A 288,358-nucleotide genomic window follows, 5' to 3' on the forward strand; every position below is an offset into this window, starting at 1 on the left:
TCACCTCCCTCGGGACCTTCTCTTTTGTTCAATCCACTAACATTCGTCTTTTCACAAATCATGTCAGGGATAGAACGTTCCGGGAAATGTCAGTTATGAACTGTGAGAGAGTCCTAAAAATCCATCTCATAAAGGCCATTCTGCCCATTACGATTGGTGAGATCTACCCAGCCTCAAGGTTCGAATCTCTTCCCAAACGCAAGTAAACTGACTCTTTGCAGAAAGAAACGATAAGATTAAGCCAATACCACGGTCGTTTGATGTAAGATCTTGTTTGAATATCATATCGTCCTTATTCAGAGATTGCCTTTACCTCCGTTTTTTCACTTTTGTATAACACACTTAAGTGTAAAGTGTTCCGAATATTGTGTGCCCCATATCAGATACCAGGCAGCTCTGCCTCTCTAATGTCTTTAAACCATATTCATTTCCACCAATGTATGTGTTGAAATTATCATTCTTCTTTCGATAGATTGCCTTTCATTTTAAGCCGTTATTAAGCTGTTATTCCCTGCTTCATTTTTCAGTTTATTCCTTATTTTGATGAGTGAGAAAACAGTCTGACACAATCTTCTCACAGAATCAGACCCGATGGGTAATGTTCGTTGAAGCCCATCACCATTCCTGAGTGGATCCTGGCCCACCGGCAGGACAGACCCACCAGTGGTGGGGACATCGCGGGATGCAGTCAGGGAAGGTGTTACTGTGTAATTCCCCAACATTGATTCCTAAAGCCGGGAAGTCTCATGGTAGCAGGTGACAGTTGGTCGAAGAATCACCTATGATGAACATCTGCTGCCCTCTGTGATAAATCAGTTCCCCTTGATGTTAAAATAAATCAGCGTAAACACTAAGTTAACAAGGGCACATGACGTAAGCTGTGTGTGGGAGGTCAATGTCCATCACCGAGAGTGTCTCCACGGGGCCAACACTGACTGAGCAGGGACACGCATCAACTATACAGTAGCCAGAATGTGGGAAGTGATGGGCGAATCAACAAGAGGAAACCATTCTCACAAACCACTTGACACAGATGGATATGTCCTTACCAGCATCTGTAGAAGCACCCAGCACACAGTCCTGGTGGAGGGAACGTCTCGGCCTCATATTGAAGATACCGTCAACTAGCAAAAATTAGTGTTTTTCAGTTTAACAGAACTTCATGACTGCAGTGACACAGTGACCAGTGCTGAGCCCTGGTTATTATATTATTTGCAATCTATATCAATGGTTCATTTACGTGGTGCAACTGAGCTCGAACTAAATGTTCATGACACAAAGATAGAGAGGGAACTAATTAATCCAGTGGAGGTAAAGAGTCTGTGAATGGATAAGCATGGACAATAATTTGACAGATGGAATATAATACGAGTAACTCTGAACCTGTAAATTTTCCATAAGAATGAAAAGGGTGTATATTACATGAATGCGGAAAAGTTACAGGACTTTGTGATACAGTGTGTACTGGAGGGTTCACCCTGACCCATTCAGACATGGAAAGGTTTGCTCCATCTTCCTGATGGTCTGCTCCCGGATGTCCCCATTGGCCCCATTGCACTCAGTACACACGGGACATTTTGATGTGGTTGATTGGCAGTGGGGAGTCCTGAGGGGAGGCCAATGCTTTGAGCGGTTTCTCAAGTGGATGGCCTTTTTACCAGAAACCACCTTATCTTTCAACGTGGAGACTCGATGAGAATGGGAAGGGCTAACTGCTTCTGAATGAAGAAGCCACGGCTGCTGCCAGGAGAGTGATAATTCACCAACATGATGTACTATGCATGGTCATACTGCAACATTAACAGAGTGGAACATGGAAGGCCGAATCACAGTGATGTGCATACAGAATAAAGGCATTGCCTGATCAGCTGAAATGGTTAGTTAGATCAAGACCATTAGCCCCTCCACACTGGTCTCAAAACTGTGTGAGCTTGGTCTCGTCTCCGCTCACTGCAACTGGATCCTCAGTTCCTGACTCACAGACCGCAATCAGTGAGAAGATGTAACTGCACCTCCTTCATGATAACACTCAACACTGCGGCTCCCGCAGGATGGACCGTCAGCCCCTGCCTGCATGCCCTGTACAACCGTGATTGTGTTGACAATTTCCAATGGAATGCCATCGACATGTTTGCTGAGAACAGCAACATAGTAGTAAGTATAAATGAAAAAGACGAAGCAAAATGCAGAAATAAGGTCGAGGGCTTGTTGACGTGACGCAATGAGAACAACCTCGCTCTCAAAGTCAGCAAAACTAAAGAACTAATCTTTGACTGCCAAAAGAAACGAGCAAACACGTCCTCATCCACATCAACGAAACTGAGGTTGAAAGGGTGAATTAAGTTCCTCAGAATGATGGTAGCCGACAATGTGTTCTGGAACTCCCACGTAGATGCAACGGTCAAGAAGGCTCAACAACATCTCTTCTTACTCAGACGCCTCAGCAAATTCGGCGTGACCATAAGACTCTCAACAACGTATGCATCATTGGAAGAACACTGTGGTGCTGGTGTCAGCGAATTTGTAGATGACATTCATTTGGAAATTGCCAGCACAATCACAGTTGTGCTGCGCGTGCAGGAAGGGGCTGTGGGTGCAGATTATCCGGAACAGAAAGCCTCTGATATGGCAACTGCTGTGCACAGGACCATAAGAAAGTACAGAAGCTAGTTTGGGCGTGGTACTTGATAATGTTGGCAGACTTTACATGGAAATAAGCAGTGCTAATGGTGTTCATGGATGGCAGGTTGGCTTCCGTGATGGCCAGGGTGGTACACACCCCATCAGGAAGAAGACACAGAAGCCTGAGCACATTAAAGAAGTGGTTTAGGAACAATTTCTCCCAGGCTGTTATTAGATGAATGAATGCAGTCTCTCTCCTCAGGTTTTGCTGATCTTCTGGCATTGCTCTTGCCTGTTCCACTACCTGTACATGTAAACCACTGTCTAACCTCAGTCTAAGTACTTCTGATCTATATATCCTTGCTTGGTATGACCTGTCTGCACTGCTCATTAGCAAATTTTTTCACTGCAGTTTGGTTTCACATGACACTAAATCAATCAATCATTCAGTCAATAGCACATTATCAATCCACCACACAGAACCTGCGCAGACACGTCTTTTTTTAATTCACTCACACGAAGGAGGCATCAATGGTTGGACCAGCCTTCATTGTTCATCTCTCAGAGGCAGTTAAGAGTCTGTGTCGGGAATCACAAGTAGGTCAGACCAAGTAAGGATTTTCGTGCATTAACCTATAAACGTGGACTAGGTATCTGTCGAGTATTTGAACCTGTGTAGATCTCAAACACATTGATCAATAAACCTGTTTCAGATAATCTGTCCTGCACTGGGATCTGTGCCGACCTCACCAGTGTACAGATCTAAAAACCCAGGTGAGGTATACCCAACGAATACAGCTGTGCAATGGACGCCAGTCACTTAATCTATGAACAAAGATCAGTTATCCTCCCAGCATGGAGAGCAGTGAATACCACGACCAGTGCGTTGTTGGGTAACAGTGTGTTCCATCACTGGTCAGCATGGGGAAACTTACAGCCGATAGTGGAAGTGACAGGATGTGCAGCTCCCATCTATGTAGAGCTCGATATCTCCGTTGTGCCATGACAAAGGGTGTTGTGGGTGTGAAAATCACTGCCAGAGAGAGATGGCAGGAAACTCGTTGAAATGCCAACATATGGGAGAACTGTGGGAAATAGACAGAAAATGAGAGACTGAGAGACAATGTCAGTGGCAGGACATGTTCACAGGTTTTAGAATGATGAAATATAAATACGTCGATAGTATCCTGTAACATGAGTCAGTGATTCTCGGAAGGACGTGTGAATGAGGTGATGGTGTGTGGTCAGATGCTGAAGAGTCTTGAATGAGCATTTGTTCTGCAAGCTTTCGAACTGGAAGTGGAGTAAGCAGAATACTCGGTTCATTGGGCTAGATTTAAGAATAATGTGCCCCAGTGTCATTTTCACTGTGTGCGACAGAGCATTAATCTCCACGAGGCCGAGCTAGTTTCCTGGAGCTGTCTGAGCGAACTCAGCTCATTAGCTACCCTCCTCACACCATGGTGTCACTCTCATTATGTGCCATCCCGATTCTCCCACCCATCATGGCTGGAGGTACTCACCATCCCTGAGATGTCTCTGAATGTTCTGTGATCCCTGAAACTGTTGCCAACCTTCAAAGGCCAACGGGCACAGGATTGACTTTCTCAGTTGAGAGCTGCCTGCACAGTTTAACCTGAGCAAGGCATATATGGGACAATCACACAATGATTTGTCGATAGAGACACGGAGGTCCTGGTGGATGGATCAACACACAGGCAGACCATTCTCTTCCCACTGAGACCACCCACTAGACCACCGAGCCTGTTCTTAGCCCATCACGTGCTCAGTGTAGTATCTGGGGTCGAAAGAGAAGTCCAGCAATACAGACATGCATCAAAGCACAAAGAACAAAGAAAGTTTCACCACAGGAGCAGTCCCTTCGGGTCTCCAATCCTGTGCTGATCAAGATGCTCTCTCTGAACCTGTTGCATATTTTCTAATCGTCTGTGCCCCCTTTCTCCCCACCCATTCACCTATCTGTCTTGATACATATTAAGTGGCGCTATCGCACCCGTCCCTAGCAGCTCCGCTGGCAACAGATTGCAGGCACCCACCAACCTCTACGCACAGTACTTTTTTCCTCTCTCACTTTGAACTCGTTAACACAAGTAATTGATTCCCCCACTATGGGAACACCTGTTTCTTGTGATCCACCTTGTCCATACGACTCATGGTGTTGGAGACCTCAGTCAGCTTCCCGCCAACCTCTGTCTTTCTAATGGAAGTAATCCTCATCTATTCAACATCTTTTCACAGCGAGTACCTTCCACATCAGAAAACATCCAAGTGAAAACGACCTCTTCAACCTCTCCAAAGCATCCACATCGTTTTGGTATTGAGGCGACCAGAACTGAATGCAATATTCCAAATGTGGCCGGCCAAAGTCTTATCCAATTGTAATATGACCTGATAACGTTTGTATTCAATACTCCATTCAATAAAAAAAAGTTCCGAAATATTGACGCATAGCTAATGTTGTCCTCGTTTTTTTCAAGAAGGGAAACAGGAATAATATAGGAAAGTCTAGGCTGATGAATCTCACATCAGTGCTTGGGAAATTTTTGGAGAGAATTCTAAGGAATAGGAATTACGATTATTTCGAAAAACAATGCCTAACGAAGGACTGTCAGCCTGACGTTCTATTGGGTAGATCATGTTTACTAACTTGTTTGATTGTTTGAAGAGAAAGATTAGATTAGATTACTTACAGTGTGGAAACAGGCCCTTCGGCCCAACAAGTCCACACTGCCCCACCGAAGCGCAACCCACCCATACCCCTACATATACCCCTTACCTAACACTACGGGCAATTTAGCATGACCTGCACATCTTTGGACTGTGGGAGGAAACCGGAGCACCCGGAGGAAACCCACGCAGACACGGGGAGAATGTGCAAACTCCACACAGTCAGTCGCCTGAGGCGGGAATTGAACCCGGGTTTCAGGCGCTGTGAGGCAGCAGTGCTAACCACAGTGCCACCGTGCCGCCCACCAAGAGGTGACGGAGATGATTGGTGAGAGTGGAATAGTGGATGTTGTCGGCACGGATTTTAATAAGGCTTTAGAAAAGTTATATTGAACATGACGCCGAATAAAAGTAATCCCTTCTGCCTGCCGTTGGCCGATAACCCTCCGTTCCTTCCATTTCATGTGCATATCGAAATGTTTCTGAACCGTCCTTATCGCATCTATCATCACCAACACCACCCCTGGCAGTACCTTCCCGACCACTGCAACTCTCTATTTAAGGCTCTTTCAGAAGGTTACAATACATGGGAGTTACGGTGACTTGGCTGCGTGGATTCATAAGTGGCTGGCTCATAGGAGAATAATTTAGAATAATTTTGAATGATACAGTGGGATATATATCAGTTGGGGGTATGGCGGGGAAATGGCATGTTGAGTTTTAACTTTGTAAATGTGAGGTACTGGATTTTGGGATATCAAATGTCGAGAAAAAGTCCACGATTAGCGATAGAACCCTGAACAGCATTAATGTGCAGAAGGATCTTGGCGTTCAAGTACACAACTCCCTTTAAGTGATCAAACAATTATAGAGGGTAGTAAAGAAGGCATATGACATGCCGGCTTTCTCTGATCGGGGAATTGAGTACAAGGCTCTGAATGTTATCTTGCAGCTTTATAAGAGCGTTCCGTCGGCTGCACTAAGAGCATTGTGTTCAAATGTGGCTGCTACATGACAGGAAGCATGAAGAGGTTTTGGAGCGGGTGCAGCTCGAGATGCTTTCTCTGGAGTACATAGGCTGAGGAGAGACTTAATATAATTCTTGAAAGTTATGAGTAACCTGAAGAAAGTTGACGGTCAGAATTTCTCTCACAGTGATGAAATATCAAAAACTATTGGGCATGCATTTATGATTGTGGGGAAGTTCAAAAGAGATTGGCAGGGGGCTGGAACGCACTGCTCGGGTGGTGGTGATGACAGAGGTGAAAGGGAGGTGTAAGAAACGTTTTGACAGGCATATGAATATGAAAAGAGTGGAGAGTTATGGAATAACGGCAGACAGAAGGGCGTAGATAATTTTGCGTCACGGTCGGCAAAACGTTGTGGGACGAATGGCCTATTCCTGTACTGTCCTATTCTACGTTACATGTTCTAACTAGTTTGACTGTGAATGCAGCACATAACTTCGCCCAGACTTGAATCACCTGATCATCTGGTTCGCCTGAATACAGCATTTCACAACACAACTTCCAGGAGCAAAACACTGATTATTCAATATCAGTACAGAGGAACATAAGGAATAGGAACAAGATTATGTCATTCAGAACTTCAAGCTTTCATTCATTATGATCACACCTGACATACTCCAGTCATCTCATCGAATTTCATGCCACTCCTTGTATTGCTCAACTCAAGTAGGACAAAAAATCAATCGACTTGCTTTTGAAAATATTTTCAGTGATTGAGTCTCCAGAAGTCTCTTGGTTCAAGAGATCACAGGCTTGCTGCCTTCTGAGAAAAGACATTCCATTGCATCCCAGTTTAAAACGAGTATCCCGAGATCAGTAAATAAGTCGCCCCTAGTCCCAGACTTCAGTCGGTTTGGAAACATCTACTCAACATTCGTTTGTCATACACCCTTTGAATCTCACGGATTTTAGCAATATGATTCTTCATTCCTTTCTACCACAAACTATAAAATTAAAATTCTCACACCACCAAATTATATTACAACAGGTTTTTTTGGAAGCACCAGCTTTCGGAGCACTGCTCCTTCATCTGGTAGCGAGTGGGGCAGGATCATAGAATACGACATTTACAGTAAATATATTTTACTATAAATTATGTGTCCTATAATTCTGTGCCTGTGACTACCTGATGAAGGAGAGCTCGACACCGTGCACTTTAAAATAAGCTTGTTGGACAATAACCGGGTGTTATATGATTTTTAACTTTGTCCACACCAGTCCAATACCGGTAGCTCCTAAACAAGTATTAAAGAACTACCTCGTCGGTAAGACCATAAGACTATAAGACCGCGGAGCAAAAATTAAGCCATTCAGACTGTTGCAACTGCTCCTCAATTCAATCAAAGCTGATACGTTTCTCAACCCAATTCTCCCTGTTTCTGGCTGTTACACTTGATCCCCTTGATACACAAAAACCTATCTATCCACCTCTTAAATGGGTCAATGAAATGGGCACCACAGCCTTCTGTTGCTGTGAATTCCATAGATTCATCATTCGCTGGTTGACGAGGATTCTCCTTATCTCCCATATAAAAGGTTTTCCCTCTTCTCTAACGTGGTGCCCTTGGTGCGAGTCTCTCCTACTAATGGAAACATCTTCCTAACATCTATTCTGTGCAGGCCATTCAGTTATGTGATTTGCCAGAACACTGGTCACAACATGGTTCAAGTGAAGATCATCGCATTGGAACATTCCCTTCTTCACCAGTACTGGTGCCAATGTCCCAAGAATTCATATGCATTTAGCCCACACCAATCTTTGATTCAAGCATTTATTTACTTAATTTTCGTGAGCCTGTGGCAATTAGCGCGTGGCTTATGTCGTAATCGAGAAAACAATACCTTATTGGTTTTGTTTTTCTTAGTTTATCCTCGAGCTGTTCGACCCCACCCCCATCGCACCACCTTGTCAAGGCCTCTGCCCTCATTTTATCTGTGTCATTTGTACCGATGTGCGCCACGACCACTGGATCTTTTCGCTCCCACACAACTTTCCTCTAGAAACTAGATAAGATATCCCGAAAACACGGCGTCAACACGATCTTCGGAACTATCGATTGTGGTCACAGAGAACATGGTCACTGACTCTAACTGTAAGTCAACTTCTTTAACGCAATGATCAGCCGAGTAAATTGACCTAGATTCTTGATGCACCTGCATATTAACATTTTAAATTCCATGCACAGCAAAACACAGATTTTCTGTTCTGCTCTTTTATTTAGAATCTCTCTGCATGTGAAAAATATAGTGGTTTTTGGTTGGTGTACTTATCCCGAACTCATTATTTTGTTACAATGAGCACCATCTACCTATTTCGCTTTTAGAAATTTTTTGTTATCATTATCATTCCATGCACTCTAAACTATTTTATGTCATCATCAACTGTAGATAGATTGTGTTTTGCCTCCTCCTCCAATTAATTATTATAGAGAGTAATTAATGAGCGTCCAAGCGCAGACGGCTGTGATAATGCACTAATTGTATCCTTACAAACAAAGAGAAACAGTTTGACTCACTCTTCTGTGTGTTAACAGCTGTTCAATCTCTGACAAAAACACACAAGAGTCAGGCTTCTGCAATACACATTTTATGTTGTACATTGCAAATCGCTTAACAAAACTAAATACGCAGCCTACTTTTTGTCACCGCTTGACATATCCTCAAACAACTCAACACGTTTGTGAGTCACAACTTAATTTTCAGAATACGAGGTTGACTTTTGAATCCATTCCTTTTTTTAAGTGCCCTGCTGAACAGTTTCTCTTCGAACAGACTCAGTTTCCTCATCAGAGATATAAGGCTATCAGATCTATAGTTTTTACCTTCCTGTCTTTCCTGCCTCCTTGAAGATGGCAATCCCGTGAGCAATTTTTTTGAATCTACCAGAAACCTCCTGGTATCTTGTGATTTCAATGACATCTTAAAAATGCCAGAAATAACTCTGTGATAAATTATTTTTAAAAAGTGGAAACAGACCATCAGTTGTTGGTGATAGTTTGTCTCTCTTCTCATTGCTTTTGCCACGAAAATAGGCCCTTTTGCAAGATTGTTCCTGTTATTAAGAGCTGTACATACGTTGGGGTGTTTCTGTATCTCACCAGTAAGACCATCAATTCAAAATAATGATTTGAATTATCTGCTATCCCCTTTGCTCCTGTGCAAAAATCCCCAGTGTCAATTCCTAGTTTCCCAAATAGATTTGAGCTACTCTTTTGCATTTTGACATGCTCACGTACAACCACATGCTATTTCTTCTGATATCTTTTTGCAATGTAAGTTCCTATCAATTTTTTCCCACTTTATTTGTTTTACTTCAGTCAAGTATTTGATTGTAAAAAAGAAAAACGCCTCGCCGACCAGCAGTTTTCATGATGATGTGTGTCTTATCTTTTTGTATTGGGTACTCACGTTGATGACATTTGTTGATTATGAAAGTTTCATCGTTTCATCAATTGCGTTTTGCTTTTTTGATTGTTATGAAGTATGTGACTAACATTTGCCGCCGTTCGTCAACTGAACATCCCTTCGTTCACCTTGCCAAATCACTTTATTCAACAATTAATTCAAAAGTACTAATTAGACTCCTGGTCTTTTTCAACCTTCCCATGGTATGGTGGTGGAGGACGGGCTTCCTCATGTAGGTAAAAACATCATCAAATGACAGTGCCGAATACAGTCTTTCAATGGGTAGGCACAAAACAACTTTTATACACGCCCGTCAAAATTCCTAAAATGCCCTATCCAACATTGAGCACCAAGTACGAGACACTTGGAAGTGAAAGACAACACAAATAAAAAAAACATTATGGCAACAACTCTACAGTCAGTTAAAATCATGGTCAGGGCGAGAATCAGATGCAAAGACATTTGCTTTAAATAGACATTTGGACAGAGCGGGAAGGGGGAAGGTCTGCGCAACATACTAAAAATGATTTGGGAGGCAGACCATTGGAGACGTAATGCCATAGTGGGATCCTCATATGATTTAAATCAATAAAATGGGATTTGAGCATACCAGAAGCCAGTATAGGTCATGGTTACAGGTTGATGGGTGAACCAGGCAGTGTTGTCAGTGAGTACAGAAGTAAGGGTGAATAGGAAAGAGTAGGTCAGTTATTTTTGAACGGGACAATGTAGGTTAGTGAGTAAACGGATGATGTGTGAATGGGACTTTGCAGGTCAGTGAGTATCACACTGACGGTGAATTGAACTCTGAGTGGATTGATGGATAGACAGCAGCATTGTCGATGAGTTTAAGTTTATGGAAGCAATGAGACATGAAAATACTTGACTCTGGAGCTGTCAGAGACTTGAATGAAGGTTTCAGCAAGAGAGGAGCTGAGGCATAGGCAAAGATGGAGGATTTAATGGATGTATAAATAGATGAAAGTCTTGATGATGGAATTGAAAAGTGGTAGGAAACGCACAGTAGTGTAAGATATGTTGCTGCGGTTTTACATAAAAACGCTCAGACATCGGCTATGAGAGGAGATTATGGTGGGCAATGATGACGAAGCTTGTGCGATTCAGTGACAAATAACTTCCGCCGACACATTGATTCTCCTGCTCCTCGCTTGCTGCCATTGATTTAATAGCACACTCTGTACTGATTAGTGCATAAAGTTTCTGTGGAACATGAGGGAGAAATAGAAATGGATTTATATTTCTAGGACATACCATTTATTATATAATTCACCCTTTGGGAAATATTATAAATTCCATCAGATTAATCACCAAATCTGGCTCATTATGATCAATTGACAGATCACAGCGAAAACCTCATTGTCTCTATCTGTGTGTGGGGAATTGAACATTACAGTAAAGATGCTACACTACAGTTTTACAAGACATCCATGAGATTACATCATGAATACTCTGTTAGGATTAGGTATGTTTTTTTTGTAAATACTTAAATAACACTGGGGCAGTCCAGAGGAAGTTTGGCCAATTGATGGCTTGTATGAACAGATAGTCTCATGAGGAAAGTTGGCAAGTTGGCCTTGTTTCTAGCGGTCTGCTGAGGACTGAGGAGTGAATTGATGACTTCCCGCTCGCAATGCATGTGTGAAAATTATGATGAAGCTTATTGGTAAGTCCACTCACATTTTTTAAACTTATATTTTAAGGCCAGGGATGTATTTTATCTAATTTATTAACACTTTATCACATAAAACCATAAACGTTCAGCCCAACAGTACCCTGGTTTAATAGGATCATAGTTGATATGATTGTAGCTTTGAATTCCTCTCTAACTTCGAAAATCCTTCCCCTCTCGTTGGCCTTGAGTCTATCTGACTTTGAGTTGAAATAAAATGTAAGATTTTGTCTCCACCACATTTTAAGGCAGAGAATGGCAAAGTCTCACCAACCACTGAAAGGGAAGCAAATCGCTGTTTGGGGTGAGCTCGATTTTAACCCATGACATTTAGCCCATCATGTCTGCTGTGTCATTCAGTATCATAATGGCTCATTTGTTAATCTTCATATTCAGAATCTTGCCTTATCCCAACAGCCCTCGAATCCATACTGATGAAAAATCTGCCCTGCATTGGTCTTCAATATACTAACTGATAGCCAGTAACACATTACCCTCGGAGGGAAGATTTCCTCCTCATCTCGCCTAAAAAAAAAGACCCCTTAGGATGAGCTGTGCCCTCTGGTCCTCGGTTCTCCTGCAAACAGAAACAACGTTTTTTATTTGGCAATTAACCGGTCAAGCACACTTTTTTTCATAACTATTTCTTCTCATTTTTCCAAAGTGCAGTGAATGCATAAGTAAACAACTCAACCTCTTTTCATAAGAAAACACCTCAATTGTCTGGATTTGTTTTGTGAACCTTCTCTCACCCGCTTCCATTGCATCTGCCATATCCGAAGAAAAGAGGTGCAGAACAGTTCATATTATTGCAGGCGCGATCTGCAAGGAAAGTTGTGTGTGTTTAGGCATCACCATGTTTGAAATAATTACCATTGGTAAATTTGTATTTCCTGTAACCTGCGAGAAGTTTTCTGTTGGTCAATCCAGAAACTGAAATTCTTCTGTGCTATGGCTTTCTCGAATCATTCTCAAATAAATCGTAATCGTTTTATTGAAAACAGTGCGTCATCACAAACTTTTAATTTTTATATGACAGATGCCAATTTTTGCACAGTCACTTCAGATATTTCATGCCATGATAATCTGCTTGCATCATCTTCACCATTTAGCTTCTGGTTCCGTCTGTGTCACTTACAAATATGGAGTTCGTGCATTCACTTTTATTGCTCAAGTCATTGTGCTGGAATTAATTATATCGCCAGAACTGATACCTGTGATACCTCACTAGTTTCAGGTCGTCATCGGAAAAAAAAAGTTTCTTAAAGCTTCACTGCCCATTATAAAATCTTCCCTGTGGAGATACTCCAATCAATTAAGCTGTAAACTCACACAGACATGGCAAGGAATACCCATGTCATTGCAATTATTCTGCTTTTAAAACCGTCTCTAACCAACTGAAGTAACCGACACCAAGTGCTTGGCATCACTGAAAAATGACCCCGAAAACCTCTAAATTCTGTGGGCGGACAGCACTCAAACTGTTGGATTTACAAAAAAAATCGACAAAAGATGAGGCATTCTGGGAAATTCAGCCTAGCGTTGCCCAAAGTGATCGTGCTAATCAACAAGCTGTGGAACCCACACAACCTATAGCAACAGACTGACAGCATGTAACTGACTAAACCGCTGCAGATCACACAATATTCACTTGAATTTAAATTGATGTAATTGACCTGAATGCCTTGCCCAGATCAATCACAATATGGAATTGCTGACCAGACACAGTGGCACCTCACACGCTTATTTGCAGAGGGTTCACCTCTGTGCAACTAAAACTTCCAGGAATGGGTGCTCAAGGACCACCCTGCCATCGACATGTCAACTCCTGTTTGGGATCATTTAATCAAGGTCACCGAACACTGATCTATGGATTGGAGGATAGCGACAACCCTCCCAAATGGGAGCAAACAAGTTTACAGACAAGAATCACTGTAACCCCACCTTCAGGAGCGGCAACTCTCGGTCAACCACTGAGAAGGTAAGGCATGCCTAGGAGCACGGGACGAAGACGAGACGATCATAATCACATGGATCAAGGCCAAGATCTCGTGTGGTGGTATTGGAACATCCAGAGTTAAGATAAAGCATAAGAAAGTTGAACAGGTTTATAGTGTAATCTGTTAGTTTGGAGTGTATTTTATTATAATAATATTAGTTGTGTTAAATAAATAAGCATTATGAGTTATTACTATTACGAGTCAACTCACAGTTTCTTCGCTAGATAAGAGTTAGAACATACTGTGTGGCAGGCGCTACCATCCAGTCCTGTGAACTTTCCCCACTCCTCTTGACTCAATTATTCTGCATTCCATACACGAGGATGCCCTGATCCCTCTGTAACTTATGCTCTGTCATCTCTCGTCATTTTGATAAATGCAATTAAAAAAAATATTATTTCTGCTAATGGGTAATTTCACATTAACCCTCATTTATCCATTTGCCCGCATTCTGGTTCACTCACCTGACCCATCGTTACCATGTTAAAAACACTAAAGATGGTCGAGGTGAAGTATTCGTAAACAATTAAGGGGAAGGTGTATATATTCCTGTTAAAAAGGCTGTAAATCATATTTGAAGGTGAAGGAGAAGCTGATGACAAATCAGAATTGGATTAGTCACGGTCTTGTCGAATGTCAGAACTGGAAAGGCCAAATGGACCACTTCAGTTCCTAGTCTCCTGGAATTTTCCTGTACAACTGCTATCTGGGCGACCTCCGTTTCACCAATATTACCTTCATGCAATTCCCCATAATTACTTGTTATAGACTTTATAATGATCACTGCAGAACGATACTGAAGTCCTTTCGATAGCACCTTCTCAATCTACAAATAGGTCCAAGGGCAGCAGATACTTGGGAACACAGTCACATGCAAGTTCCCCTCCAAACCACTTGTCAACCTGATTTGAAATAGATATCACTGTCCTTCAGGATTGCAGGATCAAACTCCTGGATCTCCCTCTGAACGGTATTCAGGTTCCAACTACACCAACCAGACTGCAGTAGATCAACAAAACAACCGACTAGCATCTCATCCAGTCGACTTGGAATGAACAATAAAATCTGGCCAAGGCAAAGACACCAAAATCCCATAGATATCTGCAACTCTATGCAATTTATTCAGTTCAATGGCATTTCTGGAAGACTTTCTGTCACCCGCCCTTGAAGACAGAAAGAATATGTGTCCCTCGCCCAGAAGTGGTGACCTGTACTATCTAATGAGCATAGCGATTGACAGCATCATGACATTTAACGCAAATGTCACCCAAACCTGCCTGGAATGTTCTTGGTCGTAGAAATTGTACAGAACTATGACCTACCTGGCCAATGTGAGCATAGTTCTCATCCTGATGTGACACCCAATGTTTGTTAAACTTGAGGCACAAAATGTTGACACCGCCTCATAATTGAACCAGGCTTGCCTCATTCTATGTTCTTGGATTATGAATTTGTTGGGAAAGTCTTCCTCGAAAATTCAAGATTTGTCAATCAAGTGCAAACTGCCTCTGCTCCCTGACCTCCCCAACCTCATCTTCCTCCTCACAGAGCTTCTCCGTATCAACGGTCTTTCCTCACTTTGTCAGTGACTTTGCAGATCGTCACTGAATCTTCAGCACAACTGAGAGGAAAATTTAACAATACCTGCACCAACTTTCCAATGAGTCATCACGTCCCATTCCACTAATACAGAGGTTTCCAGCTCGGTGTTGATCAGAACACTCCTCTTTCCTGTCTTTGGTGCATTCTGTTTTTCACCATTCTAATATAGATCTTTCAGATGTCCAGTTAATCTCAGCAACCTGCAAGACTGGACACTTCATCTCTCCAATGAAATACTTGATAGTGGAATTCATACCATTTTCTGACGGTCAGAATCACGACCAACGGTTTTGTGCAGGGAAACGCCAAAGTCAGTTGGAGAAACATAGACAATGGGATACACTTTAAGAAGCGAATTAGGTACATATGTGAATGAAAAAGGATTTTCAGGAAAAAAATTGTGATAACAGAGGAAAGGGATTCATCTTTTTTGAAGAAATCTTTTGTGACATATGCAATACAGGTAAAACCAGATTTTGTGATCTATCCTGATTTTCCCTGAATTGCGTGGCTTGCTCGGCCATTCTCGCGGATAGTTCAGAGCCACTGACATTTGTATTGGTGTGAAGTCGCGTATAGAACAAACTCAGCAAGGAAAGAAATATCCTGCACCAAACGAACATAAACGTGGCAGGATGAGGAAAGTAAAATCACTAAAATATTGGTATTGGTAAGCAGGTATTTGTTTTAAATTACAGAAGCTGCAAGGGGATGGGGTGGAGTTCCACTCGTGTCCCACGGTATGAGCCTGGAGGTGTGGATTTCAAGTGCATCAACACTGTGGCAGTCTCATGTCTCCCCAGGATATCAACATATGTCGACAGCAGAGCAAGAAATATTTCTGATTGAATTAGTTGCAATTAAGAATTGTAGGTGGAAGGAAATTGGAATACCGAAATCTGAATTTAAGAAGCATACAGATTCAGTATCGACAGTCAGACTGAGGTGAAGACGAAGGGTATTGTCCACTTGATAGAGCGCAGTGCTGGTAGTGTGGTGACAAATATAAACTCAGGGCAAGTTCACGCCTGGGGATTGTATGTCAGTTTGTTTCATTCTTAGATATAGGTATTAAAGTTGGTTGATAAAAACATAGATTATGGATTAGTGGTGTTGGAAGAGCACAGCAGTTCAGGCAGCATCCGATGTGCAGTAAAATTGATATTTCGGGCAAAAGCCCTTCATCAGAAATCCTGTATTCCTGATGAAGGGCTTTTGCCCGAAACGTTCATTTTACAGCTCCTCGGATGCTGCCTGAACTGCTGTGCTCTTCCAGCACCACTGATCCAGAATCTGGTTTCCAGCATCTGCAGTCATTGTTTTTACCTACCTGACAAAAACATAGAGTTTATTGATGGAAACTAGAGCAGTTGCTTCAATCCTTTCATAATTTAACTAATTAGAATGCTATTCCTATGCAACATAGTTTATGGAGTTAATGCTCAGATAATCTTACCAGGAACACCAACGACAGCGAGGGTGGGATAGTAACCAGCTTGAATCACCCAAAGTACAGCTCTTATCCGCAAATCCAACCAGGCCCAGTCTTGTGAAAGCCAGTAAAGACCCCAGGATAAACTCCGGCCCATTGTTATTTCGTTCAAGTCTATTGTTCTCTGATTCCAATCTCTCCTCTCCCGCTCTCTGGAGTTGTTGATCTCGGCGAGTATTGAAAGTGATGATCTCCTATCATTATGGAATAACACATTGAAATGAGTCGTTTATTAATACAAGAGAGAAACTCTCCAGCGACACTGTTATAAATTGAGATTAATTAAAGTTATTGAGTAAGCAGGTCCAGTTAACCCCTCTCAAACAAACACCTGTACTATTACAGTAAAACATGATATTTACGCAGTTTGAATGGAATGCACTGCGGTCCCTGAAGGAAGCATTGGGGGACGTAGCAGAGCGACCGTCCATAATCATGCTAACCTTGATCATTATGGATTATCATCAAATTATTTTGGGAATTTTCGGAGTACAGCATCTGGAAAAATATGTTGTTGCTCAGAAAGCATCGGTATTTATAAGGAAAGTAAAGCAAACTGGACCGGAAACAGAAGAGCGCATATTTTGAATTCCAGTCAGTCCTTTGACGCAGGGAACTAAAGGGCCTGTTTTTGAGTTGGATAACTTAATGATTATAGGTGAATCAGAACAAAATGTGATCGATTGTCATTTAATTGTACTTGTTTAGGAAACAGATTATCATTGATTAAATGTGAGTGGGAATCTGAATAGGATATTGATTAGGAAAAAAAACAGAAAAGAGTGTAATAAAGGAACATGGTTGTTCTAATAACATTCTCCAATCCGGATACGGAACGGATGTAGAGCTGGGCTGAGAAGCGGCAGATGGATTGCAGTGTGGAAAATAGACAATAGGTACAGGAGTAGGCCATTCTGCCCTTCCAACCTGCATCACCATTCAATATGATCACGACTGATCATCCTTAATCAGTATCCTGTTCCTTATTTATCTCCATAACCCTTGATTCCGCAATCCTTGAGAGCTCTATCCAACTCTTTCTTAAATGAATCCAGAGATTGGGCCTCCACTGCCCTCTGAGGCAGAGCATTCCACACAGCCACCACTCTCTGGGTGAAGAAGTTTCTCCTCATCTCTGTCCTAAATGGTCTACCCCGTATTTTTAAGATGTGTATTCTGGTTTGGCACTCATCCACCAGCGGAAACATGTTTTCTGCCTCTAGATTGTCCAATCCTTTAATAATCTTATATGTCTCAATCAGATCCCCTCTCAGTCTTCTAAACTCAAGGGTATACAAGTCCAGTCGCTCCAGTCTTTTAGTGTAAGGTAATCCCGCCATTCCAGGAATTGACCTCGTGAACCTACGCTGCACTCCCACAATAGCCAGAATGTCTTTCCTCAAATTTGGAGATCAGAACTGCACACAGTTCTCCAGGTGTGGTCTCACCAGGGCCCTGTGCAGCTGCAGAAGAACCTCTTTGAATCTATACTCAATCCCTCTTGTTATGAAGGCCAGCATGCTATTAGCCTTCTTCACTACCTGCTGTACCTGCATGCTTACCTTCATTGACTAGAAAGGAAGAAGGGCTTATGCCCGAAACGTCGATTCTCCTGTTCCCTGGATGCTGCCTGACCTGCTGCGCTTTTCCAGCAACACATTTTCAGCTACCTTCATTGACTGGTGTACAAGAACACCCAGATCTCTCTGTACTGCACCTTTACCTAAATTGATTCCATTTAGATAGTAATCTGCCTTCCTGTTCTTGCCACCATTTTGGATATCCATACATTTATCCACATTAAACTGCATCTGGCATGCATCTGACCACTCACCGAACTTGTGCAGGTCACCCTGCAATCTCCTAACATCCTCATCACCTTTCAGCCCACCACCCAGCTTAGTATCATCAGCAAATTTGCTAATGTTATTGCTAATACCATCTTCTATATCATTAACAAATATTGTAAAAATCTGCGGTCCCAGTACTTATCCTGCAGTACCCCACTGGTCACTGCCTGCCATCCAGAAATGGAGCCATTTATCACTACTCTTTGTTTCCTATCAGCCAACCAACTTTCAATCCAAGTTCGTACTCCCCCCACCCCCCATACCATGCGCCCTAATTTTGATCACTGACATCTTATGTGGGACTTTATCAAAAGCTTTCTGAAAGTCCATGTACACGACATCTACTGGATTTCACTCGTCCATCTTTAGAGTTACACCCTCAAAAAATTCCAGAAGATTAGTCAATAATGATTCCCCCGTCCTAAATCCATGCTGACTCTGACCAATCCTGTTACTGCTATCCAGATGTGTCGTAATTTCATCCTTTATAATAGACTCCAGCATCTTTCCCACCACTGAGGTCAGACTAACTGTTCTATAATTTCCTGCTGTCTCACTCCCACCTTTCTTAAAAAGTGGTACAACATTAGCCACACTCCAATCCGTAGGAACTGATCCCGTATCTATCGAAATTTGGAAAATAATCACCAATGCATCCACGATTTCTCGAGCTAACTACTTCAGTACCCTGGGATGTAGAGCATCAGGCCCTGGGGACTTATAAACCTTCAGACCTAACAGACTCTCTAATACCAATTCCTGGCAAATATAAATTCCCTTAAGTCCAGGTCCTTCAGCCACTTTTACCTCAGGGAGATTGCTTGTGTAATCTCCAGTGAACACAGATCTGAAGTACCAATTCAATTCTTCTGCCATTTCTTTGTTCCCCGTAATATATTCCCCTGTTTCTGTCTTCAAGGGCCCAATTTTAGTCTTAACTTTTTTTTTGCCTTTCGCATACCTAAAAAAGCTTTTACTATCCTCCTTTATATTATTGGCCAGTTTACCTTCGTACCTCATGTTTTCTCTGCGTATTTTCTTCTTAATAATCCTCTGTTGTTCTTTAAAAGCTCCCCAGTCCACCGTTTTCCCACTTATCTTTGCTATGTTATACTTTTTCTCTTTTAACTTTATACGTTTCTTAACTTTCCTCGTCAGCGACGGCCACCCATGCCTCCTCCTAGGATCCTTCTTCCTTTTTGGAATGAACTGATCCTGCAACCTCTGCATTATACACAGAAATATCCGCCATTGTTCCTCCACTGTCATCCCTGCTAAGGTATTGCACATTGAACTTTGGACAGCTCCTCCCTCATAGCTGCATAGTTCCCTTTATTCAACAGACATATTGTCACTTCCGATTGACCTTCTGCCTCTCGAATTGCAGATTGGAGCTCATTGTATTATGGTCACTACTTCCCAATGGCTCCTTCACTTCGAGGTCCCTGACCAATTCTGGTTCGTTGCACCATTGCCTTCTCCCGGGTCGGCTCCAGCACCAGTTGCTCTCAGAATCCATCTCTGAGGCACTCCACAAAGTCTCTTTCTTGAGGTCCAATACCAACCTGATTCTCCAGTCTACCTGCATGTTGAAATCCCCCATAACAACTGTAGTAACATTCTGTGCGACAGGCCAATTTCAGCTCCTGATTTAACTTATATCCGACATCCAGACTCCTGTTTGCGGGCCTGTAGATAACTCCCAAGAGGGTATTTTTACCTTTAGTGTTTCTCAGCTCTATCCATACTGACTCGACATCCCCTGATTCTATGTCCCACCGCGCAAGGGACTGAATATCATCCCTTACCAACATGGCCACCCCATCCCCTCTGCCCGTCAGTCTGTCCTTACGATAGCACATGTAGCCTTGAATATTAATTTTCCAGGCCCCGTCCACTTGAAGCCACGTTTCAGTTATCCCCACAATATCGTATCTACCAATTTCCAAAAGAGCCTCAAGCTCATCCGTCTTATTTCTAATGCTTCGTGCATTCATGTATAGTATATTTAATTTGTTACTGCCCTCACCCTTCCCATCAACTCCTATTTCACTCAACCTTACAACAGCATTATCCCTTTCTGAGTTTTCTGCCTCATTGATACAGTTGTATTTCTTGACTTGCCTTGTTCTAATTTTCCCTCCAATGTTCTTCTAAACATCCAGTTTGTCCCCTTCCCCCGCTACTTAGTTTAAACGTAGCTGTGTTGCAGTAGCAAACCTGCCTGCCAAAATGCTGGTCCTAACCTATTAAGGTGCAAGCCGTCTCTCTTGTAGAATTTATGCTTTCCACAGAACATACCCCAGCGATCCAAGAATTTAAATCCTTGCTTCCTGCACCAATTCCCCAGCCACAAGATCAAGTCCATTGTCTCTCTGTTTCTGGCCTCACCAGCCCGAGGAACTGGAAGCAAACCGGAGTTAACCACCTTTTACGTCCTGCTTTTCAGTCTTCTTCCTAGTTCTCCGAAGTCCCGCTGTAGTATGTTCCTCCTCTTCTTCCCGACATCATCTGTGCCGACATGTACTACCCACTCAAATAACAATCACTTATCTTCCCGACCGGCTTTGCGCTCTGCCGTCACTTCCGCGCAGCTCCCGCTGCTCTCTGATGCGAAAAGACCGTTGGCTTCGAGGGAAGTTCTAAAATAACAATCACTTACCTTCCCGACCGGCTTTGCGCTCTGCCGTCACTTCCGCGCAGCTCCCGCTGCTCTCTGATGCGAAAAGACCGTTGGCTTCGAGGGAAGTTCTAAAATAACAATCACTTACCTTCCCGACCGGCTTTGCGCTCTGCCTTCACTTCCGCCCAGCTCCCGCCGCTCTCTGATGCGAAAAGACCGTTGGACGTCGAGGGAAGTTCTAAAATAGCAATCACATACCTTCCCGACCGGCTTTGCGCTCTGCCTTCACTTCCGCGCAGCTCCCGCTGCTCTCTGATGCGAAAAGACCGTTGGCGTCGAGGTAAGTTCTTAAATAACAATCACTTACCTTCCCGACCGGCTTTGCGCTCTGCCTTCACTTCCGCGCAGCTCCCGCCGCTCTCTGATGCGAAAAGACCGTTGGCATCGAGTGAAGTTCTTAAATGACAATCTTAAATAAAAGTGTGAAGTACTTCATTTTGCAAGTGCGAATTTGATTTATAATTACATAATTAAAGGCAGGAATCCTGGCAGTGTGGAGGAAAACAGAGATCTTGGAATGCATGCCAGAGTTCCCTCTAAGTTGCCACCTGAGTTGACATGGTTTTTTAGACGAGATATGGTGTATTGGCTTTAATTAACAGGGGAATTGTGTTTTAGAGCTGTGCTTTGATGCTGCAGCAGTACAGAGCCCTGGTGACATCAAGTTTGGAATATTGTGTTGAGTTCTGTTTGCCTCATTATCGAAATGATGTGGAAGCTTTAGAGAGGTTGAAGAGTAGATTTACTAGGAAACTGCGTGGACTTTATGAAGAAAAGTTGAGGGAGCGAGGGTGTTTTCTTATTGGAGTAGAGAAGGGTGTTTGGTGACTTGCTAGAGGTGTAAAAGATGATGAGCGGCAGAGATAGAGTGGATAGACGGAGACTTTTTCCCATGGTGAAAATGGTTACCATGAGGGGATCTAATTTTAAGTTGTTTGGTGGAAGGTTTACGGAAGGTGTCAGAGCTGGGTTATTTACACAGGAAATGGTGATTGCGTGGAATGCATTGCCAGTTGTGGTACTAGAATCAGATATTTTTGGACACGTAAGCGAATTTTGGCTAGGCATATGGGCAATCCTACAATGAAAGGTATGCAAGTTAGCTTGATTTTAGATAGGATAATTTATCTGCACAACATCGAGAGCCGAAGTTACTGTACTGTGTTGTAGTTTTCAAAGTTCTATGAACACAGCCATGTTCTACTGCATTGTAGAGGGCATTTGTGAGACTGTTTGCAATGTCATCTCATTAAGTGAAACATAAAGACATAATGGCTTTAGAAGCTGCACAGTGTACTTTATCTGCACTCATTCCTGTAATGAAGCGCTTATATTATCGCAGTTTAGTTCGTTTGGCCTGAAAGTGAGAAGTGATCTGATTGAACCATACTGGCCTTGAGGAGATTGGATAGTCAGAATGGTTAGTTCTTCTTGTTCAGTGGCCCAAACCCAGAGAAAACCGCATTTTCATACAAATGTTATAAAACATGAATCACATAAAAACTTCTTGACCCACGTAAAATTAAGTAGCACTTCCATAAAGGGAGTATTTTTTGTTCTGGGAAATTTCCGACGCAGTTCATATAATTTAGTCGGGGGTTGTGGAGTAATTCTTAGACGTTGGAACTCAGAGAGGGATAATTATTTTCCTGCCTGAGACGCAACAGCTCATAGCCCTCTCTCTTTCTTTCCAGCAACATGGATAGCAGAGAATCCCAAAGTCATCTTTAACACTCTTGACGAATTTCTGTGAAGTACGCTTTAAGATCAAGCCCACCAGCTGGAGCACAAGTATTTCAGCAAATACAACTGCTCATTGGTGAGCATGCAGCGCCTGCATCTTGTGTTAGCAGAACTTCATCTTAACAACACCAGGTACAATCTGTTACCTCGTCTTTGTCATGTCTGCAACTCTCACTTGTCGAACTGTTTCCAAGTTAACAATAAAGAGCTTTTGCTGTTCAAAAGCAAAATCGACAGGCATATGGGAATAGCATGTGACTAAGTTGAATTGTGGCACTGTCTGTTGATATTAAGGAGTTGGCTTGTCATAAACTGCGAAACATATTAGTCTACATTCTTGATAGCTCAGGTGAATGGATACCTGGACTATCATTTAAATTGGCAAATTGTCGCCTTCATTCAACATTCCATCTGGAGAGCAGTTCCTGTATCTTTGTTTACGTAGGCTTTGCTAGGTAATAGTCTTGTGGTTATGAATAAATAAGTAAGCTTGACAGATTTGTTAGCGCTGAACCAGATAGTTCTGAGACCTGCAGGTTTTCCAATGTCACCAAACTGGGTATGTTTAAAATTGGAGTGACTGATGGAGTAGTGGCACAAGAAATGAATCAGTGAACCCCTTCGAATTGAATACAGAAGCATCGAGATGAGGTGGAAAAATATAGCACGTAATCATTTTGAGCTTGCTCCACTATTCAATATGGTCATTGGTGATGCTTTATGGCAACATCGTATTCTTGCTTTCTTTCGATTCCCTTTGATCAAAGCAAGTACATCCAAAAAGATATTTCGTTTTTTAATACATTTAATGATTCGGCTATTTTTCCTTCTCAGTGATAAAAATCCTTTCCCATCTTCCACAATATTAAAAACTTATTTGGGACCGCACAAACATAGAAAACATTTTCATTTTGAACATACAACATTGAACATCGAACAGTACAGCACAGAACAGGCCCTTCAGCCCATGATGCTGTGCCGACCACTGATCCTCATGTATGCACCCTCAAATTTCTGTGACCATATGCATGTCCAGTAGTCTCTTAAATGTCCCCAATGACATTGCTTCCACAATTGCTGCTGGCAATGCATTCCATGCTCTCACAAGTGTCTGTGTAAAGAACCCGCCTCTGACATCCCCTCGAATTTTCCTCCAACCACCTTAAGACTATGACCCCTCGCATTAGTCATTTCTGCCCTGGGAAATAGTCTCTGGATATCGACTCTATCTATGCCTCTCATTGTCTTGTATACCTCAATTAGGTCCCCTCTCCTCCTCCTTTTCTCCAATGAAAAAAGTCCGAGCTCAGTCAAACTCTCTTCATAAGATAAGCCCTCCAGTCCAGGCAGCATCCTGGTAAACCTCCTCTGAACCCGCTCCAAAACATCCACATCTTTCCTTTAATAGGGCGACCAGAACTGGACGCGGTATTCCAAGTGTGGTCTAACCAAAGTTTTATAGAGCTGCAACAAGATCTCACGACTCTTAGACTCAATCCCTCCGATAACGAAAGCCAAAACACCATATGCTTTCTTAAAAACCCTGTCCACTTGGGTGGCAATTTTAAGGGACTAATGTACCTACACACCAAGATCTCTCTGTTACTCCACACTGCCACGAATCCTATCCTTAATCCTGTACTCAGCTTTCAAATTCGAAATTCCAAAATGCATCACCTCGCATTTATCCAAGTTTAACTTCATCTGCCACCTCTCAGCCCATCCCTGCATCCTGTCAATGTCCCGCTGCAGCCTACAACAGCCCTTTATACTGTCAACGACACCTCCAACCTTTGTGTCGTCTGCAAACTGGCTGACCCATCCTTCAATCCCCTCATCTAAGTCATTAATAAAATTTTCAAACAGTAGAGGCCCACGGATTGATCTCTGTGGAACACCACTCACCACAGACTTGCAGGGAGAATATTTTCCTTCTACTACCACTCGCTGTCTTCTGTTGGCCAGCCAATTCTGTATCCAGACAGCTAAGTTCCCCTGTATCCCATTCCTCCTGAGCCTACTATGTGGAACCTTATCAAATGCCTTGCTGAAGTCCATATACACCACATCCACAGCTCGACCCTCATCAACTTTTCTAGTCACATTCTCAAAAAACTCGATAAGGTTTGTGAGGCATGACCTACCCCTCACAAAGCCGTGTTGACTGCATTTAATCAAGCCATGCTCTTCCAGTTGGTCAAAAATCCTGTCCCTCAGAATCCTTTCTAACCCCTTGCAGACAACAGACGTGAAACTTACTGGTCTGTAATTGTCGGGGATTTCCCTATCTCCTTTCTTGAAGAGAGGAGTTACATTTGCCTCTCTCCAGCCCTCAGGTATGACTCCCGTGGAGAGCGAGGATGAAAAGATCTTCACAAGTGGCGAAGCAATTGCATTTCTCGTTTCCCAAAGCAGCCGAGGACAAATCTGGTCCGGGCCTAGCGACTTATCGATCTTAACGTTTGACAAAATTTTCAGCACATCAGCTTCCTCTATCTCTGTCCATTCCAGCATGCACACCTGCTCTTCAAAGGTTTCATTCACTACAAAGTTCGTTTCTTTCGTAAAGACAGAAGCAAAAATCTCATTTAGGGCTTCCCCTACCTCCTCAGACTCCACACACAAATTCCCTATGCTATCCCTGATCGGCCCTACTCTTTCTTTGACCATTTTCTTATTCCTCACATAAGTGTAAAATCCCTTTGTGTTCTCTCTAATCCGTTCTGCGAAGCCTTTCTCGTGCCCCCTCGTGGCTCTCCTCAGACCATTTTTGAGCTCCTCAGTTTCTCATATTTGTTCCTCAGTCTCCCACTGGTTATTAGGCGTCAGCAGTACTGTCGTGTCAAAGTGATGACTCATTCTTATTTCTCAGTTCGACTAACATAGCTTCACTGGGCAATCCCACAGGAATATCCTCTCTAAGTACTGTTGTGATGATTCATGCAATCAAAACACATCACCACACATCCTCTCTTGCCTCCCCTTCGATGCTTCCTGCAGTCCCTCTACCTTGCAACAATGAGCTGCCAGTCCTACACCTCCCTCGGCTGTGTTTCTGTGATAAATATAATCTCCCAGTCTGATGTTTCAGTCCATGCCCTGAGTTCATCTTCCTTAGCTGTCAGGCCCCTTGTATTGAAATACATGTAGTTTGATAACCAGTTTTCCCCCATTCCCTGCTACGTTCGTGCCTGCCTTGTCTTTTGAAATCACTCTCTTTAACTTGTGTACCAGCCTCAATCTTCTTTCTGGCCTTACGACTGTTTAAGGTCCAACAACCTGCCAGACTAGGTTATATCCTCTCAAGCAGCTCAAGCAATTCACTCCACCAGGATATGGGTCCCTCTACTGCTCCCAGTTGAGATGCCTTTCCCTGTCTCCCTGTGATGACACCTTCAGGGATCTATGGACTTGTCGACCAAGGTCCCTGTATTCCTCAGTACTCCGCAAGGACCTACCGTTCATTATGTCTCTCCTTCGCTTATCGTACATCCCACAGAGTATTACCTCACTTCAGTCAGAACTAAACTCTGCTTAGATTATCATCCGATCAACATTGGATTGCTGACAGAGACCATCCTCCCCACTGTGAACAACACCCTTACCTTTCATGTCATCTGCAAACCGACTCTTGATACGTTCTGCTTTCACTTCAAAGTTACTATTTGACAGAATAACCAGCAATGGTTCCTGCACAGATCCCTGTCGTACATCCACTGGTGAAAGTATGCTATCCACCAATTTTGCGTACAATTTGCCAACTTGCCTTGGAACCCAGTCCTTTTGGACCAGCCTTCCATGTTGGATCTTGTTTAAGGACTTATTCAAGTCCATGTAAACCACATCAGCTGCACTGCCCTCATCAATATACTTAAGCACCATTTAAAAAAAACTGAACTGAATTCCTCAGACAGTATCTTCCTCTGCCAAATCCGTGTTGACTAAACCGAGTTGATCCTTACCTTTGTAAATGTTGATTCATCCTCACAATTGTTTCCAATAATTTCCCTCCCCCTGCTGTTAGACTCTCTACTCTGTAATTACCTGGCCTATCCCTGCTGCTCTTGAACAAAGGAACCACATTAGCGATCCTCCAGTCATTCAGCACTTCACCAGTGGCCAGCAAAGTATTAAATATATCCACCAGGGCCCCAGCAATCTCTGGGTAATTAGCATGGGGTCAAAGAATGCTGGTCTAGGCAGTGACACCCACATCCCATGAAAGCATAAATAAAAATACACATGTCCCTCCCTACCTCTGCAAACCCCTCCAGCTGCAGCAATTTGTCCTGGCTTTGTAACACCATTCAGGCCCTGACCACTCTCTGCAACATTCTCACCACCTCCAGCACCTTCACCTCTCCAGGTTCCTATCGTGTCATTAAACCCTGACAATGATTCCCCTTCCCACTGCCCTCCCTCTGCTAGCAAACCCTTTACAATCCCTTCAAAACTTACTCCTAACACACTCTCTCTTTTCAGGATTTTACGTACTTTGTGGTGATCTTCTCAGCCTGATAATCTAATATGATCCATTCTGTCCTGAGTGAGGGACCAAAATGCTGTTCGGTGGTCTAAAACTGTTCTGCTGCTTCTGTCCCTGGCAAGTAGTAGCCAGAATTTACATTCAGACGGACTCTACTTCATGATCTGAGACCAAATGCTTTCTGTGTAAGGCCTTTGTTACCCATTATTGTTAGCGTTGCCCATTTTGCCTGAGTTTGCACAAGGTTGTGAGCCTTTGAATATTTATGTCCACCTTTTGCTCACCCTGGAACCACGATTCCCTGGTGTCTATATCTCTTTTATCTCTGTGTCACAAATCCATCTACCTTGATGCAGAGACTTTGTCCATTAAACTAAAACATAATTTACTTTTTCCCACAATTTCCTGTCACAAATCGATTTGCTGATGTACCGTTTTAGTTAAACTTTGTCCCATCCTGTTCCTTTCTGTTGTATTCAGTCACATTCCCATGCTGCTCTGATACTTCACCTTTTCTCTTTGGATTTGTAAAGTTCCTTTCAACTGAACCATGTCCCTGCATCCTCTCTGTCAGGTTAAAGCCCTGTCCATAAACCGACTGACGTGATTGGCCAGGACACTGGTCCCAGCACAGTTCTAGTGGAACAATCTGAATGGATTTTTTTTTAAAATCAGGTATGGGATGTGGATGTCTCTATTGCCCATCCCTTGCTGCCCTTGAGCTAAGCAGCTCTCTATTGCCCATCCCTTGCTGCCCTTGAGCTAAGCAGCTGGCTCGCCCATTTCAGAGGGCAATTGAGAGGCAAACACTTTGCTGTGGGCATTTCCTGCAGACCATGTGAGAGTGAACTGTTGTCTTTCTCTGAAGGTCAAGTGTTTGGATTTTTATCAATACTTATTTATGGATTGCTAATTCCAATTTTTAGTATGTATATTCATTTAACATTCCACCATTTCAAATGTTGGTATTCAAACCTGCCTCCCCTGAACATTAGCTGAGGTTTGGGATACATGCTCTAGCAATAATACCACTAGGCCATCACTTCGCCTGCTCACTGGTTGCTCATTTCTGACCAGTTTTACCAGTGCATCATGAAGCAAAACCTGTTCTTCCAACACAATTGTGCGATCCTGCAATCTTCATGCACTCTAGTGATATCACTCAGTCTCTCTCCATGTGGTATCCTTCACTGTGAGTGTCTAATTGCTGCCTCTGTCAGCGCCTCTCACTTTTGCATCTACTGCAGATCCTGAGCCAGCAGAATTCTCCACTCCAGAGAGACGCAGCAGCACAAGCCATAGATGGAGACTGGGATTTTCCAGATCTCTGTGGAACTCAGTGCCATTCCCCACATGTAACCCTGACTGCATCAGTCTAATTTCCCATTCTGTCTATCTCTCTGTCTCCTGTAGGTACTCAGGTATTTCCTGACTCAGTAGACTTCCCAACTGCTGGGTGTATCATCCATCGCCACATTGAAGATGGTCGGTCAGCCAGAGAGACAAAGTGCAGGGAGATCTGGAGCCTTCAATAAATCCTGCAGTGAGGTAAGATCACTCACAGTGAACAGAGCAGAGGGCCATGAGAGGGCTCCAAACATCAGTTAACAAGACATGACATGGATATAATGCTGGAGGGGGAGCACAGTATAGACACACCCCAGGCTCAATCACTACCCTGACTGTAAGTTTTGTTGTATAAGTCGGCACCGGTGTGTTACAGTTATCAATCCAGGCCTGTGCTGTCTTAGCGAGCATCAGTACAACAGAGGGGAAAGCAGTCTTCCCATGAGTGGGTAGTAATGCTGACTGGGAACTTTCTGTACTGTGCTGTCCCTCCAACACTGGACCAATGTCACGTCTTGTGGACCAAATATCTGACATCTCCCACATATTTGTTGCTGAAATTCCTGCTGACTGCTGAGGACCTGTAGTACAGTCATATCAAACTTACGACCCATTCTCATTTCTCAATTGCACTATTACAGCTTCACTGAGCGATCGCCAGAAATATCCTCTCTAAATTCTGCAGTGATGCTCTCACTGATCAAAACATCCGCTCCTCTTCCGCCCCCTCCTCAAATGCCTCTCCTTCTCTTCTACCTGTAGCATCTGTACCCCAGAACATTAAATTGCTTGGCCTATCCTTCCCACAGCTGTACCTCTGTAATTCCTGTATTATCCCAGTCCCATGTTCCTATCCATGCCGTGCATTCATCTGCTTTCCTGTCAAGCATTTTATATCAAAGTAAATGCAGCTTAATACATCTGCTTTCCCTCATCGCCTGCTGTGCTCTTGCCTGCCTTGTTAATTGAAATGACTCTCTTGAAATTCTGATCCAGCCTCAACCTTCAGACTGCAGCCTGAGACCATCCCCCTCACTGTGGACAATACCCTCACCTTTCATGTCATCTGCAAACCTACTAATGATACCTTCTGCTTTCACATCCAACTCATTAATGTCCATTATAAACAGCGATGGTTGCTGCACAGATCCCTGTGGTACACCCGCTGGGCAAAGGCTTTCAATCACAAAACCAATCCTCCACCAATTTTGGATCCAATTTGCCAACTTGCTTTGGATCCCATGGGCTCTTCCCTTTTGGATGAGCTCTCCATGTGGGACCTTGTCAAAGGCTTTAATGAACTCCATGGAACCCACATCATCTGCACTACCCTCATCAATATTTTTAATTGAAATTTCAAAGAAAAGTTAGCTGAATTCATCAGACAGGATCTTCTCCGACCAAATCCGTATCCCTAATCGATCCCTGCCTTTCCAATTATTGATTCAAATTGACCCTCACAATTGTTTCCAATAATTTCCCTCGCACTGATGTTGGGCTATCACTCTGAATACCTGGCCTATTATTTCGCCCTTCTTGAATTTCACCTCTGGCCAGCAAAGTATTACATTTCTCTGCCAGGGCCCCAGCAATCTGCTCCCTCACCTTCCACAGCAGCCTAAGACACATTTCATTGGGCACTGGGGATTAATCCACCTTTTATGCCTGTGAAAATATTTAATACCTCCTCCTTATTGATCTTAACATGTTCTGGAACCTCACCGTCCCATTTAAATCACCGGCTACAATGTCTTTCTCCTGTGTGAAAACAGATGGGAAGCATTCACCACACCTACTTCCTCTGGCTCCATGTACTGATTGTCCCTTTGGTTTCTAATAGGCCCCACTCTTTCCCCAGTAATCCTCTTACTCTAACAAGCTGATAAAATACCTTGTGGCTTTTCCTCAATCATATCTGCCAAATATATTTCTTGTCTGTTGTTTGCCTTTCATTTTCGACAATCCCCTTTCACTCGATGAAATTTTGAACAGCTTCATCTGTTTTTACTGCACTGCACTTTCTTTATGAAACTCACAATATCGCTGAATCAGTGTTTGCTGGACATGTGGCCTTTACTATTCACTCGACAGGGACACGCTGGCCCTGAATTCTCACTGTATCATTTTAAAATACTCCCACTTTCCCAATATAGACCCAACTGCAGGTCGGTCCTCACAGTCTCTGTCTAATGATACTGATAGGAGATACTGATATTATTGATACTGATAGGTGACTCCGTTGTGAGGGGGACAAGAAGGAGACTGCGTGGCTGCAGAAGCGACCCCAGGATGGTCTGCTCCCTCCCGGGTTCCAGGGTCAGGAATGTCTCTGAGCAGTTGCAGAACATTCTGAAGGGGGGCCGTGAACAGCCAGAGGTCATTATGCAATTGGTACACATGCCATAGTTAAACAAAGGGATGGAGTCTTGTGAAATGTGCATAGGTAGTTTGATTAGATTATATTCGCTACATTATAGAAACAGGCCCTTTGGCACAACAAGTCCACACTGACCCAACAAAGAGTAACTCAAACAAACGCATTCCCCTCCCCTATATTTACCCTTGACTAACGCACCTGACACTATGTGCAATTTTGCGTGGCCAATTCACCTAACCTGCACATCTTTGGATTGTGGGAGGAAACCGGAGCACCCGGAGGAGCCCTACGCAGTTTGGTAAGAAGTTAAAAAGCAAGACCTCAGGGGAAGAGATCTCCCAATTACCCCCAGTACCGTGGGCCAGAGAGGATAGAAATAGAAAGACAGGCCAGATGTCTATGTGATTGAGGAGCTCTTAAAGTGGGCAGGTTTGTCAGTTCGTGGATCATTGGGACCTCTTCTGGGGTAGAGCTAACAGGTTGGACTTGAAGCAGAGAGGCACCAGCATCCCTGTAGGGTGATTTGTTCACGTTACCCGGGAGGGTTTAAACTAGTTTGGCAGAGAGTAGGGACTCTGAATAAGAGAGGGACCATCGACCTGTCAGGGGAAAAGACATCAGCCATCCAGAGCAAGTTTCCTATTCAGGATATCCAGGGACACAGTCAAGGCAGGGAAAGGACTTCTGGTTGAAAGGGCATTTTTTTCAACGCACGAGGCCTGACTGGTAAGGCAGATGGGCTCAGAGCATGGATTAGCTCTGGGGACTGGGATATTATAGTCATATCAGAAACATGGCTGAGAGAAGGGCAGGACTGGCAGCTCAGTGTTCCAGGATAAAGAAACTACAGGAGTGATAGAAGGACAAGTAACTGAGGGGGTGAAGAGGGAGATTTGTCCTTTTGATAAGGGAAGACATAGCCACAGTGTTCAGAGAGGATACTCTTAAGTGGTCATCAAATGAGGTCACATGGTTAGAAGTTAGAAAGAAGAAGGGGGGGTGGTCACTTTGTTGGGACTGTATTGTAGACTGTTGTAGACCCAACAGATGCCAGAGGAGCAGATGTGTAGAGAGATTGCAGATAACCCTGGCAGCCTGTTGCTATAAATTCTGTGCCTTAGAATTGTGCTCCACAACCACCTGATGAAGAAGCAGTGCTCTGACAGCTAGTGCTTTCAAATAAACCGGTTGGACTGGAACCGAGTGTCGGGTGATTTTAACTTTGTCCACCCCCAGTCCGACACCGGCACCTCCATATTATGATTCTAATCGATTGGGTGAGTCTGTTTGAAGGAAAAGGAACAACTGGCAAATGGGAGGCTTTTCAAAGTGTGATATCAAGAATCCTGGACAGTATGCCCCATTGGGATAAAGGGAAAAGCTGGCAGGATTAGGGATCCTTGGCTGATGAGGGAAAATAAAGCTCTGGTCTTGAAATGAAGATTGCATGCATTGGGTTTAAGCTTTTCGTACCTACATAAACTCTTCCATTCTTAAAGACGCGATCAATCTGTGGAGACCCTACAATCCTCTCAGTCCCTGTAACACTCCCAATCTGCAGAAGTCATTCCAATGCCTGTGACTCTTCCGATCCAGTTCCTACAAGACCAACTATCTATGCGCTTTTCATTGCCAGCACCCACCCTGTCAATGTATACTCCTCCACTACCTCCATCCGTCTGCTCATGTCCATCTCCAGCTCTTACATGTGTAATCATCACACTCCACTACAATCCTTCCCACTTTGACCAAACTGGAGGAGGTTACAAATGCTCCCTAATCTGTGAAACTGTCTCCTACCAAAATTACTGTCTTTATCACTTGGAAAATCTGTATGATTCCACACCCTCCATGTCTAAATAACCTGTAGAACCTAAGCCTTCCTGTATCTATAAACATCTTCAGTCACGACTATCCTCCCAAATGTATGTTTGTTTTTCCAATCTGTACAACCTACTTTATCTCTGTACTCAGCTCCATTCACCTGAAACATTCCTGTCTGTGTAAAACAACCCATCCTACCAACATCCTTATCCCTGTAAACTGATCCATCCCAACCTCCCCAGCTCCAAGAAACCCCTGTAGGCCCGACAGCTCTCCACATTTCTGTAACCTGCTGTGGCTCTGTGCTCCTCCATCCCTGTGAAACCACCTCCAGTCCCCACAACCCTCTGTCTCTGTTATCTCATACAACCTCAGCAACGCCTCCTCTTTGTGTCTCTTCATTCAGACCCCATCCTCTACAGCTCCTCGAAACCTCTTCCTGCCTTCATAACACTCGCTATTTAGAACATAGAATAGGACAGTCCTTCAGCTCTCTATATTGTGCTGAACTTTTATCCTACATACCCTACATTTTGCTATAATCGTTGTGTCTATGCAAAAGTTGCTTAGATGTCCGTAATGTGTCTGAATCTACTTCCACGGCTGGCAGTCCATTCCACGCACCCACCACACTCTGTGTAAATAATTTACCTCTGATATCTTAGCTAAATCTTCCGCCAATTACCTTAAAAAATATGTCCCCTTGTGATAGCCATTTTGCCATGGGAAGTTGTCTCTGGTTATCCACGCAATTGATGCCTCTCTTTCCTGAAGATTCCTGAAGAAGGGCTCATGCCCGAAACGACGATTCTCCTGCTCCTTGGATGCTGCCAGACCTGCTGCGCTTTTCCAGCAACACATCTTCAGCCTCTCTTTACCTTGTACACCTCTATCATGTCACCATTCTTCTTTCTTCACTCCGATCAGAAAAGCCCGAGCTTCCACAACCTACCTTCATTGGGCATGCCCTCCAGTCCAGGCAGCATCTTGCTAAGTATCCTCTGCACTCTCTTTAAAGCTTCCACATCCTTCCTATAATGAGGTGAAAAGAACTGTTCACAGTATTCCAAGTGTGGTGTAACTGGGGCTCTATAGAGCTGCAGCAAAACCCTGGAACTCTTAAACTCAATCCCCCGCTAAAGTAAGCCAACACACCGTACGCCTTCTTAACACCCTCTCAACTTGGGTAGTAACTTCAGGGACACACTGTTTGTGCACACTGCTAAGTATCCTGCCTTTAACCATGTAAAGTTCTTTTTCTGCAGAATCCTCCAATCTGAAACCATCCCTATCTTTGTAACTTCCTCCAGTCCCTACAGCACTCATAAACTGTGAAACCTCCTCAAGTCCGAATATTCCTAATGCCTGCAAAATCCTCCAATCCCGATATCCCTCCAGAACTCTGTAAATGCCACCGGCCTCCAGTGCCCTTCTGGGGAACACTGCAGAAGAAGCAAGAGTTGTAGAGCCCATGTTACAGAAGCAGAAAGGGCTGCAGAACCTGGACGATGGTACAAACATGAGAAGGGCCGTGGGTCCTGCAGGAGTGTAGAGGAAGCGGGATTCATAGAGCCTGCGAGATGGAACCAAGAATAGATTGTGGAACCTGAAGGAAGTTATGATTTGACCACAGATCATTTTTGATTGGACCATTCAGCCCCTCTTAGAGTCAAAGAGACGTACAGCATGGAAACAGACCCTTCGGTCCAACCCGTCCATGCCGAACAGATATACCAATCCAATCTAGTCCCACCTACCAGCATCTCTGGTCAACATTCTTGCAAACCCTTCCTATTCATATACCCATCCAGATGTCTTTGTATCAACCGCCACCACTTCCTCTGGCAGCTCATTCCATACAAGTAGCACCCTCTGCGGGGAAAAAATGCTCTTTAAGTCTCTTTTATAGCTTTCCCCTCTACCCATAAACCTATGCCCTCCAGTTCTGGACTGCCACACCCAAGGGTAAAGACTTTGTCTCTTTACCCTCTCCATGCCCCTCATGATCTTATAAACCTCTATAAGGTCACCCCTCAGCCTTCGAGGCTCCGGGACAAACAGCCCCAGCATATTCAACCTCTCTCTATAGCTCAAACCCTCCAATCCAGGCAAAAGTCTTGTAAATATTTTCTGAACGCTTTCAAGTTTCACAACATCTTTCCGTTAGGAAGGAGACCAGAATTGGGCACAATATTCCAAAAGTGACCTAACCAATGTCCTGTACAGCCACAACATGACCTCCCAACTCCTGTACTCGATACTCAGAAAATAAAGCATACCAAACACCTTCTTCACTATCCAACCTACCTGCGACTCTGCTTTCAAGGAGCTATGAACCTGCAGTCCAATTTCACTATGTTCAGCAACACTTCTTCAGACCTTACCATATAGTGTATAAGTCCAGCAAAGATCTACTTTTGCAAAATGCAGCACCTCGCATTTTTCTGAATTAATCTCTATCTGCCACTTCTCAGCCCATTGGTCCATGTGATCAAGATTCCATTGTAATCGGAAGTAACCTCTCTCGCTGACCATTACACCTCCAATTTTGTTGTCAACTGAACACCGAAAAACGATTCCTCTTATGCTCGCATCCAAATTATTTATGTAAATAATTCAAAGTATTGGACCCAGCACCGATCCTTCTGTCACTCCACTGGTCACAGGCCTCCAGCTTGAAAACCAACCCTCCCCCACCATCCTCTGTCTTCTACCTTTGAGTCAGTCCTGTACCAATTGGCTAGTTCTCCCTGTATTCCGTGAGATCTAACCTTTCGAACCAGTCTCCCATGGGGAACCGTGTTGAACACCTGACTGAAGTCCATATAGATCACATCCACCGCTCTGCCCTCATCAATCCTCTATGTTGCTTCTTCAAAAATCTCAATCAGGTTTGTGAGACATGATTTCCAACTCACAAAGCAATGTTAACTATCCCGAATCAGTCCTTACCTTTCCAAATAGATGTACATCCTGTCCCTTAGGATTCCCTCCAACAACTTGCCCACCGATATCAGGCTCAACAGTCTATAGTTTCCTGGATTTTCCTTACTGCCTTCCTTAAATAGTAGCAACACGATAGCCAACCTCCAGTCTTCTGGCTCTGATGTCCTGTTTCTATAGATCTTTACCGGAATGGGTGAGCACAGCTTCAAATTGCCAGGCTGGGAGATGTGAATTCCGATGTGAATCTATTTGCCCATTCTGTCTGTGTGCCTGATACTGACCTGGTGGTGCTCTGGTAGAAAGCACTCTCCGTAACATCCAGATCTATGTTACTGACCAGAGCTCACCTCATCAAAGCCTCCATTTGGAATGTTCTTTATTTTAACATTTTTAAATGGCAGGTTTGTGAGATGCAGGTATTGAGGAGTTGTCATTTTTGAAAGAATGAAACTTTTGTCATTGACCCTGACCCATGCAATGGGGATTCGTGGATTCTGTTGTTCTCTGCAGACTATCACTCAGAGGGTTGTATCACCAGGGAATCTGAGTGCAGATGGTCTTTGCCTGGTAGAGTGTGAATTTACCAGTTTATGTCGGCTAGGACACAGGGTTTATGGAGAATGTACAACTGTGTAAATACTTCACCGACTGGTTCAGGGGTGAATGCACTGGGCTCTGTGCACCATTAACTGGGAAACCTCATGCTGTTTGCATGTTGAGCTTGGCACCAGACTGGGTGACAGCAGCTCCCTGAGTAAATGACAGGTACGGAGCTTGGGATCCTCCTGCTGTGTTTGACCTTGTGCCATATCGTTATCTCCCTCTCATGGGAGAGCGTGTCATGTTCTCCAGTCCTGACAGTGTCCACTCTCTGTAAACCCTTCTTGTTGTTGAACATCTCCCTTTTCTTTCACTCCCTCCAGCCCTGCCAACCTGGCCTTCGTCTCATATCTCCTCCAGTCCCAACCAACCATGCTCTTTGTTATCGCATTGCTTTCCTTTCAGCTGTGTGGGAACAAACCTGAAGTAGGTTTGGGCCATTGGAAGAAAAAGACAACTCCCTCTTCTCCATCTTTGTCAGACTCTCGTTGTCTGCCTCTCTCCCATAAGGAGAAGGAAGCATCCTTTCAGCATCCACCTCTCCATTCCCCTGAGGGTCTGTACATTTTAATGAGGAAGACTGTCGTCCTGATGACCCTCAGTGGCACCGAAGTGACATGTTTATGTTCTATAATTTTTGCGACCACTTCCTTTTGCTCTGTCCTTCCATCATTCTGAAGCCTCCCCCAGTCTGGACAATGCTCCAACCAATAATTACTGAGAATTCTCAAACCCCCTATCTCTCTAAACTCCTCACATACCAATCCTCCTTTTCTGTGAGAACCCCTCCAGCTTCTGCTGTCCATCCAAATTATTGCATCTCCTACAGCCCTCACCATCTCCGTATGCTCCAGTCACTACATTTCTCCATGCATCTGTAAACCCCTCCAGCCCCTCCAGATCAACCTATCTTCCCAAAGTCCAACAGTTACAAAAACCATCCCTCGACATGGAACTTCCACCAGAGACCACTGGCCACCATATCTCTGTAATCCCATGCGCGTCTCTCTATTTCTGTTCCCAGCTTCAGTCCCTATAACTATACTTCCATTTACAACATCATCAAGTCCATGGAATCCTCTCGAACTGTGGAACCTCCAAAAGACCTTACAATTCTATCTCGGTCTCTAACTGCCTGCAGTGATTTGAAACTTCGGCAATTAAAGTCAGAGAATCATAGATATGGTACAGCATGGAAACAAACCCTTTGGTCCAACTTGTCCATGACAATCCAGTCGCAGCAAACAGCACCCAGCCCAGCTTCCTCTGAACCCTTCCTATTGATGTACCCATCCATATGCATTTTAAGTTTTGCAATTGTACTCGACTCCACCACTTTCTCTGGCAGCTCATTCCAAACACGTACCACCCCCTGTGTGAAAAGGTTGCCCCTTAGGTCTCTTTAATATCTTTCCCCTCTCACCCTAAACCTATGCCCTCTAGTTCTGGACACCCGACCCCTGGGAAAAGACTTTGCATATTTATCCTATCCATGCCTCTTATGATTTTATAAACCTCTATAAGGTCACCCATCAACCTCTGAAGCTCCAGAGAAAACAGCCCCAGCCCGTTCAGCCTCTCCTTGTAGCTCAAATCTTCCAACCCTGGCAAAATCCTTGTAAATCATTTCGGAACCCTTTCAAGTTTCATAACATCCTTCTGATAGGAAAGAGACCAGAATTGCACACGGTATTCCAAAAATGGTTTAACCATGTTCTGCACAGCCGCAACATGACCTCCCAACTCCTGTTCTCAATACACTGACCAATAAAGGAATGCATACCAAGTGCCTGCAACATCGTCGCACTCCCAAACATCTCTCCAACTCTGTGACCTCTATCCATCCCTCAAAGGCCCTCTCTCGGTGACACGCGCCATGCATTTGCAACAAGGCAGATGGAATGACAGCATTAACTGAAGAGAACAGATATGATCCAACTGTTATTGTGGAGGGGTGGCTGCAGCATGACCATAGCTGGGATGTGATTATTGAGGGATTGTAGGGAATTAGGCAGGATCAGCAAAAAACCAAACAAGGTCCCGTTTTGTTGTGAAGAAAGGATGCAGTCAGTGCATTAGTGAGACAGCCAATTTAATCTGGGAATCAAAATTTAGAATTATGTTGAATGGACAACTTTCAAATAGCAATGGATATCTGGAAGATCAAATCGCAATCCATGGAATCCATGCTCGTTGGTAAGTTGGATACAATATTTTCTTGGTGATAGTAGACAGAGGCATGTGCAGTGGTGACTTTCTGATTGGACGTCTGTGGCCAATGATCTTTCACAAGGATCAGTGCTGCGATATCTGTTTGTAATTTATCTCTGTGAATAAGATGATAAGGTCAGCAGTTGGAGTGTTAATTATGCAGACAACATTTGGAAAGGCATGTAATGATTAGGGATAGTTGTGGATAGTGAGGAAGAGTGTTAAAGGTCGCAGCAGTGTGTCGATCAGCTGGAACGCTGGGCAGAGAAATGGCAAATCGAATTTCACCGGGACAAGTGTGAAGTGATGCATTTATGAAGTCAAATGGAAGAGAGAATTACACCAATTGACTAATTGGAAACATTGATAAACAGATGACCTTGGGTGCAAATCTGTAGCTTCCTGAAAATAATAAGACAGCAGGTAAAAAAGGAGTATAGCATGCATCCTTTCATTGGTCACAGTATTGAGTATAGACATTTGCATGTCATGTTGTGACTGAATGAAACTTCATTCGGCCATGTTTGGTATGTTGTGTGTAGGTCTCATCGACACACTACAGGATGGGTGTGGAGGCTTTGGGGAGCGTGCAACAGAGGCTTAACAGAATGTGTTTACTGGAAGGAGTTTAGACACAGTTGGATTGTCTTGCGAGAGTATCGGAGGCTGAGGGGTGACCTGATACAGATATATAGCATTAGGAGAGGCATGGATAGTGTGGATAGTTGGAATCCTTCTTCCAATGTCGAAATCTCAAATTCAAGGGCGCGTTTGTTTAAGGTGAGAGTGAGAAGTTTTAAGTGAGATGAATGAGGCCAGTTGTCTTTACCGAGAGGGTGGAAGCTGCTCAGGAGGTGGGAGAAGTGGCAACGAGAGCAAAGTTTTGAAGTGGCATTTAGACAGAAACATGAACAGGCAGAGAATAGAGGGATATCGCCCATGTGCAGGCAGATGGGATTAGTTTAGAATAGCATCATGGCCAGCACAGCCATGGTGGGCCGAAGGGCCTAATATTCTGCTGTACTGTTCTAGTTTCTAACTTCACGGCATCTAACCTGTCAAAGCCCCTTAGAATCCTCGATGTTTCATTCAATTTCTCTCCCATTTTTCAAAATCCCAATAGGTTCAAGGGCAATCTACTCCACCTCTTCTCATTGGAAAATCTCGCCATCTCCAGGATCAGCCGAGTGAACCTTCCCTGGCCTGCCTCCAATTCAAGAATGTCTTTCCTTACGGCACGCATACTGTTCATTATAATCTGGGCGTGGTCTGACTTGCACCTTGCATCGTTTTAGCAAGACTCCCCTAATTTTAGACTGTATTCCCCTGTAATAAATGCCAGCATTTGATCTGCCTTCTCTATTACCTGCTGATCCTGTAAACTACCTTTATCAGAATGATCCACAAGGATTCCCAAAACCCTTTGTGCAGTCAGTCTGAAACCAAACGGTGTTAGCCTGACAGTAAATCGGGAACGTGCTGGACTGTGTTATCAAGAATATGACAAAAAAAGATAATTGGACGCTTAGAAACAATGGGAGAGGCATGATTTTATAAAAGGGGAATATTTTTTAAATTTGTTGCATTCTATATTTTGGTGTGACCATAAATGGCAGAATAGTTAAATCTGGGAGAGGCTAGTAACGCTAGGGGGATATTTGAAATTTCAGAAGCATTTTAACAAGTTTCAACAAGGGCTAAAAATTAGCTCGGGAGAGAATAGGGCCCCTGAAAGGTTAATGAGGCTGTCTGTGTGGAATCACTGCTGATGGGTGAGATACTGAACAAGTGTTTTGCATTAGGATTTACTTTGGAGAAAGAGATGGAAGCTCGGAACCTTGGGAAAATACATAGTGATGTCTTGAACAGAGTTCACATTGGAGAACAGGAGGTGCTGGATGTCTAAAAATGCAAAACTTTAGATAAAACTTTGGGACATGATCAGATGTATCCCACTGCCTAGTGAGAAGCTAGCGAGGAAAATTCTGGGTCCCTCGCAGAGATGTCATCGACAGCCACTACAGACCAGTGAGACTGATGGTAGAGGTGGATAAGTTTTTGGAGGTGATTCTGAGAGAAAGGATCATCAAGCATTTGGAAAGGCAAGGACAGACTAACGATAGTCAGCATGGCTTTGTGTTTGGGAAATCATGCCTGAAACCTGTGTGTAGAGGTGGATAAGTGACAGATCAAAGCAGAGCAGTACATGATGTCCACATTAACTTTAGCAAGGCCTTTGACAATGTTCTGCATGGCAGACTGGTTAATAAGTTTAGATCACACATAGAAACGTTGATTCTCCTGTTCCTTGGATGCTGCCTGACCTGCTGCGCTTTTCCAGCAATACATTTTCAGCTTAGATCACACATAACCAGGGAGCACTCACCAACTGGATACAAAATTGGATTGATGGTAGGAGACAGAGCATATTCATAGAGGGTTGCTGTTCAAACTGCAGGCCTGTGACCAACGGTGTGCCATGGGTTTAGTGCTGGGTCAATGTTGTGCATCATTTATATAAACAATTTGGATGAGAATACAGGAGTCCTGGTTAGCAAGTGTGTGAGTGACACTGAAATTAATGGTAAAGTGGACAGCGAAGAGAGTTATCGAAGAGTACAATGGGATCAACAGTACTGCTGGGCCAGTGAGGTTAGGAATAACAGGTGGAGAAATGCACAGTGTTGTATTCTGTTAAAGCAGACCACGGCTGGACTTGTACAGTTAATGTTAGGACCCTGGGTAGTGTTGTCAATCAGTGACCCAGGGATACAGGTACACAGTTCTTTGAAAGTAGCATCGCAGGTAGACAGGCTGATGAGGCGGGTGTTTGGGATAGTTAGCTTCATTGGTCACAGCATTGAGAGTAGGAGTTGGGATGTCAGATTGTATCTGTACCAGACATTCATGAGGTCACCATATAAGCATTGTTGATTATCTGGAAAAACTCATCTTGTTCACATATATCCTTTAGTGAAGGACATCTGAAATTCTTACCTGGTCTGGCCGACATGTGACTCCAGACCCACAGCAATATGGCTGACTCTGAGCTGCCTCTGGGCAATTAGCAGGAGTGCAATGTATGCCGCTCCAACCAGTGACATCCTCAGGCCATGAATGAATCAATGAAAAATACATAAGGCCAATCTCTACCTCTGCAAACAGCTCTAGCTGCAGCAATTCTGGCTTTGTAACATTTTTCAGGCCTTTGCCTCTCTCTGTAACAGCCTCACCACCTCCAGAACCTTCCATTCTCCCTGTTCTAATACTCTCATTAAACACTGGCAACGTTTCTTCTTTCTACTGCACTCCTCCTGCTAGGAGACTCCCTAGCGATCTCTTTAACAAATGTGTCCACATTTCTAAACTTTGGCTTCTTCAGAATTGATAGTTTTTTTTTTCATCTCTTAATCAATCTGGTAACTCCTGGGAATTACGGGGCCAAGACCATCCGAAGTGGGGGAGGAGCATTGAGACGGTGTCGAGTACCTCGAGACTTGCTGTTGGGAAAAAGGGGAATCCAGGAGAAAACAGCACCAGGAGCGTGCTGTCACCCCAACGCCCCACCCATCCTCTTCCCATGGCAACCTGCTACCCCAAGTGTAACAGAATCTATGGAAGGATACATCGGTCTGTACAGCTACCTACAGGCTTCACCTGAGAGTGGGAGAGAGTCAGCCTCGTCTGTGACCCATCATCAATGATATGAAGAGATAGGAAGGCTGAATTCCTTCTCAATTATCCCAGTGCCTTTGTTACAAATTCCAATAACTCCCTGTTAATGCAGTGTCTAATAATGTAATGCTATAAAGGGGCTTTAACACCGTCCTTCCACTTTTATGTTCTGATCCTTATTACCCAGAATTTGGTTTCCTATTGCTTGATAATCTGAGGACACATATTTTGCTGGTAATCCCATTGTAATCTCTAACTGTGGGAGTTCCCCATCGTGCTTCCCATTCTGTCTGGCTTTCCACAATGTTGTCTGATCTCGAATATTAATGACTCACCTTTTTTTGTTCACTGTGAAAATGTCACCCTGATTGTGATTAGACAGAAATCACAGTCACACGTGCATGTAACTTATTGCAAATACTTCATGCATTCAAATTAAGAAACAGCAATTTACTTTTCTTAATCACAATTTCCGTCACAAACCTATTTGCTGATGTACAATTTCAGTTAAATGCAGTCCCTTCCTGTTTCTTTCTGTTTGTCTTTAGCCACATCCCATGGTGTTCCAATATTTCAACCTTTCTGTTTGCATTTGGGAATTTCCTTTCACCTATGCCGTGTCCCTCCTCCTCTGTGTCAGTTTAAAGCAATCTGCATAATCCTGGTCAAATGATTGACAAGGACATTGGCCCTAGCACAGTACCAGTGGACCCCATTCCAATATAACAGCTGACTTCTCCTTGAGTACTGGTAGCAGTTCCCACTGCATCAGAACCACACCTTCTGACACCATTGTGTAATCCTGACACCTTCCTGTACTCTGCTGATATCACTCAGTCTCTCTCCATGTGGTACCACTGCAGCGTGGGTCTATTTGCAGCCTCTGTCAGCGTTTCTCCCTCTTACAGCTTGTCTGATATCCTGAGTCAACAGAATTGTCCACTCCAGAGAGATGCAGCAGCGCAGGCCAGGGACGGAGACTGGGATTTTCGTGATCTCTGGTGGACGCTGTGCCACTCTGCACAAGTTATCCTCACTGCATCAGTCTAATTTCCCATTCTGTCTATTTCTCGACCTGCTGCAGATAATCAGGATATTCCTAATTCCTGTCTCATCCATAACCTCGTTGAAGACGCTTGGTCAGCCAGAGAGAAATGGAGAGGGAGATCTGGAGCTTTCAGTAAATCCTGCAGCCGGTAAGATCACTCTCAGAAAACAGAACAGGGAGGAGTTAGTGACCTTCTGTATTCAGACCCGGAAGACAGGACATAGATACAGAGCTGGGCAAGGAACAGCAACATTCTAGGCTTCATTCCCACCAGCTTGTGAGGGTCATGCTCTCACCTCTGCTGTATTGGTCCTCCTTGAGACAGCACAGGGGATTGCAGGCATCAATCCTGGCCCATGCTGTATTTGTTATCTCTGTAATATCCTCCGGTCCCAATAATCCTTCGTCTGTTTGGAATCACCTCTAGTCCACACCATTTTCTCTGTCACTGTCAGGTTCTCTAACCCCTAACGCCCTAATCCCTAACCTTCTCCAGTAGATACTAATTTCCTTCATCCCTGCAAACCCCCGACAGTCCTGTCTATCCCTGTAAGCTCCTCCGACCAATACCACCCTCCATATCAATGTATTTGTCTTTAACCTTGCCATCGGTCCCTACCTAAGTAATCTTCTCCAGCTCCTACAACCCTTCCTTAGCTGTGAAAGATTTGTACTCTCCTTATCTTCCTCCAATTCTTCGATCTGAATTGTTTTAAATTTCACCCTCGTTCCCGACCCCACATCCCTCCCGACCATAGGAACCTCTTTCAGTTTGTGCAACCCTCCCCATTTGTATAACTGTCTCCAACCCAGTAACCTGGCATTCTCCATTGCCTTCCTATCTCTGTAGTCTCCAAAACCTAGAAACTGCCTTATATCTGTAAACGTCTTCTGTCACTACAACCTTCCATATCTCTGTTAGTGTATACAATACTATCCTACTGAAACACACTGCTGTCTGTGCCGCTCAGTCTGTCCCCCTCTCCTTACATCCATCCCTATCCTTATCTCCAGAATCTAATCCAGCTCCCTCTATCTCTGTAAATTCCTCCAATCCTCAAACCCCTTTGTCCCACTGATTTTCTTGACCAGATGTAGCTCTGTTTAATTCAAACATCCTCGAGCCCCTATAAGCCTCCCTATCTCTGTAACCTCTACCCATCCGTTCAACTCCCCACTACTGAGAATTGACTCCCTGCGTTTGCCATAATGCAGATGGAATGACATTGAACAGATATGATGGAACTGTCATTCCGGAGATGTAAATGCAGAATGACCATTGATGGGAAGGGAATATTGAAGGGTTGTTGGGATAGAGTCATAGAGCCAATGAGATGTACAGCATGGAAACAGATCCTTCAGTCCAACCATCCATGCCGACCAGATATCCCAACCCAATCTAGTCCCAAGAGACAAACTAGGCAAAAAATCAACAAGTTGTGAAGAAAGGATAAGGTTAATGCATTAATGAGATAGCCACATGGAACTGAAGATCAAAATTTGTAGTGTATTTGGGTGGAGCTGAGAATAAACAAGGAGCAGCAACCATTAGCAGGAATTCTTTTGTAGGCACCAGACAGTGATGGTAATGTCAATATGGTTGCAGTCAGGACACTGAATGTACTTGTAGCAAGGGCACTACAGTAACTGTGTGTGACAGTGGTCTCCATCCCGACTGGATAACTAATGAGTATCAGGGCTGGAATGGATGGAATCCTGGATTGGATACGAGATGGTTTGCTGTAACATCACATCAAGGAGCCATCAACAAAATTGTCTACTGTAGATCAAATGCTGTGTAATAATAATTATTTAAAAATCCCATTATAAAGGAGTTTTGTGAGCAGAGACCCATAATGTTATGCAGGACATATTGAGTTTGAGTTCGGACCATGAGACGCAAGAGCGGAATGAGGCCATTTGGCCCATTGAGGATGCTCTGCCCTTCAATCAGATCATGGCTGACCTGATGATCTTTAACTCTACTTTCCTGCCTTCTCCACAAAACCCTGGTTTCCCTGATTCATTAAAACCTCACCATCTCTGCTGTAAATATTCTTAATGACCCAACCTCAGCAGCCCCCCGCAGTCAGGAATTCCCACATAGTAACTACCCTCTGAATGAAGACAATCCTCCTCCTCTCCATCTTCAATGGGTGAGCCTTTGCTGGGCTATTATGCCCTCTGGTTACAGATTCTCACACAACTGAAATGAAAGGAAGTGACAAATATGATTATTGCAGGTGACATGAAAATTGGTGGAGTTGGGGTGAATGAGCAAGGAGATCCAAGGTTGCAGGAGGTTACAGATCAGTTGGAAAGATGTGGAGAGAAATGGCAAAATGAGTTTAATCTGGACAAATGTGAGGTCATGTCAAAGTCAAGAAGAACGTTAGGCTACTGAGGGACATTGATATACGGAAGGATCTTGGTGCAAGTCAGGAACTCCCTGAAAATGGCAACAGAGGTGTTCCAGATGGGATAGAAAGCAAATGGAATACTGGCCTTCATCGGTCACAACGTTGGATGTAGTGGTTTGCATCTGATATTGTATTTGTATAAACATTGTTTGGCCACATTTGGAGTACTGTGTGCAGTTCTCATCTCCACACAATAGGAAGGATGGGGAAGGTTTGGAGAGGGTGCAAAAGGGGTTTATCAGCATGATGCCTATGTTAGGTTTTTAAAGTGTTGTTGGGTGTAAGAGGAAATTTAAACAAAGTTGGATTGTTTTGCGAGATTATCAGAGGGTGACAGGTGACCAGGTACAGGAACAAACATTGGGAGAGGAACAGATAATATGGATAGTCAGAATCTCTTTTCCAATGTGTCAGTTTTAAATACTACAGTGCATAGGTTTAAGGTGAGAAGAGAAAGTTTATATGCGATGTGTGAGGCAAGTTTATTTTTTACATCGAGAGTGGAAGTTATCGAGGGGGGTCATGGAAGCAAAATGTGAGCAAAGTTTGAAGTGGCATTTAGACAGAAACGTGAACAGGCAGAGAATAGAGGGATATGGACCATGTGCAGACAGATAGGATGATTTAGAATAGCATCATGGACAGCATAGACATGGTGGGCCGAAGGGCCTGTTGCTGTGCTCTATTGTTCTATTTTCTAACTTCCCAGCATCTGCCCGATCAGAGCCCCTCAGAATCTTGTATGCTTCATTCCATTTCTTTCTCATTTTCTAAACGTCAATGGGTTCAACCTCAACCTACTCCACCTCTTCTCATTAGAAAATCCCTCCATTCCCAGGATCAGCCGAGTGAACGTTCTCTGGACTGCCTCCAATGCGACAATATCTTTCCTTCGGGCACTCACACTGTTCATAATATTCTAGTGTGGTCTGACTGGTACCTTGCGTCATTTTAGCAAGATCTCCCTAGTTTTAACTCCATTCTCTCTGTAATAAATGCCAGCATTTGATTTGCCTTCTCTATTGCTTGCTGACCCTGTAAGCTACCTTTTTCAGATTGATAAACAAGACTCCCACAACCTGCTTCCAGTCTGAAACCAAACAGTGTTAGCCTGACTTTAAGTCAAGAGCGTGCTGAAATGAGTGAGAAAGGATAGGTCAATAAAAAAAATAACTGAACCCTTAGAAACACATTTTATAAAGGAGAATGTGTTTTGAGCCTGTTGGATTTAATTTGTTGGTGTGAGTATAAATTGCAGCATTGTAATTATGTAGGAGGGATGTTGTGGTACGGGGGATATGGTGTATTTGATTTTTCAAAAGCCTTTACGCAAGATTCAATAAGGGCTAATGAGTAACTTGGTAGAGAATAGGGCCTCTTAAATATCGATAAGGTCTCCTATGTGCGGAACCTGAGGAGAAGGGTGACATATTGGACAAAACAATCTTGTCAGTATTTACTGTGGAGAAAAATATGAAAGCTCATGAACTTAGGGAAAAATATAGAGATGTCTTGGAAAGAATCCTTAACAGAGAAGAGAAAGTGCTGGAATCTTAAAACAAATAAAGCTAGATCAATCCTCATTAGCTCATTAGGTCTATGCTGGAACATTGTGGGAAGCTAGGGAAGACAGTGCAGTGTCCCAAACAGAGATATATTTATATTATCAACAGACACAGTGAGGTACTGGAAGACTGGAGGGCGGCGAATGCTGTTCCGTCACTTAAGGGCTGCAAGGAAATTAGAGCCCAGTGAGCCCAGTGATGGGGAAGTTTTTGGAGGAGATTCTGAGAGAAAGGAGCTACGTATATTTGGAAAGACAAGGGCTGATTAGAGATAGTCAGCATGGCTTTGTGAGTGGGAAACCGTGTTTTACACACTGGATTGACTCTTTGAGGAGGTGGCCAAGAGATAGATAGTCAACGTTGGCCACATGGACTTCAGCAAAGCATTTAACAGGGTTAGAAGGGATGTAGAACATCTAGACAAGAGGAAGAAGGAAGCTTATTCAAGGTTGAGGAAGCAAGGGTCAGACAGGTTTCTAGAGGGTAACATGGAGCAGCACGACGGCACAGTGGTTAGCACTGCTACCCCATAGCACCATGGACTCCATTTCGATTCCAGCCTCAGGCAACTGTCTGTGTGGAGTTTGCACATTCTCCCCGTGTCTGCGTGGGTGTCCCCTAGGTATTCCAGTTTCGCCCACAGCTCAAGGATGTGCATGTCAGGTGACTCAGCCATGCTAAATTACCCATAGTGTTCACGGATGTGTAGGTTTGGCGAATTAGCTGGGACAACTGGAGAGAATTAGGTTGGGAGAATGGTTCTGGTTGGTGTACAGTTTGGAGGGTTGATATGCCGGTATTGGGCCAAATGGCCTGTTTCCACAATGTAGGGACTCTCTGAAGGTACCAGGAAGGAACTGAGGAATGGAATTAGGACAGCTAGAAGGGGGCATGAAAAAGCATTATTGGGAAGGATTAAGGAAAACCGTAAGGCATTCTCCACTTATGTGAGGAACAAGAGCATGGCCAGAGTGCGGGTAGTGCCGATCAGGATAGTGGAGGGAACTTGTACCTGATATCGGAGGAGGTAGGGGATTTCCTTAATGCATACTGTGCTTCAGTATTCACTCCTGAGAGGGACCTTTGTTATTTGTGAGGACAGCGTGAAACAGGCTGATTTATGTGAACAGGTTGATGTTACGAATGAGGATGTGCTGAGTATTGTGTAAAACATAAGGATAGATAAGTCTATTGGACCAGATGGGATGTGTCCAAAGTTACTACACGAAGTGAGGGAAGAGATTGCTGTGCACTTGGCAATGACCTTTGTGCCCTCACTGACCACTGGACCTGTTCAGGAAAGGGAATATGGATAACGCTGGGAATTTCAGACCTGTCAGTCTTAGTCTGTGGTGTGCAGATTATTGGAGAGGACTCTGAGACAGGATTTATAATTCCTTGGAAAACCATAGTTTGATTAGAGGTAGTCAGCATGGTTTTGTAAGGGGCAGGTCATGCCTTACAAATCTTATTGACTCCTTTGGCAATGTGACAAAACATCTTTATGTCTCATTCAGAAAGTACAGAGACATGGGATACAGGGAAAACTGTCTATCTGGATACAGAATTCCTGGCTCATAGAAGATCGAGGGTGATGATGAATGCAAAGCATTCACCCTGCAGCTCAGTGTCCAGTGGTTTTCTGTAGGGAGAGGTTACAGGACCTCTGCTCTTTGTGGTTTTATAAATGACTTGGATGTGTGAGTGGAAAAGTGGGTTAGTAAGTTCGGCAATGACACGAAGGTTGGTGGAATGGCTAATAGTGTGGAGGGCTGTTGTAGGTTGCAGCTGGGCATTGACAGAATGGAGAGCTGGGCTGAGAAGTGGCAGATGGAGTTGAATCTGCAAAAATGTGAAGTCATTCATTTTGGAAGACTGAATTTGAATGCATAATGCAGTGTTAAAGGTAGGATCCTTGGCAGTGTGGAGGAACAGAGGGATCTTGGGTTCCAAGTCCAGAGATCCCTCAAAGTTGCCACCCAAGCTGATAGACTTGTTAAGCAGGAATATATTGTGCTAGATTTCATTAGCTGGAGGATTGAGTTTTAAAGCCGTGAAGTTATGATTCAGCTCTATAGAGCCTGGTTCGATCCCACTTGGAATATTGTGTTCAGTTCAGGTTCCCTCATTACATGATGGATGTGGAAGCTTGAGAGAGGGTAAAGAGGAGATTTACCAGGATGCTGCCTGTACTGGAGAGCATGTCTTATGAAGAAAGGTTGAGGGAGCTTGGCCTTTTCTCATTGGTGTGAAGAAGGCTGAGGGGTGACTTGGTAGAGGTAAACACGATGATGAGAGGCAAAGAGAAAGTGAATAGTGAGAGACATTTTTTACCCTGACATAAATAGCTATTACAAGGGGTTATAATTTTCAGGTGATTCTCGGATGGTTAAGGGGAGCTTTCAGAGGTAGGTTCGTTATATATAGAGTGATGGGTAAGTGGAATTCACTGCCAGTGGTGGAATTAAAATTAGATGCATTCGGGACATTTAATATACTTCTGGATAGGCACATGGATGATAATAAAATGAAGGGTATGTAGGTTAGTTTGATCATACAGTCGGATAAAGGGTTGGCATGGCATCATGGCCGAAGGGTCTTGTGCTGTACTGTTCTGTGTTCTGTGCCTGTATGGTAAACTGGGTAATAAGCTCAGATCAATGTAAAAGGATATGGCATTCAGGAGGAGCTAGTCAACTGGATACAAAATTGGATTGATGGTAGGAGACAGAGGATGATGAGAGACATTTTGTTTTTCTGACTGGAGGCATGTGACCAGCGGTGAAGTGGGTCACCTGTTGTTTGTCATTTGGATAAATGGTTTGGATGGGAATATTGGTTTTGTGGTAAGTAAGTTTTTTTGGGTGACACTCAAATTGGTGGTAAAGTGGACAGTGAAGAAGGTTATCTGTGGTTTAACAGGATGAACAGTCCTGCTGGGATAGTGGGCTGAAGAATAGCAGATGGAGTTTAATGAGATAAATGTGAAGTGTTCCATTTTGGTGAAACAAACCAGGATGGGACTTGTTCAGTTACTGTTCGGGCCCTGGGTAGTGTTGTCAGTCAGTGACCCAAGGCTTTAGGTACACAGTTCTTTGAATGTGGTGTCACAGATAGACAGGCTGGTGAAGCAGGTGTTTGGGATGGTTACCTTCATTGGGCAGAGCATTGAAAGTAGGAGAAGGATGTCATGTTGTATCTGTACAAGACATTAGCAAGACCACCATGAAACCATTGTTGATCAGCAGGATGAACTCATCTAGTTCACTTACCTCCTTTAGGGAAGGACACCTGACACTCTAACCTGGTCTGGCCGACACGTGACTCCAGACCCACAACAATTAGTCTGACTCTGAGCTACCATCTGGGCAATTAGCAGTGGCAGAAAAGATTGATGGTCCAATCAGTGGCACCCACATCCCATGAATGAATTAATAAAAATACATATGTCCCTCCCGACCTCTGCAAACCCCTCCAGCTGCAGCAATCCGTACTGGCTTTGGAACACCGTTCAGGCCCTGACCACTCTCTATAACACTCTTACCACCTCCGGCACCTTCAATTCTCCCTGTTCCTATCGGTTCAATATGCCCTTACAATGTTTCCCCTTCCCAATGCCCTCCCCCTGCTAGCAGACCCACTGCAATCCCTTTTAAACATACTCCTAAAACACTCTCTCACTTCAGGATTTTAAGCACTTTGTGGTGATCCTCTCAGTCTCATCATCTAGTATGATCCCTTTTGTCCTGAGTAAGGGACCAGTGGGGATTTCTTGTTGAAGTTATGTCTGTTTCAATGGAATGTCCTTTATTTGAATGATTTACACTGTTCCTTCAAATATTTTCCACTGTCCATTTGCGGTCACATATTTCAGTCTGTTTAACCTGTTTACCTTGGTCAATTCTCCTTTAAAACTCATGTAATTGGCAGTTTTTTTTTTCCGAGTTGGAGCTTGTCCTTTCTGTGATTCACTTTAAAACTATATATTTCTTTAAACTGCACTTTCTCACAATTTCCCAGGGGATCTCTCCAGGTGACATTACTCATTCACTAAGTTTCAGCACACAACGGTCGCTCTGAGATAGTTACATCCCTAGCCTGTTGCACAATGTGTTATTCAAAGAAACACTGAAAAGAAATCTCTGAACTCCTCTTCCAATATCGCTCTTGTCAGTGTGAATGTCCCAGATTTTGGGAATATTGAAGTTTCCCAAAATTATCACAGTTCGTTTATTAAAAATTCTAATTGATTCCTGTTTAATGCAGTGGTGAGCAATGAAATGCTGTTCAGTGGCTAAAACTGTTCTGCTGCTTGTGTCCTTGGCAAGTAATAGCCAGAATTTACATTCAGACTGACTCTACTTCATGATCTGATGCCAAATGCTTTCCCTGTCATGCCTTTGTTACCCATTATTGTTAGCGTTGCCCATTTTGCCTGAGTTTGCACAAGGTTGTGAACCATTGCATATTTATGTTCCACCTTTTGTTCACCCTGGAACCATGTCTCTCTGGTGTCTAAATCCCTTTTATCTCTGTGTCACAAATCCATCTACCCGATTGCAGAGACTTTGTCCATTCCAAACAAAACATAATTTACTCGTTCCCACAATTTCCTGTCACAAATGGATTTGCTGATCTACAGTTTTAACTAAACTTTTTCCCATCCTGTTCCTTTCTGTTTGTCTTCAGGCACATTCCCCATGCTGCTCTGATGCTTCACCTTTTCTATTTGGATTTGGAATGCTCCTTTCACCTGAACCCTGCCCCTGCATCCTCTCTGTCAGTTTACAGTCTTGTCCATAAACCTACCGACATGGTTGGCCAGGAAACTGGTCCCAGCACGGCTCCAGTGGGGCCCAGAGCAACTGGATTGTTTTTATTAACTCATGGGATGTCGGTATCTCTGTCTGACCAGCCTTTCTTGCCCAGCCCCAGCTGCCCTTGAACTGAGTAACTTGCTCTGCCATTTCAGAGGGTCATTGAGAGACAAACACTTTGCTGTGGGTATTGTGTGCAGACCACGTGAGGATAGGCAGATGTCCTTCTCGAAATGACAAGTGTTTGTATTTTTTGTACATCAGCAATTGTCTCATATTTATTTATGGATTATTAATTATTATCTTTAAAAGTATTGTTTTCAAATTCCCCCATTTCTGATGGTGGGATTCAAACATGTCTCCCCGAACATTAGCTGAGGTTTTGGATACATGCTCTAGCAATAATGCCACGAGGCCATCACTTTGCCTGCTCACTGGTTGCTCATTCCTGACCAGTTATACCATCATGAAGCAGAACCCCCTTCTTCCCACACAATTGATTGATTCTGAGGCCTTCTGACATGATTGTTTGAGCCTGATACCTTCCAGCACTCTGGTGATATCACACAGTATCTCTCCATGTGGTATCCCTCACTGTGTGGATCTAATTGCTGCCTCTGTCAATGCCCCTCGCTCTTATAGCTACTCCAGATCCTGAGTCAACAGAATTCTCCACTCCAAAGAGACGCAGCAGCACAGGCCAGGGATGGAGCCTGGGATTTTCCAGATCTCTGTTTTACTCAGGACCATTCTTTATGTGTAATCCTCACTACATCAGTCTAATTTCCCAACCTGTCTATTTCTCTGTCTCCTGCAGGTAATCAGGAAGTTCCTGACTCAATAGACTTCCCAACTACAGGATGTCTCGTCCATCACCACATTGAAGATGGTTGGTCAGCCAGAGAGACAAAGGGCAGGGAAATCTGGAATCTTCAATAAATCCTGCAGTGAGGTAAGATCACTCACAGTGAACAGAGCAGAGAGCAACGAGAGGGCTCCAAACATCGGCTAACAAGACATCACTGAGATACAGTTCTGGAGGGGGAGCACAGTACAGACACACCCCAGGTCAATCACCAGCCCTACTGTAAGTTTTGTTGCATTGAGACAGCATCGGGAGTGTCACAATTATCAATCCAGGCCTGTGATGTCTTAGCGAACATCAGTATAACAGAGGGGAAAGCAGGTTTCTCATGAGTGTGTGGGAATGCTGCCTGGGATCTTTCTGCTCTGTGTTCCCCAACTGTACAAAAACAATGTCTCGTGGACCAGAGTCTTCAATAATTTTTAACTCCTATAACAGTTCCTGTCCCTGTAACCTCCTCCCTTCCCAATAGTCCCTCCACATGTTTGAAATATACTGCATTCCAGACTACCATCTCTATCTCTGTAACTTTCTTCAATGCCTTCAACATGCCTTATCTCAGTAGTCTCCTCCTCCAATAACTGGAGAAACAGCCATGCAGAACAGAAACTGTTCCTTCGATCCAACCAGTCCACGCTGACCACGGTTCCTGAACGAGTCACATTTGCCTGCGTTTGGTCCCTATCCCGTCAAACCTTCTCCTCTCCATGTACCTACCCAAATGTCTTTCCCATGATGTAATTGTACTTTTCTCTACCACTTCAGCGGCAGCTCATTCAATATGTGCACCATTCTCTGTGTGGAAATGTGCTCCTCTGGTCGCTTTTAAGTATTTCCTCTCCCACCTCATATCTTTGCCCTTTCGTTATGGATTCCCTTACCCTGGGGTAGAGACCTTCACTATTCACCCTACGTATACCTCTCATGTTTTTATAAACATTTATAAGGTCACCCCTCAGCCACCTACACCCAATGGAATTACGAAGGATAATGATACAAATATCTCTGCCACGGTCCCCACTGCGACTTCGCCACAATGTTCTGACATGAAATATTGATTTCGGGTCGCGCCCATTTCCTGTGGTTCCAGGCATGGATGGCCTTATTGATCTTTGAGGGGCCCTATTGTCTCTCCAGTAGCTTTTTTGTACTTGTATGCTGTAGAATCTCTATGGATTCTCCTTAACCTTTTCTGCCAAATCTATCTCATTCCACCCATGTTGCTTTCCAGCTTCTCCAGCCTCTCTGTTTCTGTCAAACGCTCCAGTATCAGTAACATCTTTGTCAATCTTTGCTCCATTTACAGTTTCAGAATATGCTTCCTAAAGCAGGATAATCAGAATTCTACAGAGTACTGCAACTGGTGTCCCAGCAATGTCTTGTATAGCTGTATCATGATGCACCAACTCAGGTACTCAATGCTCTGACCCATGAGGGCAAGTGAGCCGAATCCGCTTTCCCGCCCTGTCCACCTGCGATGCCACTTCCAAGGAACAATGTAACTGCACCCCTTGGTCTCTCTCTGTTAGACAACACTGTCCAGAGCCCAATCATTAACTGTGTTAGTCCTCCCTGGTTTATATTAACAACACCCAACACCTGAATTCAACTCCTATCTTTCATTTCTTGATCCACTGGCTCAGTTGATTAAGATCACCTTTGATAACTGTATTCACTGCCAACTATAACATGTATTTTACTATCCACAAACTTACAAACAATAATTCATATATTCTCGTTTATGTCAATAATACACGTGTGGATCCTGCACCGATCCTTATGGCACACCGCTGGTCAAAGGCCCCCACTCTGAACAACAACCCTCTCCCACCATCTTCTGTCTCCTACTGTTAAGCCCATTTTGTGTTTGTTTGTCTTGCTCTCTCTGATCCCATGTGATCTAACCTTACTAACCAGTGCACCACGCTAAACCCTGTCAAAGGCCTTGCTGATGTCACGATAGACAACATTTACTGCTCTGCCTGAATCCATCTCCTTGGTCACCTCTTCAACAAACTCTATCAAGTTTGAGAGACAGTACTTTGTGTGCACAAAGCGGTGCTGACTATCCCTCATCAATCGTTGCCTTTCTAAATGCATGTAACTCCTGTCCCGCGAAATCGCTTCCAACAACATTGGCACCACTGACATCAAGCAAATTGGTGTTTATGTCCCTGGCTTTCCCTCACAGTCTTTCCTAAATACTGGCACAACATTAGCCACCCTCCAGGCTCCCAGCTCACCACCCGTGGCTATCTGTGATAGAGATATCATTGTAAGTTTCTTCCCTAACTTACCCCAATGTCCGGGGTTATACTTGATTAGTTGCCAGGGAGTTGTCTAATTTTTATGCGTTTTAAACTTTCAGCACCTCCTGTTCTCCAATGTGGTCTCTTTTGAAAACATCATTGTTTATTTCCCTGCTTCCCCAGTGTTTTTTTCCACAGTAAGTTCTGACTTGAAATTTTTGTTTCAGATCTCACCCATTTCCTGTGGGTTCACACACGGTTGGCTTCATTGATCTTTAAGGGGTCGCATTTTGACCCGAGTTAATCTTCTGTTGTTAATATACTTGTAGAATCTCTTTGGATTTTCCTGATCCTTATCTGCTAAAGCTCTGTCAGTTCCCCTTTAGGCCCTCATGGTGTTCCTCTTAAGAGTATTACCACACCCACAATGTTCTTCTAGGGATTGACTTAATCCAGCTGGCTATATAGGACATGTGCCCCCTTTTGTCTTGACCAGAACCTCAATATCCCAAGTCATCCAGTGTTTCCCACTTGTGTGAGCATTGTCTTTCACACTAACAGGAATATGCTGACCCTGAATTCTTAATTTATCTCTCTTTTGAAAGAATCCCACTTGCGCGACGTCCCTTTACTTGCAAATAGCCTCCATGAATCAACTTTTGGACAGTCTTGCCTAATACCTTCTGGACTGGGGCAATGCCAGTTTTGATCTTTAACTTGTGGACCAGGCCTGTCCTTTTCCATCGTTATTTTCAAACTAATAGAATTGTGGTGACTTTGCCAAAGTGTTCCCCCGCACAAACATTTCAGCCACTATCCCTCCCTTGTTTCCCGAAGGGAAGTCAGGTTTCATCCCTTTCTCCAGTCGGACCAGTTACATACTGACTGAGACAGTTTTCTTGAACACACTGAACAAATCCCTTCCATCCAAGCTGTGAACATTATGGCAGTTCCAGTCTAGGTTTGGAAAGTTAAGATTTTCGACCATTACAACCCTATCATTCTTACAGGTATCTGAGATCTCCGACGTATTTGCTGCTCAATTTCCCGCTGACTACTGCGGGCCTGCAGTACCGTCATATCAAACTGGTCATCCAGCCATACTTCTCACTTCTACTAATACAGCTTCACTGGGCGATCCCCAGGAATATCCTCTCTAAGCGCTGCAGTGACGTTTTAACTGAACAACAACACCAATCCCTCTCCTCTGTTGCCTCCCCTTCTATCCTTCCTGTAGCATCTGTCCCGGGAACATTGAGCTGCCTGTCCTGCCCCTCCCTCAGCTGTGTTTCTGTAATTCCTGTGATATACCTGTCCCATGCTCCCATCCATGCCAAGTGTTCATCTGTATAACCTGTTAGGCCTTTTACATTCAAGTAAATGCAGCTTAATTGATGCGTTTTCGCTCATTGCCTGTTGTGTTCTTGTCTGGCTCATCGATTGAAATGACTCTCTTGAAATGCTATTGCAGCCTCAACCTTCAGACCGCAGCCTGAGACCATCCCCCTCACTGTGGATGACACCCTCACCTTTCATGTCATCTGCAAACCTACTAATGATACCTTCTGCTTTCACATCCAACTCATTAATGTACATCATAAACAGCGATGGTTCCTGCACAGATCCCTATGGTACACCCGCTGGGCAAAGGCTTTCAATCACAAAAACAACCCTCCACCAATTTTGGATCCAACTTGCCAACTTGCCTTTGATGCAATGGTCTCTTCCCTTTTGGACCAGCCTTCCACGTGGATCCTTGTAAAACGCCTTAATGAACTCCATGTAAACCACAACATCTGCACTGCCCTCATCAATATCTTCAATCGTAATTTCAAAGAAATTTCAGCTGATTTCATCAGATATTATCTTCCTCTACCAAATCCACGCTGACTATCACTAACCGATCCCTGCCTTTCCAGTTATTGATTCAACCTGTCCCTCAGAATTGTTCCCAGTTTCCCTCCCCCTGCTGTCAGACTATCTGCTCTGTAATTACCTGTCCCGTGAATGAAGATTCCTGAAGAAGGGCTTATGCCCGAAACATCGATTCTCCTGCTCCTTGGATAATGCCTGACATGCTGCGCTTTTCCAGCAACACATTTCTCAGCTCTGATCTCCAGCATCTGCAGTCCTCACTTTCTCCTTGTGTGATTATTAACTTTGCCCATCCCAGTCCAACACCGGCACGTCCAAATCATGACTAAAATCAATTGGGTCGGTCTGTTTGAATGAAAAGGAACGACTGGCAAATGGGAGGCTTTTAAAAGTGTGATCTCAAGGATCCAGTATGTCCCTGTTAGGGTGAAGGGAAAAGCTAGCAGGTTTAGGAATCCCTGGCAGATGAGCGGTGTCGTCACTCTGTTCAGGGAAAAGAGGAAGACACACATTGTCTTTAATGTTTCCGTATCAATGTAGCCTATTACAGTCCTAAAGACATGGTCAATCTGGGGAGACCCAAAAGGCCTCTCAGGTCCCTGCAGCACTCCCAACCTGTAGAACCCACCCCAAATCATGTGGCTTTCAGTTCCTCTAAGACTCACTATCTGTGTAAAATCCTCCCATCACTAACACCCCACAATTAATGTAATCTCCTCCAGTCTCTCCACCCACTACTCATCTCCATAACCTTCTCCAGCACTTACACCTCTATCTGTGTAAACGTCACCCTCCCCTACAACCCTTCCCACTTTGACCATTCTGGAGGAGGTTACTAATGCTCCCTTATCTGTGAAACTGTCTCCAACCAAAATTACTGCCCTTCTAGAAAATCTGTCAGACTCCACACCCTCCGTATCTAACTAACCTGCAGAACCTAAACCTTCCTGTATGTATAAACATCATCCGTGACTACCCTCCATATCTCTATTTGGTCCTCCAGTCTATACAATCCACTTTCTCTCTAAACTTCTCCATTCACCTAAAACACTCCTGTCTGTGTAAACCAATGCATCCTACCAACATCCATATCTGTGTAAACTGCTCTATCCCTCCCAAACTCCCCATCTCCATGAACTCCTGTAGTCCCTACATCTCTCCACACTTCTGTAACACCCCGTGGCTCTCTGGTCCTCATTCCCTGTGAAACACCTCCAGTCCCCAGAGCCCTCCCAGTCTGGGTCATCTGTTCCAGATCAGGCCATTGGTGTTTCTGTTACATCTGGCACTCCGAGCAAACCTTCCTAATTGTATCAATTCATTCAGATCCCATCCTCTCCAGACATCCTGCCATTGTGACCCTCCCTAATTAGAACACAGAACAGTACAGGCCCTTCGGCCCTTGATAAGGTGCCGATTTTTTTTATCCTACTCTAAGATCAAACCAACCTGCAGACCATTCAAAGAAGAAAAGAACAAAGAAAATTCCAGCACAGGAACAGGCCCTTCGGTCCTCCACGATCCAGATCCTCTGTCTAAATCTGCTGCCTATTTTCTAAGGATTTGTATCCTTTTGCTTCCTGCCCATTCATGCAGCTGTCTCGATACATCTTAAATTACGTTATCATTCCCGCCTCTACCACCTCCGCTGGCAACGCATTCCAGGCCCCCACCACCCTCTGCATAAAGACCATGCCACGTTTATCTGCCCTAAACCTTTCCCCTCTCACTTCGAGCTTGTGACCCCCAGTAACTGCGTTCCGCAATCTGGGGAAAAAAGCTTCTTGCTATCCACCCTGTCTACACATCCCATGAATTTGTAGACATCAATCAGGTCCCCAGTCAACCTTTGTCTTTTCAATAAAAGCTATTCAATCTCTCTTTATAGCTAGACCCTTCCATACCAGACAACATCTGGGTGAACTTCCTCTACACCCCCTCCAAAGCATCCACATCCTTTTGGTAATGTGGTGATCAGTACTGTATGTAACATTTTAAATGAGGCCGAACCAAAATCCAATACAACTGTAACATGACCTGCCAACTCTTTTACTCTATAGCCCGTCCAGTGAAGGAAAGCATGCTGTATGCAGCCTTCACCACTCTACTGACCTGCGTTGTCACCTTCAAGGAACAATGTGCCTGAATATCCAAATTTCTCCGTACCTCAATTTTCCCCAGTTTGCTATTGAATTGGATCTTGCGAAATGCATCACCTCGCATTTGCCCGGATTGAACTCCCTATCTGCCATTTCTCTGCCCATCTCTCCAATCGATCTATACACTGCTGTATCCTCTGACTGTCCCCATCACTATCTACTACTCCACCAATCTTAGTGTCATCTGAAAACTTGCTAATCAGGCAACTGATACCTTCCTCCAAATCATTTATGTATATCACAAACAACAGTGGACCCAGCACGGATCCCCGTGGAACACCACAGGGAACAGGTCTCCATTTTGAGAAATTCATTTTGCTATAATCCATGTTCGTTTCTAAAAATTAATTAAATGTCCCTAATGTAACTCTCTCTACCATCAACGCAGGCAGTACATTCCACATACCCACCACTCTCTGTGTAAAATAACTACCGCTGACATCTCCCATAAACCTTCCACCAATTACCTTAAAATTATGCCCCCTCGTTATAGCCATTTTCACAATGGGAAAATTCTCGGGCCATCCACTCTGTTAGCCTCTCATCATCTCATACCCATCTATCAAGTCAGCTCTCATCCGTCTTCATTCCAATGAGAAAAGCCCTGGCTTCCCCAACATTTCTTCATTAGACCTGCCCTCCAATCCAGAAATCATCCTGATAAATCTCTCCTTCCACACCTTTCCTATAATGAGGTGACCAGAACATAACGCAATATTCGAAGTGTGGACTAACCAGGGCTGTATGGAGCTGCAGCATAACCTCAACGGTCTTCAACTCAATCCCCCTGCTAATGGAAGCTAACACATCACGCGCCTTCGTACCACTCCTATCAACTTGGCTGGCATCTTTGAAGGATCTATGAACGTGGACCCCAAGATTCTTCTGTTACTCCACACTACCAATAATCCTGCCTTTAACCCAGTAGAGGTTTTCTGCAGAATCCTTCAATCTTGAACCCTCCTTATTTTGGTACCTTCCTCCAGTCCCCACAAAATGCATAAACTGTGAAACGTCTCCCAGTCCCTACACTCTCCTTAGCTCTGTAACCTCCTTTATTGGCGTGAATACTGAAAATTACCGAAGCCAATTTTAGCCACTTCAATGTTAGTAATAACTGCAAAATCCTCCTGTCCTGATATCCTTCCCTAACTCTGTAAACACCACCATCCTCCAGTGCCCTTCTGGGGAACATTGCATAGGAAGGAAGAGTTGTTGAGTCTGGGCCATGTTACGGAGGTAGGAAGGCCTGCAGAACATGGAGGATGGTACAAATGTAGGAAGGGACGGGGATCGTGCCGGAGGTTAGAGGGAGCAGGATTCATATAACCTGCAGGATGGGACCGAGAATGGGTGTGGGACATGAAGGATGTTTTAGTGTGAATGGCTGATTTGTTTTTGATTAGATGATTGGGCCGATCTTGATGAATAATTTTGGAGATGTTTATCAGAATGTCTGTGCACAACTTCAGATTTCCAGGCTGGGAGATGTGAGTTTAGATGGGAATGTATTTGCCCATTTTGTCTGTGTGCCTGACAGTGACTTGGTGCTGCTCTGGGAGAAAGCACTCACCATGCAGGCAGTGATCGCCAGATTTACAGGACTGATCAGAGCTCACCTCATCGAAGCCTTCGTTTAGAATATTATTTATTTATTCATTATTTTCAAGTGACAGCTTTGTGAGATGCAGGAATTGGGGAGTTTGCATTTTGAGGGAATTAAACCTTTATCATTGGAAGATGGGAAGCCTTCAAAAATGAGATAACAGTATTCCTGTTAGGGTGGAAGGAAATGCTGGTGGGTGGAGGGAATGCTGGATGATTAGAGAACAAATGTTTTGGTTAGGAAAGAGAAGGAAGCATTTGTCAGGTATAGACACGAGAATCCTCAGAATATAAATCAAAGAGGAGTATACTTAGAGGGAAATCAGGAGGGTAAGAATGGGACACAAGATAGCTTGTGCAAATAGGGTTAAGGAGAAGCCAAAGGGATTTTTATAAATACATAAAGGACAACAGGGTAAGTAGGGAGAAAATAGGGCCCCCCAAAAATCAGCAAGGCAGCCTTTGTGTGCAGCCGCAGGAGTAGGGGCGATAGTAAACGACTGTTTCACATCAGTGTTTACAGTCGCGAAGGAAATGGAAGATATAGAATGTGGGGAAATAGATGGTGACATCTTCAAAAACGTCCATATTAAAAAAAGAGGATTTGCTGAATGTCTTGAAACGCATAAAAGCAGATAAATCCCCAGGATTGATGGGCCCCTTGCTGATAAATTTGTATCATCGATCATCACAGGTGAAGTGCTGGAAGTTTGGAGGTTGGTTAATGTGGTGCCACTATTTAAGACAGTTGGTAAGGGAAAGCTAGGGAACGATAGACGAGTGAGCCTGACATCAGTAGTGGGTAAATTGTTGAAGGGAATCCTGCGAGATAAGATTTACATGTACTCAAAAAGGCAAGGAATGACTAGGGATAGTCAGCATGGCTTTGTGTGTGGGAAATCACGTCTCAAGAAATTGATTGCGTTTTTTGAAGAAGTGGCAAAAAGGATTGATGAGGGCAGATCATTGGATGTGATCTGCACGAAATTCAGTGAGGTATTGAAAAGGTTCCTCATGGAAGATTGGTTAGCAAGGTTAGATCTCATGGAATATAGGGAGACCTAGCCAGTTAGATACAGAACTGGCTCAAAGGTAGAAGACACAAGTTGGTTGAGGAGGGTTGTTTTTCACACTGGAGGCCGATGGTGTGTCACAAATGTCAGTGCTAGGTCCACTACTTTTCATCCTTATATAAATTATTTGGGCGTGAAGGTAGTAGGTACCATTAATAAGTTTGCCGATGACACTAAAATTTGAGATATAGTGCACAGTGAATAAGGTTACCTCAGAGTACAACGAGATCTTGATCAGATGGGCCAATGGACTGAGGAGTGACAGATGGAGTTTAATTCAGTTAAATGCAAGGTGCTTCATTTTGGGAAAGCAAATCTTAGCAGGATTTATACACTTAATGGTAAAGTCCGAGGAAATGTTGCTGAACAAAGAGACCTTGGAGTGCAGGTCTATTGCTCCTTGAAAGTGAAGGCGCAGGTAGGTAGGATAGTGAAGAAGGTGTTAGGTATGCTTTTCTTTCTTGGTCAGATCATTGAGTATCAGAGTTTGGAGGTCATGTTGCAGCTGTACAGGCCATTCGTTAAGCCACTTTTGGAATATTGCATGAAATTCTGGTCCTTTTCCTATTGGAAAGATGTTGTGAAACTTGAAAGTGTTCAGAAAAGATCTACAAAGATTTTGCCAGGTTTGGAGGATTTGAGCTATCGGGAAAGGCTGAAATGACTGGGACCGTTTTCCCTGGAGCGTCAGAGGCTAAGGTGTGACATTCTTGAAGTTTATAAACTCATGAGCGGGATGGATAGGAACAGACAAGATCTTTTCCCTGAGGTGGTGGAGACCAAAGCTGGAGGGCATAGGTTTAGGGTGAGAGAGGAAAGATTTAAAAGGGACCTAAGGGGCAACCTTTTCACGTAGTGTGTGGTGTATGTTTGGAATGTACTGCCAGAGGAAATGGCTGGTACAATTACAATATTCAAAAGGCATCTGGATTGGTATATGAATAAAAAGGGTTTAGTGGGATATGGGCCAAGTGCTGGCAGATGGGACAAGATTAAGAAAGGATGTCTGGGCGGCGTGGACGCGTTGGACCGAAGGGTCCGTTTATGTGCTGTACGTCTCTAGGACTCTCTGGCTCTAAATGTTTTCCACTGTTCATTTACAGAGTGACATTTCAGTCTGTTTCCCCTGTTTACCTTGGTCAGTTCTCTCTCTAGATCATATAATGGGCTTTGTTACTGATGCACGGGTGTGCTTTATGGTCACTTTAAAATATCATAATCTCTTTGAATTTCAGGATAATTTCTTGGAGGATCTCGGTGTGATATTACTCCTTCACTCAGCTTCATCACCCAACAGTCGATCTGAGATAGTTACATCCCTAGCCAGTTGCACAATGTGTTATTCAAAGAAACACTGACAAAAACATTCAAGGAGGATCTTGGATAATATCACTCTTGCCAACGTGTCTGTCCCAGATTATACAAAGATTGAAGTCTCCAAAAATTACCTCACCACCTTTGCTACAATTTCTAATGAATTCCTATTTAATGCAGGGATGAGCAATGAAATACTGCAAGGCAGCATAAAAACTGTTCTCCTGCTTGTGGTTTTGACACACAGCACCCAGAATTTGCATTCAGGCAGATTCAGCTGCATAATCTGAGGCCAAATGATTTCTCTGTAATACCTTTGTTATCCATTAGTGTCAGGGTTCCCATCTTGCTTTTCCATTCTGCCTGAGATCCTGTAAGGCTGTTTACCGTTGAATATTCATGTTCCCCCTTTGTTCACCGTGTAATCACGTTTCTCTGCTGACTAAATCTCATTTATCTCTGTGTCACAAGTCTATTACGTTATTGCAGATACTTTGGCAATTCCAAAAAAAAATTATAATTTACATTTTCCCTCAATTTCCTATCACAATCCTATTCATTGATGTACAGTTATAGTTAAACTCTGTCCCTTCCTGTTCCTTTCTGCTTGACTTCAGCCACATTCCCATGCTGTTCCGAGGCTTCACATTTGCTCTTTGGATTTGGAAAGCTCCTTTCACCTGAACGCTGTCCCTGCATCCTCTCTGTCAGTTTAAAGACCTGTCCATAAACCTACCGACAGGATTGGCCAGGACACTGGTCCCAGCAGTTTTGTTTTTAATGCACTCATGGGATGTTGCTGTCTCTGGCTGGTCAGCAGTTCATGCCGACCGACAGCTGCTCTAGAGCTGAGTGGCTTGCCAGACCATGTCAGAGGGCAGTTGAGAGCCAATCCCATTACTCTAGGTCTGGATTCATATGTAGGCCAGACCATCAGCCTATAACAGATTTCCTTCTTTATAGGATATTAAGTAGTCAGAAGGGTATCCCTGACACCGGCATTAAATTCCGGATGAACAGTCTAGTGAGAATAACACTAGGCCATTGCCTGGCCCACTGATTCCTCCCTCATCCCTGAGTACTGATCCCAGTGCACAATGAATTAACCCCCTTCGTCCTGACTGTGGTTTGATCGTGATACCTTCCTGCATTCTGGTGATATCACTCAGTATCTCTCCATGTGATATCTGTCACTGTGAGAGTCTAATTGATGCCGGTGATTGCAGCTTTTGCAGCTGTGGTGTAAAATTATGTCCCAATACATGTGTGAATCATAATGTAACACATGTATTGGGCCAAGCAGTGGAATGTGGTGAAACGGTTAAAAATTATGTCCCAATACATGTGTGAATCTAACCGGAATGGAGGTGTTGCTTAGTCCCGTGTGAATCTTATTACACACCTCCCCGTGTGAATCTTCTTATCTGTATGTAACCAGAATGGAATGTGTTTTTTAGCCTTGCTCTGCTGTTCACATGAATGTTTATATCTGGAAAAGAGTATATCAGCTGGAAAAGTCTCCAGTTCGGTGAGTCTGCTCCGGGGTTACGTTTAACCGCCGAGCGTGGGTTGTTGGCAACCGCTCTACGAGAACTGACGGCTCCCAGTTCCGGTAACATGTAGAGTGAGTATAAGCCAGACCCGTTGGTTGTGGCGACGCTGCGGGGAATAAAATGCCCATATTCTAGCAGACTCGCCTCTTGGTCGTTTGTTCTGTGTCAGACTACTCTCCTACGAACCTGACCTTGAGAATTTTTTAAAACAGCAGCTACTCCAGATCCTGGGCCAACAGAATTCTCCACTCCAGAGAGACGCAGCAGCACAGGCCAGGGATGGAGACTGGGATTTTCCAGATCTCTGTGGGACTCAGTATCATTCTCCATGTGTAACCCTCACTGCATCAGTCTGATTTACCATTCTGTCTATTGCTCTGTCTCCTGTAGGTACTCAGTATATTTCTGACTCAGCAGAATTCCCAACTCCTGTCTCGTCTATCATCACATTGAAGACGGTTGGTCAGCCAGAGCGATGGAGAGTGAGATCGGGAGCCTTCAGTAAATCCTGCAGCGAGGTGAGATCACTCACAATGACCAGAGCAGAGAGCATTTAAGGGATGGAACCTTGGTCCAGATAACATGTCATAGAAACAGTATTGAAGGGTGAACACAGAGGACGATGGTCCCAGGCTCAATCCCCACCCTCTTGTGAGAGGATTACTTTTAGCTCTACTGTACTGAGCCTTCCTGCGACAGCATCGGGAGTTTACAGTTATTCATCCAGGCCTGTGCCGTCTTAGTGAGCATCAGGAAACAGAGGGGAAAGCAGGCCTCCCTCAAGCAGTTAGTATTAAAACCTGGGATCTTTTTGTTCTCTGCTCCCCCTCTCACACTATCTCTTGTCGTGTGATAGTGTCATACAGCAAGGAAACATACCTTTCGGCCCAACTCATCTACACCAGCATCATGAATAGTAGTAATTCCGAGAAAATGTCCTATTTCTGTAACCTCCACCCCTCCCTTAATCCTGCTGTATATTTGAAACCGACTCCAATGTTGACGTCTCTCCCTATTTGTAAATTGCTCCAGTCTCGATAGCATGTCCAATCTCAATAATCTTATCCTGCACTCAGTATTTTGATCCCTATTTCTGTAGTTTTGTACAATATCTGCAGTCCACCCTGTCTCTATAAAATCATCTAGCCCAGATCAAAATACCCATCTGTGTACCTTCCTGAAGCCCCAAGAGAACGCGATATCACTGTAACCTTCTGCAGGCCCGATCACACTCCTGCATCCTGGCCTACAGCACCACACGACCTCTGTAACCATCTCCTATCCCTATCGAGCTCCATATCTGGATAAACACCTCCAGACCCTTTTCCAGCCGCAATAGCATTCCACATCTCTGTTTGCTCCTCCACTCCCTACATCCCTCCCAGCACCTCAAACACACTCTCTTGTGTAATTCTGCAGTTTGGGGCAGCACGGTGGCTCAGTGGTGAGCAATGGTGCCTCACAGCGCCAGGGACCCGGGTTCAATTCCAGCGTTGAGTGACTGTCTGCATGGAGTTAGCACATTCTCCCTGTGTCTGCGTGGGTTTCCTCCGGGTGCTTCAATTTCCTCCCACAGTCCAAAGATGTGCAGGTCAGGTGACTTGGCTAATCTAAGTTGCCCACAGAGTTAGTTGCATTAATCAATGGGAGATGGTCTGGGTAGGTTACTCTTTGGATGGTTTGTGTGGACTTGTTTGGCAAAAGTGCCTGTTTCCATGCTGTGGGGCATTTAATCTAAACTCTCCATCTGTGTTCCATATTACTGTCTCTAAAAATAATCCCTTTATCCATAAACAGTTCCAAATCCCCCCAAACCTTCGAATCTCGTGAACTCCCACAGCTCCAATATCTCTCCTTATCTGTGCAACTTCTTCCAGTCTTGAACGCTTCTGAAAATGTGGAGATCTTGCAATCATCCCTATCTGCGTGATCCCCTCAGGTCTCTGCAGCACTCCCGAGCTGTAGAATCCACTCCAATGTTTGTGACTCTCTCAATCCAGTTCCTACAAGACTCACTATCTCTGTAACATCCTCCCGTCGCTATCACCCATCCTGTCAATGTAAGCTCCTCTCGTCTCTCCATCCATTTTATCATCTTCATAATCTTCTCCAGCTCTTACCCCCTCCCCCCCATCTGTTTAAACGTTACCCTCCCCTACAATCGTCCCGAAAGCAGAAACTTCCTCCAGTGTGTGCAATGCTCCCTATCTGTGTTGGTGTCTCCAGGCTCTATTGCTGTTCCTGTCTCTGTACGCTCTGTCAGACTGTTCAGCTTTAGGGTCCACATACTTTCCAGATGCTCAGCATCCGATAACAACAGATGTCTTCATTCAATACATCCTTAAGTATCTCTGTTTGTCCCTCAATTCTGTCCAACTCTCTTAATCTCTAAATAACACCATTCCAAAAAATAGTCTCTGTCTGTGTAAACTGACCCCATCCAACTCTGAGAAGCCTTACTATACTTTTTATCACCTGTAGTCCCTTCAGATCACCCTGTATCTTCCCTGACTCCATTGAATACAGCTCATATTCTAACGCCTCTAGCACATATGTTACTCCCCATCTCTGTGATATTCTTCAGTTCCTGCAATTCTCGTTCTTTATCTCCACAGCTTCCAATCATCCTAATCAATATAAGGTTATTGATCCCCTGCTGATTTGAAAAATGAGGTGCTGGAAAAACACAGCAGGCCAGGCAGCATCCGAGGAATCTTGAAGAAGGGCTTATGCCCGAAACGTCGATTCTCGTCTCCTCGGATGCTGCCTGGCCTGCTGTGTTTTTCCAGCACCACATTTTTAACTCTGGTCTCCAGCATCTGCAGTCCTCATTTTCTTCTATTGATCCCCACTGCATGTTTAATACCTGTAGCAGCCTCCAACTCCTCAATGCATCCTGTTGCTGTAACCTCCTCAAATACTACAACTCACTGTGTTTGTAATATCTTCCAGTATCTGCAACCCTGTTGATTTCTGTAACCTCCTCCAGAACAGCACTCCACATCTCTGTGTAACTTATGGGAATGCTGCAAACCTGCCTTAACAGTCCTCACTAACTCTCTGAACTCCTGCAGCCCTATAAGCCTCAGCATCTCTGGCTCCTCTAATCGCTACAATTCTCCCTGGCTGTGTAAACTCATCCAGCCCCTTCAACCCTCCCTATCTCACTCACTCCTGCAGCTCCAACTATTGTCCATGTCAATGTAGTCCCCAGCACCAAGAATCCTGACATCTCTATAAACTCCTGCAGCTCCAACTACCATCCATAGCTGTGTTAACTCCCGTCAGTCCAAACCTCCCTTTTCTGTAAAATTCTGCAGCTCTAACTACCACCCCTATCTCTTTAATCTTCAGTCCATCCAATCCTCCCTTTCTCTATAAAAATCCTGCAGCTCCAACTACCACCCATATCTGTGTAATATCCAGTCCCCACAACCCTCCCAGTTTCTGTGTCTCCTGTAATTCCAACTGACACACCTATCTGTGTAATCTCTCGACCCTATAATCCTTGCTATCAATGTAACTCGTTCCGGATTGATTTCCTTGTACCTCTCCATGACATCTTTCAGCCCGACAACCTATCTCATCTCTAACCGCCAACAGTGATTTCAAACCACCAAACTCTGTAACATTCTCCAGTCTCTACAAATCAGCTTTTTTCTTAAGCTTTCCTAGTGCCTGCATTCCCCTTTATCTCTGGTTACAGATCCTCGCTCAGGAGAACCAACATATTCGTACCGAACCTGCAAGAACATAGGAATCTTCGGTTATCAATAAATTTGCCTCATTTTCTAAATTATAATGCGATCAAGTTCAACCTTCTCAATCTTTTCTCATCAATATCCTTCACTTCTGAGGGTCAGTCTGGTAAATCTTATCAGGATTGCCTCCAATGCAAGAATATTCTCCCCCGAGATAGGGGACCAAGCCTGTTCACAGTATTCTCAGTGTGGCTTGACTGAAGGCCTCTGTAGTTGTTACAAACCTTCTTTTTTTTATTCTCCATTCCCTTTGGAGTCAATCGCAGCATTCCATTTGCCTTCTCTATGACCTGCTGACCCTGTATACCACTTTTATTAAATTTATACACAAGGATTTCCAAGTTACTCTGTGGTGTAGCTTTCTGCAGTCGTTCTGATACCAAGAGGTGACAGTAATAATCAGAAAAGTGCTGGAATGCATGGTAAACGCTAAGCCAGAAATGACAACTGCACACTTAGAAACCCATGGAATGAGGACCGTCCATAAGTCCAACATATATAGGGTGGAGTGAGGCCATTCGGTCCATCGAGTCTGCGACACCATTTGATTATGGCTGAATTGTTTATCAACCCCATTCTCTTGCCAACTCCCTGTAACCCTTGATCTCCTTACTCACCAAGAGTCTAGCTATCTCGGAGTTAAATGCACTGACTTACTCACCTCCACATCCCCCCCGAGGCAGTGAGTTTCACAGATCCATCACCCTCTGGCTGAATAAATTCCTCCATATCTCCATTCTAAAGGGTCGTCCCTTCACTCTGTAGCTATGCCTTTGGCAGTCTTTCCTGCTCGGGGAAACATCTTCCCCACGTCCACTCCATTCAGGCCCCTCAGTATTCTGTAAGTTTGAATGAGATTCTGCCGCTGCCTCTGAAACTTCATCAAGTGCAGACCCAGTGACTTCACCTGCTCCTCATATGACACAAATTTCATCCCTGAAATCTTTCTTGGAAACCCATTTCTCATACCCCTTCAAATTCTTTGTTCAGACTCTGAATGAATAACGTGTTGAGTGTAGTCCCAACACTGACCCCTGCAGAGGTCCCTGCATCACCAGTTACCATCATGAAAAAGACCCCTTTCTTCACACTCTCTGTCTTGTGCCAATCAGACAAATCCTCTATCCATGCTCAGCATGTTGTTCTGAAAGGGAAATTTCATTTCACACACACTGCTGGATTTATTTTTCTGTATGGCTGTAAACAGCAGAGTTCCACCATTGCCTTCTCATCTGTAATTCCCTGGAGAAGGTGGTGGTGAGCTGCCTTCCTGACCCATTGCAGTCCTTTGGGTGTAGTAACAGACACAGTGCTGGGTGGATGGAGCGTGGCTTGGAGGGCATCTTGGAAATGGTGATTTTCCCGTGCACCGGGAGCTCCTGTCCTTCCAGGGTATAGTGGTTCCGGGTTTGTGAAATACTGTTGAAAGTGCCTTCCTGAGTGACCTCAGTGCTACCTGTAGATCTTTTATTCCTTCATTCATTCGTGAGCATGAACTTTGTTGGCTGAGTCTGCATTTATTGTTGATTTGGAGTTGTCCCTGAGAAGGTGGTGGTGAGCTGCTTTCTTGAGCCACTGCACCAGCCGTTGGAACTGTTGTTATCTGTGTACCCTTCAGCAGGCGCTACAGCCCTCCTTATGTCTGTAACTGCATACAGACAATGCAGCTCTCCCTTTTATATCTGACATCCTCCCCGACCTATAACTCTTATAGTTCCTCACAATATCTCACCTCTTCCATCCCCATCTGTGCCTGAGATCGCTAAAATTTCTTTATTCTTGTTTAAACTTCTGATCACCTAAAATTTCTCCCTTTCTAAATTTGTAAACTTTCAGCTTCTGTTACACTCCATATTACTGTAATCAATGACAGCGCAGGCTCCCTTTCTAAATCTCTGTCATTACAATGGTTGCATGTGCGAAATTGGCAATTTTCTTCCTCCTTATCCATCTCAGGACTTCCAGCCCCTACAATCCCACTATTTGGAATGCTCCCATTCTCTGCATCTCCTCATGTCCTGAGGGTCTTTGAACACCACCAGTGCTCCAAAAGTTTATCTTCCGCCCATTTACTGCAAGTCTTCTAACTCTGTAACATCCAACAGTCTCCAGTACCATACAACACTTGCTGACTGTTAATTTGCAACTGTTGAAGTCTACACATCTCTGTTAGCAACTCAGAAAAAACCCTTTAGGCTCTATAAAGCTCAGTTGTGAACAAGCCACCCTCTCTCTATTTCCTTTGCCTTCTTCAGTGTCTGCAACACTCGCTGCGTCTTCCAGTAACGTTCAAGAGTTTCTGCAGGTCTGCCTAGCTCCCAGGATAACCTGTTCCATCCCATACAGCTCGGTCAATCACTGTAACACCCTCTGCTCTGTCTAAACCTCCTCTTTTCCATTGTCTTCCAAGCACAATGATCCTGGAAGAGAGCAGTGCGGAATGGGATGTTGTAAATGTCATTATCTGGGAGTCACAATGTCACAAAGAACCTGAGAGAGAGCAGCACAGAGCGGGAGAATATAAATCAGCAGTGAGGATCGGGGCCGACTGGGACTTTGAGTTGGAGCAATAGCAGAGCAGGAGGCTCAAAATCAGCACCGAATCACAGAGGCAGTGACCATGTGAAAGGGCATCTTGGAGCAGGAGCTTGAGGCTCACTCCAAGGAGTTGCAAGGCACCAAAGTGGGAGGATATAACTCAGCAATGAGGATCGAGGCCTAGTCGTGCCTGGGAATCACAGAGGGTGACCCTGTGAGGGAGCAGAGTGGAGTGGGAGCTGGAGGATTACACGTACCTGGGAGTCACAGAGACGGTGACCCCGTGAGGGAGCAGAGTGGAGTGGGAGCTGGAGGATTATACGTACCTGGGAGTCACAGAGACGGTGACCCCGTGAGGGAGCAGAGTGGAGTGGGAGCTGGAGGAGGACACGTCCCTGGGAGTCACAGAGACGGTGACCCCGTGAGGGAGCAGAGTGGAGTGGGAGCTGGAGGATTACACGTACCTGGGAGTCACAGAGACGGTGACCCCGTGAGGGAGCAGAGTGGAGTGGGAGCTGGAGGAGGACACGTCCCTGAGAGTCACAGAGACGGTGACGCTGTGAGGGAGCAGAGTGGAGTGGGAGCTGGAGGATTACACGCCCCTGGGAGTCACAGAGGGTGACCCTGTGAGGGAGCAGAGTGGAGTGGGAGCTGGAGTATTACACGTACCTGGGAGGCACAGAGACAGTGACCGTGTGAGGGAGCAGATTGGAGTGGGAGCTGGAGGAGGACACGTACCTGGGAGTCACAGAGACGGTGACCCTGTGAGGGAGCAGAGTGGAATGGGAGCTGGAGGATTACACGTACCTGGGAGTCACAGAGACGGTGACCCTGTGAGGGAGCAGAGTGGAATGGGAGCTGGAGGATTACACGTACCTGGGAGTCACAGTGATAATCTTCTGCTGCTGGGACGGGCCTGCACTGAGTTTGAAAGAAGTGCAAGAGCCATCACAGAAAAGGCTGTATGTTCATTGGCTGATAATTAATCATTATTAGTGACTGTCATATAATTGCTTTAAGTCAGCAAATTTATTTTTTAACTTATGAAGTAAGGATTGAACTCCGAAATAATAGGGAGAAGTGAAATTCTGAGCCAATATAACAAATTACCCTCAGTAAGCCACAGTTGAATAAGGGACAGAACCATAATATGATGTCCCTGATATTGACTTCATTCTAAGTGATTAAGTAAGTTACTCCAGACATGTTGCATTTTAGGACATGGCAAGACATATTTGTCAGATGGAAAATGTGTTCTGTTATATTGGGAAGTCATGGCCCCTACTCGTGACCTAGATGAACACGGGGTCTTGGAGCTCAGATAGTGACTAAAGACTCTGTGATGCTGAGAGTTATGGGGATAGCACGCTCACAGAGCAAATAATCCAGCAGGCATGACAGCCTGGAATAAGTAAGGGATGGGGGACTAGGCAATCAAAGAGAAACAGCCAGGGAATCCAGGAATATCCTGATATCACCATCCCAATTCAGTTTCCCAATTTGGAAGCTGATGAAGTTGCAGCCTGCTCAGGGGAGGACAGTCAGAGCCATGTCTGTGGTACCACCAGCAGCCTGACTGTACAGGAAGGGAGGGAGAAGGAATGAGGAGCAATAGGCACAGGAGAGTCAGGAAACTGGTGATGGTGTCAGCGTTTCTGTAACTCCAGGATAGTGGGGTTAAGAACGTCACTGTGTCTGCAGGACATTCGTCTGGGGGACAGTAAGCAGGCAAAGGTCATGTCCAGGTTGGTAGGAATTACCTGGGTAGGAAGGGTGAAGTGGTCTGGGAATCAGAATTTAGGGAGCTCGCTGGATGGTTAGCAAGCAGGGCCTCAAATGTAGCAATCCCTGAAATGCTCCCAGTGCCGTGTACAGGTGAGAACAGGACTTGGATTTTTAGGTAGATGAGAGTGTGACTGGAACGATGGTGCAGCTGGAAGGGCTTCAGATTCCTGGGACATTGGGACTGATTCTGGGGAAGGCAGCAACTCTACGAACTGAATGGGCTAACATGTGACAGAGCTGGAACTGAATTCCTTCTAGAGTGTGTGGGTGGAATTGAAAATAACTTGGCGTGTGTATGGGATCCAAAACGGAATAGTGGAGGAGACTACCAGGATTCTCAAAATAATGGGAGATACAGGTGGTACTAATTTACAACAACAAGTTTATCAGTGGAAGATGGAGTGAGAAAGAAAGCCTTAATTTGAGGTATTCTGCATGGACATGAATACTCGGAGTGTGGGGAGTTCCAAATGCAGATTGGTGTGTGGAAATCCGATATACTGATCACCGAGAGCTGGCTCAAGGAATGGCAGGCCTTTGTGTTAAATATTGCTGGGTATAAAAGATTCCAAAAGATATAAGGGAAGGGAAAGGATGAAGGTAGAAGTATTAGTTTAGATTAGCGTTAGTTAAGGAGTCCAAGAGAAACAGGATCGTTCAAGGACAGAATGAATTTGGCTGGAGGTACAGAACAAAAATTGTACAATTACACTGTGAGGTACAGTCTGTCGGCCAGCAATCATTGGAAAGGATGGAGAGAATAAATATGCAGGGTCATTTGAGAGCGATGACAATACTACAGATTAGTTATACTGAGAAACTTAATTTACCCAGATATTGACTGGGTTACTGGTGGTGCAGGGTCATGAGGGGCCAGTATCCCTGGATTACATGGAGGAGAGCTCACTTCAGGAGTATGTGTCCAGCCCAAGAGAGCATGTACTGTTGGACCTGGTCCTTGGGAAAAGGTGGGGCAAGTGGATCCAATGTCAGTAGGGGAACGTTTTGGGGAGCAGCGATCATTTTATTGTAAAGTTCAGGATGATGGTAAAGAATGATATGCAATAACTGAGAGTGAGAAACATTAGTTGACTGAGAGCAGCTTTCAATGGGGCAAGAATAAAGCTGGGAACTTTTCAACAAGGCCAGTGAAATGGGAGCTTTAAATAGTTTGAAGCAGGTCAGATTCAGCTGGAATTGTGGAGATGGGGCTGCAGTGTGACCACGACTGAGAACTGAATAATCAAAGGTTTTCCCGATTTCTACAGGAAGGATAAATAGGCCAACACAGTGAAGTAGCATTGTGTATAAAGGATGGGATCAGTATTATTGTGATGCTAATCAATTCACACACTGCTCCTTCCTACCCACTCACTTCATCCCTGCGCATTGATCCTATCAGATATTGGTAACCTTTGAAAACTTCAGAAAATAGCACCGTATAGAGGAGATCACTCTGTGCAGTCTGCATTGGACAAGATGTAATGTTTTTTAAAGCCCAATTCTGTCTCCCCGTATACTGTAGGACTTTGGGTGCAGATCCCGGCAGCTTTTTAAAATGGTTTGAGAGTTTCTGCATCTACTCCAATTCCATGTGTGACTCCCAGATCCCGACCAGACTCTGGGTGAAATAACAACTTTCCTCACCACTTCTGTAATATTTCAACAAATTACATTAAATATTCACCGCTGGTAACTGAGCTCTCCAACAATAACAAGATATTGTCTCCTTTTCTACCCAGGTCCCTGACAATATGTGCATCCCAGTCAAGTCTCCTCTCAGCACCATCCGCTCCAATCTTTCCACATAACTGCACTTCCACTGTCACAGGCTGGAGAATCTCCTCTGTACCCTGTCCAGTCCAATTCCATCCTTCCATGTGATGGGGTGACCAGAACTGCACACAGTCCCCAAACTGTGACTGAACTCATTATTTATACAGTTCCTGCATACGTTTCCTGCTCTGAAATTCTGCACTTTGGCTGATAGAGGAAATGGTGCCATTTGCGACATTAACGAGATTATTGGTGTTTCCAGCTTCCTTAATTTACCTGCCCACACTGACCATATTCTCATTTATTGTGCATTCCTCTCTATTGCTGATGTCCCCAAATGCCTTGCCTTGCACTCCTCTGGGTTGTTTGCTCCATTCACCTGGACCCCATAATTTCTGTTTTTAAACAGTCTGTTATGGGATCTCTCGTCGAATCCAAATAAGTCACACGCGGTTACAGGTTACTGCCTCAGACTGATACAGTCAGATTAATTACACACGATCTTCTTTGAACAAATCCAGACCGACTGTCCTGGAGTCCCAGGGACTTCCTCAGTGACCGTTTATCCACTATCTCAGATTCCAGGCTCGACATTTTCAGTCAGTCCCTTGCTTCACATTAAACAAAGCTGCGGTATTAGCTGTTCTCCAGTCCTCCGGCACCATCCCTGCATCCAGTGAGGATTGGATAATGCGGGTAACTATAAGGCAGGGAATTTTAGCCGGCTCCTTTTAACAGTCTGGAACATTGTGTTACCCCTATTTTAAGGATTTGAATCTCCTGTAAAATTCTCCGCTCCAAGTTGGTGCTCCCAATATTTAACATGCATCCCTATTTTGATTCAGACAGACAGAGACCTAAACCTTATGATTTGGTCAAGTCCCATTTTAGACCAGTTTCATGGAAAGTTTCTCTCCACAAGGTGAAGTCCATTTTCTCATGATACCATCCCCAATCTGCCTCATTAACTACCTTCCCTGGCCACGTGGTCTTCCTCTCCTCTGACACTAACGCGATGATTTCCCCCTTCGTCGTAATAACTGCCCACTACCTGGATATCCCAGAATGCACTAGCCTCCCTGTTCCAGGGGCCATCTTAAAAAATTGCACTCTTGGATTGTGAAGTCAAAGCTACCCTGGACATGGCAGAGGGGATAAAACTGTGACTTCACTTTGGAGAAACGTCCCTGAGGATCTGGTGGATGTCATGATGCAGGAGAGGGACATTATCTTCCTCCAGGACTGGAAGGGGAGGCCATGGCACCAGACCCTGCCAGCTTCGCCCGAGGTTGACCCCTATGTTAGTGAGGTGCCAGCCTTCTGGGTAGCAGTGTAGCAAGGAGGACAGTGACCTTCTCCACTCCACCAGGGTAAGTGCCACCATCTGCATTTTGTAAACCTCGCCCTCACTCTCTCCCTGTTACTGCAGCCACATCCCAGAAAGGCTCATGCTCTCCCACTCTCACTGAATGCAGCACCTTCTCTCGGTCTCTCGCTAACCTCTTCTCTGTCCCTCTCCCCAACACTACAAGGTGTCTGTGCTGCCCACTTACTCACTCAGGACACCTGGCTACCTTTCCCCCAGCTGTAACAAATAATTCCACCTCCCTTAATACCGCTTGGTAATTCTCACATTTGGGAAGGAACCACCCACACGAGAGCAGAAAGAGCCAAGAGGGATAAGGGGTTCCCCAACATTCAGCTCCTCACCCCATCACAGGGGAAGGATCCTGACCCTAATAAACACAAGAGGCTGTCTGACCGTGTCCAAGCTCCCGGATTGGGATCTGAGACTCCCCTTGCCTCACTGTGCTGGGAGAAAGTGAGGACTGCAGATGCTGGAGATCAGAGCTGAAAATGTGTTGCTGGAAAAGCGCAGCAGGTCAGGCAGCATCCAAGGAACAGGAGAATCGACGTTTCGGGCATAAGCCCTTCTTCAGGAATCTGTCACTGTGCTGGGCACTGTGAGTGACTGTGGACAATGATACCAAGCTTCCAGGGTTTGTGCCTGTGCTAAACACCAAGGCAATACCCGCAGGCGGGTGAGCCTGGTAGCTTTGGCTGAGGGGGAACACTGCTGAGGGCAGGGTAAGGCAAGGCAATAATTCTGTGAGCATTTAAGTCAGCTCAAAATTAGTGTGTACAAACACGGAGTGAGCAGCCCAGAGGGACAGTCCATGAGCTGGGTGAGTATCCCTGAGCACAGTGCCCTTGCAGCAGCATTGAGTGTGTACAAACACGGAGTGAGATGCCCAGAGGGGTAGTCCATGAGCTGGGTGTGTGTCCCTGAGAACAGTGTCCTTGCAGCAGCATTGCAATGAGAATTGTCAGTGCACGCTGAGCTGCAGCGTTGAAGTACAGAAGCATACTGTCAGTGGGTTGGAATGTGCTGGGATGGCTTGGTGAGGATGGCATGTGACAGATGCCAGCATTCGTGGGTGTGGAGTACATGCAGTATCTGTTCGTGCAGTGTCCCTCGAGACGTTGGTGTCCAAGATAGAAGGCTGCAGGAGCAAGGGGCAAGATGGAGTCACCAGTTACCAGCTCTGACGTTCATGTTAAATTCTTCATTTTGTGTTTCCCTGCAGCGGGAGAGAAGATACGAAGCTGCAAATTGATTAGCAGGGATCTACATTAATGTGGCTGTTGATCATCAGTAATCATTCAGTCAGCATCTCGCCACTCCCCGATCAAATAATAACAGAATAACTCAGGAACACGCTCTTCGGCCCAGCAATCCTGGTCTAACAAATGATGCCTTCCGTAAGTTAAAAAGAAAGCTTTTGCTATGACGTGTTATATGTCAATATATTCCTTCATTTCTCATCTCTGTGTCAAGATATTTTATCTTCTACTACTCTATCAGTGCATTCCAGGCACTTCCACATTCTGTGAGGAAAAGAAACAAACACTTTCTGGTCATATCTCTTTCAAACTTTCCCCCGTTTTCCTAAGACCTGTAGCCCAGAGTATTTGGTATTTCTACCCTGGGAAAAAGCCTCGAGCTAGCCTTCTGTCTCTGCCTTTGAAAATTTGGTAAATGTCTATCAGGTCGCCCATCAGTCACTGATGTCCAAGTAAAAATCAAACCAAGTTTGTCCAATTTCTTATATGGCTAATGCTCTCCAACCCAGACAACATCCTGGTAAAACGTTTTCATACCCTTTCGAACACCTGCACGTTGTTTTGCTGTGTGGCAACCAATACTGTATACAATATTTCAAATGTGCCCATAAAAAATATAGCTGTAACATGACCTGTCAATGTTTATACTGTATGCTCTGATAGATGTCCACAAGCTTGCCATAAGTCTTCTTTCCCACCGTATCCATCCCTGTTGTCACTTTCAGGGGACTATGGAACTGTAACCTGAGATGTCTTCGAATGTTGATGCTAGCACGAATTTTTCCAACTGCTGTGTATTTCTTTCCAGCAAGACGACCTTCTAAACTGCCTCTTCCTGCAATTGTTCACATTAACTTAAATCTACCTTTTCTCTACCCAAGTCTACAGTTGCTGCATCCTCTGGTATTCATCGTAAAGATCCACATCTCCCCCAATCTATTCACAGATGTCCAATTACAAAAACACCCTTCCACCACTACTCTATCTTATATGACCAAACAGTTCTCTATCCATTTTACCAAGTAACTGCTGATACTTTTTGACTCCAACTACTGTATGAGCTAGCCAGAAGGAACCATATCAAAGGCCTTACTAAGGTCCATATGGCCAACGTCAAGCCCCATACCCTGATTCATCACCTTTGTCACATTCTCTAAATATCCAATCAAGTTTCTGAGACATGATCTTCACCGCAAAAAGCCATGTTGCCTTTCGTTCGTAAGTTTGTATTTTTCAAAATGTGAGGCAGCTCTATTTCTAAGAACCTCTGATAGTTTCTGTGCCACTGAAATAAGGCTTACGACCTGAAATTTTCAGGATCACCCTGCTGCCATTCTTCAACAAGGAAATAATATTTGATATTATGCACTTCTCTGGAATCTCTCCTGTGACTGAATATTAAAATGCTCTGGAATATCAACATATCCTTCTCTCAACTCACCATGCACCACGTCCTTCTCATTTTGAATACGAATGAAAAGTGTTTGTTAAGGACTTCACACGCTTCCTCCAGCTCCACGTTGAAATTCCCATCATTTGTCCCTGTGTGTGCCTACTGTCTCTGGCTACGCTCTTAATCCTGATAAACCAATTTGGGATTTTCCTTCATCCAGTTTGCCAAAGATGTCTCATGGTGCCTTTTACCTCTCCTAACTCCATGCTTACTTTTTTTTTCCTTTTATTTTGTTTCTTGTTGCATTGTTGCTAGGGATAATTACTCACACTGACAGGAGGCATTATTGTTGCTGGGAATAATTCCAACCAGGAGAGTAATTCATCCAGATTCCGAGTAAGTATAATTATACTTGGGCTCCTATTATCACACCCTGTTACATGGTGCCTTCATGTGAAGAGTAATTACGCTCACTGCCCCTTTGACGTTCCACTCTTTTGAACTGAGCTTGCAATGGGCTCAGGAGCTGAGAGAGACTGGTAAGTCACTAACTGAATGACACTGAGCAGGTTATTGCTGATTGATCCCATTATTACTGGCACTTTCCTTCACATTTCCATGGTAGACCCTACACCGATGTCTCAGAGACTGGCTGGAATACAAGGGCCCTGCTTTTTGTGTACAGGACATACTTGGGCAGTTTATTGGAAGGTGTCAGTGTTCTTGCTGAAATGGATCAGCTTGGTTAGAGATGTGGCAATCTCTGGAGTTAAAACACAGTTTGCAGTGTCTCCAGCCATTTCTTGACATTGTGAGGAGTGAATTGAATTGTCTGAAGGTTGGTGTCTGTGATGCTGGGGCTTACTCAAGGAGGCTGAAATGAATCACCTGCTCAGCCTTTCTGGATGAAGATTGTTCCAAATGCAGCAGCTTTATTTTGTTTCCCTGATGTGCTGCACTCCCCCATAACTAGGAATTTCATTGTTGGAGAGCAGCCTCCTCCTTCAATGGTCTCTTTCATTTTCCACTGTCTTTTATAACTACATGTGGCAGGACTGTAAAGATGGATCTGCACCATTGACTGTGGGATCACTGAGCTCTGTCCAGCACTGGCTGCTTATGCTTCTTAGCATGCAAGTTGGCCTGCTTTTTTGTTGAAGGCAGTAAGATGTTTTCTAGGTTGTCCCCTCATATCTAGGTCTGGCTGGTTCCACTCCCAACATATCCTTCTGTACTCTTCACTGACCCAGCGAGGATCCCTGGCTAGATGGTTACTATACAATGGGAGCAATGTTTAGCCGTGATGGTTATTATACAGTGGGAAGTATGCCGGGCCGTGATGGTTACTATGTAATGGGAAGTATGCCGGGCCGTGAGGTTGCCGACTGTATGAGTTGTGCAGCTGCTGATGGCCCACTGCACCTCATTGACTCCTCGTTGTTAGTTGCTCAATCTGTTCAAATTCTGTGCCGTTCAGCGCACAGATTGCTACATAAAACGGTGGAAGGTCTACAAAATGAAGATAGTCCCTCCTCCCTATAAGGACTGTTCAGTGACCTTTCTTACCAATATATGAAATGGAGGGGTGTATCTGCAGCAGGCAGATCGGTGACGATGTGGTCACTTATATGTTTCCCTTTTATTGACTGCCCCATAACCTGCCACGGAGCAGCCTAGCAGCCACAGGATTCACCATCAATGCTGAGCACTGTATTGAATATATTTACACCAATATTGTAAACATATGCCCCCCTCTGCCTGACTGTTTCCTGTCAGTGGGACAGAGTGTATGGTGATGTTGCCGGAGTCATAGTCCTGTTCACAGAATCCTGCTTTACAGACAATACCTGAGTGTTGCTTGATTAGTCTGTTTGAAATATATGGCACGTCACTTTTACATTTTGTATCATAGAGAGTTGCTATCACTTTATGTCTTACGTATTTGAAAATTAACCAAACATCATTGCTCTTCAGTTATAAATAATTGAAGTGAACAAAAATTAAATTACTAGAGTACACACCTAATTATTATATAACTCTGACTGTAGTAAACATCTTCAGATCAGTGAATTTACCACCTTGCATTCAGGAAATCTCCTGCACATGACATTTTTTAAAAACAAAACCTGGATTCAGAAACAGTGCTACCACACCTCACCACTACAATCTGCAAAATACTGACCATCTACTAAATTTGTCCAGGGTGCTTCCAAACTTGAGCTGGACTGTTATTCACACTAACTCTTACAATAGAAACAGCCCGAATCAACAAAGAAATGCATGAGACAGCCTGTGCAAAGGACTATCACAGTGCTCCATTCTGGTCTAAATGCACTTCAGCATTTGTATAAATGACCTGCCAACAACCATGACATGCAATTTTATCTCTGCTGATGACTTCGAGTGTGTCACCAAAGCTATATAATTCTGCACCTTGGATCCAATCCACCTCAAGATGTTATAAATTTGATGGATTCCTGCAGCACATGGCGTCTTACATTGAACCCTCATAAACCATATCGAGTGTACTTCAGCTCCACAATGTCAGTATCCAAACAGTGACCAGACTGAGCATTTAAAAGTGCCTCATTGTGATTTGCTCACTCTTTTCATTATATTCTCATCTTAAACTTGAACAAAACAACTGTCTGTGTTTGTAAACAAATGGAATTTTCCACGTAAATATTTTCTGCATTGCTTTAACCACTAAAAGCAACATTTTATCCATGAAGGTCGTAAAGTCTTTGATTGCTCACTTAGTACAAACCCACCCATTTGTTTTGTTCAAATTTATAACTGGAATATCATCAAAACAATGCACAAATCACAATAAGTAACTTTCAAACCGTGAGTCCAATATCAAATGATTAAGTATAAGGACTTTAAAAATGTACAAGTATTTTCCTTGTATGAGTATTTGTACTAATATACGAACACTATCATTTTTGTGGCAATAATTTAACTGTTTACAAATGTTTGACAGTCGATACGAGTACATATTTGCTGCTTTTATCTCGCAAGTCAGTAAATTGGATTGTGAATGTCAATGTCTGTGTGATGCTAGGTATGTAGGCCTTGCCCCTGAAATACTGACACATTGTTTCTAATAGCATACCCCGACCCCAACGTCAGCTGTTCACAACAAGCAAGGTACTGACTGGACCCAACCAGCCTGCATGCACAAAATTCTCACCTCCCTGTCCATTATTGGTCATGCTTGGACAATATGTTTAATTTTAGTTCATTCTGTTGCTGATTAGGTCAGTATCCATTGCCCATTCTCTCGTTTCCCTTGAAAAGGTGCTGGTGATTTGCTTTCTTGAAATGTTGTCATCTGTGTGAATAGGAGACATAATGAGGGAATATCTCGAAACAATAACACTAAATAAACGGTGACGTATTTCTAAACTAGAAGTGGTTTGGACAGAACATGAGTGTGTAAATTTTTCCCATTTATCTGCTCCCCTTGTCCTTCTGATGTCCCTGATTTTGGAAGGTGTAGTGTTCGGATCCTGCGTGAATTTCTGCACATATTGTGTACGGTACACATTGCTGCTACCGAGTGTCGATGGGTTAGGGATGAAGCTGTACTCTTCCAGATAAATGGGACAGGTAAATCAAACGGTTCGATGTGAAAGAACTCTCACACTGCACTTACACATCGTCACTCCAACACAGGGGCAGTATGGGTTTACACACAGAATAAATGTACACCTACGTTAGCCCTTTCTTATTCCTCGGCCATATTCAGCACTGTGTTGGATATGCTTTAAACCTGCGGCACTGTCTCCATCAAGCAGTGAAGGATAGGTACAGCATGGGGTTAGAAACAGGGTAATGTTCCCACTAAATCAACATGCTTCAAATTTCCAGGCCACGTCCAGCAGGGGGTTAGATATTGATTAATCAGACTCCATATCGTCCTCACTCCAAGAGTCCCAGCCCAGGTACAGCACAGGATAAGATACAAAGTAAAGCACCACGTAAACTGATCTACATCAGGGGCCACCAGAACGGCTTAATCACAACATCCAATACAGATCGAAACTAACGTGGTGCTAATCCAATCGAACACTGTAGGTTAGTTATAGACTGGAGTTAGATAAATATTAAGGATTTGTGGGCGGCACGGTGGCAGAGTGGCACAGTAGTTAGTATTGCTGCCTCACAGCTCCAGAGACCCGGGTTTCAATTCCCGCCTCAGGCGACTGTCTGTGTGGAGTTTGCACATTCTCCCCGTGTCTGCGTGGGTTTCCTCCGGGTGTTCCGGTTTCCTCCCACAGTCCAAAAGTGTGCAGGTCAGGTGAATTGGCCATGCTAAATTATCCATAGTGTTAGGTGGAGGGGTAAATGTAGGGGTATGGGTGGGTTGCGCTTCGGCAGGTCAGTGTGGATTTGTTGCCCCGAAGGGCCTGTTTCTAATCTAATCTAAAGATCACCCTGCAGTATCCCCATCAGACACTCCCAGGAAATGGGCAACATGGGTGGCACAGTGGTTCAGTGGTTACCACTGCTGCCTCACAGCACCAGGGAACTGGGTTCGATTCCAGCTACAGGCGACTGTCTGTGTGGACTTGGCACATTCTCCCGATATTTGCGTGGGTTTCTTCACATAATCCAAAGATGTGCGGTTTAGGTAAATTGGTCATGCTAAATTGCCTATAGTTCTCAGGGATATGTAGGTTATTCGAGGTAAATGTAGAGGAATGAGTTTGGGTAGGATAGACTTTGGAAAGTTGTTGTGGACTTCTTGGGCTGAGGGTCTTTTTCCACTCTGTAGTGATTCGAGATACAAAGTAAATCTCCTTCTGTTCGACCATCATTGAACAGTTTCTGGACAGGTAAAGAAAAGGTTTTGACACAAGTTAAAGCTCGATCTACACAGTACTCTGTCAAACACTCTCAGGTCAGTGTAATAATGCTGGCACTTACAGAAGGTTATTTTGTCCTTGGGTTTTATTGTAAATGAGAAGTTGTAACGGCAGAGATGTCAAAATGTCTCAGAAAGAGCCCAGTTGAACCATGGGAGAGGAGTGGCCAGTTCTCCCAGTTCTGGTTGTTCTGATTTGGTTTATTTATTACAGAGAAGCTGCCGATAGCAGGCACAGAAGCTGTTGCAGCTGAAACAGGTTCCATGCTTCAGTAGATGATCCCTTACTGATTTTTCTCTCGGAAATCTCTCCTGTCTTCAAGATCCTGTGTTTACATTTACCTTTCACCAAATGGTGTGTTTATGGGAGTTACAGGAATTGGAACAGCTCTTTGGTTAAGTTGCGGTACTGAGGTGCTTGAGTTTTCAAATAATGAAGTTATTCTAAATTCTGTTTTCTTCGACTTCAGCTGTAGTATTTCAATAACATTGTGTTTTGCTTAAAGCCGAGTGGTTTTACCAGCTGCATCACTCCTGAAATATCCACTCCACATCGCCTTTAAAATAAGCAAGTTAGGGTCAAGACTACCTTCTCAAAATATTTTGATGACTCTGGCATGGTCCATCATATCAGGAACAACACACCTGGTTAAATACAAAGTAGATGTCCCTCTCTTTTATCGTAATATTAAACGGAAAATAAGGTTGCCTCATTGTCATATCTATCAATTACTCTAGAACAGATATAGCCTGGATTCAGATAGACTATGAAGTGCTCTCCACATTCAGCACTTTCAAATCCTCCGGCCATGTTCAACATAGAGCTCGATATTCATGTAATTACACCATACACCGTCATCACCAAAAATTCGCATGACAGGCATAGCCCAGAGTCGATCGTGAAAAATCTCTGTACTCATTTAAAATTAAGTCCAGCTCCCTCAACGTTATCCCCATTGAACATTCCTACATGTAGACCGGAGAGGGTTTGGTACAGTTTGGTGTTCCTGATACAGTTTTAAACTGAAAGTACTCTTAAAGTAAGACTCCCTCAAGATTTTCGACATCAGAAAACATCCATGATGAAACTAGATACAGCATAAAGCTCCTTCTATTCTTTTAATCTCACTGTCTCCAATTTATCCATCAAACTAGGTCTGGACGGGTACAGTGCAGGACTAGATACAGAATAAATCTGACTCTGCAATCTCCTCCAAGAAATACTCTCATGATAGACACACCAGTGGTAGATAGAGAGTAAAACTGTCTCAGTGGTTAGTACCATCATCTCACCACGCCAGATGATTCTAGTCCCAGTTGACTGTCTGTTTGGAGACTGCATGTTCTCCCCATGCCTGCGTGTGTTTCCACTGGATGCTCTGGTTTCCTCTCACAGTACAAGGATGTACAGATTAGGTGGATGGGCCATGGGAAATTGTCCAAATGGTTCAGCGGTGTAGGTTGGTTAGCCATGGGAAATGCAGAATTACAGGGATAAGACAGGTCTAGGTGAGATGCTCTTTTGAGGGTCGGTGTGAACGCTTTGGTCCACACAGCCTATGGACCAAACTGTTGGCATTCTCTCGATTCTTTGTTCTGTTCTGATTATCCGTCAAATGCATGGATCTTATGACCATCCACATGACCACGTCCTAATTTCATGGGCTATTTCGTGCCCCCAAACAGGACACCTGACTCCAATATGGAGTATGATACAGGAACCTCTCAGGGTCATTGACTGGGCAGGAGGAGAGGAACATTGAGTTTTTCTCACGTGCTACCTCTCTTTGTCGTACACGATATCAATGTCCCTCTCTCTCTCCCCCCCCCTCCCACTCTTTCCCTATCTCTCCCTCATGCATACACTCTCTCTGTGTCTCCATGTCACTCTATCTCTCTTTGTCTCCCTCTCTTGAAAGCAAAATCTTACAATCTCTCTCCGGCATAATCTCATTCTCCGTCTCTAATGTAAAACCTCACACTCTATCATGTATAATCTCTCATACATATTTCCACTTTGTTCCTCTCTCCTGCAAAGTCTCATTTCTTTTCTCTTATGCCCAGTGTCACTGTCTCTGTTTCATGTGCAATCTCTCTCTCTCTCTCTCCTGCTCACGCACAACCTCATGACCATAGTCTCCTTAGGCAGACTCTCACTCCCTCTCATACTCGATCTAGCTATCTCTCTCTCATTCACAATCTGACTATCTCTTTCTCTCTCATATACACAATGTCCCTATCTCTCTCTCATACACAATCTGTCTTTCACATACAACTGCTTTCTCAAACAAAAATTCACTCTCTCCTTTGTACTCAATCTCACTTTTTTCTCTCTCATTCACAATCTCAATATCTCTATCATATATGAAATCTTACAATCACTTTCTGATACGCAATCTTGCTTTTTTTTACTCATATTAAATCATGATCTCTCCACAGATTTTGTGTGTTTGTTCATATATTGATATATAGTTACACAGGTAGATGTACACAGAATAGATAGATCTAGATAGACAGACAAAGATGCTAATCAAGCTCTCACACAATCTCCCTACTTCTCTCTCTCTCTTTCTCCTGCACATTCACAAACTCTTTCTCATGCACAAACTGACTATCCCTCTATATCCCTCACAAACAATTTCACACTTCCTTTCTGATACTTAATGAGTACAGTCGTATCCAATCATGAATAGTGGTGGAAGATTAAACAACGTGCTGGAGGAGGAGGCTCCACAAGTATCTGCATCCTGAATGATGGAAGCGACTGGCAAATCACTACAAATGATAAGGCTGAACCTTTTTGCTGTTATATTTATTCGGAAATGGATGATTAATCCCGTTCTCCTCCAATGGTCCCCAGCATCACAGATACCAGTCTTCAGCCAATTCGATTCACTGCACGTGATCTCAAGAAATTGTTGGAGGCATTGAATACAGCAAAGGCTATAGGCCCTGGTAATGTTCAGCAATAATGCTGGAGATATGTGATTCCGCACTTTCTGTTACACGAGCCAACCTATTCCAGAGAAGTTACACTGGCATCTAGCCGACAATATGGAAAATTGTCCAGGTATGTCCTGCACATGCAAAACAGTACCAATTCAACCCAGATAATTCCCTTTAATCAGTCTAGTCTTGATCATCAGTAACGTACTGGAAGATGTAATCAACAGTGTCATCCTGCAACAGCTGCTCAGCAATAACCAGCTCAGTGACGCCCAGTTTGCGTTCCACCAAGGCCTCTCTGCTCCTGATCTCATTACAGCCTTGCTTCAAACATGGACAAAAGAACTGAATTCCAGATGGGAGGTGACAGTGACAGCCCTTGACATCAAGGTGCATTCAACTGAGTGTGGCATCAAGGAGCCCTGGCAAAACTGGGATCAATGTGTATCAGGGAACCACTTCTCCCCTCGTTCGAATGGCACCTGACACATACGTAGATGATTGTGGTTGTTAGAGTTCAGGAATCTCAGCTCCAGGACAACCCTGCAGGAGTACCTCAAGGTAGTGTCCTAGGTCCAACCACCTTCAGTTGCTTCATCAATGACCTTCAATCCATTTTATGGTCAGAAGTGGGGATATTCGCCAATGATTGTACAATGTTCAGCACCTAGCATGACTCGTCATGTACAAGCAGTCCATGTCCAAATGCATCAAGATCGGGATAATATCTAGGCTTGGGCTGATAAGGGGCAAGTACCATTCATGCCATACAAATGCCAAGCTATGACCATCACTAATAAGAGATAGTCTAACCATCATGCCTTGGAATTCAATAGTGTTACCATCACTGAATTCCCCACTATCAACATCTTGGGGTTGTCATAAATCAGAAACTCATTGGACTAGAAGAGCAGGTCCGAGGTAAGAAATACTGTGGCGTGTAAGTCACCTGCTGACTCCCCACTTGCCTGGATGGGTGCAGCACCAACTACACTCAAGAAGCTTGACACAGCCAGGAGAAAGCAGCTCAGCTTGATTGACACCGTATCCACTAGCATCCACAAGCATCCACTTCCTCCACCACCGACATTCACCAGCAACAGTGTGTACTATCTACAGAATATTCAGCAGAAGTTCACCAAAGATTCAAACATATGACCACTTCCACCTAGAAAGAAAAGGACAGCAGATATATGGGAACACCACCTCTTTCAAGTTCCTCTCCAATCCACTAATCGCCCTGCTTGAGAAATATATCGGTGTGGCTCAACACACAGCAGTTGGACTGCAGTGGTGCAAGAAGGAAGCTCACCACCACCTTCTCAAGGACAACTAGAGTTGGGCAAAATATGACAGGTCAGCCAACAGAATGAATAAATGAAAACAAAACCTCACGAACTTTCATTCTGTCTCTCATACACAATCCCACTATGCCTCGCTCATAAACAACCTCACTCTCTCTGTCTCTCTCTCTCTGTCCCTCATAAAGATCTCACAATCTCTATCATGCACAGCCCCACTTTCTCTGTCATGCACAATCTCAGTACATCATGCAAAATCTCATTCTCTATCAAACACAATCTTTCTATTTTCCCATCATACAAAATCTCACTATGTCTATCTCTCTTACACAATCAAGCGGTCTCTGTATCGATCCTGTTTGCGTGTGAGACAGACATATAGATCTCACTCTCTCATACGCAGTCCATTCTGAATCAAGAAAAGATCTAACAGTCTTAAATACACATAATGTCTTGGCCGCCACGGCATTCTGCAGCAATGTATTACACAGGTTCAACACTCACTGGCTGAATACATTCCACCCCATCTCAGTTCTAAACGATCGTCCCTTTACTCTCAGTATATGCCCTCGGATTCTAGTCTGATCTAGTAGTGAAAACACCTTCTCGACATTCACGTTTTCAAGGCCCCTCAGTACTCTCTACATTTTAAACAGATCCTACCCTCATTCTTCCAAACTCTATTGAGTACAGACCCAGAGTCCTCAATTGCTCCTCAATTCCAAGCCCTTCTTCATGTAAATCTCCTCTGGAACCTCTCTAAGTCCAGCATATATTTCTTTTGCTGAGGGGCCCAAAACTGCTGGCAATATTCAAACTGCAGCCTTACCAAGGCTCGCGACAACCTCAGCAATTGCTCTTGCCCGTTAACCCCCTCGAAATAAACGCAAATGTTGCATTTGCCTTCCTAACTACCAACTGCAAAGAGAATCGTGAGTGAGGATTCCCAAGTTCCTTCACACTTCACGTTATGGACTTCAGCAAAGCATTTGATAAGGTTCCCTATGATAGGCTCATTCATGAAGTGCAGACGTTTGGGATACAGGGAGATCTAGATATCTGGATTCTGAATTGGCTGGCTGACAGAAGGCAGAGAATGGCTGTAAATGGAAAGTATCTGCTTGGAGGTCAGTGTTGATTGGTGTCCCGCAGGGCTCTGTCCTTGGGCCTCTGCTCTTCGCAGTTTTTATAAATGACTTGGATGAGGAGGTTCAGAGGTGGGTTCGTAAGTTTGCAGACGACACAATCATTGGAGTTGCCGTCGATAGTATAGAGGGTTACTGCGGGCTGCAGCACGACATAGACAAGATGCAGAGCTGTGCTATGAACTGGCAGATGGAATTCAACCTGGATAAATGCGGAGTGACGTATTTTTGAAACTTGAATGCTGAATATAGGATTAAAAACAGGATTCTTGGCCGTGTGGAGGAACAGAGGGTTTTTGGCGTTCTGTACATAGACCCGTCAAATTTGCCACCCAAGTTGATAGGGTTGTTAAGAAAGCATGTAGCTTTTTGGCTTTCATTAACAGGGAGATCAAGTTTAAGAGCTGCGAGGTTATGATGCAGCTCCAGAAGTCCCTGGTGAGACCACACTTGGAATATTGTGTCCTGCTCTGGTCGCCCTACTGTAGAAAGCTACAGAGGCTTTGGAGAGGATGCAAAGAAGGTTTACCAGGATGCTGACTGGACTGGAGGGCATGCTTTATGATGGAAGGTTGAATAAGCTTGGACTTTTCTCTCTGGAGAGAAGGAGAAAGAGAGGAGATCTGAATCGAGGTATACAACCTAATGAGAGGCGTGGATAGAGTCAATAGCCTGAGACATTTCCCCAGGGCAGGATTGACTGGCACGAGGGGTAGGTTCTTTACACAGAGAGTTGTGAATGCATAGAATGTGTTGTCAGCAGTGATGATGGAAGCAGAACCATTAGGGACATTTAAGCGAATACTGGACATGCACATGGACAGCAGAGAGATGAGGGGTGCGAAGGTTAGGTTATTTTATTTTACATTAGGATTAATCCTCTGCACAGCATTGTGGGCCCAAGGGCCTGTTTGGTGCTGTACTTTTCTATATTCTATGTTGTATGTGTATGTTCTATTTTATAGAGGACTTTCCCCTTTTTGAAAACAGTCTATCCCTCCATTCTTCCTACCAAAGATGCTGCCTAACACTTTCCCACATGTTATTCTATCTGCCATTTTTTATCCATTCTCCTCATCTTTCCAAGTACTTCCGCAGATACCTGACTATTTGACATTTGCAAACTTAGCAACAATTCCATCAGTTCATTTGTCCAGATTCTTAATATATAACGTGAATAGTTGTGGTCTCAACCCTGACTCCTGCAGAACTCCACTAATCACCGACTACCTCCATGAAAAAGACCTATTCATCCTTACTCTCTGCCGACTGCCAGTCAGCCAATCCTTTACTCACGCTGATAACTTGCCCCTATAACTTGATTTTTTTTCTTATTTTTCAGCCTGCTGCGAAACACCTTGTCAAAGGATTCGTATATTTGAAAAAATAGCCAAATTGATGATGAAAGTTTGGATGACATGCCTTTACATTGCACAAGGTAGAAGCTGATACACAAGAGAACAAACTATGTTGAGAACATAATGAAGATGAGAGGTGATGTACATAGATTCAGTAAGTGAGCAAAAGTTGTAAAACAATGTGAGCACATTCACACCAAAAATCAAAAAGCTAACATGTTTTAATTAGAGAATCAAAAAACAAGTCACGGGGCGAACTGTTTGCTGTTGTCTATAAAAGAACATAAGATTGACTCCAGGGCATAGCAAATGACTAGGTTTCTTCACTCGACTGCTTTTTGGTATGAAGGTGTTGGCTTAGCATAAACTGCTATACAAGGTAATTGTATTACCACTGTGTTACAGAAAAACATATGTTACTGGGAGAACATAAATGACGAGCAGGAGGTCATTTTTCGGCAAATGAAACTCAAGCTAAAAAAGACAAAAACATTTTTACTGGCTTGGACTGCATAACAATGTAATTGAATTTTATCAGATATATCATTCATGTCAAGTAATTGGAAAACCACAGGCAGTATTAAAATCCGCACCTTTAATAATTACTCCTGCATTTGGAAATCCTTTACAAAGTCTCTTAATTGATTGCGTAGGACCCCTGCCTCAAGCAAAAAGTGGGAGTCAGTATTTGTTAACAATCATGGATGTGTCTACGAGAGTTGCAGAGGCCATTTCTTTAAGCAATAACACAGGTTAAAGGATTGTAGGAGAGCTCCTCAAATTTTTGACTAGATAGAGACTACCTACAGAGTTAGCACCAGGTCAAGCATCAAATTTTATATCAAAGTTATTCAGGGAACTTATGAATAGTTCAGGAATAAAACAAATCAAATAAACTGCCGACCATCCAGAATCGCAGGGAGCACGAGAAAGATGGAATCAGATGTTAAAGACCATGTTAAGAGTGTTTTGTGAAGAGTATCCAGATGACGGCAATGAAGGAAATCCGTTTGTCCTTTTTGTCATTAGAGCTGTAATAAATAAATCGATCAAATTCAGTCCATTTGAATTAATTTTTTGGGCAAGAGGTGAGAGGGTCACTAAAAGTGGTGAAGGAGAAATTGCTGAGTCAGAATTTAGAGACCACATCTCTGGACTATATGTCATATTTTTGGGAATTGGTAAATAGAGTGGGGGAATTGACTACACAGATGCTTAAAAATATTAGAGTATGAGATGAAACAGGAAGCAGATAAGAAATCAAAAACACTCAATTTTGCTATCAGAGATAAGGTGTTAATATTGCTTCCAATGATACGCGAACCTTAACAGCAATGTTTCATTGACCTTATCGAGTCGAAAGGAGATTGAGTGAGGTCAACTATTTGCCAAGGACTCCAGGCAGAAAGTAGTTTCACAGAGTGTGACATGTTAACATGCTCAAAATGTATTTTGACAGTAAAGTAAAACAAAAGGAGACTAAGTTCCTGGATGCAGCACATACTGAAGAACAGGATTCTCAAGTGGATATTCCTCAGATTAGATTGTTCAATGAGGATATTTGTCAAAAATTAGGTTAAATTCTTGAGCTACCTTCCAGTATAAAATCAAAATGACCAGAAACAGTTATTATTATTTCGGGTGTAGGTTTGCTCGCTGAGCTGTAGGTTTGATATCCAGATGTTTCATTACCTGGCTAGGTAACATCATCAATGGCGACCTCCAAGTGAAGCCCAAGGCTTCACTTGGAGGTCGCCACCGATGAAGTTACCTAGCCAGGTAATGAAACATCTGGATATCAAACCTATAGCTCAGCGAGCAAACGTACACCTTAAATCTCAACCTGAGCTACAAACCTTCACAAACCTTGTAAAAGCCTATGTTCGCAACATGCTACAACTTGCCCGAAGATGGGAAAGGAATGCCATCCGAGAGATTTCCACCCGTGAACAACTGTACTTCCAGCATGAATGTTTAAGAAAACAGGTACTGCCAAAGGCTTCACTTGGAGGTCGCCACTGATGATGTTACCTAGCCAGGTAATGAAACATCTGGATATCAAACCTATAGCTCAGCGAGCAAACGTACACCTTAAATCTCAACCTGAGCTACAAACCTTCACAAACCTTGTAAAAGCCTATGTTCGCAACATGCTACAACTTGCCCGAAGATGGGAAAGGAATGCCATCCGAGAGATTTCCACCCGTGAACAACTGTACTTCCAGCATGAATGTTTAAGAAAACAGGTACTGCCAAAGGCTTCACTTGGAGGTCGCCACTGATGATGTTACCTAGCCAGGTAATGAAACGTCTGGATATCAAACCTACAGCTCAGCGAGCAAGCCTACACCATAAATCTCAACCTGAGCTACAAACCTTCACAAACCTTGCAGTTATTAGTATCGCATGGGGAAATATATGCGAATAAACGGGAAAGTAATAATATAATTATGCATGATGTACGAAAATGATGAAGTGCTGTTCCAGTTAAGCAACATCCTTGTAGACTTAATAGTCTAATGTTAAAAATCACGCAACATAAGGTGGAAATCCAACAGGTGTATTTGGAAGCACTAGCTTTTGGTGCATTGCTCATTCAACAGGTGGTTAGAGGGGCACATCACGTCCCTCTAATGTTGGCACATTTGTTAACAAATGAGATTGAACACATGCTTCAATCAACGTGAGTTGTAGTGACAGGAGCTCACCCATAATAATGGTTTCAAAACGAGATGGTACACAACGTTTAAGTCAGAACAGATACAAAATCTGATCTGATTCATACCTGATTCCACATTTTGAAGACTGTATTGAGAATATGGGGCACACATATATTTGCTCCCATGTACCTTATCTCAAATAGCAGAAAAAAAATTGGGTTTTGTAACACCGAATACACTGTATCAATTTAGAGTTATGCCATTTGTTATGTAAAATACACCAGCCACATTTCAAAGAGGAAACATTAAAGTCATTTCAGGATTGCTCAGTTGTTTGGTATGTATGGATAACCTGGTGATGTTTAGGCATGCAGAATGAATATTTAGAGTCATTGAATCAGAGAGATGTGCTGCACAGAAACAAACTGTTCAATCCAATTCATCCATGCCGATCAGTTATCTTAAACTAATCTCACCCCATTTGCCAGCAACTGTCAAATATCCGTTTAATACTTTGTCTATTTATCCTGTTATGAAAGTGTAGATGTACTGTACCTTTAGGAAATTTGAAGAGCAAGCAAGGACTTTCTAACACAGTACAAATTGTTCTGAACGAGGTAACCATGAAACACCAGGTCAAAACCAATAGTCCAGTTGTTTTGATATGGAAAAATATTTCAAATTTGCGCAAACAGTTTAATTTATGCCCCAAGATGCTAGAATCCAATAAAAATTGACTTAGTTTTAATTTTATTACCGTACTAATGAAACGATCTGATTTTTTATCAGTAACATGTAAAATCTTCCGAAACTCCTACATCCGATAAGAAGAGCCTATCAATCTATTAAAGGTCATCTTTTTCCCTTCACAATTTACAGACAGAGAAAATAGGACCGTCTTTGCTCTAAGAACGTTATTTGGCCTAACTTAGTACTTGTGTTTTATATTTTTAAAATTTAATGAACAGAATGATTTAAATAAATCATGTAATCAAGTAAAAAAATCACTCACAACTTCTACCTACTACTGTAAACATAAAATAAAGTTACATGTTTTTTAAAAAAAACTATAACTTATTGTTTCTGTGCTGTGAGTCTTCCAAACAGGTCCCTCCATGGTCAGCTGTGAATTTCACTGTTTTTCATTTTTTCCCCGACGCACTCCGATGTCCAGAGATCCATGAACTCAAGCAGAAAAGGCAATAGCTGTGCATATTCACTTTTTGTCAGTTAACAGTTTCGCAGAATTCAGCAAATTGTTCGAAAGACTTCAGGAGAGAGGCTTTGTGATAAACCTGGCTAAGAGTGAATTCGCCAAAGCCAAAGTCACGTATGTGGGTCATGTTATCAGACCTTACAGAATGTGAAAACACAGATTGTTGCGGAGATTCTCATACCCTGTACAAACAGGGATTGCTGGGATTGAGGGGGTTATGTTGGAAATTCATTCCGAAATTTAAAAGTGTGGCTGCTCCACTCATTGAATTATTGAAGGAAATTTTATTGAACGGCACGCTGTCAGAAGCCTGCATGCTGTGTTATTCACTGCCGCTGTATTAGCCACAACTAAATACGCAAAGTATTTCAGGTAACTATAGGTGTGAGTGATGTGGCTGTAAGCGCTGTACTCTTACAAGACGACAAGTGGAAGATAGAAGGACCTATTGGATGTTTCTCCAAGAAATTGAAAATTCATCAACAGAAATATACAGCAATTGAGAAGGAGACCTTGAACTTGGTATCGGTATTAAAAAATTTAAGTATTAGTGTGGTCCGCAATGTGCCTTATTCGAGAGTGTGTTGCTGGAAAAAGCACAGCAGGTCAGACAACATTCGAGGAGCAGGACAATCGATGTTTTGATCATAAACCCTTTATTGGGAATGAGACTTGTAGGTTGATTGGCTGAGCGATAAATGGGCGGGGAGTGGGGCTGGGGGGAATGTAGCTGAGAGTGTGATAGGTAGATGAAGGTGGAGGTGAAGGAGGTATGTAGGCGAGAAGGTGCAGCGGATAGGTAGGAAGGAAGATCGACAGCTAGGACAGGTCAAGTGGTTGGTGCCAAGTTGGCGATGGGATCTGGAATAAGGTGGGGGCAGCGGAACTAAGGAAACAGGAGGCATCTGCAATAATGCTGTGTGGTGGAGGGTCCCAAGGCGAAAGATGAGACGTTCTTCCTCCAGGCGTCGGTTGAATAGCGTTTGGCGATGGAAAAGGCCTGGGACCTGCATCACCTTGGGAAGGGGAGTTAAAGTCTTCGGCCACGGAGCGGAAGGGCTGATTCGTGCATTCATCCCGGAGATATTCTCTGAGCCATAACCCAACCTTCCAACTCGGCACCGCCCTCATGATCTGTCCTACCTGTACATCTTCCTCCCCACATATCCGCTGCACCCTCCTCTCTGACCTTTGATCTCTCCCCCAGCTTCATCTACTTATTGCATGCTCAGCTACATTCACCCCCCCACCCCGCCCATTTATCTCTTAGCCCACCGGCCAATAAGCTTCATTCCTGTTAAAGGGCGTATGCCTGAAACGTAGTTTCTCCTGCTTCACGTATGCTGACTGACATGCTGTGCTTTTCCAGCATCACACTCTGGACTCTGATCTCCAACATCTGCAGTGCTCACGTTCTCCTAGTAATGTGTCTGAGACAATCATATATACTGATTATAACCAATTAAATCTGTTAAAGAAAATTTCAAACAGTTGAGATGAAGCTTATTATTAAAGCTATTCAATTGGGGTAGTATACATATGCTAGGACGTGAAAACGTAATTGTTGATGGCGTTGTGGAGACTCGGATGAAAAATAGAGGCATTCTTTGGCAGGAGCAAACAGACTGAAATAAATTGTGTTAGTAAATATTTACATAATCATTGTCAACGTGACGTATATGTGATTTAGTGTATTAACAGATTAAGGCTAAAGAGTATAAAATGAACCCAACTTTATACTTTAATGTTTCTTTTTTGAGGAAGGAGGGTGAAGTTGCGGTCAGTTTAATGAGATGATTTTGTCGTTTTCTTTTGATAGATCCTAAAGACAGAGGTTTCGAGGGAAGAACCCAGTTAAGCAGTGGCACGTGAGTGGTCAGTTCTCCTAGTTCAGGTTTGTTTCTCATGTTCGTTTAGCTCTGGAAGTCACAAGGTGCTGGAGACCTGGAAGGTTGTAAACTTCAGAAAATGATTCCGAACTGACTTTGTCTTTGAAATCTCTCTGGATGATGTTCACTCCTGCGTCTAAGAATCTGTGTTTGAATTTGCCTTTTTTTTGGCCAAGGGGTGTGTTTACGAGATGTAACTATTTTGGAACAATGCACCAGTAATGTTGCTGCATCGCATCAGTTAACGTTATTAATAGTAAAGTTGTTATAAATTCTGTTTTCTTGTTTCACCTGTAGTGTTTAAATAAATTCTGCTTGCTAAAAACCAAGTGGCTTGACCAACTTCATCCCTTCTGGAATATCCACCTCACATCTGACTTTAAACTAATAAAACGTTAGTGTCCAGGCTGCATTCTTTAAAAAAATATATTGAGGGGTCTGGCTTGAACCATAAAACCTTTGCGAGAATAAATACCTCCTTACTTTCGCCTGAAATTTGTGGGGCCCAGACTATAAACTGTGCAAAGTGAGCGGCACGGTGGCACAGTGGTTAGCACTGCTGCCTCACAGCGCCAGAGACCCGCGTTCAATTCCCGCCTCAGGCGACTGACTGTTTGGAGTTTGCACGTTCTTCCCGTGTCTGCGTTGGTTTCCTCCCATAGTCCAAAAATCTGCAGGTCAGGTGAATTGGCCTGCTAAATTGTCCCTAATGTTAGGTATGGGGTAAATGTAGGGGTATGGGTAGGTTGCACTTCGGCGGGTCGGTGTGGACTTGTTGGCCCGACGGGCCTGTTTCCACACTGTAATCTAATCTAATCAAACTACTTCTGACACTCGGAAATGGGGAAGCATGATCTTAGCAGCGACCTGTCAAATAATTTCTGTAACGTTATCACAGGAAGTAGTTGATGCCAAACCATTGAATGTTGTGAAGAGGTGGGTCGCTATTGCACTTGGGGCGATGGGATCAAAGGGTATGGGGAGAAAGCAGCATTAGGGACAGTTGAGTTGGATGATCAGCCATGCTGCGATGAATGATGGAACAGGCTCAAAGGGCCGAATGGCCTCCTCCTATCGTCTGTGTTTCTACGTTTTCTATGTTTCAATGTTATATCCATAGGCACCACTGGTGTTGGTGTTCAAGATGCTGACCATCAGAAAATGCTGCAATATACACCGTCATTCATTTCTCTGGAGAGATCGAGTGTCCCAATATTCCGATTATTGAGGGTACTTGAATATCTGACACTGTCTCCAAAGAAAGGGAAATGAACAGAAGAGATCAAAGACGGGGAACGAAACTACACTCATCACCAGTAAGTGGTCATGCTGTGTGTTTGTGGAATGTAACGTGCTTATCTCTGTGGAAAATAATTGGAGAGGTTGGGAATGGTTTCCTCAGTTGTGCTTGAGCTGCAGCACCGAATCACTGAGGATACACAATGTGACTAGCAAACTGAGCAAACATTTTAGAATGGGGAAAGCCGTGTAAAGAAGTAGGAGGCTGATGTCGGGCTAGGGCAGAGAGTTGAGACAGTTTGGATATGCCCAATACATCCTGAGTTTTCCAGGAACACTTCCCCAACATATTGGGAAAGCAGTAGTACAGAGTGAGGCAAATCTTGTTCAAAGAAGTGGTTGTGTCACAGTTGAGTCACCAAATCCCTTTCCACAAATTATTTAGACTTACACCAGGTGAACACTGGGCTCACATTAACCATGAACGTCACGGTTTTATTGAGTGCCTATGATCCAGAACTTCCCAGACAGGAATAGATGTAAATTCCATCATCTCCCACAATGTTTTCCATCGATGTATCTATTAGCTGATGGAGAGAACCTACTCCAGGCAAGGTGCACACATTGTTTATCTTTCGGGTGGATGACAGAAAATAATCTCAGACATACCAGTGAACTGAATAACTTGTTTTGAGTTGAATATGTCCATGGAGCCATTGTTTATTGTTCATCGCAGGTTAACTTGGAATTGATTGTTTCTTGGTCTGCTGAAGGTTATTTGGTGTCGATAGAACCAAAGTGCCATTCAGAGGGAATTCGAGGATTTCGACACAAAATCCCTGAATGAACAATATGTTTCCAAGGCAGGATGGGCAAGTGACTTGCAGAGAAACTTGTCAATGACGGTGGTCCCACCGACCTGCTGCATTTGTCCCTCGGGGTGGATGTGTTTGTCGGTTTGAAGGTGCTGGCTAAGGAAATGTAATGAATTACTCTGAGGCATATTGCAGATTCCATGACAAGTAATTACAAAGAATTACATGAATTTAATAGTCGAGGAATAGGGAGCAAGAAGAGCTGAACACGTGGCTAAAGGGAAGATGCCGGAGAGAGGTTTTGGATTCCTGGATAATTGGGTCTCTTTCTGGGGTAGATAGAACATCTTAAAACAGGATGGTCTTCACCTGAACCAGAGGGGTACCAATAACCTTGGTGAGGGGGAATTTGCTAATACTCTCCGGAACAGTTTAAGCTAATTCCGCAGAAGTATGGGAACCGAAATTGTCGTTCCAACATACAGGAGGTTGAGAATAGTGAGGTAAGAAAAATGGTTTGAAGGTCACAAGAGGGCACCGTCAAGCAAGAAGCTGGTTTATAGTGTGTCTACTTTAAGGCAAGGAGCTTGCGGAATGATTTGAGTGAACTTGCAGCATGGGTTAGAACGAGGGAGTTCAATGTTGTGGCCATTTCAGAGACATTGTAGAGCAGAGATAGGAATGGTTATTGCAGGTTCCGGGATTTAGTTGTTTCAGTAAGAAGAGGGAAGATGGTAAGAGATGGGGAACGTTGGGGGGATGGTGTGGCATTGTTAATCAAGGACAATATTACAGTGTCAGAAAGGACGTTTGAGGACTCATCTGCTGAGGTAGTAAGAGCTGAGGTTAGAAACAGGGAAGGAGAGGTCATCCTGTTGGGTGTTTTCTATAGGCCTCCGAATAGTTCCGGAGATGTAGTGGAAAGGATAGCAAAAATGATTCTCGATATTGCGAGAGTGACAGCAATTGTTATGGGGGACTTTAATTTTCCAAATATTGGGAATATTATAGGGTAAGTACTTTAGATCTGTCAGTTTTTATCCAATGTGTACGCGACATGTAGATAGACTAACAAGGAGGGATGCCACATTGGATTTGGTACTGGGTAATGAATTGGACAAGATTTTAGATTTGGAGGGAGGTGAGCACTTTGGTGATAGCGACTACAATTTGATTATGTTTACTTTAGCGATGGAAAGGGATAGGTATATACGGCAAGGCAAGAGCTGTAGCTGATAGAAAGCTAATTAGGATGCAATGAGGCAAGATGGGGAAAGAAACTGCAGGGATTGAGTACAGTTGGAATGTGGAGCTTATTCAAGGAACAGCTACGATGCGTCCTTTGTAAGTGCCTGTCAGACAGGAAGGAAGTGGTCGAGCGAGGGAGCTGTGGTTTATTAAAGAAGTTGACTCTTTTGTCAAGAGGAAGAATAAGTCTGATGTTACGGTGAGACAAGAAGGGCTCAGCTAGAGCGTTTAAGAGCTACAAATTAGCCAGGAAAGACCTAAAGAAAGGTATAAAAGTAGCCAGGAGAGGACAGGAGAAGCCGTTGGAAGATAGGATCAAGGAAAATCTTAAGGATTTTTCTACGTATATCAGGAATAAAATAATGAATACGGTAAGATTAGGGCCAATCAAAGATAGTAGTGGGAAGCTGTGCATTGAGTCAGACGAGATGGGGATGCGCTATATAAATATTTTAAGTCATTATTCACACTGGAAAAAGACGATGTTGTCGAGCAGTATACTGAGATACAGGCCAGTAGACTAGGTGGGACTGAGGTTCAAAAGGAAGAGGTGTAAGCCATTATGGAAAGCGTGAAAATAAATAAATCCCCTGGGTTGTATGGGTATATCGTAGGATTCTCTGGAAAGCCAGGAAGGAGTTTGCAGATTGTTTGGCTTTGATCTTTATGTCGTCATTGTCTCCAGGAATCGTGCTCGAAGACTGAAGGATACCAAATGTTGTTCCCTTGTTCCAGAAGGGGAGTAGAGACTACCCTGGGATTTATAGACCAGTGAGTGTTACTTTATTTGTGGATAAAGCGTTGGAAAAGGTTATAAGTTATAGGATTTAACATCATCTAGAAAGGAATAAGTTGATGGGGCTAGTAAAAGTGGTTTTGTGAAGTGTAGGTCGTGCTTCACAAACCTAATTGAGTTATTTGACAAGGAGACCAAACAGCTGGATGAGGGTAAAGCGGTTGATGTGGTGTATATGGATTTCAGTAAAGCATTTGATAAGGTTCCCCACAATAACCTATTTCACAAAATACGGAGGCATGGGGTTGAGGGTTGTTTAGTTATTTTGATCAGAAATTGACTCGCTGACAGAAGACAGAGGGTGGTTGTTGATGGGAAATATTCATCCTGGGGTTCAGCAAGAATCTATTTTGGATTAACTGTTCATTGTCACTTTTACAGATGAGCTGGTTGAGGGCGTAGTAAGATTTGTTAGTAAATTTGCAGATAATACTAAGGTCAGTAGACTTGTGGAGTGTGTTGAATGATGTTGTAGGTTGCAGAGGGACATAGATAAGATGCAGAGCTGTCTCTACTATCATAGGGAAAGCCAGACAGAGAACAGCCAGGGAATTCCTAGAGGCATGGTATTCATCCACAAACTCCATCAACAAATACATCGACCTGGACCCAATATACCAACCACTACAGCGGACAGCTGAAACTGACAACCGGAAGCGGCAGGGACAGACCACTATAAACACCGGAGGAAACATCAAAGAAGCGCTTCGCAGGAGGCTCCCAAGCACTGATGATGTCGCCTAGCCAGGGGACGAAACGTTTGCAACAAAAACTTCCAGCTCGGCGAACAGAACCACAACAACGAGCACCCGAGCTACAAATCTTCGCACAAACTTTGAATGCAGAGCTGGGTTGAGAGATGGAAAATGGAGTTTAATGTGGAAAATTGTGATGTAATTCACTTTGGATGGAGTAAACCGAATGCAGGGAACTGGGTTAATTGTACGATTCTTTGCAAGGTAGATGAACAGAGAGATCTCGGTGTCCATGTACATAGGTCCCTGAAAGTTCCAACCCAGCTTGATAGGGTTATTAAGAAGGCATACGATGTGTTCGCCTTTATTAGTAGAGAGATTGAGTTTCAGAGCCATGAGGTCATGCCGCAACTGTATAAAAGTCTGGTGCGGCTGCACACGTCACTGCATTATATAAAGGATGTGGAAGTTTCAGAATGGGTTCAGAGGAGATTTACTTGAATGATGCTCAATATGGAGGAAAGTCTTACGAGGAAAGGCTGAGGGACTTGAGGCTGTTTTCGTTAGAGAGAAGAAGGCTGAGAGGTGACTTAACTGAGACATTTAAGGTAATCAGACGGTTAGAAAGGGTGGACAGTGAGAACGTTTTTTTCCATGGACGATGATCGCTAGCACGAGGGGACATCGTTTTACATTGATCCGGATAGATATAGGACAGATGTCCAAGATAGTTTCAGTACTCAAAGAGTAGTAGGGGTGTGGAATGATCTGCCTGCAGCAAAAGTAGACATGCCAACCTTAAATGACCTTTGGATAGACATAAGGATGAAAATGCAATAGTGTAGGTTAGATGGTGTTTTTGAAGTTGGCTCTGTAGGTCGGCACGTCATCGAGGGCCAAAGTGCCTTTACTGTGCTGTAATGTTCTAGGTAATATTGATGAAAAGGAGGTCATCCGGAAAGTAATTGGACAGGAATATGCATAGAAACTAGAAGCTGATTTGTGCTGCTTGGCCCCTCGCTTTCTGACATTTAACAGGATCGTGATTGACTCCTTTCTACTTTGTATCTAACTTTCTCCTCTACCCTGAAAATGCTTGATCTCCTTCTTAACAGGAAGATGAATACATGCACCGCCACCCTTAAAAATATGCAAATAATCCATTTCTGTCACAACTTTATGGTTTGAAACACGTAATGATAGGTCAGATAAACAAGCTGAAGCAAACGTACGAGATGAGGAATTGTGAACTCGTCAATTAGAAGAAAGAAAATAAGATGAGAGATGGCAGACTTATAGAATGCAATGCAATCTGTGTGCACTTTTGCTTTATTTGCAAAATGTTTTCGCAGGTACAATAAGTAATGAGGCAACGTCACAGAACTGTATCAGTTATTGTGAGCAACATTGAATATAAATGTAGATGTTAATGTTTCAGTTGCGTCAGGAACTGGGTGTTGGTAAGTTAAGTTGCCGAGATAGCTAGTTTATCAAACAGAACGATACTAATAGCATGGGTTTAATTTCTGCTCTCGCTGAGGAAATTGATAGTTTAATTGAGTATAACATGTCTGCAGAGAGGATCCGCTGAAAGTGAAGCATATAGGATCTATTTTGGGGATGATGACCTTTAACCAGCGCAGTGCCACAGGGATCAGTACTGGGACCGGAATTATTAACTGCACAATGACCTGGGTGATAGAAATGAAAGCTGAAAATGTGTTGCTGGAAAAGCGCAGCAGGTCAGGCAGCATCCAGGGAACAGGAGAATCGACGTTTCGGGCATGAGCCATTCTTCAGGGCATAAGCCCTTCTTATGCCCGAAACGTCGATTCTCCTGTTCCTTGGATGCTGCCTGACCTGCTGCGCTTTTTCAGCAACACATTTTCAGCTCTGATCTCCAGCATCTGCAGACCTAACTTTCTCATGATAGAAATGAAAGTACTACATCCATATCTGTGAGTAACACAAACAGAAGTGGGGAAGCCAAATTGTGAGGATGATGCAAGGAGTTTAACATGAGATAGAAAAAAAAGGTGAATGCACACAAAAGTGGCTTCTGACATATAGCATTGGAAAGTTTGTATTGATCAACATTGTCAGGCAAAATAGAAGAGCTGAATCTAATTTACAAGAGAAAGGACTCAGGAATTTCAGGCCCTCGGCTTGACAGTCAAAAAGTTGGCATGCAATTCATCAATTATAGGAAATTGGATTGCACTATAAGCAATTATTTTAAATGTGGTAGTGCATAAATATCATTCTAAACACATGCACGTTTCTACGCAGACTGAACCTGCACAAATCTGAACGGTTCTGGTCTAATCTTATAAGGAAATATGTAGAGGAGATAACAGACGTGTTGGTAGCAGATGGGGGAAGTTCCACAGAATTAATCCTGAGAATTGAGGTATTTTCTTATGGAGTGAACTTGAGTAGCTTCGTCAAAAACTCATTGGAGTTTGGAAGCATGAGAGGAGATCTTAATGAAAACAAAATCCGATTGTCAGTAGGCTTGACAGGCTCACTGCCAACAAGGTTGTCTGAATTTGTGGGATAGTCCAGGACCAGAGGGTATAGCCTCAGTCAAAGAGAGCATATCTTTATGAGGGAGGTGAGGAATACCTTCTCTGTCAGAAGGTTACTGAATGGCAGGTCTGTTGAAACCCTGTCGCTAAGTCTAATCAATGCAGATGGTGGACAGATTTCTCAGCAGTGAGGGAATCAAGACCTATGGGAATAAGGCAAGAAGTGGATTTGACGATCATCAATCAGCCATGATGGTAATGAATTGTGGAGCAGACTGGATTTGTTGAATAGACTGTGTTGGCTCACGGTCTGATAAACATCCTGTTGGATCCTGACAGATTAGCTGTGGATAGACTGCTTCGAATTACGTGTAACATGCAAACTTATAGTTCATTTGTTAAACATGAGGGATCACCTATTCAAAACATCAACTAACTTTCCTTTCTGCAGGTGATTTTATTTTAGGTTTCTCTCCCTGAAAATTTAGTGTGAGCAGAGACCCTACACACCTTTTTAAGGCAGAAGTAGATAGGTTATAGGTCAGGAAAGTGCTGAATAGATCTGCAGAATAGTTGGGAATGCATGTTTAATGTTATAATCAGCTCAGCGTGATCTTATTCAATCAGGGTAAACACACGGAGCTGAATGGCACACCCCCAGTTCGGCTGCCTCCGTTTGTACGTTCTTTGACATAGTGTTAAAAAATCGTACACAACTTATCTATGATATCAAAAGATAAATAGCAATGTAAAAACTGTAGGTGGACTCACCAATAATTTACATCATCATTTTCATATGCACATTGTAAATATTATACAGCGCTTTAAAAATCATTCCTCTCACCTGAGCACGCTCATGTAAACAAGGCCAGTTTATCATCTTTTCTCAAAAGATAACCTTAATATCTGAAGCTTCAAATGAGTAAACTTCCTCTGGACAGCATACAAGGTATTTGCATACTTACAAAAACGACTGACCAAATCTGCAAATAGGATTCAAGATGTAAACTGACGAATTGCTGCATAACTGTAGTCCAGCATCCTTACTGAAATGTTCAATATCACTCTCCCCCATCCCCATCTCCGCACACGCATACAACGAGGGAGCTGTGCTCTGCATCTTACACAGATTGATGATCAATCTTTTGGAAGCTATAACATTGTCAAAATAGTGAAGTCCTTCTTCTAAGTATCGTATCAATGATAGAATTAGTGACATGTTCTATTTTTATAAATTCGTTTATATTTCTAACTTCTGCGCCATAGATAATTCCTGCATTAATCAGTACTGACTATTCTGTTATAACACAGGAACCAGTATCATCAAACTCTGCTCTGATCTCCCACATGCACTGACTTTATTCCTCTCCCAGCTTTTACCTGAGCCTGAACACGTTTGTGTATAATCTCAGCGTTCTATTTAAAAGTGAATTGATTTTCTTCATCTGTTACCAAAACGTTCCCCATTTCCCGCTCTATTGCAGCCTCTTCTTCTGAAATCTTCATTCATGTCTGGGTCTGCTCCAGTCTCAACTATTCTAATAATCGTCTCATTGGCGCCTCACTTTATACCCTCCAAGAACCTCAGCTTATCGTCAACTCTGGTGCTTGTCCATCAACTCACATGGAGTCTAATTCACTTATCACCCCTATAATCGTTGACCTACAGTGGCATCTGGTCTGGTTAGGGAGGCAAATGTAATTTTCTTCTTTTTTGCTCAAGGGGTTGAATTTAAAAGCAGAGAGGTAATGTTGCAGCTGCACAAGGTGCTGGTGAGATCACATCTGCAGTACTGTGTGCAGATTTCGTCTCCGTACTTGAGAAAGGATGTACTGGCACTGGAGGGGGTGCAGAGGAGGTTCATTCCAGCGTTGAGAGGTGTTGATTTATGTGGGGAGACTGAGTAGATTGGGATTATATTAATTGGAATTCAGAACAATAAGGTTGATCTTAGAGAAATATGTAAAATAATGAAGGGAATGGATCAGATAGAAATAGAGAGGATATTTCCACAGACAGGTGAAGCTAGGATAAGAGGGCATAGCTGTAAGATTAGAGGAAGCAGATTTAGGACTGAATTGAGAAAGAATGTCTTCACCAAGAGGGTTGTTAATCTGTGGAATTCCTTGCCCAGGGAAGTAATTGATGCTATTCAGGAAACTGTTTTAAAGTAACGTTTTTTTCTCTCACAATAGAAGAAATAACGGATGCAGTGAGAGGTTGGGTAAGTGGAGCTGAGTCCACAAAAAGATCAGCCATGATCTTATTGAATGATGGAGCAGCGTCGAAGGGCTGGACGGCCTACTCCTGCTTCTAGTTCTTATGTTATAATCACCAGCTTCGGCACTTGTCGCTCACAATGAGCTGGAAAATAGACTGAAAGGAAGTTCAGTTGATAACATTGGCAGACGTTTAAATTAACATTTCACAATGATCAAATATGGTAGGGAGACGATGACCTTGTGGTGTTATCGCTAATTTATAAATCTATAGACCCCGATAACGTTCTGGGACCCGAGTTCAAATCCTGCCACGGCAGATGGTGAAAATGTATTTCAATAAAAACAATCTCGAATGAAGAATCTCATGATGACCATGAGTCCATTGTCAATTGTTGGGCAAACCTCTCTGGTTCACTAAAATCCTTACCTGGTCTAGCCTACATGTGACTCCAGTCCCACAGCATTGTGGTTGACTCATAACTGCCCTCTATTCAATTAGGGATAGGCAACGAATGCTGACATAGCCAGTGATTCCCTAATTCCGTGAACAAATTTAAAAAAACATCAAAAAGGAATTGATGAGATGGTAAATTTTGTATGATAAGCAAATGTAGTCTAGGTGAGTACCCAATGAAAACAAAGGCGCAAAAATGAAGAAAACTGCTGGTAGACCAGAGGTTTGGGACTATTTTGTTTAGAGCTCACCAGTTGAAATACGTAAAACGAATAAAGTTGGAGACAATTGATTTAGGAAGGTCAATTGTTGCAAAGTATAAACAAAAACAGCACAAGGTTCCATGCGGAAATAAAAATAAGAAAAAAAGGAATAACTGAAACCTTTTTTGGAACAATTGGAAGGTTACACCGGGAAATTCCACACAGGAAAAACGGAAACTCTCAAATAACTCGAACAACTGTTTTATATTGGTTGTGATACTGTTTCGACAGAGAATATTCCAAGGATCGCAGGCCTTATCTTCAGGACAACCCGTTTGATAAAGGATATGATTGCTGATAAATTATCCACCAGAAGCCAGTGGTCTGTTTCCTGGATTTCGAAAGAATGTGCTCCAGACATATTCCTGACATTTGTTGAAATATCACTACAGTCCATGGGGATTTCAGTGGATTCAAAGGTGTTACTGTGATGCCTGTCTTCAAGGATGGAGGAAGGCAGAAAGCAGGGAAATAAAGGCCAGGTAGCCTTATGTCTATTATTAGGAAACTGCTCGAGTCCATTATTCACGAAAATAAAGTGTGATTTACAACAATTTAATGGAATCAAAGAGACCCAGTAGAGTTATCTGAAAAGGAGAAGCAGTGATAATAAAAGTGAACCCTTAGATTGTGTAATTAGATTTGGTAAGCATTTTGTAAAGTATCATATAAAGCGTGTATTGCACAAGGTAGGAACTTGTGGGTTATTGTTCAGAGATTGAACATTTGTGAAGACACAAAGGAGTGAGTCTTGATGAATATGTCTGTGTGAGTTCAGAGAGACATAATAAGTCGAGTGCCACAAATGTCAGCCCTTGGACTCCCAGTTGCTGACTCTCTGTATTAAAGTTGTTTTTGTTGGGGGGCGGGAGGTGTAGAATGCAATCAATGCATGTTTGATGATGGTAAAGATAGGTTGGAGTGCATGGTGTGATAAGGATGTAAGAAAACTGCACTGTAATTGGAAGATAGAGTTCATTGTTATAAAGTGTGAGGTCAAACACTTCAGAAGAAATAATAAAAAAGCAAATGGTTACTTATATGGAGGGAGACTGTGAAAACAAAAGACCAGCGCAGAGAGATTTGGGTGTTGTTGTGGGTGTAAGGTCTGAGAAACGATAAGGATTGATCAACTTCCAGGACCGGATCATGTGTATGGCAGGGCATTGTGGAAGGAAAGATATGTAGGTTGGAGAGTTGGGCTAAGAAATTGCAGATGGAGTTCAATCCTGTCAAATGCGAGGTCATGCATTTTGGAAGATCCAATTCAAGAGCGAATTATACAGTAAGTGGAAATTTTCAGAGGAAAATTAATGTACAGAGAGATCTCTGGGTGTTCAAGTCCTTTGATTCCTGAAGCTGGCAATGCAGGTGAATAGATTTCTCAAGAAGACATATGAAATGTCTTCCTTCATCGAACGAGGTATTGAGTACAGGATTTGGCAGGTCATGTTACAGTTCAGTAAGACTATGGTTCAGCATTATATCTGGTACATTTCTGGTCGCCCACATTACCAAAACGATGTGGATGATTTGGAGAGAGTGCAGAAGATATTGCCTAATATGGAGGGTGCAAGCTATGAAAAGAGGTTGAGTAGATTTGGATTATTTTCATTAGAAAGACAGAGGTCGTGGAGGGGGAATCTGAATGAGGTCTACAAAATCATGGGAGGTATAGATAGTTTGGATAGCAAGAAGATATTTTTTACCCAGAGTGGCGTACTGAATTTCTAATGGCCACGAGTTCAACATGAGATTGGATATGTTTATGGGAGGTATATGTGGTAAATTCATTATGCAGTGGGTGGGGGTGCCTGGAACGCGTTAACAGTAGTGCTATTAATGGTGGGCACAATAGCGTCTTTTAAGTTCTATCTAGACAAATATATGAACTGGCAGGGAGCAAAGGGATACAGATCCTTAGAAAATATGTTTTGACAGAAGAACTGGATCGGCGCAGGCTTGGAGGGATGAAGGGTCTGTTCTGTGCTGTAATACTCTTTGTATTTTTTTCTTTGCTCTTTGTTCTTTGAAACTATGGGAACCCAGCAGTTATAGTTGAATCGTTTATACACACAAGTGAAGTACTGGAGGACTGGAGGGTGGCTAATGCTGCGCCTTTAGAAAAACTGGAAGGAAAAGTATGGAAACGATAGACTGTGTGCCTGACATTGGTGATGAGTAAGTTGGTGGAAGAGATTCTGAAAGATAAGATTTACATGCATGGAGAGGGAAGGGCTGATTTGTGTTGGTCAGAAAGATTTTGTATGAGAGGGATCATGTCTTATAAACATGATTTTAATTTGTCTTAAATGAAGTAAACAGAAAGATTGATTGTAGCAGAATGATAGATGTTGTTTAAATGAACATTAGCAAAGCCTTTGATAAGGTTCTGCATGGTAGAATAATTAATAAAGTTAGAGCACATGGGATTGCGGGTAAGCTTGAAACCTGGATGTAAATTCGGCTTTACAGAAGGAGACAGAATAGAGGATTTTGCTTTGGCCTGGAAGCCTGTGACAAGTAGTGTTCCACCGGGATCAGTACTGGATGGACTTTTGTTTGCCATTGGTGTAAAAGGTTAGGATGATATCATCGAAGGCATGCTTGGTACACTTACAGATGACACTAAAATTGCTGTTATATTGGGCAGTGAGACAGTTGTCTGCGATTGCGAAGAGATATTGTGCAATTAGGTCAATGGATTGAGGAGTGACAGATGGAGATTAGATAAACTAAATGTGAGGTACTGCATTTTGGTAAAATAAACAAGTGCATGACGTAAAACAAATAATTATACGGTCCAAGATAGTACTTCAGGCCATAGAGATTGAGGGAATTTGGTACATAATTCTTTGAACTATGTATAACACGTGGAAAAAGTATTTTAGAAGGCATTTAGCACGTTTCCCTTCGTCGCTCAGACGTTTCACTAGAGATGTCAGTATTTCATATTGAGGTTGTACAAGGTATTGATAAAGCCTCTTTTGGAGTACTGGATCCGGTTCTGATCGCTCAGTCAGAGGAAGGATATTATTAAGCTTGTTAGGGTTAAAATATATTTACCGGAATGTTGCCAAGAACGGAGGGATTGGGGTATAAGGAGAGATTGGATCGGATGATATGTTTTATTCCCTGGAGCGCAGAAGATCCAAGGGTAACATTATAAAATCATGAGGGATATTGATAAGATGAATGGCATGTTTCTGTTCCCTCGGATGGAGGAATTCAAAACCAGCGAGAATATTTTAAAGTGAGAAGAGCAAGATTTCAAAAGTACATGCGGGGCAATGTGTTCTTACATAGAGATATTAGTGTGTGTAATACACTTTCAAAGTAAGTGGCGGGTGCAGGTACAGTTACAACATTTAAAGATGTTTGGGTAGGTACAAGAATAGGAAAGGTTTGGTGGGATATGGGCCAAACACAGGCTGGTAGTATTAGTTGAACAAAACGTGTGGTTCCATGTTGTTCGATTCTGTGACTATGATTCTTTTACCTTTTATAAAAAAAAGTTAATGACTTTCCAATATCTGTGTCAAAGTAAATACTTATTCTTAAAATGGATTTCCTAGTTTTAGTCTCCCATACAAGAGGAAATGTCCATCAGGTATTCACCCGATACACGGTTTTCAAGATCTTGCTTCGTACATCAGAAAGATCACTTATACTGGGACCTAAAATGCATATCCTTCATAATACAAGGCCTTCAACTCAGAAACTATAAAGTGAAGTACCTTGCAAGTTTCTAAATCAAATGATTTTTTTTCCCGGAAACCAAAAGAACTGTGGATAACGGATATAGACTGATCCCTGGAGCACTCCACTGGTTTCAGTTTTCCAAGCAAAAAATAAATATAAAACACCACTCACGACTTCCTGTTGTAAATCAGGAACAAAAAAAACAGAATCGCCTGGAAAATCTCAGCGAATCTGGCAACTTCTGTGAAGAGAAATCAGAATTAGCATTTTGGGTCTGGTGAACCTTCCTCAGAATGGTGTGCTTCCTCAGTTTGAATCTTTCTTCTGTGGGTTTAGGATTCAAAACAGTTCACACTACATCTGGTGTGATCTCAGTGATTCCTTGTACTGATGCAACAAAACATTCCTACGATTAAACCCGATACCCTTTGCAGCATCATTCCACTTACCTTCCTAATCATTTGTTGCACATGCTGACTAACTTTACATGATTCATACAACAGTACTCACAAATCCTTCTGTGTCCCTGGTTCCGCAATCTCTCACATTTCAACACTTACTGCTTTTATATCCTTCTGTCAAAACACTAATTGTCATAATTCACGTTAAACAATCTCTGTTGAAGGTTTTCACACTAAACTACCTCTGTTTGTACCCCATTTCTGACTCTCTGCGTCCAGTTGACAATGTATTGAATGGCTATCTTGATAAATTAGCTCATTGAGCTGCAATCCATCGGGTCATTCAAATAACTGTAACCAGTGGAGTGTCTCAGAGATTAACCTGCATCAGTTTTATAACCGGAAAATCAATATTAATCTCTATGCACCAATTCCTGTTATATTAAGGGGTCTGCAGTGCTTGTGCAGCACCTTAGGCAGTTTGATTGGCCTCGTCCTGTGCCGTGTAGTGTGTACTGAAGGGCTGAATAACATCACCATGTTTCTGTCTAAATCCTTAGAGGGGCAGAATGGTCTCCCGCTATCTCATTGCCTCACTAGCTGAATGTGGTCTTTCTCTCCTTTAACTGCATCGAGGAGTGGATTGAGGGAACAACACAGGAGCTAGAATCATCAGTTGGCCAATTGGCCCCTCAGGCCTGCTGCAACATTCCGAATGCTCCTAGTTGATGTGATTGTGTCTGAGGATCCCTTTCCTGTCTGTTCCTAATAAACACTGACTCTTTTGTCTATCAAAGTTCAGTTGAGCTCAGCCTTGAATACCTTTATTAACCCAATTTTCACTGTTCCCTGGGAATGAGAGAATCCACAAGCAGAAATAATGATCCTTAACTCAGTCTTAAACGGAAGCCGCTTATTTTTATAATCTGTTAACTTCACAAAAAGACCATCAACAATTTTGAGGAACAGGAAACAACAAGAATTTGGAATAGGCAAAAACCATTCAACCTTCCACACATGCCCCACATTACCACTGACTATATTTTGGTTAAATAACTATTAAAGCCAACATGCACAGCATACTCACAAAGACATTTCCAGGCATCAAAGAATCATAAGAAACGAGAACAGAATTAGGACATTTGCTCCACCGAATCTGCTCTACTGCTTGATCATGGATGGTTGGTTTCTCAACCACATACTCCTCACGTCTCCCCATTACCCTTGATTCCCCTATTAATCAAAAGTTTACATAACTCTATTTGAAATACACTATCGTGTCAGTGTGCTTGCATGTTTGTTCATATATGAGTGTCTGTGTGTCTGTTTGTGCAAACGTCTGTTATGGATTTAAGGATTTTTTTAAAAATACCGGGCTCTTTAAAGTTGTCTCCAGGCACAGGTACCGAGCAATCTTCCAGAGCAACTAGAGCAAATAGTTTGTGAGGCCTTAGTTTTTTTAAAAAAGTTGGAACAGTAGAAGCAGCCTCAATGAGTATAGTCAAGGTCTCATGGAACCAGGGCGTAAAGTTGGCAGTTTGCAGCAGTTGTAGCCGGGATCTCAACAGGGTTGGAAACTTTACTACAAGTCGCTGGCTGCTACTCTCTCTGAATTTTCCCTTCTGGGTTGCAGGAGTTGCGTGTCCTGTAATTTGTTTTTTGAATTTTGTGCCCAAGGTGTATTTATGAGCTGTTCCCACATTGGAACAGTTACTGTTAGTAGTGAAATAATTCTTTAAGTTTTGCTAAGTTTTCCAATAAAGTTATTCCACGTTCATCTTTCGTTGATTATACTTTTACTACAGTGTTCGAATAATTTGTGTTTTGCGTAATGTCAATTAGATTGATCAATTAAATTAGATCTGGAACACAGCACCTTACATTTACCTTTAAAATAAGAAAGCGTTAAGGTCCAGGCTAACTTCTTAATCTCTTTTCAGAGTCCTGATCTCATCTGTAGCACTGTGTAATGGGATCGCTCTTATTTTGGGGACAGTGGATTAATTGAAATGGGGGATAATATCTTGTTTCCTCGTGTATTTCAAATAATGTAATATCGCCCTCTGCTGGTTCATCAACCCCACTGTGCAAGCAGCAGGTTTCACAGAATCTGATCGGTGTGGAATTCAGTCCATCTCGTTCACACTGGCTTGGCATAGAAGGTCGCACAATCATGTCCATCCCTGTAACCCTGTGTTTCACATGGCTAATCCATCTAAGCTACACATCCCTGGGCATTATGGGTAATTTAGCATGGTCAGTCTACCTAACCTGCACACCTTTAGACTACAGGAGGAAAGTGGAGAACTCATCGTTTGTTTGAGAATGCATCAATGACTGTAAATCATCCACATTGTGCGGCTGTGCGATGCTCCACAGAATGGCCTTGGCAACAGAGAGGAACTTGTCTGATCCCTTGTAATGCTGTCCCTGAGATATTAGAGAAGGAGGTGGACATGTCCAGCATTGACCTGCTGGCACCATTGGGTTATTGAGAATGCTTTCGCACTTATCATTTGTCAGAGTGTAGAGGAAATAAAATGCAAGTAGCAGAACGTGTGATCAAATTATCTCGTCTCCTTCCACCAACGGTTCACTGAAGGCAACTGCTGTGGAAACACTCCTGAATATATACACTGTTTGTCATTAATACCTTTCAAAGATAAATTAGTTCTACATTGCAGACGTTTCTACATATAAGCCTCAGGACAACTGCAATCATCTCCGCACCCCTCTAGAGAGAGACTGTGTGTGTGTGTCTGTGTCTATGTGTATTCCTATTGATGTTGCTGTTAGCTTGTCTGATGCTGTGACCTGCTGCCCTCCCTCTCTGACTGAATTCCAGACGATTTTCACCCTCCATCACTGTCTGTGCAATGGAGTGGAAAGGCCAACAGAATGTAGAATTCCATCACATTTAGCAACGTAGGGATCATCAGACCAGTCCCACACAGAGATACACGCAAACGCTAACACACACAGTTGCACACACTAATGCATGCACTCAGATGCAGCCATACGAATAAATGGGCATGCGTGTGCACACACAGAGACACACACACAGACACACTGACATGAGACAAACATGGGAGTCGATAGGTATTTCTCTTTCTCAGTGGCAATTTCTCTCTATTTCACCCACTCTGCAAGGAGGGCAACATTGTTTCTATTTCTCTGTTTTCAGCACGTCATTTTTTTTTCTCTGGGTCTTTGGGAAGTGTGTTGTTATTTCTGACTCTCGTTTGGTATCAGTGTATGCCTTGATCACACCAGTGAGTCTGTCAGTATTTCAATTGTTCTGCAGGAGAAAGTAAGGACTGCAGATGTTGAGCATCAAAGCTGAGTGTGTGGTGCTGGAAAAGCACAGCAGGTTACGTAGCATCCGAAGACCAGTAGAATTGGCATTGCACGCATAAGCCCTTCATCAGCCCTGTCTGTAATCCGAATTCCAGCACCACACTCTCGACTTTGATGTCCAACATCTGCAGTCATTACTTTCTGACCTGCTGTGATTTTCCAGCACCACATTCTCTTTCAGTTATTTTGACTGGAGTGTGACACTATGACAACTTCGATACTTGTTGATGTCACCAAACCTGGAAGAATTGTTAAGTGTGTGGAGGACGGAGTACAACAACAACAGGACAACGCTAACTTGGTGTAGAGTTCAGGTATATTTCATATGACAATCAATGCAGGACAGTGATCGGTGATGCACTTTGAAAGGAAAACTGGCTGTACCATTATAGAGGGGGTGCAGTAGCAAAGGGACCTGGGTGTATTTGAGCAGAGATTATTGAAAATGTCAGGACAAGTGGGGCGAGCTGTAACTATCACAGATTAGTTTCAGGAACTGAGCTGTTTACAGGAGGAGTGTAGGAGGGAGCCTCCGTGCTCCCTTCCTGGGAGGTGGTGGTGACGACGATGTGTTGTGATCCCACCCGCCTGCCCACCGAGACCTTGGGGATTCCATTTGTACCAGCTCGACTGAAAGGGGGGTGGCATCAGGGCCACGGTTTCTAAGTTGTGCTGGGGGGAAACGGAGCTGCCAGTGGGTTTAAAGTGAGAATTGCCCTTCACAGAGCATTGCTCCTTACTCGGTCGGTGGGACGTGGATGTTTCAGAATCTCCACATGAAGCGTCGCGCTCGTCTCAGCTCATATTAAGGTCCTCCCCACATGGCGGGGAAGTGGTTAAGGGAATGGATATTCCGGACTCCACCACCCGGCTTGGCCCTTTCTGTCCTATTCCAGGTTGTTCCACGGATTGGGAGAAAGGGAGGGAAGGAGTGAGGGTGGGGCTTGCTGATAATATGCTCTAGGTGGGGGGGGGGGGGGGGCGGGGGGGGGGATGGGCGGAATGAAGAGGTTTTCGGTGCGGGTCTGATCATAGTGTTGTGCATATGTATTGTTATTAGTGTAGGGTGTATATTGGAGATGAGAGAAGCAGAAAGAGACAGAGAGAGGGAAGATAATGCATGCATTAGTGACAGAGGTGAAGCATGAACCTTGTTCGGAGCTGGGTGCTATAACAGATATACAGTGAGTGTGAGGGAGCAGAGAGAATATAGTGACCCTTATCCTGACAGAGTGGGGAAGGTTATTCACGCTTGTCCTGTATTGTTGGATATTTATTCAGACTGCAGATACTACACTGAGCTGCGTGGTGAGCTCAGACCATGCTTAGCGGGTCTGGTGTTCTGGCCCCCTCTGGGAAGAGAATGGTCCTTCTCTGTGTTAGCGTACCCACCAGGACCTCCGTGCACCTATCTGCAAACCGTGGTGAAATTGCCCCTTATCTTCCATGCTCGGGGTAAACTGTGCAGGGCAGCTCCGAACTGAGAAAGCTCAACCGTGTGCCATTGGCTTTTTAAAGATGGCATCAGTGCCAGGGATTACGGAATATCCATGGGCATCCGGACAATGGTGAGTACCTCCAGCCATGATGGTTGGCAGAATCGGGTTGGCATTGAATGAGAGGGACACCTTGCGGTATGGTGGGTCGTTTATGTGGTGAATTCGATAAGATAACACCAGGAAACTAGCTCAGCCTCGTGTCGACGATCCCTCTGTCACACTCAACAAAAATGACACTGAAACAAATTATTATTCGATTCAGCCCAATGGGTCGATGTCTATGCTGACACTACTACCAGTTACAAAGCTGCAGAACAAATGTTAATCCAAAACTCTCCTGAAATCACATCAATATCCTGTTCACCCATCATTCCTGGAAGCGCTGACTCATATTACGGGATACTTTTGAAATGTCGACATTTCAGCATTCTGGAGCCTGTGATCATATCCTTCTATTACATTGTCCCTCAATCTCGTCCTCTCGGTCTACACCACAAACCTCTCCCATGTGTTGGTATTTAAACTGATTCCCCCACCATCTCTCTTTCACAGTGATTTTCACACCCACAGCACCCCTTGTTATGGCACAAGGGAGATATGGAGTTGTAAATAGATGGGACCTGCACATCCTGTCACTTTCGGCATGTGTTGCACGTTTCCCCACACTGGGCAGTGATCTAACACAATGTTACTGAGCAATGCACTGGGGTGGTGGACGCAGTTCCATACCCTGGTCACATATATCATCTCGGTTTATGGAACAATGCACTGCTGTGGTCTGCGTATCTTTCCACTCTTGGTAGATTGGGGATTGTGTTGTACAGTACACTAATCCCGTTTGCATAGTGCTTCCTGCTGAACACATATCTCATCTGTGTTTTTAGATTAATTCACTACTGAGGTCAGCACAGTGTTCCACTCTGGACCGATTGCATGGTTGTGTTTAGCAATACACGAGCCTGGTCTGCGTAGTGCTCCATGTCAAATAGATATCTCCTCTTAGTTTATGGTGTCTGGGCTGGTTCTCTGAGCTGGTTTGAGAATGTGATACAACTAATGATTTCAATTCATATGGCAATGACTTTACTTTTGTTCTCATTCTTGTTATTGGACCCTCCAAATTCTGAATCCTCCGGCCAGTCTCATTCTTCAGTCGACCTCCGTAGTTCCGTAACTTGTTGTCCCATTAGTAATTGCACAGTTCTAATGTGAGTAAAACTGTTCTGAATATTTCTCTGGTCTTTGCCATTGGTCACCCTGGAGCATCGGGATTCACTGTAATAAAGGTAAGGTCACTCCTCAGACTCAGCGCTCCAGGGAATATTGCCCCAGCCTATTCATATTCTCCGTTTAGCTCAACATCATCCCATCCTAACACCAGCAGCATACTTGGAAAACTTTTCTGCACTATTTCAAGTTTAACAGCATCTTTCCTATAGCTGGGAGAACAGAATTCAAGGCAGTATTACAGAAGTCGCTGAATCTAGTGAGTTGGCGGAATTGACTATTGCAGATACTGAAGATTAATGTAGATAATGTGGTGCTGGAAAAGCACAGCATGTCAGGCAGTATCTGAGGAGCAGGAAAATCGATGTTTCATGCAAAAGCGATCTCGTATGCTGCCTGACCTGCTGTATTTTTCCAGTACCACACTCTGAACACAGTGTACATCCCAGATGGCCTCCTTCGTCAAAGACTGCAATTTTCCCTCCCACTTGATTGATGCCCTCCAGTGCACCTTATTCACTTCCCACACTTTCGTCCTTGAATCCCACCCCTCCAAACGCAAAAGGGAAAGAACACCCTGTTCCTCATCTTCCACATCACCAAACTTCCAGATACAATGCATTATCCTCCCCCATCTGTGCCACCTAAATACAGACCCCACAACCAAAAATGCATTTCCCTCTCCACCCCGGTCTTTGCTCCATAAAGAACATTCCTGGCGCGACTCCCTTATCATGTCCAAGGCACACATCAACTAACCCTCCACTCCCAGCACTTTCCCATGCCAGAGCAAGAGTTGTAAAACCTGCACCTTCACCTCCCCACTCATCTCCGTCCAAGACCCCAGAGGAACCTTCCACATCCACCGGATTTTACCTGCATTTCCACACATGTCACCTACTGTAACAATTGCTCCCGATATTGTCTCCTCTACACTGGGGAGACAAGACGCCAACTTGTGGAACACTCCAGATAACATCTGTGGGACACCAACCAATCACCCGGTGCCATGGCTGAACACTTTAACTCCCCTCCCACTCCGCCAAGGGCCTGGGCTTCCTCCACCCCACTCCTAAACCACCCGCCGACTGTAGGAAGAAAGCTTCATCTTCTGCCTTGGGACCCTGCAACCACAAGGGATCAATGTGGATTTCACCAGTTTTCTCATTTCCTGTACCTCCACCTTATCCCAAATCTGACCTTCCAACTCAGCACGGCCCGGTTGATGTGTCCTACCTGTCTATCTTCCTTCCCACCTATCCGTTTCACCCTCCTCTCCGACATATCACCTCCAACCTTAACTTCATCGACCTATCACATTCTCAGCTACCTTACCCAACCCCATCCCCCTCCCATTTATCTCTCAGCTACCTTGGGCCACAAGCCTCAATCCTATTGAAAGGTTTACACGTGAAATGTTGATTCTCCTGCTCCTCGGAATATGCCTGACCGTCTTTTTCAGCACCACATTCCCGACTCTGATCTCCAGCATCTGCAATCCTCACTTTCTCCCTTGAGTTAGTGTATACAGAAATTTCCCCACCAGACATTTTACGCAGTTACTCTGATATTTTATCCCTGTCTCCTTCTATAAACAGGGTGAGAAATGTACGATACTGCAGTTCTCTTACAATACCCATACATTCAAGGAAAAAATATTTAAAAATTGAAAGATTTATTGTCCATCCATCAGTAACCCTCATCCATTCCATCCAGACTGAGTAAATATTCCCTTTTATTGTGGTATGAAATGTGATGTAAGGAAGTGGTTAACTGAACCTGTTTGTTCAGTGACTGTGATTAATGTCGGTCTCCATGCATTGTAATTATCCCAGTGGAGTGTTTCCATCTTTTAATCATAAATGGGTTCCGTTCAACAGTATCAGTGGGAGCATCACCAACAGCACAAACAGGGATCAGTGGCTCCAGAGGGAGAGCGAGGAGAGATCAGAATCTGAGAACATTAGACTGGAGTGTTCCAACAATGGACAAGAGTTTATCCAATTTGGTTTGGTATTTTTCGACCAATTATGAGCAGTTGTCATTATCATCGCGGATCTTTTATGCACTTCACCTCATTCAATATTTTTATTATCCTTTCCTGGCTATCGTTGGTGTCCCTGGTAAGTCTCATTGTCCAGATATTTTTTTCTATAAACCAGTTACGACTGCATTTCTGTTCCTTCATATAGTCTACACCTCTTGCCACCAATATTGTTCCTGGTGATACTTTGAATCCAGTTCAATTCCTGTCTCCCTCCTTGCCTCTGGCGGTGTTACTCATGGGTCTCTATGTTGACCTACTCTGTTGCAGATGTGAAACATTGCCTCTCTGTCCTTCTTATTTAAATATTGGGAGCTTGGATGTCATTGTGGTCTATTATGTTTCCAAACTCCACTTCCTTCCTGGGATTCCATCCCGTCTCTGACCAATATACTTTATTTTCATTCATTTCTTGGACTTAGGCATCGCTGGCTGGCCAGCATTGATAGCCCATGCCTACTGATTCTTGAGAAGGTGGTGGTAAGCTGCCTTCTTGCATTGCTGCAGTCCACTTCCGTCGGTTGACTCATCATGCCGGTAGGGAGGGAATCCGGGATTTTGACCCAACGACTGTGAAAGAACAGCAGGGGAACTTGCAGGTGGTGTTTGAAACAGACGAATCACAACTTTGGTGATCCCTTTGGCCATGAGCTGATTCCTGACATCATTCCCTGACAATTATTAACTTTAACTACTCACTTCTCCAGAATATACTTCCGTGGCTTGACTCATCTGCTGTTTGAACCTTGAGCTGTGAAATACAGACAAAATGATGACAACAATCTGCTGCTGACACTCTCAGGATGAAACCTGCAGAAACAAAGCTGATTCGAAATCAGACCAAAATCCCATCCTTCTGACATTCCTGTGAACGCTGATCTATATCGCTGTTGTGTCTGCAAATGCCCCTATTTTAATATTCTCAAACATTTTAACTCATGTGTTCATGAAACTTCTCTGTGTCGATTATCCTTTTCCCTGACAGTGGTTCACATTTAACCTGGTTTCCTTCACGTGTATTTTCTCTCACGCAATGATTTTTGCATTCAACCACCCCAAATGTATCACACACAGACACACATACGCACACACCCGTGCGCCTGCCCACACACACACGCACAAACACACACAGACACACACACAAATACACACACACAGACACACACACACACACACACAAACACACAGACGCAAACACATGCACGCACGCGCAACGCACAACTTCCCTTATACTGGTCCAAATGGTGATAGAAATCCTCCTCTTATCGACAGTAATCTGATGTGTGTATCGTTCCTATATGATAGTAAAGTTTTGCAATACTCCCAATGGTGGGCAAATAATGCAGTTAACTGACCAATACACTAGCATAGTCTGCACAGCTCTCCATGTTAGTTTGTCATCTTGTCCCAGCTTATGTTGTTTGAAGTGTTTTGAGAAGCAGATTCAGAAATTGATGAAACAAACCATTTCAGCTGATCTGAAAATGCCTTTATTCAATGTTCTCAATCTTGTAATTTTGCTCTCGAAGGATTCATTCCTTCAGTCAGTCCCACTGCCCTAACACTTTGTCTATATTTCCACAACATGCTCACAGGTACTTAACTATCTGTTTCGGTTTTTAATGTGAATCTCTCTGACCCTCTGTACATTTCCGTGGCTTTGGTTTCTGCCTCCCTAGTGTATCAATGCTGGCATCGTGAAGTTTAGAAACAATGAAATGGTGTGTATCAAGCTGTTGTTCACTTCCTGTTGTGTCCCATGTGGTGCTCCATGAGCAGTGGGGTATATGTCGAGCTGTTGTTCCCTTCCCGGTGTGTCCCATGTGGTGCTCCATGGGCAGTGGGGTATATGTCGAGCTGTTGTTCCCTTCCCGGTGTGTCCCATGTGGTGCTCCATGGACAGTGGGGTGTGTGTCGAGATGTTGTTTACTTCCCGGTGTGTCCCATGTGGTGCTCCATGGACAGTGGGGTATATGTCAGGCTGTTGTCTATTTTCATCCCTATCGGAGAAGGTATCTGAAGAGTATAAGAAGGTGAAGAAAGCCATCTGAATTTTATATAAGCTTGTGCCAGAAGCCTACAGGCAGTGTTTCAGGAATCTAAAAAAGGTACCTGGTTAAACGTGCGTTGAGTTTGAAAGAATCAAACAAAGTTACTTTGAAAGGTGGGTAAGGATATTGAAAACAGAGCAAACCTATGACACTCTTGGAGAAATTCTTATTTCGAAGGAGTTCAAAAATTCACTTCCTAAAATAGTGAGAACTCATGTAGCAGAGCAGAGAGTTACAATGGCAAGATTACAAGCTGAAATCGGTGATGATTTTGAGTTTAACCACAAATCAAAGTTTGGAAGTCATGAGGGATTGAGAAGAGTGTGTGAGATCTTCTTAAAATATATTCCTGCGGGAGTAAGGTTTACTGGGTAGCAGAGTAGCAGGTAAAGAGGTTACAGCATTAAGAGGTACAGAAACATATAATTCGTTTATGCTGAGACATGAGGAGACATGTCATTGAGAAGGACTATTGGAGAGATGAGAAGTGCTCCATTATGTAACGTGAGGTTGGAATGTCCGGTGAATCCATCAACAGAAATATTTCACAATTGAGAAGGAGACTTTCAGCTTGGTGCTGGTGTTACAACATTTCAGAATTTAAATTGCCAATAACGTTTAGGGTGTTGGTTTGCTCGCTGAGCTGTAGGTTTGATATCCAGACGGTTCATTACCTGGCTAGGTAACATAATCAATTGCGACCTCCAAGTGAAGTGAAGCTGTTGTCTCCTGCTTTCTATTTATATCTTTCTCCTGGATGGGGTTCCTGGGGTTTGTGGTGATGTCATTTCCTGTTCGTTTTCTGAGGGTCTGATAGATGGCATCTAGATCTGGGTGTTTGTTTATGGCGTTGTGGTTGGAGTGCCAGAGACATGCCAGAGAATTCCTAGAGGCCTGGCACTCCAACCACAACGCCATAAACAAACACATAGATCTAGATGCCATCTATCAACCCCTCAGAAAACGAACAGGAAATGACATCACCACAAACTTCAGGAACCTCATCCAGGACAAAGATATAAATCGAAAGCAGGAGACAACAGTTTCGCTTCACTTGAAGGTCGCCACTGATGATATTACCTCGCCAGGTAATGAAACGTCTGGATATCAAACCTACAGCTCGGCGAGCAAACCTACACCCTAAACTTCAACCTGAGCTACAACCCTTCACAAACCGTGCCAATAATGTGTAAGAGACAAATCTATATGCTGATAATAACGCCGAAACGTTTTGGAGAGATTTTGGGAGAAAACCTCTAGTCTGTTCAATTTGAAAGTTATTACAGGTGACTGGACGAGAAGCTGTACTTGCTGACAAGTTGTCGAGACTTGTATGAAGAAAAACAGAGGCGTTCTGTGGCAGGAGTAAACTGGCTGAAATAGAATGGAGTTGTGAATACTTGCATGCTTACTGTCAATGTCATATATAAGTATGATAGTCTACGAAAACAGTAAGAATAATGGGTTTAAAATGAAACCACCGTTGTGTATTGATGGTTCATTTTGTCAAAGGGGGTTTGTGTGAGGATACTGTCATTTTGAAAATTATATATTCTCTTGTGTTTTTTGAAGAAACGTCTTAAAGGCTGAGATGCCGAACTCCCGCCTGAAAATGGCTGAAGTAAAGAACTGAGGAGGCCTTTAGGTTTCATTAAAACGTTGGTAACAATGGAAGGGCAGCGGCCAGCCCTCCCAGACCAGGTCTTCTCATTTTGTTTTTAGCTGCACCATTCAGAAGCTGCTCGGTGTCCCAGAATGGTTGGCAGTTTCAATACAGAATCATCAACCGCTGTTCTCTTTGAAAACTCTCTGGAAGTTGCTTACTGCTGGATTGGGGTACTGCACATAAGATTTTGTGTTTGAATTTGCCTTTTTGCCAAGGGGTACGTTTATGGGTTGATCCTGTATTAGCACAGTTTATTAGTAGAATGCAGTGTATCTATTGTTTGTTCCAATAGAGAAGCTGTTCAACTTATTCATCTCTTTGGTTGTGTTTTGATTAGAGCGTTTGAATGGACTGCAATTAACGTTGAGAGGGTTGACCAGTCGAAACACATCTGGAACACACAGTTCACATCTACGTTTAAAATAAGGAAAAGTTGGGGTCGAGGCTGTCTTCTTAAAATATTTTGTGGTGGTCTGGCCTGGCCCATAACACTTGTAGCTGAGAGGCTTCTGATTGTCTCCTTTATTGAAAAGTTAGTGGAGGTGCTGGGGATGGTTTGCTGGTGGTTGTGCTGTGAGTTGCCTCAGACATTCAGGGAGACCTGAGGATTTGGTGACCCAACTCTGGATGAAGCATGGGGACTGTAGTTACAGCATCTAGGTGTGTAACAAGAATAACAAATGGAGCAGAGGCCGCAGAGAGGGGAAGATCTGAAACCACGGAGTGACTGTGTCTGGGGAAAGGGACCTGCTGTATCCACATAGGGTTTTCCAGGAATAGCTTCCCAAGCTACACTTAACCCAGGAGCAGAGTGTGACGGGACCCTGATTGAACAAGGAGCTGGTCACAGAGCGGTGTCACCTCTTTCAACACGACTTGCAGCTCCAAACCAGGGGGAGGAGGGTGCTGCCAGTGGCTGTGAGGGTGACAGTTTCATTCAGCTTCTATCTTCTGGAACTTTCCGAGCAGGACTGGGTGACATATCCATCATCTCCCAATATCTCAGCTTCAATGTCACCATTCAGTAACGAAGGATGTATATGCTGTATGACGTGAATATTTTCTCCCTCCTAAAGGAGATGTCAGGTGTACCCATGTTTTCCCAGTATAGCAGGATTCCCGAAAACGTACATGGCTCTTTGGGGTCCCACTATCGGTAGCGAGAGCTAGAGGAACTGAAGGACCTCTCACCTCATTAATGTTACATTGTGCCCATGCACAGTACCTCATGTTGGTGAATACTCACTTCCCTGGCAGCAGCCGCAGCATCTTCATTCAGAAGCAGTCAGCTATCCCCATCTTCTTTGGGTCTCCATTCGGAAAGAAAGGATAGCCTCTCGGCTAAAAGTAATCCCCGAGTCACACGGCTCAAAACACCTTCCCCCGCACTATTCCCCACCGCCAACTAACCACATCAAACTATCCCGTGCGTACTGAGAGCAATGGGGCAATGGAAAATCAAGGACAAGACCACCAGGGAGACGGCGCAACATTTCCCATGTCTAAACGGGTCAGAGTGAACCCTCTAGTACACACTGTATCACTATGTCATGTAATCTCTGCATTTCAGTAACACACTGCTTTCCATTCTTCCTGAAAAAGCTGGCAGATTATACATTCCGTTATATTCCACTTGGTAAAGTATTCTTCATTGACTTCATCTTTCGTATTAATTTGCAGACTCTCCGCTTTCTCTTGATAACTTAATGTCTTGGTTATCTTACCAAACCTAGTAGCAGCACATCTGATCTATCGTCTAAATCATTGATATTTATTGTAAACAGTTGAGGACCCTGCGCTGGTCACGATGTGTCTTTCAAACTGATTAAGACTGATTTATCTGGAGTGCCTGCTTCCTGTCTGATACCTAGTCCTCCCCCATTCCTGACTAACAGCGTCGAAGGGCAGAATAAGATGGAGGAGTATCAGTCGGCAATCCAACCCCGTCAGTCTGTTCCGCCATTGAAGACAATCATGGCTGACATCATCGCGGTCTCAGTCCCACATTCCTGCCCACTATCCATACCCCTTCATTCACTCAATGTCCCAACATCCCCTGCAATCTGGGACAGTGCTACACAGATTCAGAACCCTTTGAGAGAAGTAAGTTCTCCTCACCCCTGTTTTAAATCTGCTCTGACTAATCCTAAAACTATGATCTCTTGTTCCAGTTTGCCCCACATTAGGAAATATCCACTCCATTCCGACATTGTCAATCATCTTTAACATCCTCCAGACCTCAATGATGTTTCCTCTCATTCTTCTAAATTCCAGAGAGTATAGGTCTGAACTGCTCAACTCTTTGTAAAAGAAAAATTCATCTCTGGAATCAATCTAATTAATTGATCAGTAACTCCATTGTAACTACATACCTTCTGCAGTCAGGGCACCAAACCTGAACACAGTATGTCAGTTACAGTCTCCCTAATACCTTGCAGAGTTGCAGTAATTCTCCCCTCGCTTTATATTCTATTCTTTTACAAGTAAATGCTGACATTGCACTTGCCTTTCTTATTCCCTGCTGCACCTCCATGTAAGTTTTCTGTAGTATGCACAAGGATACCCAGATGCCTCTGCACATAAGTACTCTGAAGTTGCTCTCCATTTCCATAAGATGTTCGATCCCGCTGTCCAAAATGGTTAATCCCATGTTATCCACGTTAAGGTTTAGTTGCCAGAGGTGGCACATTCATCTAAACTGTTCATGTCCATTTGTAAATATTCTACATCTTCATTACATCAACCTACTTTTCCACTTGTTTTAGTGTCAGTTGAAAATGTGGCTTTAGTGTTTTCTCTCCTCTCGTCCCAGTAATACCATGGGTGGTAATTTTTCGGGTCATGTTGTCTGAACTCTATGGAGCCCCAAAAGTTGCCAACCATTTACGAAACAACTATTCTATCTCTCTTCATTTTGTTGGCTCACCAGCCCTCTATCCAAGCGAATAACCTCCTCCCAAACCCATGTCCTCTTATTTTACAGCTTCATATTTTGTGCTGCGTTTAATCAATGCCTTTTCAAAGTCCAGGTACTTTATCCTCCAGGATACCTATTGTCGAACTATGCTTGTCACATCTTTGAAGAACTCGAGCAAACAAATCCTTAAAACATCATGCTGATTCTGATATATTCTATCTCGACTTTGCAAATCCCCTGTTGTTAATTAATTTATAATAAATTCTCCCAATTTCCCTGAATTCCCAACAGTTTGCTCACAGCCTTTTATTGTCAAATAAAGATGATTATCCCAATTCCTAACTTTTCTGTAAACTCTACGTTCCCTTCCCCGTGTTCCTCTGTAACAGGTACAAAGCTTTAAATGATCTGCTCCAATCGGTGTGAAAGAGGCATGAGTGTCTGAATGCATTCACTCAGTTCCTGGTTTACACGCCCAATGGGCTGAATGTCCCCATGGTGTTCCTACATTATAGTCTCAATGGCCGGAATGTCCTGATTTGCAGATTCAAGATCTGCTTCTCCTCTTGATAATATGTCAGAAGCCTGAGGGCTTGTGGAATCTTCTTGGTGCTGTATAACATTTTAAGGGGCTGAACGGACTTCATATTTCTTCATAATAGGCTCGAGATACTGAACAATCAACTCCTGTATCCCTGAAATAGGATCGATGGAGTGATTTGGCTCCTCCTGCTCCCATACAACATATACATGGGTGAATTGCCTCCTCCTTTCCATAACATATCTCAAATAATTTTATCTCCTTCTTTAATTATCGTGCTGAATGGCCTCCTGTTATTCTAGTGTGCCAGACTCTTCCAGTTCCTGTGTTAGAGACTTGAGGAGGCGGAATGGACTGATCCTGTTGCTGTATATCAGGATACCGCTGCCTCATGGCCTACTCAAGAGCTGATTGGCCTCCTCCTCTAACTGTATAGCAGGCTCCAAGGGCTGAATAACCTCGTCCTGTTCTGGTGTGACAGGGTCGAAGGCCTGAATGTCCTTCTGCTATTCTTCTGTAACAGGCTGGAGAAGTGGAATTGGCTGTGTAATTGATTTCTGTTGCTGACTCTTTCCGGTGTTCGATGTAAAAATAAGATCATCTTTTGTAAATTATAATGTGCATTGGATCAACCTGATCATCCTTTCGTTATAAGATAACACCTTCATTGCAGGAATCAGTTGAGGGAACCATCTCTGAGCTGCTTCCAGTATAACAATAGCTTTTCTTCAGTGAGGCGAATAAATTTGTACACACTACTCCAGATGTTATCTGATTAAGATCCTGTAGAGCATCAGCAACACTTTACCAGCCTACAGTAAATTTCCACCCAGGTTAGAGCAGTCTCAGCTGTCTGGGGGAATGCATAGCTTTGTTGAAAGATCATTGTCCTTCTCTACTCTACGTTCACAACGAGAGATCTGGTGAAAATGTCATAATAACACTTGAGAAGGAATAACGTGACGAAATTAACTCAACGTCCAAATAGACTTCACCAACTATCTCACCCGAATCTACCATTAATCTCCCCAGAAGCCACATCACTCAGATTCCACATGATCTGATAAGGTGAAGCTTAGAAACAACAAGGAGAAGCAAAGATTGATAGGAGTTATATATCAAAGTGGAAGTTGCAATACAAATGTTGGGTATGTTATAAAACAGGAAATTAGATATCCAGGTTTGTGGGTACCGCAGTAATAATGAACAGTTTCAAGCTACATCTAAACTGTGGTAACCCACGTGAATGATAATGCTGGGAAAATGGACTTCATTAGCGTATTTGAGATGGTTTCCTTCAACAGTATGTTGAGTACTGAGGTACAAGTAAGGCAGTTTTGAAATTGATGTTATGTGATCAGAAGAGCTAATTGAAAACCCTGCTGAAAAGGGGTTTTTGGGAAGTAATCATAATATATTGAGTTTTATATGACGTCTGAATATAAACAGTTTTTTTTTGAAATTGTGGTTATAAACCTGAGTCGTGCTAGTCACGAAAGTATGAGGCTAAAATTAGCTTCAGTGAATTGGAGAAGTACATGAAAAAGATTTACTGGAAGACAGGCAACGGTTGTTGTTTAAATAAACACCTAAAAATGTACAATAATACACATGTCCACCACAGTTCAAACAGCAAAGGGGTCAGGTGACTTAACAATAGCTAACAAACGAAGTAAAGATTGCATTAGTTCAAAGGAAGCAGCTCAGGAAATTGCCAGATATTGTGGGAAGCCATGGAATCAGACATTTGAGGACCAATTAACTGATAAGGATTTTTTTTAAAATGCAAAAGAACAAGAAACATTAGTATGACCAAACGCTTCTCTCGGTACTTGATGGGAAAGTGAATGCAAGGACACCTGCGGAATGGTGAATATCCACACAAGATAATTCCTTGTGAGAACTAGAACATTACAGAGAAACTAAACAGTTACTTTCATTTCAAGCTTATTAGACGCAAGATTAACTGACGGAGAAACTCAGTTTTTGTTCTCCAATGATTGACAAAATGAAAGGAGATCGCAGTGAAGCTTAGAAAGTTCACACCGAGAGACGGGCTGACATAGGGGCATGGAGAAATGCTGCCAGGCAAGGTTAGGGAGAAACCCAAGATGTTCTCCACGTACATCAATCAGAGCAGAACAACCAGGACCCAACTAGGGCCCATTAGAGACCAAGGGAGCACGCTGTGGGTGAAGCTGGAGAACATTGATCGATTATTACATGAAAGCTCCTATCTGTTTCACTTGGGAGAAGGAGGATGCAGGGACAGAATTCAAGAAGGTGAACTGGGCAGCACTTGAACAGATTGATATAATATGCGAGCAGGAATAGGAGGCTTTGGCTGGTAGAAAATTGCCACTTCTAAATGAGTTGTAGCACAGGCTGCTGTTGGAGACAAAGGACAAAAGGCCCTGACTCAAATGTTTAAGTCGAATCTGGACACAGAAAAGTTGGAGATGCCAGATAACTGGAGAACAATGCATGTAGTCCCACTTTATGGGAAGGGTGGTGGAATTGTAGTCCAGTGACTAGTAGATCAGTGTTAGGGGAGGTATTGGAGGAAATAGGAAAATTGACCTCCATTTAGAGAGGCAAGGTTTGATCAGGAATAGTCAGCATGACGTCATCAGGGGGGAAGACTTACCAAATGAAATTTATTGTATATTTTCGAGCATGTTGTTTATATGGTTTTTCAGCAAGGCCTTTGACAAAGCCTCATATGGGAAACTGTTTTATAAAAAGTCATGATCTCTTGGTGAGTTACATCAAACATTGTCTTAGTGGCAGGAGACAGAGGGTGGTGGCGGAAGGTTGTTTGTGTGACTGGAGACGAGTGTCTGCTGGTGCTGTGTATCTTATTATTTGTGGCATTCATTAATGATCTAGATAGATGTAAATGTGTAGAGGGTGGGGAAAAATGTGATAATTAAGTTTGTGTTTGTCACAAAGATTGGCTGGGTGGTTGGCAGTGAGGAGGAAGGCCTTATGTTACAGGAAGATACAGGTGGAATGGTCAGATGGTCAGATGGAATGTAACCCTGATATACTTGTGGTGATGTACTTTGGAAGAAGGAACCAAAAATGGGGATATCCAATGAATGGCAGCATACTAGGAAGCTGAGAGGGTGTTTCTCCACAGATCCCTGAATGTAATTGCACAGGTTAATTGGTTAGGGGAAAAGTGAGGACTGCAGATGTTTGAGATCAGAATCAAGAAGGGTAGTTCAGGAAAAGCACACTCGGTCAGGCAGCATCCAAGGAATTTTGCTGAAATCCCAAACCCAGTGTGCGAAATCAAGCATTATGGGATTGTGGCCAATATTTGAGTTCAAATTCAGATTTCTCCAGCTTCCTCATTTCCCCTCCCCCCACCTTGTCTCAGTCCCAACTCTCGAACTCAGCACCATCTTCCTAATCTGCAATCTTCTTCCTGACCTCTCCGACCCCACACCCACTCCAGCCTATCACACTAACCTTATCACCTTCACCTTAACCTCCTTCCACCAATCGCATTTCCAACGCCCCTCCCCCAAGTCCCTCCTCCCTACCTTTTATCTTAGCCTGCTGGGCACACTTTCCTCATTCCTGAAGAAGGACTCATGCCCGAAACGTCGATTCTCCTGCTTCTTGGATGCTGTCTCACCTGCTGCGCTTTTCCAGCAACACATTTTCAGCTCTGATCTCCAACATCTGCAGTCCTCACTTTTTCCAGAGTGTACAAGCTCCAGCAAAGGAGCCCTTGGACCGGAAACACAGGAATAAATGGATCCTTCTATTGGAGATGAAGGTTCGTGGAGTATCTCAGGAACATGTCCTTGGGTCGCAGCTACTCGCAAACATCTCAAACAGTTGGTTGACGGAATCAAAAGCAATATATCTCAGTCTGCTGTAGGAGTAATGTATTGAGGAGATTCTCGGCCATGATGAGAACGTGGGAGGCTCACTGTGTTGAATTACCTACTCCTTTCCCAATGTTTCTATGCAGTCTGTGGGAAAGCTCTGTCAGTGTTATCACAAGCTCTCAGATGTTAGGAAGGAAGTCTCTGCATGGTTGACAGGCCTGTGTTTCCCTTTTCCGATGCAGAAGCCGGTGCCGGGTGTTCTGTCCCGTTTTATCCTTTAAAACCTCGTAGCAATATGATCCAATTGAGTGCCTTGCTTGGCTGTTTCAGAGACGATTGAAGAGTTTATCACATGCCTGTGTGCCTGGAGTCACTTTTAGTCTAGACCAGGAAAACATGGGAGATTCGCTTCTTGAAAGTACATTGGGGAAGCAAATTGGTGTTTACAATTGACATTGGGATCAAGGTCATTATTACTGACACAAGATTTTAGATATCGATATTTTATTAATTGTTATTAACGTCCACCAGCTGTCAGAGCATTAGCTTGGTCTGGATTAGTAATCCAGTGACATTTCCATCTCCACTTGGGACCTATCGCAAACCACACTGAACAGTTTATTTCTGTGCTGCTTACAACTTTGTCAAAAAGAACTCCCAACAATTTGACTGTCGTGATGGAATTGAGGGGGTGATGCTGGTCATACTGTAATTATTCTCTTCTTAAGGGACTTGTCATAGTTGAGCAATTTTCTACATTGCCAGATAGATATCAGAGTTGGAACTGGAATGAAACAGCTTCCCTAGGGACACGGCTTGTTGTACATTGCCTTTGTCATATCTACTGTGTTCAGATATTTCTTTATGTCACATAGAGCGAATCCGATTGTTTGAAAACTGCCATCTATAATTCTGTGGGCATCCTGACGTGATGAGTTAAATCATTGACTCAACACTTCTGGCTGAGCATAAGGCTGATAACTACATGCTTGTTTTTTGCACTGATGTGCCAGCCTGTTCCATTATTAAGGAGGGGGACATGTGTTGGGCCCTCTACTGCAGTGAGTTGTTTAATCCATTTATGACTCGATGTGGCAGGACTGTAGAGCTTCGAACTGATCTTTTGGTCTTGCAATCATTCCGCCCTCCCTATCAGATGGTAGTCATGATGTTTGGAATGTAAACAGTCAAGTGTGGTAGCTTTATGGTTTGCCATCAGTTTTAGGTACACATAGTTCGGCCCTCGCATGTTCACCACAAACGTAGCTGCAGCATAGATCCGCTTATTGGTAATGGTAGACTGAGGGATTATCCCGTGCAAAAAGTTACAGACTATGGTTGAATATAATTTTGCTTCTGTTGCTGTCATGGTCTACAATATCTCATGGCACACACAGTTTGAGCTGCAACATCTCCAAAACAGTCCTGCTGCCTGTTCCCCAGTTCACACCAAGTCCCATTCACCCATCAAACCTGTACTCAGTAACCTACTCTGGTTTCTGATGTGGTACATTTCTAATTTTTCTTTTCTCTTTCTACTGAGGGTCTCTCCATGGTGTCACACTTACAATTTGTCTCCTTGCCTAACATCCTTTAACATAATCATCTGAATCCTTTCCTTTCCAGTATATGCTACCTTCTGTGGTTAGAGTGAATGCATGTCCCTCTGTTTCTCTCCCTGCCTAGCAGTGAGAACTCTGTAGTGTCAGTGATGCCAGCTTTACGTCATTTCAGAGATACGGAAATTGTGCATCTTGTGTTATCTTTCACTTCCCGGTATATTGCGCTCCAGGTTGAACAGGGCATTTGAGCGACGTTGACAAATGTCTTTGAAACGTGGTGAAAAGCAGAAATTGCTGGAGAAATTAACAGGTCTGGCAGCATCAGTGGAATGAAAGCAGACTTAATCATTTGGATGCAGTGACCATTCTTCAAGGCTCACAGTTTATTTTTGATGTTCTCGTTTCAGATTTCTAGTATCCAGAGTTATTTGTTTTATTGAAAATGTGTTTGTTCATTTCTAGAGAAACACAGCAGATCTGGCAGCATCTGCGTAGACAGAGAAACACAGTTCGCATTTCAAGTCCAATGTGACTCCTCTTCAGAACAGAAAAGAATTGGAAAATGGGCTTTTAAATCCCTTGACCGAGTTGGAGGAGGGGTGACAGGAAACAAGATGGTGTGGAGGAGCAATGCCACTGCAAAATTGACTTTTATTTCGGGTAAAACAGAATCAAAAGTAAAATGAGTATTCATTAGATTGCGAAAGGGGGAAATGGGTTCATTAATTAAGTGCAAGACAAACGATTCACAAACAGGGCAAGTACATTGGGAGACCAGGAGAAAGAATGTGTGAAGAATGGAGAACAGCCATAATGTGGTCAGGCTGTGGAAGTATGGAATTGAATAAAAACTCTTCAGGATAGAACGTACCAAGGTCTAAAGTGAGGTTTACTCGAGGTTGGGTTGTGCTTCATTGGAGCATTACAGCAGCCCAGGACTGAAATGTTAGCATGAGAGCAAGGTACGTTATTGAAATGGGAAGCAATGAGAAGGTTAGGGTTAATCCCACAGACAGAGTGGGAGTGTTCCTCAAAACAGTTTCTGTTTGGTCTCCCCAGTGTAAAGGAGACTGCATTGTAATCTCTCCAAATGTCCAATTTTATTTCTTCTTATATGTAGACCACCTCGTTCCACAGCTTGAAGAGAATCAGTAGCACCGGTGCAGGAGGCCAGAGTTAATAAACTTGGAGCTGGATAAACACAGCAGACAAGACAGAACCAGAGGAGCACCAAATGCAATATTTTGATCTTGGGCCTTTCGTCAGGACTGGTGAGGGGGAGGGGAGCCCAGAAATGAAGTGATGGGATACGGAAGGGCGGCAGGTAAGTATGGTGGTTGCAGGTACATGCAGGTATGACGATACTGAGATTGGTCAGTGGGAAGGGTGGAGAAGATACAGGTGGGTCTGGTCAGGGAAAAGGGGCATGGGATAAGGCTGCAGATGGAGGGTTTTGAAGCGGTTTCAGTCAATGTTGAGGCCATTGGAATATCAGCTTCAAAGGTAAACTCTCAGGTAGTGTTCCTCTGACAGTGGACAGGCTAAGGATGGGCATGTCGCCGGGCGAGTGGGAGTGGGAATTAAAATGAATGGTAACTGGAAAGTCGAGTTGGTTGTTTCGTGCAGAGCACTAATACTCCACAAAGAGCCTGATCCTGACCCATCGACTTCATCTCCAACTCCCAACGTGGTCTCCTCTATGTTGTGGAGACGAAAGGGAGACTCAGGGACATATTCATGGAGCATCTGCTCTCTGCACGCTTTAACAAACTCAGCATTCCAGTTGCCATCCATTTCAATCACTCCCCTCACCGTGCTCATCCGGCAACAGCTCCATCTTTGGCCTCCTCTATTGTCAGAGTGAGGCCAAACAGAAACTGGGGAACACAACTTGATATTTCAGCTGGAGACCTTACAGCTCAATGGTCTCAATATTGACTTCACTGGCTTCAAAATCTCCCTACCCACAGCCTTACCCTATGTCCCCCTTCCCTGACCTGACCAAAGATGTCCATCTTCCCATTCGTATATCCGTTGCACCCTTCCCACTGACCAATCAAAATAATCCCCTGCCTGCATCCCCCTATCGCCATCCCACCTACCCTTCCACCATCCCCACGGCTTTCCCTCTATTTACTTCGCGGCTCCCTTTCCCACCGCAATCCTGATGAAGTCTTTTAGCCTGAAATGTTGGCTTTCCTGTTCCTAGGATTCTGTCTCACTTGCTGTCCTTTTTCAGCTTCATATGTATTGGCTATATTGTTGCACGTTGAGACCTTATCAGCAATAGATTTTATTGTGCTTTTTATACATTCCTTTTTGTCTGTTTACTGACAAGCTTATCTCAACATTCTCACTGCAGGATCTAGGAAACACTCTTTTTCTCACTAATGCTCCTATCTGCTTCGAACTGATTTCTTTTGTTTTAACCGTACTTTCATCTCTGCTGTTCGCACTGGCATTGTAAATGTAACTCCTGTTATGCTGTGGCTTAATCACACCATTTCCAATATACTTCACAACTTCCTTGTTCTTATATTCCACACATCTATTCATAAACCCAAAGATACAATAAGTCCTTCTATAATTTCTTGTCTTCTGTGTCCCTCTATCCTTAAACAGGGAGGTTATATTTACCAGTCCTCCCTCACTCCAAAGTTTCCTGAACGATCACTAGCAATGCCTCCACAATCGCCTTCGATGTCTCTTTAGAACTACGAGCTGTTGTCCAACTGGTCTCGCTGATTCATCCAACTTCACCTTCCAGCATCTTCTCCCTACTGAGTTCAGTATACACACCTCTATACCCTGACTGTCTTGAAGTTCTGGCATTTTGCTGGTGTCTTCCACCGTGAAGACTGATGTAAAGTATCTATTCATTTCCTCTGCCATTCCATTGCTTTCCATAACTACTGAAACCTCATTTTCCAACAGTCCTTTGTTTGTTTTTTTATTCCCTATCTTCCTTGTTAAAACATCGCTTTCATTATTCTTTTATACGATTAAGAAGCGTAATGTTATATTTCACCCTCTCCTCCCATTTGCTGTTATTTGTTATCCGTGCTCGAATTTGTAGACTTCGTAATCCTTTGGATTCCCAATAATCTTCACCACATTGTGTGCATTTTCTTTTGTTTTTATGCTTTCCCTGAGCTCGTTATCACTCACGGCTGACTTGTCTTCTGCTGAATATTGTTCTTCTTACTTGGGATGGGTTTCTGATGTGCTGCTGAATTATCTCCAGATACCTCTGCCATTGCTGCTTCACCATCTTCCCGTGCTCAGCTTCCCTTCCAACTCACTCTGGCCAACTGCTCCCTCATGTCTTGTAGTTACGTTACTCAAATATAAGACGTCACATCCAAATGTGGGCAATCGATGTAAACAGAAGGAGGGACATCTGAGGCATGGCACTGTTTTAAAAAAATTCTCAAGGTCAGGTTCGTAGGAGAGTAGTCTGACACAGAACAAACGACCAAGAGGCGAAACTGCTAGAATATGGGCATTTTATTCCCCGCAGCGTCGCACAACGGGTCTGGCTTATACTCACTCTACATGTTACAAAAACTGGGAGCCGTCAGTTCTCGTAGAGCGGTTGCCAACAACCCACGCTCGGCGGTTAAACGTAACCCCGGAGCAGACTCACCGAATTGGAGACTTTTCCAGCTGATATACTCTTTTCCAGATATAAACATTCATGTGAACAGCAGAAAAACACATTCCATTCTGGTTACATACAGATAATAACAGCAGAGCAAGGCTAAAAAACACATTCCATTCTGGTTACATACAGATAAGAAGATTCACACGGGACTAAGCAACACCTCCATTCCGGTTAGATTCACACATGTATTGGGACATAATTTTTAACCGTTTCACCACATTCCACTGCTTGGAATTTTACACCACATTCCACTGCTTGGCCCAATACACGTGTTACATTATGATTCACACATGTATTGGGACATAATTTTACACCACATTCCACTGCTTGGCCCAATACATGTGTTACATTATGCTTAATTCAGTTCAATTCGTTTCAGTTAATTTCAGTTCAGTCAATTCAGTGTAATTCAATTCAGCTCAGTTCAGGTCTGTTCAGTTCAATTCAATTGTGTTCAATTCAGTTCCGTCCATTTCAATTCAATTTAGCTCAGTTCCATTTTGTTCCGTTCAATTTGATTCACTTCAGTTCCACTCAGTTCAGTTCAGTTCAATCCCATTCAATTCTGTTAACTCCGCTTCAGCCTTTTGGACATGCCCACATCCTCCGCTGTACCCCAGGCAAGGGGTTCTTCGGCAGGACTGGGATCCTTTCTCAAACAAACTGCCACGTACATGCCCACATCCATGCCATCCCGGGACGGTCGGGACCTCCACAGTTTGTTCTTCTGGTTTCTTAGTCGTTTTCCAAAACATTGTTCTGTATCAAAATCTCTCCTCAATTGCGATTGACCCTGCTCGACTACGCCAAATGTTTTAAAAAAATTCTCAACGTCAGGTTCGTAGGAGAGTAGTCTGACACAGAACAAACGACCAAGAGGCGAGACTGCTAGAATATGGGCATTTTATTCCCCGCAGCGTCGCACAACGGGTCTGGCTTATACTCACTCTACATGTTACAAAAACTGGGAGCCGTCAGTTCTCGTAGAGCGGTTGCCAACAACCCACGCTCGGCGGTTAAACGTAACCCCGGAGCAGACTCACCGAACTGGAGACTTTTCCGGCTGATATACTCTTTTCCAGATATAAACATTCATGTGAACAGCAGAAAAACACATTCCATTCTGGTTACATACAGATAATAACAGCAGAGCAAGGCTAAAAAACACATTCCATTCTGGTTACATACAGATAAGAAGATTCACACGGGACTAAGCAACACCTCCATTCCGGTTAGATTCACACATGTATTGGGACATAATTTTTAACCGTTTCACCACATTCCACTGCTTGGAATTTTACACCACAGGCACAGAAAGAACGATTGAAGGAGTTATCAATTAGATTAAAAGAGAGATCGAGAGAGACACAGAGAGAGAGAGAATATAGACATGGAGGTGTAAAAATAGAGAAGTCTACATGACGAATAGCTATAGATGTACTTCTGTATTTGGTTTGACAATTCCTGTGTGCTGTGGTCCTTTGTACAGTATATGTGCAACAGATTAATATGTTGAAATCCTGGGTCTGATGCCAGAACTTTTATCTCCATCATGATGACAGACAACAGCTGTTGACAGAACCCAGCAGGCCAATGTATATGTTTCCCGGTAGAAAATTAATTAACTGAAATAAATTGGAACACCAGAAGCAGGACTTTATAACATACATCCAGATAAGAATTAGAGATAAGGTCTGGGTTTGTAATAAAGAGGCAGGAAGAAGAGGGTCCGTTGAGAGAAGGGGAACATAACATCTCAGCTGAAGATTAAATGTCATATTAACGTTTTATAAAATTTGTACATCGCATGCATCATTTTTGTTAACTATGTCTCTCTTGTTCATTCTGAATATGGTGCATACATATGAACAGTCTTATCTATCTGCACACACACACACACAGACACCCATACACACAGACACACACACTTTCACACACTCAGACACACACACACTCACACACAGACACACACAGACACATATATACACACACTCACACGCACACACAGAAACACGCACACTCTCTCTCTCATACAGACACACACACAGACACAAGTACACTCACTCACACACACAGACACACACACACTCACACACACACACTCACACACAGCGACACACACACAGACACCCACACACACTCACAAACACACAGAGACACACTCACACGCAGACACACACACAGACACATACACACTCACACAGACAGACACACACATTCACTCACACAGGCACACACACATTCACACACACATTCACACACACAGACACACAACCACTCACATGCACAGACTCTCTCTCTCTCTCACACACACTCTCTCTCTCTCTCTCTCTCTCTCTCTCTCTCTCTCTCTCTCTCTCTCTCTCTCTCTCACACACACACACACACAAACACACACACACACACACAGATCAATTATTATTCGGCCATTCCATTTCAAATTATCCTGTTTTATTTAAACTGTCACTTGCCATTCCTTCTTCCGAATATATTCTGTTTCTTTCTCTACATTTGATTTTATTCAGTCTGTCAAGAAGACTTTGGGGACTGGGGGGATGTCGCTTTACTCCTCATCAGTCTCCACAGCCACTGTCTTCTATTCCTTTCTGTCTCTTAGCCCATGAAAAATACATACTGTGTCTGACCCTTGAATCCCGAAAAACAGGTCATTTATTTTTAGATTCCCTACAGTATGGAAACAGGCCCTTCGGCCCAACGAGTCCACATCGACCCTCCGAAGGGTAACCCACCCAGACCCATTCCCCTACCCTCTATTCACCCCTGACACTATGGGCAATTTAGTATGGCCAATTCACCTAACCTTCATATCTTTGGACTGTGGGAAGAAACAGTAGCACCCAGAGGAAACGCCCGCAGACATGGGGACAATGTGCAAACGCCACACAGTTACCCAAGGCTGTTTGGTGAACAAAACATTTACTTTTGGGCTAAGGTTACAACAAACCTAAAAAAGAAAAGGCATACAAACTGTGCAATAAGATGTTTGCACCTTTGCAAACAAATTATTGAATTACATTGTGTAAACGATAATTAACTGATAAAAGGTGTGAGAGTATAATCCAGCAGAATCCCTAGCACTGCGAGAGAATAACAAGCGATTACATGTAAACTTGAGGATTATGGACAAACATTTATTATATCCTGAAAAAAGATGGTGATTTTGTGAAAAATTGCATTTTCCCCATGATATGTAATTCCCAATAGTTCACGTACCAGTGTGGAGGCCCCATGTTGGTTGAGAGGGAGCTCCTGGCTCTGAATGAATTCTCACCGTCTCAATGTGCAGTTGGTGTGTGTCTCTGTACTGTTCATAAATCTATCAGCAGCATTAATGCCTTACTCCTGAAATAGTTCGCCATTCCCACCAGCTTCTGACCTCTATAGGAGTGCAATAATGTATTGTCGGAGATAGAAGGCATTTCCTTGAGACTTGGCACAAATTATTCACTTTTCCCTCTCACGTTCAGCAAACCAAGTTAAAGTGACACATGTGTACCACGGGCAAAGGAACCAGGAGGAACAACATAGAGCAGTCTATCTGTGTAGACTCTACTTCTCTCTTTGTCACGTTGGGGCATCAAAGCCATCTTCCTATTTCTGTATACGTGGTTCGATAGGCTGAATGGCCACGTCCTGGTCATCTGGAAGCAGCTCAAGGACCTGACTTGGCGACTCCGGTTCTTGTTTAACATCTCGATGTGCTGACTACACTCCTTCCCTCCTTGTGTAAGAGGCAGGAGGGTCTGAAAGGGCTATCCATATTCTTGTCCAATAGGTTCAATGGATTGAATGTCGTCCATGTATTCTGTTGAAACCACGTTTCGGGCAGAAGCTTATGCTCAGAAACGGCGATTCTCCTGCTCCTCGGATGCTGCCTGACCTGCTGTGCTTTTACAGCGCTACACTCTCGAGTCTTCAGTCAGTGAATGGTCTCCTCTGTTTCTGTGCACCAGGTTATCGGAATAAATGAACTCCAAGTGCTCCTGTCTTGCAGTTTTTTAGGAACTGAATGGAACATAGGAACGTAGGACTGAGGAGTAGGAGTGTGTCATTAGACACTTTCTGCTCTCTCAACTAGGCAGTAAGATCGTGGCTGATCTGCATGTGTTCTCAGCCCCACTTCCATATCTGTAGTTCATTGGACTTTACTGTCCAATATCTAAATGCTTTAACTAAATGAAAACACACAGGCACCACAAACTTCTGGGGAAGAGAATTCCCACTCAACCAACCCTTTGTGAAATTGTCCTCATCTGTGTTCAGACTGGGGTTGGACGGACCACTGTTTCATTTTCTAGTCCTGTTCCTCCATTGATCATGGTAAATTTTAATGTGACCCGGTTGGTGATATGACCAATGATATAGTCTCAGACTAGGTCAGGTTCTTTGCTAGGGACAAGTCAGCTCTATATCTTACCTTTGCAAAAATAATTCACCAAAGCAAAGTTACTCAAAGCTAAGATGGAAAAATACAGTTCAAACGGTTTGGACAAATATTTACATTAATATTTATCTTGGAACGCATACTGAGATGCAGTCTGTGCATACACACACACACACTAAGACATACACAGTATCTCACACACGCAAGTGCACACAGACACACACATCCACATACCTAAATACAAGCAGGAAAAAAAGCTGCAAAATATCAGCTTGAAAGAGCTTTTTCCAAGCAATAGTTAAACTCATGACAAAAGTAAAATAATTAAATGTTATTCTGCCTCTGAAGTTCTTCTGCTCAGACAAGCAGGATTTATTCCTGAAACAGTCGGATTGGCTGAAATACCTTTGAATTTAGGCAGTATGGAGATGCCAATGATTCCTCAACTGTAATCCTACATGAATGATTGTTTGACTGAACGGTTTTCACCTCTCATACTTTGCTACGAGCAGGAACAAGGAAAGAGAGGCAGCAATAAGCAGTGGCTTCTCCAGCATGTTTCATTTTCTCCATCATGGAGCAGAAATATACAGTAATGTTATCTGAAAACCAAACTGAACCACGTGAGGCCTCCTTGAACATTCTCGGAACTGTATGACTCTGTCCCTATTCTCTACTCCATGTAGGAGTTTTAATGAAGATACATTTGTATGTGTCCTCATATTTTTGTCCAAGAAAATCATGTCTTCATAGTATTTGTTTTCCTATACTGTGAAAAGAGTATATAACATATACCGTTGTTTTCTTAAATTTGAATCCTCAGTTCTAGACTCCCATACCAGAGAAAATGTCCATAGGCTATGCACCAGATACACTCTCCTCAATATCTTACACAGTTCAATACGAACGCCTTTCATTCTCAACCCTGAAGTGCTCTCGCCTTTTGGAGATTTATAACATCATGAGGAGCAAGGAAATGGTGAAGATCCAAGAACATTTTCCGAGCTTAGGGCAGTCCAAAACTAGAGCATATAGATTGAATGTGAGGGGAGAAAGATGTAAAAGGGACAAAAGTGGTAACTTTTCACAGAGTGTATAGAATGAACTGCCAGAGGAAATGTTGCAGGCTGGGACAGCTACAGCATTTAAAGCCATTTGAATGAAGCCATTTGAGTTAACACGAAGTTTTTATGGGATATGGGCCAAGTGCTGGCAAATGGAACTTGATTAATTTAGGACATCTCGTCGTCATGGACATGTTGCAGCGAAGGGTCTGTTTCCGTGCGGAATGACGGAATAAGGCATTCTTCAAGGAGCAAGTGCAGTGAAACATCTTTGCAAAGCTTCTAAAGCTATTGAGTATATTTATTTTTCAGTTTATTGAATCATCACTGCCCACAGTACATCAGATGTTGACTCAGAAATCCCCTGTACAGATGCAGTAAAATATCCTGACAGACTTTTCATGCAGTAATCATTCCAAATACCTTCCTAATTACTTGCTGCATATGCATACTAACCCCGTGTGATGTATCTACCCTTTGTACAACTGAGTGTTGTGATCTCTCTTCTTTTGATTAGTTTACTGTTGTTTTACCCTTCTGCCACAGCACAAACCTCGGTAGTCCATGTTATCCTGTTTCTGCTGAAGGTTTGCACACTAACCTTCCCTGTCTCTTTCACATTACAGACTCTATACCTCCACTTGACATCTTATCGAATCTTAGTGGTTGAGCCAATTGAGTTCCATCCAGTCAGTTCCCACACGCAAATCATTGACAGATTCTATATAGCTTTTGATGTTGCACTGATCTCTGATGCACTTCACCAAGTTATAGAATTCCAATCTGAAAATACACATTTTTTCCCGACTATCTATTTCCTGATAGTTACCCAGGACTCCCCTCTTCCTGTGTAGCAATCTAGAAAGTAGGTGTGACCTCCTCTTGCGCTGCATAATGTACTGAAATGGCTGAAGAGCATCATCCTATTTCTTTATAATTACTTAGAGGGACAGATCGATCCTGAATGGCTGAATGCGATCTTCCTCACCTTCTATAACAGCATCGCGGGGTTGAATGAGTGAACAACACATGAAGCAAGAGCAGCAGGTGGCCATTCAGCCCCTCGAGCCTGCTGCACAATTCAGAATGCTCATTGTTGATGTGATTGTAACTAAGCATCCCTTTCCTGTCTGTTCCAATAAACAATGATTCTCTTGTTCATCAAAGATCTGTATAACTCCGCCTTGAGCGTTTTCATTAACCCAGTCTTCACTGCTCCTTGTGCATGAGAAGACCACAGACCACACAATCCTAAAGAGAAAGGAACATCCCTTTCCCAGTCTGAAATAGGAATGCCCTTATTGTCAAAATGAGTTCCCCTCAAACCAACCATTATTCTTTTAACACAACGGTTAGGAACAGATATAGACCATTCAGCCCCTCAAACCTCCCCAAATTTCCATTAACCCTCGGCAATCAAATACTGACCAGATTAACCTCCACTGAAGTTAAAGGAATTCCAGGTACAATATGTTCACAAGAGCTCAAGAAATTAGAACAGCGAACATTGAACAGTACAGCACAGTAAGAGCCCTTCAGCCCTCAATGGTGTGGCGATCTTTTATCCTACTCTAAGACTAAACTAAACTGCAGAGCCTTCATCCTATTATCATCGATGTGCCTATCCAAGAGTTACTCGAATGTCCCTAATATAGCTAATTCTACGACCATTCTTGGCAATGCATTCCACGCACCTATCACTACCTGTGTAAATCACCTGCCTCTGACATCTCCCCAAAACCCTCCTCCAATCACATTAAAATTATGTTTTCCTCATGTTAGTCGTTTCTACCCGATGAAAATGACTTTACTAATCCATTCAATCTGTGCCTCACATTATCTTGCACACCTCTATCACGTCACCGTTCATCCTTCTTTACTCTAATGAGAAACGCTAAAGCTCCCTCAAACCTTCTTCATCAGACATGTCCTACAGGACAGGCAACATTCTGGGAACTCCCGTCTGCACCCTCTCTAAAACTTCCAAATCCTTTCTTTAATGGGGCGAACAGAACTCAACACAATATTCCAAGTGTGGTCTAATCAGGCCTCTACAGCTGCAGCATAACCTCGCAGCTCTTAACTCAATCCCCCAGTTTATGAAAGCCAACATATCATACACATTCTTAACAGCCCCATCACCTTGAGGGCTTTGGCAACTTTGAAGAATCTGCAGACGTGGACCCCAAGATCCATTTGTTCCTCCACACTGCCAAGAAGCCTACCTTTAACCCTGTGATCTGCATTCAAATTCAACCTTTGAAAGCGACTCTCTCCTAAAAATGGGAAAATAGAGCAGAATCAGGCCACTTAGCCCATTGGATCTGCTGTGCCATTGGATTACAGCTGAAATGTTTCTCACCTACATTCTCCTACCTTCGCCAAATGATCATTGATTCCCAAATTAATGAAAAGCTTATTCATCTCTATCTTAAAGAAACTGTGTGCAGGAGTGTGTGTGTTTGATTGTGTGTCCACATCTGTATGTATATGTGTTGTGTGTTTAACGTGTTTGTGTATGTGTGTGTGTATCTCCGTGAGATGAAGTCTTGCCGTTTTTTGGGGTAAATCCATTGAAATTGCGATCAACCCCTCACCCCCCCCCCCCCCCACCTCTCCGTCTGTCCCTGTTAAGTTTATTGTTATACAATGCCACCCTCTGCTCGCCTCCCCAGGCCTTTGCACTAGTGTCAGTAGTTTGTTTCTTTCAGAGGACATCAGATACCGTCAATCTCTCACATTGCATGGCTGTTTGGTTTTTCAAATAACGTCATTGGAAGCACAGAGCAGTTTCGTCTTTTACCTAGTGATATCGTTCCTGAGATATTACCACCACCACTGGGTCAGTTTCAGGACTTTTCAATCTTTTCTCATTTATAATTTGTCTGAGTATATTGTAAAACATTTCAAGATAATGAACGTGAAATACATTCATTACATTGACTTTCAAATGGTTCCGTCAATCTTGCTTGGAAGCATTTGTGGTGGAAATATCCTTTAATTTGTGCAGTCTGTGTCATGAATAATCCTCAAGAACAAATCACTTCCACATGCAGAGCGACCATAGACATAACTTTACATGAACATCCTAGACTCTAAAGGTCCTCAGTACGATTACAATCCTCCATATACCAAACTGTGGGTGTGTGCGTGTGCAGATGGTTCTGTCAGTTTGGATGGCGCTATAAGCTACCTCCCTCCCCCTCCCTCCCTGTATTCCCTGATAGTTGTCACCCTGCGGTGCTGTCAACGCAGAGGAGTGTGAAGGCCAGCAGAGGGGGAGATTGCATCACTTTAAACACCAGAGAGGCCTACAGATCCGCTGTGCACATGGACACATAGATACACACAGAGACGAATACAGTCACGCAGACAAAACGCAGAGATGAAAACAGACACGCAAATACACAAAGAGACAAATACAGACACACATAGATGAGTACAGATGCACAGGCGCACAGAGAGGTGAATACAGACGTGCAGCGACACACAGAAACAAATACAGGCACACAGATACACACACAGACAAATACAGACAGGAAGGTACACAGTAGAGATGAATACGTGCACGCAGATACCGAGATGAATACAGGCATGCAGGTACACACAGAGACAAATATAGACATGAAGATGCACACAAAGACGAATAGACTCACACAGGTGCCCACGGGGATGAATACAGATGCAAGGATACACACAGAAATGAACACATACCCGCAGATACACACAGAGATGAATACAGACACACAGATACTCACACATGAACACAGGCATGCAGATAGACATCGAGACGAATACACACACGCAGATACAGACAGGAATGCTGACATGCAGATACACACAGAGACACGCAGATGGACCGAGAGACGGATGGAGACACACAGATACACGCAAGATGAATACAGACATGCAGATATACACAGAGACAAACACAAACACGCAGATACACACAGAGACGAATACAGTCACACAGATGCCTACAGAGACGAATAAAGTCACACGGATACACACAGAGATGAAAACAGACACACATATACTCACAGAGACAAACACAGACACGCAGATACACATAAAGACTCGCAGATACACACAGAGACGAATTTAATGACACACACAGATGAATCCAGGCAGGCAGATGCACATAGAAATGAATAAAGGCACACCGATGCACATAGAGAGGAATACAGACACACAGATTCAGAGATGAATGCAGACAGCCAGATGCACACAGAGACAAATACATACGCACAGATACACAGAAAGACAAATATAGACACGCAGATACACAGAAAGACAAATATAGAAACGCAGTTACACACAGAGACGAATAAAGTCACACAGATACCAATAGATACAAATACAACTACACATTTACACACAGAGTTGAACACAGATAAACTGATATACGCAGAGACAAAAACTGATGCGCTGATACACACAGAGATATGCAGATACACACAGAGACGAATAGAGACACACAGCTACACACAGTAATGGATACAGACACGCAGATACACACAGAGGTGAATATAGACAATCTGGTACATACAGAGATGAATACAGACATGCAGCCGCACACATACATAAATACAAGCATGCAGATGCGCACAGAGACAAATACAGACATGCAGATGCACACAGCGATGAATGCAGAAACGCAGATACACACAGTGACAAAATCAGACATGCAGAGAGACACACAGAGATGAATATAGATGCTCAGACACACACGGAGACAGATCGAAAAGCACATATAATAATACAGGCACACATAGACAAATTCCTGAAGAAGGGCTTATGCCCGTAATATTGATTCTCCTGCTCCTTGGATGCTGCCTGACCTGCTGCGATTTTCCAGCAACACATTTTCAGCACACATAGACAAATATCGATACACGGATGCACATGCACACACAGATACCCAGTCATCAATACAGACGCACTACACCCACTGCCACACTGACGTTTATATAGACATCGGGAATCTGCCAGTGTTTACTTTTCACGTGGTGACTTTCTCAATATTTCACTCTCTTTGTGTGGCTCGTGTCAATCTTTCTGCTGTTCCATAGATAATTCTCTGCATTCTCTCTATAGCTTCCACCTCTTTCCTTTAATGAGGTGACCAGAACACGGTATTGCAAGTGTGGTGTTATGACACGGCGATGAACCCTTCTGCTAATGAAACCAAACACTCAGAAAAGCTCACCTCGTTCATAATCTGTTAAAGTCGAGTGACAGAGAGCTCGCAAATTCCACTACTTAACAGGAAATAATATCAATGTATTCCTTAATTCTAAAAGTGAACATTGAACAACAACAGTTATTCACAACTCTACGTTTTCCTTTCTCTGAACTGTTTGTTATCTTCCTCCACCTTTCACAATATACTCTTCCAATTAAAGAAAAACTGTATTAAAATTACATAAACCAGACAGTGGCTGTAGTATCCAATGCGCTCTTTCTTTCCACTGAATATCTCCCTGGGTCACGTTCTGTCTTTTAATGCAAGGATATTTCGTTCAAAAAATGAATCTTACACAGAGAATGGTGTTCATGGCAGACTCTGAGGATGGCAGTTTACTCTCGGTCTAACTTTAAAAATGCGCGCCTCTTTATTCCCTCAACATCAGCTCATCTCCTTGGTTTGATGTTGGCAAAACAATAAATTTAAAATTGAATGGGTTTAGTGTAGTGGGAAATCATTTAAACTTGATTGTTAAATTCGGATAGTTGTTAAAAGAGCAACCAAATCTCAATATATCTGTTTCACAGCCAGATGTCACATAGTTTCAGTACAGTAAACTCTGAAAATATTAGCTAGTCATATAACAAGTACTTGCAAGATCTCAATGCAGTACAACATTCAACTTCATCACAGTGGGTTAAACAGTGGGATCATAGAGCTGCAGCAAAACATCACAGCTCTGAAACTGAACTCCCCAGCTGTGAAAGCCAACACATCATACGCCTTCTAAACAACAGCACCAACCTGGATGGCAACTTTGAGGATCTATAGACATGGACCCCAAGATGCCGCTGTTCCAGATTTATCTCGATCTGTCACTCATCAGCTCAGTTCTGTCAATGTCCTGTTGCTACCTACAACAGCCTTCCATACTAACCACCAACTCCACCAAAGTTCGTGACATCGGCAAACCTATGAACCCACCCTTCCAATTCGTTATCCAGCTCTCTTATAAAAAAATCACAAAGAGCAGAGGTCCCAGAACACATCACCAAGCTAGTCACCAAGCTGCCTCTGTTGCATCTACCACTACCAATTGTCTTCTGTGGGCCAGCCAATTCTGCATCCAGACGACCTGATTTCCCTGTAAGCCATGCCTCCTTATTTTGTGAAAGAGCTTACCATGGAGAACTTTAGCAAACGCCTTGTTGTAATCCATATATACCACATCCACTGCTCTAATTCATCAACGTGTTTCGTCACATCCTTAAGGAATTCAGTAAGATCTATGAGGCATGACCTGCTCCTCACAAAGCCATGCTAACTGTCTCTAATCATTTATAATTTTCCAAGTATTCATAAATCCTGTCTCTCAAATCCTCTCCAATACTTTGCCCGTCACTGGTGTAAGACTGGTTAGCCAATAATTCCGAGGATTATCCCTATTCCCTTTCTTGAACCAGGGAATAACTTTTGCCAGCCTCCTGTCGTCAGGCACGACTCCAATGGACAGTGAGGATGCAAAGATCATCGCAAAATGCGCAGCAATCTCTTCTCACTTCCTATAGTATCCTCGGGCATATCCTGTTTGGCCAAATAAATTTATCTATCCGTGTGTTTCTCAAATTTTTCAACACATCCTCCTGTTCTGGCATATTCGCCTGTTTCATGCTGTCCTCAGAAACGTCAAGGTCCCTCTTATTAGTGAATACTGAAGCAAACATTCATTAAAAACCTCCGTTACCTTCTCCGACTCCGGGCGCAAGTTCCCTCCACTATCCCTGATCAGCCCTACCCTCACTCAGGCCATCCTCTTGTTTCTCACGTAAGTGTAGAGCATCTTAGGTTTTACCTTAATTCTATCTGCCAAGGCTTTATCATGCACAGTTTTATCCCTCCTGAGTTCATTCTTCATTTCCACCCTGGTTACCTTGCAACCTTCTAGGGCACTGCCTAACCCTTGCCTCCTCAACCTTATGTAAGCTTCATCCTTCCTCTTGACTAGATGTTCTAAAGCGCCTGGCACAATGAAGATATGGAGCTGTAAATAAGTGGAGAGATCCCCCCTCCCTGCAGAGGATGTACATATTACCCATTAATCCCCCATGGCTCCTCCGAGCTGAAGCCGCTCACCAAATCCAGGCAAAACAATGTTTTAAAAAGTTGCACGCATCTTATAACAAGAAAATTAAATCCGTGCCATCCATACTTTGACCTCAGGCAGTCCGGGTGAAACAAAATGTAACCACCCCCACCATCCCCAAACCCACTTTCTCATTCGGCGGTAAGTGAGAGAAACGAAAAGAAGTTGAAGAGCTGGCCGTCTTCTTCTCATTGTGGCAACCCGACCAGGCTGATGTTCTTCTGACGGCCCCGATTTTCGAGGTCGTCGACGACTCTACTAAGACCCTTACCTACCATTCCAGGGCTTGGACACGACCCGCTGGGGATTCTGCCGTGGTTTCTGAAGCCGCGGTCCGCTGTTCCACCTCGACGATGCACGGCCCGATACGCTGAGTCTCCTGATCCTGCTTCTGCATCTTAGCTGAGATCAGTTCCAACCTAGTTCGGGTCTCCTCCATTGCTGAATCAATCTTGTCTCGCAGGCTCTGAACTCCGAGACCAGGCTCGACTCCACAGATAAGTCTCCTGGAGCGTTCGCAGAGGCTGACGTCACAGCTGCGGGCGTATCCATCGCTGCAGTGCCCTGCTAGTTGTGATCTTTATGGTCTTTTTCCCTTAGTCATTTTCCGTTACTCACTTAAAATGGGATAGAGCAATACTGGGGATCAAAAATCTCCGATTTTACCACAATTGGGAAGCAAGAGAGGGTGAATGCATCACTTTGTCTGGGTTATGGTGCAGAGTTCAGCAGGGCAGGCCTACTGGAGCGCCGCCATCTTGGATCTCACCCGAATAATCAGTGTTAACATTTTTTTTAAATGGTTTGAAGATGTTTCTTGTAGGGGGAGACAATGGAGAACTATTGGATGTGATATAGTTAGATATTCAGGTGGATGTTTAAGAGTTCAGAAAGTGAATAGTAAATAAAATTGAACCAACGTGTTTCAGGGGCGACTTTGGGAAATGGAAAGGTAAATGTGAAGTTGGCTTTCAGTTAACGGAAATTGGAATATCGAAGAAAAGGCGTTCTGCACAGACTGCATGCAGCGTGGATGAGATTATACCTGTGTTCTGTACTGTTTCAAAGAAAGAGAGGTGATCTCAGGGAAACTTAGAAAATTCACCCACCGCAGACTGACTCATAAAGGGGCATGGAGAAGTGCAGCAGGCAAAGTTAGGGGGAACCCAAGATGTTGTACAAAAGCATCAACCTGAACAGAATAACCAGGGAAAAATTAGGACCCGTTTCGAAACCAATGGGGTAATCAGTATGTGAAACTGGGGAACATTGATAGACTGTGACATGAGAGCTTCACATCTGTTTTATTTGGGAAAGGAAGATGCAGGTACAGAATTTTAGAAGATGGACTGGGAAGCTCTCGAGCAGATTGATATAAGATGCAAGTTGGGATTATTGGTTTTGGATGTTGTAAAGTCCAGATGAGTTGTATCGCAGGATGCTGTTGGAGACAAGAAAGGAAATGTCCTTACCTAAATGTTTTAGTCGAATCTGACCACACAAGGGAGGTGCTAGAGGACTAGAAAACAGCTATGTGGTCCCAAGTCACTGGGAAGGTGGTAGCGATAGACAAGTGTCTGGTGGTGTACCACAGCGAGAAGTGCAGTGTATCTAATTATTTGTGGTATTCATAAATGATGTAAATGTGAATGTGGAGGGGGTGGTGGGGGGTGGGGTCTGAGCGTAATAAGTAATTTTGTGTTTGACATAAAGATTGGCCAGGTGGTTGGCAGTGAGGAGGAAGGCCTTATGTTACGGGAAGATACAGGTGGAATGGTCAGATGGTCAGATCAATGGCAGATGGAATTGAATCCTGATAAATAGGATGTGATGCACTTTGGAAGAAGGAACTAGACAGGGGAGAATTCACTGTATATCAGAACACTAGGGAAGTCAGAGAGTGTTTCTCCACACATCCCTGAATGTGACTGGACAGTGTAATGCCCAGTTAAGAAATCACACGGGAATGTAGACATAGTGTTTATTCATCGAGGCGACATAATATGAGTTAAACATGCCATTGGTTAGGCCATAGATAGATTAATGTGTGCAGTTCTGGCAGCCACATTACAGGAAGTATTTTGGTTTGTCAGTAATATCAGAAGCTGTTGGGGTCACCATAGAGTTGGAAGCTTCAGTGGATTTGCTTTCCCTCCTAGATTGGAGAACTGCATCTGAGAATCTGTGTCTGATCTTTCCTTTTTGCCAAGTACATGTTTATGGGATATTACTGTATCAGAACACTTAATTGTTGGTAGAGTCTAGGCCAACGCCTTCAAATATGTTTGAGGAGCTCTGCTGTCTTCTATAAGACTCCTTCTCTTCTTGTATAATTCGTTGGATGCACTAAATGGGCGCTCTCTACACTTCTCCAATAATTTCATTGAGCTGAATGACTTCCTCATATTCCTGTGAAGCCAGCGTGAGGAGCTGAATAATCTCCTTCTTTTACCTGTGGAAATGTGCAGTGTCCAGCAACACTGTTACATGAATGTTACCAATACTTCCAACAGCACAAGCCTGAATGTTGTCCGGGTCTTGCTGCACGTGGACACAGACTAATTCAGGAGCTGAAGGAGGACATTTTTTCCTGAATATTGTGTGACCTTCAGTGAACACCCTCACTTCTAATCTTTATGAAGCAGCTGAAAATGTTTGTGCTGAGGAAGCTACCTTGAGGATCTTTTGCAGACAAGTCCAGGACTGCATGGATGTTTGTACACAAACCACAATCATTGTGCTTTATACTTTAAATAAGTCTAACCAGGGAAGTTTATAACTCATTCTCATTAAGTGCAATCCTACTCAGGCTCCTTGATACCATTCTTAGTTAAATGATGCCTTGATGTCAGGGCTGGTCACTCTTCCCTGAGCCCTTGTGTTCATGTATTTTGCTCATATCAATAGGTCACAATGTGGGGGTAAGGAGTGCTTTTTGACAAATCAGAGTTGAGGGCTGTGAAGATGTGGACATGAAAGAGGATATTATACCTTATGATCTTATTGTGGGTGAAGACATGCTTGCGGGGGGAGGGGACCGTGTGGATGAATGACATACCCCTATTTGTGGCATTCTCACATTCAATTATTGGAAAGAAGAGGGTTTTATTTTCCTGGAAGCTCTGTTATTGAATGTTGCCAGATTGTCTGGACCATCTCTGGCTGAGGTGTTGGGGCTGTATTCACAGTGAAATTGGGTCTACAACATGACCAACATATGAAGCACATGTTGCAGAGAGGGGAAGCTCTGTAAAGAGAGATGAGCGACCTCTTTGATACCCAGCGTGGGTTTTCCAATTACATTTTCCAAACCAGCCCAAATTGTGTGTGACAGTTTTGAGGGGCTGAATGGTCTCCTGCGTTTCTGTGCACCAGGGTATTGCAGTAAGTAGCCTCTAACTGTTCATGTCTGGCAGGTTTGAGGGACTGAATGGAACACAGTAATATGGGACTGAGTAGCAGGAGTGGGCCATTAGACACTTTGAGCCTTCTCCAACAGGCACTAAGATTGTGGCTGATCAGGTTATGATCACAGCCCCACTTTCCTGACTGTATCCCGTTATCCATGACTCACTTCTCTGCCAAATATTTAACTAACTCAGCTTTGAATCAATGTAAATCAAGAAGCATCTCAAAATTGTGGGGAAGAGAATTTCCACTTGAAATGCCTGTTTAGAATGTCTCCTCATCCCTCTTATAAGAGTCATATTGCATGCAAATTGGTCCGTGCTTACCAGACATCCCAATCTGATCGAGTCTGATTTGCCAGCATTTGGCTCATATTCCTCTATTCCTCCTTATTCAGATACCCATCATGATGCCAGACTCCACCACTTCCTCTGGCAAATGATTCCATATGCACACCTCCCACTGTATGAAAACATTGCCTCTAAGTTCCATCTAAAATATTTCCTCTCGCAACTTAAACCTATACCCTCTATTTTTGGAATCCCCTATTCTGGGAAGTAGACCTTGTCTATTTACAAAATCCATCCCCCTTATGATTTTATAAACCTCTATAAGGTCAGCCCTAAGCCTGTAATTCTGCAGGAAAAACCGCTTTAGCCTATTCAGCCTCTGCTTATAGCTCAAACTCTCCAAACCTGGCAACATCCTTATAAATCTTTTCTGAAACCTTTCAAGCTTCGCAGCAACCTTCGTACAGCAGGGAGACCAGAACTGCACGCAGTATTCCAAAATGTGGCCTCACTGACATCCTGTACAGCTGTAACATGACATTCCCAACTCCGAAACTCAATGCTCTGACCAATGAAGGCAAACATGCCAGACACCTTGTTCACTATACTATTCACTTTGAAGGAGCGTTGCATCTACATCTCTCTCTCTCTCGTTGCTCGGCAACATCCTTCAATGAATTTCAATTCATTACTCCGATTTGCTTCCCAAAATGCAGCATTTCACATTTATCTGAATTAAATTCCATCTGCCACTCATCAGTCAATTGGCCCATCTGATCGAGGTCTCATTGCACTCTGAGATCATTTTCTTCATTACCCACAACACCAGAAAACTTGGTGTAATCTGCAAACTTGCTACCCTTACCACCTATGGTCACATCCACATCATTTATATGAATGACGAAAAGCAGTGGGATCAGCACTGATCCTTGTGGCACACTATTGTTCAGAGGCCTCTAGTCTGAAAAGCAATCCTCTACCAACCTCTGTCGCCTCCCTTCAACCTAATTTTCTTATTCAATTGGCTTGGGTGCGCTGGTTCCCATGTGTCCTAACCTTACTAACTTGCCTAATATGCAGAATCTTGCCGAAGAACTTGCTTCAGTCCAAATGGAAAGCATTTGCAACACTGTCTACATCAATCTGCTTTGTCACCTCTTTAACATATTCAGTCAAATTAGTGTGACACGATTTGTCATGCAAAAAGCCATGGTGACTATCCCCAATCAAACCTTGCCTTTTAACATGCATGCAATTGGCTATGCATCAGAATCCCCTCCAACAACTTACCCACTATTGATGTCAGTTTCACCGGTCCAGAGTTCCCTGGGTTGTTGAGTAACTGTTTTCATTTCCACTGCCACTTCTCCATTGGTCACAGCAAAGTATAGGTGTAACCAGGTTGATGATATGGCCTATGATATAGGTCTCACAATGGGTCAGGGTCGTCCTAGGAAGAAGTCATGTAGATTTCCTTCATCTGTCAAAATAAGAAATTTACGATGGAAACAAAGTTCCTCAAGCTATGATGGAAAGATGATTGATAAACAGTATAGAAATTACAAAAATGTACATTGATATTTCCATTTCTAAAAGTAATGAAGAGGACAAACATGTGCAGACACACACACAGATACAAACACAGACAGGCACACGTGGACACACTCAAAGACACACACAGACATACACACACAGACACACTCAACCTCACACAAACAAAGACACACAAAAACTCGTACACACAGACACACATGCACATGCAAATACACACTAACATACGAATGCACGTACCGTAGAGTGTACAAAATTAGTGCAGTAAAAAGGCCATTTGGCCCATCCAGTCTACTGAACTATTGATCATGGCTGACATGTTTTTCAAGCCCGTTCTACTACCCTCTCACAACAAGCCTTGAGCACATCTTTAATCATAACTTATCGAGTTATATCCTAAAGACGCTAAGATGTGTGAATGTGCGGCACGCACATGAACGCGTGTCTGTGTGTGTGTGTCTGAGCGTGTGTGTGTATTTCGGTGTGTGTGTCTCTCTCTGTGGGTCCGTGTGTGTCTGTGTGCATGTGTCTCTCTGCGTGTGTGTCTCTGCGTGTGCATGTGTCTGTGTATCTCTGTGTGCGTGTCTTAGTGTGTGTGCATCTGTGTATGTGCGTCTCTGTGTGTGTCTCTGTGTGCGTGTGTATGTGTGTGTGTGTCGTGTACGTGTTTGTGTATGTGTGTGTGTGTTTACCTAATCGCAGGAGAAAGCATTATTGAGGAGGGGTGTTTTTCAGACTGGAGGCCAGTTGTTATGGACTAGATCAGGCCGCTCAAAATATTCTTGAGCAGGCAGCGCAGATCATAACTTTGTAATTTGTTTCAGAAAGTGCACAGTGAAAATTATCAGGTTTTAAAATAGACAAAATAAATTCACGAAACTACATAATGAAACACAAAGAACAGAAGAAAGAAACCCTTCAGAACTCAATCTATTCAAACTAGACTTAATTAGCTATTCTGGAAGTACACAGCCATCCCAGTAAGCAAACCCCCCTTAAAAACAGTACAAATTGAACAATTGCTTACAGGTTAAAGTTAGAAGGGCAGAAGGAGGGAGGCAGAGAGAGAGAGAGAGAGAGAGAGAGAGAGAGCCTGTCCACACAGCTAAACTACAAACTGGTTCAGCACTGAACTGCTCACTTCGAGAGCTGACCACTCCCCTTTCATTAGACCTTTAATCACAAAACCGTTTAATCTCTGTACCAAACCAGTCATCTTGGAGCCGGGAACTATTTATGACTCCTCTGGAAAAAAAAAAATCACGGAAACAGTATATTTGAGAAAAGGAAGCTTTTAGAGAAAAGGGACCAGCTCTGTGACACTGTGCACAGTGGTGTTCCACAGGGACTTGTGCTCAATCCATTTTTGTTTGACATTTATACAAATGATTCAGATGAGAATTATAGAAGGCGTGGTTAGAAAGATTGTGGATAAAACCAAGTTTGGCGATATAGTGCACAATGAAGATTACACAGGGAACTAGATCAAATGGCTTGATGAATCTTAAGAGTTGTACAGCACGGAAGCAAACACTTTTGACCAACTCGTCCATGATTTCTGAAATTAATCGTGGCCTACTTGGGTTGGTAGAGTGGCTCAGTGGTTCGCACTTCTGCCTCACAGTACCAGGGACCTGGGTTTGATTGCTGGCTCAGGTGACTGACTTTGTGGAATTTGCACATTCTCGCTTTGTCTGCGTGGGTTTCCTCCCACAGTCCAAAGTTGTGCAGGTTATGTGAAGTTGCCATGCTAAATAGCACATAATGTTAGGTGCATTAGTCAGGGGTAAATATGGTGAGATGCTTCTGGGTGGGTAACTCTTCAGAGGGTTGGTGTGGACTTGTGCGACACTGGAGGGAATCTAATCTATTTGCCAGCACTCTAAATCCTTCATATTAATATATCAATCTGGGTGCCTTTTAACTGTTGTAATTATACCAACCTCCACCACTTCTTCTGGCAGTTCATTATGTCCATGCTCCACTTTCTGAGTGAAAAAGTTGTCCTGAATCACTTTAAAATCTTTCCCCTCTCACATTAAATCCATGCCTTCTAATGTTGGACTTCCAAGCATGGGGAAAAGATCTTCACTACTCACCGCCTATACATGCACTTCATGAATTTATAAACCTCTAGAAGGTGCAAATATGCCTCCCACCCAGGATCTGTGCTTTCAGTCATCCGGGGCTTAAGCTCTGAAAGTCAATAATGACACCTCTTCCATCTCGATCAAACCACAATTTTAAAATCATTTTAGTCAACGTGTTCAGGCATATTATAAAGCACCCCTAGTAGGATTAGAACTTTGAGGGCCAGAGGTAAGGACAGTACCACCACTCCACAATAGCCCCATAATTTGCAACATTATTCTCCTGTGTGTTTGTATATTAGCCTTTCCTGTCATGCTGCACCTGAATCCAGACAATCTGGTCTCGAGCTATGGACACTACCAGACAAGTTCAGGAATTGGAATAGAATACAAAGCTCTGCCTCAGAGGCAGGGATACTACCGACTACACAAGATCTAAACCATGCCCAAATTTTTAACTTTAAATGCCAGCTTTCAGATCGGTATGGAGTCATTGAAATCTGGTTCACTTTATTGAATTACCCAGTTAAAATAATAACGTTGTTAAAGAATGCAAGGTACTTGCCTCAACTGTAGGATGTCGAGTTTATGTGCTCTGCCTTCGAGATAAACTATGAACATCTTTAAATACTTGGCTATTATTTCCTGTTTAAATGGCTATTATCTGTAGTCTGCAATATGAAGGAATGTAATCCTGCAGACACACTCTGCACTGTGAAGTAACTCGAATAGATATCAATACTGAATATCAGAGAAAAAGACAGAGCATACTTTCTGGCCTGAAACGCCGATCACTGTTTCCCACCTCTAACGTGTGACTGCTCTCTTCCTAAAACCATTAAATGATACAAGGCAACTGATTACTTTCCAGCCTTTCTTCCCCAGTATTATCACTCACTGGGCTAAAGAATTGCAGATGGAGTTTAATGTTGATAAATGCAAGATATTGTACTTTGGTAAAACAAACTAAAAAAACACGTATACAATTAAATGTTGAGCCATTGGTAGTGTTGTAGAACAGAGCAACCTAAGGGTTCGGGCATAATTCTTTGAAGTTTGCTTCATATGCAGACAGCGTGGTTATGAAGATGTTTCATGTGTTGGCCTTCATTATAGAGACATAGAGTCATAGAGATGTACTGCACGGAAACGGACCCTCTGGTACAACTTGTCCATGTCGACCAGATACCCTAACCTAATCTTGTCAATTTTGCCAACACTTGCCCATATCCCTCTGAACCCTTCCTATTTATATACTCATCCAGATGTCTTTTAAATACTTTAATTTGACCAGCCTCTGGAAACTCATTCCATACACATACCACCCTCTATGCATAAAAAAAATGCCCCTGAGGTCCCTTTTAAATCTTTCCACTCTCATCTTAAACCTATGCCCTCGAGTTGTGGACTCGCCCACTCCGGGGAAAAGACATTGTCTATTTACCCTCTGCATGCCTCTCATGATTTTATGAACCTCTGTAATTCACCTTTCAGCCCCCAATGATTCAGAGAAAACAGCCCCAGCCTGTTCTGGCTCTCCCTACAGCTCAAATCCTCCACCCCTGGCAACATCTTTGTAAATCTTTTCTGAACCCATCTAAGTTTCACAACATCTTTCCAATAGGAATGAGACCAGAATTGTACGCAATATTGCAAAAGTGGCCTTTTGCAATAAAGGAATGCAAATTAAACACCTGCTTCACTATCCTATCTACCTGCAACTCTACTTTCAAGGAAATATGACCCTGTACTCCAAGGTCTCTTTGTTCAGCAACACTCTCCAGGACTTTATCATTAAGTATATAAGTCCTGCTCTGATTTCCTTTTCCAAAATGTAGCACTTCGCATTTATCTAAATATATCTTCTACTGCCACTCTTCAGTCCATTTGCCCATCTGAACAAGATACCATTTTACTCTGTGGTAGCGTTCTTATCTGTTCACTGCACCTCCAATTTTGGTGTCATCTGCAAATTTACTAGCTATATCTCCTATGTTCGCATCCAAATCATTTATATAAATGACAAATAGCAGTGGACAGTCCTTTGAGTACAGGAGTTGGGACGGTATGTTCAGGTTGCACAGGACATTCCTAAGGCATGTCCTGGAGGACTGTGTGCAGTTCTGGTCGCCCTGTTATATCGAGACTATTATCAAGTTCGGGAGAGTTCAGAAGAGATTTATCAGTATGTTGCTGGGAATGAAGTATTTGAATTATAAGTGCAGGCTCAACAGACTCGGACATTTTCTACTAGAGCGTAGGAGGCTGAGAGGTAGCCTTGTAGAGGTTTTCCCTTGAGTGGGCGATTGTTTTAAGATAAGAGGAGAACGTTTCTCAAAAGGACATAGCGTCATAGAGCTGTATAGCATGGAAACAGACCCTTTGGTCCAACTTGTCCATGCTAACCAGATAGCAAAAATTATTCTCCTCCCATTTTCTGGCATTTGGTGAATTTCCATCTAAACCTTTCCCATTCATCTGTCCATCCAGATGTCTGTTAAATGTTGTAATTGTGCCAGCCTCAATACCTTCCTCCGGCAGCTCATTACACATGGACCAACCTCTACATGAAGATGTTGCCTATTAGAGCCCGTTTTTATCTTTCTTATCCCACCCTAAACTTTTGCCATCTAGTTTTTGACTCCACTACCCTAGGGAAAAGAACTTGGCTATTCACGCTATCCGTTGCACCCATGATTTTACTAACATCTAACATCAACCCTTATCCTCTGATTCTCCAGGGAAAACAGGGTCAGCGTATTTAGCCTCTCCCTGCAACTCAAACCCTCCAACCATGGCAACCTCAGTGTAAGCCCTTCTTGAACCCTTTTAAGTTTGACAACATCCTTCCTACAGAGCAGGGAGATCAGAATTGCATTCAGTATTACAAAAGTGGCCGAACAAATGTCCTGTACAATCGCAATCCAGTCTCCTAACGCACATACACAATGCACTTGACCAATAACATATCAAATACTTTCTTCACTGTCCTATCTACCTGCAAATCTACTTTCAAGGAACTATAAACTTGTTCTGAGGTCATTTTGTTCAGCAACACTCCCCAGGACTTTTCCAGTAAGTGTATAAGTCCTGCCCTGAAATGCCTTTCCAATATGCAGCATCTCACATTTATCTAAATTAAACTCTGTCTGCTACTCCTCGGTCCATTGGCCCATCTGATTAAGATCTCGTCGTAATCTGAAGTAACCTTCTTTGCTGGTCACTATATCTTCAATTTTGGTGTCATTTGCAAACTTAGTAACTGTCCTATGTTCATATCGAAATCATTTATATTAATGACGAAAAGTAGCGGACCCAGCACCGATCCTTGTGATACTCCACTGGTCACAGGCCTCCAGCCTGCAAAACAACCCTCGAACACCTCCCTCTGTCCTCTGCCTTTGAGACAGTTCTGTATCCAACTTGGTAATTCTCCCTGTATTCCATGTGATCTAATCTTGCTAACCAGTCTCCATGGTAAGCTATGTCGAATGACTAACTGAAGTCCATATAGATCACATCCAGTGTTCTGCTGTCATTAATCCTGTTCGTTACGTTTCAAGAAAAACAAAATCGAATTAGTGAGACATGATTATCCACGCACAACCCCATTTCACGATCCAGATAAAGGGCTTTTGTCTATATCGTCGATTTTCCTGTTGGTCAGATGCTGCCTGACCTGCTGTGCTTTTCCAGTACCACTCTCATCTCGACTCTGATCTCCTACATCTGCAGTCCTCACTTGTGCCTATCCCTAAGCAGTCCTTGCCTTTCCAAATGCATGTAAATCAGGTAGCTCATGATTCCCTCCAACACTGTGCCCACCACTGATGTCAGGCTCCCCAATCTATAGTTCTTGGATTTTTCTTTCCATTTTGTTTAATAGCAAAACTTTAGTCAAACTCATGACTTCCAGCATCTCACCTGTGGCTATTGATGAAAACAACATCTCAGCAAGGGACCCAGCAATCACTTCCTTAGCTTCCTACAAATTTCTTGGGTCCAACGGATCAGGACCTGTGAGGTGATTCATTTTTTACACAGCGTGTGATTCGTGAAGGGAATGAACTTCCTGAGGAAGTGATAGATTGTGGGTAAAGTTATAGCATTTAAAACGCATTTGGTTAAGTACAAGAATTAAGCATTAAGTACAACAATAAGAAAACATTTGGACAAATCTGGGCCAAGCGCAGGCAGGTGGGACTGGTTTATCTTGGGATTATGGTCAGCATGGACTGTATGAGCCGAAAGGCCTGTTTGCAAATACCCTGTATAACTCGATGGGTCTATGTGTGTTTGTATGACCAAGTACGGATCTGCATATTTCTGTACGTATTTGTCTATTCCTGTGTGTCTATATATGTCTCTGTTAACCTCTGTGCGCATGTCTATCTCTCTGTGCTTATTACATGTGTTCCTGCATTAGTGTGTGGATCTCTGTCTCTGCATCTCTGTGCAATGGGAACTCTTCTTGTTTTTGGTGTGGATCACTGAAACGGGGTCAAAACCACTCTCCCTTCCTCTGCCTTTCCCTCTTCTTTAAAGTGATACATTCCCACACTCTGCTGGTCTGGTTTAGGTCTTTTCAATCCTTTCTCACATGTAAGGTTACTTGTAAGAGTAAACCATTAAAAATTCCAAGTTACTGGAAGTGCACTAAAATTAATCTCGTCGCCTTGGAAAGTGGCTCACTCGGAATTGTTTGGATATAATTGCAATGGAAATATGCTTTAATGTGTATACTGTGAGCTGGAAATACTACCCAGTGACAAATCATTTCCACATTGCAGAAGGAGCGCAGACATTTCTCCACATGAACATGTTCCACTCTGAGGGCCGAAGTGCAATGAGAATCCTCTCCAAGCCAACCTAGTGTGTGCATGTGCACGTGCGTGTATGTATGTTAGCGCGCGCGTGTATGCGCATGTGTGTGTGTTGGTGCAATCAAAATTCAGGTTGGATTGTGCTGTGATCTGCTGCCCTCGCTATCTCCCTCTCAGACTGAATCCCTGATCGTTTACACACTTTAGCACCACGATTACAGTGGCGTGGGGGATCGGGGTGTAACAGAAATTGACAACAACAGAAATCTCAGCAGCTCTGAAAGCATCTTTGGACAAAATTGAAAGTTGACGTTTTGGATCGAGTGATCCTTACTCAGAACACATATCGGGGGATATTACATCACTTTAAACATCACAGAGACTGCCAGACCTGCCCCACACAGATACACACACGAATACAGACACATAGAAGCACTCACTATACATTGACATTAATACAGATCCGGAGAGTGTGTCAATATTTCACTCGCTTTTTTTGGTGTGTGTCAGTATTTTTGAGTGGTGTGTGACTGTAGGACAATTTCAATATTTGCAGATACCAAACCTGAAAGAATTGTAAAGTTTGTTGAGGACGATGTGGAACTCCAACAGGAAAGTATATGTTGGTGCAGTGTTCAGGTGTATAGCAGATGATGATCAATGCAGCATAGTGTGAGGTGATGCTCTTGAGTAGAAAGGACATTGAAAGACAATATAAAACAGGTTGTATCGTTATAAAGGAGGTGCAGGAACAAAGGGCCCAGGGTGTATATGAGAACAGGTTATTGAAGATGTCAGGACAAGTGAGTAAAGCAGTAACTATCACAGATTAGTTTCAGTATCTGAGCTGTTTACAGGAGGAAGTGTAGGAGGGAGCCTCCGTGCTCCCTTCCTGGGAGGTGGTGGTGACGATGTGTTGGGAGCCCACCCTCCTGCCCACCGAGACCGTGGGGATTCCATTTGTACCAGCTCGACACAAAAGGGAGATTGCATCAGGGCCACGGCCGCTAAGTTGTGTCGGGGGGAAACGGAGCTGCCAGTGGGTTTAAAGTGAGAATTGTCCTTCACTGAACGTTGCTCCTTACTCGGTCGGTGGGATGTGGATGTTTCAGAATCTCCACACGAGGTGTCCCTGTCCTCTCCGGCTCGTACCAGTGTCCTCCCAACATGCAGGGAGAGGGGGGACGTGAGGGAATGGATACCGGCACTCCACCACTCGGCTTGACCCTTATTGTCCTATTCCAAGCAGTTTCTCCTGGAATGGTAGAAAGGGAGGGACTGAGGGAGGGAAGGTGGGAGTGGGTACGTCTGCTGTGAGTGCTGGTGTAGTTGGGGGGAGATATGGTGAGGTGGCTGGAGGGAGTCAGTCCACAGTGTCGTATCCATGCAATGTTATTAGTGTGTGTGTGGGAGAGGGGGGGGGGGGGATAATGGGGAGAGAGAGAGAGGGAAGGTGCTCTAAGCAGCAGTGAGGGTGGTAGAGCATGAAAATTGTTCTGGGTCGCTGCTGCAATAGATATACAGTGAGTGTGAGGGAGCAGAGAGAATACGGTGACCCTTATCCTGATAGAGCCGGGAAGGTTATTGATGCTTGTCCTGTATTGCTGGACATTTCTTCAGACCGCAGATACTGCACTGAGCTGGGTGGGAAGCTCAGACAATGCTCGGTGGGTCGGATAGTGTGACCCTTTCTGGGAAGAGAATGGTCTCCCTCTGTGCTACCCCATCCACCAGGACCTCCGTGCCCCTGTCGACAAACTGTGGTGTAATTGCCCCTTATCTGCCATGCTCGGGGTAAACTGTACAACGCAGCTCCGACATCAAAAAAGCTCAACTGTGTGCCCACTGGCCTTTTAAAGATGGCACCAGTGCCAGGGATCACAAAATATCCAGGGGCACCCAGGCAATGGTGAGTACCTCCAGCCGTGATAGATGGGAGAATAGGGCTAGCATTGAATGAGAGGGACACCATGGGGTGGGGTAGGTAGTTAATGAGGTGAGTTCGATAAGGTAGCACCAGGAAAGTAGCACGACCTTGTGCAGACAATCCCTCTGTCACACTTTATGAGCGGCACGGTGGCACAGTGGTTAGCACTGTTGCCTCACAGCGCCAGAGACCTGGGTTCAATTCCCGCCTCAGGCGACTGACTGTGTGGAGTTTGCACGTTCTCCCGTGTCTGCGTGGGTTTCCTCCGGGTGCTCCGGTTTCCTCCCACACTCCAAAAGATGTGCAGGTCAGGTGAATTGGCTGTGCTAAATTGCCCGTAGTGTTAGGTAAGGGGTAAATGTAGGGGCATGGGTGGGTTACGCTTCGGTGGGTCGGTGTGGACTTGTTGGGCCGAAGGGCCTGTTTCCACACTGTAAGTAATCTAATCTAAAATGGCACTGAGATAAATTATGGTTCGATCCAGCCCAATGAGACGAAGATACTGTTGACCCCAATCCCAGCTACAACGCTGCAGCTGCTTGATCAATGCTCTCCATCACAGAGAAGGAGCTCAACGTCACCTTCCCCTTGGGAAAAATGGCAGGGCAGGAGACTGAGGTATCAGTGAGGAAACACTTTGAGACACATAATCATAATTCTACTAGTTTTAAAATAGAGATGGAAAAGAATGAACTGGGTCTAAAAGATAATGTTCTAAATTGGAGGAAGGCCAATTTTGATGATATTAACAAGAACTTACAAACTGGATTGGAACAGATATTTGCAGTTACGGGGCCAGCTGAGAAGAGGGAAGCCTTCAAAAAGGAGATGTCAAAATCACAGAGACAGTCTGTCCCTGTTAGGGTGAAGGGTAAGGCTGATAGTTAAAAGGAATGCTGCAGGACGGGAGAAATTGAGTGTGTGGTCATGGATAAGAAAGCATATGTCAGGTAGAGAGAGCAGGAGTCAAGGTTTTTTTCAGTACTCGTTCACGGTTTGAGGGTATCACTGGTTGGGCCTGCATTCATTACTCATTGCTAATTTCCCAGCGGGCAGTTACGAGTCACCTTTGAACTCTCCCTCCCACTCTGCCGAGGACATGGAGGTCCTGGGCCTCCTTCACCGCCGCTCGCACGCCTGGAGGAAGAAGGCCTCATCTTCCGACTCAGAACACTTCAACTCCAGGGCATCAATGTGGACTTCAAAAGTTTCCTCTTTTCCCCTTCCACCACCTCACCCCAGTTCCAAACTTGCAGCTCAGCACTGTCCCTGTGAGTTGTCCTGACTTGTCCTACCTGCCTATCTTCTTTTCCACCCATCCACTCCACCCTCCCCCGCCCCCAACCTATCACCTTCATCTCCTCCCCCACTCACCTATTGTACTTAATGCTACTTTCTTCCCACCCCCACCCTCCTCTAGCTTATCTCCCCACGCTTCAGGCTCTCTGCCTTTATTCCTGATGAAGGACGTTTGCCCGAAACGTCGATTTTACTGCTCCTCGAATGCTGCCTGAATTGCTGTGCTCTTCCAGCACCACTAATCCAGTTACGAGTCACACACATTGTTGCCGGTCTGGAGGCACATGTAACCCAGGACAGGTAAGCAGGCTGTTTGCTTTCTTCAAGGCCATCAGCGAACCTTATGCATTTTGCGAAAATCGAAAATGGATTAATCATCGTCATTGGCTCTTAATTCCAGTGTTAAAGTGACTGTCGAGAAGGGTTTAAAGCCAGTAGGAGTATACATAAGAGGGAAATCCGGAGGCCATAAATGGGACATGAGATAGTTCTGGCAAATAGGGTTCAGGAGAATCCAAATGGACTCTACACATACATTAAGGACAAAAGAATAACTCAGGAGAGTTTTGGGACACTTAAAGTTCAGCAAGGTTACCGATGTGCAAAACCGCAGGAGATGGAGGCGATACTAAACAAGCATCGTGCGTCAGTATTGACAGTGCAGAAGGATATGCAAGCTAAAGAACTTTGGAAATAAACCGTGACATGTTGAAAAGTGCCTGTATTACAGAGAAGGAGATGCTGGAGTTCGTAAACCCGTAAAGGTGGGAAAATCTTCAGGACCTGATCAGATGTAACCGAAAACTCTGTGGAAAGCGAGTGAAGTGATTGCTGGGACCCTTGCTGAGATATTTGTATCGTTAATTGCCACGGACGAGGTACCGGAAGATAGGAGGATTGCGAACTTGATGCGATTACTGACAACACTTAAGAAGGATGGTAAGGAAAAGCTAGTGAGCCAGACTTCAGTGGAGGGCAAGCTGTTAATAAGGATTATGAGGCACAAGGTTTGCATGGATTTTGAAAAGGAAGGACCGATAAGTGATAGGCCACATGGATCGAAACATGGAAAGTTGTGTCTTACTAAATTGACTGAGTATGTTTGAAGAAGTGACTAAGAGGATTCATTGAGGCAGTGGTGTATATTGTCGGTATGGACTTCAGTCAGGCATTTGCCAACATCCTGCATGGTAGATTGGCTAACAAGTTTAGTTCATGTGGAATACAGGGAGAACTAACCATATGTATACAGAATTAGCCCGAAGGCAGGAGACAGAGGGTGGTGGTGAAGGATTGTTTTTCGAAAAGGATGGTTGTGACCTTTGGTGTGCTACAAGGGTAAGTGCTGGCTAGACTGCTTTTCACTATTCACATAAATCATTTGGATGTGAACATTGCAGCAATAGTTGCTAAGTTTGCAGATGAAACCAAAAATGACGGTGTAGTGGACAGCAAAGAAGGTTTATCTCAGAGTACAATGGGATCTTGATCAGATGGGTAGATGAGCTGACAATTGGCAGATGTTTTTAATCTAGATAAATGGGAGGTGCTGCGTTTTGAAAATGCAAATCATGTACACTTCATGCTAACGTCCTGAGGATTGTTGCTGAACAAAGAGACCTTGGAATGCAGGTTCATATTTTCTTGAAAGTAGAGTCGCAGTTAGGTAGTATAGTGAAGAAGGCATTTTGTATGCGTGCCTTTATTGGCTAGTGCTTTGACTATATGAATTGGGTGGTCATGTTGCTGCTGTACAGCACATTACTTTGGCCACTTTCGGAGTACTGCATTCAATTCTGGTCTCCTTCCTTTTGGAAATATATTGTGAAACTTGAAGAGAGTCAGTTAAGATTTACAAGGATGTTGCCAGGATTGGAGCTATAGGGAGAGTGCGAGTAGATTGGGTTCTCACAAACTTTGATGATTTGGGTTATTTTATTCCTGTAGCGGTGAGGAGCATGTACAGTGTGCATAGCCAAGGTCTTTTTTCCCCAAAACTAGAGGGCATGGATTTCCGATGGGAGGGAAAGGTTTAAAAATGACCTAAGGAACAACTTTTTCCCACAGAGGGTGGTGCATGTGTTGAACGAGCTGCCGGAGGTGGTGGAGGATTTTTACAATTATAACGTCTAAATGATATTTGGATGGGTACATGAAGAGGAAGGGTTTACATCGACATTGGCCAAATGCGATTAGTTTAATTTGGGATATCCCATCAGCATGGACGAGTTCGATTGAAGCGTCTTATTCTGTGCTGTACATCTCCGAGACTCTGACTCTATCTGACCTTGCACCAATATCGTATTAATTCATCATTCCGATGTTGCTAGATATGATCGAAATGTCTTCATTTCAGCATTCTGAAACCACAAACACATCCTCCCATAACACTGACTCAGAGTCTCTCTCCCTCTGTCTATTTCTCCAAATCCCTCCCATTTGTTTAAACTGCTTCCCAGCCATCTAGTTTCAATTGTCCAGTTTCAATGTGAATAACTGTCCGATATCTTTTCCTGCCCTTGAATGTTGCTCACTCAAGAGCATCAGCTTCCAACACTAAGAAGCTTAGAAACAGTGTTCAAAAAAGCATTGCTTGCGTTTTCTTTGACTTCCTAGTGTCCTGCCCTGAGCTCCATGTTGGATAATGGGGTTTTAACAGTTTCGAGGCACACCTTTGTAACTTGCTCTGTGCCTATTCATTGAACGCCTGTGTCAATCACTCTCTGCTGCTCATGTGCTCAGTAACATGAGGAATCCCCACAACTGTTAGTGATTCAGACCAGGCTTCTCATTTGCCTTTGACTGACATTTGTCCTCACTCTAGTTTTTGTACGTTCGTGGAAATGCTGGGGATGGTTTCCTAGAGGCTGTGTTTTAAGCTGCTGTGGAAATTCAGGAAGACCAGAGGCTTTGGTGATCCAACTCTGGATGAGTCATGGTGACTGTAGTTACAGCATCTGGATCTGCAACATGACCAACAAATGGAGCAGAGGCTGCAGAGAGGAGAATCTCTATACAATGGAATGAAGAAATTACATCAGATCAGCCACGGTTTTGAAGAATGTTGGAGCAAGATTGAATGGCTCGTTCATGCAACGTATTCAGATATTTCTGTTAGTACCAAGCCAAATACTCTTATCTCCCAGTGTCTTACAGTGGTGGGTAGTGAGTCACCTCCTCCTGTTCCTGGGGAACAGAAATCTGGGCCTCACTAGCCTCCAGATTTCCCTGTATCGCAGTCTTGAGCAGTTGAGTGACAACCTCCTGTTTCTCCCTGTTCCTGAGCAGCAGTTTCTATGCTTTGAATGATGTCACAAGGTGAGGAAAGGACTTGACAACAGGGAATTTCAAACTTGGAGCAGCATTACACAAAGGTATCGAGAAACGCCTCCAGCAAACATTTTAGGAAGCTCGTTTGTTATTTTGTTCCTGTCTCCTTTTATAAACAGTGTGAATCATATACAACAGTGCAGTGTTCCGACAATACTCCCATACATAGGGAAGACAGATTAAAAAGATTTAATGATTTATGATCTATCCCTTAGCAACTCTCATTCATTCCATCCAAACCTAGTAAATATACCCGTTTATTGTGTTTTGTAAAATGATGTAAGGAACTGGTTAACTGAAACTGTTTGTTTGGTGATTGTGACTAATGTCAGTCTCCATGGAATCTAATTATCCCAGTGGAGAGTTTCCATCTTGTAATGATAAAAGGGCTCGATTCAATATGTTATCCCATAGTATGGGCGGGAGCACCACCAATAGCACTAACAGGGATCGGCTGTTCCAGAGAGAGGGAGAGATCAGAAACTGAGAACATTAGACTGGAAGGTTCCAACAGTGGATCAGAATCTGAAAACAATAGACTGGAAAGTTCCAAAAATGGACAGGGGTTTATCCCATTATGTTTGGATTTTTTTCTACATATTATTGGTGGCCGTTAACATCGCGGATCAAATATGCACTTTACATTATTCAATGTTTTTATTATCCTATCCTGACTATTGTTGGTGTCCCTGGTAAGTTTCACTGTAGATATATTATTTGCATTAACCATGTGCGACTGTATTACTGTTCTTTTCATTTACTCTACTCTGTAAGTATTCACGCTCCAAACCAGAACAAACAACAGTGAACTTGTTCATTCTTTCTCTCCTTCTTTAGTTCTGGCACTGGGCCTTGTTGGTTGACCTACTCACTTTCAGGTATGAACCAGGATGCATTGCATCACTGCCCTTGCTATTTAAATATTGAAAGCTTGGAGGTCACTGTCTTCTGTTCTGGATGCAAACTCCATTTTCTTCCTCTGACTCCATCTCATATCTGGCCAATAACTGAGGCTGAAACAGACGAGTCACAACCACGGTGATCCCTTTGGCCACAAGCTGATTACTGACACCATATCCTGGTCATTCCTAATTTTAACTATTGACAACTGCAGAACATACTTCACTGGTTCATCCCATCTGCTGTTTGAACCTTCAGCTATGAAACACAATCTTAATAAATCCAATAATCTGCTGTTGCTTAACCAAATCTGAATCGGTATTACATGGCTTGTATCTAAAGGCAGACCAAAATACTATCATTCCTGTACGGATTGCTTTATATTGTTGTTGGGTCTGGCAATGCCTTTACTTTAATATTCACACGCATGTCGTCACCTCTGTCGATAACACGGTCCTCAGTCTCCCTCGGTTAATGACACAAAACCCTGTCAGTTGTTCACATTTAAACTGATTTCCTCTATGTCTATTCTCTCTCAAATAATAATATTCATATCTACTGCCACCAACACACACACACACACACACACACACACACACACACACATCTAATCTGTAAGATGAATTTTCATTTGAGGGTTTGTTTTTCCAGGTGCATTATATTTTCTCAAATAAATATACAATTTGTAGACAGTCAGTCAATACGATATTTTATTAACTCCTACTTTGGAAATAAACCTAGTCTGATTCCAGGTGAAATCATATACAGACTCCAAACAAGACCGCATGCTAAAATATGATGTCTGAATGGAGGGATCACCTCCTTTACATCGATAATACCTGAAGGTATCTCCAGGCAGGACTTGAAAGAAACTCTGGATTTGCATTTACATCAATCAAAATCTGCATCTCCATTCTAATCGATTAAAGTTTTAGCAGCCATCTTAGATGTGATCAATTCATGTGCATGTGTTGTACAACCTTTCATCTTTTCCTTATAAATGTTGCGCTTAAGGTCTTCTCTCTCTAACACATGACGAAGGAGCAAGGACAATGAAAGCTTGTGTTTTCAAATAAACCCGTCAGACTATAAGCTGGTGCCATGCGATTATTGACCTTACTCAACCCAGTCCAAAGCTAGCACCTCCATATCATGGTTTTTTTATTGGTTAGCCAATTTTCTCTCCAAGCAAATAAATTGTCCTAACTCATGTGCTCTTGTCTTGCATATGAATCTTTTGTCAAGCATGTATTGCATTGCCTTCTTGAATTCCAGATATAATACATCTTTCGGATCCCCGTTATTCAACTTGTTTGTCACATTTCTTAATATTAAAAAGTTAGGAAAATCATTCAAACATGATTTATCCTTAATACAATCATGTCGACTTTGATGGATTGTGGTTTGACTTTCAAAGTCTCCTGTTGTTAATTCTTTAATAACAGATTCGAACAATTTGTCTTCAGTCCCAATCGTTTGCTCATAACTTTTCATTCCCGATTGAAGTTGGTTATTCTAAGTTCTTCCCTTTCCATAACCTCGACAGTCCGTTTCAAATACTGTGAAATAGGCACGAGGCTGGAAAAGATCTGCTCCAATTGCTGTGTAGAGGCATGGGTGGCTGATTGGACTCATTCTGTTCCTGCTTTACACACACGATTGGCTGAATGTCCTCCTGGTGTTCCTACACTATAGCTTCGATGTCTTGCATGTCCTGCGTCTGTTCCTGGCTAAGCCGCTCAAGATATCATTGTCTTCATCCTGTTACACAATGACAAATTTGGGGACTTATGGAATCTCCCTGCTATTATGCCACATTTCGAGTGTAGAATTGTGCAGGCAAGTTGGTTGCCCACAGTGGGTAGCTCAGTGGTTAGCACTGCTGCCTCCCAGCGCCAGAGATCTGGGTTCAATTTCAGTCTCGGGTCACTGTTTGTGTGGAGTTTTCACATCCTCCCTGTGCATGCAAGGGTGTCTGTCATGTACTGCAGTTTCCTCCCAAAGTCCCAAGATGTGCCAGTTAGGTGCATTAGTCATGGAAAATGTTAGGTTGCAGAGATTGGGTTAGGAAGGGGGTTGGAGAGTTGGCTTTGTATGGGATGGCCTTCGGAAGATCAGCGTGGAGTCAACGGGTCCAATGGTCTGCTTCCACACGATAAGGATTCTATGGTTAACACCTTCATTGCAGAAATCAGTTGAGGGAATAAAATCTGAGTTAATACCAATACCCATTCTTAGTGAGGAGATTAAATCTGTACACATTACTCCAGATGTGATCTCACTAAGAACCTGTACAGCAGCAGCCACACTTTACGAGCTTGTTGTAAGTTTCCCACTCTGGTTCGAGCAGGCTCAGCTGTCACGGGAATACACAATTTTGTTGAAAATGAATGGTGTGCTGACCTTCATTTCAGGATGTTTTGAGTACAGGAGTAAGGGTGTCTTACTGCAGCTGTACAGGCCCTTGGTGAGACCCTATCTTGAACATTGTGCAGTATTGTGTGCAGTTTTGGTCTCCTTACCTAATAAAGAACAAACCTGACATTGAGGGAGAGCAGTGAAGGATGACCAGACTGATCTCTGGGATGACAGGCTTGTTGTGGGAACAGAGTTGGGGCGACTGTGCCTGTATTCCATGAGGTTTAGGAAAATGGGTGAACTACATAAAACTCTGACATGCGAGATAGATTGGAAGCAGGGATGATAATTCTCCTGGGTGAGATGTCTGCATGGGCTCACAGTGTTGGGTACAGACAGGCCAAAGTGCGTTGAGATGAGACTAAATGTCTGCACTCAGAGACTGGTGAACTTGGGGAATTATTTCCCTGATCAGGCTGTGAAAGCCAAGGTACTGAAAATAAATACGGATTTCAAGACACAGAATGGGGGGGGGAGGGGGGGGGCAGTGCAGGAGTTTGGTTGTGGAGGTATAGAATCAGCAATAATTACAGGCAGTGATCCAAATACTGTGACAGCTGTGTTCCTGTGGAATACCGTAATATAGAAAACGGTGCAATATCAATAATGGGGCCAATGGGAAAAAGAGGCTTCGGTGCGAACCCCCAAAATTACCAGTAAAAATAAAAACAAAAATAATAGTCAGCCTAACGCAAACAATAGCACAGGCTACATAAATATTTAAACTATGTATTGTAAGGAGTTAGTGCAGTAAATGTCACACTTTAATACTACAGTCACTGACTACAGCACTGTACCTTTCACCAAACTCTTCACCAGAAATCGCGCGAGCTAACTGACCACGTGATGCCGATGCGGCATTCCAGTTCTCTCCAAGATATTCCCCTCCCGGTTTGAAATAAAATTCCTTCTAAATGTAGACCACAAATCCCACATGCAGGCTCAGTTTCAAGGTTTGCAGAGCGGATTACATTCCTGCTTTATCTGGACACACTGAGGGTGAATTTGGAAAAACAGAGGAATCCTGAGGCTGGGATTTGCTGTTCAGCCGGTGCCAGAGACGGACTCCCATAACAGTGAACGGAAGCTCGCTTTATAAAGAAAGGGGCACAATTCACGAATTGTGTTGCAGCGAAATTGCATTTAATAAACACACCTTATTGGATAACTGCCTGTATATTCAATGGAGGATCAAACTTTATGGACCAAAGCGAATACAGTAGTTCCTATTTTATATGTTCCGATGTTTAAACATACTAAAGGATATGAACACTGTGTGGGGAAAACTGAATTGAGGAGATTTTCACCATGAATTAGAATGGAGGATGCTCAGTGTGTTGAATGACCTACTCTGTTTCCGAAGTTTCTGTGCAGTCTGTGGAAAAGCTCTGTAAATCCTGCCACCTGATCTCAGATGTTAGGAAGGAGATCTCTGCAGGGTCAACGCAGTAGTAATTCCCGTTCCAATACTGAGGCTGGTGCCGGGTGATCTGTACTGTTTTATCCTTTAATACCTCCAGAACAGTTTGATACAATAGACTGTCTTGCTTGGCCGTTTCCGAGACCATGTCTGTGTTTCTCGAGTCACGTTTAGGCCAGATCAGGAAAGCATCGGAGGTTCACTTCCTGAAACTACATTGAGGAAGGAAATTGGTGTTTACAGTCGACATTGGCTTTAAGGTTACTATTAATGACTCCAGGTTTTACATCTCGATATTTTATTCATTATAAAGTCCACCAGCCGCCATTAACCTGGACTGGATTAGTAATCCAGCGACATTTCCACAACTGCACCACCTCCACATAGGGACCTATCTGAAATCACAATAAGCTGGTTATTTCTGTGTTGCTTGACAGCTCTGTCAAAAAGAAATCCCACCAATGTGACTATCGCGATGGGACTCAGGGGGTGGTAAATGGTCAGACTGTAGTTATTCCCTTGTTATGGGATTGGACATAGCTGAGTAAATTTCCACATTGCCAGGGAGATGTCAGAGTTGGAGCTGGAATGAAACAGCTTCCCCAGGGACACGGCTTGTTGTGCAGCACAAGTCTTCAGTCCTATTGCAGGAATGGGGTCAGGGCCCATTGCCTTTGTCTTATCTATTGTGTTCAGCTGTTTCTTCATGTCACATACAGCAAATCAGATCGATTAAAGACGGCATCTGTGATTCTGCGGGCAGCATGGCGAGGGTGAGTTGGATCATCAACTCAACACTTATGGCTGAGGGCGGTGCAGATAAATCAATCATGTCTTTTACACTGATGTACAGAGCTGTCCCATTATTTAGGATGGCGATATTTATGGAGTCCTCTTCTCCAGTGAGTTGTTTAATAGTCCATCGACATTTATGTCTGGACGTGGCAGCACTGCAGAGCTTAGATCTGATCTGTTAGTCTTGGTATCATTTTGCCTTCTATATTAGATGTTAGTCCTGCTGTTTCGAATGGAACCAGTCAAGTGCGATAGCTTTAATGGATTGTCATCAGGTTTAGGTACACATGGTTTCGACCCTATCATGTTCAGCCACACTCGTCGCTGAACCATAGATCAGCTTGATGTTAATGGTAGGCTGAGGGATTATCCTGGGGAAAATGTTACAGATTGTAGTTTAATACAATTCTGCTGCTGCTGTGATTCTACCGCACCACATGATTCCCACTTTGAGCTCCAATGTGTTCAATTCAATTCTACTGACTCTCCCCAGTTCACACCAAGACCAATTCACCCATCAGCTATGTACTCAGTGTCTTAAACTGGTTTCTGATGTGGTAACACTTCCATTTTCCTATTCTCATTCTGCTCTCCCTGGTGTCACGCCTCCAACTTGTTACTTTACTCAAAACCCTTAACATATGCATCTGAACCTTTTCCATTCCCTCAATGCCATCTTCTGTGTTTGATGTGAATGTGCTCCCCTCTGTTTCTCTCCCTGACCGTGATTAAGAGTTCTGCATTGTCAGTGATGCCAGCCTTGTGCAGTTTTAGATCAAGGAATTTGTGCACCTTGCATTTTCGGTCACTTCCCAGTGCACAGCATTCCGTGTTAGGCAAGGCGTTTGAACCGCTTTAACACACGTGTATGAAACTTGTTCAAATACAGAAATTGCTGATGAAACTCTGCAGGTCTGGCAGCATCTTGTGGAGTGAAAGCAGAGTTAATCTTTCAGCGCCAGTGACCCTTCTACAAATCTCGCATTTTCTCCAGCAATTTTTGCGTTTTCATATCCATAATTATTTGTTTAATTGAAAATTTGTTCTGAGTCCATTCATTTCTAGAGAAACTGAACAGGTCTGGCATCATCTGCAGAGACAGAGAAACAGAGTTAGCGTTTCAAGTCCAGTATGACACTTCTTCAGAACTGAAAAAGATTGGAAAATGAGCTGAATAATCCCTTGACAAATGTGGGGAGTGAGTAAAAGAGAGTGTGGCAAAAGATAAACATGCTTTTAGTAGTGGTGAACGAGAAGATCATGTGAAGTAGCCTAATAATTAAAATGTGAATGTGGAAATGGGGTTCTTTCTGTTGAGTGAACGATAAAGAAGATACAACCATACAAGTTCATAGGTAGGCCAGGAGGGAGAATGTATGGAAATTGGAGAGCAGTTAAAATGGGGTCAGACTGTAAAGTTATGAAATTGTACATAAACTCCTTTCGGATGCAACGTACGAAAGTGTAAAGTGAATTGTTACTCGAGCTTGGGTTGTGCTTCCTTGGAACATTTCAGCAGCCTCGGGCCGAAATGTTAGCATGAGAGCAAGGTAGGTTATTGAAATAGCAAGAAATGAGAAGGTCTGGGTTATTTCTACAGACAGAGTGGGAGAGTTCCTCAAAGCAGTCTATGTTTGGTCTCGCCAATATAGAGAGACTGCATAGTGAGCAACATTGATAGGAGACCAGATTGAAAGTTTACAAATGAAATGCTGCTTCATCTAGAAGGTATGTTTGGGGCCTTGGACAGTGAGGAGGGAAGAGGTGAATGAGCAAGTTTTGAAGTTTCTGCAATTGCATGGGAAAGTGCCATGGGGGAGTGGGGAAGTGTTCGGGGTGATGGGGGGTGACACAGAGGGAACAGACCCTGTGACATACTGACAGTGAGCGGGAGGGGAAGATATGTTTGATGGTGCTGTCCTGCTAGAGATGGTGGAAATGGTGTAAGATGATTTTGTGAATATGGATTCTAGTGCAGGAGGAAGTGTGGACAAGGAGGAATCTATCATTGATCTGGGATGGTAGAGACGGATTGAGGGCAACACCGTGGGAGATAGGACAGTGACAGCTGAAGTCCTTGTCCCCCAGAGTTAGGGGATTTCTGGTTTGAAGGAAAAGGAGGTCACATTAGATGCATCTCAAAGGAATGTGGCATCATCAAACAGAAATAACAGAGATGGAGAAACTTGGAGAATGGAGTCAGCCTCCGCTGATCATGTGTTCAGCCACATGCAGAATTTCCCCCGAATGATTGACCAGCCAAGGTCTTTTCCACGGGAAGGGGGAGTTCAACCATAGAAAGTATCGGTTTAAGGTGAAAGAGGGAAGATTCTAAATGGACAGCGGGTGATGTGTGTATATGGAATGAGCTGTTAGAGGAAGAGTAGGAGATGCAAGTACAGCGACAACATCGAAAACTCATTAGGGCAAACATATGAATGCGAAAAGTTTAGAGGCATATGGACAAAATGCAATCAGATGGGACTAGTTTAGTCAGCATGGACAAGTTGGACCAAAGGGTCCGTTTGTGCGCTATATGACTGCATGAATCTAGAAAGTGAGGAAAAAGGGAGAAAATACATGGTTTAGTAAATTAGCAAGAAATACAAAACAAGAGCACGAGCTTTTCCGAACATATATAAAAAAAGTCAAGATGAGTGTGTAACCTTAGGTAGAAATTAAGTCAGGAAAGTACACTGAGGATAATTGGAGGGTGTAACTGAAGAATTGGCTACAGGGAGCAGACAGATAATTTACACCCATCTTTTACATCTTTTCTCAGAGGGGAAGGCACAGTATGTATTTCAATGATGTAAACAAAATTGTAATAGGAGGGAAGTTCTTGAAACGTCTCTAACAAAAGGAACAAGGATTTTTCTAATAGATAAGAGTAAGAGTAGACAGGCCAGCAGTAATTCATAGCTGGTTTTAAAAGAAATGGTCACAGTCTTGGGGTCATTGCGCCCTCTCTATCAGATGTTAGTTCTGCTGTTTGTTCATCTAAGTGCGGTAGCTTGAATGGGTTGTCATCAGGTTTAGGTACACACGGTTCTGACCGTGGCATGTTCACCCACACTGATCACTGAACCGGAGATCGGCTACATGGTAATGGTAGACTGAGAGATTATATTCTGGTTGAATATAATTCTGCTGCTACTGCTGCTACTACAGTTGCTAGGATTTGCAGCATCACATGAATGCCCAGTTTGAGCTGCAATATCTGCAATACAATTCTGATGCCTGTCCTCAATTCGCACGGGGACCCTGTCACCCTTCTCCCCTAAACACGGTGCCCTGTCCTGGTTTCTGATGTGGGAACGCTTCCTTTTTTAAAAAAATTCTCATCCCGTTTGAGTATCTTCAGGATGCCATGTCTCCAATTTGTCGCATTCCTCAAAAGCATTCGACATTTTCATCTGAATGTTTTCCCCTCCAATAATGTGTTTCCCTCTGTTTCTCTCCATGACCATAATTCAGAGCTCTGTCGTGTCGGTGATGACCGCCTTATGTAGTTTCAGAACAAATAAATTTGTATATCTTGCATTATAATTCACTTCCCGGTGTATGGCGCTCCATGCTCGGCAGGGCGTGTGAGCAGCTTTGACACATATGTTTGAAATTTGTTCAAAAACAGAAATTGCTGAATTCACTGCCAAGTGTGACAGCATCTGTGGAGTGAAAGCAGAGGAAAGGTTCTGTGACTGTTCCTCAAAGCACCCAGTAAGTCCAACAATTTTCGTTTTTGTTTCAGATTTCCTGTATCAAATGATCTTTGCTATAATGAAAATGTGTTCTGTAACTTTTCATTTTTGAAGAAACTCAGTGAGTCTGTCAACATCTGCAGAGACAGAGAAACAATGTTAATGTTTCAAGTCCAGTGTAAATGTTCTTCAGAAGTGTAAAGGATTGGAAAGTGAGCGTTTTAGTATCTTGGCAGAGGTGGGAAAGAGTGTTTGGAGGCCCAGTGTGAAAGACAAATGGGCTTTAAGTTGTGGTGAAAGAGACACAGACATAGAAAGGGTGTAAATTAATGTGTAAATATTAGAAATTGATTTTCTCTGTTGAATATAACAGAAACAAGACACGATCTGAGGGAGCCCAGGAGGGAGGGTGCACGGAAAATATAGAACAGCCATAATGGTTCAGCCAGTGAATTTATGGAATTGAATATTAACTCCTACAGACTGTAACGTACCAAAGTGTAAAGTGAGGTGTCACTCGAGCTTGGGTTATGCTTCATTTGAACATTGCAGCAACCTGCATTTTCTTAGAATCCCTACAGTGTGGAAACAGGCCCTTCAGGCCAACAGGTCTATACTGACCCACCAAAGAGTACGTGGACCAATCCTATTCTGTACTATACATAGAGCCTTGACTATTGCACCTCTCCTCAACATCCCTGAACACAGTCGGCAATTCAGCATGGCCAGTTCACGTAACCTGCACAACTTTGAACTGCGGCAGGAAACTGGAACACCCAGAGGAAATCGAACCCAGTTCCCTGATGCTGTGAGGCAGTGGTCCAAACCACTAAGCCACCGAGCCATCTAGGACCGACCACAATTCGATACGAGCAGAAATGAAGCCATTTTGACCATCAAGTCTGCTCTGCCGTTCGATCATGACTGATAGATTTTCAACCCCATTTCCCTGCTTCCTCTCAGTAACCTTTGATCCCCTTGTCAATCAAGAACTAATCTGTTTCTGTTTTAAATATTCTAAATTGAACATAGAAATGTACAGCACAGAACAGGCCCTTTGGCCCACGATGTTGTCCCAAGATTTAATCCTAATGTAAAATATTGTAACTTAACGTACACACCCCTCAACTCACTGCTCTCCATATGCATGTCCAGCAGTTGCTTAAATGCCCCCAATGACTCTGCTTCCACCAACAGAGCTGGCAATGCATTCCATGCATTCACAACTCTCTGCGTAAAGAACCGACCTCTGACGTCTCCCTTATACGTTCCTCCTAATACCTTCAAACTATGACTTCTCGTACCAGTCAATCCTGCCCTGGGGAAAAGTCTCTGGGTATTGACTCCATCTATTCCTCTCATTATTTTGTACACCTCGATCAGCTCTCCTCTCTCCTACTTATCTCCAGAGAGAAAGGTCCAAGCTTGTTCAACCTCTCTTCATAGAGCAAGCCCTCCAGTCCAGTCAGCAAACTGGCAAATCATCTTTCCATCCTCTCCAAAGCCTCTGTATTTTTCCCATAGTAGGGCGACCACAACTGGACACAATATTCCTAGTGTGGTCACACCAGGGACTTGCAGAGCTGCAGCAAAACTTTGCGGCTCTTAAACTTGATTCCCTGTTAATGAAAGACAGAACACCATATAGAACATAGAACATAGAAAAATACAGCGCAGTACAGGCCCTTTGGCCCTCGGTGTTGCGCCGATCCAAGCCCACCTAACCTACACTAGCCCACTATCCTCCATATGCCTATCCAATGCCCGTTTAAATGCCCATAAAGAGGGAGAGTCCACGACTCGCTGAGTAAAGAACCTACCCCTAACATCTGTCCTATACCTACCACCCCTTAATTTAAAGCTATGCCCCCTCGTAATAGCTGACTCCATACGTGGAGAAAGGTTCTCACGGTCAACCCTATCTAAACCCCTCATCATCTTGTACACCTCTATCAAGCCAGCCCTAAACCTTCTTTTCTCCAATGAAAACAGCCCCAAGTGCCTCAGCCTTTCCTCATACGATCTTCCTACCATACCAGGCAACATCCTGGTAAAAGTCCTCTGCACCCGTTCCAGTGCCTCCACATCCTTCCTATAGTATGGCGACCAAAACTGCACACAATACTCCAGATGCGGCTGCACCAGAGTCTTATACAACTGCAACATGATCTCAGGACTCCGGAACTCAATTCCTCTACCAATAAAAGCCAGTACGCCATATGCCTTCTTCACCGTACTATTTACCTGGGTGGCAACTTTCAGAGATCTGTGTACATGGACACCAAGATCCCTCTGCTCATCCACACTACCACGTATATGCTTTCTTGACAACCTATCCACTTGGGTGGCAACTTTGAGGGATCTTTGCACTTGTGCACCCAGATCCATGTGTTCCTCCACACTGACCTTCCAAAATGCATCACTTCGTATTTATCCACGTGGAACTCAATCTGCCATTTCTCTTCCCAGCTCTGCATCCTGTCTATGTCACTCTGCAGCCTACAGTAGCCCTCTATACTCTCGACGACACCTCCAACCTTTGTGTCATCAGCAAATTTACTAATCCACCCCAGAACCTCCTCATCCATGTCATTAATAAAAACTACAAAGAGGGGAGGCCAAAGAACACAGCCCTGTGGGATTCCTCTCAACACTGTCCTCCAAGCAGAATACTTTCCATCTACAACCACTGTCTGCCTTCTGCCAGCCAGCCAATTCTGAATCCAGACAGCCAAATCTCCCTGTATCCCATACTTCCTGACTTTATGAATGAGCCTTCCATGGGGAACCATAACAAATGCCTTGCTGAAGTCCAATGCAACACATCCAATGCTCGACCGTCATCGACCTGTCTTAACATCTCCTCAGAGAACTCAATAAGATTTGTGAGGCATGACTGCCCCTCACAAAGCCATGCTGACTGCCTTTAATCACGCTCTACTTTGCCAAATAGTCATAAATCCCATCCATCAGAACTTTTTCCAAACTTTGCTGACCACAGATGTAAGACTGACTGGTCTCTAATTGCCAGGGATTTCCCTATTACTCTTCTTGAAATAAGGAACAACATTCGCCTCCTTCCAATCCTGTGGTACGATTACTGTGGAGAGTGAGGAGGCAAATATCCTCGCCGGCGGCTTAACAACCTCCTTTCTCACTTCCCAGATAGGATAAATCTAGTCTGGCGCTGGGGACTCATCCATCTTAATGTTTTCCAAAATTTCTAGCACATCATCTTCATCAATATTGATCTGGTCAAGACTGAACTGGCCAAGCATCTCTAAGTTTTCATTTACAACAAGTTCCCTTTGCTTGGTGAAAATCGAAGCAAATATCTCATTTAGGACTTCCCCGATCTGCTCAGACTCCACGCATATGTTCTCTATGCTATTCCTGATCGACCCTATCTTCTCCCTGATTATTCTCTTATTCCTCACGTATGAGAAAAATGCTTTTGGTTTCTCCCTAATCTTTCTGCCAAGCCTTTTTCGTGCCCCATCATGGCTTTCCACAGTCCATTTCTGAGCTCCTTTCTTGCAAGCCCTGTAATCCACTAAAGCTTTGCTAGATCCTTGCTTCCTCCATCTTACGTAAGCTGTCTGCTTCCTTCTGACGAGAAGTTCCTCTGTTCTCGTCATCCAAGGTTCCATAATGTTACCCCTTCTTTCCTGTCTCAGAGGAACAAATTTGCGTATCACTCGCAACAACGACTCCTTAAATAGTCTCCATATGTCTGCTGTGCCCTTTCTGTGGATAAATTGCTCCAAGTCTATACTTCTCAACTCCTGTCTGATAGCATCACAATTTCCTTTTCCCCATTTAATATCTTCCCTCGGAAACTGCTCCTTTCACTCTCCCAGAGTATGCTACATATGAGGCAGTTGTGATCACTTTCATCAAAGTGCTCTCCCACCGTGAGTTCTGACACCTGTCCTGGCTCGTTGCCGAGCACCAAATCCAAACTGGCCTCTCCCCTCGTCGGTTTGTCGACATACTGAGCAAGGAAACCCTGTTGAACACACCTGACAAAAACGAATTCATCCACACCATTCGATATTGGAAAAGTTGAAATCACCCACAAAAATAACCCTGCTAATTTTGTATTTTTTTCCAGAATCTGCCCGCCTATGAGATCTTCAATCTCTCTACTTCTCTTAGGTGGTCTGTAGAAAACCTCCAAATGCGGTGACTGTTTCCTTGCTGTTGCTAAATTCCACCCATACTGACTGAGTAGACAAACCTTTCTCAACAACCTTCGTTTCTGTAGCTGTGACGCACTCTCTGATTAGTAATGCTACAGCCCCTCCTCATTTCCCACCCACCCTGTTTTTTTTACATTATTTACAGTGTGGAAACAGGCTCTTCGACCCAATAAGTCCATACCAACCCTCCAACGAGCAACCTACCCAGAACCAATCCCCTACATTTACCCCTTCATCTAACACTGTGGGCAATTTAGCATGGCCAATTCACCTAATCTGCACATTTTTTGGATTATGGGTGGAAATCCATGCAGACACGGGGAGAATTTACATACTCCACAAAGATAGTTCCCTGAGGTGGGAATTGAACACGTATCTCTGGCACTGTGAGGCAGCAGTGCTAGCTACTATACTACCGTGCTGCCGCGAAATGCTTTTAACTGTTTTTAAACGTTCTAAACCCTGGAACATCAAGCAACCATTACTGCCCCTGTGAAATCTACGTCTCCTTTATGGCCACGACATCGTAGCCCCAAGTACTGATCCATGCTCTAAGTTCGTCACTCTTATTTTGGATGTTTCTTGCATTAAAGCAGACACACCTTAACCGATCCCTTTGTTGCATCGCGTGAGAAACCATCCTGATAGATTCAATATATTCTGTCACTATCCCGTCTGCAACTAACCCCCTCTCAGACATGTGGTCTGATTCCTAACCCCCTGGCAAACTAGTTTAAACCCGCCCGAGCAAACGACCCACCCAGGACATTTGTGCCCCTCCAGTTCAGGTGCAACCCGTCCTTTATGTACAGGTCCCACCTTCCCGATGGTCTAGGTATCTAAAGCCCTCCCTCCTGCACCAGCCTCTAAGTCACGTGTTAAGCTGCATTCGCTGACTGTTCCTCATCTCACTACCTCGTGGCACTGGCAGCAAACCTGAGATCACTGCTCTACTCGTCCTGCTCTTCAGCTCCCAAACTAACTCCCTGCAGTCACTTTTCAGATCCTCAGTCCCTTTCCTGGCTATATCATTGGTGCGAAATGATCTGGTTTCCACAGTCTTCTGTGGCAAGGAATTCTAAATTTCAACACTCCCTGGCTAAAGACATTTCATCTTATCTCCGTTCTAATAGGTTTTCCCTTTACTCTAAGCCTGTGCCCTCCTGCCAGTGCACACGTCCTCACAATGTTGTGTGTATCCAGGTCATTCAGTATTCTGTAAGTTTCAATTGGATCCCCCCTCATCCTTGAAATCTCCATTGAGTATAAACCCAGAGTTCCTCATGTGTTAAGCTTTTCATTTCTGGTGAACCTTCTCTCAATACGCGCCAAGTCTAATGCATGCTTCCTGAGGTATGAGGCACAAAATACTGGAAAGGTGGTCTGGCCAGAGCCTTAGACAGCCTCACAATCCCCAACATTATATCCTACTCCTCTCGAGATGAATGACAACATTGTATCTGCCTTCTGAACTGCTGACTCAACCTGCAAGTTTATCTTCGGGAATCCTGGGCTTGGAATCCCAAGTCCCTTTGTTACTCAGATTTCTGATTTTTTTTCCCGTTTAGTAAATAGTCCATGCCTGTGTTCTTCATATCAAAGTGCATGACCTCACACTCTCCCACATTGTATTCCATCTGCTAATCCTTTTCCCACTCTCCTAAACTGTCGAAATCTTTCTGCAGGCTCCCTGCCTCCTCAATACTATTTGCCCTCCCACCTATCTTTGCATCATCTGCAAACGTAGTCAGAATGCCTTCTGTCCCGCCACTCAGATCATTAACCTATAAAGTGAAATGTTGTGGTCCCAGCACTGACTCTTGTGGAACACTGCTAGTCACCGGCTGCCGTCCTGAGAGGGACAATTTTATCCTCATTCTGCATTCTGGCAGAGAGGCAACCTTTTATCGAAGCTGCTACCTGGCCTCTGACACCATGGGTCCTTATCTGACTCTGCAGCCTCCTGTGCTGTACCATATCAAAGGCCTTCTGTATGTTCAGATAGGTAACTCTCTCTGGTCCAACCCGTCATTACCTCCTCAATGAATTGTCATTATATTGTGAACAATGTAGGTTATTGAAATGGGGAACAATCAGAAGGCCAGGATTATTTCTACAGACAGAGTGGAGATGTTCCTCAAAGCAGTTTCTAATTGGCTCACTAATGTAAAGGAGACTGCATTATGAGCAGCAATGTCAGGAGACTGGATTGAAAGAGTACAAGTGAAATGCTGCTTCACCTGGAAGGTGTGTTAAGGGCCTTGGACAGTGAAGAGGGAAGAGGTGAATGGGCAAATGTTGCAGGTTCTGCATTTACTTGGGAAGGTGCCATGGGGGGCTGGTGGGGAAGTGTTCGGTTGGTGGAGGGTATCACAGAGAGGATTGTCCCTGTGAATTACTGACAATGGACAGGAGGGGAAGATGTGTTTGATGGTGCTGTCCTACTGGAGATGGTGGAAAAGGCGGAGGATGATTCTGTGAATGCAGATTCTAGTGCAGTAGGAACTGAGGCCAAGGGGAGTTCTATCATTGTTCTGGGAAAGAGGGGACGGAGTGAGGGCAGAATTGAGGGAGACGGGACAATCACAGCTGAAGGCCCATTAGAGTGAGGGGATTTCTCCTTTGACATGTAGGAAACTTCCTCCTGGAATGTGACATCATCTAACAGAAATCACAGAGCCAGGGAAAATGGGACAATGGAGTCACTCTCAGCTGATCATGCGTTCAGCTAAAAATGTAGGTTCCACCTGAAAGACTGAAAACAGCCAGGCATTTCAAATGCAGATTTATGTCATATATCGGGTCAAATACGGAGTGTGAACATAGACATAGGTGAACTTCAGGGAGACATTTAAACAGGTACTGCTTAGTAATGCTCAGCAATGATTGACTCTGGTAAAAAAAAAAGATGATATGAAGATGTGAAGATGGTCCCCCACCCTACCCCATGATGCACAAAGGCTGTGAAGGATGCTAATCAATCACAAACTAAAGAATTCAGATTCCCGAGCACTGGCGTCGGCTACATTTTGGGAATTTACTTTTGGAACCAGAAGCAGATTGTCTCAAACAAAATGCAAAGAAAAATGTTCCAAAATTGTCAAGAAATATGAAAAAAAAACTAACCACAAGAGTTTTCCCACAGCGAATAAAAACTGTTCATGATGTGTGTGTGAGACAGTTGGAAGAAAGTCAGGAAAGTATATGTGGGACATTTGGAGATTTGGTTTCAGGGAACAGGCAGAGAATTTAAAACAGTATTTTACATCGTTCCTCACAGGGGAAGGCTCAAACAGTTTCAATATTATAAACAAATGTGTAGTCAGATGAAAGTTTTGCACTGTCTCTGACAAAACGAACAAGGCTTTTCTCAAACATAAAAGACCAAGTGTAAACAGCTCATCAGCAGTTATTAGCCAGTTTCAATCGAAGTGATTACAGAGTGACTGGTGGCACTGTGTGAAATATTATATACCTCTCGGGATTACAGGAGTGTCCCAGTGAAACTGGCGAAACTCCAATGTGGCGCCTGTCTTCAAGTAGAGAGTGAGTCTTCAATTGTTTAGGTGCTCCCTTTGTCTGAATAGTGGAGCATATTTGAGAGGCTTAATGGCCTTAAGATGTACGTCCCTCCTAAGTGATTTAAAAACAAGTAAAACTCTGCTCCATCCTCTGATGCGTGAGATACTGGGGAAATGAACATTTTGCGAAAGTTAAATTATTTTGAAAATTATCTGGAACATTGTACAAAAAGCATCATCCAGAGAATTCTAGAAACAGCATTCATAAGAACATTTTATAACCATATGGGGATATTGCGTAAGAGAGAGAGAGAGAGAGAGAGAGAGAGAGAGAGAGAGAGAGAGAGAGAGAGAGAGAGAGAGAGAAAGTGCTTCATTACAATGGTGAGAGTGATGGAGCCTTATTCCAGGGAAGGCGCTATACAGTGAGTGTGAGAGAGCAGAGAGAGTAGTGGGCGGCACGGTAGCACAGCAGTTAGCACTGCTGCCTCACAGTCCTAGGGATTCAGGTTCATTTTCCGACTCAGGTGACTGACAGTATGCAGTTTGCACATTCTCCCCGTGTCTGTGTGGGTTTTCTCGGGGTACTCCGGTATCCTCCCACACTCCAAAAATGTGCATGTCATGTGAATTGGCCATGTTAAATTGTCCGTAGTGTTAGGAGTAGGGGAATGGTTCTGGATGCGGTTGCTCTTTGGAGGGTTGGTGTCGACTTGTTGGGCCAAAGGGCCTGTTTCCACGCTGTTAGTAATCTAATACGGTGACCCTTAGCCTGACAGAGCGGGGAAGGTTATTGGTGCTTTTGCTGTACTGCTGGACATTTCTTCAGACCGCAGATACTGCACTGAGCTGGGGGTTGAGCTCAGACCATGCTGGGTGAGTCTGGTGGTGCGGCTCCCTCTGGGAAGTGGCCTCCCTCTGTACTCGACCATTCACCAGGACCTCCGTGCCCCTCTCGACAAGCTGTGGTGTAATTTCATCTTATCTGCCATGCTCAGGTAAACTATGCAGGGCAAGTCCAAACTGAGAAATCTCAACCGTGTGTCCATTGGCTTTTAAAGATGGCACCAGTGCCAGTGGTAACAGAATATCCAGGGGTAACTGGACGATGGTGAGTACCACCAGCCATGATGGGTGGGAGAATCGTGCTGGCCTAGAATGAGAAGGACACCATGGGGTCGGGTGGATAGTTAATGAGTTGGGTTCGAAAAGATAACACCAGAAAACTAGCTCTGACTGGTGCAGACAATCCTTCTGTCACACTCAATGAAAATGGCACTGAGACAAATTATTGTCAGAATCAGCCCAATGAGTCTAAGACTCTTCTGACCCTACTGCCAGTTACGAAGCTGCAGGATAAATGCTTCTCCAAAACACTCCAACATCTTAACTTACACCGATATCCTTCTCACCCATCATTCCTGCAAACAGTGGCCGATATTCAAGATGCTATCGAAATGTTTTCATTTCACAATTTTTAAACATACCATCAGATCCTTCTCTGAAATTCTCTCTCAATCTCCCCCTCCCATTTAACAAAGCTCCTCCCATTTTTTGGTATTTAAACTGATTTCCCTACCATCTCTCTCTGGCAATGCGTTTCACACCCACAGGACACCCTGTGTCATACCACAATGGAGGTATAGAGCAGTAAATGGAGGCGAGCTGCACATTTCCAGCATGGGTGCAAGTTTCCCCTTGTAGGGCAAAAATCTACCACAGTGTTACTCAGCAATGCAGTGATTGGTGTACACAGCTGAGTATGCTGGGAAGGTAACTACTCGAAATTAATAGATAAATTCCCGGCTATTCACTGCAAAGCTTCCCATGCTTCACAGATATCCAGTCCGCGTGTATGGAACAATGCCTTTGTGTGTTCTTCACAGCGCCCTGTGCTGAAAAGATTATCTAGTCCAAGTTTATAGATCAGTGCACTGTTGGACAGATAAGTAGTGAACTGTTGAGCTCGAAACAGTGTTCGATTCTGGATGGATTGCTGAGCAGTACACTAACCTGGTCTACGCAGTGCTTCATGCTGAGCAGGTATCTCATCTGGGCTCAGACGTGTCCGGGCTGGATCTGTGAGGTGGATTGAGTATCTGATATAATTCCTGACATGATTATCACTCCTCCAGCTCGGCTCATTCTGCCAATAAATGTGAGGTGCTGTTTTTCAGGTAGAATTTACTTGGTCAAAATATTCGACATTAAGCAAAACACAATTTATTTGAACACTGTCGATAAAATACATCAAAAGGAAGAAGAACTTGCAATAATGTAATTCTGTTGGAAAACGTGGCCGAACAATAGTTTACTTAACTAGTATACAGTAACTGCTCCAATATGGTATCATCCAATAAGGACATAAGTCAAAAATCAAATGCAGGAAACAGATAGTCTCACATGCAGTTCTCTAATCCAAGAGGAAAGAAAATCAAAAGATAATTCTGAGAGAAATCTCAGAGAGAGTGTGTAGCACTCTCTCTGATTTACTGCCTTCTAACCCTGCTGAGACCCCAGCAATAACTGGTGAAAGGTATAACTAAGACTCCTGGTTCTGTGAGTGTTTGACCATCACACCACAGGACCAGGCTGCGGCTGCAAGAACACAAGGAATGGACTGCATCTGCACCGTCTATGGCTCTGTAGGTGTCTCCAAAAATGCCTTCCTATAGTATGGCGACCAAAACTGCACGCAATACTCCAGATGCGGATGCACCAGAGTCTTATACAACTGCAACATGAACTCAGGACTCCGGAACTCAATTCCTCTACCAATAAAAGCCAGTATGCCATATCCCTTCTTCACCACACTATTTACCTGGGTGGCAACTTTCAAAGATCTGTGTACATGGACACCAAGATCCCTCTGCTCATCCACACTACCAAGTATATGACCATTAGCCCAGTACCCCATCTTTTTGTTACTCTTACCAAAGTGAATGACCTCACACTTACCTACATTGAACTCCATTTACCACCTTTCTGCCCATCTCTGCAGCTTATCTATATCCCGCTGTAACCTGCCACATCCTTCCTCAATGTCAACAACTCCAACGACTTTCGTGTAATCCGCAAACTTGCTCACCCAACCTTCTAGCCCCTCCTCCAGGTCATTTATAAAAAAGACCAACAGCAATGGTCCCAAAACAGATCCTTGAGGAACACCGCTAGTAACTGCACTCCAAGATGAACCTTTACAATCCACTACTACCGTCTGTCTTCTTCCAGCCAGCCAAATCCTAATCCAAACCTCCATCTCACCCTCAATGCCAACCCCCCCGTATTTTTTGCAGTAGCCTTCCATGGGGAACCTTATCAAAGGCCTTACTAAAATCCATATGCACCACATCTACCGCTTTACCCTCGTCCACCTCCTTAGTCACCTTTTCGAAGAATTCAATAAGGTTTGTGAGGCACGACGTGCCCTTCACAAAACCATGCTGACTATGCTTGATTATTCCTATCCAGATGTTCATAAATCCTATCCCTTACAATTCTCTCTAAGACTTTGCCCAAACAGAAGTGAGACTCACCGGCCTATAGTTACTAAGGTTATCCCTACTCCCCCTCTTGAACAAAGGAACCACATTTGCTATCCTCCAGTCTTCTGGCACTATTCTTGTAGACAACGAGGACATAAAAAAACCAAGGTTAATGGCTCTGCAATCTCCTCCCTTGCTTCCCAGAGAATCCTCGGATAAATGCCATCAGGTCCAGGGGACTTATCTATTTTCACCTTTTCCAGAATTTCCAACACCTCTTCCCTACATACCTCAAAGCCGTCCATTCTAATTAATTGTGACTCAGTGTTCACATCGGCAACAATGTCCTGTTCCTGAGTGAATACAGACGAAAAGTATTCATTCAGTCTCTCCCCAATCACTTCAGCCTCCACACGCAACTTCCACTACTATCCTTGACTGGACCTATTCCTACCCTAGTCATTCTTTTATTCCTGACACACCTATAGAAAGACTTTGGGTTTTCCCTAATCCTACCAGCTAAGGACTTTTCATGTCCCCTCCTTGCTGCTCTTAGCTCTCTCTTCAAATCCTTTCTGGCTACCTTATAACTCTCAAGCGCCCCAATTGAACCTTCACGCCTCAAATTTACATAGGCCGCCCTCTTCCATTTAACAAGGGATTCCAATTCCTTATTAAACCACGGCTCCCTCACACGACCCTTTCCTCCCTGCCTGACAGGTACATACCTATCAAGGACATTCAATAGTTGCTCCTTGAACAAGCTCCACATATCAATTGCGCCCTTGCCTTGAAGCCTACTTTTCCAAGCCACGCATCCTAAGTCGTGCCTCACCGCATCATAATTTCCCTGCCCTCAGCTATAACTCTTGCCTTGCAGTGCACACTTATCCCTCTCCATCACTAGAGCAAAAGTCACCGAATTGTGGTCACTGTCCCCAAAGTGCTCATCTACGTCCAATTCTAACACCTGACCTGGTTCGTTACCCAGAACCAAATCCAGTATGGCCTCACCTCTTATTGGCCTGTCTACATACTGTGTCAGCAAACCCTCCTGCATACATTGGACAAACACCGACCCATCTAACGAACTCGAGCTATAGCTTTCCCAGTCAATATCTGGAAAGTTAAAGACCCCATAACAACCACCCTATTACTTTCACTCTTCTCCTGAATTATCCTCGCAATCCTTTCTTCAACGTCTCGAGGAGTATTAGGACGCCTGTAGAAAAATCCTAACAGGGTGACCTCACCTTTCCTATTCCTAACCTCAGCCCAAACTACCTCAGATGGCGAGTCTTCATCCATCGTCCTTTCCAATGCTGTGATACTATCTTTGACAAGCAATGCCACACCTCCCCCTCTTTTACTCCCACCTCTGATCCTAGTAAAACATTTAAACCCTGGAACCTGCAACAGCCAATCCTGTCCCTGTTCTACCCATGTTTCCATAATAGCCACAACATCGAAGTCCCAGGTACCAACCCACGCTGCAAGTTCACCTTCCTTGTTTCGTATACTTCTTGCATTGAAGTATACACACTTCAAGCCACTTTCCTGTTTACAGGCACCCTCCTTTGAGATTGATGCCATGTTCCTAACCTCCCTACACTCCAGGTCCTGCACCCTAAAGCTACAGTCTAGGTTCCCATGCCCCTGCAGAGTTAGTTTAAATCCCCCCCAAGAGCACTAGCAAACCTCCTCCCAAGGATACTGGTGCCCCTCAGTTTCAGGTGTAGACCATCCTGTTTATAGAGGTCCCACCTTCCCCAGAAAGAACCCCAGTTATCCAGATACCGGAATCCCTCCCTCCTGCACCATCCCTGTAGCCACGCATTTAACTGTTCTCTCTCCCTATTCCTCGACTCTCTATCACGTGGCACGGGTAACAAACCAGAGACAACAACTCTGTTTGTTGTAACTCTAAGCTTCCAACCTAGCTCCCTGAAAGCCTGACTAACATCCTCAGCCCTCTTCCTACCTATGTCGTTGGTGCCAATGTGGACCACGAATTCGAGCTGCTCCCCCTCCCCCTTAATGACCCGGAAAACACGATCAGAGACATCACGTACCCTTGCACCTGGGAGGCAACATACCAAACGTGAGTCTCTCTCGCCCCCACAAAACCACCGGGACAGGCTCCGTGTCAGAGGCCTGAACCCCATTGCTTACCCCTGGTAGGTCCCCCCCCTCCCCCCCTCAAGTATCCAAAACGGTATACTTGTTCTTGAGGGTAAAGGCCGCAGGGGGTCCCTGCACTGGCTGCTTCCTCCCAGTCCCCCTCACTGTCATCCATCTGTCTGCAATCTTTGGAGTTACTACTTCCCTAAAGCTCCGTTCTATGACCCCCTCTGCCGCCCGAGTGATCCTAAGTTCATCCAACTCCAGCTCCAGTTCCCTAACACGGTCTTGGAGGAGCTGGAGATGGGTGCACTTGCTGCAAGTGTAATCAGCAGGGACGACGATGGCATCCCTCACCTCAAACATGTTCCAAGAGGAACATTGCACTGCCTTCTCTGCCATCCCTCTAAAAGTAACCTTTAAAAAAAACTATGTCTAAATAATAGAACAAGCAAAACACTTACCCAGGTAAGCTTGCGCTACACCAGCTTCCGGGTCCGCTCCGCGCATTTTTAAAAAAATAAACTTGCAAATTTAAACTGTTAAACAAACGTCACCGAGCCTTCAAGCAGCCACTGCCAAACAGCCATTACCTGCTCCGCTGAGAGAGTGAGCAGGATAATCATCATAACTTTATCAGAGGGAAGTCACACCTACCGAATGTGAATTAGTTTGAGGAGGTCGCTTAATTAAGTTTGCAGTAAGGCCTTTAACAACGCTTCACATGGGAAACTGAAAAATAAAGTAAAATCCCATGGAATCAAGGATAACTTGACAAATTACAACTAAAATTGTCTCAGTGGCAGAAGTCAGAGGGTGGTGGGAGAAGGCTGTATGTGTGACTGGAGACCAGTGTCCCTGGTGTACCACAGGGATTAGTGCTGTGTCCCTTATTATTTGTGGTATTCATAAATGGTGCAGATGTGAACGGAGGGGAATGGGTGAAGAGGTGGGGATTGTGATAACTAAGTTTGTGTTTGCCTGGTTTGTTGGTAGTGAAGAGAAAGGTCTTACGTTTAAGAAAGATACACATAGATTGGTCAGATGGGCAGAATAATGGCAGATAGAACGTAAACCTAATAAATATGATGTGATAAACTTTGGAAGAAGAAACCAGGCGGGGAGGACTCAATGAATGGCAGCACGCTAGGAAGCTCAGAGGGTGCTTCTCCACACATCCCTGAATGTGACTGGACAGGGTAATACGTTAGTTAAGAAGTGGACCTTGGGTGCAGCAATTATTAATCGGGGCGTAGATTATAAGAGTTGTACACGGCTTGGCTGAGGCCAATACGGAGTGCTGTGTGTAATTCTGGGAGCCACATTACAGTAAGGACGTGATGGTACTGGAGGGTGTGCTGAGGAGATTCACCAGGATGTTCCCTGGGATTGAACATATCGGCTATGGAGAGAGGCTGGATAAGCTCGGGTTGTTTAGTTTGGAGCAGAGGAGGCTGAGGGGGATGTGATTCACAAGGACAGGATGATGCGGGGCATGGAGAAGGTGGATACACAGCAGCTGTTCCTTTTAGTCAGACGGCCAAGAACAAGGGAGCCCACTTTAAAAGTGAAGGGTTTGAGGTTTAGTGAGGATTTAAAGATAGTTGTCTTTCACCCAGAAGGTGATGGGGTTCGGAATTTAATTCCTGAGAGGAGAGTTATCACGGGCATCCTCACTGCCATTAAAAAGTACTTGGACGAGCAATTGGAAGTGTTATAATATTCCAGGCTATGGGCCTGGTGTAGGAAGGTGGGACTGCTGTAGATCGTGCTGTATTTCTGACATTACAGAATATATACTCCTGTGAGTGTATGCCTGTGCAAGGACAGTCATTGAACAGCGTAAGGCAGGAATTGATGGATTTCTGAAGAGTATATTCACAAGAGTTATAAGAGTGAACTGTAATAGTTTGTCAAATTATGCCAATATGAGAAGTATGAGAAAACAATTGCAGCTTCCTTACAATCTGAATCCAGAGAATGGAGAATGGGAAACAGGGAAATGGCAGAACTATGAAGACACTACCTCAGCTCTGTCTTCACAGAACTTTCTATCAATACTAGGAAAACGAAGTCTGGTGTGGAAAATGATATAGTACATGGAACATAGAACATAGTAAGTACATGGTTTTGAAGAAAATGTTGGGAGTGAAAGTAATGGTCAAAGACAACACTCATATAGATTTATGAAATGGAAATTATGTTTGAGAAGCAGACTGGGAGACAAATGAAACAGAAGCAATGGATGTAAAACATTTGCATTTTTAGAAAAAACATTCGTAAAGCTCCAAGCCCAATTTACAAAAAACTAAATCTTAGTGGATTAGGGTGAAAATATGGCCATGTTTCTAGAATTGGACAGCTGGCAGGAAACAGTAAATATAAATAAACAGACTCGTCAAGCAACAGCCTGATATTATATGAAAGGTACGATTCTGTGAGTATGACCATGTCCCAGACACCGCATCAACTTCCCCAGATATCTCCTAACTCACCAGCTGGACAGCCACAGCAGAAGTGGCGGCACAGTGGGATACAGTTGGAAGGGAATTGCTCTGTGAGTCCTCAACAGTGACTCTATATCCCATGAAGTCTCATGGCGTTAGTTTACACATGGGAAAGGAAACCTCCTGCTGATTACCATGTACCAGCCTCTCTCAATTGATGAATCAATACTCCTCCATGCTGAACAACACTTGGAGGAAGCATTGAGGGTGGCAAGGGCGCAAAATGTACTCTGTGTGGGCGATTTCAATGTCCACCACCAAGAGTAGCTCTGCAGCAGCATTACGGATTGAGTTTGTCGGGTACTAAAATGTATAACTGCTCAACTGGGTCTACGGCAGGTGGTGAAGGAACCAGCATGAGGAAAATACATACTTGACCACAGCCTTACTAATCTGTCAGTTGCAGAAGTATCTGTCCATGACAGTATCGGTAAGAGTGACCACGCATAGTCATTCTGGAGACAAAGTCCCACCTTCTCATTGAGAATAACCTCCATCATTTTGGGTGGTACTATCACCGTGCTAAATGGGACAGACTTCAAGCAGATCTAGCAGCTCAAGTCTGGGTTTCTATAAGCTGCTGTGGGTCAGCAATAGCAGCAGAATTGTACTCCAGCACGACCTCATGACCTGGCATATTGCCTTCACAACAATTACCATCAAGCCAGAGGATCAACCTTGGATCAATGGAGTGTGTAGGAGGGCAGGATCAGCACCAAGCATAACTGAAAATGAGGTGTCAGCCTGGTGAAGCCACCAACCAGGAAAACGTGTGTGCCAAACAGCATAAGCAATAAGTGATAAACAGAGCTTAGTGATCCCACAAGCAATGGTTCAGATCTCTGCTGTCCTTCCACTTCGAGTTGAGAATAGTTGTGGACAATTAGACAAGTCATTGGAGGAGATGTATCCACAAAAATCCCCATCCTTACTGATAGAAGAGCCCAGCACTTCAGTGTATAAGATAAGGCTAATGCATTCACAACAATCTTCAGTCAGAAGTGCTGAGTGGATGATCCATCTCGGCCTCCTCCAGTTGTCCTCAGCAATTCAGCTACCAGTCATCAGCCAATTTGATTCAGTCCATGTGATATCCAGATTCAGTTGGATACACTGGATACTACAAAGGGTACATACCCTGACAACATTCTGGCAATAGTACTGGCAACTTGTGCTCCAGAACTTGTCACTGCCCTAACTAAGCTGTTCCAATATCGTGACAACAATGACATTTCCCGATTATGTGGAAAATTACTCAAGTATCTCCGATACATAAAAAGCAGAACAAATCCAATCCGGCCAATTACCAACCCATCAGTAAAGTGGTGGAAGGTGTCAGTGCTTTCAAGCAAAACCTGCTCAGCAATAACCTGCTCAATGACGCTCAGTTTTGGCTCCACCAGGGCCACTCAGCTCCTGACCTCATTACCTTAGTTCAAACATGGACAAATGAGCTGAATTCCAGAGGTGTGGTGAGAGTGACAACCCTTTAAAATAAGGCTGCCTTCGACCAAGTGTGGTATCAAGGGGCCTGAACAAAACTGGAATCAATGGGTATCAGGGGCAAACTCCCCGCTGGTTAGAACCATACCTGACACTTAGGAAGATGGTCATGATTGATAAAGGTCAGTCAACTCAGCTCCAGGACAAGTCTGTAAGAGTCCCTCGGGCAGTGGTCTCGGCCCAAACATCTTTGAGGCTGCTTCACCAATGACCTTCCCTCCATTTTAGGGTCAGAAGTGGGATGTTGGCCAATGATTGCACAAGGCTCAGCAACATTTGTGGCTCCTCAGATACTGAAGCAATCCATGTCCAAATGCGACAAGATCTGGACAGTATCCAGGCTGACAAGTGGCAAGTAATATTCAGGCCACACAAATGCCAGACCGTGACCATCTCCACTAAAATACAATCTAACCACTGTTTCTTGGCGTTCAATGCTATTACCATCACTGAATCCACAGTGGATTGCAGCGGTTCAACAAGGCAGCTCACCACCAACCTCTCAAGAGGCAACCAGGGACAGGCAATAAATGCTGGCCCAGCCAGTCACACCCAGATTCACGATTTTGTTTAAAGAATTAACAGTGGACGGTTGCTTAGACATCATAGTGATCGGTGCTCAGGCCCCAGCTGTTCACAATAGCCATTAAACATTTGGTTGCTGGAATCAAATACAATATATCCTAACCTGCTGACAGAACTAAAGGATGTTGGATTGTGAGTGGGTGAAGAGGTTGTAAAAAGCTTCAAGGTGACTTCGACAAGTGGAGTGAATGGGCAAATATTTTGCAGATGGAGAGCAAGGTGTGTAGAGGTGACGGTTTGCCCTTCGTTGGGAACAATAGACTGGAAGCATATCGTTTGAAAAGGGATTGTTTGGAACATGTTGATCTACAAAGGGACGCATGCACCTTTTTGTTGTTTCCTTCTGCGCATCCCTCCAAGTTCCCTGCAGCGCAGTGAGGTCTGAACCCAAAAGGCAATACTGGGAATGGAATTGGCACGCTGACCAGTGTACATAGACCCTCCAAGTGGGGAGCTGTAACATTGCAAATGTTCATTGCAAAGTGACATTTCCAGAACCTGCACCTGCATGTCTCTTTGTTCGGCAACATTTCACAGGGCACGACAGTACTTTAACTTACCAAAATGCAAAACCCCACAAATATCTAAATTAAACTCCATCTGTCAGTCCTTGGCCCTTTCATGGCCAACGGTGCCGTTATATTCTGAGATTATCTTCTTCACTGTCCACTGCACCACTTTGTTCATGTTATATGTAAACGTACTAACCTTGCCTCCAATATTCACGTCCAAGTCGTTGATATACATGCTGAAAAGTAATGAGCTCAACACTGATTCTTTCAACACACTGCTGGCCACAGGTTTCCAGTCTGAAAAACAATCCGTTACCTTCAATCCAATTTTTTATCCAATTGGTTAGCTTTCCCTGGATTGCATGTGATCTAACCTTAGTAATCTGGCTATGATGAGGAAACTCATTAAACGCCTTGCTGCAGTCTGTGTAAACAGATGATACCACAGTGCCTTCGTCAATCTTCTTTTTCACCTCGTCGAAATACTCAATCACGTTAATGAGACATGATTTCCATAGCGAAAAGCCATGTTGACTTTACGTAATAAGTCCTTGCCTTTCTAAATGCATGTAAGTCCTATCCTTCAGAATTCCCTCCAACAAGCTGCCCTCGTCAGACGTTAGGCTCACTGAGTATATAATTTCCTGTGTTTTTCGATCACTTTTCCCTTTTCTAGCCCCATTCCTCCATTGGCCTCAAAATTTAAAATATAACTAAGTTGGTGATATGGCCAAGCATATCATTCTCAGAGTGTGTCAGGCTCAGTGTTAGGAAAGGGTCAGGCAAATTTCTTTAATCTGCTAAAACAAGGCGTTTACGATGAAAAACACAATTACTCAAACTATGATGGAAAGAAGAATGATGAGAGGATATTGCAAAAATATACATTGACATTTCCCTTTGGTAAATATTGTGGAACACACACACACACACACGTGGCAGAAGGAAAAATTAACATTTGGATCAGATGATATTTTGCTTGTAGACTCATTTAGTCCTACAGCATGAAGACAGACCCTTTGGCCCAAACTGGTCCATGCTGACTCAAATGTTCATCCACACTAACACCATTTCCTTGCACTTGGCCCATATTGTTCTGAACCTTTCCCACCCATACACTTGTTCAAGTGCCTTTTAAATGTTAATGTAAATGCATCAAATTGTGCAAAAAAGCTGCCACTCTTGTTTCCTTTTATTCTGTTCTCCTCTAACCTTAAACTGATGCCCTCCAGTCCTCGATTCCCCAACTCTGGGAAAAAAAGACTGTCCTTTCACCAAAACCATGCCTCTCATGATCTTGTACACTTCAGATTAGATACCCTACAGTATGGAAACAGGCCCTTCAGCCAGCAAGTCCACATCAACCCTCCGAATAGTTACCCACCCAGGCCCATTCCTCTAGCCTATGTTTATCCCTGCCGAATGCGTCGAACACTATGTTCGATTTAGTATGGCCAATTCACCTGACCTTCATATCTTCAGACTGTGGGAAGAAACCAGAGTACCCGGAGGAAACCTGCGCAGACATAGGGAGAATGTGCAAACTCTACACAGACACTCGCCCGAGGTGCGAATCGAACCCGGAGCCCTGGCGCTGTGAGGCAGTAGTGCGAACAACTGAGCCACCGTGCTACCCCTTTTATACAGATTATGGAGCTTGTTAATTCCACATCATTTGAGTGAAGCGATAAGGAAAACCTTCTGAATTCACAGGAAAGAAACGGAGATGTCGAAGTGAGGCAAAAGAGTTATTGTGATCAACCCTGAGAGTGTTGCGGAGGCATTATTTCGGGTATGTTGGGCAGATGTTTTCTTCTTTATAAGGAATGATCACCTTACCACAGAGAGAGGGCAATGGGGTTCCACCAGACTAATCCCTGGGATGGTGGTACCATGAGGAGTGAAAAAATAATCCGTAGTGCTGTGAGAGAATAAGAGGTGATTGCATTGAAACTTTAGGGGGATGGATAGTCACCCATCATGTTCTCAACAAACACTAATACGGTGATAGTTTCCATGGCTTGTTATTTTTGCACTCGGGTTACATGATTCGCAATAGTTTAAGAGTCTCTAAGGACATTCCCCTCACCCGACCTTGACTCTACGTGTCGATTGAGAGAGACAGAGGGTCATTCTTTGAATAAACTGTCCGCACATTAATACAGTGTATTTGCTGTATGATTCTGCACTGAGTGTCATGTTATCCACAAACATTACAGCAGCCACAATACCTTCATTCTAAAACAGTTAACTATTCCCACCAGCTTCTGACGTCCATGGAGAATATGTTTCTGACTTCTTAGAGATGGAAGGAGTCTCCTTCACACTTGGGATGAAGCATATGGCTTCCTTCCTCACTGTCAGCAAACCGCATTAAAGTGTCATGTGTTGCACAGGTAATGGAGCTACAAGGAACATCGGGGATCCCTCTATGAGTGACGTCTTTGCTCCATTGATTTGTCAGGTTTGAGCATCAAGGATACCCTCCTGTTCCTGTATACGTGACTCAAGGGTCTGAATGGTCTCCTCTTGGTTACATGGAATAGGTTCAAGCGCCTGATTGGGCTCTGCCTGCTCCTATTTAACAGTTCGATGTGCTGACCAGACCCAACCTCTTCCTTGGAACAGGCAGGAGAATTGAATGTGTTGTCCCACTTCTTGATCAGTAATTTCGATGGGCTGAATAGCTTCCAAATATCAGTGCGTAACAAGCTTGAGATGCTGAATGAGCTTCTCTTTTAACTGTGGAAATGTACAGTATCTGTCCGTGCTGTTGTATGAATGCCACAGGCACTTTAACAGCACATGACTGAATTTTGTCCAGGTTTTGCTGCACATGGACACAGATTGGTTCAGGAGCTGAGGGGGTGGGGGGGCACATTGTTCTGAACATTGTGTGATCTTCAGTAACCCTCCCAACTTCTGATCTTGTGATTGCGAAAGACATTGATGAAACAGCTGAAGGTGTTTGTGCTAAGGAACTAACCTAAGGATCTCCTGAAGAAATGTCCGGGGACTGAGAAGACTGTCGACCATTGATCTCAAGCATCTTTCTTTGTACGCTGAAAGACCCCAACGAGTTGGGAGGTTACACCTAATTCCCATTCAGCTCAAATATATAGGTTGTCCCGATGACACCCTCAGTCAAATATTGCCTTTATATCGTGGCCATTCTCTCTTCCCTGAGCCCCTATGTTCAACTCTTGTTCATATCAATAGGTGACGGTGCATATATGGGGATTGTTTTCTTCTCACAGAGGATAATAGCTTTAAATTAAGGTTGTGTAGGTATAGGACAGATGTTAGGGGTAGGTTCTTTACTCAGCGAGTCGTGAGTTCATGGAATGCCCTGCCAGTAGCAGTGGTGGACTCTCCCTCATTATGGGCATTTAAGCGGGCATTGGATAGCCAAATGGAGGATAGTGGGCTAGTGTAGGTTAGGTGGGCTTGGATCGGCGCAACATCGAGGGCCGAAGGGCCTGTACTGCGCTGTATTCTTCTATGTTCTATGTTCTATGTAAGCAATGTCTGGAATTATCTGGGCTAGAGAGCTAGGGGAGCTAGATCACTGAAAGTATTTAAAGAGGAGGTAGATTAATTTTTGACCTGTCAGTTTTCACATTCTCCCTGTGTCTGCGTGGGTTCCCTCCCACAGTCCAAAAATGTGCAGTTTAGGTGAATTGGTTAATGTTAGTGTTAGGTGAAGGGGTTAATGTAGGGGAATGTTAGCCTTCCTAACCTGCAATCTTCTTCCTGACCTCTCCGCCCCCACCCCACTCTGACCTATCACCCTAACCTTGCCCTCTTTCCACCTATCGCATTTCCAACGCCCCGCCCCCAAGTCCCTCCTCCGTACCTTTTATCTTAGCCTGCTGGACACACTTTCCTCATTCCTGAAGAAGGGCTTATGCCCGAAACGTCGATTCTCCTGTTCCCTGGATGCTGCCTGACCTGCTGCGCTGTTCCAGCAACACATTTTCAGCTCTGATCTCCAGCATCTGCAGACCTCACTTTCTCCTCATAGCATAACACCACACAAGCATGAAAAAAAGAAACAGAATGATGTTATTCGGTCCACTGAGCCTGATATGCCGTTCGATAGTTTCTAATATGTTCCTCAACATCATTCTCCTGCCTTCCCCGAGAATCCTTGATCCCCTTATAAAGCAAAAGCATATCTGTTCTGTCTTTTTGGCACTAGTGTCTGTATGTGTGCGCGTCCATCTGCTTGTGATCCGTGTATTTGTTTGTCTATGTCTGTCTTTCTTTGTATCAGCCTGTGTGTTTGTATCTGTATTTGTGTCTACTTGTGTGTGACTCTATATGTCGCTGTGTGTTTCTAATTGTGTGTATGCATGTCCCCTTGTATATATTGTGTTTGTTCTTATATTGAAGTGTTTACCAATAATTCTGTGTATTTATGCGTCTGCATCTCTGTGCGGTGAGGTATCTGCGTTTTTTTGGGGGGAGTGAAAGGACTGTCTTTGGAAATGCCACTGGACTTAAAGTGAGAACTGTCTTTTAATTAGCACTGTTCCTTACTCGGTCAGTGGGACATGGACGTTTCAGAAACTCCATGTGAGGCGTCCCAGTCCGCTCCATCTTCTACTAGCGTCCTCCCCACATGGTGGGGGTAGGCGGTTGCCGGAATGAAGATTGGGCACTCTACCAACCTGCTTGGCCCTTTTTGTCCTATTCCAGGCTGTTTCTCTTGGAAAGGGAGAATAGGAGTGAGGGCAGGAGTGGGTGATCCTGCTGTTAGTCCTGGTGGAAGTGGGGCTCGGGGGAATGGTGAGGTGTCTGGAATTAGTCAGTCGACAGTTTTGCATTCACATAGTATTATTGTTGTGTGCGAGTGTGGGGTATTGCGTCGGTGACAAAGAAAGTGTGGGAGGATACTGATTTCAATAGTGACAGTGGTAGTGCGTGAGCTGTATATGGAGATAGAGCGTGAGGATTGTCTGAGAGTAGGTGCTATGGCAGATATACAGTGAGTGTGAGGGAGCAGAGAGAATACAGTGACCTTTATCCTGACAGAGCCGGGAGGATATTGATGCTTGTCCTGTATTGATGGACAGTTCTTCAGATCATGTCAGAGTCGAGGTGAGCCTCCCGAATGTCTTGCCCAAGTCTATCACTAATAATGACACAGACCTGTCCCTCAGCTTCAACAGAATCGGTTTAGCTCGAGCTTACAAATAGCAAGGAGAAGCAAATATTTGTGTGTCATATATCGAAACCAAAACGGTTGCAGAAAGTCTGAGCATCATATGCTCTGGAAATTAGATATGCAAGTATTGTGAATACTGCAGTCTTATTGGATTGTCTCATTTTGCATCTAAAGTGCATTGACTAAGTGACTGTTCATGCTGTGAAAAGTAAGTTCCATAAGTGTATATGAAGTGGATTGAAGAGTGTGTTGTGATGCAAACTAGAGAGCAGGTTATTTCGAATTTGTTGTTGTGTGATCAGACGTACGAATTAATGACCTTGCTCTGAAGCAACTTTCAAGGAATAATGAGATTAATAAGGTGGATTTTACACGGTGTCTGCATACAATATAGAATGCTTCAACATTTTTGGTTGAACGTCATGGAAATCTTGTAGCTCGAGGGTCAAAATAGCTTCAGTGAATTGGGAAAGTATAAAATAACATTCAATAATAATAAAAAAAACAATGGTTGTTCGAGCCATAGAGTCAACAGTACGGAGACAGGAGCTTTATCCCAAGCTAAACCCTTCCGACCAAAACGTCCATCCATGCTATTCCCATTTCCCTCCCATTGCCCCGTATCCTTCTAATCATTTCCTGTACGCGTATTTGACCAAGTGCCTTTTAAATGTTGTTAATGTACCCGCCTCAACCACTTCCACTGGCACCTCATTCCATATGCATACCAACACCTGTGTAACACGGTTCTGCCTCAGGTTCCCTTGAATTCTTTCTCCTCTGAACTTAAACCAATACCCTATAGTCTGTGAATGCCCAACCCTGGGAAACAAGACTGAGTGCATTCACTCTGTCCATGCCTGTCATGACCTTATACATTTCCATCAGATCCCCTCAATCTTATAGTGTAAAGTTAAAAGTCGTAGCTTGTCTAATCTCTCCCTTTCACTCAGGCCATTGAAACATCAACATTCTTGTAAATTTCTTCAGCACTCTTTCCAGTTTAATATAATCCTTCCTATAGCAAAATGAACAAAACTAAACATAATGCTACCAATATGGCCTCATCAGCATCCTGTATAACGGCAACATATCTCCATAATTGCGATACTCATCAATATACACTAATGAAGGCCAGTGTGCCAAAAGCTTTCTTCACTGTCCTGTCTACCTCTTAATCAACTTGCAAAGAACCCTGCACCTGAATTCCAAGATCCTCCTGTTCCACCACATTGCTTAGGACCCAACCATTCACCATAAAACTCCAACCTTGATTTGACTGTCTAAAATGCAAGAAATTACACTGATCTATATCAAAATCCATTTGTTAATTCTCAGCCCACTTCCCCAGCTGATCATGGTATTGCTGTAATTTCTGAAATTTATAATAACCTTTCTCACTCTCAATGATGCTGCCTATTTTAGTGTCGTCTTCAAACTTACAGATCATGCCTGTACATTCTCATCTTTATGTATGTAATATATAGTGGTCCCATGCACGAACCGCTGAGGCATTCCACCCGTCACAGGCCTCCAGTCTGACCAGCATTCTTCCAGTATTACGCTCTGCCTCCTAACATCAGGTCAATTTTGTACCTAATTTGCCAGCTCCCCCTCATTTCCATGTGTTCTAACCTTCCAGAGCAGCATACCTTACTGAATGCCTTACGAGAATCCATATAGACTGCATATACCACGTTGCCCTCCTCAACGTTGCTGGTCACTTCATCAAGGAACGCCAATAAGTTTGTGAGTCATGATTTCCCTTGCGCAAAGACGTGCTGACTTTGATGTCTGGCTTTTGCCCGAAACATCAATTTTCCTGCTCCTCGGATACAGCCTGACCTGCTGTGCTTTTGCAGCACCATTCTAATCTTACTCCGAATGTCACCCTGCCTTTTCAAATGCATATATATCCAATTGCTCCGAATCTTCTGAAGTAACTTACCAATTAGATTTTAGATTAACTGGTCTTTAGTTCCCAGGTTTATCTTTGTAGCCTTTCTTGAATAAGGGCACAGCATTCACTCCCCTCCAGTCGACAGGGACCTCACTCGTTGGTCAGCAATGATGGAATGGAACCAACCAGGGCTCCAGCAATTTCTTCTCTATCCTTCTGCAGTGTTCCTGAATATATCTGGCCAGGACCAGGAGTTTTTAGAAATACTGCAAAGTTTGAAATATACGTCTGTTTATTTCAGCTACAAACACCGAAGAGTGGGAAAGTGACTCAGTGATGGTTAACATAACAAATTAGAAAATATATTCATCATAGGAAATGACTTCAGAAGATTTCCAGGCTTTGTGGAAACATAAGATTTCTCAGAAATTAACGATCCAGAAAAGGAAAGCCATGAAACTGGTAAGGAAATCGAAAAGAGAGCGAGCATGCTAACAAACAGGAACACAAAGACTGCATTAATCTGCGATCTATATTTCAAAGGAAACAAAATAAATCCAAGATCAAATGTGGAAATTTGTAATCGGGAGAGTAGAGGTCGTGGAGAACAGGGAAATGGCCAAGAAAATAACTAATCTGTCTTCATAGAGGATGTTCCATAAAACCACCCAGTAATACCAAGTGATCATATCGGATTTCTGGAGCTGAATACATCAATTCAATTCATATCAGTAACAAGGTAGCACGTTATAATGTAGCTGGAATGACTTTTGCTAAGTCTGACAAAACAGATATACGTTCTATCAAAATGTCAGAAATAAATCACCAATAGTAGTATCAACTGCACTGTCGATGACTGTGTTTTATTTTCCTGTACATTCTGCAGAGACCGGAAGCCATTGTAGATAAATACTAGTTAGTAAACGTGATCCAAGCACTATAGACGAATGGAAGGGATCCAAACAGCTACAAAGGGAAGAAGACATCGTGTCGAGAAATGCAGACCAATTAACTTGACATCTGTTGGGAAACTGTTTGAATCTATTACACAGGATGAGATTTTTGATTTTTAGAAATTAGCAGCAACAATGGAGAGAATCATCATGCATTTCTGTTAGATAAATCATAGTTGATAAACTCGGAATTGTTTGAAGTTGTTTCTTACAGCATAGATAACGGGGGTCCAGTAGAAGTGGCATATATTGGATTTTCGGAAAGGTTTCTATCAGAACTCAAACAGTCAGTTCGTAAATACAAAGAATATGAAGGGTATTTGGAGGAATATATGTAAGTGGAAAGTTAATGTTTGGTTTGCCTTCATTTTAGAGAGTCAGGACATTGACGTTAACACATGTTGAAGCAGTTTCACAGCGTGTTGGTGAGACTGCACCTGGAATATGGTGTACATTTTCGGTGAACGAATCTCAGAAAGAAAATACTGACCACAGAGGAAGTGCAATGGATATTGTAGAGATGAATCCCTCAGATAGCGAAATTGCCTGATGAGGAAACTTGGCCTCTGTTCTCGAGAGTTTCAAAGAATGAGAGTTGGGTCAGAGTGAAATTTAGAAAATTCACAAAGCATATGACAAGTTGGAAGTTAACAGAATGATTCCCTGGCTACGTAATCCACATTCAAGGCAAATAATGGCAGGATCTGTGACAGGCCATTTAAGACTGCAATAACGAGAAAACCCTTCACTTGGAGGGGACTGACTAACACAAGGGCATGGAAACATGCTGGCAGTCAAGATGAGGGAGAATCTCCAGATAATCTACCAGTGTGTCAAGCGGAACAGAATAACCAGGGAACAGGTAGGACTCATTAGTGACTTGCCAAGTTGTATCCAAATCAACTTTAGTGGTAGGAGACAGAGGGTGGGGTTCGAAGGCTGTTTGTGTGACTGGAGGCCAGTGTCCAATAGTGCACCACGGGGAGCAATGTTGTGTCCTTTATCATTTATGATTCGGAGGTGCTGGTGTTGGACTGGGGTGGACAAAATTAAAAATCGTATAACACCAGGTTATAGTCTAACAGATTTTTTTCGGTGGCTGCTGCTTCACCAAAGCGCACGACCACCTGTTGAAGAAGCAGCACGTCGAAAGCTAGTGTTTCCGAATAAACCTGTTGAACTATAACCTGATGTTGTGTGATTTTTTAACCTTACTGTTCGTGGTATTCATAAATGATGCAGCTGCGAATATGGTCGAAGGGTGAAGTGGGGTGATAAGTAAGTTTGTGTTTGATACAAAGATTGGCCGGGTGGATGGCAGTGCGGAGGATGGTCTTATGTTACAGTAAGATACAGATGAAATGGACAGATGGGTGGATAAATGACAGATGGAATGTAACCCTGATAGCTCCGAGTTGATGCACGTTGGAAGAAGGAACCAGATAGCGGAATACTCAATGACTGGCAGCACGCTGGGAAGCTCGGAGGGTGCTTCTCCACACCTGGATTGGACTAGACAGGTTAATAACAATTTGGGAAAGCATAGGGGATCGTAAACATAGCCTTTATTCATCGAGGCATAGGTTCTAAGAGCTATGTGGAACTTTGGTGAGTCCAAGATGGAATGCTGTGTATTGTTCTGGGAAACACATTACAGGAAGAATGTGATTGCACTGGAGGGGGTGCAGAAGATATTCACCAGGATGTTCCGTGTGATGGAGCATATCAGCTATGGGGAGAGGCTGGATAAGCTCGTGTTGTATAGTTTGAGGAGAGAAGGCTGAGGGGGCCGTGATTCAGAAGGATGGGATTACAAGGGACATGGACACGGTGGATCGACAGCAGCTGTTCCTTTTTAGTCAACGGACCACACGTTTAAAGTGAAGGGATTGAGGTTTAGTGAGGATATGAGGATTACTTCTCACCCAGAGGTATTAGGGTCTGGAGTGCACTTCTTGAGAGCGGTGTTGTCATGGTAACCTCAAAACCATTCGAAAATATATGGATGTGCACTTGAAATGCCATAAGATTCATGGCTACGGGTCTTGTGTCGGAGAGTCGGCCGAATGTAGACCGTGCTGAACTTCTCATGTTACAGGGTCTGTGCTTCTGTAATTTTATGGCTGTAGAAGGCCAATCGCTGAGTAGCTGAAAATAGGAATTGTTGGGATTCTGAAGAATACCTTAACAAAGATTATAAGAGTGAACTTGTAATACCTTCTGGAAATATGTTAATGGCAAAGTTAAGAGAAAAAAGGTGCAGCTTTCTTACAGTCTAATACCAGATAATTGATTACAGGGAAATAGCAAATACTTCAGTTATGTCTTTACAGAAGAAAACAAAACAAAAAAGAAAACTCCCAGCAATGCTAGAGAACTCTATTCTGGTGAGAAAAAAAAGAATAGAATGAAACAGCAAATTAACACTCTGGAGAAAGTATTGGACTGCAAGTGATGGGCATAGACAAAGTCGACAGAGATTTATCAAATGGGAATCGTATTTGAGAAAGTAGCTTTTAGCAAAATTATGGAGAAGTTATCAATGCAATACGATTGGAATCTCAGAAGGATTTTTGATAAAGTTACAAGCTTATTGTGCAAATTCAAAATCTATGGGACTGGAGCTAATATATAGTCATGACTTTAGAATGGGTGAGTAACAAAACAATGTTATTTAAAATGGAAAGCCTGGAGGATATAGCTAGGACCAAGGCTTGGGCCCCAGCTATTCCTAATAAACATCGCATCTTTGGTTGAGGGGCCCAAATGCATAATTTCCAAGTCTGCTGACAGCACAAAACGACGTCAGCTTGTGAATGAGTAAGGATAATGTAAGAAAGCTCCAAGGAGATTGAGACAATTTGAGTGTCTCGGCAAATACGTGTCTGATAGAGAGCAATGGGAGAAATGAGATGTTGTGTACTTTGATGGGAACAATAGAATGGGAGCCTACTATTTGAAAAGAGATTGGTTGAAAAATGTTGATCTATAAATGAACTTAATCTGCATTTTTGTTTATTTCTGCGTGGCCCTCCGAGTCCATGTAGGGCAGTGAGTTCTGAATGCAGACGTCAATACTGGAAATGACATTGGCAAGCTTATCAGTGGGTCGCTGTAACATTGAAAATAATCTGGATCTCCCTGCACACCAGTCACTGAAAGCAATATTATAGGAGCATAAAGCAGTTAGGAAGGTAAATGGTGTGTTGACGTTTATTTTAGGAGGATTTGTATACAGGAGGAAGAGTCATTTACTGCAGCTGTACAGGGCCTTGGCGAGACCCCCGTCACAAACATTGTGTAGTATTCTGTGCAGTTTTGGTCTCCTTACCTAATAAAGGACAGACATGATATTGAGGTAGAGCAGTGAAGGATGACCAGACTGATCTCTGGGATGACAGGCGTATTGTGGGAATAGATCAAAGTTTGGAAGAAGATCTGTAGCTCGGGTGCTCATTGTAGTGGTTCTGTTCGCCGACCTGGGAATTTGTGTTGCAGACGTTTCGTCCCCTGTCTAGGTGACATCCTCAGTGCTTGGGGGACTCCTGTGAAGCGCTTCTGTGATGTTTCCTCCGGCATTTATAGTGATTGTATCTGCCAGGTCCGGTCGTCAGTTCCAGCTGTCCGGTGCTGGAACTGGTATATTGGGTCCAGGTCGACATGGGACGAAACGTCTGCAACACAAATTCCCAGCTGTGGGAGTAGAGTTTGGGCCACTGGGCCTTTATTCCATGGGCTTCAGGAAAATGAGTGGAGATTTCAGTGGAAATCTCAAAACCTCCAACCCTGGCAATATCTTTGTAAATCGTTTCTGAATCCTTTCAGGTTCCATCCATTTTTCCAATATGGGATAGACCGGAATTGCACGAAATATTCAATAGTGGCCTAACCAATGTCCAGTACAGCCACAACATGACCTCCCAACTCCTATATCCTATACTGACCAACAACGACAAGTATATCAAACACCTTCTTCATTATCTTATCTACCTGCGACTCCAATTTCAAAATACAATGAACCTGCACTCCAAGGTCTCATTCTTTAACATCACTCTCCAAGGACTTAACATTAAATGTATAAGTCAAGCCTTGATTTTCCTTGCCAATATGCAGCACCTCATATTTGACCAAATTAAACTCCATCTTCCACTCCTCAGCCCTTGGTCCATCTGATCAAGATCTCGTTATAGTCTGAGGTATATTTTTTTCTCTGTCCACTGCACCTCCTATTTTGGTGTCAAATATGAACGTACTAACCATAGTTCCTATGTGCACATGCAAATCATTTAGATAAATGACGAACAGCATTGGATCCAGCACCAATCATTGTGGCACTCCACTGGTCACAGGCCTCCAGCCTGAAAAACAGCCCCCACCACCACTCTCTGTCTTCTACCTATGAGCCAATTCTGTATCCAAATGGCTAGTTCTCCCTGTAGTCCATGTAATCTTACGTTGTTAACCAGTTTCCAATGAGGAACCTTGTCCACCGCCTTACTGAAGTCCATATAGACCACGTCCACTGCTCTGCTCTCATCAATCCTTTTTGTTACTTCTTCAAGAAAAAAAATCAAGTTCTTGAGACATGATCCCCCACGCACAAAGCCATGTTGACTTTCTCAAATCAGTCCTTGCCTTTCCAAATATGTTTAAATCCTGTCCTTCAGGATTCCCTCCAACAACCTGCCCACCACCGATGTCAGGTTCACTGGTCTATTGTTCCCTGGCTTTTCCTTCCCAGTTTTTTTTTAATAATAGTACCAGGTTAGTCAGCCTCATGTCTTCCAACATCTCACCTGTGGCTATTGATGATAAGAACATGTCATCAAGATTCCCAGCAATCACTTCTCGAGCTTCGCACAGAGTACTTGTGCATACCTGATCAGGACCTATGAAGTGCATTTCAATTACATATCATTTGATTCATGTGTGGAATGATCATCCTGAGCAGTGATAGACGTGTGTAAAGTTACAATGTTTCAAAGACATTTTATTAAGTATAAGAATCAGAGAAGGTTTGTAAAATATGGTCCGAGTACAGGAACATGGAAGTAGTTTAGTTTGAGATTGATGTTACAACTGAGTATACAGGTCATTGGGCCTGTTTATGAGCCCCCCCCGTAACTCTATGATTCCATGTGTGCTTCTATGTCTAAGTATGTATCTGCATATTTCTGTCTGCGCTTGTTTATTTGTTTGTGTCTGTATGTGCATCTGTGTATATCTATCTGTCTGTGCATGTTACGTATGTTCCTGTGTTAGTGTGTGCATGTGTGTTTGTATCTCTATCTCTGCATCTGTGTGAAATGGGAACTCTTTTGTTTGGGATGAGTCATTGAAATGGCATTAAAAACCTTCCTCCCTCTCCTTCTCCCTCTGTCTCTCTCTCTCTTTTGCTGGAAGTGATGCAATACCATAATCTTCTGGTGTCTTTAGGAACGTTCAATCCTTTCCCACATATAAGATAATTTGTAAGGGTAAGTCACAAGACATTGCGTTTTGCAGTGTGCGCGTGTGCATGCTTGTGCATTTCTTTGTGTGCCTCTCTCTGTGTGTTTGTGCATGACTGTGTGTATTTGTGTGTGTGTGCATGCGTGTGCATGTGTCTGGGGATTGTGGGCATCTGTGTGCCTGTAAGTGTTTGTGTGTGTTTGTCTATGTGTATGTATGTGTGTACGTATATTTTTGCGTGTGTGTTAATGCGTGTGTATGTTTGAGTGTGTGTGCCTGTCTGTGTGTGTCTGTGTTAGCATATGTGTTGGTTTGTGAGGAGTGTGGGTGTTTGTGCGTGTTAGTGTATGCGTCTGTTTGAGTATGCCTGTGTGTGTGTGTGCCTGTGAGTGTGCGTGTGTGGGAAGTGTGGTTGTCTGTGCATGTGGGGAGTGTGGATGTCTCTGGGTGGGAAGTGTGGCTGTCTGTGTGTTTGTGCGTGTGTGTCGGGGTGTGTGTGTCAGTCTATCTGTCTGTGTCTGTGTGTGTGTTTCTGTGTCTGTGTGTGCGTGTTTGTCTGTGTTGAAGAGTGTGGTGGTAAAAAAACACAGTTGTTCCGGCAGCATTCAAGGAGCAGGAGAGTCGAAATATCGAGCATCATCCCTTCATTAGGAATGAGGCTTGTGGGCGAAAGGGGCTGAGGGATAAATGGGAGGGAGCGATGCTGGCGGGAAGGTAGCTGAGAAAGCGACCGTTAAATGAAGATGGGGTGAAGGTGATAGGTCGGAGCGGACGGTGGAGTGGATAAGTGGGAACGAAGATGAATAGGTGGTACAGTTCAAGAAGGAGGTGCCGAGTTGGAGGGTTGGACCTGCAATAAGGTGAGGGGGGCGGTGAATGAGGAAACTGGTGAAATCTGTAGCTGTGTGTGCTTTGCATGTGTGTGTGTGTATGTGTGTGTGTGTGTCGGTCGACATGTGTATGTTTGTGTGTCTGTATGTCTCTGCATCTGGGTGTGTGCATGGGGGTTAGGGGTGGCTGTGAATATGTGTGTGTCTGTGAGCAGATGTATGTGTGTCTCTAAGCGTGTCTGTTTCTGCGAGTGTGTGTGCATCTATGTATGTATGTTTCTGCGTGTGTGTCTGCATCTGCGTGTCTGTTTGTGTGAGTGTGTGTCTTTGTGAGAGTGTATGTGTCTGTGTGTGTGTTGACGGTGCTGTCAGTTTGGATGGTGCTGTGAGCTGTTACACTCCCTCTGTCCCTCCCAAACTGAATCCCTGATGATTTTCCCTCTCTATTCCCACCTGTACAGTAGTGTGGGGAGACCAGCAGAGACTGATAGCAACAAAAAGCTCAGCCCGTCTATCAACATTTGAGGATAGAAATGAAAGAACCCTTCCTCAGAACTCGTGTCAGGAGATTATTACATCACGTTAAGCACCACAGAGACTGTCAAACTCGCCCCATAATGATGCACGCACTAATACAGAGACATAGAGGCACTCAGAAATACACTGACACGAATACAGACATGGAGAGTCTGTCAGTATTACTCTTGCTCCATGGTAATCTTGTCAATATTTCACTCACTCTGTCTGGTGTGTGTCAGTATTTCAGTCTGTCCTTAGTGAGTGTGTTAGTATTGCACTTGCTCACACCAGTGGATGAGTCAGTATTTCTGTATGGAGTGTTACTGTAGAACAATTTCAAGGTTTGTAGATACCAAAACTGGAAGACTGGAAGAATTGTAAAGTGTGTGGAGGGCAAAGTGGAATTACAACAGGACAGTGACAAGTTGGTATAGAACACAGGCATGTAGTATCAATGCACGATAGTGAGGGCGTGAAGGAACGGATATTTGGCACTCCACCACCCGGTGTGGCCCTTTCTGTCCTATTCCAGGCTGTTTCTCCTGGAATGGAGAAAGGGAATGAGGGTGAGATTGAGTGTCCTTACTGTTAGTTCTGGTGCAGTTGGGGAGAGGGGAAATGGTGAGGTGCCGGTGGGAGTCAGTCCACATTGTTGTATCCATGCAGTGTTGGCAGCGTGTGTGTGTGTGTGTGGGGGGGGGGGGGTGGGGGAGGTGTTAGCGGAGAAAGAGAGAGGTGGAAGGTGCGGCATGCAGCAATGAGAGTGATGGAGCTTGAGCCTTGTTCGGGAGTAGGTGCTGTAACAGATGTACTGTGAGTGTGAGGCTGGCATTGAATGAGAGGGATATCATGGGGTAATGTGGGTAGTTAATGAGGTGATTTCAATAAGATCACACCAGGAAGCTAGCTCAAACTCGTACATACAATCTCTCGGTCACACTCAATGAATACTGGCTCATGTAGCAGGATGCAAACAGAATGTCTTCATTTCTGCAGCCTGAAACCTGGAAACACATTCTTCTATGATATGTCTTTCGATCTTCTTGTCTCTGTCTATACCCCAATGTTGTGATATTTAATCTGATTTCCCAACCCATCTTTTCTGGCAGTGAATTTCACACCCACAGCACCCCCTTGTCATGGCAAAATGGAGATACGGAGCTGTAAGTGGACGGGAAATGCACATCCTGTCACTTCCAGCATGATCTGCAAGTTTCCCTACACTGGGCAGTGATCTAATACCGTATAACTTCGCAAGGCACTGGGGGGGGGGGTGTACACAGCTCTACATGCGGAGAGGGTAACTGCTCCTGCTTTATAGATCAATGCACTGGGGCGTTGGACACAGCGCTACATGCTGGAGGGTAATTGCTCTGGTTTACAGTTCAATTCACTGGGGTGTTATATACAGTCCTACCTGCTGGGAGGATAACTGTTCCTGGTTTACAGTTCAATGCACTGGGGTGGGGTAGATAGCTCTACATGCTGGGAGGGTAACCGCTCCTGGTTTACAGTTCAATGCACTGGGGTGGTGTAAACTGCTCTACATGCTGGGAGGGCAACTGTTCCTGGTTTAAAGTTCAATGCACTGGGATGGGTGTACAAAGCTTTACATGCTGGGAGGGTAAATGCACCTGGTTTACAATCTATTCACCAGTGAGTACATCATAGCTCTCTGTGCAGGCCAGAATATCTGGTCCTGGTTTACAGATCAATGCATTCTGCAGGCTGCGTAACTCCACGTCCTGGACAAATATCCCGTCCGGATTTGTAGATCAATAAACTGCTGTGGCCTGCATAGCTCCCGGTCCTGGACAGATTATCTAGTCCGGATTTAAAGATGAACGTTCTGATCTGATCTATGCCGTGTTTCACTCTGGACAGGTTGCTGGATTGTATTTACCAGTGCAATGGATTAATCTGCACACAGTGTTCCACACTGGACTGATTGTTGGCTTGTACTGAGCAGTGCACTTGCCTGATCTACACAGTGTTACATGGTGAACAAATATCTCCTCTGGGTGTATGGTCTCTGGACTAGTTCTTACAGGTGTATTGAGAATGTGTATATCTAATCATTTCAGCTGATCTGGCAATGTCTTTAGTTCCCATTCTTGTAAATGGACATTCTGACTCTCACCCCAGTAATACTACAGTGTGTCCATACACAGTACATCATGTTGGTGAATACTCACTAATCTGGCAACAGCCACAGCCTGTTCATTCAGAAGCAGGCAGCCATTCCCATTGTTTTCGGTTCTCCAAGGAGAAAGGAAAGGTGGACTCCCAAAGAAACGTCGTCTCCTTAGTACACAATCCTCCCCCAACACTCCTCATTGCCAAACAACCACATCAAAATATCCCATGTGTGCTAAGAGCAATGGGGCCCCTGGGAACATCAGGGAGCAGACCATCAGGGAGGTGAAACAACACTGCCCATGTCTGAACGGGTCAAAATAAACCCTGCAGTGTTCAGTATTTCATTATGTCGTGAAATCTCTCTCCATATATGTAATACACAGCCTTTTATTCCTCCTGAAACCAAATCGCTGGTGCACGGTTACCCACGTTATGTTCTATTTACCAAGTTGTTGTCCATTGCTTAGAATCATAGAGATGTACAGCATGGAAACAGACCTTTCGGTTCAACCAGTCCATGCCGACCAGATATCCCAACCCAATCTAGTCCCACCTGGCAGCACCTGGCCCATATCCCTCCAAACACTTCTTATTCATATACGCATCCAAATGCCTCTTAAATGTTGCAATTGTACCAGTCTCCACCATGTCATCTGGCAGCTCATTCCATATACGTGCCATCCTCTGCGTGAAAATGTTGCCCCTTAGGTCTCTTTCATATCTTTTCCCTCTCACCCTAAACCTATGCCCTCTCGTTCTGGACTCCCCGACCCCAGGGAAAAGACTTTGCCTATTTATCCTATCCGTGCCTCTCACAATTTTGTCAACCTCTATAAGGTCACCCCTCAGTCTCCAACGCTCCAGGGAAAACACTCCTAGTCTGTTCAGCCTCTCCCTGTAGCTCAGATCCTCCAACCCTGGCAACATCCTTGAAACTCTTTTCTGAATCCTTTCAAGTTTCACAACATCTTTCACAACATCTTTTTCGATAGGAAAGAGAGCAGAATTGCACGCAATATTCCAACAGTGGCCTAATCAATGTCCTGTACATCTGCAACATGACCGCCCAACTCGTGTACTCAAAACTCTGACCAATAAAGGAAAGCATTCCAAACGCCTTTTTCACTATCCTATCTACCTGCGACTCCACTTTCAAGGAGCTATGAACCTGCACTCTAAGGTCTCTTTGTTCTGCAACACTCCCTAGGACATTACCGTCAAGTGTATAAGTCCTGCTAAGATTTGCTTTCCCAAAATGAAGCACTGCGCATTTATCTGAATTAAACTCCATCTGCCACTTCTCAGTCCATTGGACCGTCTGGACAAGATCCTGCTGTACTCTGAGGTCACCCACTTTGCTGTCCACGACACCTCCAATTTTGGTGTCATCTGCAAACTTAACTAACTCTACCTCTTATGCTCGCATCCAAATCAATTATGTAAATGGCAAAAGGTAGTGGATCGAGCAATGATCCTTGTGGCTCTCCACTGGTCACAGGCCACCAGTCTGAAAAACAACACTCCACCACCACCCTCTGTCTTCTACCTTTGAATCAGTTCTGCATCCAAATGTCTAGTTCTCACTGTATTCCATGAGATCTAACCTTGCTAATCAGTCTCCCATGGGGAACCTTGTCGGACGCCTTACTGAAGTCCATATAGATCACATCTACTGCTCTGACCTCTCAATCTTCTTTGTTACTTCTTCAAAAAACTCAATCAAATTTGGGAGACATGATTTCCCACACACAGCTTATCAACTTGCAGATTCTCTACCTCCTCATGATAACTTCAGTTCCTGCTTAACTTAGTGTCAGTTTAAATTTAGTTGGAACACGTTTGAGCCATTTCTGGAAACCGTTGATATAGTTGCAAATAGTTGAGGCCCAGCACTGGTCACTGTGTCACTGCAGTCGTTTATTTGCGTTAAATTGATAGAGACTGATTTATCCCTAATTTATCCCTGCTCCTGGTTCCGTAACCAGTCCTCCCGGTATTCCTGTGTAGCAGCTTTGAAAGGCTGAATGTTCCCTTTCAATTTCTGTGTAACAGGTATGAGAGATTAAAATATCGTCTCCAATTGCTGAGTAACAGCCTCCAATGGCTGAATGGCCTCATTCTGTTCCTGGTTAAAACTCTTGATGGGCTGAATAGCCTGCTTCAGTATCGGTGTAGTTATGAATGGTGCTGACCATTTTGGAACCATCAGTGAAAAGCCCACTTCTGACTGTATGATGTAGGGAAGGCAATTAATTCTGCAGCAGCTGCGAGCCTACAGTGCCTCACGGATTCCCAGTTTCCATTTGCTGTGTCCTTTAGAAGTATGGCCTACTTCACAGGAGAGAGTGCCACATAACGCATTGAGCAGCGTCTTCAATATGAGGCTGAGACTTTCCCTCCGCTAGGACTGTGTGCTGGCTGCTCCTACAGATACTGTTAGAGACAGATCCAGCTGGGACAAGGCATTTGGTGAGAATGTTTCGCTCTTGTTGGTTCTCCCATCTCCTTCCCCAGTCTGCTGCTGTGTATGTGAGGCCCCTCACTGCTCAGTCAGTGGTGGGCCTGTGGATACACTCTTGGTGATGAACATTGAAGTCCCACACCCAGAGAATGTTCAGGGGAACTGAGTTATCACGAAGGAGAGGGGTGAGGGGCAGGAGATGTCCATCATAAGGTTATGTCCTAGCCCATCTGTAACCTGTTACCATGAGGTTTCCCGGGTTCTGGAATCAATGCTGTGGAATTGTAGGGTAAATCCTTCCATGACTGTATCCCAGGATGTCCCAAATAAGTGGTGGGTCTGTTCTGCCGGTGCGACAGGATACTCCCAGGGATGGTTAATGGGGCTTCATGAAACATTACCCATCAGGCCTGATTATGTGAGCATGATGGCGTCAAACTGTTTCCTTACCGTGCGTATGGTGCTGGAAAAGCACATTAAGTCAGGTAGCATTCAAGGAGCAGGGGAATCGGTTTCAGGCATAAGCCCCTCATCAGGAATGAGGCTTGTATGGTCGTGGGGCTGAGAGATAAATGGGAGGGAGCTGGGGCTGGGGCTGGGATTCGGCGAAAGGTAGCTGAGATTATGATTGATAGATGGAGGTAGGGAAAGTTGATAGGTCAGAGAGGAGAGCGGGGTGGATGGGGGAAAGGTGATGGACAAGTCAAGGAGTCTTTCGGAACATTCTGTCCCAACATTCTATAACTGACATTCCCTGGAACATTCTGTTCCCAACATTTTTTACCCGATATTCTCCGAAACATTCCATCCCGAACGTTGTTGTGAAAGACCGGACGTCAGTGAATTGAACAAACGATAAAGGTCCCGAGTGAAGACATCCTGTTCCAAGGAGAAGGAGACACTGTTCCGAAGTCCCCTTAGGTAGTTAAAGGATTGAATAAGTTTTCCATGTGTTTACGTTTCTTCACGACACAGGATCGACCACAATTTAGACCAATAGACAGAAATATCCAAGCTCCGTTTGTCTTCAGGAAACTGGGAGACAATCCTTCAGGACAGCAGCGTTTTCGCCCTCTGTATTAGGAACTGGGAAGAACTGACCTGTGTCTGCTCTCGAGTGATCGAGGTTGTGGGAATGTTCCAGAAACCATCTGTTATTATGGATGTGCCTCTGTGTGTTTGGGGTGGGAGGGATTCTCGTGTTTTATGTCAAATTTTTGTCAGTAATTCAGACCATCCCATTTGTTATTCCAGCTCCAATTATTTTAGTGACTATCTGAATGCAGTGACACATTTGAAAACCTCACTGCGTCCCCCATCAAACTGGTCCTTTTGCCTCCAGGCTGATGGATAATGTGTCTGTTTTCCTTCCTCACAGTAAACGTAGTGACAATCTACGTCCTGCTGTATAAAGATTGTGGATTGTCTCCATGTGTCAGACGTTACCTGGGGGCCATGGCAGCTGCGGATCTCCTGGTCATTATCCTTGACTTGATATTGAGACATATTCCCATTGTTTATCGGGAACAGTTTTATTTCCTGAAGGACTCCGTCCCCGTGTGTAATATCCACGCCGTCCTGCTTTATGCAGCCACTGACTGCTCTGTCTGGTTCACCGTCACTTTCACCTTTGATCGCTTTGTGGCCATTTGTTGTCAGAAGCTGAAAAGTAAATATTGCAGTGAGAAAACGGCGGCTGTGGTTCTGGGAGCAGTGACTGTGCTGAGCTGTATAAAGAACATTTTTTGGTATTTTATGCTCACGGCTCGGTATTGGCTGGTGAACGAACCCTGGTTTTGTGATGTAACAGTCGCCATTGCATTCTCCAGTGTCTGGGCCACAATCGAGTTCCTCCACCACATTCTAACCCCGACTCTCCCGTTTCTCCTGATCCTGCTGCTCAATGTTCTCACCGTCAGACACATTTTAGTGACCAGTAGAGCCCGCAGGAGACTTCGCTCTCACACCAATGGGGACGCTCAGTCTGACACAGAAATGAGAAACCGAAAAAAATCCATAATTTTACTGTTTGTGATCTCAGCCAATTTCATCCTGTTATGGTCAACGTTAATGGTGTTTTCTATATGGAACCGGATGCATAATATTGGGTATTACTCTATATATCTCTATCCCTTTGTGCGGGAATTGGGCTTCATGCTGCAACTCCTCAGTTGCTGCACAAACACCGCGATTTATGTCATAACCCAGACTAAGTTCAAACAGCAGCTGAAGAATGTACTGAAATATCCCTTCACTCAAATCCATCAAGCAATCAAATTCAGTTATTAATCAATCCATCTGGGATGTACTTATTTCAGTTCAGTGTTTCAGCAATGGCGCAGCCTGTCGCTATGGTAACAGACTGAAGGTAGCGCTGGTTTGTACATCCTTATCCCACGGGGGGTTACAGGGACACATTTCAATGTTTCTCACAACTCAGTAGCCAGTGAGAAAAGACACCATCCCACTGACTGTATCCATCACTTCAATTTGTAAACTATAAAATGTTCATTAAAACGTGCCGAGAAGCAGACGTTGTTTTGTGTCTTTGTGTTGAAGAAGCTGAGCTGGGAAGAAACATACTCAACTTGACTGCAGCGGAGAGTGCAGCAGAGTGAGCGTGACCACGAGGGAGTGTGTGTGGGAGATAGTGTGATGTTGGGGAAGTATGTGGGGGAGATAGTGTGATGATGGGGCAGTGAGTGGGGGAATGAGTCTGATGTTGGGGGAGTGTGTAGGTGAGAGTCTGGGGGAGTGAGTGAGATGGTGGGAGAGTGTGTGGGGGAGTCAGGGAGATGTTGGGGGAGTGTTGGAGGAGTGAGGGTGATGGTGTGGAATTGAGCAGGGCATTGAGGGTGATGGTGGTTTTGTGTGCGGGAAAGTGAATTTGGTGGTGCGGGAGTGTGTGGGGGCGACAGGGTGACGGTGGGGGTGAGTGTGGGGAGTGAGGTTGATCGTTGGGGAGTGTGCAGGGGAGTGAGGGTGACAGGGGGACTGCGTGGGGGAGTGAGGATGACGGTGGGGGACTGTGTGTGGGAGTGATGGTGATGGTGGGGGAGTGTGCGGGGTGGTGAGAGTGACGATGGAAGAGTGTGAGGATAGTAAGTGTGACAGTGGGGGAGTCTGCTGGGGAGTGAGAGTGATGGTGCGGGTTGTGCAGGGGAGTGAGGGTAATGGTGGGGGAGTTTGTGGGGGAGTGAGCGAGATGGTGGGGGTGTGTGGCGGGGAGTCAGGGTGATAGTGGGGGAGTGTGCGGGAGTGAGGGTGATGGTGGGGGAGTGCACGGGGAAGTAAGAGTGACGGTGGATGTGTGTGTATGGGAGTGAGTGTAACGGTGGGTGTGTTTGCGGGGAAATGATTGTGACGGTGGGGGAGTGGGTTGGGGAATGGGTTGGACGGTGTGGGAGTGTGTGGGGCAGGCAGTGTGATGGTACAGGAGTGTGCGGGGAGTGAGCATGACAGTCGGGAAGTGTGCATGGGAGTGAGAGTGACAGTGGGAGTTTGCGGGAAAGTGAGGGTGATGGTGTGGGCGTTTGCGGTGCAGTGAGTGACGGTGGGGGAGTGCGTGCAGGGGAGTGAGGGTGATGGTGGGGGAGTGTGCGGAGGAGTAAAGGTGCAGGTGGGTGAGTACGTGGGGTGTGATTTTGACAATGGGGAGTGTGTGGGGCAGTGAGGGTGATGGTGACAGCTATGTGTGGGGGAGTGAGTGTGATGCTTGGACAGTGTGTGGGGAGTGAGTGTAACAGTGGGGGTGCGTGTGCATGGGAGTGAGGATGACGGTGTGAGAGAGTGAGATAGAGTAGGTGAAGGTTGGGGAGTGTATGGTGGAGTGAGGTTGACAATGGCGGATTGTGCGGGTGAGTGAGGCTGATGGTGGTGAAGTGTGTGGGGGAGTGAGCGAGATGTTGGCAGAGAGTGACAGGGAGTCAGGGTAACAGTGGGGGAATGTGTGGGACAGTGAGTTTGACAGTTGGGGAGAGTGTGGGGGAGAGTGTGATGGTGGGTGAGTGAGTGGGGCAGTGAGTAGGACGGTGGGGAAATGTGGGGGGACTGAGAGTGATGGTGGAGGTTGAGTGTGTGGGAGTGAGTACGATGCTGATGGAGTGTGTGGGGGTGAGAGAAACGGCGTGGAGGGTGTGGAAGGGAGTGAGGGTGATCGTGGGTGTGTATGTGGGAGTAAGGGTGTTGGTGGAGGAGTGTGTGGGGCAGAGAGGGTGATGGTGCGGGAGTGTGTGGGGGAGTGAGGGTGACGGTGGGGCAGGTTGCGGGGGAGTGAGTGTAATTTTGGGGGACTGTGTGCTGGGAGTGAGGGAAACGATGGGGGACTGTATGGGTATGTGAGCGAGATGGTGGAGAAGTGTGCGTGGGAGTCAGGGTGACATTGTCGTATTGTGTGGGGCAGTGAGTTTGACAGTGGAGGAGTGTGTGGGGGTGTGAGTGGGAAGGTGGCAGAGTGTGTGCAGTCGTGAGGGTGATGGTGGGGCAGTGTGTTGGAGTGAATTCGATAAGGGGAATTGAGTGAGTGTGATGTAGGGGAGTGTGTGGAGGAGTGAGGATGATGGTGGAAGAGTGTGGGGGAAGTGAGTGTGTTGCTGGGAAAGTGTGTGGGGAGTGAATATGATGGTGGGGACGTGTGCAGGGGAGTGAGGGTGATGGTGGCGGATTATGTAGGACAGTGAGAGTGATGATGCAGGAGTGTATGTGGCTGTGAATATGACGCTGGGGGAGTGTTTGGGGTAGTGAGTGTGATGGTGGGGGTGTGTACGGTGAGTGAGGGTGACGGCGGGGGAGCGTGTGGGGAGTGAGGGTGACGGCGGGGGAGTGTGCGGTGGAATGGGTGTGACAGTGGGGAGAGTGTGCAGGTGAGTGAGAGTGACGGTCGAGGAGTGTGCGGGGGAGTGAGTGTGACGCTGGGAGAATTTGCAAGGGAGTGACGGAGATGGTGGGGGAGTGAGAGTAACGATCGAGGAGTGTGTGTGGGAGTGAGTGTGATGCTGGGGAGGTTGTGAGGGAGTGAGGGTGACGGTGGGGAGTGTGTGGCAGAGTGAGTGTGACGGTGGGGAGGGTGTACAGGGGAGTAAGGGTGATGGTGCAGGAGTGTGTGGGGGAGTGAGGGTGATGGAAGGGAGCGTGCGGGGGAGTAAGCGTGATGGTGGGGGTGTGTGGGGGGAGTGCGTGTGATGGTGGGGGAGCATGTGGGGGCGTCAGGGTGATGGTGTTGGATTTTGTGGGGGAGTGAGTGTGACAGTGGCGAGAGTGTGAAGGGGAGTGAGAGTGACGGTGGAGGAATGTCTGGGGAAGTGAGAGTGACGGTGGAGGAATGTGTGGGACAGTGAGTGTGACGGGGAGGAGTGTGGGAGTAGTGAGCATGACGGTGGGGGAGTTTGCGAGGGAGAGACTGAGATGGTGGTGGAATGTCGAGGGAGTGAGAGCGACTGTCGAGTAGTGTGTGGAGGAGTGAGGCTAACGATTGGGGATTGTGTGGGGGAGTGAGCGTGACGATTGGGGAGTTTGAGGGGTAGTGAGTGTGACGGTGGGGGAGTGTGCGGGGAGTGTTTGCGAAGGTGGAGGAGTGTGGCGGGGCGATTGTAATGGTCGGGCAGTGAGGATGACACTGGGGTAGTGTGTGGGTGAGGGAGTGAATGTGATGGCAGGTGATTGTGCGAGGGAGTGTGGAAGAAGGTGGGCCGGTGTGTGGGGGAGGGAGTGTGATGGTGGGGGAATTTGTGGGGGAGTGAGCATAACGTTGGAGGAGTGTGTCAGAGAGTGAAGCTGACAGTGGGGGAGTGTGCAGGAGTGCGTGTCATGTTGTGGGAGAATGTGGAGGAGTGAGGCGGCGGTGGGGGAGTGTGTGGGGTAGTGAGTGGAGTGTACGGGGTAATGAGGATGATGTTGGTAAAGCATGTGGAGTAGTGAGCGTGATGGCGGGGGAGTATATGGGGTAGTGAGCGTGATGGCAGGGGGAGTGTGTGGGGTAGTGAGTATTATGTGGGGGGAGTGTGTGGGGTAGTGAGTGTGATGTTCGGGGAGTGTGTGGTTTAGTGAGCCTAATGTTGGGGGAGCATGTGCGGCAGTGTGGATGATGTTGAGGGAGTGGGTGGGATAGTGCGCATGATGGCAGGTGGAGTGTGTGTGGTAGTGAGTATGATGTAAGGGAGTGTGTGGGGTAGTGAGCGTGATGGCAGGATGAGTGTGTGGAGTAGTGAGCGTGATGGCAGGAGTTAGTGCTGTGGACTGAGCATGACGATTGTGGAGTGTGCGGGGGAGTGAGGGTGACAGTGGAGGAATGGGTTGGGAGCGTGTGTAGGGGAGTTAGCGTGGTGTTGGGGGAAGTGTGTGGGGTAGTGAGCGTGATGTTCGGGGAATGTGTGGGCTAGTGAGGCTGACGGTGAGGCAGTCTATGAGCATGGTGTTGGATGACTGCGTGGGTTAGTGAGGGTGATGTGGCAGAGTCTGTGGTATAGTGAGCGTGATGTTGGGGGAGTGTGTGGGTTAGTGAGTGTGATGTTGGGGGAGTGTGTGGGGAAGTGAGCGTGATGGCAGAGGGAGTGTGTGGGGTACTGAGCGTGATGGCAGGTGTTCGTGCTGTGGACTGAACATGACAATTGTGGACCATGCAAGGGAGTGAGTGTGATAGTGGGGGAGTGTGTGGGTGAGAGTGTGTGTCTTAGAGGTATGTGCGGGAGAGTAACTGTGAAGTTGAGGTAGCGTGCATCACTCTCTTTGCAGCCCTCCCTTTCACTTCATAGCTCTCTCTTTGACCTCTCTATTTCCATCCCACTGACTTTATTTCTCACTCCATTCCTCTCTTGTTGTCTATCTCTGTCCCCCTCTTTCTCGCCCTCGCTGCACCTCTCTCACTCACCCAGTCTCCTCCAATTCACTCTCTACCTCACTCACTGCTCTCTTCCACCTGCCTCATTCTCTCTTCCTTTGGCATCTATCTCTATCCCCCTCTAGCTCACCATCTCACCCATCACTATCTCTCTACCCCATTTCTGTGCCCTCTCTCTCTCCCTAACTTACTTTCATTCTCTCCCCCTCTGTCTCTCTCCTCTCTCTCCGTGCCAACTCTCCCCACTCGATCTCCCTGAACCTTTACCATCTTCCTGTCAGCTTCTCTATCCCTATCTCTCACCCCCTTCTCTCTCACTTTCTCCTGCCACCTCTCTCTTACACTCCTTTCCGTTCTGCCACACTCCTATCTCCGCCCTCCTCTCTCCCCGTCTATCGCCCTCATCTCTCTCCTGCTTCCCTTGCTATCACTCTCAACCCTCATCCCCTTCTACTACCTCTCTCGCTCTCTCTCCTGCTCCTCCTCTCTCCCCGACTCACCCCCTCCCCATCTCCCATTCTCCTCCTCTATCACATTTTCTCCCCGCTCCTCTGTCTCTATCTCGTTCTCTTGTCTCTCCCTCTCCCTGACTCTTCATCTCTCTCTCTCTCTCTCTCTCCCTCTCACTCTCCACCTATCTCTTCCTCCTCAACCTCTCTCTCATCCCCCACTTTGGCTGAACTCTCTCTCTTTCCCCCACTGTCCCCTCTCTCCCCACCTCTGTGCTCCTTTCTGTCTCTCTCCTCCCTCTTTCACTCCTTACTAACACCCCTATCTCCCCTCAGTATGCGTCTCCCTGTCCCTCCCACTTTGTCCACCTCCCACCTCACTCACCCCTTCGTCTCTCCTTCCTCTCCCCATCTGTCTCTCCCCTACTCTTCATTTTCCTGATCTCCGCTCTCACTCTGAACACATCGCCATCTCTCTCTGTTATTTTCTCCCATTTTCTCTCTCCCTCACTCTCCCAACTCCTGTACCCAGTCCTCTCTCTCTCTCACACATCTATCGCTCCCTTCTCCCGTAATCTACCCCCTCCCCCTCAATTTTCCTCTCTCTATCTCTCCACCTTCCACTTCCCTCTCAACACCTTTTTGTCACCGTCTCTCCCCGAGCCTGTTCTCACTCCCCACTCTTTCTCTCCCCTTCTCCGTCTCTGACTCTTTTTCACTCTGTCTCCATCTCTCCTCTCCCTCCTTTGGCTCTCCCATTCCCCCTTCACATCTCTCACTCGTCACTTCTCTCTTTAACCTTTCATTTGCCACTTGTTCTCTCTCTCCATTCTCTCTCCCCTTTCTCTCTCCCCAACTCTCTTCCTCCGCTCTTTGTTTCCTATCTCTCTGCCCTCTCTCAGTATCTCTCTTATCCTCCAACTTTCTCTGATCCCGCTCTCTCTGTGAATATCCACTCTCTATCTCTGCTCTCTCTCTCCTTCTCTCCCTCCCCCTGAAATGTGTGCACAAAGCCTGACTCACTGCACCAAGTCACCCTTTAGTTACTAGATTAAAAATCACACACCACCAGGTTATAGTCCAACAGGTTTAATTCGAAATACACTAGCTTCCAATTTTTATTTACTAGTGCATAGTACAATGGTGGGCACCAACAAGTTTGGACTCAGTTCTCAGCTGAGGAAATTGTAATCTCATGATCTTTTATCTTGTGTGCGTTTGGTGCAAAACACAACCACAACACCAGGTGAATAAATAAATTCACAAATAATACATCATCAGGAAAAACACCGACAGGGCCAAGGAACCAATGGAAAACTCTAAGGAGCACACCACTTACTTCCCATCACAAAGGACTGAGAAGATCTCTAAACAGCGTCATGTCTCCATGATGCCATTGATGAGGCTGGCTGGGGTAGTCTTAATTGTCAGCAGTAGTGGACAACCACCACCAATTAACCAGAAAAACATCCCCTACTGGGAGGACATGGAAAGGGCATACAGCTCTGACCCCGTCCCACTGAGTGCATCAAGTAACTTCCTAACCCAGCACTGCTCATTCTGGAACAGGCCGGATGTGTAGGCGACTGCCTGGGTGTGTGAGTTGACAGCCTGACTGTGTGGGTGGACAGCCGGGGTTGTGTCGGTCAGCGAGGATGAGTGAAGGGACAGCCGGGGTATGTGGGGTGACAGTCCGGGTGAATGGTGGGAAAGCCCGGGTGAGCGGCAAGAAAGCCCGGGAGAGTGGCAGGACAGCCGGGGGTGTGGGTGGACAACCCGGTTGTGTGGGCGGACAGCCCTGGTGTGTGGCAAGACAGCCCGGGTGTGTGGAGGGTCAGCCTGGGAGTGTGCAGTTCAGCCCGTGTGTGTGTGGACTCACTGGGTGTGTGGGGGTACAGCCTGGTTGTGGCGAGCGACAGCCCAGGTGTGTTGGGGTACCGACCAGATGGGTGGGTGGACCGCCCGGGTGTGAGGCAGTGAGAATGGGTGTGAGGGGGGCAGCCCGGGTGCGTGTTTGGACATCCCAGGTGTGTGGTCGGTCAGACCAGTTGTGTGGCAGGACAGCCCGGGTGTGTGTGTGGAATAACTGGGTGTGTGACGTGAGACAACTGGGATGAGAAGAGAGACAGCCGGGTGTGTTGGGATACCTACCGGGTTGGTGGGTGCACAGCCCGGGTGTGTGTGTGGAGAGCCCGGGTGTGACGAGGGACAGTCGGGTGTGTTGGTGTACCGACCGGATGGGTGGGTGCACCGCCTGGGTGTGTGACCGGACAAGCCGTGTGTTGGGGGGGCAGCCTGGGTGTGAGGAGACAGCCCAGGTGTGTGCAAGCATAGCCCGAGTGTATGGGGTTACAGCCTGGGGATGAGCGGGGGCAGCCCAGTTGTGTGGCAGGACACCTCGGGCGTGTTTGGGGCAGCCCGTGTGTAGAATACAGAACATAGAACAGTACAGCACAGAACAGGCCCGTCAGCCCACGATGTTGTGCCGACCTTTGATCCTCATGTAACTTAAACCTAATGTACGAACCCTCAAATTTCTGTAACTATATGCACGTCCAGCAGTCTCTTAAATATCCCCAATGACCTCGCTTCCACAACTACTGCTGGCAACGCATTCCATGCTCTCACAACTCTGCGTAAAGAACCCACCTCTGACATCCCCTCTATCCTTTCCGCCAAACAGCTTAAAACTGTGACCCCTCATGTTAACACTTTCTGCCCTGGGAAAAAAGTATCTGGCTATCAACTTTATCTATGCCTCTCATTTAGGTCCCTCTCTTCCTTCTTTTTCCCAATGAAAAAATTCCGAGCCCAGTCAACCTCTCTCCGTTAGATAAACTCTCCATTCCAGGCAGCATCCTGGCAAACCTCCTCTGAACTCTCTCCAAAGCATTCACATCTTTCCTATAATAGGGCGACCGGAAGTGGACACAGTATTCCAAGTGCGGTCTAACCAAAGTTTTATAGAGCTGCAACAAGATCTCACGGCTCTTAAACTCAATTCCCCGTTAATGTTAGCCAAAACACCATATGTTTTCTTACAACCCTGTCCACTTGGGTGGCAATTTTAAGGGATCTATGTACCTGCACACACAAAGATCTCGCTTTTCCTCCACACTGCCAAGAATCCTGTTTGAATCCTATTCTCAACTTTCAAGTTCGACTTTCCAAAATGCATCACTTCGCATTTATCCAGGTTGAACTCCATCTGCCACCTCTTAGCCCATCTCTGCATCCTGTCAATGTCACGCTGCAGCGTACAACAGTACTCCATACTGTCAACGACACCTCCAACCTTTGTGTCATCTGCAAATTACTAATCCATCCTTCAATATCCACATTCAAGTTATTAATAAAAATTACAAAATGTTGAGACCCAAGAACAGAGCCCTGTGGAACAGCACTCACCACTGACTTCCAGGCAGAATACTTTCCATCCACTACCATTCGCTGTCTTCTGTCGACCAGCCAATTCTGTATCCAGACAGCTAAATTTCCGTGTATTCCATTCCTCGTGACCTTCTGAACAAGCCTAACATGGGAAACCTTTTCAAATGCTTTGGTGAAGTCCATAAGCACCACATCCACCGCTCGACCCTCATCAACGTGTCAATAACATCCTCAAAGAACTCAATAAGATTTGTGAGGCATGACCTGTCCCTCACAAAGCAGTGCTGACTGCATTTTAACAAGCCATGCTCTTCCAGACATCATAAATCCTATCCCTCAGAATCCTTTCTGACACCTTGCAGATGACACACGTGAGACTGACTGGTCTGTAATTGCCAGGGATTTCCCTATTTCCTTTCTTGAAGAGAGGAATTACATTTGCCTCCCTCCAGTCCTCAGATTTGACTCCGGTGGAGAGTGAGGATGCAAAGATCTTCGCAAGCGGCGATGCAATCACATTTCTCTCTTCCCAAAGCAGCCAAGGACAAATCTGGTCTGGCCCTAGCGACTTTTCAATCTTAATGTTTGTGAAAATTTTTCAGCACGTCAGCTTCCTCAGTCTCTATCCGTTCCAGCAATCTTACCTGCTCCGCAATGGTTTTATTCACTACAAGGTCCTTTTATTTCGTGAAGTCAGAAGCAAAACGCTCAGTTAGGGCTTCCCCACCTCCTCAGACTCTATACACAATTTCCCTATGCTACCCCTGATAGGCCCTACTCTTTCTTTGATCATTCTCTTATTCCTCACATACGCGTAAAACGCCTTTGGATTCTCCCTAATCCTTCCTGCCAAGCCTTTTTTTGAGCTCCTTCCTCGCCTTCCTGCAACCTCTAGAGCTGAGCAAGACCGTTGCTTCCTCCATCTTACGTAAGCTGCCTTCTTTCTTTTGACGAGAAGCTCCTCCGCTCTCGTCATCCAAGAATCCTTTATCTTACCCCTTCTTGCCTGTCTCAGAGGGACATATTTATTCCTCATTCGCAACAACTGTTCCTTAAACAGTCTGCACATGTCTATAGTGCCCTTTCCATGGAGTAATTGTTCTGAGTCCATGTTTCCCAACTCACGTCTGATAGCATAATAGCTTCCTTTTCCCCAATTAGATATCCTCCCATTGTGCCTGCTTCTCTCCTTCTCCATCGTTATGTAGAATGTGAGGCCGTTGTGGTCACTAACACCAAGATGCTCTCCCACAGCAAGATCTGACAACTGCCCCGGCTCATTGCCGAGCACCAAATCCAAAATGGCCTCTCTCCTCGTCGGCCTGTCAACGTACTGAGTTAGAAAACCCTCCTGAACCTCACAGAAACAGCTCCTTCCAAACTATCTGCTCGAAGGAGGTTCCAATCAATATTGGGAAAGTTAATGTCACCCATTACAACAACCCTACTACATTCACACTTTTCCAAAATCTGCTGTCCTATGCTTTCTTCAATCTCCCTGCTGCTATTGGGGGACCTAATGAGGTGACTGCTCCCTTACTGTTCCTAATTTCCACCCATACTGACTCAGTCAGCATACCCTCCTCGACAATGGTAACTTCTGTAGCTGAGATACCCTCTCCGATTAGCGGTGCTACCCTCTCCTCTTTCCCCCCTCCCTATTCTTATTAAATACTCTAAACCCTGAAATATCCAGCAAACAATCCTGCTCCTGAGAAACCCATATCTCTGTTATGGCCAGAACATCACAGCACCAACTACTGATCCATGCTCCAAGCTCATCACTTTTATACCTGATAATCCTTGCATTAAAGCAAACACACTTTAACTGATCCCTTGATTCTTTCCCAAGAAATTCCTTCCCACTGGCTGTGCTACCTCTTGCTATTGTCTTATCTCTATCAACTCTCACCACTGGTATATTGCTCAGGTTCCCACCCCCCTGTCATACGAGTTTTAAACCCTCCTGAACCACTCGAACAAACCTTCCACCCAGGACATTGGTCCCCTTCCTATTCAGGTGCAACTAGTCCTTCACTTACAGGTTCCCACCCTTCTGTCATACTAGTTTAAAACCTCCAGAACCACCAAAGAAAACCTTCCACCCAGGACATTGGTCACCTTCCAGTTCAGGTGCAACCCGCCCTTCATGTACAAGTCCCACCTTCCCCAGAAGGCATCCCAATTATCTACAGATCTGAAGCCCTCCCTCCTCCACCAGCTGCGTAGCCACGTGTTCAGCTGCGCCCGCTCCCTGTTCCTCGCCTCGCTATCTCGTGGCTCCGGTAGTAAACCCAAGAACACTAATCTGTTCGTCCTGCTCTGCAGCTTCCACCCTAGCTCCCTGAAATCACTTATTATATCCTCAATCCTTTTCCTGGCTATATCATTGGTCCCAATATGTAACACGAATTCTGGCTGTTCGCCCTCCCCTTTCAGAATCTTATACAGTGATCGGAATCGTCCCAGACCCCAGCACCAGGGAGGCAACATACCTTCCGGGAATCCCGATCCTGACCACACAATCTGGCGTCAATTCTCCTAACAATCGAGTCTACAACCACTAGCGCTTTTCTATTCTGCCCCCTTCCCTTCTGGGCCACAGTGAGAGGCTCAGTGCCAGAGAACTGACCACTATAGCTTTCCTCTGGGTAGGTCATCCCCCCAGCAGTATCTAAAGCGATATAATTATTGATGAGGGGAATGTCCACAGGGGATCTCTGCACTGTCTGTCTGTCCACTTTCCTCCGCTTGTCTGTAACCCATCTATCCTTATCCTGAGACTCAGGAGTGTCCAACTGCCGGAAACTTCTCTCAATTACTCCCTCAACCTCCCGAATGATCCACAGTTCATCCAGCTCCAGCTCCAATTCTGTAACACTGTTTTCAAGGAGCTGGAGTTGGGTGCACTTCCCGCAGATGTAGCCAGCGGAGACATGTGTCATGTCTCTCACCTGCCACATTCTGCAGGAGGAGCAAGCAACTGCCCGAACATCCATACCCCACTTATCTGAACACCCACACAATACTAAACAAGAATGCTTAATTCAATTGCTATAAAAGCAAGCAACAAACTTATTATCAATAAAGGAATTTTAGAAATGAACTGCACCCTATTAACTTGGTTAGAGGAGGAGGGCGGATGGGATACACTACAGTAGTACTGCCTGGGTTTAGCCGCCATGCTAATTTATATGAACACTTACTTCATTCCCGACAGCCCCACTGGTCGGCGTCACTTCCACCCCTGCTCCCACTCCTACCGTGGAGGAAAAACACCTCTGGCCACTACCGGTAAGTAATTTTAAAAATCTCCCTTCCATTAGCTGTAGCCTTCCTGGTTCGACTTACCTCCGCTGCTGCTACAACTCAAAAAGGTATGTAGGGCTCAGCCTGTGGTGGGACAGCAAGGGTATGTGAAGGATTAGCCTGGGTGTGTCGCGGGACAGCAAAGATGTATGGCGGGACAGTCAGAGTGTGGGGGAAAAGCCTGGGTGATTGGGGTGGACTTGGTGGGGTGTGTGGGTGACACTCTGTGTGTGTTGGGAGGACAGGTCAGATGTATGGGGGAACAGCTCGGGTGAGTTGGGGGAGAGGTCGTGTGTGTGAGGTAGAGTCTAGATGTGTAGCAGGTCAGCCTGGGTGTGTGGCGGGACAGCCTGAGTGCGTTGGGGCAGCCCAGGTGTGAGGACGACAGCCTGGGTGTGAAGGGGACGGCCCTGGTGTGTGGGGGACAGCCCCGATGTGTTGGGGGACAGCTCCAGTGTGTGGGGGGGAACAGCCCCGGTGTGTGTGGGGAGACAGCCCCGGTGTGTGTGGGGGACAGACTGGATGTCTGGGGCGAGAGCCCAGGTATGTGCGGGGACAGCTCGGGTGTGTGGAGGAACTGCCCAGTTATGTGCGGAGGCAGCCCAGGAGTGTGAGGGAATAGTCTGGGTGTGTAGCGGGACAGCGCAGATGAGTGGCAGGACAGCCCGGGTGAGTGCAGGGATAGCCTGGGTGTGTGTGGGTCAGACAGGGTGAGTGCGGGGATATCCCGGGTGTGTGGGGGGAATCCCTGCTGTGTGACAGGACGCTCACCTGTGTGACAGGACCGCCTGGCTTTGTGAGGGGCGCAGCCCGAGTGTGTGAGTGTATACCCTTGGGGTGTGGCGGGAAATCTCGGGTGTGTCTGTGAACCGCCCGTGTCTGTGTGCGGACAGCCCGAGTGTGCGGGGTGACAGCCCGGATGTGTGGCATGACAGCCCGGGTTTGTGGCGGGAAAGCACAGTTGTGTCGATGCTGGATTAGTGATGCTGGAAGAGCACAGCAGTTCAGGCAGCATCCGAGGAGCAGTAAAATCGACGTTTCGGGCAAACGCCCTTCATCAGGAATAAAAGCTGGTCAGACTTGGTGTGTGGGGCACAGCCCAGGTGTGTGTGTGAACAGACTGGGCATGTGCGAGGACAGCACTGGTGGGATGGCGTGCCGACCGGGTGTGTGGATGGACCTTCCGGGTTAGTTGGTGGGACAGGCTGAGTGTGTGTGGAGTCAGCCCATGTGTGTGACTGGACAGCCCGAGTGTGGGGGGGACAGCCCGGGTGTGGGGGAGACAGCCGGAGGTGTGTGGAAGGACAGCCGGGGTGTGTGCGGGGCAGCCTGGGTGTGTGCAGTGATAGCCCGGGTGTGTGTCAGGATAGCCAGGGAGTGTGGGGGGACAGCCCGTGTGTGTGTCAGGATAGCCCGGGTGTGTGGGTGTCAGCTGTAGTGTGTGGGGGGACAGCCTGTGTGTGTGCAGTGTCAGCCCAGTTGTGTGTCAGGATAGTCTGGGTGTGTGGGTGGACAGCCCGGGTGTATGGCGGGAAACCCCGGGTGTGATGCAGGACAGCCCGTGAGTGTAGAGGGTCTGCCTGGGTGTGCGCGGTACAGCATGGATGTGTTGTGGTTGCGACCAGGTGGGTGGGTGGACTTCCCGGTTAAGTTGGGGGCATGCCACGTGTGTGGGGGAGAGCCTGGGTGTGAGGGGGTGACACCCCGGTTTTGTGGTCGGACACCCCGGTTGTGTGGTCGGTCAGCCCGGGGGTGTGGCGGGGCAGCCCGGGTGAGTGATAGGACTGGCCGGATGTGGGAGTCAGCCTTGGTGTGTGTAGGAACGGCCCTGGTGTGTTCGAACAGCCCAGGTATGTGGGGACACAGACACACCTGGTTTGTCCTGCAACACACCTGGGCTATTCTCACACATAGCCGAGCTGTCCCAGCACACACTTGGTCTGTTCTGCCACACACGTGGGCTGTCCCTTGTCTCTCCCAGGCTATCCCCGCACAAACCCAGGGTGTCCACCTACAGATCTGGCCCGAACTTCCAAAAACCCGGCCTGTTCACCCACCCACCTGGGCTGTCTCCCCACCCACCCGGGAAGTCCCCCCACACATCAGTGCTGTCCCCTGACACACCAGGACTGTCCCCCTACACACCCGGGTTTTCCCCCCCACATCCGGGCTGCGCCCCCGACCCACACGCGGGCTGTCCCCATCCACACCCGGGCTGCCCCCCACCCACACCCGGGCTGTCCTCCCCGACTCACACCCGAGCTGTTCCCCCCTACCCACACCCGGTCTGTACCTCTACCCTACCCACACTCGGGCTGTACCTCGCTACCCACACCTCCAGGCTGAATTGCACACACTGGGCTGACCAACCACACACCTGGGATGTCCAGCCGCACACTTAGGCGTGCCAGAGACACACCCGGGCTTCCCCCTTCACACCCGGGCTGTCTCACTACACAACCAGCCTGTCTCCCCCAACTAACATGGGAAGTACACACACGCACGCGGTTAGCACCCCAACCCACATGGGCTGTACCATGCAGGCATGGGCTGACCCTCCACACACACTGTCTGCCTTGCCACATTAAGGACTGCCTTTCCCCACCCCTAATGGGACAGCAAAGGATGTGTGGCAGAGACAACCGGATTTATGCAGGGATAGCCAGGGTGCATGGGGGGCAGCCCGAGTGTGTGGGGGGACAGCCTGGGTGTGAGCGGGGGCTGTCCAGATGTGTGGGGGGACAGTCCGGGTTTGTGTGGGGACAGCCCGGGTGTGTGGTGAGACAGCGAGAATGTGTGATGAGACAGCTTTGGTGTGTGTGGGAATAAACCGGGTGTGTAGTGGGACAGACAGGATGTGTGGTGGTACAGACTGTGCGCGAGGGGGACAGCCCTGTATGTGTCCAGACACCCAGGTATCGGGGGGAACTGACCGAGTGTGCGGTGGGACAGTCCGGGAGGGTTGTGGGTACAGGCCTATTGCATGGGGCACAGCCCTGGTGTGTGGGGACCAGCCCGGGTGTGGGGGCAGACTGCCCGGGTGAGGGGTGCAGCCAGGGAGAGTGGCAGGACAGGCCAGGTGTGTAGGGAAATAGCCCGGGTGCATGGGGGACAGCCCTGGGGTGTGGGAGAACAGCCCTGTAGTGTGTGCAACAGCCCAGGTGTGTGCACTCCAGCCCGGGTATGTGGTAGGTCAGCCTGGAAGTGTGGCAGGTCAGTACGGGAGTGTGTGGGGACAGCCTGGGTTTGTGGCAGGTCAAGCTAAGTGTGTTCGTGGATAGCCCGGATGTGTGGGGGGACAGCCAAGCAATGTGTGAGCACAACCCGGGTGTGTGGCTGGACATCCCGGGTGTGTGAGCGACAGCTGTGGGGTGTGGAGGAAAAGCCCTGGTGTTTGGAGGGAAAGCCTTGGTGTGTGGCGGAAAGCCCTGGAGTATGGGGGAACAGCCTTGGTGTGAGGAGGACAGCACGGGTGTGTGGAAGGACAGCACTGGGGAATGGCAGGACAGTCCGGTTGTGTGGCGGGCAAGCCCAGGTTGTGACTGGACATCCCAGGTGTGTGATCAGTCAGCCCAGGTGTCAGGCAGGACAGCACGTTTGTTGAAGGACAGCTTGTGTGTGTGGTCGGTCAGCCCCGGTGTGTGGCAGGAAGCCTGGGTGGGCGGCACAACAGTGCGTGTGTGGGGGACAGCTTGGATGTGTTTGGGGACAGCCCGGTTATGTGGCAGGACAGCCCGTGTTTTGGGGGTCAGCCCTGGTGTGTGGGGAGCAGCCCGGTTTGGGGAAGGGCTGCCCGGGTGAGGGGTGCAGCCAGGGTGAGTGGCAGGACAGGCCGGGTGTGTAGGGGGATAGCCTGGGTCTGTGGGCGACAGCACTGGGGTGTGAGAGAACAGCCCTGGAGTGTGTGCGATAGCCCGGGTGTGTGCGTTCCAGCTCTGGTATGTGGCGCACAGCCAGAGTATGTGGAAGGACAGTCCAGGTGTGTGGGGAGACAGCCCAGATGTGTTTGGGGACAATCGAGGTATGTGGGGTGGACAGTCCAGGTGTGTGGGGGGCAGTCCGGTTGTGTAGCGAGCAGCCTGATTGAGTGGGGGTCAGCCCTGGTGTGTGGGGAACAGCCCAGTTGTATGTTGTAAAGCCGGGGTATGTGGAAGGACGTCCAGATCTCTCGGGGAGAGTGAGGGTGTGTGGGGGACAGCCTGGGAGTGAGAATGGGCAGCCCGGGTATGTGGTGGAACAGCCCGGTGTGTGTGGGGACAGCTTGGGTGTGTGGGGTATCAGCCCGGGTGTGTTCGGGGATAGCCCAGGTATGTGGGGGGACAGCCAAGCAATGTGCGGGGACAACCCGGGTGTGTGGCCGGACATCCCGGGTGTGTGAGGGACAGCTGTGGGGTGTGGCGGACTGCCCTGGGGCATGGGGGAACAGCATTGGTGTGAGGCGGACAGCATGAGTGTGTGGAAGGACAGCCCTGGGGTATGGCAGGACAGTCCGGGTGTGTGGGGGGTCAGCCCTGGTGTGTGGGGCAAGAGCCCTGGTGAGTGGGGGGCAGCTCGGGTGTGTGGAAGGACGTCCCAAATCTATGAAAAGAGAGCCCTGGAGTGTAGGGGAGAGGCCAGGTGTGTGGAAGTATAGTCCAGATCTCAGGGTGGAGAGCCCGGGTGTTTGGAACGAGAATCTGGGTGTGACAAGCGACAGCTCCGGTTTGTGTCAGAATAGCCTGGAGTGTGTGTGGACAGACCAGTGTGTGGGGGAGTCCGGCCAGCTGTGTTCTGGGACTTTCCGGGTATATGGGAATCAGATGGGTGTGTGAGTTGCAGTCTGGGTGTGAGAATGAGCAGACTGGGTATTTGCCAGAGCAGCCTAGTGTCTGTGTGGACAGCCCAGGTGTGTGGTGTGTCAGCCTGGGTGTGTTCGGGGATAGCCCGGGTGTGTGGGGTGACAGCCCAGCAATGTGCGGGGACAACTCGGGTATATGGTGGGAACAGCCCTGGTTTGTGGAGGGACAGCCCTGGTGTGTGGCGCACAACCCTGGGGTATGGGGGAACATACTGGAGTGAGGGGGAAAGCCCTTGTGTATGAAAGGACATCATGGGGTATGGCAGGACAGTCCAGATGTGTGGGGGGACAGCCCTCGTCTGTGGGGAAGAGCCCTGGTGCGTGCGGGACAGCTCTGGTGTGTGGAAGGACATCCCAAATCTCTGGAAGAAGACCCCGGGTGTTTGGAATGAGAACCTGGGTGTGAGTCGGGGCAGCCAGGGTTTGTGGCAGAACAACCTGGATTGTGTGAAAACAGCCCGGTGTGTGGGGGTTTGCCGGGTGTTTGGGTAACAGCTCAGGTGTGTGGAAGGACAGCACAGGTGTGTGGGGGAAAAGCTCTGGTGTGTGGGCGACCGGCAAGGGTATACGGCCGGAATGCCTGTGTGTGGCAGGACAGCTGGGTGTGTGGTGGACAGCTCGGGTGTGTGGGGGTGTGTCTGGGTGTGTGGTGGGACAGTGAGGATGTATGGTGGGAAAGCCTGAGTGTGTGCGGGAATACCTGGGTGAGTAGTGAGACAGCGAGGATATGTGTGGGAAAGCGTCTGTGAGGGGGTCCTCCCAGGGTGTGAGGGTGGACAGCCCATGTGTGGTGGGGCAGCCCTGATGTGTGGGGTCTGCCCGGTTGTGTGCGGGGTCTGCCCGGGTGTGTGCCAGGACAGCCAATGTGTGCAGGGATCGCCCAGGTGTGTGGTGGGAACAGCCGGGTGTGTGGTGGGAACAGCCGGGGAGTGCGTGGGGGTGCACACTGGGTGTGTGGGGAAGGACAGCCCAGGTAAGTGTGGGGACTGCCCACGTGTGTGCAGGGATAGCCCGGGTGTGTGGGGGGACAGCCCGGGTGTGTTGGGGGAGCCCAGGTGTGTGGCAGGAGAGCCCAGATGTGTGGTGGGACAGTGAGGGTGTGTGGCCAGACAGCCCATGTGTTGTGGTTCAGCCGGGTGTGTGGGGGATCGGATGGTGGTGTGTTGGGACAGCCCGTGGGTTTGGGGGACAGCCCGTTTGTGTGGTGGGACAGCATGGGTGCGTTGGGGGTACAGGCCGGGTGTGTGGGGGACAACCTGAGTGTGACAACGGTGAGCCCAGGTTTTTGGTTTGCAGACCGGGTGTGTGGGGGTAAAGCCCGGCAGTGTGGGGGGACAGCCCGGCTGAGTTGGGGGTACAAGCTGGCTGTGTTGTTGGGACAGTCCAGGTGAGCGGGGTGACAGCCAGGGAGTGTGCGTGGACAACCTGGGTATGTGCGAGATCAGACTGAGTGTGTTGCAGGAGTGCCTGTGTGTGAAGGGGGAAGCCCCAATGTGTGGTGGGACAGAGAGGATGTGTGGCGGGGAAGCCTATGTGTGAGGGAACCAGCCCTGGGTTTGTGTCCAGACAGCCTGTGTGAGTGGGGTCATCCTGGATCTGAGGTGGGCATCCCGGGTGTGTGGCAGGAAAGCCTGGGTGTGTGGCTGGATATCCCCAGTGGGAGGTCAATCAGCCCGGTGTGTGGGGGGACAGCCAGCTCGTTTGGGGGGACACCCCGGTTGTGTGGTCGATCAGCCTGGATGTATGGTAGGAAGCATGTGCTTTGGGGGACAGTATTTGGTGGGACAGACTGTGTGTGTTACGGAATATACGGGTGTGGAGCGGGACAGATCGTGTGTGTGTCAGGACAATCCGGGTGTGAAAGTGAACAGCCCGGGTATGTGGAGGAGGGACACCCCAGTTGTGTAGAGGGAGAGCCTGGGTGTGTGGGTGGGGCAGACCGGCTAGGTGGGGGGACAGCATGGGTGTATACCAGACAGCAAATCTGTGGAGGGTCAACCCGGGTAAGTGCCGGGAAAGACCATGTGTGTTGTGGGACAGACCGGTTCAATGGGGGAACAGCCCAGGTAGATTAGATTAGATTAGTTACACTGTGGAAACAGGCCCTTCGGCCCAACAAGTCCACACCGACCCGCCGAAGCGCAAGCCACCCAGACGCATTTCCCTACATTTACCCCTTCATCTAACACTACAAGCAATTTAGCATGGCCAATTCACCTAACCTGCATATTTTTGGACTGTGGGAGGAAACTGGAGCAACCGGAGGGTGCCCACACAGACACGGGGAGAATGTGCAAACTCCACACAGTCAGTCGCCTGAGGCGGGAATTGAACCCGGGTCTCTGGCGCTATGACGATTCAGTGCTAACCACTGTGCCACCGTGCCGCCCACAGGTACATGCGGTGACAGCATGGGTGTGTGCATGACAGCCCAGGTGCGTGGGGGGACAGACTGGCTATGTTCGAGGACTGCCCGGGTGTGTAGTTGGACAGCCTGTGTGTGTGCAGGGATAGCTGGGGTGTGTGGGAGGATCAGCCCGGGTGTATGGGGGAACAGCCCAGGTGTGCAGTGGGAGAGACCGGTTGTGTGGTGGGACAGCGAGAATGTGTTGTGGGACAGACCGGTTGAAAGGGGGAACAGCCAGGTATGTGCGGTGACACCTGGGTGTGTGCATGGACAGCCCAAGTATGTGGGGGCGACAGACTGGCTATGTTCAGGGATTGCCTGGGTGTGTTGCGGGACAGCCCAGGTGTGTGCAGGGAGATCCCGGGTGTGTGTGGGAACAGCCCGGGTGTGTGACGTGTCAGCTCGTGTATGTGCAGGGATAGCCCGGGTGGATGGGGGAAAAGCCCGGGTGTGTGTGGGGGCATCCCAAGTGTCTGGCGAGAGAGACTGGTTGTGTGGTGGGACAGCCTGGGTGTGTGTGTGTGAATAGACCAGGTGTGTAGTGGGATAGCGAGGATGTGTTGCGGGCCAGCCCGTGCGTGAGGGGGTCAGCCCGGGTGTGTCTCGACAGCCTGTGTTTTAGGGTTCAGCCCGGGTGTGTGGGGGACAGGCTGGTGGTGTGGTGGGACAGCCTGCATGTGTGGCGGGACAGACCAGGTATGTGGGGCGACAGACCGGGTGTGTGTGGATACAGCCCAGATGTCACAGAGTCATAGAGATGTACAGCTTGGAAACAGACCCTTCGGGCCAACCAGTCCATGCCGAAAAGATATCCCAACCCAATCTAGTCCCACCCAGCACCCAGCCCATAATCGTCCAAACACTTCCTATTCATATACCCATCCAAATGCCTTTTAAATGTTGCAATTATACCAGCCTCCACCACATCCTCTGGCAGCTCATTCCATACACGTACCCACCGTCTGCACGAAAACGTTGCCCCTTAGGTCTCTTTTATATCTTTCCCCTCTCACCCTAAACCTATGTCCTCTCGCTCTGGACTCCCCAACCACAGGGAGAAGACTTTGCCTATTTATCAAATGCATGCCCCTCATAATTTTGTAAACCTCTATAAGGTCACCCCTCAGCTTCCGACCCTCCAAGGAAAACAGTCCCCGTCTGTTCAGCCTCTCCCTGTAGCTCAGATCCTCCAATCCTGGCAACATCCTTGTAAATCTTTTCTGAAGCCATTCAAGTTTCACGATAGGAAGGAGACCAGAATTGCACGCTATATTCCAACAGTGGCCTAACCAATGTCCTGTACAGCCACAACATGACCTCCCAACTTCTGTACTCAATACACTGACTATTAAAGGAAAGCATACCAAACGCCTTCTTCACTATCCTATCCACCTGCGACTCCACATTCAAGGAGCTATGAACCTGCACTCCAAGGTCTCTTTGTTCAGCAACATTCCCTAGGGCCTTCCCATTAAGTGTATAAGTCCTGCTAAGATTTGCTTTCCCAAAATGCAGCACCTCGCATCTATCTGAATTAAACTCCATCTGCCACTTCTCAGCCCATTGGCCCGTCTGGTCAAGATCCTGTTGTAATCTGAGGTAACCCTCTTTGCTGTCCACGACACCTCCAATTTTGGTGTCATCTGCAAACTTACTAACTGTACCTCTTATGCTCGCATCCAAATCATTTATGTAAATGACAAAAAGTAGAGGGCCCAGCACCGATCCGTGTGGCACTCCACTGGTCACAGGCCTCCAGTCTGAAAAACAACCCTCCACCAGCACCCTCTGTGTGGGGGGACAGGCCATGTGTGATAAGGGACAGCCCGTCTGTGCGTGTGGGCTGCCCCGGTGTGTGGGTGCCAACTGGGGTGTTTGTGGATACAGCCCGTGTGTGTGACGTGGGACAGACAGGGTGTTGTATGTTGACGGCCCGGGTGTGTCGGGGGACAGTGCGGGAATACGCGGGGACAGCCCAGGTGTGTGCAGCGGCAGCCTTGGTGCACAGCGGGACAGCGGGTTTGTGTGGCGGGACTGCCAGGATGTGTGGCGGGACTGCCAGGATGTGTGGCGGACAGTCCTGGGGTTTGGGGGAACAGCCTTGGTGTGAGGGGGACAGCCCGGGTGTGTGGAAGGACAGTCCTGGTGTATGGCAAGACAGTCCGGGTGTGTGGATGGACAGCCCCGGTGTATGGGGAACAGGCCTGGTGTGTGGGGGACAGCCCTGGGGTGTGGGGAGAGCCAGGGTATGTGGAAGGACAGCCGGGATCTCGGTGCAGAGCCCGGATGTTTGGATGGAGAGCCTTGGTGTGACATGAGGCAGCCCGGGTTGTGGCAGAACAGCCTGGAGTGTGTGTGCACAGCACGGAATGTTGGTGGGGGGACCAGCCGGGTGTGTTCCGGGACATCCCGGATGTGTTGGAGGCAGATGGGTGTTTGGGTGGCAGCCCGGGTGCATGGGTGATAGGTCAGGTGTTTGGAGGGACAGCACAGCTATGTGCATTTATAGTCAGGGCGTTGCAAGAGACCAATGATGCGTGTGGGAAAGCCCTGGTGCGTGGGGGAACAGCTCTGGTGTGTGGGGGACCAGACCGGGTATGTTGAAGGACGGCCCGGGTGTGTGGCCGTCCACCCGGGTGTGTGGTGGACAGCTCGGGTGTGTGATGGTTTGCCTGGGTGTGTGGTGGGATAGCCAGCATGTGTGGCGGGACAGCACGAGTGTGTGTGGAAATACCCGGGTGTGTCGTGGGACAGCGAGGATATGTGTGGGAAAGCGTCTGTGAGATTCAGTGCCCTGGGTGTGTGGCCGGACAGTCCGTGTTTGGGAGTCCGCCCAGGTATGTGGGGGGATAGCCTATGTGTTACAATGGAGAGCCCGAGGGTGTGGATGTACAGACTGAGTGTGTGGACGGAACGCCCGAATGTGTGTGGAGGGAACGCCCGAATGTGTGTGTGGGGAAAAGCCCGGGTGTGTGGGGGGAAAACCCGTGTGTGTGCAGAGATCGCCCCGGTGTGTGTGGGAGCAGCCCGGGTGTGTGGGGGGGGGGTGCCCAGGTGTGTGGCGGGAGAGCCCGGGGGTTTGGTAGATCAGCGAGGATGTGTGATGGGACAGCCCGGGTGTATGCGGGAATAGACCGGGTGTGTAGTGGGACAGCAAGGATGTGTGGCGGGACAGCCCTTGTGTGAGGGGGTCATACGGATGTGTGGCCAGACAGCCTGTGTGTTGTGGTTCAGCCCGGGTATGTGGGGAAACCGGCCTCAGGTGTGGTGGGACAGATCAGGAGTGTGGGGGACAGACTGGATGTGTGTCAGGACAGCCTGGGTGTGTGTGGGGCAGCCCGGGTGTGTGGCGGGACAGACTAGCTGTGTGGCAGGACTGCACTGGTGTGTGGGGCACAGCCCGGTGTGTGTGTGGACAGCTCAGGTTTGTGCGGTGGAGCCTGCATATGTGGGAAGAGCCCGGGTGTGTGTGTGGGCAAAACGGGTGTGCGGGGTGTAACCCAGGTTTGTGGGGGAACAGCCAGATGTGTGGGGGGACCGATCAGGTGTGACAAGAAACAGCACGGCTGTGTGTTTGGACAGCCCGGGTGTGTGCGGGGGATAGCTCCGGAGTGTCGGGCAGACTGTGCGTGGCGGAGACAGCTCTGGCGTGTGGTGGGAAACCACTGTTCTGAGGCGACAGCATGAGTGTGTGTGGGCATAGCCCAGGTGTATGGGGGAACAGCCCAGGCGTGCCGAGGGATAGCCTAGGTCTGTGGGGGTCAGATCGGGTGCGTTTGAGGACTGTCTGGGTGATTAAGAGGACAGCAGTGGTATGTGGGGACTGCCCGGGTGTGAGGGGGCAACTCGGGTGTGTTGCAGGAAAGCCCAGGTTTGGGAGGCAGGGCCGGTATATGCGGGGACAGCCCAGATGTTTACAGGAAAACCCAGTTGTGTGGGGGGAAGACTGGGTGCATAGCGGAACAGCCTGGGTGTGTGCGGTTTTGCCCCTGTGTGTGTGGGACAGCCCGGGTGTGTGGGGATGGACAGCCCGGGTGTATGCCAGGACAGTAGGTGTGTGGCAGGATAGCCCGGGTGTGTGGTGGGACAGCCCGGGTATGTGGCAGGACAGACAGTGTGGGTTGCGGGACGGACCTGTTGAATGGGGGGACAGAACGACCATGGGGGGACAGCCCGGCTGTGTGCAAGGAAAGCCTGGGGTTGCGGCAGGACAGACCGGGTGAGTAGGGGCACGACCCGGGTGTGTGAGGAAACAGCCTGGGTGTGTGGCAGGACAGACTGGCTGTGTGGCAAGACAGCCCAGCTGTCTGCAGCGCACTTCGTGTGTGCGCGGGGACAACCAGGGGCTTTGTGGACAACCCAGGTGTTTGGAGTGCAGCACGGGTGTGTGTGTGGAGACAGCCAGGGTGTGTGACGGGGACAGACCGTATGTGACGGGGGACAGACCGGCTGTGTGTGTGGACAGCCCGCGTGTGTTTGGGACAACCCGTGTGTGTGGTGTGACAGACCGGGTGTGACGTTGGAAAGCACCGGTATGTGTGTGGACTGCCCGGGAGTGTGGAGGGACAGGGCGGGTATATGCGTGGACAACCCCGGTGTGTGCAGGGACAGTCGGGTGCGTGGGGGGATCCTGAGTGCATAGCAGGAGAGCCAGGTTGTGCGCGGGAATTGTCTGTATATGTGGGACAGCCGTATGTGTGCGGGGAAACCCCAGGTGTATGCCAGGACAGCAAGTGTGTGGCAGGATAGCCCGGGTGTGTTGTGGGACAGCCCGCATATGTGGTAGGACAGACCATGTATGTTGTGGGACAGACTGGTTCAATGAGGGGACAGCCAGGGCGTGGGGTGACAGTCTGGGTGTGCGGAAGCACAGCCTGGGATTGCGGCAGCACTGCCCGGGTGTGTGGGTGCACAGCCCTGGTGTGTGAGGAGTCAGCCTGGGTGTGTGGCAGGACAGCCGAATGTGTGTGGGTACAGCCGGGTTTGTGGCGGTACAGCCCAGGTGTGTGGCAGGACAGCCCGGGTGTGTGGGGGTTACAGCCCTGGTGTGTGGTAGGACAGACTGGTTGCTTGGCAGGACAGCCTGCGCGCGCGTGTGTGTGTGTGTGTGTGTGTGTGTGTGGGTGTGTGTGTGTGTGTGTGGACAGTCCAGATGTGTGGAGCGCAGCCTGGGTGTGTGTGTGTGGACAAACCTTTTGCTTGTGGTGCAGCTCGGGTGTGTGTGGGGACAGCCCGGGTGTGTAGGGGGCCTGACCGCGTGTGACGAGGGACAGCATGGCTCTGTGTGTGGACTGACCGGTTGTGTGGATGCCAGGCCGGGTGTGTGTGGAGACAGCCAGTGGGGGTGACAGCCCGGGTGTATGGAAGTATTAACACTGAGTTAATGGCGGTTAGGAAGCAGTGACACAAAATCGGTTAGTACCAGACATGCTGACGGACGAGAGAGGGGGCGTCTGCAAAACTAGGTACCTCGTGCTATTTTAATATTCCTGATGAGTCCCAAAATATTACTAGTGCAATAAATGATATGAAGGCAGCTATATGACCGCCTCCGCTAGCAGATGACTGCTGCTCCCGATGGTTCACCTCCCTTATGGAGGATGGGGTTATTGGACCCAACATGTTCTACTAGTTGTAGGACTGGTCTTAATCATACTGCTTTGAATAAGACCCTGGTTGTATTCCCTGCCTACACCACTTTCTTATTCATGCAGTAGGATACGAAATGGCAAATCTATCAGTGGCCCCAAAGAAGGAAGATCCGATTGCTTGTCGGCACCCTACAGCGACGTTGACGAATGTGACATATGAAGATGGGCTGTATATTGGGTAAACCAGGGAAGTGACAATACCACCACAAAGCTTTGGTAGAGTTAGGCGGTGTCTGAGGAAAGGCCTGGTGTTCACAATTTTTTTTTTGATTATATAGCTATCCGGCTTTTTTTTGTGGTTGTTGTCCTTGTTGTAAAATGACATTAATTGGGAAAATGCAATGGAAAATTAGCAAAACTCATATTTACTGTGAAATCTGACAGAGAATGATTTGCAAAATTTAATACTTCGCTAAAATATGCAAACACTTTGCTGAATTCTGCGTCGAGGAGTCAGCTTGTCTTTGCAGAAATTTGCAAACATTCAACCTGGCCTTGCGAGCAGCCAAGTTCAGAAAAAAAGCTTCAGTAAACATAAAGGCAATTATGTCCACGGCATGGGAATGCGAAAATATGAGCTCGAATGTTTCCCAACACTTGTCCTTGAGCATGTGATAAGAATAGTATAAAAAGATTACGTGACTTTTGTTAAAAGCACTTACATAAGGCACTTTCGCTGAGTGTATTGGCTGCCCTGCATGCAGAGGTTAAAAAATAAAGCCTTTCCTTTGCTCTTGCTAGCAGTTGATTCGAGTCAATTAAATTTCCACGACAGGTGTCAGGGTGTCAGGAAGTGGGAGAATTGTTGGGTATCAGTAAATGGGAGAATTGGTGCACAGTGTCATTAACTTGGAAAATTAGTACAAATTGCCAATTCATTAAAGAATTTGAGCAGTACACCTCTAATTGGAAGAATAGGGGCAGGGAATCAGTGAAAAAGAACAATTTTTCAATCAGCTGTAAAGTCGAGATTCGAGTCCGTCCACCAGGAAATGACAAAAAAACTTTTGAGCAGAGAAGACATACGTGGATGAAGTGTATCAGGAAACAACGCAATGGGTCAATTAATGCAGGGCATCAATAATGGGAGAGTTGGTGCCGATGTCACAAAAGTAGAGACTTGGTGGAAGACGTGGGAGAACTGGTGCTGAATAATATTAAATGTGGTGGAGGTGCACTTGCTGACGAAAAGAAGATCCGTGCAGGATTCGTAAATGGTAGAATGGTGCACGGAAGTGAATCTGCATTTGGGACAATTGTTGCACGAACCACAAAATGGAAGAATTGCGCAGTGGAACTTAAACAGCGAATTGGGGTATGGCACCAATAACTTAGAGAGTCAGAGTGGCGTTCCCCTCACTGGGAGAATTTAGTTTGGGTATCAATGAACATGAGAATTATTGCAGGGCAATATTAAATTCGAGAATTGGTGTGGGGTGCTTAAAGCATGCAAACTTGGAACAGAGCATATGTAAATGGGAGAGCAAGGGCAGGAATCAGTAAGTCGGAGATATGTTGTAAAGTGCAGGAAAATGGCCATCCGATGCAGGGCGCCAATAATGAAAAAAACTTTGAGCAGTGCACCATTATGTGGAAGATGTATGTCAGGAAACTACAAAACTGAAGAGTTGGGACAAGGCAATACTCAGTGGGAGAGTTTGTTCAGTTCATGACGAAAGGGAAGATTAGTGCAGGATTGGCAATTTGAGAATTTGATGCAGTCAACGCCAAAATTGGAAAATCCCTCAGTGGACCACTACATGGGAGAATCATTGCAGAAGAAATGGTGCGGAGTGGACTAAATTAGATATTTGGGTGCAAGTCACCATTAAAAGGTAGAATTAGAGTATAGTTGTATGAAAAAGCAGGAGAATTTAATATCGGAGTATGAGGAAATGGGAGAATAAGTATGAGGGTATGAGAAAATGGGACAATCCGTAAGTGAGAGATTGGAAAATTGGTGGGAGTGCCAAGATATCAGAGAATTGGAGCAGACCACATCTAAATAGGTGAATCGGGGCAGGGAATCAGTGTAAAGGAGAAATGTTGCAAGCAACAGCAAAAATAGGTATTCGGGTCAGTGCACCACGAAATGAAAATAAAAAATGAGCAGGGAACCCATACGTGGAAGAAGTGTACAGGGAATAACTGAATGGAATGAATTGATACACGGCATCAATAATTGGAGAATTCACGCAGGTGCTATTAAATTCTAAGTGGGAGAACTGGGGCTGGATAATATTAAATGGAAGAGTTGACGCTTTTCCAGAATTTGTGTAGGATTGATAAATGGGAGAAAGTGTGCAGCGCAGTGAAACACTAAATATGATGATGGAGATTCGCTGCACAGAAACAGACACTTCCGTCCAACCTGTGCATTCATAATGTTTATGAATTTAACAGTGCACCACTGAATGAGACATTAATTGCAAGGAATGACGAAATGGAACCACAACCAAGTGTTTATCTCAGTAAGAACATTTGCAACAGGGCATCAGATAATGGGGGAAACGGTTAGGTACAGCAGCGAATGGGAGATTTGATTCAGTGCAGGAGAAAATCGGAGATTTGGGGCAGTGCAGCAGTAAATGGAGCAGGACATACTGCATGGGAGAATTAAAGGAGGGAACCCACTGGGGACTAGGGCGCCCCACCAGTTCTCAGACAATACAACAGCACTGAATGTGTGACAAGTCACTCACTCAGGACTCAATCTCAGACAATAAGACACGTCCTCACCTCCAACCCTCCTAAAAGGAAGCATTCCCCGGCACCAAACCTCCCAGCGTCTCAGAATACTTCAGTACTGCCCCCCCCCCCCCACCCCAACTTCAGTGAAAAGACCCACTGGCTGTGTATTGACTCTTTATTAATAATTCAGTCCCGCAGTTGCAAAGTGCAATCAGACCAGAAACGAGGGATATCATACTGCTGGAGTGTGAGGTCAGAGGCAGTACAAAATCGCCGTCAAACGGCCAGTATCGTGTGAGTAACCCCTCGCTTTCAGATGGCGAGAACTGAGGAAGTGCACTGTTCCTGGAGATTCTGTCTAACACTTTAGTGTGAAAGGAGTCACTCAAAATGAGAGGATCAGCACGGTGGTTATTGCAGCTCGACAATGAGGTCACTGCTGAAGGAGGACTGCAATTTCAGACCTGACGCGGTGTCTTGCCGTCAAAGAGTCAGCCTGAGGCAGTGTCTGTGTGCCTCACCATCAGAGTTGCAGCCTGAGGCAATGCCACACCGTCGGAATGTCAGTCTCTAGCAGTGCCTCACGAACAAATATCGGCCTGAGGCAACGCAGCACCGTCAGAGGGTCAGCGTGAGGCAGTGCCACACGGTCAGATGGTCAGCATGAGGCAATGCCACTTTGTCAGAGGGTTAGCCTGAGAGTGCCTCAAAGTCAGATGAAGTGCCTCAATATCAAAGGGGCAGTGTAGCATTAAACGGGAATATTGGTGCAGTGTAGAACTAAATGGGAGAATTTGGGCCGACTAGGTCTGAAAGGGAGAATTGGGGAAGTGTCACTCGAAATTGGAAAACACTGCAAGGACAAAACCAAAAGGTATAATTGGGGCAGAGAATGCTGAATAAGAAAATTGGACTGGGGCACCAGTAAATGTGAGAATTGTACAGGGCAACATTGAGTGAAGAACCTCTTCCAGATATCAGTAAATGAGGGAAATGGTATTGGACAACACTGATCTGGAGAATTAATGCAGGGCATCAATAAATGACCGAATTGGCGCAAGGCACTAATATCTTCGAGACATTCAGCAAATTGATGAACCGAGGCACTGAATCAGGAAATCGGAAAAATGCCAGGGGTTAGTGGTGGAGATTAACTAAAGAAAAAAAATGGACCGTCCAGACTCAATTTTAATAAACCTGTTATGATGCATTATGATACAGTACTCTACAAATGGTAGAGTTGGTGCAGTTCACCACTGAAGGGGGAATTTGTACAAGACTGGTAATTTGGAATTTGATACAGGAAACAAATAGACATTTCTGGCAGGGGACCACGAAATGGGAGAATTGTTGCAGGGAAATTCTGAATGGAAAAGCTGGTGCACAATGGAACTCAATTAGAGAAGTGGGGCGTGGTACCAGTGAATGGGAGTATTAGAGTAGGGCACACCTAAATGGGAAATACGAGCTAGGACATCAGTATATGGGAGTATGAATGTCAAGCTGTCAGCAAGAGGAAAAATTGATGGGTGTCAGGAAACGGGATAATTGGTGCACAGTGCCATTACATTCGAAAAATGATACAAATTGCGAATTCATTACAGAATTGGTGCAGAACACGTCTATGAGGGAGAATAGTGGGAGGGAAACGGTGAAAAGAAGCAATGTTGCAAGCATCAATAAATTAGAGATTCGAGTCCGTCCACCACGAAATGAAAAAAAAAACTTTTAGCAGGGCCGCCATACGTGGAGAAAGTGCATCAGGAAACAACTCAATGGGACAATTGATGGAGAACGTCAGTATTAGGAGAATTAGTGACAGTGTCACCAAATTAGGGAATTGGTGCAGAAAGTGGGAGAAATGGTGCTTGATCATACTCAATACAGCTGGAGGTGCAGTTGCTGACTGAAATAGGGTTTCGAGGAGAAAGTGAGGACTGCTGGCCGGCTGGGTACACTTTCATCATTCCTGAAGAAGGGCTAATGCCCGAAACGTCGATTCTCCTGTTCCTTGGATGCTGCCTGACCTGCTGCGCTTTTCCAGCAACATATTTTCAGCTCTGAAATAGGGTTTCTGCAGGATTCGAAAATGGGACAATCGTGCATGGAAGTGAAGCCGTATTTGGGAGAATTGTTGCATGAACCACGAGATGGAAAAACTGCGCAGTGGAAGGTTTACAGCGAATTGGAGTACGGCACCACTAACTCAGCGAGTCACAGTACGGCACCCCTCACTCGGAGAATTTGGTTTGATTATCAGTGCATGTGAGAATTGTTTCGGGCAACATTGAATGGGAGAATTGGTGTGGGGTATTCACAACATAGAGCATTGGAACAGAGCATTTGTAAATAGGATAACACGGGCAGGGAATCAGTAAGTCAGAGATATGTTGTAAAGAGCAGGAAAATGGAGATTCGATTCTGGCAACACGAAATGAATAGAATTTGAGCATGGCATTATTATGTGGAAGATGTATGTCAGGAAACAACCAAATGGGAGACTGGGACAAGACAATACTCAATGGGAGAGTTTGTGCAGTTCACGATTAAAGTCAGGATTTGTGCAAGCTTGGCAATTTGGAGATTTAATGCAGAAAAGTACAAAATTGGAGAACTCTGGCAGTGGACCACCACATGGGAGATTCATTACAGAGAAATAGTTAATGGAAGAAACGGTGCAGAGTGGAACTAAATCAGAAAATTCGTGCAAGGTACCTTTAAATGCGAGAATGAGAGTTGGGCACCCTTAATAGGGAAATTTGGACGTGGGCAACAGGAAATTAGGGAATTTGTATCGGGGTATGAGGAAGTGGGAGAATTATTATTGCGGTATGAGGAAGTGGTAGACTTAGTATCGCGGTGTGAGGAAGTGGGATGATTAGTGTAGGGATGTGCATAAATTGATGAATTGGTGGGCATCAGTTAATAGGGAGATTAGAAAATTGGTGGGAGTGTCAATACGTGAGAGAAATGGAGCAGAGCACATCCAAATACAAAATCGGGACAGGGAATCAGTGAAAAATAGAAACGCTGCAAGCATCAGTAAAATCGACAATCGGGTCAGTGCACTACGAAATGAAAAAGAAATGAGAAGGGCATAAGTGGAAGAGTTGTATCAGGGAACAACTAAATAGAATGAATTGATGCACGACATCAACAGTTGGAGAATACAGGCAGGTGCTATTAAATGCTAAATGGAAGAACTGGGTCAGGATGATACTTAATAGGAGAGTTGGTGCAGTTCCAGGATTTGTGCAGGATTGATAATTGGCAGAATTGGTGCAGAGCAGTGAAACACGAAATAGAATCATAGAGACGTGCTCCACAGTTACAAATGCAACTTGTCAATACTTAAAATTTAAGGATTTAACAGCGCACCAATGAATGGGAGAATCATTGCAAGGAATGACGAAATGGAAGAATTGTGCAAGGGTTTATCTCACTGAGAGAATTTGGAACAGGGCATCAATTAATGGGGGGATTGGTGCAGTGTAGAAGTAAATGGGAGATTTGGTGAAGTGTAGCAGTAAACGAGGTAAGGCAATACTGGATGGGAGAATTAGAAGAGGGCACTCGAAATGGGAGAATGGAGCTAGCACAGTCCGTCAGTTCTCAGACAATGCAACTTCACTGACTCTGTGAAAAGTCACTCCCGCAGGAATGAATCTCAGACAATAAGACATTTACCCACCTCTGACCCTCCCAACAAGGAAGCCCTCACCCGTACCAACACTCTGACAGTGTTCGAATACCACAGCACTGCTCCCTCCACCTTCAGTACAAAGAGTCACGGGCTTAATATTGCCGCTCTGTTCCGAATGCAGTCCCGTAGTGCCTCAGTGCAGTGAGGGAAAAACCGAGGGCTGCCACATTACTGCATGGTGAGAACGGAGGTCTTACAAAAACCTTCTCAGAAGGCCAGGAACGAATGTTAAGCACCCTCCTGCCAGATGGCCAGAACCGAAGAAGTGCCCCATTCCTGGTTATACTGCCCGCCGCAAGAGAATTAAAGGAGATCCTCACGATGATCGATCAGCACCGTAGGTATTGCAGCTCGACGATAAGGATTCTCCTGAAGAACGATGGCAATTTCAGTCCTGAGGCAATGACTCCCCATCAGACCGTCATCCTGAGGCACTGCCTCACCGTCAGATAGTCAGCTTAAGGCAATGCCTGACCGTGAAAGGGTCAGCCAGAGGCAGTGCCTCTTTGTCAGAAAGTCAGCTTGAGACCGTGTCTCATCGTCATAGTGTCAGCCTGAGGCAGTGCCACATCGTCAGAGGACATTTCACAATGTCAAAGAGGCAGTGTAGCACTAAAGGGAGAACTGGGGCAATGTAGCAGAAAATGGGAGAGTTGAGCCAGTTTCGCTCTAAATGGGAAAACAAGGGAAATACAAATCTGAATGGGAGAATTGGGGCAGGACAACACTGAAATGGAGATTGAGCTTGTGAACCAGGAAATCTGAGAATTGGTACTGGGCGTCACTGAGTGGAGAACCTCTCACAGATATCAGTAAATGGGGGAAATGGTATTGCAGAACCCTGAACTGGAAAACTGGCACAGGGCATCAGGAAATGAAAGAATTGGAACAGATTGCTAATATCTTCGAGAATTGGAAGAAATTGGAGAACATGGGATGTGAATCTGGAAATAGGAAAAATGTTACAAAAGAGTAATGATGGAGATTCAATAAAGGGAACAACTGACCGTCCAGGTTTAATTTTAATCAATCTGTGCTGATGTATTATGACACACCGTGTCTGAGCAGCGCACCCCTCACTGGGAGGATTGGGTTTGGGCATTATTGAATATAAGAATTCGTTTACGGCGACACGGAATGGGAGAATTAGTGTGGAGTGCAAACAACACAGGGAATTTGAATAGAGCATATGTGAACGAGAAAACACGGGCCGAGAATCAGTTCGTAGGAGAATGTTGGAAAGAGCAGGAAAGTGGTGATTCGATACAGGGCACGACTAGATGAAAATAATTTGGGCAGGGTACCGTTATGTGGAAGATGTATACCAGGAAACAACCAAATGGGAGAGCTGGGGCAAGACAACACCCAATGTGCAAATTTGTTTCGTTCATTACTAGAAGTAGCATTTGTGCAGGTTTGCAGATTTGATGCAGAAAACGCCAAAATTGGAGAATTCCAGCAGTGGACCACTATATGGAGGAATCATTGTAGAGACGTAGGTAATGGAAGAATTGGTGTAGAGTGCATCCAAATTAGAAAATTCGTGCTTGAGAGAATTACATTAGGGCAGCCCTAAATGGGACATTTGGGTTGGAGCATCAGGAAATGAGAGAATTCATGTTAGAGTATGTGGAAATGGGAGAATTATTATTGTCGTATGAGGAAGTGGGAGAATTAGTATTCGGGTATTAGGGAATGGGAAAACTGCATGGAGTTACCAGGAAATGGGCGAATTGGTTTGCATCATTTATTGTAAGATTATAAAATTGTTGGAAGTGCCAATATGTTATAGAATTGGAGCAGATCATATCTTCATGGGAGAATCGGTGCAGGGAATTAGTGAAAACAAGAAATGTTGGAAGCATAAGAAAGTTAGAGATTCGGATTAGTGCACCACGAAAGGAAAACAAAAATGAGCAGGGCACCCACATGTGGAAAAGAACAATTAAATGGAATGAACGGATACAGGAGGTCAATAATTGGAGAATTCAGGGAGTTGCTACTGAATTTTAAATGGGAGAACTGGGGTATGTTAATACTTAATGGGATAGTTGATGCAGCTTCAGGATTTGTGCAGGATTGATAAATGGGAGAGTTGTTTCAGAGCAGTGAAACCCTCAATAGAATCAGAGAGATGTGCTGCACAGAAACAGACCTTTCGTTCTACCTTATCCATGCCTACGTTTAAGAATTCAACAGAGCAACAATGAATTAGAGAATCATTGCAAGGAATGATAAAATTGAGGAATTTGGCAAGAGTTTATCTCAGTAAGAGCATTTGGAACAGTGCATCAGATAATGTAGTAACTGGTGTAGTATAGCAGTAAATGGGAGAAATGGTACAGTGTATCATTAAATGGATGAGAGAATTAGAGGAGCGCACCCCTAAGTAGGAGAATGGGGCTAGGGCACTCTCTCACTTCTCAGATAATCCCACAGCACTGACCTTGTGACAACTCGCTGGCTCAGGAGTGAATCTCAGACAATAAGACACTTCCTCATTTCTGACCCTCCAAAACGGAAGCACTCGTCCGTACCAACCCTCCGAAATTGTCTGAATACCTTAGTACTGCTCCCCCAAGTACATTACAAAGACCACTGGCTGAATATTCATCCTTTGTTACTAATGCATTCCCCCAGTGCCTCAGTGCAATGAGACCAGAACCGAGGGCTGCCACACTACTGGAGGGTGAGGACAGAGGTAGCACAGAAGCTCTGTCCGAAGACCTATACCGACTGAGTAACATCCTCCTGGCAGATGGCCAGAACCGAGAAAGTGCCCCATGCCTGGAGATCTTGTCTGGCTTTAGATAATTAAAGTAGGCCCTCACGATGAGAGGATCAGCACTGTGGGTATTGCAGCTCGATGATTAGCGCACTCCTGAAAGAGCACTGCAATTTTAGTCCTTAAGCAATGACTCACTGTCAGATGGTCAGCCTGAGGTTGTGTCTCACCGTCAGAGGCTCAGCCTGAGGCAGTGCCTCACCGTGAAAGGATCAGCCTGAAGCAGTGCCACACCTTCAGAGGGTAAGCAGGAGGTAGTGCCTCATCATCCGAGGTTCAGCCTGAGGCAGTGCTGCACCATCAAATGAGGTATCTCAATGTTTAATGGGCAGTGCTTCATGAAACGCGAATATTGGGCCATGCAGAACTAAATGGGAGAATTTGGGCAGTGCAGCTCTCAACGGCGGAATTGGGCAGCGTTTCACAAATTGGGAGCGTTTGCGCAGTATAGCATTAAATGGAGACTTAGGACAGAGTAGAACTAAATGGGACAATTGGGGCAGTGTAGCAATAATTGAGATATTTGAGGCAGTGTGGCACTAAATGGGAGTTTTGGGGCAGCGTAGCAGTAAACGGGAGATTTGTGGCGGTGTACATCTTAAAGGGAGATTTGGAGATGTGTCACGCTGAATTGGAGATACGGGATAGTGTTGCACTAAATGCGAGATTTGGGGGAGTATAGATCTGAAAGGGAGAGCTGAAACGGTGCAACTCTAAATGGGAGAAATGGGACAGTGCAGTACTAATGGGGGAACTGTAGCAGTGCAGAACAATGGTAGAATTGGGGCAGTGTAGTACTAAATGGAGGTGTTGGAGGCGTGCAGTACTAAGTGGGAGAATTGGTGCAATGTAGTACAAAGAAATCTTCGTACAAGTGCAGATTCATAGCACTTTAGAAATGGACTTGCCGGTACCTAGAAGAGTGAGAAGGCGATTATTATGCTTGCCTGCATTGTTCAGTCCATTGTGCTTCGAAGTTCAGAGGACATGTTGCGGCTGTACAAGATATTAATTCGGCCACTTTTCGAATACTGCGTGCAATTCTGGTGACCCTGCAACCCTGTTGTGAATATTAAAATTTCTCATGTAAGCTTTACAAGGATGGCGCAGCGACTGGAGGATGTGAGCTTCAGGTAGAGGCTAAATAGCTTAAGGCTATTTCCCTGAAAAATGTGATGCTGAGAGGTGACATTGTTGAAATTTTTGAAGTCATGAGGGATGGGTAGGATAAATAGAGACGGCCTTTCCTTGGACTTGGGGAAGTCCAAGACTTCAGGGCATAAGTGTACATTGATATGGTAAAGATTTAAAAGGGACATAAGGATCGTTTTCACACAGATGAAGATGCGTGCATGGAATAAGCTGTCAGAGAAAGTGTTCACGAGAGCCACATGTGCCTAGCTTGCCTATCGCCCCTCCCCCCATTTATATGTTCCAGCTCTTCTGTGATATGAAGGAAAGAGTATGGATACAATGTCATTCGGCAGCCTGTCTGTCAATTCCTCAGTTTCATTTCCAACATGGCTGAGATTTCAGAGCACATATTAACATCAGTGAGTGTTTGAGACCTCGAGTCCAGGGGTTCATCTGAGTGCATAAATCCATTCATTCAGGTTGTTGACTGAATGAGCCAGAAATTCTCACAGTGCTTCGACGCTTGAATATGTGAACTGCTCCAAAACATGATTGAGGATGTTTGATTCTTATTCCCCCATAGAAACGGCACACGGCATCCCAATGGGGCCCGTCAGAGCCTACTTTGAGATATATTTAGCAGAGAGTGTAGAGAAGCAATTCGATGTTCACTGTGATACCAGTAAATGAAGAATCTCCTTGACACTGAATAGGTCCGCCTTCACACAGAAAGCAAGTGCGGTACTACCTTTACAGAAAGAATAGTTGCACGGTAACTGCACTCTCAAACAGAATGGCCATCAGTGCCGTACACATTGGCGGATATTGAGGACCAGGGAGGTGAGAAACTTAGAGCACTTAATCGGAATTCTATTCCTTTTCACCACTACAGCAGATACGGGCGAGCAAGTTCAAAGTAAATCAGTGTTGTCCAGGGTTATTGGCATTAATGAAAAACAAAGAAAATCACTTGAAATTGCTGAGGAAATATTTACAAGGATGTTGCTATGTTTGAAGGAGTTGGACTGTAGGTTGAGGCTGAATACGCTGCAACAGGTTTCCCTGGAGCTTCGGGGCAGAGGAAAGTTCGTAACTGCACTCTGGAAAAGGATGGCTATCGGTGTGGCAGACATCAGCACTTATTCAGGACCAGATAGGACGGAAATTAATATATATATATATATGTATATATATTCACAGAGCAATTAATTGGAACTGTATTCTGTTTCAACACGACAGCAGTGACGAGGGGCAAAAGTCAACAAAAGGTTTGCTGATGGGCACTGCAAGAAAGCCCCAGGCAGGACAGACCTTAAGCCTGTCGCTGGTAACATGGGGACCCCAATGTTTCTGCCTGGATCTGACACGGGCCGTTTTTGTTTAGAATGCAAACTGATACATCCCTCTGCAGGAAGAAGCGGCATCGCCGACTTCACTCTTAAAAATAATAAATGCAGGTGCTGGAATCATGCTTGCATATGCAGAATGAAGAAGATGGGAAATCTGACAAAATCGCTCACTGCAATTAATTGGATTTGCATTCCCTTTTGCCACAACAGCAGACACGGTCGGGGACATCGAGAGCCAGGTTTGCTGACATGAACAGCAAGCAATAAGCTCACCCACGTTAACACTCGTTTTGTCTCCACGGCTATTTCAAGCAGCTATCCATTCTGTGAGAGCTGAACATGATAATCACAACTCCATACAAACACAGTGGGGCCACAGCCTCGATCGAGTTGTCCCCCAGCAGTGATTGCTTTCCTAAGAAGAGATCGGAATTTCAATGCGGGACTGAAATGGAGCTCGGTCCAACACAGAAATGGTGTAATAAGTTGTACGTATTGTGGATTGGGGCCGAATTCAGATGGTCGCTGTGAAAGAGGTGGATCACGTTTTACAATGAGAATACTGGAGAATGGGTTTGAGAACCATATCAACCATGGTCGATTGGCAGAGCAAGGTAGAGGGGCTGAAAGCCCTAACTTTGCGACGAAATCTGTGACACTGTTTTTTAGGGAAATAGAAACAGAGCTAATTGTTTGGCTCAATGACCTCCAGTCAGAACTTGGCAGTTTGACGGATGGCACAAGTCTGAAACAAATCTAGACACTGGGATAGTGATAGGAGAGGAAATAATAAAAGAGAAGCTGAGATGAAGTGGAAGACAGAACATATTCAAATAAAAGGATGGGGTTCAGAAAGGCAGATGGAGATGGACCTGGTAAAACAATACCATAACTTGCACTGCAATATTAACTCTTCTCTCATTCCCAGATGCTGCAAACTTCCTGTAAGTTTCCAGGAATTAGTATTTATGCTACAGAAACAGAAAATGTGATCCTGGATCACCCTCGCCTCTGGAAATGTTTGACTTGCCGTTAGCCCAGATCACTTCTGTCCAGCACTGAAACCTTACAATTCTGCCGAACCTCTACCCCCGCTCCCGATTTTAAACTGTTCGTTTTGTAAACACACATCGGCACACAAGAAAATAATTTTCTGAGTGAATTGGGAAACGTTCAAGCAGAATTCCCTTCGGTTTCCATCAGAACCTTCTGAATCATTTACTTCTTGCTCAAATTCATTTGACATGGATCCTTCACTGACCCCAGAAATATGTCATTTTCATTTCGTTATTCTGAGCCGTTTGATTGTTGCATGGTTAGATTGCAACCTTATGCATGGAAAGGGACATCATTCATGTATATTTGGCTGCAGCGACAAACTTGTCTCTGGCACTGCCAGTAAAGTGGAGACACTTTTCACTAAGAACTGGACGTGTGTACAAATGCAGTATGGAAGAGAAAGGTTACGGTAGCAATGTGATAAAAACACACAAAGCCTGGATAAAGACTGAAACTTAATTCCAGTGCTTTAGTCCACTCGGCCACGCTGCTAAACAAAGCTAGGGCACCACATTTTCCATGACTGTTTAAGAGGGTGTTGCAACGAATGTTGGTTTTGGACTGTACCGTGAAACTGAACAGGCTGGGAGAATTTCCCTGGAGCTTCAGGGCTGAGGAATGCCAAGGAGTATGTTTTTCACAAGGCAGACGAATTCAAAACTAGAGAGGGAAGGTTTAAAGTGAGTGTGGTAAGATTTAAGTGGGATCTGAGGTACACGGTATTCACACAGATAGTTTTGCGTGTGTGGAATAAATTGCCGAATGTACGGGCGGAATCTGAAACTCTCACAACATTTCAAATGCATCTGGATGTGTATATAAGAGAGAAATGTTGGCAAATACGGCGAGATTAAAATCGGATAACAGTTCAGCAGGTAGGAGTTGGATCAGAGGTCTGTTTCATTGCTCGGCCTCTCTGAGAGGCTCCAGTGATTGACACCTGTGTAATAGACCATTTGCAAAGACACATGGAGCTCATTACTCGGTCAGCGCGTTTGGCTAGTTTTCTGGAAATACACGTTTCAAAACCACCCACAAATGAAGTCTGACCCGACTTTCTCTGCCACTGATATTTCTCCTTGATTCATTCCCGAGTTCTCCGTGAAAGAATTTGCGGAATAATGCCTCTCAAATTGTGTTAGCACCTCAAAACCAAAAACTGACAGCTTTTAACGTGGTGCAGAAGCAAATCTTAAAAGGAGAACCAATTTTCAGGCACACTGAAGAATGAAGGCTATTTGTGCGGCAGTACGAGTCGTCTGGGTCACGGACTGCTTCCACAAAAGGCAGCGAGGCAATTGCAAATGGTGCTTCCAAATATAGTGGAACCTTAGTGCATCTCCACTTCCTGGAAAGTGCTCAAGTAACATAAAATAGAACTGAACAACAGTGGAACGGAAGAAAGTGAAGAATATCAATGAGAGTCTCCATTAGATTATGTTAACAATGCGCTCGAACTTACATCGGATCGAGACAGCCAATGACCAGCCTCCTTCAACAAATAGTGGAAATGTGAAAAATGTGATTGAGGATTTCTGGTTTTGGTTCACACAGGTTAAGAAACGGCAGGAAGCGTCTGAATGAGTCATTTCAGACCCTACTTTGGGAAACATTTGACAGAGACTGTGTATCAGAATCCAGTGTTCGTTGTGACACCAGCAAATGAGAGCTCTCCTTGACACTGAATCAGGCCGCCTTCACGTGGTAAGAAAATATGGTATGACTTTAGCAGAAATGATCAGTGCCCGGTAATGGTGACCGTACACAGCACAGACATCGAAGGTATACAATTCGATGCATGCACCGGAACTAGAGGGACAGAACTTTAGTTGGGAGGGGGCTGCTGGAAAAACACAGCAGTTTGGGCAGCATCCGTGAGCAGGAGAATCCTCGATTCCTGCAAAAGCCCTCCATCATCTCCCATCCTCAAGTTTTCTGTGGAGAATGAATAACAGCAGATTTTAATAATCTGGATTGTGTTCTTTTTCACCACGGCAACAGATATGGTGGAACAAATTCAATGCCAGATTTGCTGATGAGAACAACAAGCACGAATGAGGTAGCGTGGGCTGAAGTTAGAAACAGGAGAGGAGAGGTCACACTGCTTGGATGTTTTTTATATGCCTCCACCGAGTTCCGGGGAGATGGATAAAAGGATTGGCAAAATAATTCTGGATAGGAGTGAAAGGAACAAGGTGGTCATTATGGGGGATTTTAACTTACCAAAAATTGTCTGGAAATGCTGCAGCTCCAGTACGTCGGATGGATCAGTTTTTGTCCAATGTATACTGGTAGTTTTCCTGACACAATATTTCGAAGGTCCGACAAGAGGCGAGGCCATATTGGATCCTGTGCTTGGAAATGAACCAGACCAGATGACCAGATGTTTGATTTAGTTGCTGGTGAGCACTTTGGAGACGATGACCATAATGCAGTAACGTTTAGATTAGCGATGGAAAGGGATAGGTACATGTCACAGGTCAAGACTTATCGATGGGGCAAGGGCAATTATAATGCGATAATTCAAGAATTATGATGCATAGAACAGTGTAACAAAATGCAGGGGATGCAGACAATGGAAATGTGGAGATGGTTTAAGAAACATATATTGCGTGTCCTTGATATGAATGTCCCTGTCAGGCAGAAAGAAAGTGATAATATAAGGGAACCATGATTTACTAGAGACATTGCATCTCTTGTAAAGCAGAAGAAGGAGGCTTATGTGTTGATGAGTCAACATGGTTCAGATGAGGCGATGAAGAGCTAGGAAGGATTTAAAGATAGAGTTAAGAAGAGCAAAGAGAGGGCACGAACATTCTTTAGCAAATATAATAAAGGAGAACCCTAAAGCTTTCTATAGGTATGAGAGTGATAATAGGATGACTAGGTTAGAAAAGACAAAAGTGGCAAGTTGTGTGTGGACGCTGTGAAGATTGGAGATGTGCTGAACAAACAGTTCTCATCGGTTTCACTCAGGAAAATGAGAATATTGTAGAGTAGAATAATGAGTTATGAGATATTAGACTGGAAGGGATCAAGGTTAGTTATGAACTGGTGTGATCAGACTTGAAGGAGTGAAAGTACACATGTCCCCTGGCCCGGATGGGATTTATTCGAGGATTCACTGTGAAGGTCGGGCAGAGATAGCAGAGACTTCGGCTTTGATATTTGAGTCGTCATTGTCTTAAGGTTTAGTACCAGAGGATTGCAAATGCTGTGCCCTTGTTCAGGAAAGGCAGTAGGGATGATCCAGGTAATTATAGACCAATTAGCCTTACATCTATTCAAGAAAAGGTGTTGGAAAGGATTATAAGACATAATATTTATACTCATCTAGCAAGCAAAAGTTTAATTTTGTTAGTCAACATGGTTTCGTCAATGGCAGGTCGTGTCTCACAAACCTCATTGAGTTTTTTGAGAAGGTGACCAAGCGTATAGATGATGGTAGGGCAGTTGACGTGGTATACGTGGACTTCAGTAAAGCCTTTGGTAAGATTCCGCATGGTAGGCTGCTGGCTTAAATGCAGAGGCATGGAATTGAGGGTGAAATAGCAGTTTGGATTAGAAACTGGCTTTCTGAAAGAAGGCAGTGAGTGGTGGTTGATGGAGTTCAATGTAGCTAAATGTGTGGTGATGTGATTTGGGAAGAATAACAGGAAGGCAGGCACTGCATAAATAGAAAGATTCTTGGTAGTGTGGATGTACAGAAGGATCTTGGAGTCCATGTACATAGATCCCTGAAAATTGCCACTCAGGTTGATAGTGCTGGTAATAAGGCATATGGTGTGTTAGGCCTCATTCGTAGAGGGATTGCGTTCTGGAGCCGCAATATCATGCTGCAAGTGTACAAAACGCTAGTGCGGCAACAATTGGGATAATGTGTACGGTTCTGGTCGCCATATTTTGGGAAGAATGTGGAAGCATTGGAAAAGATGCAGAGGAGATTTACCAGGATGTTGCTCGGTCTGGAGGGAAGGTCTTTTGAGGAAAGGTTGAGAGATTTGCGTCTGTTCTCATTGGAAAGAAGAAGGCTCATGGGGGATATGATAGAGACATACAAGATGATCAGAGGAATAGACAGGTAGACAGTGAAAGATTTTTTCCTGGGATGATGACGTCAACTTATACAAATGGTCATAACTACAAATTGATGGGTGATAGATTTAAGACAGATGTCAGAGGCAGGTTCTTAACGCAGAGACTGGTAATGGCGTGGAATGCCCTACATGCCAATGTAGTCAACTCAGCCAAATTAGGGAGATTTGAACAGTCCTTGGTTAAGCACATAGATGATGATGGGATAGTGTAGGGGAACGGTCTGAGAATAGTTTACTGGTCGGCGCAACATCGAGGGCCTGTTCTGCGCTGTCTTGCTCTATGTTTTGTGTTCTATGAATGCTCCATTCACATAAATCCAGAAGGCTACCGCCTGTAAGAATGGAACACTGCTGTTCCTGCCAGGTTTTGAATCAGGGACGTTTCGTGTGTGATGTGAACATAGGCTGGGACAATTTTCTCTGGGGTACCGGGACTGAGTGAAGTTCGTAACTTTAGTCTTAAGCAGGATGGCCACAGTATGGCAGACATCGGCATATATTCAGGACCACTGCGGAGAGAAAGTTGAAAAGAAATTCACGCAGCAGTTATTTTGAAATGTACTCTTTTTCACCACTAGAGTAGTGATTGGCGAGTAATTTCAAAACAAGGTTTGCGGAAGACACTGCAATCAAGCCCCATTCACCACGTTTCAGAAGCGTGTTGCCCGTAAAGAGGGAACAACAATGTTTCTGCTCAGCTCTGAAGCGGGCCACTTTTGCACTAACTGATACTTCTTCTCTACAGAAAGTATCAGGGTCGGCTGACTGCACTCTTAAAACTGCTTAACATCTGTGGTGGAAACATCCACACTTTTTCAGAATAAGGAAGAAAGCATCGAAATAAATCGTACACGGCAATTAATTAGACTTATATTCACTTTTAGCACAACAGCAGGAATAGGCATAAGATTTACTGACAAGATCAGCAAGCAATAAGGTGTATTTTGTATACCCGGAAAGGCTCACAAGATCATTTTCTGTGTGAACTGGGAAACGGTCACGGCGTTTTCTCTAAGATTTCCATCAAAACCTTTCGATTCAGTTAATTTTGGTTCAGCACCATTTGACATTCAGCCATCACAGACTGCACCCCCCCCCCCCCAACACCCCCCCCCCTCCCCGTCCCCCAGCAACTGGTCATTTTTGTGAGACGACTCTGAACATTTTGATTGGTGCAGAACGTACATCTTTGAAAGTGACATCACGTATCACATATTCAACCACACTGATAAACATGTCTCTGCAACTTCCAGTGAAATGAAGACAAATTACCCTCAGAAATTGATATGTGAACGAAAGCAGGATGAAAAAGTAACAGCGGCAGTGGAATTGAGATCTGTGACATAGTTATAAAGTGAAAGCGATCAGCGTGGGGATCGAACCGACGACCCAGAAGATAAGAATTTCATGCTCTACCAACTGAACTAGCTGGTTGGCCGGTTAGCTTCTCATGTCATACTGCGCCTGATTCATCTGCAAACTCAAATTGCAAGGAGACAGTTCATTTTTCCCAATCACAAATAACATCATTTACACCTTCCAATTCACAGCTGTTATTCCTTCAGTACATTGCACTCGATTTTCGCACATTTTCCAGGATTTAAAATTCTATGTTGCTATTTTAATATTTTTAACTTATCTCTTACGTGGCTGATGTGATTCCCAGTCACTCTGACAGACAGTGAATCAATTGGGCAATTACTTCACTAGTCTTTTCTGTTACAGACTATAGGAATCCCATCCGTCTGACGAGATACAACCTACACTATCAATATTTTTTTGTTCTGCCTGCTTACAACTTTTACCAGTCCTCATTTTCAAGACAGGAGTTTTGTTTAATAAATGGTCCAAGAACAGGATAAAACCTCTGCAGCCGTTACCAAATTAAACAGAAATGTTTTGACCCTTTCGCATCATCAGAGCCATTCCTGAGCAAGGCGTTTCTGTAACTTTGGCACAAGGCTGGGCGGGAAGCCACTGTTTGAAGCTGAAATTGACGTATTCTACAGTGGGGCTGCATCCTGCTGCGTTTTCCTGTCTCCCTGTGTGTTGATTCGGGGTGAATCGTGGATAGGTCCTCGTGGGTACAGTGTCGTTCCATGGTCGGTCTCAAGGCATGATCTGAAATATTTCAGTAATTGTGTCTGTTTGGGCTAGGATTACCAATATTTCAGACAAACGCACTGACCAATTGCGACACAAAAGCGAGAAACAGCATTGAACATGCAAATTGATCTAAAGCAGGGTTGGTTGATGAGGTGGTTGCATGTGCCGGAAAATCTCTGCTGGATGTGAAGTGTGTGTACTTCAACCCGAGGAGCATTCAAAATAAAGTGGGTGAACTGGCAGCGTGGGTTGGTACCTGGGACTTCGATGCTGTGGCCATGACGGAGACATGGATAGAGCAGGGACAGAAATAGCTGTTGCAAGTTCCGGAATTCAGATGTTTCATTAAGAACAGAGAAGATGGTCAAAGAGGGGGATGTGTGGCATTGTTGATCAGGGATAACATTATAGTTGTAGAAAGGATGCTTGGTGAATCGTTAACTGAGGTAGTATAGGCTGAGGTTAGAAACAGGAAAGGAGAAGTCACCATGCTGGGAATTTTCCGTAGGCCTCCGAATAGTCCCAGAGGAAAGGATAGCAAAGATGATCCTCGATAGGAGTATGAGAGGCAGGGTAGTTTAGATTAGATTAGGTTACATTGTAGAAACAGGCCCTTCGGCCTAACAAGTCCACACCGACCCGCCGAAGCGTAACCCACCTATACCCCTACATTTACCCCTTACCTAACACTACGGGCAATTTAGCATTGCCAATTCACCTAATCTGCACATCTTTGGACTGTGGGAGGAAACCGGAGCACCCGGAGGAAACCCACGCAGACACGGGGAGAACGTGCAAATTCCACACAGTCAGTCGCCTGAGGTGGGAATTGAATCCGGGTCTGCTGGCGCTGGTAGGCAGCAGTGCTAACCACTGTGCCACCGTGCCACCCAGTTGTCATGGGGGTCTTCAAATATCCAAATATTGACTGGGATCACTACAGTACGAGTACTATAGATGGGTCAGTTTTTGTCCAGTGTCTGCAGGAGGGCTTCCTGACAGAGGATGTAGACAGGCCCTCAAGGGGCGAAGCCACTTTAGATTTAGCACTGGGTAACGAGTCTCACCAGGTGTTAGATTTGGAAGTAGGTGAGCACTTTGGAGACAGCGATCACAATTCTGTCATGTTTACTTTAGTGATGGAAAGGGATAGGTGTACTCCACCGAGCAAGAGTTACAGCTGGGGAAGAGAAATTACTGTGCAATTAGGAAAGATTTAGGAAGTGTAGAATGGTGAAGGAAACGACAGGGAATGTGCACCTTAAAAATGTGGAACTTATTCAAGGAAAAGCTCCTTTGTGTCCTAGATAAGTATGTACCTGTCAGGCACGGAGGAAGATATAGAACGCGTGGGCCGTGGTTTACTAAGGAAGTGGAATCCCTGGTCAAGAATAATATGTTAGGCTTATGTTAGGATAAAATGTGAAAACTCAGTTAGGGCGCTTGAGGGTTTCAAGGAAATCAGGAAAGACCTAAAAAGAGAGCTCCGAAGAACCAGGAGGAGACATGAGAAGTTGTTGGCGGATAGGATCAGGGTTAATCCTAAGGTTTTCCATAGGTATGTCAGAAATAAAAGAATGACGAGAGTTAAATTATGGCCAATCACGGATACTAGTGGGAAGTTGTGTGCGGAGTCAGAGCAGATAGGGGAATCACTAAGTAAATATTTTTCGACAGTGTTCACTATAGAAAATGAAAATGTTGGCGAGGAAGATACAGAGATACTTGCATCTAGACTAGAAGAGATTAGGGTTCACAGGGAAGAGGTATTAGAAATACTGCAGAGTGTGAAAATAGACAAGTCCCCTGGGCCGGATAGGATCTATCCTAAGATCCTCTGGGAAGCAAGGGAAGAGATTGACGAGCCTTTGGCATTGATCTTCAAATCGCCATTGTCTAAAGGAAAAGTGCCTGAGGACTGGAGGATATCAAATGTGGTTCCTTTGTTAAAAAAGGGAGTTGAGACAACCCTGGTAATTACAACCAGTGAGTCTCACTTCAGTTGTGGGTAAAGTGTTGGAAAAGATTATAAGAGATAGGATTCATAACCATCTAGAAAAGAATAATCTGATCAGGGACAGTCAGCACGGTTTTGTGAAGGGTAGGTCGTGACGAACGAATCTTATTGACTTTTTTGACAAAGTGAGCAAACAGATGAGAGTAAACCGGTTGATGTGGTGTATATGGATTTTAGCAAGGCATTCGATAAGGTTCCCCACTATAGGCTATTATGCAAAATGCGGAGGAATGGGATTGTGGAAGACATAGCAGTTTGGATCAGTAATTGGCTTGCTGAAAGAAAACAGAGGATTGTAGTTGATGGAACATGTTCACCTTGGTGTCCAGTTACTAGTGGCATACTGAAAGGATCAGTGTTGGGTCCACTGCTGTTCGTCATTTTTATAAATGACCTGGATGAGGGCTTAGAAGGGTGGGTTAGTAAATTTGCGGACGACACTAAGTTCGGTGGAGTTGTGGAGAGTGGCGAAGGATGTAGTAGGTTGCAGAGAGACATTGATAGGATGCAGAGCTGGGCTGAGGTGCGGCAAATGGAGTTTAATGTGGACAAGTGTGAGGTAAAACACATTGGCTGGAGTAATCGGAATGCAAAGTACTGGGCTAATGGTAATATTCTTGGGAGTGTGGATGTGTAGAGAGTTCTCGGTGTTCATGTACACAGATCCCTGAAGGTTGCCACCCAGATTGACAGGGTTGTGAAGAAGACATACAGTGTTTGGGCCTTGAGTTCCGGAACCAGGAGGTTATGCTAAAGCTGTACAAAGCTCTGGTACGGCCACACTTGGAGTATTGTGCACAGTTCTGGTCACCGCATTATAAGAAGGATGTGGAAGTTTTAGAAAGGGTGCAGAGGAGATTTACTAGGATGTTGCATGGCATGGAAGGCATTTCCTCCGAGGAAAGGCTGAGGGCCTTGAGGCTGTTCTCGTTCGAGAGAAGAAGGTTGAGAGGTGACTTAATAGAGACATACAAGATAATCAGAGGGTTAGATAGGGTGGACAGGGAGAGCCTTTTTCCAAGTATGGGAACGGCCAAACCGAGGGGACACAACATTAAAGTGAGGGGAGACAGGTATGAGACAGATGTCAGAGGTAATTTCTTTACTCGGAGAGTAGTAAGGGAATGGAATGCTTTGCCTGCAACAGTAGTGGATTCGCCAAGTTTAAGTGCATTTAAGTCGTCATTGGAATGGTCATATGTACGTACATGGAATAGTGTAGGCGGGATGTGCTTCAGATTAGTATGACAGGGGGGCGCAGCATCGAGGGCCCAAGGGCCTGTACTGCGCTGTAATGTTCTATGATCCTTTGGGGCGGTAGAGAGAGGTCAGGCGGTTGTTGCTATGGTGAAGGTTTTTCACCTCTTGGGCTAGCAAGGGAAGACCAGCTTTCAGCCTTCTATTCTCCATGGAGTAATGCCCCATCTTTCCAATCTACCTTCACAGCTGACAGTGTACATGCTCTGTTCCATTTACATTATCCTGTTCAACGCTGTCTAAAATCACTTACTTTCCCCACTTCCTGAAGTTTCACGAGTAGAATTGAGCAATAATGCCGCTGGTGGTTTCATTCAGAGTCAGATTGACTAAGTGATCCGGCTGAAATACGTTTTCACTTTTAAAACGTGCTTCGCTTTGTCGTGTTTGCTGCAATTTAGCTCTTTCCATCCCGACGTCAGGCCATCCGACCTTATTTACAGGAACTAGTTTTTGAGAAAATCCATTGATCATTTTTGCATAAGTGGAGAAAGGACATATGGGCCCGTTCTGGATTTGAACCACATATCTAAATCACTGAAAGTCGAAAAGAGGAACAAAATGATATCCAAGGAGCAGTGCAATACAGACTGGTTGTGTTACACACTGTGCCAGCGGCTGTGTACATCCCTGGGCTGAAATTCACTCCTCATCGTTCCTAGAATATAGAGCAGCAAACTGTTTCCATAGTATCTGCTTCCCATTCTGTCTCCCTGTTCACTGACTTTGCTGTTTGTCCCACATGAAGGAACCAGACTTTCTCCACTGGCGGACAATGAAACCATTTTGTTTCTACTTGCAAGCTGTGCTGGGAGAGGGCACAGCCCGTTCGCTTTTCTGTCCAGTTTCAATCACGGTGAGTGGAATCAGTTAGACGGTATTAAATGAGCACCTTTGTGGATTTTTCCGAACCTCTTTTTATCCGAGAAATGGAAAGATGTAGAGCTTTCGGGAAAGGAAGAACTGGATATTGCAGGTTCTTCCGCCAGGTAAATTAATATGAGTTATCTTGCGTCCAGCTTGTTTGGTTTTCAGAGTTCGGCTTTATACATAAATCCTGCAGAAAGTCTAATGCAATACGGGCGTCTGTTTATTTCCTACGACCGGGCAAGCAGTTAACATCTGAGCCCAAATTTTCCCAAATATAGCGAACTCAAGAGAAACGCTCACTGAGTGACAGTCATCTGCAGAGTTCAACGCTGCAGTGAGTGTTAAAAATGAGCTATTGTTTCTCCCTCTGTCCCAGAGACAAGGAGAGGGATGGAATAATCATGTGTATCATTCCCATGCAGACTGAAGCCATAAGGCCATTCAGTCCACGAAGACTCTCTGTCACTTTTACCTCTTTGAGGCGGTACACAAACGGTGATACATTTCCAAACACTGAGAAAATGTGTCTGCGTGGTAATGCTATCTCCCAACTGCTGATGGTCGTGCCATTCATGTCGGAGCCAGTCATGAATAACGCTCCTGATTACGCGTCAGGATAGTGAAGCTTCGACTCCGAACTGGCTCGAAAACAATGTCAGCTTTTTTGCACTTACAAACCTATTTCATCTGAAGTCGAATTGACATTGAATTTCCTGATCTGCAGGAACCTTCAAACAATGTCCACGGTAACATCAGAAACAATGTTCTGACATGATCACAGGAGGGGATCTCAAATTGTCCCACACGCGCTTCATGGGCACCTTTCCATCTCCATCACTCACGAACCCAATCACTGCGATTCGTGGGAATGGCAAGGAAACAACATGAACAGACAAGTTGCAGTTTCGAGAACCTTTCGAAACTCTTTCTGAAGTGGAATCATAGAAGATTAAGGGGGGGGGGACTGTTCGACTGAACAGGGGTGATCGAGGCACCATCCGCTTTTTTAACGGGATAGAATATTGCCTCTGATATTTTTCTTGAGCAGAAATCGATCTGAGGCATTGAAAGTACTCCTGTCACAGATGCTCTATTTTCAACCATGTGTTACTGCTGTTTAAGGAAAACGCATTTTTTATTCCCTATCTGGGAATCGAACCGAGGCCACGGCAAGAAACGCAAAGCATCCTAACCACTAGACCACCAGGGAAGCCGACTGCAAACTGATGCACAGGTTGTGTGATAGCCCTCAAGCACCTTGTAAGAGCTTTTGTCAGGAACAACCGCTTGATTATCCTCAGCTCATTTTTCATTCTTTGGCCTTGCGAGGCCGAACATCACAAAATCACTTCTGAATTCCTTCTGAAGGTTATGTGGACTTCTGCTTCTCCGGCGCTGATAGACAGTGGGCTCCAGCTTCAAACACTTGCTGGCGGATTAGGTTTTATTGCATAAATCTTCAACTCTGTCTGCCTTTAACCTTAAATCTGTGCCCCGCGGTGATCGATCAAGATCTTTTAGTCTACCCGATCCATATCCGTCATTATTTTGTATTTCAATCACGTCTTTTCAAAATCTCCTCTTCAGTAAGAAACATAAAACCAATCTTTCCAATATTTCTCCACAAATGAAACTCTTCAAGAAGCAAATATCCTGTTAAATTTCTTCGGCACCGTTTCCAAAGCTATGATATCCCTGCTGTAATTTCATTTGCAGAACTGCACACAATACTCTGGCTCGACCAGAATGAACAAATGAAATAAATGACGCAGAAAACCACACAAACTGTCCTTTTCCAATAAATTCCATTTTGCTAAATACTGCGCTCTGTCCTTTTCCTGAGCATGATACTCCAATAATGTCTGGTCTATATCAGTAAAACCTTCAGTATGAGGATTAATCTCACAGCGGAGCATCTAAATCAATGGAATGGTTGGAAGGTCCCGATGGTGGGATTTGGGCGCATTCACCCAGCAACAGTGAACGCAACAGCGCAGACTGAATGCTGTTAATGTGAGTTTTAGATTGTACAATGTCTCAGTGAAATTGGAGGAGTGACATAAAGGTTGTTTACAGATCATGGAAGGGAGAGGAATCTCCGAGAAAGGTTTCGTTTGAATCCTGTTGCATGAAACGCTGTGATGTGTGAAAACGGGTACTTAAAGGCGCAAAATCATTACCTCGAAGAGTATTTTCATGTAAAATATGGTTGATTCATACCCGCGTTTGCTACACACATATTACGTGGCATAAAACGGAATGATGCCCAGTGCCATGACTCAGATTGGAACAGAACTTGAGGCAGCCACAACACAAAGGAAGACGCGAAAAGCAATGATGGTAGTATTAGAGGATGTTTCGGGAACATCCCCACACGCACTACACAGTTGCCAAATAGTTACTGAGATGTGGTTGCTCAGAGAGGGCTGAATCTTTGAATTAGAGTTTGCTGAAGGCTAATATCGATAGATTTCTACAAGAAATCCAAAGGTTAGGGGTACTGCAGGGTATTGTTGAAACGTATTCCCAATAACAATGTAGCTTCACATTGGTAATTTCACCAATCTGCTCACAAAAGCAACGAACCACTGCTGCTAGGTATCATATAATTCCAGTTGACAAGCCCTGAATCTGAGAAACTGGGTAGCTCAGCCCGGAAGACTTAACTGAAAATGAGGATGGGGAAGAGCAGAGTATGATACAATAGATGTGCGCAAAATCCATCCAAGACGGTACAGAAGAGCGCGAAATGTCGCGGCTGGCTCCAACCTCACCTTGAGTACCTTCTGTTGACATGAAGCAACAGGGAGTATTGGATATCAGGTTGGAAGCTTCAAACTCAACTGTACCAGTTACATTGACATGGAGAAGGGTGTATTGGACATCAGGCTGGGAGCTCCAACCTCACCCAAAGCAGTTCCTATTGATAAGGAGAAGGGAGCATTTGGACTTCAGGCTGAGGGAAAGATTTTAATCTGAGGTGAAAAACTTTCTGGCAGGACACATTTTTGTGGATTGAGGGAATAACTGCCTGAGGGAAATGTCTCAGTTACAAAGAATAATTCTGCAAAGGTTTAAATCTTTCAGGAGCTCAGTGGTTCACACTGCAGTCTCACAGCGCGAGGATCTGGGATCGATTCTAGCCTTAGCTGACCGTCCGTGTGGAGATTGCACGTTCTGATGGTGCCTGCATGGGTATCCTCCTGGTTCTCTGGTTTCCTTCTCCAATCCATAAATTATCAGATGGTTTGGCCTTGCTGAATTGCCCAGAGGTTTAGGCGCATTAGTCAGAGGGAGATGTGTCTGGTGGTTTACCCTTTGGAAGTTCGATGTGCACGTGTTGAGCCAAATGTCCTGTTTCCAAACTGTGAAGAATCTATTCGGTGTCAAGTGGAACGGAGACAATGTTTTCTCTCTGAGTTAAATTTCTAGAAGGGGTTTTTAAGTTCTTTCATATTTTTCAGTTTCCTGCGAATTCGTTCATGTCGTTAAAGTAATGAACACACCAAAAATTAACGGGATCATCCAATGTTGTGATTCGGCTGGGGTTTTCTTCGCGATGTTGGGGAAAATGCAGGAAATGGAAATGATTGATTTTCAGATCAGCAGTGATCCCATTCAATGGCGAAGCAGACAACGGATGAATGGAAGCTTCATGTGTTGCGGCAAGTTTTCTTTGCAAATCTTGCCAATTCACATCGTGGGTGTTGTTGTAGTGAAGCAGCAACATTGATTATCTTGACAGGTTGTTCAACTTGTGCACATGGCTGCTATTGCACATGTCTGTGTAAATATCACAACTCTGCGGCATGCAACGACAAAGCACCCACGAGGGCAGTGATGCAATGGATATTGCGTCTGATTACGGATTAGGAAATTGTCGGTATGATTCTTAAATGGGGCGACAGCAAGACTGGCAAGCTTCACACACACTTACGAAAAGTTGTTCTGAAGCTGGGAAGTTTGAATTCCTGATATGCAGGAGTGGGAATCTCTTCAGTAGATGACCCCGAAAACAACGCAGTCATTTTCCTAGCTCCATCATAGAAGTGTCATGTAGATGTGGGTGCATATTTAGACAGTGATGGATTTGCAAGTACACTAATTTCTGTAGAATTTACAAAGTAACATTTGTTTCAGAATAAACAACACTCACTGAGTTGGTATGAGATAAAAACACAAAATCGAATTCTGCAATTCACTTAAAGTATACCTCGAAAAATATCAAACTCAAATCCTAAGTGTATTCGATTATATAGAAAATCTTAAAAGCAAATGACACAATCTGCCGCGTTGGGCATTAAAGCCTGGGGCAAAATTGAACAGTTAGGAGAAAAACTACCAAAACCAGCATAGAAATACATCGTTTGAAAAATACCTCTCTTAAAAGCTACCTTTTCTGTGATGCAGAAATTCCTAAGAAGAAGATTAGAAAACGCAGGATTATCCAAATAGAAGCAGGAAAGCTGCCTGCTTTCGAGATAAGGAGTTTGGTTTCGTAATTGTTAATTGGGACTTTCATCAGACGAGCAATATAGAAGTGAAGATAAAAGATAAGCTTCAGGAAGAATTTGTATATCGTGGTTAATTAATTATTCTGTTATACTTTGAGAAATAAAGTTGTCAATTTTAATTTTAAATAGTTCTTGGCCACTCCGATTTTTTACGGATTACTGCAAGGGATAAATCTATTCATTGTAGCTGATTTTAAATTAAGCAGGAGTGTTTACCCGTGCCGAAAGAGAAGGGGAAGATGAAATAGTCCGACAAGCAACTTGTGAGCACCTTACCTTTACCAAACCCAACTACCCAATTGCTGCGGCTTACGGAAATAAGAAGGAAACACGAAAAACCTGACTTAGCTTTCAGAATCTTCAGAAACTCATTTGAAGCGGAAACAGAGGATAATGAAGGGTGAAACGTCCGGTTGAGGAGGGTCTATCGAGGCACCTTCACCTCCTTGAAGAAGCTTGGAAATTGACTATGATGTTCTTGGCGACATTAGTTGATTCGGGACATTGAAAGGACTCCTGTCACAGATGCTCTACATTCGTTTTTATCTGTGTCAGGAACGAAAAACCCGTCATTGCCCGATGGGGAATCGAAACTGGGACGCCGAGCTGAAGATATGGAATCGTAAATCTTAGACCACCAGTGATGAATGTCGGAGTGCGATGCCCGGATTGGTCGACAGCCGTCAAACTCCTGAAAACAACCGCTTTACGATCCTGATTTTCCATCACCTGGCCTGTATGCCTGAGCATCACAAATTAACATCTGAATACTTCTGAAAGTTATATGGGTTTCTGCCTCTGCAATCCATTCCAGTGAGTTCCCAATTAAACCACCCACTGTTTAATGTTTTTTGTCTGTCTACTGCATGTCAGGAACAAAGAAGCCTGGGTTTTCAGAGCGGGAAAGGAACTCGGGGCTGCTGTGCCACTAGGGATGACTGCTGGGATCCATGCATCGTTTCTTACTGACACAGTTTTTGGCTTTTGTTATTCACTGGAGATGCCCGTCACTCTGTCCTTCTGAACGATCTTCCACAATTTCTTGTGAAGACAAACAGGAATGAGGCATTTCATGAGAATTTTGAGTTTACAAAGCCAGTGTTCTAACCACAGAGCTACAGAACCAATGCATTACCATGTGAGAGAGCTGACCTCATGCGTGATAAACTGCAAGTTAATACATGGATCGATAGCCTATGTGTCATAGACCAAGCAAATGTAACAAAACCAAGACAGTGTCGAAGGGTTCTAATGAAAAACGGGAGAATGCAATGCTAATTTAGATAGTGTACAAGATGATATTCCCGGATAATCCGTTCTTTAGGAATCAGTACTTTCACTGCTACGGTATATTAATAGTTAGCATTTATAATAATCAATAGCAAATATCCCCTGATCTTTCGAAAACGAATTATGCTGTGGATCCATCAGAATGACCTTCCTACATGTGACAGTCCGACAAGAGCATTGTCGGCTGCTATTGCCATGTGCACTCGGCTTAAAACAAGAACAGAGGGGACGGCAGAAAAAGGGATGGTCAGTGGTCGTTTGTGAGAGGTGAGTGTGGACCTCGTGGAGCCAAGCTCAGTGTGCACGCTGAAGGCGGGTTTTCCTGCTTACCTTGTTACAATGGTCACCCGGATCAATCACCCACAATGGCTGTACTTTGTGTCACGTCCTTTGTACATCTCACCTCGGTTTAACTTAGCCAAATTTAACGTAGTCAGTTTTGCAGATTCATATTTGAACACAATTCATTTCTGAAGCAGAAAGAGACCATTCAGCCCAAGTCTGTTCCGCGATTGAGCGAACTCATATCGGATCTGATAGTACTGAACTGCACATTCATGCATTTCTTCATAACCCTTCATACCTTTACTGAGTAAAAATGTGTCGCTCTCAGCCTTGAATATACGTAATGAGCCAGACCCTACAGTACATGCTGTACAGAATTCCATGGAAAGTGGGAACGGGATAGTAATCGGGTGTCCATCTGCAAGATTAGAAAGAACAGGGAATCCCACTCCAGCAGGTGGAGGAACGAGAGGACATGGGGAGAGACAATGCAACAGGTTCAGATTAGCAAGGGAAAGCGTGGAAATGCATTCACAGTCACACTATTGTTCGGCGCTTCTCACATTCCAGTCACTTAATCTGTATAATTTACATCATTTTGCTCGCAACAGACCAACCTCACTCCCCACGATTGCATAAATACTGCATCCTCCACACTTCACATATCATTTCAAATGTGATAAAGCGTCATCTGTACTAAAAACATGAACTTGCTTTCTCTCCGTGTATGCTGGCTAACCCGTTGTGATTTCCAGAGTTTATTGTTTTCAATACGGATTGCAGCATCTGCAGGAATTTGCTCCTGAATTCTTTCTCATCGCTGTCTGAAATGTGTAACCCCTATTCTGATTTAAACGCTCTGGTAGTAGGCTGCCCTACAAGGGGACCAACTTTTCTGCATTCAAGAAGTTAAATCTTCAACAAACTTGGATGTTTCAATAAAGAGTTTGTTTTGTTTGTTGTAGTACTGTGTATGAGCAGGGAAAGGCAATGGATACCAGCCCTTCCATCCATTGGCGTTCATCTCTGTTGTGAAACTCTCAATGACTCTGACAGAGCTCTTTCCTTTATTGTCTTTAATTACAGGAATTCATATTTACTTTTCAGATTTTGTGCAGTAACAATAGATTCTCATTCCCTAACTCGGAATTAAAACCAGAAAATAGCAGTGAGAGTGCTGATTCCTAACAACTGGAGTATCAGTGAAGGCTCGTGCAATGCTTGCAGCGCCTTAGAACATAGAACAATACAGCACAGAACAGGACCTTCGGCCCATGATGTTGTGCCGAACATTTTTCCTATATTAAGCACCCATCCAGGTACCTATCCAATTGCCGCTTAAAGGTCGCCAATGATTCTGACTCTGCCACTCCCACAGGCAGCGTATTCCATGCCCCCATCACTCTCTGGGTAAAGAACCTACCCCTGACATCTCCCCTATACCTTCCAACCTTCACCTTAAATTTATGTCCCCTTGTAACACTCTGTTGTACCCGGGGAAAAAGTTTCTGACTGTCTACTCTATCTATTTCCCTGATCATCTGATAAACCTCTATCAAGTCACCCCTCATCCTTCTCCGTTCCAATGAGAAAAGGCCTAGAACGCTCAACCTATCCTCGTACGACCTATTCTCCATTCCAGGCAACATCCTGGTAAATCTTCTCTGCGCCCTCTCCAAAGCTTCCACATCTTTCCTAAAGTGAGGCGACCAGAACTGCACACAGTACTCCAAATGTGGCCTAACCAAAGTTCTATACAGCTGTAACATCACTTCACGACTCTTGAAGTCAATCCCTCTGCTAATGAACGCGAATACACCATAGGCCGTCTTACAATCTCTATCCACCTGAGTGGCAACTTTCAAAGATCTATGAACATAGACCCCAAGATCCCTCTGCTCCTCCACCTCACTAAGAACCCTACCGTTATCCCTGTATTCTGCATTCTTATTTGTCCTTCCAAAATGGACCACCTCACATTTGGCAATTTTGAACTCCATCTACCACTCCTCAGCCCAGCTCTGCATCATATCTAAGTCCCTTTGCATCCGACAACAGCCCTCCTCACTATAGAAAACTCCACCAATCTTCGTATCATCTGCAAATTTTTGACCCACCCTTCGACTCTCTCTTCCAAGTCATTAATAAAAGTTACAAACATCAGAGGACCCAGAACTGATCCCTGCGGAACTCCACTTGTAACTGGGCTCCAGGCTGAATATTTACCATCTACCACCACTCTCTGACTTCGACCGGTTAGCCAGTTTTCTATCCACTTGTCCAAATTTCCCTCTATCCCATGCCTCCTGACTTTCTGTATAAGCCTACCATGGGGAACCTTATCAAATGCCTTACTAAAATCCATGTATACTACATCCATCGCCCTACCCTTATCCACATGAATGGTCACTTCCTCAAAGAATTCAATAAGACTTGTAAGGCAAGACCTACCCTTCACAAATCCGTGCTGGCTGTCCCGAATCAAGCAGTGTCTTTCCAGATACTCATAACTCCTATCCCTTCGTACCCTTTCCATTACTTTGCCTGCCACCGAAGTAAGACTAACTGGCCTGTAATTCCCGGGGTTATCCCTATTCTCTTGACACTGTTATTGTCTTCTTGTTCAAATGCAAAATGATGATGAATCACTGAGTTTTAAGAGCAATCAGACAATCTCTTTGGCGCATTATATCAGTGCCAGTCATCTTAAATTACACTTCTAAACACAGTTTTCAGCACTTGGCCTTGTGTGTTCGAACGTTGTAAGTGCTCATCTAAATAGGTATTCCATGACTTGTGGGACTAACAGAGTGCACTTAATCCCTGACAGGAAACATTAACGCTAGTTTTTCCTGTTTGTTGGAACATGAACCCTAAATTTTCCTCCTTGAAGTCATTTTTTAGATTAGATTACATTACAGCGTGGAAACAGGCCCTTCGGCCCAATAAGTCCACACCGACCCGCCGAAGCGCAACCCACCCGTGCCCCTACATTTACCCCTTACCTAACACTACAGGCAATTTAGCATGGGTAATTTACCTGACCCGCACATCTTTGGACTGTGGGAGGAAACCGGAGCACCCGGAGGAAACCACGCAGACACCGGGAGAACTTGCAAACTCCACACAGTCAGTCTCAGGTGCTGTGAGGCAGCAATGCTAACCACTGTGCCACCGTGCCACCCACTGCCACCGTGCCGCCCACAAAAGCAAACTCTTTCTCGCAGCAGTTTTCCATTTTTCCTCATGATGCCATCAGTTTTGAATTAAATCCGCCAGGCTACCACGAATGACTCGCCTTTGCATTCCCTCTGCTCATCTGTCGTATACTGTCCCTCAAGGTAAACAACCAGCAGTTGTCTGTCTCTCATAAAAGTCCAGAAATAAAATGACGACTTTACCATTAAATGAGAGGCTCACAGTCAAGATTTGTGGTATTGTAGCCCTGGAGAACACAAAAACATTTTATTCTCTATTACATGCATTTTTTTATACGTCAATTATGCCCGTCGCCGAGAAATACAAAAATCCGTTGCATTTATAGTGCCAATAAATTGAGTTTCTACAATGGTGGCTCATAACCCAGCACAGTGACTCAACGATTAGCACCAAATAAAAATCAAATAAAGAGCGAATGCTGCAAATTATAAATAAAACCACAAGTTGTGGTAATGACACAGCAGGTCTGGAAGTATTTATAAAGAGAAATCAGCGTTAACGTTTCGGTTTCGCTGAAATGTGGAAGCAAAATGTTGACTCAGAGTTTTCTTCACAGATGCAACCAGACCTGCAGAGTACTCGACGGAGTTCAGCTTCTAGTGCTGTGCTCTGCTATCTGTGAAAGCTTTACATGGCGCTTTGGCTGATGTGATGCATTTAATGTGAACCTGAATCAATATCCATCAATTGCTCCGTTTCATCTCTGCTGTCCTTGATCAACTCTCTGTCAAGATCTTTCTTCCGTTGTCTCCAAGAATGCGTTCAACTGTCTTATTCAATTATTTTATTATTCAATCCATTGACTCTCTAGATTAGTTTTATTTTACAGCTGAATGTAGTAGCAATAATGTAAGTAGTCATTCACCAAGAAATGGAGAAGGGCCTGCGATTTGCGTCCAAATTAATAACAATTAAATGATATCATTATGGTGCTATAAAACAAATGTCCGCACCAATCAAATTATGAGATAATACGGAGTTTACAAAATATTTTCTGCCCAAATATGTAGTTTTCCAGCAGATTTTAAAGTGCAAATCTGAGGTTGAGACAGAGGGAAGGTTAGTGAACAGGTGTCACAATTCATGGCCTTCATAGCTGAAGGTTTAAGGCACCAAATGTGTAACAGTTAAAAGCGAGAATGCTCAGGAAGTTAGAATTACATGTAACGCAGATAAATAGAATGGCATTTGTAAAGAAAAATCATTATCGGAATGTGCGAATCGCTGGCTAGGTTAGCAATTATTGACTTGGCCTCATTGCACTTGAGAGGGCTGGAGGCCCGAGGATATTATAGGTCTGGGTCGAGAGCAAATGACTAAGAGATATGAATAGAAGGAGGTGAAGTTAAAATGTATCTGTCCGAATACGAGTTGGTGGGTGAACCGGACGTGATACGAATAGTGACACAGGAGCAGAGTTTTGGATGATATGTAAGTTTTGGATGAGTGAATAACCTGTGAGTCTTTCCCTTATACCATTGTTGGACTTGTTGTGAACAGAAAAAGCTGGTAAAAAATGAGAATGGACATTGGTTGTAACCTCATTCAGGTGCAGGAAATAGAAGGAACAATGAAACATTAAACAGAACTCATGTAAACTCATTAATAGAGGCAGCGAAAATCAGACAAGTGCCGAGAGGGAATGTGGGAGGACGGCTCTCAGTGTATTAGAGGTTAGGTCCATAGGGAACAAAATAATTCATGAGAGTTTCAGCAGCAGATGAGCGGAAGATATGTGGATTCAGATTGTGTAACTTAGGTGGGCAGTCTTGGTGGCAATGGTGATATGTGGTTGAAAACTCATTTCGGGGTGAAGTATTTCACCATGGTTATGATGCGTTTTTTTCACACTCAGATAGTTGTCAGGAAGAGGGATGGAGACAATGTCGAGGCATTACAGTTTGTGTTGGAGTCTGACAAAATGCCACAATTTTGCCAGACAGTCATAGTGTCAGAGAGATGTACAGCATGGAAGCAGACCATTCGGTCCATCCGTCCACACCGACCAGATATCCCAACCCAATCTAGTCCCACCTGGCCCATTGCCCTCCAAACCCATCCTATTTAATTACCCATGCAAATGCCTCGTAAATGTTGCAATTGTACCATCCTCCGCCATTTCCTCTGGCAGGTCACTCCATACACGTACCACCCGCTGCGTGATAAAGTTGACCCTTAGGTCTATTTTATATCTTTCCCCTCTTATCCTCAACCTATTCCCTCTAGTTCTGGACTCCCTGATCCCAGGGAGAAGACATTGCCTATTTATCCTATCCATGCCCCTCATAATTTTGTAAACCTCTATAAGGTCACTCCTCAGCCTCCGACGCTCCAGGAAAAACTACACCAGTCTGTTCAGCCTCTCCCCATTGCTCAAATCCTCCAACTCTGGCAACATCTTTATAAATCTTTTCTGAACCCTGTCAAGTTTCACAACATCTTTCCAATAGGAAGGAGGCACTAATTTCATGCAATATTTCAACAGTGGCCTAATCAATGTTCTGTACAGCCGCAAACTGACTACCCAACCCCTGTACTCAATACGATGTCCAATAAAGGAAAGCATACAAAACGCCTTCTTCACTAACCTATCTACCTGCAAATCCACTTTCAAGGAGCTATGAACCTGCACTCCAAGGTCTCTTTGTTGAGGAATTTTTTACTCGACCAGGAGTGGACGCCTGACAAGTCAGGATGGTGTGCAAACTAGAGAGAAATCTGCAGGTCACTGAGCGGCACGGTTGCTCAGTGGTTTATGCTGCTGCCACACAGCAGTAGAAGCCGATGCGATTCCAGCCTCAAGTGTCTGTCTGTGTGGAGTTTGCAGATTTTCGCCCTGTCTGTGTGGCTTTTCTCCAGGTGCTCCGGTTTGCTCCCACAGTGCAGAAATGTGCAATCCGGTAAATTGACCATAGTATTATGTGCCTTCGTCAAATGCAAATGGGCCTGGGTGGGTTATACTTTGGTGGGTCGGTGTGAATTTGTTGTGCTGATGTGCGTGTTTCCACATTTCAGGGAATCTCACCTGATCGAATCAAACAAAAAGTGATGGTGTTCATTCTAATCTGCTGCACTGCTGTTTCTCGTGGTGAGGATGGAGTGATTGGAAGCTTCTGACGACGCTCTGGTCAAGTCGTGGGTGTTTGTATTCCCTCTCCTTCAGACGCTACCTTCACATAGAAGACAGAGTCTTGAGAGACATTATCTCTCAGTCTCTTGTTCTTCTGTTTGACATTAATTTCATGGGATATTAGAAGGGAAAGACTTACAAAACATAATATGATGGGGTTGTCAATTCCATCACAAATGATACGTGAGCAGATATTGAACATGGAAGGAAACATTCCATTTACAGTGGGAGAGAAACCATATGTGTTGTGTGTTTGGGCAAAGCTTTAGCCAATCATCAGAGCTCACAAACGACAAATGCAGTTACTCTCGGGAGGAAACTGTGGAAGTGTAGGGATTGTGGGGAAAGATTCATTTTCACAAATGAGCTGGAACCTCATTGATGGAGTCACAACTGTCCAGTGTGTGGGAAGGGATCCACTCAGTCACCTCACATGCCGCATCAGCAGCTCGTTCACGCTAGCACAGACCATTTCAATACCCAGAGTGCGGAAAATTCTGTCGAGGATCCAGGGACGTGATGTCGCATCAACATGCTCATACTGATGAGAGACATTTTGTATGCCCAACCTGTTGTAAGTACCATAAGATGTCTGTGGACCTGAATGTCCCTGTTTTTAATGGTGTGATGTTGGGACTGCTATAAAAGTCCCAGGGATCTAATGCCTCCTAACTATGCTCACATCAGTGAGATTTTTTAATGTCCCGCCTATGGGAAATGCTACAAAGCCTCCAGAGACTTTTTCTATCACCAGCTTGTTCACTCTGAGGAGAGAGCAGTCAGGTGTTCACTCTGTGGAAATGTGTCCAGGTGATTATCTGACCTCATGGAGCAACAACTGGTTCACACTGGGAAGAGACCGTTCTGCTTCTCCCAGAGTGGGACAGGATTCACTTGTCTGTCCAACCTGCTGAGTCACCTGCAAGTGCACACTGTGAAGATATCTTTTCTACGCTTAGACTGGAAGAAGTGCTGCATAAGCTGCCGGGTACTGAATTGGCATCAACGTTTGCACGCTGAGAAGAGATCTTTCAACTGCTAGGACAGTGGGAAGTCCTTTAGAAAGTCTGTTCAACAGAAGTCCCATCAACGTGTTCACACTGAGGAGAGATTTTCTCAAGGCTCTTACTATGGGAATCACGATACAAGTTACTGGGGACTGTTTTGTCATCAACGTGTTCACATTGATGAGAAACCTTGCAAGTGTCTAGTCTGTGCTCAGTGCTATTCAAGTGTTCTGGAACTAAGATCCATTAACATATTCACATGTCAAACTCAACGTGGCATGTCGCTGTAAGGATGTGTTCACAGAGTAGATGAAGAGATGGCAGTGCTTCATAAAATCTGGTAGAATTCTTTGAGGAGTCGAACAGCAAATGAGACAAAGCAGAGCCAGTGGATGTGACTTGTTTGTATTTCCAAAAGGCATTTCACAAGGTGCATTTTGGGAAGGTGTTAAATGAGTATACATTGTGTTAGTGGCAAGGTACTGGCATGGATTGAGCAGTGGCTGACTGGCAGAAAACATGGATTTGGGATAGCGGTGTTCTTTCAGGATGGCAGGCGGTGACTCGTAGAATTCATTAGGTGTTTGTGTTGAAGCCATAACCGTTCAAGTTATGCATGAATGATCCGGTTAAAGGAATTGAGGGCGTTATTATTACATTTTCAGATGAGACAATGATACGGGGACAGATGATGCATATTTAGAAGGGGGAAGGCTGCAGAATGACTTGGACAATCTCGGAGAGTGTATAAAGATTTGGCATGTGGAATACTCTTTGAAACAGTGCGTGGGCAGTCGTATTGGGCAGAAGACTAGAGACATAGCCTATTTTCTGAAAGGGAAAAGGCTTCCGAAATCGGAAATGCTAAAGCATTTGTGAGATCTAGTTCAGTATTCTCTTAATGTTGACATGTAGGCTATTTGAGAGTTGATGTGAGATACTTTTGCTCAATCGCGACAATCAAAAGAGATTCTACAAGGGCATTGCAAGCAAAAGAATAATTAGCGTCTTTTGGAGATGTAAATATTTATCTTTGTGTCGAATCGCAGTAGATGAAAGAGATGCAAAATGACTGTCTGGCAGTATTTACTTTCGATGTAGGAGAACTCAAATTGACGTTTTAAAAACAGTTCACAATTCTAAAGAGGAAATGTTGGATTTATTTGAAAATAAACGTTTGGATATTTCTCTGGAATCTGACTTAGTGTTTCCCAGGACTTTGAGGGAGGTTGTGAGGAAAATATGGGGCCCCTTTCAGAAATACCTTTATCATGTATAACCACAGGTGAAGTTCCAAATACCTAAGGATTACCGAATGTTTCGCATTTATTTAAGAAAAGATGCACATAGAAACCCGTGAAAAACAGGACTGTGAGTTTGGCTTTGGTAGTGGGTAAGTTATCGGAAGCGATTCTACAAGAGAGGACTTGTTCATTCTGAGTTTAAAAAAATATTCAGCATGTGTTTGAGTGAGGGAAAGTGAGTCTTACAAACATGATTGTTTTTATGAGAAAATAACTGAGAAGATTGATGAGGGCAGAGCAGTAAGACATTGTTCACTTGGACATTGTTAATTCCTTTAACAAGGTTCCACATGGTAGATTTATTCTTCCAGTTAGGTCACATGTGAATCAGGGTGAGCTTTCCAGTTGGATATAAAATTGTTCTAATAGGATGAGACAGACACGGAATGTGACGGTTGATTATTTTTCAGAATGGAGGATTGTTTGCAACAGTCAATGACAGGGATCGGTGCTGGGTCCACTTCTGTTCGTCAGTTTTATATATGTTATTTAAATGAAAATATGCCAAGCATGGGAAGTAATTTTGCAGGTGCGAGCAAAATTTGTGGCAGAGTCAACTGTGAAGAAATTTATCTGAGATTACAAAGGTCAATATGTGATGCGACGAAGGATTAGCAGGCTGTGTTTAATTAGGATAATTAGGATGATCAATACTTAGACAATTAATAGTGTGTGTTTGGGTGATGTTGTACAATAGAATACCAAGGGGTTCAGGCGCAAAATTATTTGAAGTTTGCATGACATGGAGATCGTGTGGTAAAGGAGATGTTTATGATGCTCAGTCCGTTGAGTTTAGGAGTTGGGACGTCATCTTGTGGTTGCACAGGGCGTTGGTGAGGCATTACCAGGAGTAGTATTCTTGAGGAAGAATATTATTAAGCTGGGGAAGGTGCAGTAAAGATATATCAAGTTTTTGTTGGGAATGGAGATTTTGTCTTTGATGGAGCAGCTGGAAAGTCTGGGACTCGTTTTCAGTGGGGTGTACGAGATTGGGTGGTGACCTTAGAGCAGTTTATGAAGTCTTAAACGGTATAGACAATGTGAATGGCAGATTCATTTTACTTTGGATGAGGGATTTCAAAATTAGTGATTAAACTTTTAATGTGAGAAGAGGAAGATTTAAAAGATTCTTGAGAGAATAAAAAAGATTCTTTTATAAAGAGAATGTTTCGTGTGTGGAATGAACTTCCTGAGGAAGTGGTTGATGTGAGTACGGTTACCGTCTTGAAAATCAGTAGACTAATAGAAAAACCTTTCAAATGGCCTTTATTAAGATACATGAATAAGATTTTTTTGTAGTGAAAAGGACAAAGCAAATACGGATGGGACGAGTTCAATTTAAGATTCTGGTTGGCAGAGACGAGTTGGGTGGAAGGCTCTCTTTCCTTGTTGCAGATCTACATAGCTCTATCTGAGCCTGCCTGCAAGGAAACAGATTATTTGACGAGTATGCATCCCTACGCAGAAAATTGGCAACGATAAAATTGGCCGAATTACTTCTTTATGTGCCATACTGAATTGAAGCCTGGTTTCTGCAATCCCTGTTCGCCACAGTGTGTGTTAATGACTGGGATTGATGAGAAAATCTCTCCGCGAATATTTGTGTGTCTGAGTTGGCTATCAGTGAGAAAGAGGCTGGGAGAATGGGGCAGTGAGTGCAGCATATTATTGCAAATGATGGCGTGTTCGATTTGGAAATTGATTTTATTCTTCACACACCAACACATTGCAAAACTCAGCTCATTGTTTCTTTCATTGCTCTTCTTCTGCACACACTTCCTCCATCCTATCCCAACCACTTTTGTCTTACAAAATTTCCAAAGATGTTTACTTATTTCCGACATTCTATGTTTATTCCTCAGAATATTCAAGATTATGAGAACTGAATCTAAAACAAGAGATCAACTAGCCAGTCCAAAATCTTTGAAAATGATTTTGCATCTTCCTGACCACCATGAAGTGATTCAGTCCGTGTGGTGAAGCTGATCACAGATTGCCATTCATTAAGGAGTTATAGGATTTTCATCCAGTGACATCTGACATCTGTGCTGATATATGTGTCAAGTGTTTTTGCATGTCATCTTTAAAGGTATATAACCATAGAAAATTGAAACAAGAGTAGATTGTTTCTGTGTTTGATCCTGCTGCAATGTTCACTGTGATCAAGTCTGGTCATTGCATTCAGTAGCCTGTTATCATTGTAGCCCCGTAATGTTTGATCCCTTTAGACTACAGAACTATATTTTCTTAATGGAAACATTCCGTGTTTTGTCTTTAACACCTTTCCGTGGCAGAACATTCCACAGGGTCACCTGTCTGAGGGAACTAAATGGCCTGCCCGATATCTTAAAACTGTGGACCCCACACCCCTGGGTCTGGACTCCTTGATCATGAGGGCATCCTTCCTACATTTAACATGCTAATCCTGTTAGAATTTTATTAGTTGCTGTGACGTCCTACTTTTTTCTTCTAATCATCAGTGGATTTCATTCGAATCAATCCAAACTGTTCCCAAAGTTCAGTCCTGCCATCTGAAGAATAGGTGTGTTAAAAAATTGTTGTGCAGTCTCCACAAGCCAAACGTGCAAATAGCACTCCACGTATGGTCTCACCAAGACACTGTACAATTTCAAGAAGACATCCCTGTTCCTGTACTCAAATCCTCTTGATACAAAGGGCAACATACCATTTGCCTCTTTTACCTCCTGCTGCACCTGCATGCTTACTTTCACTAAGTTGCGTACACAGGCGCCAGGAGTAGTTTCTCATTTCCCTTTCGTAAATCCATGCTGCCTGATTCTGTCCAATCCTGTCATTGGTTTCCAGTGTTAGGCTAACTGGTCTCTAATTCCATGTTTCATATCTACCTCTTAAAAAAATGTGTAGACTCATCAGCTATCTTCCAATTCATTTAAAATTGTTCCAGGTCCTACAGAACCTTGAAACCTGAAATTACTCTGTTTAGGTTCAAGCTCCTTGTTTCATTTTAGGTACATTATCTATTGGGCCACTTTGTTAGGTATGCTTCGGTGGAGAGTAGCATTCCTGTGATATCTTTACTTTTAATCCTATAAATTTTCCCAACACCATTCCGCAACAGATACTGATTTTTTTTCAGATCTCCCTCAAACGTGCTCCTCAGCAATTTAGGGATATTATTTGTCATCCTTTGTGATGACAGAACCAAAATACAGTATATAGTTATTTGATTTACAATCTCTTGATCACACATTATAACGTCCCTTGTTTCTGATTGTAAGGGATTTGTTTCCATTAATCTGCTATTGTCTTCATCTAACGTCAGGAGAATTTATAATTAGCTTGTATTACACTAGCTTACTTATAGAAGTTATTTTCCCACTTAATTAGTCCATTCATCGTGCTGAAATCTGAAATGCACTCATCTTCATGTTTGCTGTTCTATGTTGCCACTGTGCACGTCTCTTCCTTGGATCAAGTACAATCCCTAAAACTGCCTTCTTCGACATGGTAGAGCCATCTATCCAGATTTATTTTGTAACAGATAGGAAAGATGAACTGCTGCAATTCCTCCAAGGACACGATCGATGTTTGTCATGCAGTCAAGTTATGTTCCCCCCCCAACCTTTTCCTCCTTATACCATCGTGATTTCCTCTATTCAGATTTTATTCCCACGACTCAGAATCAACTCTTAAAAATGTGTTGCTGGAAAAGCGCAGCAGTTCAGGCAGCATCCAAGGAGAAGGGGAATCGACGTTTCGGGCATACGTCCTTCAGAATCAACTCTGTCAATCTCTATCTTAATGAAGAGTTCTAACATTGCATTCTTCAATCTCCCACAAGAGCCCTCCGATAGCGAGATTGCCAATTATTCCCTTTTCATTACACAAATAAAGTTATCTAATTAAGGTTGCCAGAGACCAGAGACAAAGGGACCACCTCCTCACTTGTGAGATAGAGATGACTGATGGTGCTTTACGTTAAGAGTCACTGAGCCTCAAACAAGGGGCAAGCTTAAAAAGGTGAGACTTTCAGGGCGACCTTAGCTGGTGGGGGGACAGAATGCGTGGTATTCGTGTTACTCTGATTCACAAATCAACTGTCCACACAATTGATCTAATCCACTTCCAAACAATATGCATTACTGGGGGGAGGGGGTGTGGGGGAGCAGGAAGTACCGCAAGTTAAGTGATGCTGAAATACTAGTCATGACAGATTTGGTGGGCTTCTTTCGTGGGATAGCGTGGCCCAGCGGTCTGTGGCGCTGGATTTAAGCACCAGTCTCTGTCGAGGTTTGAGTTTCAACCTCACTGCTTCGATATCACAACTCCACTATTGACGGCACTTGTATGCGAAAGGGATACGCGTGTTCTGGCGGTTTTAATTTGAGTGTTTGCGACTGTTGATCTCTGGGTCATTGACCTGAACTGCACAATGCGTACTTTCATTTTCGTACTGGATCCCAGCTCTACATTCCACTTCCAGTGTGGGCACTCTCATTCTTTCATTGACACGTCGGTTTCTGAGAGAAAAGTCTCTTCAATTCACTGCAAGTTGCCGAGACAAGCTGGTCAGTATAGGCGAATAAACGATGCATGGTGTCACTTTCAAAGGCCCACTACAACCGTGCATTAAAATGGTGACTTGCTGTGGGGAATGTAAGTGACGGCTCCATTTCAAATGATGCTGAACCGAAATTAGCAGATCCAGAAGGTTCTGATGGAAAACGTAGGGAACTCTCCCTGAATGTTTCAAAATTCACATGAAACTGATCGTCTTGTGTGCCCATGCAGGTTGACTCAACAAACAGCTTATTCTTGGTGACTGGCGTGGGGGTGGGCATGGGCAGGGTTGTGAGTTTTCAGTGCTGGACGAAAGTGATCTGTGGGAGAGAGGCAGTCAAACATTCCAAGAGCAGGGAGAGCTGATTAGTCGAGGATAACTCTCCCATTTTCTGATTCTGTAACAAACATAGAATTTGCCCTAAAATATCAGCAGGTCGGGCAGCATCTTTTTTCATGTCCATCTCCCTCTGCCTTTCTGTCCCCTCCCATTCTACTGAATATCTCCTGACTTCCACCTTTATCCTTAGCTTCTCTTTTATTATTTCCTTTCCGGCCATTTTGACAGTCTCAAGATTTGTTTCAGACATATCCCATCTCAACATATTTAGCAGCTCGGACGGGAGGGCCTCGAACTGAATAAACAACTCTGTTTCTGTCTCCTTACGTACCTGATGGCCAGAGACCAGAAGGTAGAAAAGGCCGGTTCGGCCTTTCAGTCCAACTCGTCTGCTCCGCCATGTGATAATGGCAGATGTGGGTCTCAACACCAATCTACAGCATTTTCCCTGCAATGCTTACTCGACCTGCATTTAGGATCCAGTGTGTTTTCCAACGTGGGTATGAACCCGGCCCCCTCCATATGTATTGGCAGCTTGTTGCAATAACTCTGTGTGTGACCGAGTTTAGTATGATGCCATCGCGGCAAACACGATCTCTCGTGAGCAAAGCAATTACCGCTTGGATTGTGGTGTGAAGGGCGGGGTCGGTTCGATCGGGTCACTGGCCCCGTTGTGTTTCTGTGGGGGAGCGGTTATCACATTCACCTCCAAATTGAAGTATCCCTGTTTCCAATTGTCGAGCACAAAGAACGATAGGCTTGTTTCTGAACATGAGTGGATCTTATAGCTTGCTGGTTTTGCAAGTAAACTTTCCTTTGAATGTCCCAGCCCATTCCTGCCGCTGTGGTGAAAGCGAATACAAGTCCAATTAATTGTTGTCTACGAATTTGTTCGATATCTATTCTTCCTTGTTCTGAATATGCACAGAAGTTTCCACTACGGACGGTAAGTATTTGTAAGAGAGCTGTCGGCGAACCCTTATCCTTTCTGTGGAGAAGAAGTATCAGCTTCTGCGAAAGTGGCCGTGTTCAGAGACGGGCAGAAACATTGCTGTTCCTTCCTTATAGGCGACAGGCGTCCGGATTGTGACAGATGGGGATTTATTGCAGTCTCTTTAGCAAACCACTACTTTAATGGCCAAGAGGAATGCAATTCCAAAGAATTGCTGCATGAATTCTTTTTACAAGTTTGTCTCTGCAGTGGTCCTGAATTTGCGCTGATGTCTGCAGTACTTGTGGCCACCCTGTTTAAGTGGGAAGCTACGAGCTTCCTTTCGCCTCAGTGCCCCAAAGAAAATTTTCCCAACCGAAATTCACATCAGACACGGGACATCCCCGGTTCAAAACGAGGCAGAATCATCATTGTTCCATTGTTACAGCCTTTTGGATTGACGTGAACAGAGCATCTGTGTTTGATGTTCTCGTCAGCAAAACTGTCTTTGAATTTGCTCGCCCATATCTGCTGCCGTGGTGAAAAGGAATATAAGTATTTCGGATTAATTGCTGTGTGAAACTTTGTTATGCTTTTTTCTCCCCGAGGAAAGAGTATTGGCGATGAAGAAGGGCTTAAGCCAGAATCGTCGAATCTCCCGCTGCTCCGACTTGCTGTGCTTTTCCAGAACCACTTTCTCTTCTAAGTTTCTGTCCTCCTTGTTCCTAAATATAAGTCGAATTGTACACCATCGATGCCGTTCTGTGTAAGGCCAGTTACCAGGCATTGATCCTTTCTGGAGAAAGTGAGGTCTGCAGATGCTGGAGATCAGAGCTGAAAATGTGTTGCTGGAAAAGCGCAGCAGGTCAGGCAGCATCCAAGGAACAGGAGAATCGACGTTTCGGGCATAAGCCCTTCTTCAGGATTCTCCTGTTCCCTGGATGCTGCCTGACCTGCTGCGCTTTTCCAGCAACACATTTTCAGCATTGATCCTTTCTGCACCAGTCATACCGTTTTTTGCTTTACATGTGAAGGTGGCCTAGTTCAGTGTCAAGGGGAATTCTCAATTGCTGATGTCACAGCTAACACTGGATTCTGATGTATGATCTCGGTCAACTGCATCCACATCTAGAGTGTGAAATGCCTGATTTGGACGTTGTCTGCCGTTTCACAACCTTTGTGAAACAAAACCAGAAATCCTTAATCATGATTTGCAGCAATTCACGTTTTCGAGTTTTTCAATACAGGGCACATTTTCCATTTATTCGGTCAGCAACAGGAATTAAAAGATTTACTTCCTCAGATGAACTGCTTGACTCACGATCTCATATCTTCACCTTGAAATCTAAGCCATGTTGGAACTTAAACTGAGGAAATACCAGACTTTCTTACGAATGACTTCGTATCAATTTTATTTCCTTCATGTCAGCAACGTCTAAACAGGTAGGAATAGAGAACGGAGGCACATGCAGTTCCGGTGAAACACCTCTTTGAATCAGTCATCCACAAGAGGCTTTAAAACGACTCAGGAGAGACAGAGAGCAAAGAACGAAAACAATTATCACGTTTTTTCACCTCAAACAAAGAAACATATAAATACAAAGCAGGGATTAGCAACAGCGCTTCGCTGGAAGGCCTACTGAAGATGCTACCTTGTAAGTTGACGAAACATCTGGAAATGAACATTCTAGCTCCACGAGCAAACCTACATCCAGATAAATAGGCGAGTGGGTGTGTGAGGCTATAGTGAGTGGTGCACTCCGAAGATCCAGCTAGACATGGGGATGGAAAAGGCCACCAGTGATGTGATCGATGAGGGCAAGATCCTTCTCTGACGGTACAGAGGTGCGTGAAATGCTGAGACTGGAATCTCCAACCTCACCCGGAGCACCTTCAATTATTGTGGAGCAGGGAGAATTGTGAGGTTAGGTTGGGGGTTTGAACCGCACGTGGACAACTCTTTCCCGCTCTCACATATACACACAGGCATGGTCTCTCTCTTTCTCTCACACACACAGGCAATAGTCTATCTCTCTCTCCCCCACACACACGCACATACACACAAGCATGGTCTCTCTCTCGGTGTCACACACAAACATGGTCTTGCTCTCACGCACACAGGCATGGTCTATCTCTCTCTCTCTCGCACACACATACAGGCATTGTTTCTCTCCCGCACACCTGTCTCTCTCTCTCTCACACACACACACACTCACCCATAACACACACAGGCATGGTCACTCCACCTCTCACTCACATGTATGGTCTCTCTAACACACACACAGGCACCGTCTGTCACTCTCTCTCTCTCTCTCTCACACACACACACACACTCAGGCATGGTCTCCCTCTCTCTCTCATACACACTCAGGCATTGCCTCTCTCTCTCTCTCTCTCTCTCTCTCTCCCACACACGCACACTCTCTCTCACACACACACACACACACAGACACACAAACACATCCACGCACACAATCATGGTCTCTCTCTCTCTCTTTGTCACACAAATATGGTCTTTCTCTCTCTCTCTCTCTCTCTCTCTCTCTCTCTCTCTCATACACACATCGGCATGGTCTCTCTCTCTCTCTCTCCTACACTCACACAGGCATGGTCTGTCCCTCGTGCTCTCTCACAGACACTCAGGCATGATCTTTCTCTCTCTCTCACACACACATACACAAATGCACAGGCATGGTCTCTTTCTCTCTCTCTCTCACGAACACAGGGCATGCTTTTTTTTCTCTCGCACACACACATGCATGGTGTATCCCCTTCTCTCACACACATACAGGCTTGGTCTCTCTCTCACCCACAGAAGCATGATCTCTCTTTCTCACACACAGGCACCATATCTCTCTCTCTCTCTCGGTGTCTATCTCTCTCTCACACTTACACACTCACAGGCATGGTCTGTCTCTTTCACACACACACATAGGCATTATCCCTCTCTCTCTCTCACGCACACGCATGCAGGCATGCTCTCTTTCACTCTCTCTCTCTCTCTCTCTCTCTCTCTCACACACACACACAAACACACAGGCATGGTCTCTTTGTATTTCAAACACAAAAGCATGATCTGTCTCTCTCTCTCTCTTCATATACATAGGCCAGCACTCTCTTACACAGACACACAGGTATGGTCTCTCATACATGTCGGCATGGTCTCTCTCTCTCTCTCTCTCTCTCTCTCTCTCACACACACACACACACACACACACAGGCATCGTCGCTCTCTCATACACACCAACTTTTAGATTGTCCAATAAGCACAAAATCCACCCATTTATTCAGTTCGCTTTTATCACAACAATGTTATGAAAACAGTGCACAACCTACAGTAAGAAGCATTGAAATGATGAGTCTCATTATCACACCCAAGACCAAATTATTATTAAGTGCAAGAACTTTGAAAATATGCATTTTTCCTTTGTATTAATAGTGTGTACTAATAGTCGACTCTCCGGCTCCTCAGATGCTGCCTGCACAGCTGTGCTTTTTTGGTACGATACTGTTTGACTCTGATCTCCAGAATCTGCAGTCCTCACTTTCTCCCTGCTAATATTCACTCATAACAATTTTCATGGCAACAATATTACCGTATGTTTAAACATGTTACAGTCAGATATGAGTACATTGTCAATTGTTGCTGTCTATCTCAGAGCTCAGTAATGTGGGATGTGAATGTCAGTGTCTGTGTGATGCTCGGAATGTTGTCATGCCTCTGAGAGACTGACAGATTGTTTCAAACAGAATGTCCCGTCAGATGTTCACAACAAACAGGTTACAGCCTGGACCCAACCAGCCTGAGCTCACAAAAGTCAAAGGTCAGTGTCCAGAATTGGGCATGTTGGACAATATTTTTCGTTCTAAATTTATTCATGAAATGTGTTTGGGCCAGCATCTGTTGTCCGTCCCGTGTTGCCCTTGAGAAAGTGGGGGTGAGCTGCCACGTTGAACCGTTACAGTCCATGTGCTGTAGGAAGACTTACAATACCATTAGTGATGGACCTTGAAATAGTGACACTGAAGGAACAGCAATATACTTCCCAATCGGTATGGTGGGTGTTTTGGACCGGAATGCAAACATGGTGGTGGACCCATGTGTCTGCTTCCCTTGTCCTTTTTGATGGTCGGGGGTTCAGAGGCATGTTGTAAGGAGCCTTGTTAAGTTTCTGCAGAACAACTTGTAGATGGCAGGCATTGCTGCTACTAAGTATTTGTGGATGAGGGGTGATGCTGCACTCACACAGGCAAATGGGAGGGGGATGGGTATGTAATCACACGCACATTCTACATGTGTCTTGTAGATGGTGGTCAGGCTTTCAGAAACCATGCAATAAATTATTTCTACAGGATTCCTAGTCCCTGACATATTCTTGTAGTCAATTAATTTATATGCGTCAAAATGTGGCGCTGGAAAAGCTCAA

At 44.8% G+C, this 288,358-nt stretch overlaps 1 protein-coding gene across 1 annotated transcript; it reads right to left on the reverse strand.

Annotated features, from left to right (window-relative positions):
- Window positions 1–5,425: 5,425 nt before the first annotated feature.
- LOC148137827 (uncharacterized) lies at window positions 5,426–215,348 on the reverse strand. Its single transcript, XM_087982123.1, has 10 exons — window positions 215,187–215,348; window positions 214,865–215,085; window positions 193,890–193,942; window positions 169,361–169,375; window positions 165,721–165,737; window positions 161,054–161,082; window positions 153,036–153,042; window positions 140,622–140,645; window positions 129,117–129,160; window positions 5,426–5,588 (listed from the first exon to the last, which is right to left on the reverse strand). The coding sequence occupies exons 1-10, from the start codon at window positions 215,346–215,348 to the stop codon at window positions 5,426–5,428; spliced, it is 735 nt and encodes a 244-aa protein (XP_087838249.1).
- Window positions 215,349–288,358: the final 73,010 nt, after the last annotated feature.

The sequence above is a fragment of the Chiloscyllium plagiosum genome, unplaced genomic scaffold (genome assembly GCF_037043375.1).
Source record: "Chiloscyllium plagiosum isolate Xiang-an unplaced genomic scaffold, Cpla_swu_hap1 HiC_scaffold_42, whole genome shotgun sequence".
Taxonomy (NCBI): domain Eukaryota; kingdom Metazoa; phylum Chordata; class Chondrichthyes; order Orectolobiformes; family Hemiscylliidae; genus Chiloscyllium; species Chiloscyllium plagiosum.

What these genes read in the sequence shown, in the direction of transcription:
- LOC148137827 (XM_087982123.1), bottom strand. Translation starts at nt 215,348, where the DNA reads ATGTGTCTGACGGTGAGAACATTGAGCAGCAGGATCAGGAGAAACGGG. An exon ending in TTTCTGAGTCAACATCTGAT is followed by an intron (nt 129,161 to 140,621) that starts GTACTGTGGGCA and finishes AGAAGATTGCAG; the next exon opens with ATTAGGAAGATGGTGCTGAG. An exon ending in AGAGTTGGGACTGAGACAAG is followed by an intron (nt 5,589 to 129,116) that starts GTGGGGGGAGGG and finishes CACTGTGGTTAG; the next exon opens with CACTGCTGCCTCACAGCGCC.